This window comes from Phocoena phocoena, chromosome 11, assembly GCF_963924675.1.
Source record: "Phocoena phocoena chromosome 11, mPhoPho1.1, whole genome shotgun sequence".
Classification (NCBI taxonomy): domain Eukaryota; kingdom Metazoa; phylum Chordata; class Mammalia; order Artiodactyla; family Phocoenidae; genus Phocoena; species Phocoena phocoena.
Genome location: NC_089229.1, coordinates 91191671 through 91480028, shown reverse-complemented (window position 1 = coordinate 91480028; position 288358 = coordinate 91191671). Strand labels below are relative to the sequence as shown.

The window sequence follows — 288358 nt, the reverse complement described above, 5'->3', positions numbered from 1 at the left end:
TTACGGGCAACTGGAAAATTACCCGCTGTCTGGCAAGTCCCCGTCAACTGAAAAACTCCAAGAATTGGTTTCGATAGGGAGAAGGAATGGCGCACGATAGGGAGAAGAATTGGTTTACGGGAACAAGTGAGGGGGTGGAAAGTCCCTAAAGGCCCCACACCTCCATGCTAGGTTAGGGTGCATATATGGCTTTTTCTGGTTGGTCCTAAATTGGAAATGGAAACAAAAATTAGGGAAGCTATCAATTATTAACCAAGTCTTGGCCATATGGGGCTAGTTGTCACAGGGGTTATTGTTTGGTTTCCTGGACTATCACTAGAGATAGCAATCTGACTTCTTCAAGTCTGACTTGTGAGCTGGCTTTCTGAGCTGATTATTGTAAGTAATGGATTGGTTTCTGGGACAGGTAGCTTCAGGTTATGGGTGTAGGGGAGAAAAGACTACTCTCCTACCCTCTTAGGTTCAGTGCCTGTGCTCTGAGAATTAAGCTGACAAAAGACCAATCAAGAGGAGGTGGGCTTCCCTGGTGGCGCAGTGGCTGAGAGTCCGCCTGCCGATGCAGGGGACACGGGTTCATGCCCCGGTCCGGGAAGATCCCACATGCCGTGGAGTGGCTGCGCCTGAGCCATGGCCGCTGAGCCTGTGCGTCCGGAGCCTGTGCTCCGCCACGGGAGAGGCCACAACAGTGAGAGGCCCATGTACCGCAAAAAAAAAAAAAAGATAACAAATAAAAAGTGTTGGTGAGGGTGTGGAGAAAAGGGAACCCATGTGCAGTGTTAGTAGAAATGTAAATTGGTGTAGCCAATATGGAAAACTGTATGGAGATTCCTCAAAAAATTAAAAATGGAAATACCATATGATCCAGCAATTCCACTTCTGGGTGTTTATCCGAGCAAAATGAAAAGACTAATTTGAAAATATATATAAACACTTATGTTCAATGCAGCATTATTTATAATAGCCAAGATATGGAAGCAACCTAAGTGCCCACCGATAGACGAATGCATAAAGAAGATGTGGTATATCACTCAGCCTTAAAAAAGAATGAAATCTTGCCATTTGCAACCGCATGGATGGACTCAGAAGTTATTATGCTAAGTGAAATAAGTCAGACGAAGAAAGACAAGTGCCATACGTTATCACTTATATGTGGCATCTAGAAAACAAAACAAATGAACAAACATAACTAAACAGAAACAGAGTCATACATACAGAGAAGAAATAGGTGGTTGCCAGAGGGGAGCGGATTCGGGGAGGAGAGAAAGTGGTGAGGGAAAATAGAGGTACAAACTTTAGCTCAGGTACTCCAAACAAAGTGGTGTTAGAATAAGGATAGTACAGATCAATGGAATAGAACAAAGAGTGCATCAATAGAACTGCACATATCTGCTCACGAAAAAGGAGTAAATGTAATTCAATGGGGAAAGGATAGTGTTTTCTACAAATGATGTTGGAAAAAACAGACACAAGGAAAAGAACAAAACCATACAAAAGCTAACCTGAAGCATAAACCTAAACAGAAGAGCTAAAATTAAAACAGTGCTATCCAATACAATTATAATTTGAGCCACATTTGTAATTTGACATTTTCTAGTAGCCATGTTTAAAAAAATAAAAAGTAATGGATGAAAATAATTTGAATATTTTATTTGATGAAAAGATTCAAAATATTATAATTTTGGGGCTTCCCTGGTGGCACAGTGGTTGAGAATCTGCCTGCTAATGCAGGGGACACGGGTTCGAGCCCTGGTCTGGGAGGATCCCACATGCCGCGGAGCAACTAGGCCCGTGAGCCACAGCTACTGAGCCTGCGCGTCTGGAGCCTGTGCTCCACAACAAGAGAGGCCGCGATCGTGAGAGGCCCGCGCACCGCGATGAAGAGTGGCCCCCGCTTGCCACAACTAGAGAAAGCCCTCGCACAGAAACGAAGATCCAACACAGCAAAAATAAATAAAATAAATTAATAAACTCCTACCCCCAACATCTTCAAAAAAATATTATAATTTTGACATGTAACCAATAAAAATATTGGGGAGAAAAAAATATAGAGCTTATTTCTGTCTCATCTAAAAACAGCCTATCAGTAGTCAGTCCACAGTAACAAGAATCTAGCTCTTTTTGCACTGCTATCCACAGCAGACAACTTTATAGTGTAATATGGGTAATAAAACTCCAAAACTCATGTCCTCATTCCAGCCAGCAGGAAGGAGAAAAAAAGTAAAGTAGCGTTTGTTCATTCTTTTTAAAAACACTTCCAAGAAAAGTCACACAGCTACAAGGGATTCTGGGAAATGAAATCTTTATTTCAGGAAATCTTATATTCAGCTAAAACTTGAAGGAGAAAGCAGGTATCAGGGGGCAAATAGCTATCCTTGCCACAGACCACTCATCCACACGCTCCTTCTTTCCACATAGAGACCTTGTCTCTTTGAGATGTAAGTGCAAAGTGCCATTGGTTACTGCATTAAGCTCAAAGTCTGGAAACTCTGGGTGATATCCACTCATCCCTATCATGGCAGGTTGCAGCCACTCACAGTCCAGAAATCCATAAACTAAAAGTCATTTTCCCTCCCCCCTCACTCATACTCGATATATTGATATAGTGGTAAAACAGGAATGGAATAACCTTAATTAAAATTCCAACTGGGGGCTTCCTTGGTGGCACAGTGGTTAAGAATCTGCCTGCCAATGCAGGGGACATGGGTTTGAGCCCTGTTCCTGGAAGATCCCACATGCTGCAGAGCAGCTAAGCCCGTGCGCCACAACTGCTGAGCCTGCGCTCTAGAGCCCGTGAGCCACAACTACTGAGCCCATGTGCTACAATTACTGAAGCCCATGCACCTAGAGCCTGTGTTCCACAACAAGAGAAGCCACTGCAATGAGAAGCCCGCACACTGCAACAAAGAGTAGTCCCTGCTCGCCGCAACTAGAGAAAGCCCGCGTGCAGCAACGAAGACCCAATGCAGCCAAAAATAAATAAATAAAATAAATTTATTAAAAAAAAGAAAAAATTCCAATTGGATAAGGAAAAATAGGAAACAGCACTCACTCGCACCAGTCCATAGAAATGATCAAACCCTGTTGGGCAGGAATTAGGAGATTCCCTGGCCTGGGAATGGAGTTCCTTGATTAGCCTACTGGTATTCCCTGGTTCTGCTCTTGGTGATGAACTACTTCACTTGCTATCCTTGTTATGCACTGAACTGTGTTTACCCCAAATTTGTATGTTGAAGTCCTAACCCCCAATGTGATTGTATTGGAAATAGGGCCTTTAAGGAGGTAATCAAGGTTCAAAGGGTGGTGCCTTAATCCATTATGACTGGTGTCCTTCAAAAAAGAGAGAGACACCAGCGGCAAGGCCATGTGAGGACACAGCAAGAAGGTAGCTGTCTACACACCAAGGAGAGCTGCCTCAGAAGAAGCCAAACCTGTTAACACCTTGATCCTAGGCTTCTCGCCTCTAGAACTGTGAAAAAATACATTTCTGTTGTTTAAGCCCCAGTCAGTGGTATTTTGTTATGGCAGCCCTAGAAGACTAATACCATCCTCATGGCCCCCAGCTTTGCTCTCTCAGAAGTTCCTCCTTGCAGGCAATATAATTCTTTCAAATAGGAATTCCTTTTTATTTACTTTCAGTCATTCCCTGTCCTTGTAATCATAGCCAAGATCTTGTTTAGACATTGTTTTTTTAAGCCTGAATACTGGTCTTTTACTTATTGGTTGTATTATTCTGCCCATTCATTTCTCTCTAAAGTTAATGGAGTTACTGCATAGTCATTTAAAACAGATGAGTCAGAAGAAAGAACCCTTCATCGGCTGTTCGCTAGCAATTGATCTGCTAAAACTGCTGGATTTTAGCCACTGCTTATAACTGGTTCAGTTTGGGGTGCAGAAGTAGTTTTATCCCTGCAAAGTCCCATATTATCAACTTAGATTGCAGGCCTCAGACAGAGAGCAATTCTTTTAGCAAAGCTGTGGTCCCGTCAATCTCTGTTTCTATACTGCCCATCTCTAGCCTGTAAGGCTTTGCTCAAAGTGTCAAGAAGCAGTCAAGACACACAGAAGTATTCATCTTTCCTATCACTTCCCCTAAAGCTATAGCCTCAGTCAGTACATGGTCTCCTTTTCAGGCTAAAGCAGGGGAATGTTTGTCACCAAAGATCAGCCTCTGCCATACTGAGTCTATACCACCTGCTGCTCAACTTCTAAGCCAGTACCATTTATGATATTTATTTTTTGTTCGATTCAGTACCCCACTTCTAAGTATTTAATCCTGTGTTTATTGTGAATCCATTTAGCATGAAACACAGAAACCTAAAAACAATAGATAGTTCAGTCAGACGGAAGTTTTTTCTCTTTCATGTATATTATGTTGGAAGTAAATGGGGCAGGGTCTGAAAGCAGTTCTAGTCCTCAAGGACCCATTCTTCTATCTTGTTGCTCTGCTCTCCTCAAAACCTTCTCAAAATCTGGAGCTTCTAGGGCTTCCCTGGTGGAACAGTGGTTAAGAATCCACCTGCCAGTTCAGGGGACACGGGTTCGAGCCCTGGTCCGGGAGGATACCACATGCTGCAGAGCAACTAACCCCATGCGCCACAACTACTGAGCCTGCGCTCTAGAGCCCGCAAGCCATAACTACTGGAGCCTGTGATCCTAGAGCCCGTGCTCTGCAACACGAAAAGCCACCGCAATGAGAAGCCCACGCACTGCAGTAAAGAGTAGCCCCCGCTCGCCGCAACTAGAGAAAGCCTGCGCACAGCAACAAAGACCCTATGCAGCCAAAAATAAATAAAATAAATTTAAAAACTTGGAGCTTCTAGCCAGTAGAAAAAAGAAAGGTGTGAAGAAGATCATGCTTCCTCTTTTTAAAGACAATTTTCCAGAAGTGTACGTGAAACTACTTTTGATGTCAAAAACTTGGCCTCTGTGCACCTGTCCTAAATCAAATCTTGGAGACAGAGTTTTGGATGAAGTAGAAAAGAATAGCTTTATTGCTTTGTCAGGCAAAGGAGGACACAGCAGGCTCATGCCCTTAAGAACTGTGTGTCCCCACCTGGGGGGATCTGGTGAGGAGTTTTATAGCAATGGTTCAAGGGCAGGTTTGCTGATAAGGATCAAGGTGTGTGCAGGGCCTGCATTCCCTTCACCTGGCCTCAGGTGGCCTCCTGATGAGCTTGTGTGGTTTTTGAGGTTATTAAACTGTGACCTTCTCTCTGGAATGAAGAATGGTTCATCAAGTAGTTAACATCTTCCATTTGTTGGGGGGTGTTTTTTTGTTGTTATTTATTTATTTATTTGGTTGCACCAGGTCTTAGTTGCAGCAGGTGGGCTCCTTAGTTGCAGCATGTGAACTCTTTTAGTTGCGGCATGCACGTAGGATCTAGTTCCCTGACTGGGAATCGAACCCCGGGCCCCCTGCATTGGGAGAACGGAGTCTTAATCACTGCATCAATAGGGAAGTCCCTGTTGGGGGTTTTAGTTCTGCAAAAGAGCTCAAAGATATTGTTATGTGTATCCCTTGAGGTGGAACCAGGACCCTGTCCCAAGACTGCACTATTGTTTCTTGACAGCTCCTCCCTTGCCTCTGCCTCCCCTCCCTTCCCTGATTAGCGACTGTTTGAATCTGCACTTTGGAACACAGGGAAGGTCATAGAGGCTGAAGCCGATTTCCTACAAAAAAGAAACAGGGGACACAGGAGGGCTTCCATGCCCAGAAGCCCCACAGGGTCCTGCTCAATTTCACTTTTGCTTATAACTATTGGTTAAAATTTAGTTCTGTGCAACACTATGAAAGCATACCTTTCAGCTAGGTGTGGGAGTACGGCAGAATTGCAAAGCTATTAAGAGGAAGAGGCAAAAAGGTATGCTCTCTTCCTTTGAGTACACTGTCCAGAGAAAAAAGTACTCACCAATTCTAGTTGTGCCCTATGGGTAGGCATTTAGTTACTTGGCACACCTACCTGCAAGGGAAGCTAGAAGAAAATAAAGGCTTTATTCAAGGGAACCAAATACCCAGCTAAAAATTGAGAAGAACATATGTGGTGACCAGTTGCAGTCTTGGCTATGGCATGTGAATCACACAGCACAGCATCTATCATATAGTTAAAAACTCAGTAAATGTTAACTATCATTTGTGTCAAAATGTGGTCCAAGGAAGACCCTACATGGGTACCTTGTTTTACTCCTACTTGGATATGTTTTTTTAACAGACTTTTATTTTTTAAGAGAAGTTTTAGGTTTACAGAAAAATTGAGCAGTAAGTACGAGAGCTCCCATGTACCTCCTGCCACATACAGGCAGAGTCTCCCCACCGTCCATGAATAACCTTTAATGTTCACTCTACAGAAGTGAAACCCAACCTTCCACTTTTTTAAAATTTAATTTTATTTTTTTATACAGCAGGTTCTTATTATCTATTTTATCCACATCAGTGTATACATGTCAATCCCAATCTCCCGATTCATCCCACCACCACCCCATCCACTTTCCCCCCTTGGTGTCCATACGTTTGTTCTCTACATCTGTGTCTCTATTTCTGCCTTGCAAACCACTTCATCTGTACCATTTTTCTAGATTCCACATACATGTGTTAATATATGATATTTGTTTTTCTCTTTCTGACTTCACTCTGTATGACAGTCTCTAGGTCCATCCACATCTCTACAAATGACCCAATTTTGTTCCTTTTTAGGGCTGAGTAATATTCCATTGTATATATGTACCACATCTTCTTTATCCATTCGTCTGTCGATGGGCGTTTAGGTTGCTACCATGACCTGGCTATTGTAAATAGTGCTGCAATGAACACTGGGGTGTATGTGTCTTTTTGATTATGGTTTTCTCCGGGTATATGCTCAGTAGTGGGATTGCTGGGTCATATGGTAATTTTATTTTTAGTTTTTTAAGGAACCTCCATACTGTTCTGCACAATGGCTGTATCAATTTACATTCCCACCAACAGTGCAAGAGGGTTCCCTTTTCTCCACACTCTCTCCAGCATTTGTTGTTTGTAGATTTTCTTTTTTTTTTTTAACTAGTTTCATTCACTTTATTTTTCTCATAGAAAACGATGTGGTGACTACAGCTGGAGCCTGGGTCCTCTGCATGGAAACTCTGGTGTGGGTCTTTACAGGATGGTCAGTGAATTCCTGATATGGAGACTTGGTGAACACCATCTCTTTCCAGAGATCAGGAGTGAGATAACTGTAGGTCTTGGAAATGGCATTAGAAGTGGCCTTGGCGAAGTTGCCCAGCGTGGCAGTGCAGTCCCTGGCAGAGGTGTAGCAGTCGTCAATTCCAGCCATCATCAGTAGCTTCTGGGGCACAGGGGCTGAGACGATGCCAGTGCCCCTGGGGGCAGGGATGAGGCACACCAGCACAGAGCCTCAGCAGCCAGTCACCTTGCAAGGGACAGTATGGGGCTTGCCTATCTTGTTCCCCCAGTAGCCTCGTCGCACCGGGACCATGGAGAGCTCAGCCAGAATGACGGTCGCACAGATGGCAGTGGCTACCTCCTTAGAGCACGTCACACCCAAACCAACACGTCTGTTGTAATCCCAGATGGCAACAAATGCCTTGAACCTGGTCCGCTGGCCAGCATGGGTCTGCTTTTGCACAGGCATGATCTTCAAAACCTCCTCCACGACGGATGACCCCAAGAAAATGTCACTGATCTCAGATTCCTTGATGGGCAGAGAAAAGAGATAGATCTCCTCCAGGGATTGATCTTCGTGTCCTTGACCAGGCGGCCCAGCTTGGTGACGTGGAGACACTCCTTGTCCTCGGCCTTGCCTCCGCGAGCTCCGCGACCCCGGCCCCGGCCCTGGATGCCGCTGCTGAAGCCTCCGTGGCCTCTCATTCCAGGGCCCCTGGGGCCTCCGGGCCCTCCGGGCTCTCTCACAGCACCGGTGTCATTCGCCATTTGGTGTTTTTACAGAAAAAAAAAAAAAAAAGAAAGCTTTACAGAAAAAATTAAAAAGCTAGATTTTCTGATGATGCCCATTCTAACCGGTTTGAGGTGATACCTCATTGTAGTTTTTTTTTTTTAACATCTTTATTGGAGTATAATTGCTTTACAATGGCATGTTAATTTCTGCTTTATAACTAAGTGAATCAGCTATACATATACATATATCCCCATATCTCCTCCCTCTTGCGTCTCCCTCCCACCCTCCCTATCCCACCCTTCTAGGTGGTCACACATCACTGAGCTGATCTCCCTGTGCTATGCGGCTGCTTCCCACTAGCTATCTATTTTACATTTGGTAGTGTATATATGTCAGTGCCACTCTCTCACTTCATCCCAGCTTACCCTTCCCCTCCCCGTGTTCTCAAGTCCATTTTCTATGTCTGCGTCTTTATTTCTGTCCTGCCCCTAGGTTCTTCAGAGCCATATTTTTTTTAGATTCATATATATGTGCTAGCATACAGTATTTGCTTTTCTCTTTCTGACTTACTTCACGCTGTATGACAGACTCTAGGTCCATCCACCTCACTACAAATAATTCAATTTCGTTTCTTTTTATGGCTGGGTAATATTCCATTTTATATATATGCCACATCTTCTTTATCCACTCATCTGTTGATGGACACTTAGGTTGCTTCCATGTCCTGGCTATTATGAATAGAGCTGCAATGAACATTGTGGTACATGACTCTTTTTGACGCATTGTAGTTTTTTTTTTTTTTTTTTTTTTTGCGGTACGCGGGCCTCTCACTGTTGTGGCCTCTCCCATTGCAGAGCACAGGCTCCGATGTGCAGGCTCAGCGGCCATGGCTCATGGGCCCAGCCGCTCCGCGGCATGTGGGATCTTCCCGGACCGGGGCACGAACCCGTGTCCCCTGCATTGGCAGGCAGACTCTCAACCACTGTGCCACAAGGGAAGCCCCTCATTGTAGTTTTGATTTGCATTTCTTTAATAATTAGTGATGTTGAACATCTTTTCATGTGCCTCTTGGCCATCTGTATGTCTTCTTTGGAAAAATGTATACTTAAGTCTTCTGCCCATTTTTTGATTGGGTTGTTTGTTTTTTTAATATTGAGCTGCATGAGCTGTTTATATATTTTGGAGATTAATCCTTTCTCCATTGATTTGTTTGCAAATACTTTCTCCCATTCTGAGGAGTGTCTTTTGGTCTTGTTTATAGTTCCCTTTGTTGTGCAAAAGCTTTGAAATTTCATTAGGTCCCATTTGTTTATTTTTGTTTTTATTTCCATTACTCTAGGATATGGGTCAAAAAAGATCTTGCTGTGATTTATGTCATAGAGTGTTCTTTCTATGTTTTCCTCTAAGAGTTTTATAGTGTCTGGTCTTACATTTAGGTCTCGAATCCACTTGGAGTTTATTTTTGTGTATGGTGTTAGGGAGTGTTCTAATTTCATTCTTTTACATGTAGCTGTCCAGTTTCCCAGCACCACGTATTGAAGAGGCTATCTTTTCTCCATTGTATATCCTTGCCTCCTTTGTCATAGATTAGTTGACCATAGGTGTGTGGGTTTCTCTCTGGGCTTTCTATCCTGTTCCATTGATTTATATTTCTGTTTTTGTACCCCAACTTTCCACTTCTTAATATTCTTCTATTGTCATCACCAGCACAAAAACATTCAGCTGATATCTGCAGTGTGAAGCTACTTCACTACAACTAGAAAAAATCTTGGATTACAAACCACACACCCAGTTTAAGGAATAAAACCAATCTTCTCCGTAAGTTTAACCAATCTTCTCTTTAAGTTTATATTGTTAGCATATTTCAGGAATGTTGAAGAATGAAAGCGAAGCACAGATCAATAGTACATTTATTGTACCTCTGAAAATATGTGCAGTGTGAATAAGTATATTCCATATTATAATTTTCTATTTGGAGAGCAAATAAAAATTAATATTGCTTTAATAACACAAAGAACAACATGTTAAACTTGACCAAATCTTTGTTAATGGTAAAATGGAAGATTTAGTGATTCTCAACTGGGTACAATCACAGGATGGAGACAAGTAACATTTCAGGGGCCATGGGAGGGTTACCCTGCTCACTACTCCACTCCTCAAATACCCTTCTCCCTCTCCCTTGACACCTGAAATTCCTTTGAAAAGAGATAAAAGAAAAAATAAATATTATTAGAGACCAAAGATTGAGAGCTCAATGAAAGAGTGTTACTAAATGGGATAATATTTGAAGTCAAAAGATCATAAACTATATCTGCCCATACTAGGAAAGGAAATACTCTGAGAGATATCATTGGCTACTGATTCCTAGCTCTATCAGCTGTATAAGCACTGAGCTGGTTGGAAATGATCCATTGTGCCTTTGGTACCCATCTTGAGATTACAGCATCCAACTGCCTCTGCTGAGCCCTGCTCTCCTGAAACCCCACTGTGGGATTAGAGTGTGTAGCTTTCATTTGGCATGAATCAGGATTATTTTCCTCAGTCAGGTCTGTATCAGGGTCGTGGGCTAGGTGTCCACGTCTCTTAGATGAAGGTTTATCAAAAGTAAAAGGTAAATGCAGTTAAATTTGGGAGAGGCAGACAATGTAAATAAGCTTCAGTTAAGGTATAAGTAATTGATGATAGATCCTGACATATTTTGCTTGAAAGAGAAGAAAAGAAAATAAGAATGTAAAAAAATTTCAATACTTTAGATAGTGAGTCAGTAGCAATTGCAGTTGTGTGGTAGTGAGTAAGTAAGCATACCTCAGTAGAAACAAGAGGCAGAAAGGAGGATCGCTCACGAATTAGAACATGTATTTAGATAGAGCTATCTCTCCTGCAGGCTGCCATGTTGCCAGAATTCCACCATTTGTCCTTCCTTCACCTCTCTAAATTCCTAGCCAACACCAACTGCAGAACTCTTCATTTGATTCAGTTATTAGAAAACAATTTTTTTTTTTTTTCTCGGTACGCGGGCCTCTCACTGTTGTGGCCTCTCCCGTTGCGGAGCACAGGCTCCGGACGCGCACGCTCAGCGGCCATGGCTCACGGGCCCAGCTGCTCCGCGGCATGTGGGATCTTCCCGGACCGGGGCACGAACCCGTGTCCACTGCATCGGCAGGCGGACTCTCAACCACTGCGCCACCAGGGAAGCCCCAGAAAACAATTTTAAGTATGTTAGGAACTTGAGTATATGAATTTATTTTTTCAACTATAAATTTTATGAAATCTAAATACAGATCAAGTCTTTCTCATGAAAGGTTAATGTTCATACTGAGACTCTAAAACACTGGATTTTGAAGACAACACCAGAAAAAAAAAAGTAAAATATCTTATTGTTAAAAATATTTACTGGTTGAAATAGTATTTTGTATATAATGGATTAAATAAGACATTAAAGTGAAAAAAATCCACTTTTAAATTACTAATAACTTAAAAAGGAATAACACAAATAGAAATTAGCTAACTGAGAAGGACATGGAACATAAAAGATGTTGGATAGTAAAGAAATTTGAAAGAGGTGAAAGCATTAGAAAGGGAAAGATGGCCAGACATAAGCTTCACCCACTTCATGACCCAATCTACAGCATTCCTAGTAGTTAAGTTACAGTCTTGAATTACTAAGTTTTCCTTTGCTACAAAATCACACAAAATACAGTTTTCCTGTTATTCAAGTATCAGGTAGTACCAGAGTAATTTCTTTAGCCACAAAAAATAAGGTCTTTTCTGGACTCCAAACTGAGTCCCCTTTGTCCCAAAGGAAAGTGCTCTTCTGATTATGTACTCAGAGCCCAACTTCACCTCAGTTTGCGAGGAATTTCTCATATAACTTAAATGAAATTCTCATATTACTGGGCAAAATTTCCCAAAATTAGCGTTTTGTTTTTTTTTTCCTGGCCGCGCCTGGCAGCACATTGCTTCTTAGTTCCCGACCAGGGATTGAACCCGCGCCCCCTGCATTGGAAGCGCAGGGTCTTAACCACTGGACCACCAGGGAAGTCCGAGAATTAGTATTCTTTAGTGCTTCTTTTTTTTTTTTTTTTCCGGTACGCGGGCCTCTCACTGTTGTGGCCTCTCCCGTTGCGGAGCACAGGCTCCGGACACGCAGGCTCAGCGGCCATGGCTCACGGGCCCAGCCGCTCCGCGGCATGTGGGATCTTCCCGGACCGGGGCACGAACCCGTGTCCCCTGCATCGGCAGGCAGACTCTCAACCACTGCACCACCAGGGAAGCCCTCTTTAGTGCTTCTTAATCTTAATTTTTTAAAAAATCCTTTCAAAATTTGGTACTCCAAATTTCAACTGCAGCTGAGATTTTTTTTCTTCCATTTTTTCCAAAAGGAGGTAACTAACTCACTTTTGCAAAAGGATTCTGCCTGGGCAAGAAAAGCTCTAGGTGTTCTAAAAAATGTAAATTGCCACTTGTATCAAAGAGACACCCACTCTAGCACCAGGATATTATCTTCATGTCTCATTTACATCTAAATGTGGAGTTAGAGGGTGGGGCAGGAGGAAAACTCCACCCTTCCCCCCACTGGAGAAATAAAAGTAGAGGAAAAAAAATCCTAAAATTGTTTTCCTAAATCGGAAACTAGGCTACTGTAAGAACATTGTATCTGCCTTTTTTTCTGTCTCCGTTTTTCATGTTAATTTAGTTCCTGGTAGTGATTAACAACAAAACTCCCGAAGAGGAAAATCCCCGGTGTAGGTTTGTCTTTTACAGCTTGACAGAAAACTGAAAGATGGCATCACCTGAAGGCGAGAAAGAAGGCTACAGCCTAAGAGCAAGAAGAAAGAACACGGGCTGGCTTTGAGACGGGGCCCTGTGGCTGAGCAGTGGGTTCACAACTAGGTGTCCTAGCATTCTGAATTTACTACCTGAGCTCGTTAGTCTTACATTGATCTCCCAGAGCATGCCTAAGCATTCATGCAGCTGTTGGATATGGGAAATCCGTGATCAGTGACTGGTCTCACACGGGACCAACTCATCTCTATGGAGGACATGCTTTCCCGACCCCAGCGGTCACTCCTGGGAAGAGCTCCCTCTTTTTTCAAGGTCTCTTATTAGCTGTATTTAGCTGGGTGCTTGGCAGCCACCACTATCAGATCGCTGTTATCCTTTATCCTTTCAAGTTAACAGTAGTTTCCTGGGCTTGAGGGAAGGGATAGGGAAAAAAAAAGAGAATCAGCCCATTTTCCCTAGTACCTTGTATAATAAATTTTTTTTTTTTTTTTTACAGGATTCTTTCTTTTTCATATGTAAAATACAGAGTAAATTATATTTATTGTATAGTTGTTCATGTTTTATAGAGAGTTTTTAATGTTCCTAAAATATAACAACAGTTTGACAATGAGCTCATTGGACTCCTTTAGTAGATTACAAGAATCTTCAGTTTCTGATATTCCTGACAGCAGGGTAGGGAGAGTGCTTGTTTTTAGTTTCTGTTGTTGTTTTTGTTGTTTTAAATATTGAGAGTCACAAATTTCTTACTTCAATTTGCTAACTTAAAGCATCAATTAGCAACTATTGATTTGCTCTAACCTACTTCTTACCACATACTTTGTGAAGGTCAGCTTGTCATAAAGCAAGTTTCCTGTACTTGAGTGGCTTAACGTCAGCTTGGGGGATTGGATATAAGGGGTTTTATTGGTCACTAGGGTTGATTCAGCCTTTGTAGCAGCAGGTATTCCCTTCTTGTCTCTGCATAGGTACAGATCTTTCACAAAAGGATAACTTTCTCACACAGAGATATGAGGAACACTCTCTTTTATACAGGAATCACTTGTTTACTAGTATGAGGAAACACGATGGTGAAGTAAGCAAAAGAGATTACTGGATATACTCTCAATGAAATGCTATAATGCTGGGATTATCTGATCATACAGAGATAGTCACTTTTGTCTTTGACTAGACTATTTTACAACTGTTTAGAGATTAAAATTAACTTGTAGGAAACAAGTAGCAATGCAGATCATTCTTTTCCAGAGTCATACATGTACGTTCTGTTCAGTGGTGTGACAATTCTCCCTCTCTCCCAAAAGCCAGTTTTACAGCCGTTTGCAAATTCACTTCAATATTCTTTTTTTTTTTTTTGCAGTACGTGGGCCTCTCACTGTTGTGGCCTCTCCCACCGCGGAGCACAGGCTCCGGACGCACAGGCCCAGCAGCCATGGCCCACGGGCGCAGCTGCTCCGCGGCACGTGGGATCCTCCCGGACCGGGGCACGAACCCGCATCCCCTGCATTGGCAGGCGGACTCTCAACCACTGCGCCACCAGGGAAGCCCCACTTGAATATTCTTGATCAACAAATGTGTCTGTTGTGTGGATTCTCCTTTGAATCTGTTGTAACACCTTGCTGGCTTCCCCATTTAACTATAGTGTTAGTAAAATCTTCAATACATGTTATTTTTATATTTGTAATGAGAATCATGATTTTATCATTAGAAAATTACCCTTAAACACTAGACACAAAATCTACTCAAACTAACTTGGGCAAATGGGAAAATGTAAAGGGAATGCACAGGTCCATTTCAAGGAAAACCAAAGCAGGATGTATAAGGGCCTCACTAGGTCTGGAATAGGAAAATCTTTAGGAGTCCAAAGTGGTTATCTCACCATATTTCCCAATCCATGCGATCTTTTTGCCTCTGCTTCTCACTTTTTTCTGTTTTCCATGTATATGGGGAAATGGCCCTCTCAAGCCCTAAAGTTACAGAAACCTCTTTCATGTAGTCATTCAACAAAAATCTGTTGGGTACTTACTATGCCAGATACCTCCTGTGGTATGCTCCAAGGACAAAGAACGAGACAAACTCAAAGGGCCAATACTGCCAGAAGAGTTACAGGACTCCTATCACTCTGTCACAATGAGACCATTGCTATGTCCCAGAGCATGCCCTGTCCCTTTCCCATCCCATGTAAGGAAAGACATTTGCCCCGTTTTTCTCCCACTCAGCACACTGAAAGTATACATACTCTGCCCAGTCAGCAGATGACTTGCATGTTCCCTGGCTATAAAAACAGACAAGCAACCCATGCTCATTGTCGACCTTCCCTGGCTACCGGGAAGTTGGCCCGCTGTTCTTGCAGTGACCCTTCTTTTCAATAAACTCTGTCTTCCTTACATTCTGCCTTGTGTCTGGAAATTCTTCTCCAACCCGTGCTTGGACCCGACACCTCCTGCTCCAGCACCACCACCACCAGATTAACATTTCAGTGTTTCTAGACACATTCCATGCACATGTCAATAAGACAGACTCTTATTGGCTCATATAGTTCATGCACCCACTCTGATCAGATCAGCTGTACTCAAAAGGCAAAAATCACATAGTCCACTGCCATGAGAGAGAATTCCTGAGAAGACGGCTGGATAAAGCAGACAAATGGATTAACATGCTTTTTCCATACATGAAATGTCAACTATTAACATACAGTGTTAGATATACACTCCAATCCCAACTGGAGTATACTGCAATACAGTTCTGACACTAACCACCACCAGTGTCAGTGCGGATTCCAAAGGTTAAGAGTTCAGTCCTCCACAGACTGCTTTTACTAGCGTCACCAGCCACAACTTCCACTTCTGACTGCCTTGGCTATAAATTCAGGGGTCCCCATAGCCTCCTCAGATTTGATAATTCACTAGAACAACTCAGAAAGTACTCTATTTACAATTAGTTTTATTATAAAGGATACAACTCAGGAACAGTAAAATGAAGATACGTATAGGGTGAGGTCTGGGAGGGAATGCAGAACTTCTGTGCCTTCTCCTCATGGAATCCAGGCAAGTCATCTGCCCAGCACATCAATATGTTCACCAACCAGCAAACTCCACTGGGCTTTGGTGTCTAGAATTTTTACTGGGGATTCAATATGTAAGCATGATTTATTAAGTCATTGGCCACATGATTAAACTCAATCTCTAGCCCCCTGCTGCCTCCCTGGAGGTCAGGCTGGCTCAAAATCTCTTTTTTTTTTTTTTCTGTACGTGGGCCTCTCACCGTTGTGGCCTCTCCCATTGCGGAGCACAGGCTCTGGACGCGCAGGCCCAGCGGCCATGGCCCACGGGCGTAGCCGCTCAGCGCCACGTGGGATCCTCCCGGACCGGGGCACGAACCCGCATCCCCTGCATCGGCAGGCGGTCTCTCAACCACTGCGCCACCAGGGAAGCCCTGGCTCAAAATCTTAATCATCTTATCCTCTAATCACATGGTCGGGCTTCTTGGTGACCAGTCCCCACCCTGAGGCTATCTAGGGGCCCATGATGAGTCACCCATTGGTATAATAAAGATACTCCTCTCCAAGAGTTTTTGAAGCTCTGTGGCAGGAACAGGAACAAAGACCAGATATATCTTTATTACATCACAGTATATCTTTATTTATGTTGTGTTAAACACTATAAGAATTCAGGCATTCACTTTCCATGGGGAGTTAATGGCTGACATAAAATGAGCTGGCTTGCTGAAATAGAAATTACAGAGGGGAGGAGGACAGATAAGGCAATTCAGATGAGATTTTTTAATCTCACTGTTTTAATATGACATATTGGTTTAAAAAAAGTACTATATTTTTGTTTGACTGGAATGAGAGTTTGTGCGGAAGATAAGGTGCTAAAGGCAACTGGAGCTCAACAGTGAGGGATTGTGAATAGCAGGCTGATGACTTTTGGAAACTTATCCTGTTGGTAGGGTGTTTCATCAAGGAGGGGAGTAAGTATCGTAAATGGTATTTTAGGAAGAGCAGACTGACAGCAGAATGTAATTTAAATAAGAATAGGAAAATCAGAGAAGCTATTAGGGAGTGTCAAAGTATTATTTTATTTTAGTTTTTTTTTTTTTTTTTTTTTTTTTTATGCGTTACGCGGGCCTCTCACTGTTGTGGCCTCTCCCGTTGCGGAGGACAGGCTCCGGACGCGCAGGCTCAGCGGCCATGGCTCACGGGCCCAGCCGCTCCGCGGCATGTGGGATCTTCCCAGACCGGGGCACGAACCCGTGTCCCCTGCATCGCCAGGCGCACTCTCAACCACTGCGCCACCAGGGAAGCCCTTATTTTAGTTTTTTAATTGTCATTCTCATTTAATATTGTACTTGAGGTATTAGCCCAAGGAAGCATTCAAAAGGAAATTAACAGGGCTTCCCTGGTGGCGCAGTGGTTGAGAGTCTGCCTGCTGATGCAGGGGACATGGGTTCCTGCCCTGGTCCGGGGAAAATCCCATATGCCGCGGAGCGGCTAGGCCCGTGAGCCATGGCCGCTGAGCCTGCGTGTCTGGAGCCTGTGCTCCGCAACGGGAGAGGCCACAACAGTGAGAGGCCCGCGTACCGCAAAAAAAAAAAAAAAAAAAAAAAAGGAAATTAACAGATATAAAATAGGAAAGAAGGTAAAGTTATCATTATATTCAAACAATATGATTACACATCTGGAGCACCCAAATAAATTGTATTACAAAAAATAAGAGAATTTCATACAATATCTGGGTACAAAATAAATATACAGAATCAAAAATCTTCATGTATACAAACAACAAGCAGTTAACAGATATGGAGATGGGGAACTCCCATTTACATTAGAAAGGAAAAAGAAAAAACCTAGTTACCAACATAGCAAGAATGTGAAATATTTATTGAAGAAAACTTTAAAATATTACTGGAAGATACAAAAATAAACTTTAATAAATATAAAGGCATACCAAGAACTTGGATAGGAAGACTTAACATCATAAAATATAAAGGTCCTAAAAAAAAAAAAAAGCCCTTAAACTAATCTATAAATTTAACATGATGAATAAAATCACCAATGAGATTTGGTGGAAGAGGATATGGAATTAGATAAGCTGGTTTTAAAGTTCACATGAAATATGAACAAACTTGGACAGCCAGGAAATTTCTGAAGAAGAAGGCAATGAGGTGGGACTAATTCTACTAGATATTAAAAGCTAATATAAAGCTACAATAATTCAAACAGTGTGGTACATTAAATGGACAGACAAATTTATGGATCAGTCTAGGGAGTCCAGAGACAGAACTAAATATTTGTGAGAATTTAGTATATGCTAAGAGATGTGGGGAAAAAGAAAGTAGATGATATACCAGATCTGTCTCTCCATGGGAGCACAGAGGAAAAGGCCATGTGAAGACACAGCCAGAAGGTAGCCATCTGCAAGCCAAGGAGAGAGGCCTCAGTAGAAACCAACCTTGTTGCCTCCTCAATCTTGGATTTCTAGCCTCCAGAAAATAAATTTCCATTGTTTAAGCCACCCAATCTGTGGTATTTGTTATGGCAGCCTGAGCTGACTAATCCACCGGTGTTCAATGCAGTTCAATAAGTGGTATATACTGAGTACCCACTGTGTGCTTGGCACTGCCATGCATGCTGTGAATTTAAAAATGACTGAGACATGGTCCTTGCCCTTGGGACCTGCCCTGTCTTTGAAGAGCTCATGGTCAGGCTAGGGACACATATCTACTAATAATTTGAATGTCATATGGTAAGGTTAGAGGTCAACCCAGGATGTAATGAGAGCTTGAATGAACCAGTAACCTCTAAGGAGAGGATCTATGAGTGATGAAGGAAGGCATCAGTTGTGTCTGAACTGATTTTTGAAATGGTTAGGTCAGCAAAGAGGGAAGGAAGCGTTTTCCCAGGAGAGGAAATAGAATGCTCAAAAGCCTGGAGAGGAGACACAGGATGGTGTGGGTGGAGAACTATGATGCCACAGCTTCTTCCATGTGGAATGTGGAAAGCAGAGCACGTCCCTCTCTCCCATTTTGGAATCTTTGGTCAGGATGGATATTGGGGGAATTTCTTCTCTTAGTTTTTGAAGCTGGCAGGATAATACAGCTTTCTAAATCAGGACCAGGACTAGTGTGCACAAGCAGGAAATTCATCCTAAGTCTGCTCCTTCCTGACTTTTGCCCTGGAGCAGGAGTGTGGTGAGGATGGGGCAACTGCAGGTTGGCAGTTATGGATTAGAACAGGACACTGCAAACTTTTTCTGTAAAGGGCCAGATAATATATTTTTTTCACTTAGTTATCATTTTTTGTAATAGTTTTGCCTGGCCAGATAATATTTCAGACTTTGAGAACCATATGGTCTCTTTTTGCAACTGCTCGACTCTGCCAATATAGCAGAATGCCAATCTACTGACGCTGGGTTGTGGTGAAGGAAAGTACAGCGTTTATTGCAGGGTGACAAGGAGAATGGGCAGCTAGTGTTCAAAACACTCATTCCCTAATGGCTTTCAGCACAACATTAGGGTGAGGGTCCCAGGGTGTGTGATCAGCTCCTGGACATTCTTCTGATTGGTTAGTGGTGAGGTAACAGGGTGAAGTTTCAGGAATCTCAGTCATCAAATCTCTGGCTCCAGCCAGTCTATGGTTTAGCATTTACAGTCAGCAGTTTCCATCTGGTAGGGGTCCTGGTTTCAGTCTTTGCTGAAGTTATGGTCACTGAAACTCAGCCAGTTCTGGTCCTACATTGGGTGCGTAGGCGGGGGGAGGGTGGTGAGAGCAAGTTGAGAAGGGTGGGTCACACAGGGCAGAGCGCACAGCCTCCCCATGTAGGGTCAAAGGCAGCGCTGTCGCTCTGGTGACGGTTTCCCAGCTCCGTGCCACCAGGAGCTAAGCCTTCTTCAGGAGAAATACAGGGCCAAGAAGCTTAGGCCATGTTGGTCACCATGTCCTTCTCTAGGGGTGTGCCCTTCTCTGTGGTCGAAGGGTTGTCTGAGACTGAGGAGAACGCTGGGGAGTCTGAGAATACCTATATTCTGTGGCCCATTTTCCAGCAAAGGCGGGAAGCAGATGGGTTGTGGCTGGGCCCACCTGTGAGACTGCTGCTTCCCGAAGGCAGAGCTTGCCTGATAGCGTGCGCGTCCAAAGTATAATTTTAAAAGAGCATAATTTCTTAAGATATGACTTTTATACAAATATAGAATGAACACGTGTCAATGATTATTATTTAACTCATTAATGAGTTATTTAACTCATTAATGAGTTAAATGGTAAGTTAGTTCAAAGAAGAATTAGAATAATGGAGGATATATAACAGTCCATCTGAAAAGTCATACAGAAATGCATTTGTTAGGTTTGGGAATAAATTTTGGAGTGTTTTGGGGTTTTTTTGTTTGTTTTGTTTTTTTTGTTTGTTTTCGTATGGGAAAGAAATAATTTGCATCTTTCCCTGAAAAAAATTTACAACTTAATGAGCAACTTCACAAAGTCTGGGGTCTAATCAAGTATTAAGTCACACAAAAGCATATTCCCTAGAAAATTAAATAATCCTGGATGGGGGGGCTGGGGAAGTTTGTTAGACATTAAAGGGACATGCAGTCATTTTTTAATCTTGTTTCTGAGTTTTGGATAATTTTTCTCAATAGTCCTCCTTATGATCATAAAAAAATTCTGAAAATTAGACTTGATAACACATATTTTTAAAAGCTGGACTCGTATTGCAACCTGATTCATTTATGTGTATGGTTTCCACAGATTAAGAACCCTACCAGTTTCTTCATGGTAGGCTTTTCACACCTAATGAAATGAGATTCATTCCATAAAATATACTCCAGTATAGACCTGATAGGACAATTGATTTAACTGTATCTTCATAGAAAGTAGGACAGATTCTTATTGAATGTATGCAAATTATTATGTTGGCAAGAAAAATAAAGTGACTCAGCAGAAGTATTTATTCTTGAATGCCAAGGCATCAGGGAGAACAAAACACCATTTAAAGAATGTTTAATTTCAGTTTGCAAAAGCATAGTCTGCAGGGGGTGGGGGTGGGATGAACTGGGAAATTGGGATTGACATATATACACTAATATGTATAAAATAGATAACAAAATAAAAAGCATAGCCTACTATATTTAGGGTTGGAGATAGAATTTGAAGAAAGAGAAAAAGGGCTTCCTGATATATCTATCAGAAAATAGAACACTATGAGTAATACAACAATATACTCCCCACCCCAAATAAATGTCCATTATTATTATTAGTTTTTTCTCATCAGTTCACTCAGTTCTATGTAGATCTTGGGTTACTAGGTTTTCGCAAAGTCATGATTTTTTTTTTTTTCAAAGTCATGATTTTTGATCTGAAAATCACAGTTCAGTCCTCCAGCACAGTATGACAAGGTATAAATAACGCTGGCTCAGAAGCCAATACTGATGAGTCTATTCATTGTTGACAGAGTACCTGGTACAGTCCTGTTCATGAGGCTCTAAAGCTGTCCTTTGCTGAAGATTCAATTTGTACTAGGAGTTTATGGCAAGGCTCTTAGACAAGCATGAGAGGAAAGCAGAAACCACATGTTGATAATGCTGAATGGCTCTGATTAATAACACTAGCCAATAAAATGGAGAAAAAAATTCTTTATAGGATAAAATACATAACAATTTTATTAAATATTTATCAGTGTTTTCCTGAAGATAACATATTAGGGGCAGTAAGAACACTGACAAATCTTCCTCCAGATAAAGTATACACAGTATCTGAAACATATTTATATTAATAATATTTTACCTGTTCAAAATTAATCAAGTGAAAGGCACTCAACAGCACTACTCAGGAAAATGCAAATCAAAACCACAATGAGATATCACCTCACACATGTTAGGATGGCTATTACCAAAGACAAAAAATAATAAGTGTTGGCAAGGATGTGGAGAGAAGAAACCCCTGTACACTGTTGGTAGGAATGTAAATTGGTGCAGCCACTATGGAAAACAGTATGGAAGTTCCTCAGAAAATTAAAAATAGACCTATCATATGATTCAGAAATCATTTTTCTTGATATATATATATATATAGATATAGATATAGATATAGAATGAAATCAGCATCTCAAAGAGATATCTGTGATCTCATGCTCATTACAGCATTATTCACAATAAGCAAAATACGGAAACAATTTGTGTCTATCAACAGATAACTGAATAAAGAAACTGGCATATGCACATACACACACAAAATAGACTATTATTCAGCCTTAAAAAATTAAGAAATCTTGCCATTTCAACAGTACTATACAACATGGATAAACCTGGAGGACATTATGCTAAGACAAAGAAAGAAGCTAGACACAGAGAAAAATATGGCATGATTGCACTGATAAGTGGAATCTAAAAAAGTCAAAATTTCTGAAGCAGAGAGTAGAATGGTGGTTACCAGGGGCAGGGAGGTAGGGGGCAGGGGGGAGATGTAGTCAATGGATAACAAGTTTTTGTTGTACAGGATGAATTAGTTCTAGAGATATAATGTATTACATGGTGACTATAGTTAATAATACTGTATTGCATACTTGAAATTTGCTAAGAAAGTAGATATCAGGTATTTATAATACACACACACATAAAAGTAACTGTGTGAGGAGGTGGATATCTTAATTAGCTTGCTGTTGTAATAATTTTATTATGTATTGTATATCAAAACATCATGTTGTACACCTTAAATATACACAATTTTAATTTTTAAAATGTTTAACTACAATTAAACAAGGAAAGTTATGTTTCTATATTGACTGGGAAGTTCTTTCTATGCACCTCTTAAAACAGTGTTGAAATAATTAAAAAATATAGAGCAGACCAAACTTCATTTTCAGCTTTTTATTTTTTTTAATAAGGTAACAGAACAAATCATTTTGATCACCAAAGGGATCTCTGGAAAACCCCTAAGTGTAAAAGATATCCTAAGCTTTATCCCTAAATTTAAGTTCTAATTTTGGGTGAAAAAAAATACAAAAACTATAAGAGGAGATATGGTCATGATTAAGATAGGATCATATATGCCTTAGAACAATAAATGGTTAGAGCTTAGCTGTCTATTAATCAAAATGTCAATAAGGTAATTTAAAAAACATACCAGACAGTAACACAATTACAAGGAACCTTAGGTTTTTCAGAAGTGAAACCCTGAAAAATAAAGTACAGTAGAAGGCACAGAACATTATTTTAGTGAGAAAACAAATCTTTTCTATATGAGCAGAAAGTAAAATATAATGTTCTATTTTTGCAGAAATAGAAAAAATTCCATCCTAAAATTTACATGGAATCTCAAGGGACTTCGAATAGCCAAAACAATCTGAAAAAGAACATAATTGGAGGTCTCACACACTTCCAGATTTCAAAACTTATTACAAAGCTACAGTAATCAAAACAGTGTGGTCTTGGCATAAAGATATATATGAAACAATAGAATAGACAACTCAGAAATAAACCCTCACATATTTGCTCAAATGATTTTTGACAAGGATGCTAAGCCATTCAATAGAGAAAGGACAGTCTTTTCATCAAATAGTGTTGAGGAAACTGGATATGCAAAAGAATGAAGTTACACCGTACACAAAAATTGACTCAAAAAGAATCAAAGATCTGAGAGCTAAAACTGTAAAACTCTTAGAAGAATATATGGGGAAAAAGCTCATGATGTTGGATTTGGCCATAATTTCATGGATATATACCAAAACACAGACAACAAAAGAAAAAATAAATTGGACTACATCAGAATTTTAAACATCTGTGCACCAAAGGAAACAACAGAATGAAAAGGCAACCAATGTAATAAGAGAAAATATTTGCAAATCATATATCTGATTAGTAAATACCCTGGATATATAAAGAATTCCTACAACACAAAACCAGCCATAACAAAGCAAATAACTCAAAAAATAGGCAAATGACTTGAATAGACATTTCTCCAAATAAGATACACAAATGGCCAACAAGCATATGAAAAGACACTCAACATCACTAATCATTAGAGAAATGTAAATGAAAAAATAAAAGCCACTGAGATATCACCTTACACCTATTAGGATGGTTACTATCAGAAATAAACAAAAAACTGAAAATAACCAATCTTAGCAAGGATGTGGAAAAATTCGAATCTTTGTGTTGGTTGGAATGTAAAAAGGTACAGCTGCTATGGAAAACAGTATGGTGGTTCCTCAAAAACAGTTATCATATAATCCAGCGATACCACTTCTGGGTATATATCCTAAAGAATTGAAAGCAGGATCTTGAAGAGAAATTTGTCCACTCATGTTCACAGCAACATTATTCACAATAGCCAAAATGTGGAAGCAACCTAAATATTCACTGATGGTGGAATTGATAAACTAATGTGGTATATACATACAATGAAATATTATTCAGCCTGGAAAAGGAAGGGAATTCCGACATATGCAACAACATGAATTATGCTAAGTGAAATAAGCCAGTGACAAAAAGACAAACACTGTATGATTTCACTTATATGAGGTATCTAGAGTAGTCAAATTCATAGAAACAGTAATTAGAATGGTGATTGCCAGGAGGTGGGGAAAAGGCAGAAGGAGAGACTTTTAATGGGTTTCAGTTTTGCATAATGAAAAAGTTCTGAAGATTGGTTACACAAAAATATGATATATTTAACACTACTAAACTACACACTTAAATATGGTTGATGAGGGACTTCCCTGGTGGTGCAGTGGTTAAGAATCTACTTGCCAATGCAGGGGACACGGGTTTGAGCCCTGGTCAGGGAAGATTCCATGTGCCACGGAGCAACTAAGCCCATGCACCACAACTACTGAGCCCATGTGCCACAACTACTGAAGCCTACGTGCCTAGAGCTCGTGCTCCACAACAAAGACAAGCCACCACAACCAGAGAAAGCTTGCACACAGCAATGAAGACCCAAGGCCGCCAAGAAATAAACAAATAAATAAATTTATTTAAAAAAATGGCTGATGGTAAATTTTATGTTATGTGTATTTATCACAATTAAAATTTTAAAACATTAAATAACATTTTACTACCTCTCTATCTGCTAAGACTAAACTTTGCCATTTTAATAGAAAGAAAACCAAATTCCACGTTCATTAATATTTGGCAGGAAATGAGTAATAAGCTCTTTAAAAATTTTTGTTTATGGATGGGTACATCAAAAGTGAGGAAACGGGCTTCCCTGGTGGCGCGGTGGTTGAGAGTCTGCCTGCCAATGCAGCGGACGCGGGTTCGTGCCCCGGGCCGGAAAGATCCCACATGCCGCGGAGGGGCTTGGCCCGTGAGCCATGGCCGCTGAGCCTGCGCATCCAGAGCCTGTGCTCCACAACGGGAGAGGCCACAACAGTGAGAGGCCCACGTGCTGCAAAAAAAAAAAAAAACAAACTGAGCAAACTTTGCAGAATTTAAAAAAAAATTTTCATTTTATTTTTTTATACAGCAGGTTCTTATTAGTCATCAATTTTGTACACATCAGTGTATACATGTCAATCCCAATAGCCCAATTCATCCCACCACCACCACCAACCCCCGCCACTTCTTCTCTCTTGGTGTCCATACGTTTGTTCTCTACATCTGTGTGTCAATTTCTGCCCTGCAAACTGGTTCATCTGTACCATTTTTCTAGGTTCCACATACATGCATTAATATACGATATTTGTTTTTCTCTTTCTGACTTACTTCACTCTGTACGACAGTCTCTAGTTCCATCCACATCTCAACAAATGACCAAATTTCGTTCCTTTTTATGGCTGAGTAATATTCCATTGTATATATGTGCCACATCTTCTTTATCCATTCATCCGATGATGGGCACTTAAGTTGTTTCCATCTCCGGGCTATTGTAAATAGAGCTGCAATGAACATTTTGGTACATGACTCTTTTTGAATTTTGGTTTTCTCAGGGTATATGCCCAGTAGTGGAATTTCTGGGTCATATGGTAGTTCTATTTTTAGTTTTTTAAGGAACCTCCATACTGTTCTCCATAGTGGCTGTATCAATTTACATTCCCACCAACAGTGCAAGAGGGTTCCCTTTTCTCCACACCCTCTCCAGCATTTGTTGTTTGTAGATTTTCTGATGATGCCCATTCTTACTGGTGTGAGGTGATACCTCATTGTAGTTTTGATTTGCATTTCTCTAATAATCAGTGATGTTGAGCAGCTTTTCGTGTACTTCTTGGCCATCTGTATGTCTTCTTTGGAGAAATGTCTATTTAGGTCTTCTGCCCATTTTCGGATTGGGTTGTTTGCTTTTCTAATATTGAGCTGCATGAGCTGTTTATATATTTTGGAGATTAATCCTTTGTCCATTGATTCATTTGGAAATATTTTCTCCCATTCTGAGGGTTGTCTTTTCGTCTTGTTTATGGTTTCCTTTGCTGTGCAAAAGCTTTGAAGTTTCATTAGGTCCCATTTGTTTATTTTTGGTTTTGTTTCCATTACTCTAGGAGGTGGATCAAAAAAGATCTTGCTGTGATTTATGTCAAAGAGTGTTCTCCTATGTTTTCCTCTAAGAGTTTTATAGTGTCCGGTCTTACATTTAGATCTCTAATCCATTTTGAGTTTATCTTTGTGTATGGTGTTAGGGAGTGTTCTAATTTCATTCTTTTACATGTAGCTGTCCAGTTTTCCCAGCACCACTTATTGAAGAGACTGTCTTTTCTCCATTGTATATCCTTGCCTCCTTTGTCATACATTAGTTGACCATAGGTGCCTGGTTTTATCTCTGGGCTTTCTATCCTGTTGCATTGATCTATGTTTCTGTTTTTGTGCCAGTACCATATTGTCTTGATTACCGTACCTTTATAGTACAGTCTGAAGTCAGGGAGTCTGATTCCTCCAGCTCCGTTATTTTCCCTCAAGACTCCTTTTGCTATTCAGGGTCTTTTGTGTCTGCATACAAATTTTAAGATTTTTTTTCTAGTTCCATAAAAAATGCCATGGGTAATTTGATAGGGATTGCATTGAATCTGTAGATTGCTTTGGGTAGTATAGTCATTTTCACAATATTGATTCTTCCAATCCAAGAACATGGTATATCTCTCCGTCTACTGGTATCTTCTTTAATTTCTTTCATCAGTGTCTTATAGTTTTCTGCATACAGGTCTTTTGTCTCCCTAGGTAGGTTTAGTCCTAGGTATTTTATTCTTTTTGTTGCAATGGTAAATGGGAGTGTTTCCTTAATTTATGTTTCAGATTTTTCGTCATTAGTGTATAGGAATGCAAGAGATTTCTATGCATTAATTTTGTATCCTGCAACTTTACCAAATTCATTGATTAGCTCTAGTATTTTTCTGGTGGCATCTTTAGGATTCTCTATGTATAGTATCATGTCATCTGCAAACAGTGACAGTTTTACTTTTCCACTTTGTATTCCTTTTATTTCTTTTTCTTCTCTGATTGCCATGGCTAGGACTTCGAAAACTATGTTGAATAACAGTGGCCAGAGTGGACAACCTTGTGTTGTTCCTGATCTTACAGGAAATGCTTTCAGGTTTTCACCATTGAGAATGATGTTTGCTGTGAGTTTGTTGTATATGGCCTTTATTATGTTGAGGTAGGTTCCCTCTGTGCCCACTTTCTGGAGAGCTTTTATCATAAATGAGTGTTGAATTTTGTCAAAAGCTTTTTCTATATCTATTGAGATGATCATATGGTTTTTATTCTTCAGTTTGTTAATATGGTATATCACATTGATTGATTTGTGTATATTGAAGAATCCTTGCATCCCTGGGATAAATCCCACTTGATCATGGTGTATGATCCTGTTAATGTGTTGTTGGATTCTGTTTGCTAGTATTTTGTTGAGGATTCTTGCATCTTTATTTATCAGTGATATCGGTCTGTAATTTTCTTTTTTTGTAGTATCTTTGTCTGGTTTTGGTATCAGGGTGATGGTGGCCTCATAGAATGGGTTTGGGAGTGTTCCTTCCTCTGCAATTTTTTAGAGGAGTTTCAGAAGGATGGGTGTTAGCTATTCTCTAAATGTTTGATAGAATTCACCTTTGAAGCCATCTGGTCCTGGACTTTTGTTTGTTGGAAGATTTTTAATCACAGTTTCAATTTCATTACTTGTGATTGGTCTGTTCATATTTTCTATTTCTTCCTGGTTCAGTCTTGGAAGGTTATACCTTTCTAAGAATTTGTCCATTTCTTCCAGGTTGCCCATTTTATTGGCATAGAGTTGCTTGTAGTATTCTTTTATGATGCTTTTTATTTCTGTGGTGTTTGTTGTAACTTCTCCTTTTTCATTTCTAATTTTATTGATTTGAGTCCTCTCCCTCTTTTTTTTGATGATGTGGGTAATGGTTTATCAATTTTGTTTATCTTCTCAAAGAAGCAGCTTTTAGTTTTATTATCTTTGCTATTGTTTACTTTGTTTCTATTTCATTTACTTCTGCTCTGATCTTTATGATTTCTTTTCTTCTGCTAACTTTGGGCTTTGTTTGTTCTTTCTCTAGTTCCTTTAGGTGTAAGGTTAGATTGTTTATTTGAGATTTTTCTTGTTTCTTGAGGTAGGCTTGTATAGCTATAAAGTTCCCTCTTAGAACTGCTTTTGTTGCATCCCATAGGTTTTGGATCGTCGTGTTTTCATTGTCATTTGTCTCTAGGTATTTTTTGATTTCTTTTTTGATTTCTTCAGTGATCTCTTGGTTATTTTGTAACATATCGTTTAGCCTCCATGTGTTTGTTTTTTTTACTTTTTTTCCCCTGTATTTTAAAAAACATATTCATTACTGTTTTTCAGACTCATTCCTTCTTTTCAGATATTGCAGGCATTAGAAGCCACAGCAAATAAAGTCCACATTCTGCATATCTTTTACAATTTTCTATAATCATTTAAGTTTCATCATTAGCTCTCTTTTTATAGTCTCAATCAACAAGGGACATTAGCCCAAAACTATTCGCAATTTCCCTTGATAAATAAAATACAACCCATTACCTTGCATACCTGGTTATATTTCTCTGCCACTATTGCCTCTAGAATCGTGCACCAGTTATTAAGTTACTGTCTTCTAGCTCCAAACCCACCATTCCATATTTTGCTAAGAATCTTAGTTAAGCTAAGATTCTTCATACAACATATCTGCTTTGCCAGATGGCTCCATTTTATGCTCTCTCCATAAGGGATGTTAGAGGGAGACTGCAAGGCTAGAGGACTGCGTCCTGTCTGCGTCCTGTCTCCTTGTGGTTCCTATAAGCATCGCCCTGGCAATGCTTCTTCACCGTGGCAGCAGCAGTTCCTTCTTGTAGCAGCAGTTGAATATAGTTTGCAGTTTTTCCACCAGCGGCCGGATGAACTTTAGTGTGCCTCCAATACCCTTAGAGACACCAGCAGTGACTGATGCCCCCTCAGGACTTATTTGATTCCTCAGAAGTCTAGGTTTTAGCGTCACGGGAACTTTCCTCTATATTTCTAAGTTTTAATCATTCCAACTGCTTCCCTTTGTTGCTTTAGTACTAAGGAAGGGTGTTCGCTGCTTATTGCAAATTGCTACTTCCATGATATGCACAGTGGTCAGTCACCGACAGACCTTGAAAGAAATGACATCGGTCGCTGACCATATTTACATAGTGATTTTTGTGTTAAAAGATGAACTGAATCATATTAAAAATTTTAAGAGTTTTTTGAGCAAAAAGTGATTTGAATCGGGCAGCGTGCAATTTAGCAGGTAAAAAGGAGATCCGAGGACCTGTATTTGATGAAAGGCTTTATAAGCGGAAGAGAGCAGAAGCAAGGAATTCATACTTGGCAAAAAAGCAAGTTGGTTATGGCGAAGTTGCTTTCCTTTAGAGGATCACAGGGGTCTATCAGGCAGATTAGTAACTAGTGCTGATGAGGTAATTCCTAATTGACTAGTTTAAGATTCCATTTGTGGGAGAGCAGAAACTATAACCCGAGCTTTATTAGCATAAGCAACTCCATTTAGGGTCTGTTGTCTTGTTTTTTTTTTTTTTTTTGTCTTGTTTTTTAATAAGACCTATAGCAAAGTTTTTACTTTATGCAATTACTTTCAATTAATATACCATGATAATTGAAATTTGAAACATGTTATTGGGGGATTGGTGTTATTTAACTAAATGATGGTGTTATAAGTTGAATGATGATCCTAAAAAATAATTTGAAGTCATAACCCCTTGTATTTTAGAGTGTGACCTTATTTGGAAATAAGAGTTTTTGCAGATGTAATTGATTAAGATGAGGTCATACTGAAATTAGTCCAGTATGACTGGTGTCCTTATAAGAAGATGACGTGAAGATAGGAGGGAAGAAAATCATGTGAAGATGGAGGTAGAGGTTGGAGTTATGCAGCTGTAAACCAAGGGACACCTGGGGCTACCAGAAGTGGAAGAGGCAAGGAATGACGGAGCTGCAACATCAGACTTCTGGCTTCCAGAAAAAATTTCTGTTGTTTTAAGCCACCCAGTTTATAGTACTTTGTTACAGCAGCCCTAGGAAACTAATACACATTGTAACTATATTGGAAAACCTACATTTCTCCTCCTGGGTCTTTCTCCTTTACTTTCACACAGAACATATCATTTCTGACACTTCTGGTCACCAAATGTTTGGGTTTTTTTTGTTTGTTTGTTTGTTTGTTTTTTCTTTTTTCCCCACACCAAGCAATTCTGCAACACCAGCTGGGTGTTGTCCTGCATTTTAGCTTAATTCTGACACTATGGCCTTGGAGATAGTATCACATCCCATAGGTTCATCACATAGGCACGATCGATCATTGACTACGTTTTCAGCCTTTCTCTGTTCTCAAGAGAATGAGGTGGGGTGGGACAGAGCTGACAATTCCAAGCTTCTAATCATGCCTTGGTCTTTCCAGTGACCAGCCCTCACCTGGGAGTCATCACGTTAGAACAAAAGACACTTATCACCCATGAAATTACAAGGGTTTCGGGAGCCCTGTGCCAGGAACTGGGGGACAGAGACCAATACATATTTTCTACTCTCTCACATTAAATAAAATTATAAAATGATACAGATGGTAAAATAAAATGTGGTAACTAAAATTCATGCATGTCAGAACAGTGCAAAGTGGGGACTACCTGTAGTTTTTTTTTTTTTTTTTTTTAAAGGTATCTTTCTTTCTTTATTTTTTTTTAATAAATTTATTTATTTATTTTTGGCTGTGTTGGGTCTTCGTTTCTGTGCGAGGGCTTTCTCTAGTTGTGGCGAGCGGGGGCCACTCTTCATCGCGGTGCACGGGCCTCTCACTGTCGTGGCCTCTCTTGTTGCGGAGCACAGGCTCCAGACGCGCAGGCTCAGTAGTCGTGGCTCACGGGCCTAGTTGCTCCGTGGCACGTGGGATCTTCCCAGACCAGGGCTCGAACCCGTGTCCCCTGCATTGGCAGGCAGATTCTCAACCACTGCGCCACCAGGGAAGCCCTACCTGTAGTCTTAATTACCCATATTGCATATACATTTTAAACAAATTAACTAACTGCTATTTCACAAAGAGACCCAGGAGATAGGATATTGATACTTGTCATATGTAAGCATTTTAGCACGTCATTGGAGTGTATCTATGATGACCCTCATAACCACATACACACATCACTTAAACACTTTCTTAAGATTGCAAAAATGAACACTTACAGCTGTTTAATAATGTATAAACATAAGAAGGAAAAGTATATATGAAAATACATGTATACTTTATATATACATGCATACTTAATATAATATATATATATATTTTATATAATGACCAATTTTCAGTATTCTATCATACTTAGAAATTTTCCAGGTAATCAAAGATGAACTTTTAATTAGCCAATATTAGCATCTTAAAATTAACTAGGGATCTTGGAGATTTTATTTAAGTTGACATGCTATGGAACATAATTACTATTGATATGAAGAACTTTATTAGAACTATAATTCAATTTAATTGAATATATAATTTTACATATTTCATAATCTTAAATTCTTATATTATACTCTCTATTGATTAAATCAAGAAGACAGTTTTTTTTAAAACCAAAACTATCAAACTAGTCCCATATGTCCAAGGACTCACCAAAGTCCTGTGAACTTGGATTTTTATATATAAATGCATCTGAGTTAGAAGTTTTCAATGAGAAGATTTGTTTCTTCTTGAAAGGCCAATACATTTAGAGTCTTAGAAATTCAGGGGTTTTCCCCTGGAATTCTTATGCTCTTTATAGGTTGTAAGATTTTTTTAGTCTCTATAAACCAACAAAATTGGAGATCCTTTAACTTTAGAGGCTTTATAATCTAATTTGTGAACAGATTCCAAAAGTAATATATTACCTTGTACTCATGCAATGGGATGTGTATGCTATTTTTAATAACAGTCATAAAGACACACTGAGAGCCCGAAGATTCTCTTCTACAACCTTACCCATGGGCAAAAAGTAAACCCAGAACACAAAAACTCACCAGTCCACATAGCCAAAGACATGTCTTCTTTCCAGTGGGCACAAAACATTTGCTTAATTCATTTGGATTCACAAATCGTCAAATAAGTGAGCAAAATGACGAATAAGCCAAAATTCTCTGCCATATCCCATTAAACAAAGAATTGATTCCCACCAAATCAATAGAGTCACCAAAGACTCATATCATAAAATCAGATTTCTAATCCTTGTTGCTACCAATGGGAAACAATTTATCAGCTGTGTGCACACCAAAACTGGAACCAAACCTGGCCAAGAACCAAAAATAAAAACAAAACAGGGCTTCCCGGGTGGCGCAGTGGTTGGGAGCCTGTCTGCCGATGCAGGGGACACGGGTTCGAGCCCTGGTCTGGGAGGATCCCACATGCCGTGGAGCAACTGGGCCCATGAGCCACAAGTACTGAGCCTGCGTATCTGGAGCCTGTGCTCCGCAACAGGAGAGGCCGCGACAGTGAGAGGCCCGCGCACCGCGATGAAGAGTGGCCCCTGCTCGCCGCAAACAGAGAAAGCCCTCGCACAGAAATGAAGACCCAACGCAGCCAAATAAATAAATAAAAACGAATTAAAACAAACAAACAAAAAAACAAAACAGAGTCGCACAAAAAAGGAGATACAGGAGAGTCAATGAAAGTAAAATTATATTGCTGCCTAGAATTCACTCCAAAGGCCAAAAAGAGAAATGCCTTGAGTATTCCATGTGGTATACTTCCTCAGTTTCACCAGCTCTAGTTGGGTGAGTCCAGGTTGGCATCTAGGTGGAATAGCTTCCATAACTGTGAAAGTATAATTTTATTTCTAAAACGTTTAAAACGACTCAACCACACATAGAATGACACCATCAACAATTTTCATTAATGAGGGGACTAGCAGGATTGTAAAGTTGATTTAAAGGAGAATTAGAGAAATTAAGGACTATTAAAACCTTCAAGAAAGACATACAGAAAAAAATTTGTTACATTTGGTACAAAAGTGATTCAAATCCGACTGGTCCATAATGCTATAGCCTATGATGATATCTTTTTATACAACATTTATTACTTATATATCTGCCAGAACAAAAAAAAATCTGCATGGTGATATGTACCTCTACAGTCCTAAACCATAGTACTTAATCTTAGAACTAGAGACAACCTGTTAACAGGATGAAGTATAACATTGAAAGGACATACATGAACCCTTTGCTTTAGTTCCAAGTGTTGGATAAATTTTCTTAACAAGAATGAGAGTAAAGTGTGAAAAAAATTAGTTCAAATTTACTTCATCTGTAGACTTTCATTTATTTCTCAGTTACTTCTGCCACATTTTTGCATTTTGCTGCGATCCCAAGCCAGGGGGCCCTGCAGGTCACCTAAAACTGCTTTCATTGAGAATTTTCCCCTAATTTATTAGCAAAAGCAAGAATTCTAATACCTTTACTTTCCTTTTAAGCAAATAAATGCTAATATTTCTTTAATAGTAACACTTTTAGCTGAGTTTCTAAAAATGGAGAAATGGAGTTTGAAGCAGATCAAGTTCTAATATAACTTCCACATTTCAGGCCGCCTCACAAATAATTATGAATAATTTTTTTACATTTATTTATGCCTGTATAATATGCAAAACTTACTTTTGGCTCTTCCACTCAATTACAACTTAGTTATATGTTTTGAGGTATTTATTCTGTGGTCTACTCCAAGACCTTATGTCTGTCGCATAGAACAGGGGTTTAAGAAAGCAGCATAACTCCTTCTAGCTTGTGATCTTAGATAAATACATTAACTCTTTTTGCCTCACTTTCTTTATCTGGTTTTATGTTGAAAGGAAATATAAATTCTTTCCCAAGAAGGAATATTTTACTGGTTCTTCACTGCCCCAACCAATTCATCAATCAAGATTCAATTACCTGCCCATCTCTCTATCCATTAGGATTCAATTGATAAGAGAAGGCCAACCAGGCAATGGTTCTTATTGTACATAAGACTTACCTAAGAAGCTTGTTAAAATGAGGATTCCTGGCCTTGTACTCAGATATTCTGATTCTATAGAACTGAGATCAGCTCAGGAGTCTGAATTTTTACTCAAGACCTCCCAGGGAATTCTTAAGCACAAGGTCCTTAGAACACATTTTGAAAATAGGCTTTGAAAGCTAATTTTCCATACCAACTGATATGGAGGCAAAACCCAAAATACAATTGGTAACTACAGTGTTAGGAGAAATTGGGGCTGACCTAGACCAAGTGGCAACTATTAAGAAAATAAAACGGGTGTAGTGGTCCAGGCACAGCAATCGCAGAAGTTAAAAGAAAAGCAGTGGGTAATTAGACACTGTAATATGAGTCCTGCCAAAAGATGCCTCACTCCAGATATCAATGGTTTTAACTTTAGAGCAGTGGGATTTGCAAGAAAAATCTGACAACCAGCTTACTAAGAGGTTGCTTAATGTGTACTTCAGAAAAACACTAGACATAACAAAGAATGGTTTAAACCACAGTAATAGAATTACAGGCAGTTGGGCAGTTCTCTGACAAGTTTAAAAGTGAAATATCTGAATATATGTGAGATGAGAAACCCCACAGAAAGGATGATATAACATCACATAGCGGGAGAGGGCAAATAGCAAAACTTTTTGATATTGGCTGTGACCTAACATACCAAGTTCTTAGGACCCAGGACATCACTAATTCCACTTGTCAGAATATGGGCTTAGAGATATGAGAGTTGGCAATGAATTTGTTGCCCAGTTGGCTCAGTCAGATTCTGAACTCATTCTTGCTTAAAACATGATGGCTAATTATTTAGCTGGATGATACGACCCATATTGTGATTGTCAATCATCCTTGGCCTTGTTCTTGCTCAATGGGCCCATAAGCAAAGCAGCAATGGTGGCAGTGAAGGAGGCCATCATGCGTTTATCACCTGGACTTCACTTCACCAAGGCTAATTCATCTGCTAGCACTGCTAAGGATTTAATTGGCAAGCCACAGTGATCAGGGAACAATTAAGAGGAAAATAGAGAGAGAGCCCATCCATGCTTTAAGGGGAAGCAGTCTACCTGATTATAAGTCAACTTCATCAAGCTCTCCTGACAAGTAGAGGACAATGTCTTGTTCTCACCTAGACTCACTCTGGTTGTGTATTCAGTTCCATAGTTATAGTGACATCATATATAAAGTTATTGGATGTATTATGCATCATTATGACACTCCATCCACATTGTCTCAGATAGTTCTTCACAGCAAAAGAAATGAGGCTGAAGCCCAGAGTATTTATTGTTATCATAATTTGTTGTGCCCACAAGTTGGCTTTAGAAGAAAGAAGAATATTTCATTGAAAATCCAACCAGGGTATCAAATTGGGAACCTCATTTTGAAAAGTTAGAGTCCTGTCTTGTAGAATGTGATAAATGTACTGAACCAGTGACCAACAAAGATACTTTCTCTCCTATAATGAAGAATGAATCTAGGAAACAAGCAGTGTACTCGAGAGTGGCACTGCTCATGATGGCACCTAATAATTGTTTCAGAATTTTTGTTTCCTGAGCTTGAAACAATGGACTTCTCAGCTCTCAAGCCTTAGTGACCAAGGAGATGGGATGTAGTAATAGTGGAAATAAGTTTGAAGAAGAAGCTACCATCTGGCTAATTCAGGCTCTTTATGACACCAAAGCAAGAGGCAGAAAAGGAGGCAATGACTTTAGCTGGATGATGGATCATGATTATAAAGGAGAAATGAAGAGTACAGCAAGAATCCTAGGGAACTCCTGGGGACATCTCCACTCACTGTTATCTAGTGGTACCAGAGTACCAGAGACATGCACAGGCAGGATCACAAATGATTCATTGCTCTCAGAATTAAAGCTTTGAACCACTCAACTGTGGGTTGGGTGAGTAGGCGAGGGAGGAGAGGGAAAGGAGGAGTAGAATCCTACAAGCTGCGGTGCCGCCAGAAGGCAAAGCACACACAGTCTAGGTAAAGGGAGGGGTCAGTTACTAAGCGTCAATACTAGCTAGTGCCTCATGACCAGTTGCAGACATGACAGCTTTAGCCATAGTCTCTACATCATATTTATTATTATTGCTACTTTCTCTTTTTACTAATTGTAATAGAAATTACAAATTTTCCTTCACTATTCCTTTCTTCCTTTCTTCCTTTGTAACAGAACATTCAGTTTTTATCTAGGTACATGACTACTCAAAATAAAGACTGCTTTTCCTCATCTCTCTTTAAGCTAGGTATGTGCACGTGACCCCATTCTCACCAGTGGAATATAAGGAGAAATGTTGTTTGTGAAAGTCCTTAAGTGGGGGTAGTAGGGACATACCATTTTCACTTCCTTCTTTTTCCTGCTGACTGAAAGAATGTATGTGTGTCATCTTATTTGAGAATATTCAATTCTTACATTCAGGATAAGACAAACAAATGAGATATTTGAAACTCCTAAGAAGTACTAAGTCTAAACACCAGGTAAGCTAATAGCCTATGAAATACAGGTGAAACTTGTAGAGGGTGTTAACTACAGATAATGTGTAAGCACGTAGCTTGTGAGACATAGGCAGAATTTATAAAATGTGTTAAATACAGATTTTAGGTAAGTTAGTAATTTGTAAAACATTTTGAAGTTACATATAATAAATGGAGTATAGGGACCTCCCTGGTGGTCCAGTGCTTAAGACTCCGCGCTTCCACTGCAGGGGGAGCGGGTTCCATCCCTGTTGGGGGAACTAAGATCCCACATGCCACATGGTGTGGCCAAAAAAAAAAAAAAAAGGAGTGTATGACAGGACAAACAAGAATGCTAGTCACAGGTAGAAAGGGGTAAAAAGGGCAAGTCACAAGGTGTAGATACATCTCTAGGCTAACAGCTAGGCCATCCTTCAGGCGGCCGCTGTGGTAGGCGGAATTGTAAAATGGCCCCCCAAATTTGTGGCCCCTGGTTATCTACACATCTTCACTTAGTTATTCATCAAACATTGATTTAGGTGTTGCTGTGAAGGGATTTTGCTGACGTATTTGAGATCCTCAATCAGTTGACCTTGAGATAGGGGGACTATTCAGGTGGGCCTGACCTATAACTACTAGAGCCCTTTACACACAGGCCTAGAGATCAGAGACGGAAAGCCAGAGATTCAAAGCAAGAGGAATTGATGCACCATTCCTGCCTTGAAGATGGAAGGGGGACACGTTGCCAAGAATGTCAGCAGCCAGCTGGAGCCAAGAGCAGCCCCTAGCTCAGTCGCTGAGGAAAGGGGACCCCAGTCCTGCAACTTCAGGAACTGAATTCTGTCAACAAGAAGAATGAGATTGGAAGTGGTTTTGTCCACAGAGCCTCAGTCAAGAACTCAGCCCAGCTGAACCTTGACTTCAGCCTTGTGAGGCCTTGAGCAGAGAACCTGGTCATGCGGTGCCAGACCTCTAACCTACAGAGCTGTGACTACTAAATGGGTATTGTTTTAAGGTGCCAAATTGTTGGTAATTTGAGACACAACAATAGGAAAGGAATACAGCTACTCATTAGTGATATTCATTATGGTATCATTCTGGCCTCACATGTGCTCTACCCTACAAACATAGATAACACGCATAATTGTTCAGCAGGCTGATTAGGGAGCTACACTGGTAGCCAGGCATACTCACCCATTTCTTGCTGATAGAACACATGAGTGTGTTGGTTCCAGACACCTCCTGTCTGCCAAGCTCCCTTGCTCAAATCCTAGCTCTGCTCGTCAAAATCACACCATCAAAGGGGAAGATATGTGTGGTGGAGAGAAAAAGAGAATATATGAACATTATGTAACCCAGGGTTCAGATAATGTGGTCCTTCCATCCCACTTGCATCCTATCTTAAGTGTGCAAAACTGTTATCCCATTTCTTTTTCCTTGTTTTTCATTCTGTTTTAAATTGATTTAATAAACCATATAATTTGAGCATCTTTACTTGGTCTGCAGACCTTTTTGTTTCATGACTTCTGTGATAGCTTGCATGGAGTGTACTTAGAGTCTACTGTTGCATCAAGATAATTTCCCATAGGACAAATGTGGACATAATGGCTGGCACTCAAGCAGCCATTTTGGTCCCATGAGGCAAAAGGTCCATGCTGAGGATGATATTGCTGTCAGATACAAGGAGAAACAATTTAGAAGAAGACTGAATTTCTTATATAATGGAGGGCTGTGACAGCCCTGGATTGCCTACCTCTGACTATTTTTTATGTGTGAGAGAAATAAACTTCTATCTTTTAAAAGTCAGTATTATTGATTTTCCATCACTCACAGCTGAGCCTGACTTTATGTAGTTATGTTTCATGTTTCCTCCACTATTTCAAATAATTGGTTTTTTAAATGTGGTCTGGGCTTCCCTGGTGGTCCAGTGGTTAAGACTCTACACTTCCATTGCAGGGGGCATGGGTCTGATCCCTGGTCAGGGAAGTTCCACGTGCCGTGAGGTGTGGCAAAAAATAAAAATAAAAATAAAATGTGGTCCAAGGCCTATCAAAATGATCTGTGCTACTTGTCAAAAAATTTAGTTTCTTAGATGCTTATGTTCTTAGATTCTAAAGACTACGGTAGAGTCCAAGAATCTGCATTAGTGATGAGTGCAGATTGGGTATTCCTATGCCACCAGTATTTGTAAACCACTGATCAACAGGGAATGTTTGTGGTATTTACATTTAGAATTTAGTCCAAAGACTAAAGAATAGCAAGGAGTAAAACTTGGAGAGGTCCCCAAAGGAATCAGAGGGCTAATATTAAATGTCTGGAGATTTCGAACTGAAGGGAAAAACCAACTTTGAAAATTACACCTTGTATTAGTTTAGTGTGGCTGCCATAAAAAAATCACCACAAATTTGGTGGCTTAAAACAAACACACCTTTATTCTCTCATAGTTCTGGGGTTCAGAAGGGCAAAATCAAAGTGTTAGCAGGGTCACACTCCCTCCAAAGGCTCTGGGGGAGATTTGATTCCTTGCCTTGTTTTGCTACTCGTGGTTGCCTGCCATTCCTTGGCATTCCTTGGCTCTTGGCCACATCACTCTGAACCCTGCCTCTGTTTTCACATTGCCTTCTCCTCTGTGTGCCTTTCTAATATCCCTCTACCTCTCTCTTATAAGGATACATTTGACTGTATTTCAGGCCCACCCAGATGATACAGGATAAACTCTTCCTTTGAAGATCCTTAATTTAATCACATCTTTTGCCATACATGGTAATATTCATTCTTTGGTCATATAAGGTAGTATTAACAGGTTCTGGGGGTTAGGAAGTAAATACACCTTTTAGGGGAGGGGACATTTTTTCTCCTACTACACGTCTTAATATCACTTTTTTTTTTTTTTTTTGCGCTACGCGGGCCTCTCACTGTTGTGGCCTCTCCTGTTGCGGAGCACAGGCTCTGGACATGCAGGCTCAGCGGCCATGGCCCACGGGCCCAGCTGCTCCGCGGCATGTGGGATCTTCCCGAACTGGGGCACGAACCCGCATCCCCTGCATTGGCAGGCAAACTCTCAACCACTGTGCCACCAGGGAAGCCCTTAATATCACTTTTTTAAAAAAATTAATTAATTAATTTATTTTTGGCTGTGTTGGGTCTTTGCTGCTGCATGTGGGTTTTCTCTAGTTTCTCTAGTGGCCAGTGGGGGCTACTCTTCATTGTGGTGTGTGGGCTTCTCTTTGCGGTGGCTTCTCTTGTTGCGGAGCGCTGGCTCTAGGTGTGCGGGCTTCAGTAGTTGTGGCACGCTGGCTCAGTAGTTGTGGCTCACAGGCTCTAGAGCGCAGGCTCAGTAGTTGTGGCACACAGGCTTAGTTGCTCCACGGCATGTGGGATCTTCCCGGACCAGGGCTCTAACCCGTGTCCCCTGCATTGGCAGGCGGATTCTTAACCACTGTCCCACCAGGGAAGTCCAATATCACTTTTTGATAGAGTAGTTAAACCGTGTATTAACAACAATTTGAATACATTTATAGTTTTTCACATGATAGATCATAAGGAGACGTTTCATGCATTACACCCAAAAAGTGAAATATACTGGACATAAAGTCATACTAGCTACCACACCCACTATCCTCTTAACTCAAGCCCTACTCGGGGAAGCCACCGTGAATTGCATTCCAGGATTAATGATTAGATCAGGGTAGGTACATGATTGGAGGGAAGCTAGTTTATAACCTATGAGATTACCTGTTAAACATGTGATTGTAAACATCTAAGACAAACACCCTAGCTTCCTCTGTAATTTTGACTAAGGAGTTTGAAATGTGGCGAAGATTACCAGTTAGCAGAGACATTTGGATTTAATAGTCTGGGGGGGCGGGGCTGAGATTTTTTTCTCTCTCTTTTTTTAATCAGCTTTCTACTAGTTCCTTTGTACTTCATAATTGGAGATCTCAGTTGTATTGAAAAGATTATGGTATATCGAGTCAAGTATTTAAATCTTGTCCCTACCACTTACTAGCTCTGTGGTTGTCACTTAATCTCTCTGATCCCTAATTTCCTCCACTATGAAGGTTATGTCTACCTATCATGGTTGTAAAGACTGCATGACACAAAATATTTAAAATACCTGGCACAGTACTAGGCACACTGGAAACCCTCAGTAAATGGAATGTACTAAGGGCTTTAAGGCAGTAAAGAAACAGATAAGGTGACTAAAACTACAAACATGGTCAAGTCACAAATTTTAAGGAATTTGACAAAGTTCTCACGGTCTTTTGCATCTCTCTATATGAAATGTTATCAGGAGCCCACTGGATACCTGTACACCAGATTCAGTCTAGCTTAACATATGTAATTTTGTTAAAATTTCTCTTCCTACCATATGTGATTATATCATGATAATAAGGGATAATTAACTTTTGTTTAGAAATCTCTTTATCTCTGGTTAGAAATTTGCATTTCTGACCATCTGTAGATTGCAGGCCACATGAGACTGTATCCTGGTCCTACTGGGGCATTCTTGTTTATATATGGTAATGATGTTATATTTCAACACTAATTGACATTAACAAGACTATTTTCATATAGTGGGAAGGTATATTCACATGAGTCTGGCAAAATGGAAGTCTTCAAAGATAGGCAGAGTTCAACATCACTAATTATCAGAGAAATGCAAATCAAAACTACAATGAGTTATAGCCTCATACCTGCTAGAACAACAGTGCACTGTTGCTGGGAATGTGAGTTGGTACAGCCAATATGGAAAACAATATGGAGATTCCTCAAAAAATTAAAAATAGAACTACCATATGATCCAGCAATTCCACTTCTGGGTATTTAGCTGAAGAAAACAAAAACACTTGAAAAGATATATGCACCCCATGTTCACTGTAGAATTATTTACAATAGCCAAGATATGCAAACAACCTAAGTGTCCATCCACAGATGAACGATAAAGAAAATTTGGTATGTACAAACAACAGAAAATTATTCGGCCATAAGAATGAAATCTAGCTATTTATGACAACATGAATGGACCTCAAGGACGTTATGCTAAGTGAAATAAGTCAGACAGAGAAAGACAAATACCATATGATCTCTCCTATATGTGGAAGCTAAAAAACAAAAAGAAAATGAAACTTATAGATATAGGGAACAGATTGCTGGGTGCCAGAGACAGGGGGGTGGAGCGGGTGGGCTAAATGGGTGAAGGGAGTCAAAAAGTACAAACTTCCAGTTTAAAAAAAAAAAAAATCGATAATCCCTGCCTCCCTTTTCCTCCTTTTGCCATTTGTTTGCTTAAAAAGCTGGTTTATTTGTCATGTAGAATTTCCCATTTTATAGACTTTGCTAATCGCAAACATGTTCTTCTATTCCTTGTATTTCCTGTAAACTTGTTAAATCTAGAAATTTTATTAGATTAGGGTTCAATATTCTTTGGCAAGCATGTGTCAGAGATGATGCTGTATACTTCATATTGTATTGCATCGTGAGTCAGATATGTCCTTTTCTGTGTGGACAAGATTGGCTTTGAGTTCAGGTATTGTTAGCCGAATTCATTCATCATCAAGTTTCCTAACAATATTTCAGCTAATGTCATAGTTTTCAGATTGTAGTCCATAAACTCTGGGGATCTCTGAAATTCTTCCAGGGAGTCTGCAAGGTCAAAAATATTTCAAAATAATAATAGACATTATTTGCTTTTCCTCTTTATATTCTCACAAGTGTACAGCAGTTTTTCAGACACTACATGACATTCTTGTGTTTTAAATTTTTCTCAGTTTTAATTTCTAGTGTAATTAATATTGAGATATATAACTTTCAAAAAGAAAACCTCCTTGTGGTGTCCAATAATTTTTAAAAGTGTGAGGCATCCCTGAGAAAAAGTTGGAGAACAACAGAGCCTATGAATTTAGTAGCCATTGATGATTATTCCCTGAATTTATTATTTCATTAGAGGTTGTAAAATATTAATATTAAAATGTAAATCTGATCTTCTCCCTCTTCTGCTTAAATCAGTTCTTCTGCTTGTTCTTCAGTTAAAGTGAAACATCTGAGGGACATGATAGAGTATCCTATTATAGATTGATGATGTCTATTGGTGCTTTTGCACTGAGGAAGTTTCTATTTCTGGACACAAAGCAAGAGATTGATATTCCAGGATTTACCCAGAGAGCCAATACTGGAGAACAGAGAAATTAACAGAGCTTTCTCACAGTTTTTGCTAGAGAAACACAATTGAAGGCATGAGGAACTAAGATGCCAGTAAGAAGAGAGGAATGGAGAATTGAGGTTGACATGCAGAGAGTTTCCCCTTGTCATTTGCTGAATTCTTAAGTTGTACAATTCTTAAGCTAAGAAACAAAGTAGAGTGCTTCCAAAAATTAGAGTGGAGAGTTTTGCAATCTCAAGGTACTAAGGAGGTAAAGATTAGAATTTAGAACTTTCTGGGGAAGGGCTCAGGGTAACATATCAGGCATTTCGTTGAAAGCCCTGGAGAAGTATACCATAAGCATAGGGGAAAAAACAAGGGCAGACAAAAATCCTTACCCAAACGATGGCCCCTTGATTAAAGGAGCACCTATTGTCTTCAAAGAAAAAGGGAGGGTAAATCTTCTCTGAAGGAAACAATATCATCTGGAGATTTTACAACTTCTATACATGATATCTAGCATCCAGTCAAAAATTACTAGGTATGCCAAGAGACAAGAACATAAAATAGATAAGTGAAGACAAAATAGAGGACAGAAATAGATCCACAGCTGATCCAGATATTGAAAACAGCAGACAGGAACTTTAATGTGTTCAAGAAAATCACAGTAGAGATGGACAAAACTGATGAAAGAATGGAGAATTTAATCAGAAAACTGGAATCTATATAAGGGAATCAAATGGAATTTCTAATTCTAAACTGTAAAATCTCACCTCAGTGGTAACTGAACTTAACAACTTAATGGAAGGGTCCCACAGTAGATTGGCACAAAAGAGATCATTAGTGAACTGAAAACAGAAAAATTTTCTGAAGCACAGAAAGAAAAAAAGAATGCAAAATACAGAAAAGAGCATAAGAGAAATGTTAGCACAATGAAAAAGTCTAATATGAATCTAAATGGTGTTTCAAAAGTAAGTGTCTGAAGAAATATTTGAAGAGATAACAGCAGAGAATTTCCCAAAATTCTTCCATTTGTTCTCTTCTCCTTTACTTCTTCCCACTCTCTCATCTCTTTTTTTTTTTTTTTTTTGTGGTATGTGGGCCTCTCACTGTTGTGGCCTCTCCCGTTGCAGAGCACAGGCTCCAGACGCACAGGCTCAGTGGCCAGGGCTCATGGGCCCAGCCGCTTCGTGGCATGTGGGATCTTTCCGGACCGGGGCACAAACCCGTGTCCCCTGCATCGGCAGGCAGACTCTCAACCACTGTGCCACCAGGGAAGCCCTCTCATCTCTTTTTTCTTCTTCTTTTCCCTGTGTTTTAGTTTGGATAATATATATTGATTTTCTTCAAGTTCACTGATCCTTTATCCTACATCCAGTACGCTGTTAGGCCTATACAATGAATTCTTAATTTCAATTGTTGTATCTTTCAGTTCTAGAATATATACTTGCTTGTTTTTTAGAAATTTATTTTTATTAAGTTCTCTATATTTTAACTGTTTTTTTTTTTCCTGTGGTACGTGGGCCCCTCACTGTTGTGGCCTCTCCCATTGCGGAGCACAGGCTCCGTATGCTCAGGCTCAGTGGCCATGGCTCACGGCCCCAGCCACTCCACGGCATGTGGGATCTTCCCAGACCAGGGCATGATCCCATGTCCCCTGCATCGGCAGGCAGACTCTCAACCACTGCGCCACCAGGGAAGCCCTATTTTAACTGTTTTATACGTCTTTTCCCCTGTTTTCCTTAACACATTCCTAATACTAATTTAAAAGTTATTGTTTGCCAATTCCAACATCTGGGTAATCTATGGTTCTGCTTTTAATGGCTATGTTTTCCCTGTTGACAAGTCACACTTTCCTTCATATTTGCATGTCTCATTTCTTTTTTTTATTGTATGCAGAAATTACATATCTAAAAATTTATGGGAACTGAAATATTATTTTGTCCCAGAGAGTGCATGTCTTTTCCACTGTCAGGAAGCTAGACTGAGAAACATTACTTTGATCCAATCAGGATTATGCTCTGTTGGGTTTAGATTACAAGTTTATTTTGTTTGAGTTCACCTCAGGTTTCAAACATCTTGAGGGTGAAATTTGGAGTTCTCTCCTGTGTGTATAACATACTCATTCCTCTGGCAGGACTTTTAGACTAGGCATTGTGAGACTGGCTACATCTTACCTGGAAGCATAACTCCTGCAATTAACAAATTTATTATTGCCTTTGAAAGACAATGTGGAAAATAATTCCAAATAGAAAGACAAAACTCAATCAAAATGCCATCACTTCAATAAAGCTACATCATTATTTTGATGTATTTTCTTACAGAAATTATCCTGGGGCTAGATAGTTTATAATTGTTTCATTATTTAATTGAAATTCTAAAAGTTTGAGGTGAGGTTACCTAAAAAATATATTTTTTTGTCAAATCCTAAAGGAAAATAATATTTATAATGAGACTGCTTGCTTTAAAATTTTGTCCAATTTTCTTTGAGAAGGAGGCATCCACACTTTTGCATTCTTGCAAGATCATTAGGATGGTAAAGTCAATTCATTGTGGCTTCTTAAATTATTATTCTCAGAATTTTTGTTGGGAGTTGTGTGCTGTGCCTATAAATAGTTCTTTTAAAGAAATCTTTTTAACTAATACCCAAACCTTCTAATTCTGGAGCTATTAATTTTGGTGACTCTCTTAGATAAATAGGTCTATAACTGTCAGTAGCTCTTCTAAAAGGGTAGATAGGTCATATATTTTCTGAACCTTTGCATATCAAAGAATAAAATTTGTTACTTTTCTACATGAAAGACAATTTAAACATAATTTCTAATGGCCCATCCTTTCCCTCCCAAAACTCTTACGGTATTGCTCAATTAAGTATTTGGTATTTAATATAACAGAGGAGAAGTCTGATGTTAATTTGATTTTTGTTCTTTGGAATATAGCATATTGTGTCTCCATTTTTCATCCACCCACCAAATACCCACCACGGCATATATACCCTCTTAAGCCCATACCAAGCTGAAGTGAAGCACTGGCCATTGTTCTCTGAAGGTCATCTTAGTCAAATGTGGTGATGAACAGACAAAGAGGTCATATATTGACCTTGACAAGTTCCAGATGGTCCTCACTCTCCTTCACTTCACCTCCAACTTGTCTTCCTATCTGTCAAACCTGTTGATGAGCAACAGACACTTGGGTTAAACACAGAGGCAATAACTAACTATGCAGAGGCAATAGCTTTCCCTTTGCAGTCCCACTTAGGCAGCTATATATGCTTTACTTTTCTGATTAGTTAGTTGGTGACTCCTTCTTTGTTCCTTCAACTAGCCTTCTCTGGCTGTTACTTCCCCAGTTCCTACTATAGGTATAGAAGGTTTAAATCCTATAGTAAATCTCCTATTCCATAAGACTTATTAAGATCTCTGCTTCTCTTACTAAACCCAGCTGATATTGTTATTGGTACTGAAAATTGTTCCAGGGGAACAGAAACATGATTATGGGACTTTAGAATTGATTCTCTGATCTACCTAAATTTGGGATTAAAGACCCTGTTGCCAGTAATAAAATGGTAGCCTATTGCATGAAGTGGCAAAATAGTTACTTAAATTATAACACATGGTCTGCCTATAGAAATAGCTGATACCATAGATTATCTTAGGGGAAAAACAATAGCATTGGTTGATTGCTTCCAGATGCACTATAGAACTTGAAGGAAGAAAATGATGAGTTCAGAACTTTAAATTCCCAGTTTTAGATCCAGGTAAGGAACAAGATGGCTTCTATGACTGCCCTAAAATAAACCTTTATTTCTTTTAGCTGCAGAGTGGCAAGGTTTCTGACCAAGCCCAAAGTCTAGTCATGTGGATGGCTAGGTTACAATGCAAATTAAAATTATAACACCAAATGGTCTCTTATATTAATGTTAGAACACTGATTGGAAGGAGTGAGAGAATTGGGGTGGGAACATAGAGGAGACTCAACTTAGGCTAAGAACCCAAATTTTGTCAAGCATCTTTTGCATCAGAAATAGCCTTTTGTATTCTGTCTCTGTAAATTAGCCTCCCCTTGTCTGAAGAACCAGTAATGACCTTTCCTGAATTGGTTGCTTTATAGGGTCCAGTGATCCAGGGTATGGACTTGGAGGGTACCCCTTCCAAGATAAAGTACAAGTTTTTTCATCTGATTCTTCCTACCAGTAAGGATGCCTATTGGGCCTCTTTGGATTTTAGAGACAACATACTCTGATCCACTTACTGGATAACCCAAAAGGCCGCTGGTTTGGTGCGGATCCTGAAAGAAGCTCAGCATCAGATTGAGGCTTCTGCACAACCTGCTCTGTCACTTGGGCCATATAACCCAGCAGACGTGATCGTGCTTGTGCTTTCTTTGGTATGGATAGGGATACTGTATGGAGCCTTCGGCAGGCTCCTATAGGACTTTGAAACAGAGTTATGCCATCTTCTGCAGATGACCACTGTCCTTTGAGAAATAGCTCTGTCCTGCTATTGGCCCTAATACAGACTGATAGCGGGACCACGAGCCACTAAGTTACCATGTGGCCTCAGCTGTCCCTCGTGAACTGAGTATTGTATGGCCACTAAGTTACCATGTGGCCTCAGCTGCCCCTCGTGAACTGAGTATTGTACGACACATAAAACCCTAAAATTAAGTATGCACAGCAGCACTCTATCATCAGTCTAGGTTGGTCTTGAGAAACTCCTACAGAAAGTAGTAAGTTTTATGAGTCTGGTTCCATCTCCTGCTACATTGCCTCTTCTCTCTCTTGCCCCTGTGAATGCACTGAAAATTCCTATAACTAAGAAAAATTTGGGCCTGGTTTAAAGATGGTTCTGAATTATATGCTGGCACCAACTGAAATTGGATGGCTGCAGTCCCACAGCCACACCCTGGGGTGGACCTGAAGAATACTGGTGAAGGAAAAACCTCATTGGGCAGGATTTCAAGTGGTACATTTAGCTGTCCACTGTATCTGGACCAAAGAGTTGGCCAGAAGTATGGATCTACATTCATGGGCATTTGCTGACATCTGGCTGGATGGTCAGGGATGATACAGAATTGGAAGACTGATGACACAGCGTCTGGGGTAGAGGTATGTGAATGGACCTCTCCAAATGAGCACAGGGTATGGAGATATTTGCGTCCCATGTGAATATCACCAAAGGGCAACCTCAACAAAAGAGGATATTTATAATAAGGTAGAAAAGATGACCCATTCTGCAGATGTCAGGGATCATTTTTCCTCAGATATCCCTGTCCTGTTAAATGGGCTTTTGCACAAAGTGGTCATGTGGTCAGGGATGGAGGTTATGCATAGACTTAGCAACATGAATTTCCACTGACTAAAACCATTGCAGTGAGCCCAAGCTACAACAGTGGAGATCAACAATGACCCTCCTGCTTTAGAACCATTCCTGGAGGATAAGCCAGCCTTGGTAGGAGGATGATTACATTAGATTAATTCCATCATTCAAAGGGTACACACTGTTCTCACTGAAACAGACTATTTCAGACTAATATAATTTGGAAGCATATTTACCTTCCCTGCCTACAGTACTTCTGCCAAAATCACTACAACCTGTGGATTTACAGAATGCCTTCATCGTAATATTCCAAAGAATAGCATTTCCAACCAAGGAACTCATTTTACAGCAAATGAAGTATGGTGATATGCTCATCTCAGAATTCACTAGTCTTACCATGTCCCCATCACCTAAAACAACTGTCCTAATAGAATGGTACAATGGCCTTTTGCTTTAAAGACTAAGTTGTCTTTTAGAGTAATTGAAAATATTTTCTTTTACCTTCATTTATTGATTTCTGATACTTTTTTTTTTTTTTTTCGGTACGCGGGCCTCATGCTGTTGTGGCCTCTCCCATTGCGGAGCACAGGCTCCGGACGCACAGGCTTAGCGGCCATGGCTCGCGGGCCCAGCCGCTCCGCGTCATGTGGGGTCCTCCCGGACCGGGGCACGAACCTGTGTCCCCTGCATCGGCAGGCGGACTCTCAACCACTGCGCCACCAGGGAAGCCCTCTGATACTCTTTATTGCTTTATGTTGATCCATGTTTCTCACCTATCTAATATTCTTTCTCCCTGAGAACTTCTTTAACATTTCTTTTAGAGTAGTTCTATTGACAGTGAATTCCCTCGGTTCTGATTTGTCTGAGAACATTTTTATTTCCTCTTCATTTTTAAGGATAACTTTTGCCAGGTATAGAATTATGGGTTGATTTTTTTTTCTTTCAGCACTTGAAAGATGTCACTTTATTGTCTTCTTGCTTGCATAGTCTTTTTTTTTTAAATTAATTAATTAATTTATTTTTGGCTGCATTGGGTCTTCGTTGCTGCGCGTGGGCTTTCTCTAGTTGTCGCGAGTGGGGGCTACTCTGTGTCATGGTGCGTGGGCTTCTCGTTGCGGTGGCTTCTCTTGTTGTGGAGCATGGGCTCTAGGCACACGGGCTTCAGTAGTTGTGGCACACGGTCTCTAGAGCGCAGGCTCAGTAGCCGTGGCACACAGGCCCAGTAGCTCCACCGCATGTGGGATCTTCCCGGCCCAGGGCTTGAACCCGTGTCCCCTGCATTGGCAGGCAGATTCTTAACCACTGCGCCACCAGGGAAGCCCACTTGCATAGGTTTTGATGAGACATATGTTATAATTCTAAGCCTTGCTCCTCTGTAAGTAATGTATCTTTTTCTCTGGATGCCTTCAAGGTTTTTGTTTGTCTGGTTTGCAGCTCTTTCAATATGTCTAAGTTATGGGGTTTTGGTATTTATCCTACTTGGTTCTCTGAGGTTTTTGGATATATGACTTATTGTCTGTCATTAATTTTGGAAAAATTTTGCCCATTATTTAGTCAAATATTCTGCCTTGTTCTTTCTTCTCCTTCTGGGATTGTAATTATGTATATATCACACCATTTGATACTATCTCACATCTCTTGGTTATTCTGTTCTGTTTGTTCATTCATTCTTGTTTTTCTTTTTGCATTTTACTTTGGGTAATTTCTGTTGGCTTATCTTCAAGTTTATTGGTTCTTTGCTTACCTATGTTGAGTCTACTGATAAGCTCATTTACAGCATTCTTCATCTCCATTACTGTGTTTTTTGTTTAGCTCTCCCAGCCATATTGTACTGTTATTTTAAAAGTCAAATCATTTTAGCATGAGGTGGTGGGGAAGGGTGGGGGATATAATGTGGAGATTAAGTCATAGCTTTAAGCAGGCACTGTAAACTTGGGTCTTGGGGTATGGATTTCATAAGTGTTCTGTGTCTCTTGCAAATATATACTAGGCCTAGCATGTCTTCCTGCTCCTCCTATAGGGGTAGAGCATTCTTTTTGTCCTACAGTTAGTTTTTGTTGCTTTTTTCACTGCAAATTAAGGTTTTTGTTCCACAGAGGAGATAGGAGAGACAGGTTTCAGCAGTGGCTATGTTCCCCTCTCCCAGCCGGCACTGTGAAGCAATCTTTCTCAGGATTCCCCCCACTCTTCCTCATGGGAGTGGTTGGATTCCTGGAGGAAAAGCCTGAAAGAGTGTGCAATGCCCTGCATGTCTATGTCCCTCAGGACCCTCACACTCATTTTAGCCCATACCTGGACTTTAGCAATTTGGTAAAAAATTGCTAGCTGCATCTTCTTACTGGCTTAAATGATATCTGGAAGCATCTGCCAAGGTAAAAAAGTGCTCAGACCTTGTTTTTCTCTGTCTCTCTCCAGATTTCAGGTTAGTTGTTTGCCCCATAGCTGCAGTTCTCAAACGGGTTCAAGAAAAGTCATTAATTTGCACAGATAATTTATTTTGCTGTAAGGGTGACACTCTTTTCAGCTTTCTGAGCTAAATCTGGAAGCCAAGAATGGCCTTTTGAAGGCTTAGTTATGATGTCAACTGGGTGGCAACACTTTGTGGGGCCAAGATAATGTTCTCCAGTTTGTGACATATACTCTGATTCAGTGACAGAAGTAGGATTCATGAGTCTCAAAATCAAAGTCTGGATATGCGAGTGCCTCCTTTTGCAATTACACGTAATGTTCCACTAGTGAATTCTTTGCTTCCTATCCCACAACTTTAGGCTCTGCTGATCTGGAGGTATTTGTTCCCAAGTGAAGACTGTTCCACCAGCAAATATATTGATTTTATTAAACTAGAAATTACCTGGTTTTTAGGCAACTCATGCCAGTGAATGATACTGTACTGGTTGGGGGTAATTAATACTATTAAGGAGAAATTAGGTTGTTGCTACATAATGGACATAAAGAGAAGTATGTCTGGAACACAGGAGATACTCTGGGGGTGTCTCTTAGTACACCCATATCCTGTGATAAAATTAATGGGAACACTACAAAAAACCAGTAAAATCAGGACCATTAATGGAACAAACCCTTCAGAAACAAAAGTTTGGATCATCGCAGGTAGGAAAACAGAACCATTTGAGGGGAATAGCAACATGTAATGAGTAGGAGAAGAATTCAGTTATAAATACCACTTACAGCCGTGTGATCAGCTGTTATCACTTGAAAGCATGTGACCAATTGTTATCCTATTCTAACACTTATTAGTGATTATTCTCCCTTCACTGAACCCAGAATGATGTACTTCTCTAACCAGAAGGAGCAGAAATGCCTGTGGACATACAAAAACAACTATTGTGGGGCTTCCCTGGTGGTGCAGTGGTTGAGAGTCCACCTGCCGATGCAGGGGACACGGGTTCGTGCCCCGGTCCAGGAGGATCCCATATGCCGTGGAGCGGCTGGGCCCGTGAGTCATGGCCGCTGAGCCTGCGCGGCCAGAGCCTGTGCTCCGCAACGGGAGAGGCCACAACAGTGAGAGGCCCATGTACGGCAAAAAAAAAAAACAACTATTGTGAACTTTAGGAACTTTCATTAGAAGGGATATGGACTGGCTGGCTTTGGGCTTAATATCTCTAATTCAACCTTACAGTCATACAGATTCAAATTACCACATAAATGCTTATGTTATTTTACCTTGGAAACTAAATGTTTATTCTTTTAAATTAGGATAATATCTATTATGTATAATTTGTTATAATTTTTAAAAGCACCCTATATAGGGCCCAGCATATAGCATATTATTTTCTTCATTGCTTCCCCTTTCTAAAAATACTTCCTTGGGCTTCCGCGGTGGCACAGTGGTTAAGAATCTGCCTGCCAATGCGGGGTACACGGGTTCGAGCCCTGGTCCGGGAAGATCCCACATGCCATGGAGCAACTAAGCCCGTGTGCCACAACTACTGAGACTGTGTGCCACAACTACTGAAGCCTGCGTGCCTAGAGCCCATGCTCCACAACAAGAGAAGCCATGGCAATGAGAAGCCCGCACACCGCAACAAAGATTAGCCCTTGCTCCCCACAGCTAGAGAAAGCCCGTGCACAGCAACAAAGATCCAATGCAGACAAAAATTAAACAAAAATTAAAAAAGAAATAAATTAAAAATACTTCCTTGCTGAATGTATGTATTACCCTCTTTAACATCCCCCAAAACCTTCTTTTTCCCCCTCTAGTTTCCTTTCTTCTCCAACAAACTTTAAATACAGGTCTTCCTCTTTTTAGAAAAAAATATTAATTTGGGTCTTGTAGACTAGAGCTTCCTAACTGAGGTACCAAAGTACAATGATATGCTAAGGTTCATTGACGTGCCATGAGTGGGTTACAGATGTATAGATACACTGATCCTCTCAGCTATCAGTACAGTCAGCTTGGGTCTGGGGCAGCTGGAACCCCAGTTATCTTTGTTCTTCACAGACCATAAGCAGCTTCTTTCATTTATCACAGTGTTCCTTCCATACAAAAGCAGTACTGTCATTTTAAAATTTATACTGTGACTGAAAACACTATAATTCTACAAAGGGGGATTAGAGAGATTGAGTTCAGGAATTAATTTTCTAAAAGTGATTTTATCAGTACAGATTGAATGAGACCTGGCATATGAAAATTAGGGACAAGATACTTTGATAATTATTCATATTCTTCAACTCAATATAATTAATCAAGAATACTGCTTAGCATGTATAAAAGGAAAGAACTAGAAAGATTCTGCTTTAAGAAATTCTTCCTACCAAAGGGTAACTGCTGCATACATAATTTACTGCAGTTCTGTCATTTTACTAGTGATTGTAGAAGCTCTATATTTGTTGATAGCTGAACATTTAATAGTTTTATTCTTTTTTATTCTATCCTATTTATTCTTTTTATCCTATCCTATCCTATCTTTTTTATCCTATCTTTTTTATCCTATCCTATCCTATCTTTTTATCATATTACCATATTTATCCTTTTATTTGCTGAAGTTATTTATTAACATATTCATTTTAATTTTTACCAAATACAGGTCTATAGTTTAAAAAATCAAATAGTGTTAAAAGTCTTATAGTAAAAAAAGCACTCTACTATTCCTCCTTTCCCTACTCTAACCCTTTCTCCAAAAACAACCACTTACAATTTTGATGCTCTATTCTTCTGTTTTTTTGGCCACATGTTTCTAAGTGACATTCGTATATCACTATCTCTTTGTTCACCCATTGACTTATAACCTACTGGTATGGTAGATCAGAATTAACCTCACTTATATCCCATTCCTCCAAACTACCCTTCCCTTTATTCTCTCAATATAGCTAAAGCATCATGAATTCAACATCCAGTATTTACATTATTAAGACCAGGTAAATATTATTTGTTGTTGAACCAAATAGTACCCTATGATTATATATCCTTGTCTAAGTTAATTTTTCTTATGAATAGTAATTGCCCTGCTTTTCATTTTTTGGTGAGCAGTTTTTTATCGAGGATTATCTTACCCCATCTTTTTTTTTTTTCTTACCCCATCTTTAAACATCCTCTAAAGATAATTTTTCACATGGATCAATGTATCAGATTATCTAATATTTCCAGTATTTCTCTCTCAAGACCTCTCTCAAGCACTCTCCTGTCCTGCTCCGATCATGACTTCTTTTCCTTTTTAATTCATCCTCTGAATTTTCTTTGTCTCTCTACTATATTGGGATCTCTTTCCTGGAACCTACTCACTTCTTTTTGGTTAATGTCCTCTTTTTGGTAGATGGCATCCTTGATTAAGATTCCTGTGTAATTGCATACGAGAGGTAAAGTTTTGACATTTTGCATGTCTGAAAATGTCTCTATCCTAGCTTCATATTTGATTGATAGCTTAGTTATAAAATTAAATGTTGAGAAGCAGTTTCACTCAGAAATTTTAATACTTCAAAATTTTCTCTGGCTTCCAATATAGAAGAAGACTAATATCACTTTTATTTATTTTAATATGTGGCCTATTATCCCCCTACACCCACCCTGATATAAGCTTTTACGATCTTTCCTCTCTTCCCAAGATCTTGACTTTCAAAGTGAAGGGCCTAGGTACATGTTCTATGTTTTGTACTGAATTGCAATGAACACTATGAATTAGGACTCTTGTATCCTTTAGTTCTGGGAAATTCTTTCTTCATATATCTTGAAAACTTCCTCCCCTCTCTTGGATCTTTTCTCTCTCTTTTGAACTATTTGTTAGATGCTGGACCTTCTGGAGCAATCCTTTTTTAAAGAATTCTTTTTCTCCTATTTTCCACTGTTTTTCTTTCTTGAACTTGACAACTTATTCCAAAAATACTTTAATTTTTAAAAGTTTGGTGATGATATTTATAATATCCAAGATCGTGTCTTGTCCTCTGTTCTTTTATTTTTTCTATCATGGGAAATATACATAACATAAAATTTACAATTTTAACCATTTTTAAGTATACAATTCAGTGGCACTAAATACATCCACAATTTTGTGCAACCATCACCACTATCAATTTCCAGAACATTTATCATCATCCCCAAAGAGAAACTCTGAACTCATTAAATAGTAACTCTCCATTCCCCACTTCCCCAAGTCCCTGGTAACCCTTTATTCTACTTTCTATCTCCATGAATTTGCCAAGTTTAGGTACTTCATATAGGTGGAATTATACAGTATTTGTCCTTTTGTGTCTGGCTTATTTGACTTAGCATAAAGTTTTCAAGGCTTACCTATATTGTAGCATGTATCAGAGTTTCCTTCCTTTTTTATGGGTGAATACTATTCCACTGTATGTATACACTATGTCTTGTTTATCTGTTAACCTGTTGATGGACACTTTTTTTTTCTCCACCATTCATCTATTGTGACAAATGCTACTATGAACATGGGTGTACAAACATCTCTTTGATTCCCTCTATCCATTCTTTTGGGTTTATATCCCAGGAATGGAATTGCTGGATCCTATGGTAATTCTACATTTAACTTTTTGAGGAAATGTCAACCTGTTTTCCACAGAGGATATACCATTTTACATTCCCACCAGCAATGCATGAGAGTTCCAATTTCTTCACATTCTTGTCAACCCTTGTTATTATTATTTGTTTGTTTTTGGTGATAGCCCTCCTAATTGCTATAATGTGGTATGTCATTGTGATTTTAATTTGCATTTTCCTAATGATTAATGGTGTTGAGCATCTTTTCACGTGCTCATCGGCTATTTGTATATCTTTTTTGGAGATGTTTCTATTCAAGTCCCTTGCCCATTTTTGAATTGGGTATGGTTGTTGTCATTGTTGTGAGTTATAGGAATTCTTTATAAATTCTAGATTTTCATTCAGATTTTCAAAGATTTTGTCCCATTAGGTGGGTTGTCTTCCTAATCTCTTGATATTGTCCTTTGATGCAAACAAGTTTTAATTTAAAAACATTGAGAAATAATTGACATATAATATTTCATTAGTTTCAGATATACAACATAATTCAATATTTGTATATCTTGCAAAATGAACACCACAATAAGTCTAGTTAACATCCATCACTACACATAGTTACAAATATCTTCTTATGGTGAGAACTTTTAATATTTCTCTATTATCAACTTTCAAATACATAATACAGTGTTTTAAACCATAGTCACAAAGCCATACACTACATACACATGACTTATTTATAACTGGAAGTTTGTACCTTTTGACCCCTTTCACTCACCTCCTTACCCCATACCTTTGGCAACTACTTTTTTTTTTTTTTTTTTTGTGGTATGCGGGTCTCTCACTGCCGTGGCCTGTCCCATTGTGGAGCACAGGCTCCGGACGCGCAGGCTCAGCAGCCATGGTTCACGGGCCCAGCCGCTCCGTGGCATGTGGGATCTTCCCGGACCGGGGCACAAATCTGTGTCCCCTGCATCGGCAGGTGGACTCTCAACCACTGCGCCACCAGGGAAACCCTACTTTGCTTTTTTGTTGTTTTTTAGATTACACATGTAAGCGAGATCATATGGTATTTGTCTTTCTCTGACTTATTTCACTTAGCCAAATGCTCTCAGGATCCATCCATGTTGTTGCAAATGGCAGGATTTCATTCGTTTTTTTTTTTTATGGCTGAATAATATTTTGTTCTCTCTATATATACCACATCTTCTTTATTCATTTAGCCATTGATGGGCACTTAGGGTTGCTTCCATATCTTGGCTATTGTAAATAATGTTATAAGGAACATGGGGGTGCATATATCTTCTTGAGTTAGTATTTGAATTTCCTTTGAATAAATACCTAAAAGTGTAATTGCTGGATTATATGGTAGTTCTATTTTTAATTTTTTGAGAAATCTCCATACTGTTTTTCATGGTGGCTGCACCAATTTACATTCCCAGCAACAGTGCACATGGGTTCCCTTTTTCTCCACAACCTCGTCAACACTTGTTATCTCTTGTCCTTTTGGTAATAGTCATTCTAATAAGAGTGAGATGATATCTCATTGTGGTCTTGATCTGCATTTCCCTGATGATTAGTGATTTGATCACCTTTTCATGTACCGTTGGCCATTTGTACGTCTTCATGGAAAAATGTCTATTTAGATATGGTGCCCTTTTTTCAACTGGATTTTTTTTTTTTTTTTGGCTATCGAGTGTATGAGTTCTTTATATATTTTGAATATTAGCTCATTATCAATTATGAAATTGCAAATATTTTCTCCCATTCTGTAGGTTGCCTTTTCATTTGGTTGATGGTTTCCTTTGCTGTGCAGAAGCTTTTTAGTTTGATATAGTCCCACTTATTTATTTTTGCTTTTGTTGCCTTTGCTTTTGGTGTCAAGTCCAAAAAAATCATCACTAAGACTAATGTCAATGAGTTTGAATTGGCTATGTTTTTTTCTAGGAGTTTTATGATTTCAGTTCTTACACTTAAGTTTTTAATCTATTTTGAGTTAATTTTTATATATGGTGTAAGACAGTGATCCAGCTTCATTCCTTTGCATGTGGCTATCCAGATTTCCCAACACCATGTATTGAAGAGACTTTCCTTTCCCCATTGTATATTCCTGGCTCCCTTGTTGTAAATTAATTTACTCTATATTTATGGATTTATTTCTGGGATCTCTATTCTGTTCCACTAGCCTATATGTCTGTTTTTATGCCAGTACCATACTATTTTGATTACTATAGCTTTGTAATATAGTTTGAAATCAGGGACAATGATGCTTCCAGATTTGTTCTTTCTCAAAGTTGCTTTGGCTATTCAGGTGTGTGAGTGTGTGTGTATGTGTGTGATTCTGACTCTTTAGGGTTTTCTGTATATCATATCATGTCATCTACATAAAACTGTCATAATGACAGTTTTACTGTTTTCTTTCTGATCTGTACGACTTTTATTTCTTTTTCTTGTCTAATTGCTCTGGTTAGGGCTTCCAATACAGTGTTAATAAAAAAGGCCAGAGTGGGCATTCTTGTATTGTTCTTGATCTTAGAGGAAAAGCTTTTAGCTTTTTACCCTTGAGGGTGATAGTAATTGTGGGCTTGTCGTATATGGCCTTTATTATGTTGAGGTATGTTCCCTCTACACCCACTTTGTTGAGAGTTTTTATCATAAATAGATGTTGAATTTTGTCAAACATTTTTTCTGCATCTGTTGAGCTGACCATATGATTTTTATCCTTAATTTTTTTAATGTGGTGTATCACACTGATTGATTTGCAGATGTTGAACCATCTTCACATACCTGAAATAAGTTCCACTTTATCATGGTCTATGATTCTTTTAATGTGTTGTTTGCTAATCGAATTCAGTTTGTTAATATTTTGTTGAAGATTTTGCATCTATGTTCATCAGGGATGTTAGTCTGTTATTTTCTTTGCTGGTGGCATCCTTTTCTGGTTTTGGTATCAGGGTAATGCTGACCTCCTAAAATGAATTTGAAAGTGTTCCTTCCTGTTCTATTTTTTTGGAAGATTTTGAAGAGAATTGGAATTAGCTTGCCTTTATATGTTTGGTAGAATTCACCAGTGAAACTATCTGGTCCTGGACTTTTGTTGTTGGAAAATTTTTGATTACTAATTCAACCTCCTTACTAGTTAATTGGTGTGTTCAGATTTTCTATTTCTTCATGCTTCAGGCTTGGTAGGTTGTAATTTCTCCTCTTTCATTTCTGATTTTACTTGTTTGAGTCTTTTCTCTTGGTGAGTCTAGCTAAATGTTTGTCAATTTTTTTATCTTTTCAAAAAACTACCTCTTAGTTTCAGTGATCTTTTAAATATTTTTTTTTAGCCTCTATTTTAATTATTTTTGCTCTATTCCCTCCCTTCTACAAACTTTGGGCTTCATTTGTTCTTGTTTTTCTAGTTCCTTGTGGTATAAAGTTAGGTTGTATGAAATTTTTCTTGTTTCTTTTAATTAATTAATTTATTTTTAACATCTTTATTGAAGTATAATTGCTTTACAATGTTGTGTTAGTTTCTTGATGTAGGCATTTATAACTATGAATTTGCCTCTTAGAAAATCCTTTTGTTGCATTCCATACGTTTTGGTATGTTTTGTTTCCTTTTTCATTTGTCTCAATGTATTTTTTGATTTCTCTTTGATTTCTTTTTTGACCCATTGCTCAGGAATGAAGTATTTTTATGAAAACAGAATTACTTATAATTCTAGAACTTAGTGTAATTTAGTTGTTAATTTAAAAACTGAATATCATGTTTCATATATGTTCCATCAACATCTACATGTATGGTATACAACTATAAGAATAACATGGATTAGTTAATATTAAATTTTTCCCCCAAATGTTAGGAATACTGCAATAAATTCTGAGTATCTACAGAACCACAAACTGGAACATTCAAAAAAGCAAGAAAATGGAGGTTTGACACTATTGGCAAGTGAATTCACTGTGCAAAAATCTATTAAGTCTGCACTAATAGCAGAGAAGCATCTGAGAAGTTAAAGTTTTTTTCTTACCTATCTTGCTGCTCAAATATTTGCATACTCTAAAGCTGTGTGTGTATCTCTACTCCCTAACCTGCACAACATTCTGATAGTTTCCTTTTGTTTTTGAGGACACAGAGCAAGAAATATGGGGAATCGTTCCCCTGAGGCCTTGAAAAGTATTAGGAGAGCAGATATTTAAGATCACAGTTCCCCATGTGGTACTGCTGATTGTCATATTCTGAGTGACAAAGGCATTCATGTGTTCTTTTAAATGTGTGTGTGTATGTTTATTATATGTAGGGGCCTTCTAAAATATGAGGACCCAAACACAGGTCCCTCTTGCCCAGCTATAATTACAGTACTAGTTCTAGCCTTTCTACAAATGCCAGGCAATATCTTTTACTTAGGACCCATTTTATCCATTTAGGTCACCTATCTACCTTTGAAGATTTTAAGGTATCCCTTCCCTTCTTTGATGACTTCCTGTATTCGTTTTCTATTGCCAAGTAACAAATTACCACAAATTCAGTAACTTAAAATAATGGCATTTATTATCTCAGTTTGTGTGGGTCAGGAGTTTGAGTCTGACTTAGATGGATCCTCTGCTCAGAGTCTAAGGCTATAATCAAGGTGTTATTTGGGCTGAATTTTCATCTGAGAGCTTGACTGGTAAAGAATCTACTTCCAAATTCATTTGGTTTGTTGGTAGAATTCATTTCCTTATGGCTATATGATTGAGAGTCTTGGCTTTTTTGCTCACTGTTGGCTAATGCCCACCCTCAGGTTCTAGAGGCTATCCAAAGATTCTATAGGCCACTTGTAGTAACTTTCCATGTGGGCTTCTTCAACATGGCTGCTTACTTCATCAAACCATTAAAGAGAACCTCTCTCCTCAGGAAAGGCCCAGTTCCTTTTTAAAGGGCTTTTTCCAGTTTAAGTCAGGCCCATCCAAGATAATCTCTCTTTTAGTTATTCATAATCAATTTTTATGAGACCTTAATTACATCTGAAAAATTCATTCACCTTTGCCATATTCTATTGGTTAGAAGTAAGTCATGGGTTCTGTCCACAGTCAAGGGGAGAGGATTATACAGGGTGTGAATGCAAAGGGATGGAGATCATCTTAGAATTCTATTTATCACACTTCCTATTCCAGAAAGTTATTTCTTAAGTTTTCCCAGGTTTGCCTACTTAACACCTCAGTAAACTTCTCTGAGAAATGTAGGATAATAATAAGAATTATCAGGTTATGGTTAATTCATTTTCTTTCTTAATGGTAGTATAGGATGTACAGATAGAAACTGCTCAAGCTGATCTATGCCTGTACCATTACTACTCTGACAAGTACTACTAGTACTAGTACTACTATTACTACTATGATTACTATTAGCTAACACTTATCAAAGTATTACTATATACCCAGTATTCCTCGAAGTGTTTTACCAGAATTTAATCTTTGTAAAAACCTTACCAGATAAGGGCTATTTTTTTCATGTGCATTTGATATTTCTGGAACCATTTGGTTAGAGAAGTTTAGAACAGGCAGTAAGTAAGAAGTAGAGAAAAAAATTTTAATTCAGGTAGTAAATCTTCAGAGCCCATTTTTGTAATCACTAAATTAGACTGTCTCATATTATAGTGCTTAGAAACTTCAGTTGTTCCTTTTTCAAGTTTATACTGTTTTTCAAAAGTTCAGTTTTCCTTGCTCAATTGCTACAACTGAAATTCATTTAAAACTGTTTATTATTTTAGGATTTTTTGCTTTTTGTTTTTGGATTTTTTTTTTTGTGATACTGCTTTACTCCAGCACTTTTTTTCTAGAAGTCTATTCAGCCTGTATATATAAATAAGCCCACAATGGTGGGTAAAATATGGAAATCCTTCAGTACTGATTGGTAAGTAGCCGCCCTACCGTGAATACCCCTCCTACCAGCCAGTCTGTCTTGGTGCCCAGCTGAAGAACCCCTGGGTTCTCCACAATCCTACAACTAGAGGATTAACATTTGAGAAAATAGGGGGTCTTCAAACCTTCTTGTATTCTAATGGACCAGTGTCTGGTACCACAAGGATTGATAAACATTCTGAATATCATCCCACCTATAAATTGAAGCCATGCCTTTTTCTTTTTTCAGTGTCTTTGCATTTCTGTTTTACCTAATTTGAATTCTCCTTCTTTTGTACCTATTCTGACAGCCACTTTAAGTTCTACATTATAAGTCAGATCAAGCATCACCTGTTCTGTGAAATTTTCCTATATTCCATGAGGAAGTTTTAGGTTCTTTTGTTTTACATTTCTTTTATACTTAGTATATACTTAGTATATACCTCCATGATAGTAATGATCTCATAATGTATATCTGTATATATGACTCTTTCCCTACCAGAGGCAGTGTCATTTCCTCTGGGCATCCCCAATGTTTAGAACAGTGTGTGAATAAATAATAAAGGCTGTACTTGTTGAATGAAACAATGAATGATTGGTTAGATTAACCAGCAGGTAGACAACTAAAGAGACTGTAAACACATGGTTGAGGATATTTGAGGAGATTCAAACACAATAAAACTGTCTAACTGGAGTTTTAGGGAGGCAAGTCTAGAATATGAGCAAGAAAGAAAATTGATCAGTTGGAGTTCATGTTCAATTACTTTCCCTTTGCCATTAGCCAAGACAATTGAGAGTGAACTATTATAAAAATGATTCCTTTCTATTTGCTTATAGAAGACAAAGAGAAACCTAATGAACTCTGTTATTCCTATCCCATTTCTCTTTTTATAGAATGGAACTTTAAATATTGATATTACTTATAATTTGCTGAGCATCTATTTTATAATTGAGCACTATGTACTAAATAAATTACAATACATAATTTGTTATAACTGAGCCTCTATTTGTAATTTATTGAGCACCCATGTACTATGTTCTGTGCTAAGGACTTTACAAAGCTTAGCAATTAAGCAATGCAAATCTAATTGTGTTATTTCCTAACTTAAAACCTTTTAAGTGATTCCTCATTGCTTTTACAATGAAGTCCAGCTTTTAGGCAAGAAATCTACTAAATCAGTTCTCATGTTAGAGATTACTTCTTCTAGGAAGGCATTACTGATTCTCCAAGTCTAGATCAGGTGATCCTCCTAAAAGCCACGCAGTATTTCAACTAAGTTGAAAGCCCCAAATTATAGAAATAAGTATTAACCACCCTGCACTAATTTCTTATTACTTACAAAAATTTCCTGTTTACTTTTCTGTCTCCTTCACTGTAGTAGAGATTTCTTGAGGACAGGCACCTAATATAGGTCTGGAACACCGGCATTGCTAAATAAATATTGAACGAATAGATTAATTTAAGGGAGAAATGATGTTAAAAAACGACAACCAAACCTCACCATATATTTGCTAGGCTGCTTTTGCTTTGCAAAACACACTTGTATTTATCCTATCATTTAGCCCTCTCAACTGATTTGAATTATAGCCATTATCACCATTTTAGAGAAGAGAAAACTGAGTAACACACTTATTTCAAGGAACAGGCACGTAAGCAGGAGTCCTTGGACGTAAGCCCAGATATCCCAACAAATACAGAGGCACCTTTTTCATTACACTCTGTGGCCTTCATGAAGGGTTGGCTCCCTAAATAAAACTGAATAACAGGGATACAACAGGTGGAAGGATATGACTGGAAGCGCTTGCTCTGGCACAGGACCGAAAGAAAAGATGTGTTTGTGCCACTCCCTCGTGACTTACACAGTTTGAAGTATATTTTCTGACTTTTTAATATAAACGATAAACAACCTAACATACTCCAGCCTTTTTCGAAAATCCTTACCTCAGCTCTTTAACTTTCACCTACCTATTTCCTTCCTTCCTTCCTTCCTTCCTTCCTCCCTTCCTTCCTTCCTGAGGCTCATAGAGGGCGCTCACAAAGCGCTACTCACTGGTTGGGCAAGGCTCCACTGAAAAAACACACCTCACTGCAACTGAAAGGCGCAGCGCCACCACCTCAGACTTCCTTCTCTTTTCCACGGCAGGAGGCGGGGCCAATTTTTCTCATTCAAATAAAAAACCAGAAGATTTGCATGGGGAACGGCCAGTCCGTGAGCCCATTGGCTAAAAGCATGGTGGGCGTGACCAATATTACGATCGCCGAGCCCCGCCTACGATAATTTGCATAACGGCCCCGGCGCGTGCAAGGGAGAAGCGGGTTTGTTTTTGAATCTGCGGAGGCGGCGGCGGCGGTGGCAGCGGCGGCGGCGCGGCGACTGGAGCGCGCGAGACTGAGGCTGCAGCGGAGGGGACGGAGGCGCGGGACGGCTCTGTAGGAAGGAATTTGGTTCCCCCTCCCTCCTCTCCCACCTCGAAAGGTATATGTGAGTCCCAGGGTCTATTATAACCACATTTTGTTAAATTATTATTGTATTTCTTTAGAGTCAAGACCGCATTATGGCGACTGCGGGAGCTGTGTTTGCGCCTGCGCGGTTGCGGAGCTGCGGGCGGGCGCTGCATGGGAGCACGTGATCTTGCGGGGTCGGGCTCTAGCTGCAGTTGTGCAGCTGGCGGGGCGGTGGCTGCGCAAGCGCAATATTCATTTTCAAGATCTAATGTTCTTGTTGGACGCCATTCGGGTTCTAGATTTAATTTTACTCATTCTTGAGGGGTTTCGTTTTGTTACGCTCGAATTCCTATATTTTAAATGGAAAACTTTTCTATTATGTTGTATTCCCGTACCGACCTCAAACTCCTTTCTTGTATTTCTCCGATTCTCTGAGAAGCTGTGGACTTAATTTTGTGTAAAAATGATTGTCCCCTTGTGGTTCTCGATTTTTATTTCACTTTAAGGGTATTGCTGGATTCAAGTTTATATTTAGGGAGCGGAAGATCAGCACCTAGTGGTGTTCTCACGGGAAGTGCAATTATTTGAACTGCATATTTGCAAATACATTTTTAACCCTATCTTTACCAGTTCTGTTGGAATGTTTTCAAACTAGAAACAATTTGAGTTTTGGAAAAATGAGGGGGAGGGGGCATTGGAAGAATCTGTGTAATGTCATTTAAAAAGAAATCTCAATCTCCTTGGGTATTTATTTTTAAAAAAAATATTTGATCCTCAGTCGGTGAAGTTTTAATTTAATCAGTGTGTGCCTCTGATCTTGCTTGCATTTGAGTTTTACATTTTTTCTGTCTCTGATCACTTGTCCATTACTGCTTCAGTTAGATTATTTTTGGTACCTTGACTTTTAAAATTAATCATTTCCTTACCATTTTGTTTGTAATGATATATAAAGTATAGTACTTGGTAAATTTTTCTGATAAAGAATTCTACAAAGAACTCCCAACTACACTGAGGCCTTTATGAGGAAATTGTGAATCATTGATAAATCAGTTGATTAAAAAAAAACAAACTGCCATATATACATGTGTGTAAGATACAATTGTGTTAGATTTTTAAAAATTGTATGTTCCTGGTTTTAGTTTCTTAAAGTAGTTATAAGTATGTTACTGATTATTTTACTTTAAAATGGTAGTGTCACTATATTTAAATCTTATATAAACTTCTGGGAGAAGTTTTATATGATTTGATATAATTCTACCATTGTGTAAATTATTTCTTACTGGGCTGAAAACTTGTAAATGGTTGTCATAAATTTCATCTGTGGTTTGTATATACAACAATTGTTTTCTTGGTTGGTTATGTAACTGAGTTTAAGTCAGTCACTTGTCAGATGAAGAAGTGGCTATTGCTTTATAATCTTGGTTGGTTTAGGGACTTTATTGCCTACAAGAACGGTTAAGTATCAAATAGATGTAATTGAAGGGAGTACTTTTGGTTGGTGGAGTTTTAAAAAATGACATCACAAAGGAGATAGAATGAAGTGATGGGAATAATTCTTTTTTTCTCAACAGAAAATTTGTTGATATAATTTTTGAACCCCTGAAGTCTTCTACAGAGAAATATATTTAGAGGGCAGTTGTGTAATCTTTTCCCTTTTATGCTTCCAGGGTAATTACCCAGCACACCGCCTCCACCCTCCAGACATTATTTCAGGTGTTGTAGAGTTGGAAATACATTGTATTTTCTGTATCTATGTCTATGTCTGTGTGTATGTGTTAGGTTAAGAAAAGAACTTTGATCATAGGGCATGGTTCATTCTGCACTTCCAAAAAAGTGAAATATTTTGGTTTATATATTTAAGCTTATGTTTTCATTTGCATATACAAATGATTGCCTCTTAGGTTAATGTGGAAGATCATAAGAGGCACTTGAAACACTGAAGAACATAATGTACTATGTAAATATGTATTGGTAGGACAGTTTTGCTGTTACGTTTGTTAGAAAGGCAAATATAGTTCTATAAATTTAAAACTAAGATTAATGAATTGTCTGAACATCTACTCTTTGTTCATTGGTACTCTATCAATAACAAGCATGTTGTGGAATTTCAGTTAATATTAAGACTAGGTTACCGAATGAATACCAAGTTACTGGGAGCCATTTAAAATCTTTTTTACTATAGCACATTTGGAAAGTATTGAAAATTAATTAGAAATAAACACTTTTTTGGTGATTTTTGTGACATTTCCATTTATTGATTGATCAATTAGTTTATCATTTGGATCATAATTTCATTCCTGCCCTTTTAACTTAGTATTTTATTGTGGATATTTATCCATTTCATTATTCTTTTGAAATTTTTTTTTAAATGATTACATAATAGTTATTTTGTGAAAATATCCCAAATAATCAAATGTTCTTGAAATATATTTTTAAATGGCTATGTAATATTGGTGTCTTTAATAAGAATGTACTGTGACTTACTAAATCTTTCTTTCCTTATTGAACATTTTGTTGCCCATTTCTCTATTATAAATAAAGCTGCAGTGAACATCCTTGTACATGAGTCATGATCTACATCTCATAATATTTTTTTGAAATTACTGTTACAAAGGACTTTTAAAGTAATTTACAAAACTGATAAAAACTTAGTTTTATTGAAAAGCATTTCCTATACCACCATCAATTTGGTGGTTAGCATTTTTTCTGATAACTAGTGAAATTGAACTTTTAAATATTTAATATATATGCAACTTTCTCATTTTTTGTGACTTTGCTGTTTGAGGTTATTTTGTGTATCTTTTTCTGTGGTAAATGTTAATGTCTTCCTTATGTGTAAGTTATTTATGAATATTAGCCCTTTGCTTTTCATATTTTTTGAAGATTTTTTTTTTCTGGTACACGGGCCTCTCACTGTTGTGGCCTCTCCTGTTGTGGAGCACAGGCTCTGGACGTGCAGGCCCAGCGGCCGTGGCTCAGGCCCAGCCGCTCTGTGGCATGTGGGATCTTCCCGGACCAGGGCACAAACTCGTGTCCCCTGCATCTGCAGGCGGACTCTCAACCACTGCGCCACCAGGGAAGCCCTGAAGTTTTTTTTTAGTTAAGATTTTTTTTTTTAATTGCTATGGTTTTACATATTTAGAATTGTTACATTTTTATGAAGTCAAATGCACTGCTTTTTCATGTGTTATTTCTTCCAGGACTTCTCTGCATAAAAAATGCTGTAAGATGAACTAAATGTTCGTCTGTTCTGTTTATTTTTTCTAGATGTTTTAATTATCTTAAAAAATACCTTTTGGCCTATATGGAGTTTATTTTGACATTGCATAAAGATGGGTTGCTAGTTTCCATCTTTTCCTAATTTTCTTAGAATTTTATGTTGATGATACGTTTCTTCTTTTGATCATAACTTACTAAGTTTGAGCTATCAATTCTGCTTCATTTACTAGGGATATTTAACTTGAGGTCCATTGACCTTTGGGGGTTCTAGAGATACTTAAAAAACTTCCATGGATTCCATGATATACGCAATTTTGTGTGAGTGTACATATGTGCTTTTTTTTTTCTGGGGAAAGAGTTACAGTTTTATCAGCTTCTCACAAGAATATGTAATGTAAAATCTAAAAGCAGGTTAACAACCCTGGAACTGGGCCTTGTTTATATAGCAGTACTGCATTGTCTTATTTGCTGTAGTGCTATAGACTATATAAATATATGAAGGGGCAGTAGATATCATTCCTTTTCACAATTTTCTAAGCTAATTTCCCCTCCTTTTGTACATACATTTGGCAAAGTTTAAAAACCAACTATTTGAAGTTTTGTTTAGAATTGCATAAAACCTAAATTAGGGTATGTTTACATCTTTATACTGTTAGTTTTTTTTTTTAATTCAAGAATATGATGCATTTTCTGTAGATCCCACAAAAATGTATTGTTTTTAGGAACTCTGAGAAAAATTGTGGTACCGTTACTTTCTATTAAGATGTTATCTTACTGGTTTCCTATAATGGTATAATGTTAATAGGGATGATATGGTAGAGGATATAGGACAACATTTCCAGTTTTAATCTGCTTTAGAATATAGCATCTTGAAAATAGTGCAAGTATGAAGTTAGAAATGAGAAAAATAGGTTACCAAGATAGTGTTCTACAGTATTTGAAAACAGAATTTTTCTTGTGTATTTAACGTAGGCCTTTTTTTTTTTTTCCAAGTTTATTTATTTAATTTATTTTTGGCTGTGTTGGGTCTTCGTTGCTGTGTGTGGGCTTTCTCTAGTTGCGGCGATTGGGGGCTACTCTTCATTGTGGTGCACAGGCTTCTCGTTGTGGTGGCTTCTCTTTTTGCGTAGTATGGGCTCGGTGCATGGGCTTCAGTAGCTGTAGCATGCAGGCTCAGTAGTTGTGGCTTGCTGGCTCTAGAGTGCAGGCTCAGTAGTTGTGGTGCATGGGCTTAGTTGCTTCGTGGAATGTGGGATCTTCCTGGACCAGGGCTCGAACCCGTGTCCCTTGCATTGGCAGGTGGATTCTTTTTTTTTAACATCTTGATTGGAGTATAATTGCTTTACAATGTTGTGTTGGTTTTTGCTTTATAACAAATTGAATCAGCTACACATATACATATATCCCCATATCTCCTCCCTCTTGCGTCTCCCTCCCACCCTCCCTATCCCACCCCTCTAGGTGGTCACAAAGCACTGAGTTGATCTCTCTGTGCTATGTGGCTGCTTCCCACTAGCTATCTGTTTTACATTTGATAGTATACAGAAGTCCATGCCACTCTCTCACTTTGTCCCAGCTTACCCTTCCCCCTCCCCATGTCCTCAAGTCCATTCTCTATGTCTGTGTCTTTATTCCTGTCCTGCCCCTAGGTTCTTCAGAACCATTTTTTTTAGACTCCATATATATGTGTTAGCATACGGTATTTGTTTTTCTCTTTCTGACTTACTTCACTCTGTATGACAGTCTCTGGGTCCATCCACCTCACTACAGATAACTCAATTGCATTTATTTTGATGGCTGAGTAATATTCCATTGTATATATATGCCACATCTTCTTTATCCATGCATCTGTTGATGGACACTTAGGTTGCTTCCATGTCCTGACAATTGTAAATAGAGCTGCAATGAACATTGTGGTACATGACTCTTTTTGAATTATGGTTCTCTCAGGGTATATACCCAGTAGTGGGATTGCTGGGTCATATGGTAGTTCTATTTTTAGTTTTTTAAGGAACCTCCATACTGTTCCCCATAGTGGCTGTATCAATTTACATTCCCACCAACAGTGCAAGAGGGTTCCCTTTTCTCCACACCCTCTCCAGTGTTTATCATTTGTAGATTTTTTGGTGATGGCCATTCTGACTGGTGTGAGATGATATCTCATTGTAGTTTTGATTTGCATTTCTCTAATGATTAGTGATGTTGAGCATTCTTTCATGTGTTTGTTGGAAATCTGTATATCTTCTTTGGAGAAATGTGTATTTAGGTCTTCTGGCAGGTGGATTCTTAACCACTGTGCCACTAGGGAAGCCCGACGTTTTTTTTTTTTAAACAGAGAAAATTTGAAAAGTTATCTGTTTCATTTTTTGGCCAGTGTGGAGCCTAATAAATAATATATAATTAAGGTAAAAAATTTTCATTTTAGTCTCTTTAGGTAACATTAAATATTCCTCTCATAAGGATGTTTCCCTAAGTATTAGTATACATTCATTCTCTATTAAATCTATTCTTTGTGCTGATTGCAGTGAAAAGTATAATCTTGATTGATAGTGTATTTTAGTTGTAATCCTACTTTTTAAAAATTATTTTTATATTAGGTACAGGAAAGAATGTCAGATTATTGTAAAAATATTTTTGTTGAATATAGTTAAACTTGAAAAATTGGTGGTTGCATGTAAAGAAGAAATCAGGGAAGTTAAAGATAGAAATCAAATGGTAAAATATTATTGGCTTTATAAAAATAACTCTAGGAAATAGGTAGAAATTGTGTTAAGATATTATTGGCTTTTCTTCAGCATTTTCTTTCTAATGAAAAAATTTTGTCTTTGGATATTTTTCAAGCAAATCCACTTATAGCAGTTTGCATTTTTTGTGTATGACCTTTGCCCTTACCTGAGAACTTTTCATACTTCTGATGTATTGTGGTATCTGTGTTTTCAGACTATAATAGATAATTAGGGACAGGAGAAATGCTACTAGAAAAATGCATATTGATAGGGGCAAGAAGAGATGGCTGGCATCTTGATAGAGAAGAGCTGTCAGATTCCAAGTGTTAGAACAAGAATTAAAAAACTTAGTTTTGAGGTTACTTAATTTGGGAATTGTTATTCTTAAAGACACATTATTTATAGCACGTTCATTACGGTAATAGATGATCTTATTATGATTCTGAATTATAGGAATATTTAATTATGCTAAATTTGTTCAAGAAAACAAAGAGGTGTATGATTTGGTTTAGAAAGATTTCTATTATACTTTTTGTTTTTAAGTTTTGAGGTATATGGAAAATTCATACATTATCATACCAAGTTTTTCAAAGGAGTCACATGTAGAAAGAAGTTTGAGAGTAAAGTTCTTGCTTTTGAGTTCCTAACAGCTGTAGGGCATTATAAATAAAAATAAGGTGACATTTTAACAGTAGATTACAAAAAATATCAAGTAGCTCTGGGGAGCATTGTCCTTGTTAGTTTCTTAGAGTATCTAGAAACTACCTATCCATTAGTGGAGCTTCTTTTTTTTAAAATCCTTGCCCATTTGATCTTGTTATGTTCTTTAGAGAGTCCAAGACTAAAAATTACTTCTCAGTGTTCTTAGATTGTCATGCAATCTGCAGAGGAAATCAGTGTTTTTTTTCTGTTATTTTACTTTTTTCAAAACAGAGAAGTGAATTCCACAAAATTAAACTGTTTATATATGCTTCAAGTTGTATGGTGGAATCCATCTTGTATTGGAGACACTATGATTGCTGGGCAGCATTTCCAGTTTTTTAAGTGCTGCAAAGTGAGAAAACCAGGGCGCTAGTGTTTATTTATACAATGTGAACGTTTTCAGTTTTGAATTTTGATCTTTGGGTTTTTGAGTCTTTGAGAGAATGACCCGGGCATCTCCTTGGTCACCTTCCAAAAAATGTGGCAGGCCTAAGGGTACAGTTGATACTATCTTCCTGAGAGTCTTTATAATTGGACCTATGTAAACATGAATGTCTGGGAAATGAAGATGACCTTTACCATCAGAAATATTAACTTTACCATCAGAAATATTCACTTATTCATGTCTGTAATTTTTCATTGTTTAGAATATTATTAAGAATTTTGTGTTATTTTTTGTTATACAAGATAACAATGATCAGTTATAGTTCTAGTAACTAGGAATAACTAGATATCTTCCCTTTAGTTTGGGAGAGAGACCCCTTTTTATGATGATGATGTGAGGTAGTAGTGTTATTATGTCAAACCGTATAATCCTTTCTCCCTTTCTTTGTTGTTTGTGTAGCCCTGTGTTACTTTGGGAACTATTGTCTTGGTAGGTACCCAGGAATTATGTGTATGGCACTTTCACATTCTAATAAGGAACTTGAATTGTATGTTGGAATAGTGGTTCTGAGAACTGACGGCTGTAAAAGGGTCTCTCCTTGAGCCAGTAATTGTCCAAGATGATGTCTTCCATTTTGTGGAAAGGTAAACTTAGAAGGTAGGAAGAGTTTCTGCTGTTCTGAGGACCAGGAGCAAAAGAAAAAGAGATTTTGGTGAAACAATAACGAATGACTTGACTGCTTCAGCTCATTTTCAACTAAGACTTGCCGGCTTAGGAGTGTACCTGCCCTGTTACCATTATTAGATTAAATGTCTCAAGAGAAGGAAGAAATGGGGAAGAGTATGGGAAAGAGACTGTTTTTGAACTTCTTTTATTTCCTTTTAGGTAGTCAATGTCAGGAGCTGATTGGATTACAGTAAAGGCTAAACTGCTCTGAGACACTCTGTTACTGTTAAGGATGATGTTTATTTCTCTTGTGTAATAATACAGAGGAAAACTCTTCAGGTTTGTAAGTGGCTTTGGCTTCATGTATGGTTTCCATATGTTGAACATGGTTTCTGGGTTGAACATGGCTGCTTTCACCAGCCAGGGGCAAGGGAGAAAGAACAATGGGAGTGCACGCTCATTGTTTTGAGAGCCTCATCTGGAAGTAGTACTATCATTTAGATTCATGTGTTATGGGTGAGAATTTAATCACTGGAACATACTTAGCTGGGAAATGTAGTATCTGGCTGGACAACCATGTGTTCAGCTAAAACTAGAAAATTTTATAAAAGAAGGAGAGAAATGGGTATTAGAGAACAGTTAGCCTTTTCTGCTACTAAAGGTAGCTGGAGAAGTGGTCTCTAATTAATTCATAATTTGATATTGAAAACTGGTTTTCTGTTTTAAGAATTAGATCCAGTTGTAACTATATATCTTCCTTTGAAATGGAATTTTGAGAGCTTTGTAATCATGATTCCTGACAGATTGTAGTTACTATAAATATTTACCTTATTAGGCAGAGTTTTTCCTCTTTCTGCTTGCTTTTTTTTTTTTTTTTTTGCGGTACGTGGGCCTCTCACTACTGTGGCCTCTCCCGCTGCGGAGCAGAGGCTCCGGACGCGCAGGCCCAGCCGCCATGGCTCACGGGCCCAGCCGCTTCCGCGGCACGCGGGATCTTCCCGGACCAGGGCACGAACCCACGTCCCCCGCATCAGCAGGCGGACTCCCAACCACTGCGCCACCAGGGAAGCCCTTTCTGCTTGCTTTTGAAAACATTAAATCATGATTAGTTTTGCAAGAATTCAGTGTACTATCTTTGAATCTTGCCAGTTAACTTACTTTAAAAGGATGAAGGACTGTAGGTAAACTCTGACAATTGTTTGAACTGCTTCTTTTAGTTTCAGAGTTGAGTTTATGATTTCTCAAGATGGAAAATGTGATTTTTGAGGGCCTTGTAATATACACAGGTAAAAAATAACTGTGGTCATAAATTCTTTGCTTACAAGTAAAACTTATCTGATAAGTAAGTAATAAGTAACTAATTAAAAACAGCTCTTTGTAGATGATAAGTGTAACACAATAGATATCTGTGTAAGGCACAGAAAGTGGGACTCTGTTGGGGGGAGGTCAAGGAAACCTTAGAAGAGTTGTATTTAAAAAATTAAAAAAAAAAAATTTATTTATTTATTTGGCTGCACCGGGTCTCTGTTGCGGCATGTGGGATCTTCAGTTGCGGCATGTGGGATCTAGTTCCCTGACCAGGGATCAAACCTGGACCCCCGGCATTGGGAGCTTAGAGTCTTACCACTGGACCACCAGGGAAATCCCAGAAGAGTTGTATTTTAAAAGAAGAATTACAAGGATATTCTTAGTAAAGGGAATAAAGAGGGTATTCAAAATCTCAGAGGTGGGAAAGAAAGTATTACGTTTAGGAGAACATATTCTGATATAAATCCTTGATTTTTGTAAATAAAAAATCATTGATGCCATGGTGCCTACATAATGTACCTAATAAAGGATATTGTTATCCTCAGCTGGAAGTTCTCTAATTTCTCTTTTTACTTTGTATCTCTTTTAAAGGCATTTATTCCTTTCAAGTTTTATGTTTATAGTTATTTGTGTAGTACTTTATAAGCTTCCTGCAGTTAGGAATTTTATCTTACTGAAGTATCTGGCAAATGTCGCATTTTAAGGACAAACCCTTTCTAATTAGGTATAATAAGACTGCTAATAAAAGTATAAAATTGCGTTCCACAATACCTACCTTAATATTCAATAAATATTTGCTTATTGAAAGAATAGAACCCCTTTGTTTTAGGTGCAAAAAAAAAAAAAGGGTAAGATGTTCTAGCTCCTTTCATTTAATGCATGATAATCTACACGTCAGAACTTTTAGTTGTTGTTGTTTTTAAATAATTAACCATGAAGTTTACTTAAGCAAGCATCCACTGGGTAAATTGTCAAAAGATTTGACAGGCACTTTGCATCTGGAAAATTATAAATAGTAAAATAACTTGGAAAAAATTCTTCAATCCCATTCATTAAGAAATAGAAAAAATTTAAAAAACACCATTGCTTACCTATTAATAAGAAGTTTCTAAAATATAATTCTGAAGGACATATGTATGAAATTAATAAAGGTTTGATGAAAAAATGGAATGACATAATTATTTTGAGTTGTGTAATTCTCTTCTCCATCAAACATATTTTAAGTGATATAATCGTTGGCAGATTAAAAATATGCAAGCAAATTGACAGAAGAAAAAGAACAAAAGAGAAGACAAAGAATTTTCCTAAAACCAGTTAGTAATATCATGAAGTGGAAAGTATAGTAATTTTGTATTGGAACCTGGCCAATTTGTGTTTCCCAGCAGTATTTCTTACATATAAAATGGTGATACCACCTACCTGGTAGGCTTATTTTGAGAGATTAAATGAGATTAATTATATAAAATGTTAGCATTTGTTCCTGACACACTTTTCATCTCTGGCTTCAACCAATTGATGAATCTATTAGTAAGACATGAATATTTATTAAGAGGCAGCTACGTGAAGCTTTAGGGAGCCCTGCAGTACAAGGCGATACATGGAAAATGACAGTATTCTTCCTTACTGGAGTTAGAACTTATATACATTTAAAAAGCAACTTAGAAAAGTTTAATCATGCCCCTTACTAGTAGGAAAAATATGAATTTAGAAACGTAGTTTATTTGCAAAGGTTTGTGAGAGAGTCCAGCTTTAGGACTTATTCATTAAATTAAAACAAAAACAAAAAACACCACCAGAGTATTTCAGAATAAAAACCCCTCAAAGATTACTAAGTCTCTGAACCTCATCATGGTGAAAAAGCAGCCATTTTCTCACATTAATTATTTATCTGCAAGGTTTGTCATAATTCTTCAGACTGTCATTATTGCCAAAGTTAGAGATGAAGTCATTTATTTTGGGAGCTAGATCCACATAGAATTATCCTGTTTTCTTTTTGTAATTTTAGGGTGCAGGGTGATCCCTCACCCCTTTTTTACCCTTCAGCTATGGAACTTGCTGGGCATGCTCACTTAAAATTGAGGCAAAACAAAGTGTCAGTTTTCTTCCATAACCCTTCCCGTGGCCAAGTTTCTGCCCCTTAAGGTACAGATTTGATCATATAAGTTTGTTTAATAATTTTCTGATTATTTATTTCGATGTTTTGTTTGACTCATTTATTGAACTAATGACGTATTGTTAAGTACAGAAAGGCTTCTCTTTGGCTGTTTAACAAAACTATGTCCATTTGATATGTGAGTTAAGTTCTGTCTAGTTTTATAAAGCATAATAATTTACTTATTTATTTGCTTGATTACAAGATTAGGAACCAAGAGCCATTTAATTTATCTCAATGAAATTTTGCCTGCATTACTTAAAACTGTATGGTATCATGGTTCTCTAAGAGTCCCACATTTGTCAGTGTTCCTTGTCTGTCAGGAAGTGATATTCTTTATTCCTCTTAAAGCTGGGAATCCATAAGTTATGAAAGAGATACTGTATTGATTTCCTGTGAAGACCTAGAAGGCATCATTTCTACATTTGAGATGCAGTCCTTGTTCCCTGTCATAGCTAATTAAAGGAGATTTGTTTTTAAACGTTGCATTTTTCTGTGGTCATGGTTACAAATTTGATTTATCCATTTTATTCTGAAAGGAAGGAAAACAGATTCTCATTGAAACTATGTAAGTGGGTTCATAAAAAGTAGAGAGACTCAGTTATGATATTTTATACAAGATTTAATCATTCTTCTAAGTAGTTTTTAAACAAGGCCAATCAATATATTCAGTATTTTTTAATAGAATTGTTCTTAAAATATTCTCATAGATTATTAACTTAAAACCTGTAGTAAGGTCTTTCATAGGATATTCTGCCCCCCCCCCAGAATTCTGAGGGTATTGGATCAAGATACTATTTAAATTACTATTTATACAAAATATATCTTAAATTGAGGGTTAAAGGTAGATTAAGAAGAAAGTATTTTTCTTATATGACCATTAAAAAGAAAATGTTAACCACAATTAAATCATTTCATTTAGTCCTAAATAATTCTTATCCTCCTGATCTAGAGTTAAGTAATCTACTTACACAAAGTTGTCTGCCCTGAACTATAACAGAATTATGGAAATCATGACTCATTCTCTTGATACAGTTATGACAGAGGTCCATCCGTGAAGGTAATTTTATACCAGGATGCCTGTATCCATGAATCTCATCCATGTAATAGTAATAGTTGAGATGATTTGGTACAGTCCTTTACTAAGGATTTTTTAAAATTTTTATTTGGAAGACACTTTTTGTCCCCCTCAGGTACAGTGGCAGCAAGGATCATGACTCATTTTTGTTTCTTGATTTTCATCTTTCCAGGCTGGCCTACTTGCTTTCTATATCTGGTATACCGCTTTCATCCTTAGAATTTTATTCACCATTGTGGGGATTTCTCTCACCCCTCTTCTGTGTAGGACCTTTGTTTTCCATGTGCTATGTCTTTTTATTGACTTATTCTGTCATTAGGGGGAGTGGACCACATTCTCTAGTAGCTTTTTGAGAAAGAATATATAGGAGATATGTTCTTTGAAACTTACGTGTGTCTGAAAATTGTCATTTTATATTTTTAATGCTTGATTGATAGTTTGGCTAGGTATACAAAGCTAGGTTGGAAATCATTTTTCTTTAGAATTTTAAAGGCACTGCTCCATTAGCTTTTTGCTTCTGTTACTAGTGAGAAATCTGAAGCCGTGCTTATTTTTGATTTTTTCCCTCAATGGAAGCATGTAGAATCTGTTGTTAGTTTCCAGGTGTTCTGAAATTTCACTTTAATTCCTTCATATGGATCTATTTATTATTGTTTGCTGGAATTCATCAGGCCCTTTCAATTTAGCAGCTGTTGCCTTTCAGTCCTGGAATTTTTCTTAAATGATTTCATTGGTGATATTTTCTGCCATTCTATCATTCCAATGTGAATTTTTGGATGGATACTCAAATTTTCTTCTCTCTCTTGTTTACAGCTTTGTCGTTTTGCTCAGGTAGTTTTTTTTTTTTTTTTTCGCGGTACGCGGGCCTCTCACTGTTGTGGCCTCTCCCGTTGCGGAGCACAGGCTCGGGACGTGCAGGCTCAGCGGCCATGGCTCATGGGCCTAGCCACTCTGCAGCATGTGGGATCTTCCCAGACCGGGGCACGAACCCGTGTCCCCTGCATCGGCAGGCAGACTCTCAACCACTGCGCCACCAGGGAAGCCCTCAGGTAGATTTCTTATCATCAGGTCCTTTTATTGAGTTTTTCATTTTTTTCTATCATATTCCTAATTTCTGTTTTGTAATCCTTGCCTGTAGTATTCTATTCTTGACAAATGAATGCAGCATCTTTTGATATATATAGATTTTAATTTATTTTTGAAGTTTTCTCCCTGTGTAGTCTGTTGCTTTGTGTTTTTTTTTTTATTTCTGTCTTCCATCTTAGACTCTTAGACTTTACTTAGTTGCCTTTCTCTTCCTTGCCTGACTGTATATAATATGTTGTGGAAGAGTAAAAAGTTGATTAGCATATCTAAATTTGTCAGTTTTGGACTTCATTATAGAGGCTGATCTGGGTGGGCTGTTTTTGGAGAGCTCCCAAGACCTTAAGGCCTTGTGTCTTGTGCTTGTTAACTACCCTCAGAGAGTAGTCTTACATTTTCATACATAGTAAGGATCGGATTGCTAGCATTCTGGGAGATTAATGGAGGAAGAGGATTGGATTCTCTTCAGTGAGCACTCAGTCCGTCTTTTTGGTATGCTACTCTCATTTTTAACTGTGGATATTGTTTTCAGACCTCTGCTAGGATTGGGGAGAGCAGGCATTCAGTGGAATGTGATGAGGGACATTTAGGGTATCTTACTGCTTCACAAACAGCTTTCACTGGTATTCTCTTTTTTAGTCATACAATCCTACTATTTGCTCCCTTCACCCCAATTTCCAAAGTGCTTAGTTCTTCTAGTTTCTATGTCTTTTGAAGTTTCTGCCATGTAAATCAAACTGGTTCTTAATTTATCCCCAATGCAGCTTAGAATATAGTGTTTTGGGAACTGCTGACTTAGTTACCAGTGGTTCTGCTTATTTTCCAGCTCTGCAAATCATGTAGCTATTGTCCCTTTTACTTTTCTCTTTGTTCTTGAGGATTTATGCCTTCAAAAAATACCTCCACTGTAGTTTTAGTGGGATTTGAGGGAGTGAAGTTAGGTGTTTTCAGTTTATCATCTTAGTAACCTTCTAATATTCCTTTTCTCTTTATATACATATATATATATAAAATGTTGATAATAACTTGTGTAATTAAAGTGTATTAACTAATGAAAAGTATATTTACTTTCTACTTAATACACTGAAACCATTTATTTAGGTTCCATGGAATTTTCAATATTCTGCATGTGCAAAGTTTTTTTTCTCTTTTTTAAAAAAAATAAATTTATTTATTTATTTTTGGTTGCATTGGGTCTTTGTTGCTGAGCGCATGCTTTCTCAAGTTGCTCCAAGTGGGGGCTACTCTTTGTTGTGTGCGGGCTTCTCACTGTGGTGGTTTCTCTCCTTGCGGAGCGTGGGCTCTAGGGCACGTGGACTTCAGCAGTTGTGGCTTGTGGGCTCTAGAGCACAGGCTCAGTAGTTGTGGTGCCTGGCCTTAGTTGCTCTGTGGCATGTGGGATCTTCCCGGACCAGGGCTCGAACCCATGTTCCCTGCATTGGCAGGCGGGTTCTTAACCACTGTGCCACCAGGGAAGCCCCAGAGTTTTCTAATAGTGTGATATATGATATATAAAAAGTGTAGTAGTTGACTAAACTTAATTCTCCTATAGTTCTTTTTCATTACTACTTGTGTGACCCCTGGCAAATGATTACATTCTCTGGTATTGAAAAATTTGAGATTATAGCACTATTATTTTACATGGTCATTGTAAGAGTGAAATGAAAAAATTATATGAAAACGGCTAGTTTTATTTAGGAAGAGGTAAAACATTGAGTAATCATGGAGATGTTTACCTTACATTAGAAATGCCTTCCAAATGTGTTTGCTTTCACAAATAAGCAATGATTGGGTTTACTGACTAACCCTTCCAAAAACAAATTTCTTTTAATCTATGACATTATATAATCAAGCTGTACTCTTTCTTAGTAATGTTAAAAACTTTTTAAAGTAAATAATATATTTCTATAATTTTTATAGACATTTTCCAGACTTTATTCTAACACATATTAGCTCCTATGTAGTGCCTCTAAAAACACTTTAAAAACTGAAAAGTGCCCTGCAAAGGTATTTTTTTCCACCTTGGGTTTTGAAGTACAGAGCTGTTTAGGTCAAGACTAAAAACTTAGCTGACTTCTTCTTGCTAGAAAGTAAGAGTTGAGATCCTAAAAATGAAGGTTCCTAAGGATGTAGAATTTTCGGAGATTTTTGTGGTAGAAATGCAAACACAGGGAATTACTTTCAACTCACCATCTATTGAGCAAATAAATACTATTTCACACTATGAAAGTGAGTGGAAAGTGAATTAAGTTGTTTCTGTCCTTTAAGAACTCATATATAAAGATATAAATAATGAAATATGCTAAGCATAATGATGGTATATATAAAAGACCTTGAGAGAGCAATTACACCTGGTTTGTGGGTTGGGCATAATAAGGGGAAAGGAGAGCAAGGAAGAGATTGTCAGTGATAAGATAATTTAGGTTGAATCATGAGTAGGGTTTATTGGGTGAACCGGGATAGTCTCTTTGGGATAAAGAGTGAATGAAACATTGGCAGTGACACCACTTACCTGACTAACAGCCTAACCGTTATTCTTTCCTAAGTTGTTTCCGTGATGCACAGAAACAGAACCAGTGTGGGAAGGGACAGACAAAGCTCCAGTAGGCTTGGGCTGAGTGTAGTCTAGGATGTATTTTAGCTATTAGCACTTTCGTGAAGTTATTTAATTTCTGAGCATGTTTCCTCGATCACAAATTGGAGATAAAACCTATCTTGTAGGGTTAATGTGAGAATTAGTTTAAACAATGTGTATAAAAACTTATATGAAGGCTTGATTTATATTAATGGACTTCCCTACTCCTTTGTCTTCTAAAGCCCCTTGCATGAAATAGGCAATCATTATATTGATTTGACTTACGTGCCTTGGGATAATAGAGAGGATATAGTAAATTAGTAGTAAAATGATTGTAGTGGCTGAAGGAGGATTGGTATAAGGAGGGAACTTAGATTATGTCTCTTATTTTGAAGTCTAAATTGAGTGAAAAGGTAGATCTCATAGCCAATAGCCAACATCTTAGCTTGCCCGGGAAAGCTTAGACTGAGAAAAAAGTATTTAGTATTTACATTGGAAGGTGTCTGGCGAGACGGGGGAGGCTGAGGAAGGTGTGGGGAGCACCACACGTTTGAAGGTATATTACATAATTTAAACCTTTGTGGAACAGGCTTCCGAAAGAATCTGCTTTTTGAATATCAGCTGCTCTTCATCAGGCAGCTCTAAATGTTTTGGTTGGTTGTCTCTCCGTTAACCTTAGCCACATTCTAGTGCTCCAGTAATGTCTATCCTGTTCGAATCTTTCCCAGTTTACCTCTTGCTTTTAACAAATAGATTCGAGCCACCCTCAGAGAATCCATTATATTTTTGAAGAATTAATGTGGCTTAGATCAACTATAAACTTTTTTTCCCCTCATACAGTACTTAAAGCAGTTTACGTTATCTGGTTTACCTCAGGGAGAATAAATAAAGACTTTTTAAAAGCTGAGTATTTTTTTAAACTTTTATTATGGAAAAATTTCAAATATATACAGAAATAGAATGAAATAATGAGTTCCATGTGCCCATCACTCAGCTTGAACAATCATCAGTTTATGGGGCCATCTCCTTTTTGCTATACCCCTGCCACCCCCTTACACCCTAACGTGTTTTAATAAAGACCTACATCTAGTGGTGGAAAGAGACAAAATAGCACAAGGCAGCTAAATTTTAGGATGGTGAACCAAGTAAGACAAAAGGAAAAGATGGATTTCCTAGCTGATGTGAGCTATCAAGCAAACAGGTTCTTTCTGTGCTTTTATCCTTCTCTTGATGGTTGGTTACTGTTAAAACAAATTTGTCTTCTTAATACACCCACTTTCAGACTGAATTTTACCCTTTTGTTCTTCCTATTTGTTTTTTCTCCCGGGGGTGTCTACATTCTTTATTTTATTTGCTTTTCACCCATGTCAGAATGTTGGGAGGTCTGAGCCACGGCATGAAATTTAATTTGCCCTGGGACCAACCACTCACCTGGAGATGTCTTTGTGACCATCTGGACTACAGAAGAGAAGAAATTGTTTTTTATCTTTATGGCAGATTACTCAAAATAAGCTTTGTTGCCACTGTAGCTCTAATGTCTCTAGTCTTCCCCAGCAGTTATTTAAAATTATTGTCAAGATTCAATAATTTGATTGCAAGCTTTAACCATTCGGCTAGATTTGAGCACTTTGGGGCTTAGATTCTGTGGGAAAAACCTTTAATTAGCCTTCTATAAATAGAAATTGATTATCAGGATTTAAACAACTTAACTTTCTAGAAATTATAAAAATTGGCACTCTTTTCATGTAAAAAGTACTATAAAAGAGTAAAAAAAAAAAAAAAAAGGACCTTGAGCATAGTTTGACTTTTTTTTTTTTCTGGACTGAAATGGAGGCTTTCTTTCAAGCAAATTCCCTGATGTTTGCTGTGTGTGATTTGGCTCTATCTCTGTAACTGCTAATATGTGGCATGGACTTCAAGCTGTCTGGGATCAGGATGTGCCCAAACTCTGTATTGCAAGTCGGGATTCACAGGCATTATGTTACAAAACTGGCTTGCTGCCTTCTCTGTTTGCTGTGTTGTGAGTAGCTGCATTGTTTGTTGCAGTATATGCATTAGCTGTTGTCAGTGTTCAGTTTCCTGCAGGCTGACAAAGTGGGAGGGGCTTTGTTTGATACATAGCTGAGTTTCCACTGTGTGAGTTCTTGAGTGCACACTGGAGCCATCTTAATTACACTTTAGTGCAACTGAGACAGTGCAGTTGTCTCAAAATGGCTGCTAACCTAGTCTTTGTAGCTGCTTAGGCAGCTACTATGCCACTGAGGAGATTTGTCACATGCATCAGGACCTGAGGTAAGAACCACATTACTCTTTATCTCTGAACATTTTAATTAAAAAACATTTGAATTTTACTAAGTTTATATAGGAAGGCGAACTAAGAGCTTCCTTGCTGAGAAGTTGAAATGTTTGCTGATAGAACATTGAAGCCTCTGTTACGGAAACAGTACATAGGATGGTGAGGTCAAAGGTTAAATTCCTGTAATTTCTCACCGTCTTATGTTCTGACATTGCCAGAACAATTGATCACCACAGTAGTGCTTTTCTGGCCCTGATTAACTTAATGTTCCTTTTATGTTGGATATTTTAGTTTGCTTGATATTTATTTGTAGAAATTAAAAACAATATATTATCTCAGTAGATTTTTTTAAAAAGAAGCCATAAGTAAGCCGTGTTTTGCATGAAGATTGTGATTTTTCTGTGTGTGTGTGTGTGTGTGTGTGTGTGTGTGTGTGTGTGTTTTGGAGGTATTGTTTGGTAGCTTTTTGGGAAGAATGTTAATTCTCTGGATGTAAATCACAGTTACAAAAATAAACAAATTTTTAACATTGTTAGATTTTTTTTTTTTTTTTTTTTTTTTTTTTACTGGGTTTCAGTTCTTTCTCATTATGCTGCCTCCTCCCAGCCATCCAATTCTTTCACATTTTTGATGGGGCTAACTTTTCATCCTAACTATTTTTTGCTTAAATTGGCATTCAGATTCAGATTTTGAATTTAGAAATAATTCACATCTTCTAGGTCTGGATACCCTTTTTCTTTGTATCTAATGTATGCTTATACAACAGGGCTGAAGTAAATCTCGGTTTTTTGGTTAAGTGATATGAACTGTTGATGTCCACCTTATCTTAGTTAAAATCTGTGATATATTTAAAAGTAATGACTCAATAATTTTGTAAATTTAGTTTCAAAATTTTCAAAAAGCTTTCTTAACATTGTTCTGAAGTATCAATAGAAAAGTTTATTGAGATATTGTAAGTCCATAGTGACCCAGAAAGTAGGAGAATAAAATTTTTATTCACGTATTATTTCAGATAGCAGAACAGTTAGTTATAATTAAAGCACTGATGTTTGAATTGCAGTACTTAATAAAATTTTTTCTAAATAGTATTGTGCATTCCTCTAGCTTTGTCAATAGAGTATTATGAATATATCCCTGACTAATATGACATAGAACAGTAAGTTTTGATCTTTCTAAATACAGAAACTTTTAAAAGACAGCAACTTTTTGCCCCTTAAATTCTTATGAAGGACCCCAGAATATTAAAGGGATATATGTATGGTATTTTATTATTGTGTAATTATTTTATAATGTAAAATTATAACATTTACTTATTAATTTTCTTAATAAAATGAGAACAATTAGGCTGTTACGATGAAAATAAAGGTTTGAAACCAGATCATGTATGACAATTATGATCTTATTATTAGTGTCAGGATCTAGGTCACTTAATTGTAGACATCCAGGCGCTAAGGGACTATGGAATTCAGTTTGAGAAGTATTCTAGAACATATATTCTTCATGTTCTTTTTTGACTTACAAATTTTCATGAAGGTAGTATATAAGTTCTATATTTACATGATTTAACAGTTTAAAATTGCTGCCTTGCCCCAAAATTGTGTTTTTACTTGTTCTTATTTTAAAATTCTTTTAGCAACATTATTGTTTTTCCTAAGTTAATCAGTATTTATTTGTTCGGTGGCCTAAAATGTTTTTGGAATAATTAGCTCAGTTTTATCAACAGCTGTAGTATGCTTATTTTACTTCCATTAACTTATTACTTTGTGACATTGTTAGGACTATTTTATGTGATATAATGGATTCTCGTAATCTGAACATTTCTTCATGTAAATGTATATAGGAGCTTGCTCCTGAAAGGGAAAAAGAATAACAAATCCAATATGCGTGACAAATCCAATATATGTGAGAGGTTCTATCCATCGTGCATTTCACTTCAGTAAGGTTGTGCCCTAGAGTGAGTATGACATAGGAAAGTGAATGTGCTGTGACTCTAATCACTCTTATTTTTTTTTGCCTCTCGTAGTATGAACAGCTCACTGGATTTCAAAAATTGCATACCATGTAAACCAGCTACTTGGTTTGATATTCTTTATTGCTGGAGAGAAACCGGCCAGGTTGAAATTATTGATCAATTTATGTTAACCTTCAGAGTAGGACCTCAGGGAAATTTTAATGATCCATTCTTCTTGCCTTCTATTGTGGACTGTAATATTTACATCCACCCTCACCTCCACAAGATGAATCCACTGATTATTACTTATACATGGGGAAACACCAACACTCTGTGGTTACTCAGGATGTTATTGCTAATTCTTTCAGTGCCATGTTGCCATGTTTATTTTGTAAACATAAACTAGACCTCACTGGGATTATTACTTTTGGGGTTGGTGACAGTTTTCAAATTTTCTATGCTGAATTCCAGGTTAGCTATTATGCTGAATAATTGAGGGCATAATAAATCTGGGTGCTGGGTAATTGAGGTGTTATTATTTTGTCACTTCTTGTCCTCCCCATTTGTTTACCCTTTTTCACAAGCCATTTCACTAGCATAAACCTTTAAGAGAAATGTTGAGGTAGTGAAAAGAACACTGACCAAGAGTTCAAATCAAAATTTGAATTCTGTTTTTGCTACCCTTTTCTTATATTGGCCAACTCATTCCATTTTCTGACTCTCATTTCCTTATGTACAAAATGGAGGAAAAAATCCTATCTATTTGGCAAGGATATGTTGATGATTAGTTTATATAATGTTTCTGAATAGTACCAGGAAATACTCTACAAATATCTGGCATGCTAATTTTCCAGTAGTATTTGAATGCTCTTCAGTTTCTTTGCTTCTCAGATGTCATATACTTTATCAAATGTGATTGGATCAGGGAATGTGGTATGTTTAGAAAGAATGGGAAATTTCTCATAGAACTCATGCTCAGAAGCAAGAAGTAGCAAGAAGCAGAACTCATGCTTAGAAGCAAGAAGTAATTACCAAGCATCCACTTGGTAATTGATATATTCATGTTTGCACTCCTGGGTTCTACTCTGTTAAATAAATTAGCCATCCTTTGCTGTATGTGGGTAGTGGCAGATGTGTTTATTAAGTAAAGCCAATATAGAATGTTGTCATTACAGAATCAGAGTAGGAGAAATGTTTCAGTTCTAGTCTGGCTGAGTAGTCCAAATATGCAGTGAGAAAATAGCTTCTCTAAAGGGATGATGTGAATTCAGGGCCTAGAGTTTTATATGTTTCAGTACAAATGAGAATCTTTACAGTATAGTTCTCTTTCACTGGCCACAAACTGGCAGCCAGCAGACTTCTTTGGTCCTTTAACCACTGCCGTATTTCTCTAGTTAACATTTAAAGTTGTCAGATTTTACACAAAAATCTGCATGTCTCATCTTTCAGAAAATAGAATATTGGGCAGTGCTAGAAATGTATTTTTGCTTGAGAAAAATAACCTACAGTTGAGTAGCTACTGTCTCCTCCAGATAGGGCCTACTCCACACAGCTGGTCCTCTTCATTGATTCTGGGCCCCTGAGAGCTGTTCCTTTTCAATCCCTATTCTACTTACTTGACAGATTGTTGGCAACCTTTAATATCTAAAATACAGCTTCTCATCCAGAAGAAAGTAAACATAAGTAAAATCTAACCTCCTTCACTTGGTAGGAGAGATAGCATATATAAAGTCAGCTTACTCTTTAGAGGGTATGGCACATTGCTAATGTTTTTCTTGTCCTGATTTTTGTATTAGAGTACCATTGGTGGCTGATTGAAGGAGATCCAGTGACATCAGGAAAAACTGACAATTGGTTGAAAGTGAGGCGATTAAAAAAATACAAACTAGAAACATACAAGTTCCTTGAGGTCTTTTAATGTGATAATAAATTCTCATTTCTTTACATGTTATCACTATTAAAGACATCACTGTTTGTTGACTCGATGTTCTTAGTGATGATATTGAATAAAAAAATGTTAAATTATATTCAAGATGTGCAGTTTCCTGAACAGGTAAATGAAATGAGCTTTATAAAAGATTTTTGCCTAAATTGATAGAGCTAAGAAATTTTAGCACTTAAAATGAGTAAGTTCCTAGAAGAAAGTGTTCTTAACTGCACTAGACTAGATAATTTCAGAGGCTGTTATTTTTGTTAAAATTGCACTTCTGTTTACAAAACATTGACCATCTCAACTATGTGAAGACTACCTTCATGATCTGTGAAACGTTGGCGGTATATAATAATGATCTGATTTAAATTTGAATTCCACATTTTCCAGAGTAAAAGCCAGCTTCTTAGCATTCATGTAATACCATGACATAGGTAACTCTAGGGAAGTGCTAAAAGAAATTTACTCATTTTTGGAAAATGGCTTTCAAATTAGAGAGAAAGCTTTAGTGAAAATTGAAAAACCGGTTAACTTGCATAGGAAACACTGATGGGCTCCCCTGTTTTCCACTTCTTACACTCCCAAAAGAGAAAGTGATTTGGGAGAAAGCTTAAAGTTTATTCAAAGAAGGGATTTTTAATAAATTGCTCAGGTTAGAACTTTCACTAAGTGTTCTCATTAGTAATTTGTAACAGTCTGTTATTGGACATGAATGTGTGAATATGGAGATGATGAAAATAGTGCTTATTGACTCAACGAATCTTTGAGTTTAATGAAGGAGGGAGTTTTCTTTGAGTTTAATGAAGGGGGGAGTTTAACACCAGAGAAAAGAGTTGCTTCTGCATCTTCCTGAGGGCTTCTACTTTCCCTGCTGAAGTAAACCAGGCACTGCTGCCCAGTGGGGTCATCTGACTGGTGTTTCTTTTGCTGACATATAAGTATCATCGCATGCAATGTGGCAAGTATTAGTATAGAGGTGATAGTTCTGGTGCTGCTAGTGAGTAGTTGTATAGTTTGGATAAATTAGTTAAGCTCTTACTGCCATTCTGTGACCATTAAACAAGGGAGGTGGTTAGACTACAGGGAAGAACACGAACTTTGGAGTCAAGGTGAATTCATGTCCTTCCACTCACTAGTTAGAAGTTTATATGAAAAGCGTATAATAGTGCTCAAAGTATAATGGCTATTTACAGTAAGTGCTCAATAGGTCTTATGCATTATTTTTTATGGGATGAGGCTAGTTGCTTATTTTCAGAACTTTAGCTTTCTTATCTTTAAAATGGGAATAAAGTACCATACAGAGTTGATACTGGGATTTAAATGGGCATAACAAAGTACCTAGTGTATGTGTGATACAAATTAAGTGTGAGTAAGATTGGTTATTTTTCCTCACAAGGTTTCCTCCAGCACAGATTTTTTTTTTCTCTGTTTCTTTTTTCAATCATTATGAAATTGGGGGGGGGAAATCTGAGGTACTGGATACTTTAGAAAAGGATCTTTAGGGAGAGGGGATTGTTAGGGACCTGGCTGATAATACAGTAAAAATGCCCGAGAGCAAGGTGTTTAAATCTCAAATTGAAGACTTTAAAGAACCTAAAGGGGACAAAACAAGCATTCTTATTTGTGCTAGGGCAGCATGATAGAGTGAGAACAAAAATGGACTGTGAATTGATCAATTGATTCAACAAATTTAACAAATATTTATTATGCCCCTGTTATTTGCCAGACACTGTTTTGATTGCAGGCATACAATATCCCTTGCCCTCAAGGAGTTTACATTGGGGCAGGGAAAAAAGGAAGAGAGAAGTAAATATGAGATGCTTATGCTGAGAGATTGAGAATGCCGGGGGTAGGATGGGATAAGTAGTGCCTAGGTGAGCCCTACTCAGAATGTGTTCTGTGGATCAGTTCAAGGTCAGTTCTCATCAGTTCATCTGTTCCTGGTTCTCCATTAGATAACTGAAATTAAGAGTGTCTAGAAAAAGAAAAAGTGTCTAGAAATTTCACATCAGTCTAATAAAATAATTTTATATCAGATCAAATAAGAAAAAGGCTTAATTTATATGCCTTTTTTCCCCAAATAATTCATTTTCATTGTATTTTACAAGAATATTGGTATGTAATGGGTTGGAAATAAAACATTGGGTCTTTACCATTGTTAGTTTGAGAAACGCTCAGCTAGATTGGTAACTTCCATTGTTGGCACTTAAGCAGGCTGTAGAGAATTTGAGCTTCTTATGATTAATTCATTGTGAGGGGATTGTTTAACTTATTTGACTTTCAAAAACAGTATCTAAATACTTGTTATTAACATTATATTTTCTGATGGACTAAGGATTTTAGGTCCTTTGATTTTAAAGTACTTTTATTCAAATAGTTGGGTGTATAAAGTAGAAAGAGAGAAGGAGGAAGCAAAATTAAAAATGGAAGGAATACAATACTTAGATGATTTCCAACTCTGAGATTTTATGATCAATTGTTGTTTTGGTATAAGACCTTTCCTCCCACAAAGTGTTGCTTATACAGGGTCTACTATGTGAAGTTACACCATCTTATTATGCATTTGTCCCTGTACCTTCATCTGCCACTGGTGGGGGCACAGATCCTAAGAAGAGAGTATAGTTGTTTGAGGAAATCTACTACTGCTTATCAAAGATAATGTGGGTAACATTTAAGATTATCCACATATTAGAAGTCCACCAATTCCTGTTGATATGTAACTTTATCATTCCCCTATCTAGGGCCTTATTATCCTTATTGTGTAATAGGGATAATTTAAGACCTATGTTTTAAGACAGCTGAAAATAAGATTAAAAAATAAGGAACATATTTTGGATAACCCCAGTTAGCGTATTAAATACTTTTCATTTTATTACCATTTTAGATGTGGCACTAAACTAGTTTCGCATTTATTATTTGAAAATGAAATTTAATATATTTAAACTCAATAAAGTAGTGGAAAAATAGAAGTGGAGGTATAGAACTATTTATTAGTAGGTCATAAAGTAACTATAAAAAAATTTTAAACAGAGGACTTTCATAGATAATGATTCAACTCTTGCCCAGTCAGATCTGGCCAATTAAAACAATACACAAATGATTTAGGTTCAAAAAAGAATATACCACACAAAATATGTTCTTGTGTAGATATTTGTAATATAACATGCCTGAGTTTTGATATTCAGTGCATGCTTTAGTAGTATTAACTAGTGGTAAATATGTTGAATTATTTAAACATCACAACAGTGATACCTGAAGATGTATTGTCCTGTTATATTTGGTGAAACATAAAGCAATTTGGTTCTAAGAACACATCTATTTAATGATCATTTACTATTTTAGTGATTAGTTAAATTTGAAAGGCAGCTGTAGAGTAGAATGAGGACAGCTTTTAGCTAATATGAATTATAGTTTATATTTTTAATGATTGTTAAAAATAGCGGTCATTGGATTTATGTAATTATAGTGGTCCATGCCACAAATAAACTAAGGCTTTTGAATATCTCTGGGGGTTAAAAATATTTTTGGTGGGGTGGAGGTGGGATTTCAGTTATATAAGAACTACAAGTTGATTTTTTCTTATTACCTGGATTTTAATCATATTAATAAATAGATAACTAGATATATTCTAGAACCAGTCAGTGCCTGTTGGGGAACGAATGGGGGAGGGTTTACTCAGCAGTATTCTTCTTTAGTTTGGTCATGAAATGAGGACTGCTTTATGTAAATTGTTCTTTCTGGCGCCAGCTAGCTGTAACTGCAGTCTGGCTGTACTAGGGCAGCAAATAATATGTGTCATGGATTTTCTGTTTGGAATGTATAAGAATGCAGCCTTTTGGACTGAAAGAGCAGAGTTGATGCATTAGAATAGGAATACTGAGACCTGAACAATTGCCAGTGAATATGTGGAATAGTAAGAAGCTATAAGCCTTTTAAGTTTCTATTCTGCTTTTACAGATTCATGCCTATTGATACTATTGGGTAATATGTGGGAGGTACCTAACTGCACACAGTTGCTGCAAACCTAATAGTTGGCAGCATAGAAAGCCATACAAAAGAATTCTGATTCTAGGCATCTTCACTTGCAACAGTCCTTTGGAAGGTGTATGTTGAGTGTTCTGTGAGCTTCATTGACACGCTGTCTGATGTCTTCTGGCTTTTGTGGCTGATGGGATGTTTGCTGTACAAACTACATAACAGATGTGAACCACTGTTTGAAAGGAATTTTAATATGTAGCCAATCTACTGTATTCCTATTATTATTATTATTTTCAATGAATATGTACCAAAAGAGGAATTCAGGCTCAAAAAGGCTGATCTAGAAATCTGCATTAGCTTTTAATGCTTATACAGATGAACTGAGTAGCAGTGGTTAACAGAAGAGGAAATCTTTTTCACAGTATCAAGCTGCCCACAGGTAAGAGATTCAGGTCCTTTTTCTGTGATAACCCTTCTGCCTCTCCTCCCTCCTCAGGCCTTACATCTGTCTCTCACCTTTGGGAAGTTTTTCTTTGTTTTAGTTTTAGTAATACCAGGATTACTAGATTGTTTAATGTTAATTTTCAGGAGATTCTGAATGTCATATTTGGATTTGATTTTTAAAAAACTATTATTTTCACCTTCTCTAATTTTCCTCGGGTTCGAATTGAAATTAACAGTGGGTGTCATATGTGAACATTACTCATGCATACAATATATTCACATTACATAGAAATCAGTTTTAGGTCTCTCATCATTATAGTCCTGTTACTGTGTTCTCCGTTGTAGTGACACCAACTGGTACATACGGAGCGATGACATTTTGTAACCTTACTAAACTATAAAGTTTTAGTTTAAATGTACCCCTTTGACTTCATCAAAATCAGAATGCTTATGTTTTTACAAGGGGCTCATTGACATACATTAGATAATGTATATTTATATATATATATATATATATATATATATATATATAACATGGTCAAGTTTTCTCTACCACCCTCATTGTTTCCATTTCCACATATTTAAATGTATCACCATTTTACAAAGTGAATTTAAGAATTTAAAACTAACATGAGTGTGTTAATTAGAAATTCCATTGAATCTAATATTTTATTTCTTAAGGTAGGTGAAAGGTACATAGGCATTTGTTATATTCTTTTTTTTGTATGTCTGAAAAATTGCATACAAAAAAATCTCATTGAAATAAAAAACTATATAAAATAAAGAATATATAATCGTTACTGTAAAGATATGAAGATTTATGTTTATAAAGAAATGCATACTGATATCAGTATGGCCAATGATAAAATATATTACTGATTGATCTAATAATAATTTTAGGGGGATGAGAGTGGGGAGGTGAGGAAGTTGGATGAAATGAAGGATGGTAGTTTAGAGGCTACCACTCTAGTGGTAGTTTAGAGGCTACCACTCTAGTGGTAGTTTAGAGAGGCTAGTTTAGAGAAGTGGAGGAAATGAATTAGATTAGGCAGTTCTCTGCCTTTGCCTTCTCTGGGAGTTAAATAGCAGGTTCTTTCTGCAAACTGAAAGTGTTAGTTTTAGGTGGGACTTCAGTTCTCTAGATTCTGAAAGGTAGCTCGTCATTTGTTACTACTGTGTAGTTGAGTACTTAAAAAAATCTAGAGGCCAGCTGTGATAGAAGGCACACTCATGTTTCAGGGGCATGAACTATTTCCTGTCGCCCTTTGACAATATTGCTTGGGATTTTTAAAATGATTGTTTTAATGTATGTTCTGTTGAAGTATAAAAGTGTATGTTTATGGGTGTATTTCCTCTAAGTAAACAAATTTACTAGGATTGGAGAAATGCTGATAGTAGAAATATAGCAATTTCGATTAATGTGCTTGAGGTTGGATGGAAGAATGAGGTTGGATGTGTTCTCCTGGTGTGGACAGCATGGTTGGGAAATACTTTCAGACTTTTCTTGAGCCATTGTTTAGGAGTATATTGGGCTGGGAAGATGGTGGAAATAGACTGACTGGTTTATATATATAGGTAAAGAGGCAAGGAGTTGTTAGACCAAAAAACAGAGGAATTTATTGATTGGTATTAGAGTTGGGGGTCATGGAAGAGAAAGATGATGGAAAGTAAGACAGAGGAGTATTCTGTCTATAGAGAAATAAACCTAAAAGGAAGCAGGTAAGACAAAAAAATAAAGGCCATGAGCATAAAGATGTGTAATCTTTGAGACTGCTGAGGTTGGGTGTGCGTGATCCAAAAATCTGGGGGATAAAATTTGAATTTTTAGTTTTTGTGTTCCTCTTAGGCAACAAAATTTATTTAGCAAGCAGGGTAGACTTATGAAATCTTCAAAGTGAAATGGGCCTAAGTGATCTAGTAGTTCTAACATCACACTTTGCATGGGAGTCTACTGTTTGGTATTTCTCACAGGTAATTATCTAGTTTCTGCGTCAACCTTTCTAATGACAGAAGAGAGAGGCTCTGATTTCTTAAGGCAGTTCCTTCTTTTGCTGGATATCTGAAAAAAAATTAACATTTGCAGATTTTGAGACAAAATTGGCCTTTCATTGTTTTGTTCCTGCCCTCTACCTTGTGTCTGTCTCTTTCTCTGTGTATCTATCTTTTTTACATGACAGATCTGCACTATTTAAAGAAAGTCATTAAAATTCCCTTGTGTTTTCTAGGCTAAATATCCTGTTTTCTAACGTTTCCTCATACACTACATTGTTCTAGGTCCTTCTTTAGCCTGGTCATCCACTTGTTTATCCTGCTGTTCTTAAAAGTCTCTCTTTATCTGTGATGCTCATAAGTAAATGTATTACTAAAAAATATCCCTTTCCTCTGACTGTGTACTTCTGTTCTGCAGTTTAACTTTGCATTGACATTTTTGGCAGCCTCCTCCCACTGTTGAATTTTACTGAGTTTGCGGTAAGTTAAAATCCCTCAGTCTTTTTCATGTATTCCATTGATAACATTTAATATACTTAAATATTTGAACCAAGAGTATTACCTTATATTTGTAGTTATATTTTCTTCATGATTTCTAGTATTATTATGCTTTCTTTAGATTCTCCTTGGTATATTTTCCCCCTTTTAGTGGTCTTTTCAAAGAACTGGCTTTTGGTTTCATTGATTGCTTGCTGTTTTATTGAGTTTCCCATGATAATTTTCCATTTTTATTGTAATTACTTGCTTTGGGTTTATAACTTTTACTAGCATTTTTGAGTTTGTGCTTTTTTATTAATACGTGCATTTAAGGTTTTCTCCAGAGTATCATTTTAGTTGAATTCCCTGGGTTGTATTTTGTTAATACTTTGTCGTTTTTATTATTTTTACCACTGATTTCCTCCTTAATCCAAAGTTGTTTTGTTTTTCTTTTTTTTTTAATTTATAAGGAGATAACTTGCCCTCTCATTTCATTATTATCTAAATGTATTATGTTATGGCCAGAGAATGTGGCCTTGTGGGAATTTTTTTGGGGGGGTGGTCTTGGAATTTATGATTTCCTTGTCACCACATGCACAGTCAATATTAATGTATGTTGGTTTTGTTCATAAAAAATTCATATTCTGGGTTTTTTGATATACAATTCTATTTATTTTTCTGTTTTTCTAGCATGTTAATTGAGAAATGCATTTTTAAATATTACTTTTGTTTTTATCTGTAGATTTTAGAAAAAGGTGTGTCTTTGTGGATTTATTAGTCTTTTCCTGAATTTTTAAAAACGTGTTTTTTCTTTATGTTATTCGAAGCGATATTATTTAGATACATCAAAGATAATGTTTCTAGTGGATTGTACCATTTATTAATTAGAAATATCTTTTTTGTCCCATTACTTGATCTTCAATTTGAACTTTTTTTTTAATATGTTACATATAGGCTTTATATGTATACTTAACTTTTTTTTTTGTATTTTTGGTTAGCATTTGCCTCATGTATCATTTTTCACCTCTTAGTTCTCAACGTTTTATGCTCTTTTAAGGTATGTCTCTTTTTTATAGCACATATTTGATGATATTTATATTTTAAAACCCAGCTTGAAACCTAAGTTATTTTTAGATGATAGTTTTTTTTATTTTTGTTCCATATTCCACAATCTCTAAGTCCATTAACTCCCATTTTGTAATTATCTTGGATTTTGATTCCAGAATATTTGTTTTAAAGATGGTGGGTCCTCAGTTATTTCGGTCTGCCCATGAGTTTTACTTGTTTTATGGAGCATTGCTGTTTCCCTTATCTGAGTTTCTTCCTAGGGCCTTTTGCTGTCTTGAGTCTGTAGTATATCTTTATATAATTATGTTAGCAATAATCTGTTTCCTCAGACTTTGCTCAGAAGTAATACCTTTAGTTTTTCTATCCTTGTTGATTTTCTGGCAATAGGATTCTAGGCTAAAAATAACTTTTCCCCTGAACTTTGAGGATATTGTTGTTTCTTTTAGCATTCAGTATTGCTGATGACAAGTCTGATGTCAGTTTAATTCTTATTCCTTTGTAGTTAAAAATGATTTTTTAAAAAACTCTAAGATATTAGTATTTATTCATATTGGTTTTCTGAAATCTTAACACAGTATGTCTGAGTGTTAAAAACTTTTTTTTTTCTTACTTTAATTTAGTCTATTTTGGTAATTAGTAGGCCTTTTCTATGGAAAACTTTTTTTTGGGAGGGGGTATCTGTGAATTTTTTTCTTCTCTCCTTTTTTTCTCAGTTCTTTTTTTCTATAAATCCTCTTTGGTGAAAGTTGTTGCTTCTGGGTGTATCCCCTATGCCTCCTTTCTTTCTGTTTTTCCTTTGTATAATCCTTACCCACCCCCCCACCCTGAATTTTTAATTGATTGTACTCATTTTTGTGTTTGAGTTTTCCTATTTTATGTTGGGTAGATGCTGACCCAAGTGATTGTGAAGGAGGTGGTACTTGCTGCTCATGGCATGTGCTGGGAATTTGTGTTTTGAATGGTAGCCTTCCTTCCCTGTCTCTTCTGGGTTTGTGTGGGTCACTACCCTTTCCACATTCATAAATGTCACTGCTGCCCTGGTTTAGCATTAGCATTAAAGAGATTGGGGGAAGTGGAATGAGCTTAACTGTTAAGATAAAAATCACATGAATGTGTTTTCATTTTAAAATTGAAACTGATATAGCAAGTCTAAGTGAAAGTCTATATATTCTACTGTCTTCTCCCTAAGTGAACTGCTGTAACTAGTTTGGCATTTATCCTTCCAGACTTTGAAATATCACTTGAGATATTTCAGAGATTATATATTGAGATATATAAATGTTTAGAAGTATATTATTTTGCATTTTAAAACATAATTGCATAAAAACTGGAAACACTTATTGACTACTTATATGTCTGAGAACTTTCTACTTACGTTCTCATTTAATCCACCTAACATTTTTATGAGGACAGGCATTATAATAGTCTCAATTTCGTAGATGAGGATACTGAGGCAAGGAGAGAATAAGTATCTTGGACAGGTAACTTAACAAGGAAGTGATCATACCATATTCAAAGAGGTATATCTGGTTTCAGTGTTTGTACTGTTAAGTACTGTGAATTCTGTAGCTGCTTGTACACTTAATATTCATGCCTTTAAAAGAGATCTACCGCATTCTTTACTTTTCTTAGTGTTCTTTTTTTTTTTTTTTTTTTTTTTTGTGGTACGTGGGCCTCTCACTGTTGTGGCCTCTCCCGCCGCGGAGCACAGGCTCCGGATGCGCAGGCCCAGCGGCCATGGCTCACGGGCCCAGCCACTCCGCGGCATGTGGGACCTTCCCGGACCGGGGCACGAACCCGTGTCCCCTGCGTCGGCAAGTGGACTCTAAACCACTGCGCCACCAGGGAAGCCCAGTGTTCTTTATTCTTTACTGTGGATGCTGAAGTTTTTTTTTTTTTAACTATTAGCGATGGCTGTTAAATTTGATTGTTTGCTAGCACAGTGCAGCAGTAGGTATTCTGATACATTACCTTTTTAAAACATATTATTAGTGTATTTAAGATACATCTCAAAGTGTCTTTGGTGTGTCAAAGTGATGCACAGTTCCTGCTTATTTGCCCCTGAAAATAGTTATGACAGTGAAGTCTTCTACCAGCAGTGTATGGTGCTACTCATTGCTGTACATTATTGCTAACAATAAGTAATTGCCAATCTGATGTAAAAGAAAAAATGTATTTTCTCTTTGTTTTGTCTTTCCCTGATTATTTTGAAGTTGAACATTTTTTCTAACTTATTTTAATGAGTTACTTGTTTGATTCTTGTTTTACTTTTCTTTTGAATTTTTTGTCCTTTTTATTCACTAGTAGATGTTCTTTTTTATTCTGGGAACTAATTCCATACCACTACGCTATTTTTTTTTTTTTTAAACTGGGAGCGGCTCCTCTACCACTGCGCTGTGCAGTAGACCTGCCTCCCAACCCCGGGCCGCGAGCCCCAGCTATTCGGTGGCGCAGCCTGGAGCTGGCCACCTGCAGCCCACCAGCACGTGCGAGGCACCCTGACTGAGTGCAGTGCCTGGTGTGCACGGAAGATCTGAAGATCGGCAGATCAGCACTCCCAGAAGACAGGGCGAGCAGAGGAGGGAAGGAAGGTCCAGCTGGGAAGGGCCGGAGTGCAACCCCACTATGTTTTTTATCTTTCGCGTATTTCTCAAAACGTGTGGTTACTTGTAGTACTTTTCTGTGCCTTTGATATTTTTCTACATTGAGTCATATACCCAACATAGTTCTAATATTTCACATATTTTCATAGCTTCACGAATCTTTTTCTTATATGTTAATGTTTCTAGATACCTTTTTTTCTTGCTGTTCTGAATTAAATGTTTTCTTCTTTATATCTTTTTTGTTTGAACTCTTACTGCTTTGGTCAGGATTTCTAGAACAATAAATGTGTGAATATAGTATTACACTTTTGTTTTTGCCTTTAGTGGAAATGCCTATGGTGTTTTACTACTAAATGTGAAGTTTCCTGTTGGTTTGAAGTAGCCACTGTCAGCTAAAGGAGCAGTCTTTATGTTCTTAATTTTCATTTTTATCAGTAAATGAGTCTTGAAACATATTCAGTGCCTTTTTAGGTTCTGTTGAAAAATGACAGTTAATTTTTAGGTTGTTAATACATTTCTGAATATGCTTAAGTTTTTAATTATTAGAAGTGTTTAAAATGGAAAAACAGTGCAGTTTGGGGTAGAACATTTCTCATTTAGTATTTAACCAGGCCTACAGGGATAGAGTGCTTTGATGAGAATCTATAGTTTTTTGTCTCTGGGCCTTCAAGATCTAGCGTAGGAAGTCTCAGTCATTTTCCTACAGACTGGGGCTATTCTTTGCACAGTATATTATTGAGTCAGTTGTTATGCCATTAACAGTGAGGTGGCTAATCACATTTCTTCTGTTCTCCAGTAGAATAGCTTCAGACTCTTTATTCCAACATTTAAAAGATGATAAAAAATTTCCTAGAGAAATATAACAAATATTTGAAAATACCAAAATAAGGTCTTTGATTCTGAATTTGTGAACCCTTGAAAAGAGCTTGCATTTATCATTGTATTTCTTTGGGCTTTTTTTATCCCCCACCTCCTTTTTTTCCCCCTTTCTTTCCTTTCTTCTTTTTTAAATTCTGGAGGCTCTAGGCTCAGTTAAATGTTTTTATGTGGCAGCCAGCCAGATCTCCAGTAGCCCTGAACTCAGCGTGTTGCTGTTTCTAAGCAACTACTTGTGAAGTCTTGTGGATGTAACTAACTGAATTATAAATAGGGTTATGAGCAGAAGTGCAATTGAAATTGAGATTGGTAAGAAAGGCATACTCTTTTTTTCCCTCCCATTTAAATTTGAGTTATTCTTTATGCAGGGTCAGTTTTTAGAAATCTGGCTCATAAAACTTGGGTGTACTAACCCTATCAGGAAGACAGTAAGGGCTCTGTAGAGGTCCTATTTGTAATCACACATCTGAAAGCCTTTTTTTGATTATTAGGATTGAATAGTCTATACTGGAGAGATGGTAGTTAATGGAAAATAGAGTACTTCTCCTAAGTTTCATGGTCATTCATGTGGAAAGATGACCACACATAGTATTACTGCCTATATTTTTTTCCCACATTTATGTTAAAATCTACATGTTGTAACACTTAAATTTTGGCTATATTTTTATACTTTTAATCACATTGTTTCTTTAGTGTCTTAAAAATTGTCCTTTAATAGTGACCATGTAGACATTTGATAAATGCATGAATACACCAAGCTATCTTCGCCATTTCTCAGTAGAGCAGTGGACTTCAGAGTGGAATTTATTAAAATTTTATTTAAGAATCAAAATATAAGTATTCTCGCAGGTCTTCTAATTTGTTTTCCATTTATTCCAGATGGAAAACTTTAGACCTGAAGATTTTAAATGATTTGCCTAACCCAAATCTCTCCAATCTGTGTTTTTTCTGCATTATTCTCTTACCGATACAGATCTAACAGCTTTTTTTTTTTTTGCATTCATGTTTCATCAGTTTATACGAAGTTTAATTGTATTCTGTAATTTAAAGTAGAAACATACAACTGAATTCAGTAATAAGCACAACTAATATGAACTGATTTAGATGAGAGTAGAAGAACATGAGATCTCAGTATGTTTGTGGTTATCAATTGTATGTTCATAGAATGTGTGGAAAACATCAGCTCATTTGGTCTGATGGTTAAGAGGAGAGAAGCTAAGAGAGTTTCCAAAGTATAGTGTTTTTTGGTGAGATCTGCAGATTTTATTAGGTTCTGAAAGAGGAAACAAAGTGATAATCCTTGGTTTTGGGTAAAGGAACTCTGTATTTTCTTAAAATACATCACAAACTTTTGATAGTAGCTTCTGATAGCCCAACCTGTATTAACTTTTTAGGAACATTTGCCTGAAGCAAGTAGATTATATTCTCACGTATAGTTTGCCAGAAAGATTTCAGACTGGGAACGTAATTTTTCTTTTTTTGCTCCCTGGGGGGCGGGGGGTGCTGGTCCATTCTGAGTTGTATGCCCAGGAGAGATCTTGTTATCAAAAGCATAACTTTTTTTTTCTGAAATTCTAACTGAAGAAAGATACAGATTTGCAGATAAGATCAGCTCAAAAAGTTGTGGTAAATAGAATTTTAGTTAGAGCTGCAAAGGGATAACATACTAGCAATATTGCTTTGCTACAGAAGAGAAAAATTATAGGTACAAAGAAGAATTTGAGTTTCCTCTGGGATATGAAAGAAGATTAGGTTTCTTCTTTTAGTTTAGTTATATTTGTTATTAAAGTTAGACTTCTGTACCCATAGGCTAGGGCCACAAGAACATCTGGTTCTCAGCTGACATTTTAAATTCCTGTGGGTTGTTGGAGGGGAGGGTCTACAGATGGGGCAGAGAATGGAGAGATGGAGGGTGATGTTTCTGGAATGCATCTAAACTTGTCCAGGGCATTTTAGTTGCTGTACTAATTTTTAACACTAAGGTGCCATTGATTATTCAATCCCCCCAAAATTCCTATTGGTGTGTGATAAAATGTTTACTTTGAATAATATTCTGCAAACCTCATGCTTTTTCTGTTCTCTTGAAATGAAACTGGCTAGTGTAAGTAAAACTAAAAAGTATTATAACTGCTTTAAATAATACCTAAGAAAATATGAAGTGCTGAGATGTATATCTAAAGGGATATTTGACTTACATATCTGGAATTATAAAATACTTTTTCCCACTTTTTGTGCCTTGTTATCAAATTTTGACCCATTTGTTATATTCTCCCCACTAATTGTAACTCATAGGTTAATTCATACTGCTTTCCTTTGTGATGAGGATCATAGTTTATTTGTTCAAATAAGTAAACAAGATCTATGTACATATAGTATTTAAGTTATCTTAAAGATGTGAATACAGTTGTAGTTAGATCTGTATATCGAAGTCACGTGAATACAACGTTAAGAAAAGTGAAGACAATAAGCTGTTACTTTTCATTCAGACGAATGTTTAAAATAATAGTATTTATGTTTTTAAAAAGGCATGGTTAAAAAAAAAGGCATGGTTAAGCTTAATTTTAAAATCTAGCTATCTTTAAATGTCTAGATTAAAAGGATATACTACTCAATAGATTGCTCATTTGATGTTTCTTCATCCTTCACAGGAGCTCTTTTTGTTACTTAAAACTGTTCTGCGTTCTTATATGTTTTAGAGACATTGTTTCTAAGCTTTATTAAAATAAGTCCTTTACATGTAATTTTCATAAGAACTTTTTAAGACTTTCCTAGTATCAAATATATGAATTCATTTTTTGACCAAAGAAAACATTTTCAAGTTAATTTACTACATCACTAAAACATACTGATGGAGGGTTTGATGTAAGAAATGTATAGAACATGAAATTTGATAAATAGCATTTGTTTTAATATGGTTTGATTGTCTAACCAGCCTTTCATTTCAGCAGCTATAATTTAAATTTTTGGAATTAAAAAGTTCTTTTTCCTTTTCTCTTTACTTTCTTTTTATTCATTTATTTTTAAATTTGGTCATTCCTCAGTAGCCCATAATCTTCATAGTTATTACATTAGACTGCACATTGTTTGCCATCTTTAGGAATTAAAATTTATCCAAAGTAAATTTGTTATGTACAAGGAAACATGCATACTAAGCATACTTAGGTTGGAAAGTTAGAATGATGAAAAACATTCTTTTATTTGAGTGACAGAATAAGAAAAGTCAAGTGTTGTCAACTTTAATATTATCCCACAAATTGACAAAATTGAAAAACCAAAGATAGCAGTATTTTACAGATTATGTATTTACATGTTTAACTTTTACTTGACATATACAATAAGATGGTTTGTTTTCCTCACTGACAGGAATTGTTTTAGTTTGATTGAGGAAACGATTATTGAATGTCTACCATATGGAAGACACTACTGTATGTTGGAACAAGTTTGTGTCAAAAATAAATAAGGCATAATCCCCACCCTATTTAGAGATCTGCTCTGATAAATTATTTAATCTTTGTATTTTTAATACACAGTAAATAGTCTTTTACCCTTAAGTAAGATTCCCAAATGATTGCAGGGGAAAAGTGATAAGAAAAAATGCAGTGGTGTTCAGATTTGAGAGATTTTTAGAGGTTTAGAGATGTAAGAACTATGATTAAAGTGCTTAATTTTTCTCCTGACAAAAGAATGCTTAAATATACATGTACATGCACACACATATGTATATAAGTAAAATAATATGGATAATGGCATGTAACTTGAAAGTGGCCCATTAATTTAGCTTAGCATCCATTTTTCTTTAACTGCCACTTAGTAAGAAAAAGTTGCAAGTTTAATATTCCAGATGATGAAATGCAAGGTGCATTTTTTTTCCCCAAGAAAGTAAAGGGTTTTTGCTGGTGGTTTTGTTCTTTTAGTCACATCTATTCTGGGATTCATACTAGCATATTGTTTCTATTTTTAGGCTGTTGCCGGGCAGATTAAAAATTTCTCCCCTTATGATTGCCCAATTTCTAGCTTTCTGATTGGTTACATGAATCTGCTTTCTTTAGCCAACCACAGTGACTATGCAAATTGTATTTCAGTTTCTGTTGCAGTGAGAGAACTGATAAGATGGCTGCAGGGGTTTTCCTTTGGGGTATGTTTATTATTTTAGAGGATTTTCATCATTATGTAGTAATAAGCAAAAGTAGATTTCTTTCAAAACGGTATTTTAGTTTTTGAAATGTAAAATCAACTATCTAAACAAGATTTATGAGCCTTGAAAAATGTCTCTCATGTCAGATTAGATTAATTTTAATGGTGCTCTGTATTGCAGCCTGTCAGAGGCAGCATTTTGTGTAAGTAGGCATATGTTACTTTTTGTTAGTAAATAAGCATTTTGACTCCTCAAAGGAAGGTTGACCTTTGTATGTAAACCTGCTGTATTTGAACATGCCAGCATGTTAGTTTGCAATTCTGTCAGAAATATTCTAGATTACTACCTTTGCTTTATAAAGAATAATTTAGTTTTTTCGCTTAAGAATTATTTTTGATTTTAGTTGTATGTATATAGCCTATTATTCTTTTAGTCAGTATTTACTAAGTGTATACTATATGCCAGACACTGTGTAGCTCATAAATATTATTCCAGGTTACTTACTTTATTTTTTGTTCTTTTGTTAAATGACCTCTGAAGTACGTCATAATGATACCAGCATATTTTAAGATGTTTTCTGACGACGAAGCTTGGGCACTTAAAATGTATTAATCTTATACTAAATACATGATGAGATGTGCCAAAGTGTATCATTAAACATAGGTATTTCAGTCAATTTATACTAATTATTTCTTTTTTTAAAAAATTGAAGTATAGTTGACTTACAATTTTATATATTTCAGGTATAAAACATGATTCGATATTATATGTTACACACCAAAGTTATTAAAATATTATTGACTGTATTCTCTGTGCTGTGACATTACTTCCCTGTGACTTATTTATTTTATAACTTGTAGTTTGTACCTCTTGATCCCTTTCACCTGTTTTACCCATCCCCCCATTACCTCCCCTAATAATTATTTCTAGAAAGATACATGTAAAGTACTGGTAAATACAGTGGCAAGACACTTCATATTGAATAAAGACAGTATTAATAAAATGTGACAAAGCTTTATGTAACTCCAGAAAGCTCAGTAAGTATACCTCATTTATAAATATTATCATTAATTACGTGTAAGGCCTTTTGATTATAGTGCCAGTTTATAATAAAAGGAAATGCTCCTGCTTCACTTAAGACTTCCTAGTCCTTTTGGTAAAGATGGTTAATTGCATTTTCCGTGTGTGGAAGACTTTATTCGTATATGTACCTGGAGTGTTCATTTGCACCGTGCTCGGTACTGTTTTTGTTGATAAAATTTGTTCTGTTCGTTTATCTCATATGAGTATCTCATGCCCATTATTACCATCCTGTGAGATAAACATCATAGAATTATGTCCCATTTAGGAAAGGGGAAAAAAGTAATTGGCTTATCTAAGATGAACACATGGAGAACAAGATTGCTGTTATTTTCTGTATATTGCCCTTTATCACTAGTATAATTACATGTATACTTGTTGGCCTAGAAATGTAAATTCCCTAAAGTAGGAACCGGTACTCAGTTGTTTTGTCCATCATGAAAGTGTGACTCAGTAAAAGTCATAGGTTAAAAATAAATGAAAAAATACTCAACTCTAGTTTGCTATTTAAAAAAAACAGGTTTATTGAGATGTAATTCACATACCATACAATTCACCCGTTTAAAGTATATAACTCAGTGGTTTTTGAAATATTCACACACTTGTGCAACCATCACCACAATTAATTTTAGAACATTTTTATTACATTATAAAGAAATCCTGTACGCTTTAGCAGCCATTCCTCATTTCTTCCCCAACCCTCAACCCTAGCCAAGGCTTTGCCTTGAATCAGTAGATCAGTTTCGAGAGTAGTGACATGTTAATATTAAGACTTTTGATTCAAGAGGTTAAGTTATCTTTCTGCTTATTTAGGTCTTCTTTAATTTCTTCAATGTTTTGTAGTTTTTCAGAGTATTAAGTTTTGTACATTTTATTAAATTTATTATTTTTGATGCTATTGTAAATGGAATTGTTTTCTTAATTTCATTCTTAAATTGTTCATTGCAAGTATATACAAATACAACAGATTTTTATTTTTTATTTTATTTTTTTTGTGGTACGCGGGCCTCTCACTTCTGTGGCCTCTCCTGTTGCGGAGCACAGGCTCCGGACGCGCAGGCTCAGCGGCCATGGCTCATGGGCCCAGCCGCCCCGCGGCATGTGGGATCTTCCTGGACCGGGGCACGAACCCGTGTCCCTTGCATCGGCAGGTGGACTCTCAACCACTGCGCCACCAGGGAAGCCCTACAACAGATTTTTTAATATCTTGATCTTATATCTTGCAACCTTCTAGACTCATTTACTGGTTCTAATACAATTTTTAGTGGATTCCTTAGGATTTTCTATGTACAGGATTTTATCATCTGCAAGTTGAGGTAGTTTCACTTTTTTGTTTTCAAGGTGCATGACCTTTATTTCGTTTTCTTGCCTAATTGTCCTGGCTAGAACCTCTAGTCAGTGCCAAATAGAAGTGGTATGAGCAGACATTTTGTCTTGTTTTTGATCTTAGGGTGAAGGCTTTCTGTCTTTCACTATCAAGTATGATGTTAGCTGTGGGTTTTTCTTAGATGCTCTGTATCAGATTGAGGAAACTCTGTGGTTTGTTGAGTGAGTTCTGTTGTTATTTGCTTGGATGACTTAATGAAAAGTTACTTTTAAAAAATACTTGAATGTTTAAGAACCTCTTGGTAATACTGTTGGAGCTAATATATGAACCAGTCTGCAGGGTGGTAAAATTGAGTGTGTACTGTCAGAACTCATTTACCGTGTGGATGGGCCTTAGCAATTATATTAAATGACTCTTCCATTTTCAAAGAGATAGAGAAGAAAATTGTGGGAAATACAGTATAGTTTATCGCTTAGCATTTTGAACGCTAGAACACTCCCTGGTTGCAAAATTTAAAGGATGAAATGCATAAGAAATGTTCATATGCAGTGGAGACAACTCCATGCTGAAATTGGGTGTCTGTTGACCTTACTAAGTTAATTATTATCTGTGTAATGAGATGAATGATAGCAGCATGGTTATTGATGTATTAATTCAGATGTAAAGTTGAATTTGTATAACTTGTCACTTAAATAAATGGGAAAAGAATATGCCTTGGTTTAGGGCCTGACATATAATTACCCCTTGATAAATGTCAGTTCCTTTTATCCCTTTAAGGTGTGTTGTTTCATTAATGAAAAAGGGAATTTATAGAAAAAGTATAAGGTATGCCTGGGAATAATAAACATCAAATGCAAGAGTATGCTTATCTTTGTGTTAAGGAGCTGGGGATGGGGAAGGAGGAGCGTGCTATCTGGTAGTGTTACACAGAGGGCTTTGTTTTTAATTTATCTGGATAATGTGTACACATGTGTTCATTATATCAGGCTTTATATCTTGCATGTTCGCTGTATTTCATAATGAAAAATTAATTATAAAAGAGCATCAGTATAGCTAGACATTAGTAGAATAATACAAAATTTGAGCTAGAATCAAACTTAGCCACCATCTGGTCTAACCTCAGTTTTACAGTTGAGTGATGTGAAATCTAGAGAGTTTGGGTGATTTATCCTATGACAACTGTTATGGTAATGCTGGAACATGGAGTAGATTCAGTTTTGTTAGTTTAGAAATCTTTGTTGTGCTAAGCTTTTATAATTATGTACTTTTGAGGTGTGGTAGATTATATAGCTCACTGTTATTCTTGTTCTGGTAAGATTATATATCCCTGCCTTTTGCCATGTGACGTGAAGTCTTTCCCCATGAGAGCTTTTTTCTTCTCTACCCTCTTAATGTCTAACTTGGCTTTAGCCAATGGAATGTGAGTGAAAGTAGTGCTATGTCTAAGAAAGTAAGTACTATGTCTAAGAAAAAGCTTTAAAACCATTGTATACTGTATGGTTCTGTCATTGTGGATTTTCTCTCTGCCACAAGACCTAGAATTGCAGGGGGTGGGGGAACAGTTGCTGCTCCTTCAGCCTATGACTTAGAATGAAGAAGAATCTTAGTTATTAGCCAATGAAATTTTTTTTTCATACTGCATTATCACCTAGTGAAAGCTGACTGACACAGAAAGTAAGCTCTCCGTTCTTTCAACTTAGGTTGGGTCAATAAGGAAAGTAAAAGCTATTTCCCGGCATTTGAAGGATTTACATCTTTCAACTTGTCCTTAAATCATTCTGGGTGTTGTAATTCACCCAGGTAAAGTGTGAAAAATTTTGGACAAGTGGTTCTTAAATTCCTGAGGAAATAAAATACATGGCCTTCTGTAACTTTACTCATTGCTGGTGGGATTTGGTGAGTGAGATAAGCTAGTGGGTAGGGCTCTGATGGATAACTGGCTAATTTTCTCAGGGGGTGTAATTTGGTAAGTGTGTTCTAAAATTGCATTTGTTGGATCAGGTCAATTAATTTGACTTTGCCTGTATAACAGAATGATCCCCAGAATGCACTTGGAGAAGTGATTTTAAGGTATCTTGCATTTTTTCATGTAGACTACCTTAGAATTTCTCAAAAGATCAATATCAGTGAATGCAACAAGTTAGACAGTAGTGACCATTCTGGTTTGATGTGCATAACCAATATTGATTTGCTCCTGCTTTGTCCAAGGAATTGTTGGTAAAGCAAACTCCGTTTCCTAGGGGATATTCCATTACATATTTTTATATCATTAGCTTGATGACAGGCAGAAGGGGTTATTTGTTGTGTCAAATATTATGAACATTCAATACTTTACTGAATTTGTGAGTATTAGGTAAGGAACAGATTTCACCAATTAATGTTTTTTAAAGTGTGGTAGGATAGCTATTGACAGTGTTTTTATGCATGTGAGAGAAGAACCATAGCATAGTAGAAATGAAGAATTGTGAACTATAAGGGACTCTGGATCCTCAAGTAAATATTGCCAGTGCTTTGTGAGTGGCTGGGAGAGAGAAGTTTGGAAACAAGATGAAAATCTTTGTGGGATTTTTAACAGAAGTAGTGATTTTGTTTTACTACAGTTTTAGAAAAATAATTATTGACAGAGATGACAAGATATCCAGTATTTAAGAGAAAAATTTAGCAAGTCTGTATACTAAATTTGAGCAGATAAGTATCAAGAGGATGAATCACTGCACTAGCAGTTTCACCAGTCTTCATTAATGGGCAGTAAACATACGCAGACTATTAACATTTACCGTGCAACACACTGATTATTCTTTATGGTTTTATTGCCAGGACTATTGCAGAATTCTCAAGTAAAATTTAGGAGTGCAAAGTAAAATCACACAGTTCTCAACTGACAATGGGATTCTTAAAGAACTCAGTAGCAGAGCCTCTACAGAGGCTAGGAATCCTCAGCATAAAGTGATTCTTTAGGAGTAAGCCATTATTAGTCAAGCCTATTGACTAATATTTATTTAAGCCATTTAACAAACTCAGATCTGAATAAAAATTATTTTCAGCATCCCATTATTCAGAATAATGTTATACTAATGTCAGTTAACAGCATGAATTTAATTGGAGTAACTGTGTCAAAGATAGAAGTGTCAAGTCCACTTAAGTAGCTTTGCTTAACATTTTGCAAATTTTTGCTAAAGTTTTATTTTTAAATACACTTCATCAAGTATCCATACTTTGAGTTAACACAGTGTTTATGTGTGTGCGCGTGTTTTGACCCAACAGTCCTGGTACGTACTATTGTTTTGTTAGTTAAGGCAGTTCTTGGAAAGCAGTAGTATAGATCCTTGTTTATTTACTCAGAAAAACCCCACCATAGACCTGTTATTGAAGCAAAGAATCTGGGGGTATATTACGAATATGTGTCAATTTCATCATTCACCTTTAATTTCACACCGTTTGGATTCTTGGTAGAGCACTTGCCCTCATCTGCTTCCCTTGTTGCCGGGCAAGGTACGTGATGCTGATGTCTGATTGGTTTAGGCAACTACGGCTTTGAGCCAATCAAACAGTGAATTTCAGTTCTCTCACAGGACTGAAGCATTCAAGCAGCTGCTGATTTATTTTTCCTATGGGGAGACTATATAAACTAAGAGTATGGCTGCAGCAAGCTCCCTCTTGGGTGTGTTTGAAAAATTACAGGGTTTATCTGTAATTGAAGGAGAAAAACATGACGTTTATTTAAAAAACTTGTTTATTACTAAGAAAATTTTATAGGTAGTAAATTTGAGAAAAAAAATTCTGATGACAGATTTCCTATTTTTATTTTATAATTTTACATTTAAAGGACTGTAGAATGATGTAATATAGGAAAAATTTGCCTTTAGTTTACATGAGTATTTACTATGTAATATACACATTTGCTTTATTTCTTCAAAAGGGGAGAGCTCATAACCTTTTTGTAACCTGCTGCCAAGGGCAGTTAAGTAGAAAATAATGTAGTAATTGTACTTACAACACTTAATACAGGTTATCAAGAATCACATTTTAATTTCATTAGATGAATCAAACTAAATCAGTTCAGTGCAGTAGACAACAAAACACTTTATAATGCTATCCATAGTAAACCTTTTTTGGGTCCAGAACACAATTAATTTTTGGAATTGGAAATCTGTAACAATAGAGGTAGGTGAGTGTGAAAATAATCTTGTTAGTTGTTTGGATTTAAGGTTTTGCTGGATTTTTCGTATAAATGTTTTATAAACATTAAGGACTATGGAATTTTAAAAAGAAATTTACATTTGAATTTTGCAGATTCTAACCCGTTATGTAGAAAAGTATGTTCGTGTTATGCATTGTCCATGTTTGACTGATTCCCCAGGTGGGGAATGGATTTATATTTCTGGAAACATTCTTTAAATGAAAATAAATAAGATTTATACCTTTTATCTTATTTTAATTTATTTATATGATATATTTAATGTATATTATGCACTTAGAATTCTTTGCAATTATGTTCTAGGTTACTTTTATCAGACAAAGAACCTCTCTGAAGTGTTGTGAATCCAGGTTTTAACTATGTTTTTCTGACCTTATTGTCTGTCTCCTGTTGCTGGGCAGGAATCAGAATGCTGGCTACTGATTGGCTGAGTTTGTGACCAGCTCTTGAATAGCCACTTAAATTCTTGAGCGTTTTGAGCAGGCAGACTAGGCTAAGACATTGCAGCTTTTGGTAATACTTCTCTTTGTTGTTTCATAGCTATAATCTCTTTGCTAGAAAGAAGAGTGTGAAGGGAGTGGGTGGAGGGGGATGAAGCAGAGAAGAAAATAATGGTTTCACTTAAAGAAGAAGAGGCTCATTGGGCTTTACTTAAAAATAATTTACACAAATTTCAAAAAAAAAATTCCAAGCCATAGAGACTTATTTGCAGATAACACATCCTTCTTGGTTATTTAAATGTAAATTCCTTAAGTAAAGGTGAAATCCTTGTTAATGCTGTAGAAAAAGATTCTTTTTTTTTTTTATAGTGATAGTATTTCCCTAGAGTTCTTGAATCTGAATATGTAGAGTAAGGACCTAAAAGCACTTTTTTCTTACTGTCTTTCTCATGAAAAAATGTTTTCAGGAGAAAGTAGTTCATCACGTTTTACACATTTACTTCTAGATATGGCAGACATTTTCTGCTGTAAAATATAAATGCTTTTTCCTGTGAAAATAAATTACAGTCTTGTGAGAGCTTCATGATTCTAGTGTTGCCACCTAAAAAAGTAGTATTTCTTTTGTCAAATAGTTTTGTGAATGGCGTCTCAGTTCCAGATGATAGTATTTAAAATGATCTTTAGAAATGTTTTGTTCCGGTAGTACAGTCATGGAGACTTGTTTTCAGGTAAACACACCCTTCTCTAATGTGTGTCTTTCTTAAATATACATTGCTCATGCAAAATAGATTTTTAAAAACTTAACTGCTGATTGGTTTGCATAGATATGGCTGAACTAGTTTGAACTGGTTGTTCATGCTACGGTTGTTCATGCTACTTCCTTATTGCTTTGTCTGTTATTCATTATACTTAGAACCCATAAAAAATCTTGTAAATGGCTGTAGTGTGCACCCTTGTGGGTATAGGTGGTAGTTATTCTGTAATTCTTTGTATAGGTAGTCCTTTAGTATACTGAATTGAATGGCAGTTTTGTTGATAAAACCAGCTTGCTTCGATAACATTTATTTTTATTAAATGTTACTTGGTGGTGGCTATTAACATTGAACGTGGTGTTTGCGTGTTGGATTTTCTAATTCATATACAAAAAATCCCAGAAGTATTTAAGAGAAATTTGTTTCAGATTCTCTAGTTTATGCCTAAAGCCATTGTGAATATACATAGACAATTATGATAATAACATTTATTGAGTGCTTACTACCTTCTAGGTGCTTAATGTATAGAATCTCATTTAATCATTATTACAACCTCTGTGTCAGGTACTGATATTCCCTTTTTAAGGTGGCTGAAACTAAACATTGAAAGGCTAGGTAACTTGTCGTCTGTCACATAGTATATCGGAGAGCTAGAATTCAAATCCATGTTTCTGTTTGCAGAGTTCGTGTTCTTAATGGGATTACTAAAAATTATGAAAATATACTTTTTTTAAAAAAGAGGAGTGTTTGCTTTTACTGCGACTGGCAATAACTGCCACTTATGCATAATGGTTGAGAAATGTGGCTGTTATGAGGTCAAAGTCCAAAAGAATTGCAGTTTAGTATTTGAAAATATTTAAAGGGTAACCATACTCCTTGTACTGTAAATTTAATCCTTTTGTATGTTTGGAGTCAGCAAGGAAAAGTGACTAAAAAATTTGCATTTTATCTTTGCAGAAAATTTTTCAGTTAGTGTGAGTTTCAAATGGATGGTAGATGGGAAAAATTTTTAAGTTTAAATTTTAGCTGCAGTTAATAACCCTTAAAATAGTGCCTATGATAATTTTGCGTTGACGTTTCTTCTCAATTTTAAGGTAATTTCTGTAAATTGTTTCACTCAGCTCCATAATTTAAATTAAAAACCTAGAAAGACCAAGAAATATAAGTAATTGGCTTAAAGTAAGAGAATGAATGCAGATTTTATGCCACAGTCTAGAAGTACTGTGACAAAATGGTTGGTTCTCGGGCTTTATTGGCCTCCAGCAAATAGGCTGGGCCATAGTTTTTTGCCTTTCAGCTAGAGGAACAGTGGAACACCAAGAACACACCTGTAATTGAACAAGTTGGGTTTATTATTTGTTGCAGTGAGAGAGAATGTTCACCATGGGGAAACAGCGAGGCATATCAGTAGGAGGATGTTAGAAAAAAACCTGGTAAAAGATTCAGTTATAGTATAGTTGGGGTTTTGGGGGTGGGGGTTGAGGCAGTAGAGCCTTACTCTGTATTAGGTGCTATCAGAAAGCAGGGGCAATTCTATGCTTGTGTATCTCAGCAACTGTTATCTATAGGGAGGACAAACTACAGCGAGGATAAAGCTGCAATTGATAAAAAAGTGAGAGATGTCAGAGAGGGAGATGTTTAGTACTTTACGGGATGCTGGGTTGCACAGTGACGTTGTCTAATTTGAATGGTGAAGTCGCTTTATGTCCAACATGATTTAGCTATAAGCATCAAATCAGTTTATAACAACACTGAGCTTTGAGCCTTAGATAAGTTCCCAGACTTCCGAGGCTGCTTTTTTCCCTGCTCCAACCAAAGCAAGTATATCCTAACATCATTCCTACTGGTAATGGTGATGTTAAGTGAATATCCAATGTAAAATTAATATTCTTGATTCTGTATATCTTAGTCCTTACAGGACGTTTGTTTTATTCCACTATAGACTGGGAACATTGTCTTTCTCTAGGACCAAGTCTTTTGTTTGCCTTACTGCACTGACCAGATGTTAACACAGAAACAATGATAGAGAGTATCCTTATCTTAGTTCTGATCTTATTTTACCATTAAGTATGATATCTGCAGTTTTCTTTGTAGATAATCTTTATTAGATTTGCGTTATTTCCTTCTGTTAGATTTCTGAGAGTTTAACTATGAGTCAGTGTTGAATTTTGTCAAATGAATGAATATTATGTGTCTGTTGAGGTGATCTGTTGTTTATTTTCATCCTATATTCTGTTTTTGTGGTAAATCACACTGCTTGAAAAAAATGTTTTTTCTTAAATAACAGAAATGTATTGTCTTACATTTCTGGAAGTTAGAAGTCTGAAATCAAGGTGTTGACAGGGCCATGCCCCCACTGAGGAAGCTAAGGAAGGGTCTGTTCCACACCTCTCTCCCAGCTGTGGCTTGTGGCTAACTCCATTTTTCACACAGCGTTCTCCCGTGTGTGTGTGTGTGTGTGTGTGTGTGTGTGTGTGTCCAGATTTTCCCCTTTTTATAAGGCCACTGATCATGCAGAATTAGGGCCCACCCTAATAACTTGATTATCTCTGCAAAGACCCTATTCAAATAAGGTCACAATTTGAGGAATTAGGGCTTAGGGCTCTAATGTATTTTTATCAAGTGGACATCTTGGTTGGGCCTATAATATTAAGCTATAATGCTTCGTGTCTCACTCGTAAATCTATGTTGCTTAATTTTTTAATATGAAATTGACCTTGTATTTTTTTTAATGAGCTTCACATGGTCATAGTGTATTACCTTTTAAAGAAACATACTTTTAAGTAACTCACAGATGAAAGAAGAAATCACAATGGAAATTAGGAAATATTTTAATAGAATAACAATGAAAAATATGACACATTAAAATGTAAGATGCAGCTAAAACAGCACTTAGAGGGAAATTTATAGCTTTACATGCATACACTTACAAAAAAAGGGAAAGATTAAAAATGAATGATTAATGTTTAGCATGTTGAGGACCTGCCAGACTGTTTTCCCAAAGCAGTTGCACCATTTTACAATCCCATTGCCATTGCAGGAGAGTTTCAATTTGCCCACATTCTTGCCAACATTCATTATTTTCTTTGATATAGCCATCCTGGTGTGTGTGAGCTGTTGTCTCATTTTGGTTTTGATTTACATTTCTCTGGTGACTAAATGATGTTAAGCATCTTTTCATGTTTCCTGCTTATTGGCTATTTGTGTATCTTTTTTTTTGTGTGTGTGTATCTTTTAGAGAAATGTCTGTTCAAGTCCTTTGCCCATTTTTAAATTGGTTTTTTTGTTGTTACTTTTCAACTGCAACAATATTTTATATTCTATATTTTCCAGATGCAAGTCTCTTATCAGATACATTATTTGCAAATGTATGATTTGTAAATACAGTTGACCCTTGAAAAATGTGGGGGTTAAGGGGGGGCCGACCTTCCACACAGTTGAAAATCCTCGTATAACTTTATAGTTGTCCCTTGGCATCCACAGATTAAACCAACTGTGGTTCAGGTAGTACTGTAGTATGTATTTATTGAAAAAATTCCAAGTTTAAGAGGACCCATGAAGTTCAAACCTCTGTTGTTCAAGGGTTGACTGTATTTCCTTCTATTGTGTCTTTTCACTTTCTTGATAGTAATCTCTTATTAATGTGTTTACAGTTGTTAATTTAGATATTCCTGGTTGCAAATGTAATCTTTCCTTATGTTCCTTAATTCTCCCTTCTTTTTTTCCCCTTATCTCTATACCTCTCTCCCATTCCCCTACGGCTTTCATTCTCTTATAATTTTATCTTTCCTTTGACAGCTACTTTTTTACTTCATGTATTTTTTTTAATGCTATCTCCTCCGGACTCTGTGAATCCATTAGCTTACTGAGAATGAAAACTAGAAATTAGTCACTTTTTTCCTAATACTGCCTAGTAATTGATCTCCTGTGAACTGTATCTGCTATCAATTTTATATTATATAAATTCAGTAAATGTGAAAATTAACACACAGCAAGGATCATTATGCTTTCTATATGTAATTATTTCAAAATTACATAAAGGGCTGCTTGCTTATAAGATCAGTTTGCAGTAAGTCTGTAATTAGGTGGCTTCGGTTTCAATTGTTAAACTCTGTCTTTCTCTTTCTCTTTTTACAGATTCAAAATGGATAGTATAGAAGAACCTCAGAAAAAAGTCTTTAAGGCTCGAAAAACAATGCGAGTGAGTGATCGTCAACAACTTGAAGCAGTGTACAAGGTCAAAGAAGAACTGTTGAAAACTGATGTCAAGCTGTTAAATGGCAACCATGAAAATGGAGACTTGGACCCAACCTCGCCTTTGGAAAATATGGATTATATTAGTGACAAGGACGAGGTGAATGGCATTGAAGAGCTTTGTTTTGACCCCGAAAAAAGTAAATCAGAATGGAAAGAAACACCGTCTACCTTAAACGTTAATGTAAAAAACAAGCAGGATGATGATTTAAAGTGTGAACCTGTGTCTTCTAATAATATAACTCCTGAACTAGCCTCTAAACTGACTGCTGAACCATCTTCCGCTGACACAGCCTCTGGTGCACTAGCTGCTAGAGGTCTGGTATCTGGAGATTCTGCCTCTGGAGACTTGGCCTCTGAAGCAGTAACGTCTGGTGATCCCACCTCTGGTGATCCTGCTTCTGTTGATCCTGTCTCCGGTGATCTTGCCTCTGGTGAACTGGTCTCCAGTGAAATGGTCTCCAGTGAACCGGTCTCCAGTGAGCCAGTCTCTGATGAACTGGTCTCCAATGAACCAGTCCCTGTTGAGCCAGTCCCTGGTGAATCGGTCTCCACTGAACTGGTCTCCAGTGATTCAGCATCTGATGATCCAGCCTCTGGTGATCATGCTTTTGAATCACTGGCCTCTGATGATCCAGGCTCTGGTGATCTGGCTTCTGGTGATCCAACTTCTGGTGATCCGGCCTCTGGTGATCCAGCCTCCGATGAACCAATTTCTGATGAACCAACTTCTGAGTCAGTCTTTGATCCCACCTTTGAACCAAATTCTGTACCAGTTTGTGAACCAGTTCCTGAAACTGATAGTACAGAGCCTAGTAGCAATAAAGGTGATGATTTTCTTGAAAAAAATGGAGGTGATGAGAAGTTAGATCAAATTTTCCCATTTGATGAGAAAAATAAAGCTGATAGTAATGTTGATGTTGATGCAGAAGCTCTAGAAACAGATGATACAATTATTTGTTCAGATGTGTCTCCTGAAAAGAAGATAGAAGAAGATGCTATCACAGAATCTGCTCTTGGAGAGGAAGCTATATCTAGCAGTATTGAGATTGACCAAAGTGAAAAGACTGAAGAAGAAAATTCTGCAGACCTTGCAGAAACCATTAGTGAAAATGTTATAAAAGATGACAAAAATGAGAATGTCTTAGAAAATACAGATTCTATGGAGACAGATGAAATCATTCCTATTTTGGAAAAGCTTGCACCTGCTGAAGATGAACTTACTTGCTTTTCTAAAGCTTCTCTCCTTCCAATTGATGAGACAAATCCAGATTTGGAAGAAAAGATGGAAGGTTCTTTTGGTTCACCATCTAAACAAGAAAGTAGTGAGAGTTTGCCAAAAGAAGCCTTTTTGGTCCTCTCTGATGAAGAGGATATTTCGGGTGAAAAGGATGAGTCTGAAGTTGTATCACAAAATGAGACATGCTCTCCAGGTTAGCATATTATTTAAATTCTAAAGATTTTGATTAGCTTTGATAAACTGCTTAGTAAAACATTCTCTTAAAGTTTAAATTTCTTTTAGTTACAGAGAAAGTTGAGAATGATGGTGACTAGAATGATCTCTTAACTTCATAGGTTCTTAACTTCACAGAATTTAGAATTACAGAGAACCACTCTGAGAGCAGCATTGTGTGAAGTGCTGAGGAGGGAGATAAAATAAGTAGAAAATTTTGCACTTGCCCATAAGGGACTTATAGACTGGGAATAGAGATAAGATGGACCAGTTTAACACCATGATATAACAATTTCCAGTACATAATTGATCAAAATCCTAGCAATTGTTCATGCTATCACTCAGCAACCAAATAACTCTGAATCTAAAAGCCTACTAGTTTAATTTATTTGCTTCAAGTGTAACAAATTCCATTTTACAATTAATTTTCCAGTTGAAATCTGATTCTTTTAATATTCTTTGTCCAGGGAATAGCACCACCATTGCTGGAAGCCAAAAACCTAGAGGTCTAATTATATGTTTGATAAAGACTTTATCCATTTGCTTCCTAAGCCTTCTTGATTCTACCTAATGTACTCCCCTCATTTTCTGAATGATCTCTCAATAACTTAAATCTCTTTTATTTGATTGTGTTCCTCTCTTTCATTAGATCACTATTATTGGTTGGCCAAAAAGTTAGTTTGGTTAGTGAATACACTGTTCAATAAAATTCTTGATGAAAATGAAAAATTTGTCCTTTATTTTTAGTTAGAATTGAACAAACTTTTTGGCCAACCCAATACTTTTAGGGTAATTTCAAACTCCTTATATAAAAGCTATATAAACTTCATGATTTGGTCAATGCCTGTCTTTTCCATCTCTTTTATTATTACTAGAGAAAAAAGAGCGAATGAGAAAAATCCTACTTTGCTTTCATGGCCAAACTCAAACATGTGTAAAACTGTTTGAAACTTTGTGAAACTTTCTCAGTTACTTTCAGACTGGTGTGAATACCTTTATGTTCCCATCGTGTCACATTCTCTTAGCCTTAGAGCCCTGTGAGTGGAGTGACCTTGTAATAAGAAAAACAACATCTGGTTTTTAGTTTGTTCAAAGAAAAAAAAAAGCCTAGAAGACACAGAGGATTCCCTCCCACCCACCCCCACCCCCAATATATCATACCTACTATTGGAGATAGAAACTTTTTCTTATTAAAAAATGACTTCATTTCCAAAGAGCATTCATTCATTTATTAAACCTGTATATATAGAAAGGCCAAGCTCTTCTTGGCTTGGGGATTTAAAGATAAAGTTCATTACTTGCCCTGAGGATTCTGACAAGAATTAAATTGCAAGCCATTAAATACATGGTTGTGAATACAGTAGTAATGTTAAATTGGTATGCTGGGAGTTTAGAGGAGAGTAACTTTGAGAATATAGATGTTTTCAGGGAAGCACTTTCCTTTCACTCTCTGTGTAACATAGGGTTTTAAGGAAGATAATCCCTCTTAATTGCAGCTCCATACTACTTGCTCAGGCCCCAAATCTTGGAGCCATTCTTATTTTTTTCATTCATATCCAATCTGTCAGGAAATCCTGTTGGTGCTACTTTCAGAATAGATCTAGAATGCAGTCTCTTCATACCATCTTCACTGCTATCACCCCTGCTTTGAGCCATCATAATCAGGCCAAAAAAATGCTTGGGTCACAGTTAGTGCTCAGTAAATGTTTGTAGAACTAATTAATTGGTAATAGAAGGATGTTATGGAGGACCTTGCTTACAATGCTAAAACATACTAACACCGGGGAGCCATTGAATGATTTCAAGCAGAGAAGGATGACACGATGAAATTTACATTTTGGAAAGATAATAAATAACAATTTTTAAGGACAACTTCACTCATTTTTCAGTAAGAATATAGAGAGTAATATTGGGGTAAGTCCTTAAAATCTTTTGGTAGTGTGTATAAGAAAGTCATGGCAAATTGAAGCTTAATTATTTAATGAGTTTATACATTTTACCTTTATGTCAGAATCTTGGAGATTGGAGACCATCCCTCCCACCCAGTGGTTAAATGCAGAAAGATGAATATTAAGCCATCCCTACTGTATACTTTGAAAATTCAGGGTTCGGTTTATTTTTGGTTACTTTTAGACTTTTATTTGATTGTATGCTGTTAGAGTAGGTTTAGTGATAGATTTAATTTCTTAGCTGGTAACTGAACTTTTATTTTCTGTCCCCTGACCCAAAGGAGATTTTGTGTATTGTAAGTTGAAGTATGGTTTCTTCAACGGTTCTCTGTTCTGTTTATATGGTAGTAGAATCTGTTACATGTCATATTTGCTGTTGTTCATCTGTTGAGGTATTACTTTCTTCAGATTCTTTATTCTTGACTAATTTTTAATGTTTTCAGAACACAGGATTATAAGTCTGGCTTTTCCCTCTAAGTACTAACATTTATGTGCTGCACTAGTAGGAAAACATAAACCTCTATTATTTCAGACACTTTAGCAAATTTGTCTTAAATATAGCAGTTATGGATATGAGCAGCAGCAAAAAATAATGAAAGGTATCTGAAAACAAATGGAAAAGCGATTTCAGGTTGACAAAGATAGATGAAAGACCTAAAAACCTATTGCAGATATTCCTTAGTAGGCCTGAGGACGCTGTCATATGGTTGCTTAATACTGTATAATGCCAGATACTCATTAAGTGTTTGCAATCATAGTCTGTTTAAGAAGTCTAGGAAAATAAAAGTTTCTCTTTGGGAACATTCAAACAACACCAGAGGAGGTACACGTATTAGTTACCTTCCATGTATTCTCCATACCATATACTCTCCTCTACTACTGTTCCATCTTTCCTCTCTTTCAGTGCCATTCTTCAAGTTATGTTAACAAAGCTAGCACAGTTTCATCTCCTCCTGTTTGCTCTTTAACTTAATTGAATTGTGATTTACACATTCCCAGCCTCTTTCCTAATTGTTCTCAGTGGAGTGACATTGATGCTCATGTTGTTAAATCCAGGGGCATCCTTTATTTGTCTTTATTCTCTCATATTTAGATGACCTCTTAATAACAATTCCTCCCTCTTGAGATTCTCCTTAGCTTTCAGGCTACCGCATTCTCTATTTTCTTCCCTTTTGGCCCTTCTCATTTTGTTTCTTATGTAGAAATGAGAGGGAGAGCTCTTTTCTACTCGGCTTTTTAAATTTTTTAAACATTGTTTTTTCTTAATATTTTTGAGGAGAAAAATCTGTTTCAAAGTAAATAAGATTTTACCCTAAGCTCTGACATAATTTCCTTCCAAATATTATTTCAGATTTTAAAAATATCTGGTTGTTTTTCCCTTTCATTGGATCCTTAAGATAAATGAGATGAACGTAAATGCTAATGAGGATAATTGCATGGGAATAGAATTTAAGGTTTCTGTCTAATTTTGCTTTAGGTCAATAGTGGTAGAATTGCCATGGTTTACATACTTAAAATTTATTGATATTTTGTTTTCACTATTTAATGTGTTCAGCTAAAATTCTTTATTATCTCAGCCTATTTATATTCAACTGTGTCTTACGTACTTGGATTTTCTTTATGGAATCTTGTATTCCTGTACATTGTTGTAGAAGTTGCAGATTTTTCTTTTCAGAGTTGAGTGAGATCAAAGATGAAGCAAGTTTTGGAAAGGGGAGTGTGGGAGGAAGATCACTTTCAACTGACGATTGTTGCCTGAGTTAGATATATGTCTGGATTTTAGAGCAGAGGCTTAGACTGTCTAGAAAAAATTAGGGGTAGATACCATATAGACATTAGTCGAAGTTGAGTGACGAGGTGAAATCACCTCAAAGTGAGTATAATTCAGTGAGAGGAGATCCGAGAACTGAGGTCTTTGGCAGTCCTGTATTTAGAGGTTGAAGATATGAGGAAGAACCAGCAAAGGAGACCAAGAAAAATCTTCAGCTAGAAAGAAAATTAGGAGATTTTGTTGTCTTAGAAGTCAAGTAAAGAATGTTTTGAGGAGGAAGGAGTAACTCTATTTGTGTATCAAATGCAGCTGTTTGTTCAGTTAAGATGGAAGAGAAATATTTAATGACCTGGAGATCATTTATGACCTTTACAGGGGGCAGTGCAGTTGAAAGCCTAGTTGATAATTGAGTTTCAGAGAGAAGGGGAGGAGAAGAATTGGAGATAATAAAATGTAAATTACCCCCCAAATTTTGCTTTAAAAGGGAGCACAGAAACTTACTGTGGAAGATACTATTTAGAGATTTGTATTAGTTAAATAAAGCTTTTAAACATTTTCTGGAAAAGTCACATTGCCAGTAATGCCACATTTAATTCTGATTCCTCTTGTGAGGCTGAGAATCTTACATTTGTATTCCTTATCTATAAATTGCTTGTTCCTCTTCTTTGCCCATTTTTTCTGATGGATATATTATCTTCAGTTAGTCTGTAGGAATATTTTGTTTTAAGTATTCTCGTAGAGCCATTAATCTAAGACAGGGGATTGGCAAACTGTGACCAATAGGCCTTAACTGTTTTTGGTCAATAAAGGTTTGTTGGAACATAGCCACATCTATTTGTTTACATATTACATATTGTTTATCATCAATTCCCACCATAAGGACAGAATTGAGTAGTGTGTCAGAGACCATAGAGCCTACAAGATGGAAAATACTTCGTTTTGGCCATTTACAGAAAATGTTCGCCAACCCCTGATCCAGGGCAACGGTTTTGTCCGTATTTTCTTGGAATAAAGTTCTATGTAATTCTGAAAATGGGAAACTAACCCCTAATGTAAATTCTGTTTTCTAATCCTCTACAATACAGTTTTTCCACCTTCATTTAATGAATTTTATTAAAGATAGCAGTCATTAGAAAGATATTAAATATCTACTTTGTCTCAGCTCTTCCCCAAAGTTTGTAGGGTTACCAAAATTACAAGGTTCGGTACCTGCTCTTAAGGAGCTTACTGTCTAGTCTGGTTGAAAGGAAAGAATACCACAGATAGAACGGTTTGTGAATGTATGCCAACATATGAGGCTATACTCAAGATGGTAGGAATTATAGCAGAAACTGTGAATGAAGACAGATTCTAAAAAAGACAGTCTTAACCCAAGTATTTGGATGAGTTTTAGGAGTCCCAGAAACTACTTGAAATTATATATATATATATAAAAACACTGTGTACCTGAGCCTCTGATTATTATTCTGAGTTGATGGAGGTTCACTTAGATTCTCTACAGGCTTTGTGAACAACAACAAAAAAAAATTAAAGAAATATAGGGCCTTACTCCCTTCTGTAGACTCTGTTAGTACCATTTTTTAAAATCCCAACTTCTTTATTATATAAAACTCGAGCCTAAATTTTAATTCTGTTTGTCTATTTCAAACTCCTAATAAGTGTTTTAAGTATTGAGAATCCAGTCATATCTTCTAAACATACCTGGAAAATGGGAATTTGATGATAAGAGGAGTTGTTTGAATAAAATGAACGAATTGGGAGCTAAGCTTGACATGTCTGTGGGCGGAGAGGGATCTAACGTATGCATAAAAGAGCAGACCAAACCAGGCCAGTTTGCTTTGCTGTTTTCTGATCTGGCTTGAAGTAACCCTGATTGGAGCCAGGGCTAATTTTGTTCTTTGGGTGGAAGGATGGTTTGCTAAATAAAGACTAAGTAAACCTTCATCTTAAGCAACCCAATTTCTCTGTGTTTCTGGAAACTAGGAAACTATAGGAGTCACCATCCTCAGTATTAAAGGCAGGAAAACTTGGAAAAGTATATATAGGAAAAAATGCTATGTAATGAGTGTACAGTCTACAGGGGAGCAAAACAAGCTTTCATTTCATTGAACTGGTGTTGAGGGATGAGATCTTAAAAAAATTTCCTAATGAGCATAGGGTGGTAAATGGAAAGTTAATTTTTAAATATTCATTTATGTTAAAGTTTAAAAATAGTCTCAGTAATCTCTGTATGTACTGTGTAAGCGTCCTTCTTTTGTATTACTGTGTTCACGTTTTACAGCTTTATTGTTTATCTTAATGTGAAAAACATTGTAATAGGTTCATCAATGATCCTAGTCTCTGCCTATTTTCACCTAAAAATTCTTTTAAGTTTTTTTAACCTTGGCTTCTACCATCAGGGCTGTTGAAATTAAAACCCTGGTGTTTGGAGCAGAGATGCCATATCAAAATCTTTATATAGTTCTATATACCCATGATTATTTATTTAATTGTGGTTGTAGAATATGATGAAATACGGCATGCTTTATTGAAGCTGCAGGGGAGCCACTTGCAGGGATGTAAGGGGGAAAAATAGAAACCCCAACATGTTAGTGACTTGTTCTTCTCCCCTAAATGATTAAGTTAGTTGAGGAGCTATAGTTTGATTGACCAAAGACCATTTACGGTGCCTCTGGGATTTTATTTGTTGTAACAATGCAACTGTATGGCTATTTTTAGCAATATTTTTTGGTAACACCCTTTAGTTAGATTTTATGTGCCTTTTGTGAAAATTACTTAACCTTTCTGAACGTTACTTTCCTCATCTATATATATGATGGCAAAAATACTGTTTATAGTGTAGGATTTTTTGGGGGATATGAACTAATAAATGGCAAGCACCGAGCTAAGTTAGTTGTTGGCACTGGTATCAAAGTAGCTATTACTTTTAAGTAAAACTTTTATTATCTTTAGGATAGCTTTTCCCTATCCGTAACCGTTAAAATAACCTAATGATTCAACCTGTCTGGTCAAAATATTAGGTGTTCTGAGTTCACCAGTAATTTATAATTTTTTTTGTAATTGCCACAACCACTGTTTTAGTTTTAATAATTGAATGTAAAGGAGTCTGAATGCTTTATAGTAGTTGTTTTCACATTTTATTAATCTGTTGATGACAGTAAATCACTAAGATTCTTTGTTTTAAAATCTATATTATTTAATTTTTTTCCATGTTAAGAGTTTATTATGAACTTGCAGAAACATTTAAAACTAGACTTGTCCACTTATTTCCACCAGTTCATGCTCCCTTTTTATTCCCAATATTTTACATTTTGAGACTCTGATTTCCTAAAATATTATCAACTGGATAATTACACCAAAAGTGTAAATTATAATGAACTGTTACAAATTCTGATGGAAGAAAATTTCCTTTTCTATTTTTGTTACAGAAGAAGTAGAAAGTAATGAAAAGGATAGCAAACCTGAGGAAGAAGAGCAAGTAATACATGAAGATGAAAGACCTGAGAAAAGTAAGCATGTACAAACAAACCTGAAATAGTTTTAAAAATTGTTTCTGCTTTTAAGGCTGTGGAAAATACTTTTCTGTCCATGAGATGCTTGTAAAATTTTTCAGTTTAAGTAAGCCACAGTTAAATCGTTTTGTTGATGGCTAACTCAAGGATCTTTGAAAGTATTAATTATTTCATGTATTTTATTGTTTATTTATTCTTTCCATTGCTCCATAGAAAGATTTAAGCTTACTATTTAGTAAGTTGCTATCTGAATGTCTTGAGAGAAATTGTTTTAGATTTGCTTTTAGAGCATTGGACCATAGGAATTTTGTCTGGGATGATATAGGCAAATGGAAGTACGTGTCTCAATCTACTTAAAGTTCTTAAGCTATAAGAGAAGGGGAAACGATGTTACTGAATGTCATTAGGTTTGGTTCTGTAACTCTCTCTGTCATACTGCTCTCCATCTGTGACTATGTAAGTTATTATTTTTTAAAACTTTCAATACTACTACTAGTTAATAATAATAAAAGCAACTGTGTTGATAACACTTTATGTACCAGACACAGTTCTAAATTTTTTCCATCTTCTTTTTTTTTAACTTTTTATTTTATATTGGAGTATTTATTAACAATGTCATGGTAGTTTCAGGTGTACAGTAAAGTGATTCAGTTATACATATACACGTATCAGTTCTTTTTCAAATTTTTTTCCCATTTAGATTGTTACATAATATTGAGCAGAGTTCCCTGTGTTATACAGTAGGTCCTTGTTGGCTATCCATTTTAATTATAGCAGTGTGTACATGTCAATCCCACACTCCCTAACTATTCCTTCCCTTCACGCTTCCCCCACCCCCCGGTAACAATAAGTTCATTCTCTAAGAATGTGAGTCTGTTTCTGTTTTGTAAATAAGTTCATTTGTGTCATTTCTTTTTAGATTATGTATATAAGTGATATCGTACGATATTTCTCTTTCTCTGTCGTGACTTACTTCACTCAGTATGACCATCTCTAGGTCCACCCATGTTGCTGCAAATGGCGTTACTTCATTCTTTTTAATGGCTGAGTAATATTCCATTGTATATATGTACCGCAGCTTAATTATCCATTCCTCTGTCGATGGAAATTTAGGTGGCTTCCATGTCTTGGCTATTGTAAACAGTGCTGCAATGAACATTGAGGTACATGTATCCTTTTGGACTATGTTTTTCTCCAGATATATGCCCAGGAGTGGGATTGAAGGATCATATGGTGGCCCTAGTTTTAGTTTTCTAACGAAACTCCATACTGTTCTCCATAGTGGCTGTACCAATTTACATTCCCACGAACAGTGTAGAAGGTTTCCCTTCTCTGCGCACCCTCTCCAGCATTTGTTGTTTGTGGATTTTTTTGGTGATAGCCATTTTGACTGGTGTGAGGTGATATCTCATTGTAGTTTTGATTTACATTTCTCTAATAATTAGCAGTGTTGAACATCTTTTCATGTGCTTCTTGGCCATCTGTATGTCTTCTTTGGAGAAATGTCTATTTAGGTCTCCTGCCCATTTTTTGATTGGGTTGTTTGTTTTGATGATATTAAGCCGCATGAGCTGTTTGTATATTTTGGAGACTAATCCCTTGTCAGTCACATCATTTGCAAATATTTTCTCCCCTTCTATGGGTTGTCTTTTCATTGTGTTTATGGTTTCCTTTGCTGTGCAAAAGCTTTTGAGTTTAATTAGGTCCCATTTGTTTATTTTTGGTTTTATTTCCATTACTCTGGGAGACAGATTGAAAAAGATATTGCTATGATTTACGTCAGAGTGTTCTGCCTATGTTCTCCTCTAGGAGTTTTATAGTGTCCGGTCTCACATTTAGGTCTTTAATCCATTTTGAGCTTATTTTTGTGTATGGTGTTAAAGAATGTTCTAATTTCATATTTATACATGCAGCTGTCCAGTTTTCCTAGCACTTGAAGAGACTGTCTTTCCTCTGTTGTATAGTCTTACCTCCTTTGTCATAGATTTAATTGACCATAGGTGTGTGGGTTTATTTCTGGGCTTTCTATCCTGTTCCATTGATCTATGTTTCTGTTTTTTTGTGCCAGTACCATACTGTTTTGATTGCTATAGCTTTGTAGTGTAGTCTGAAGTCAGGGAGCCTGATTCCTCCAGCTCTGTTTTTCTTTGTCAAGATTGCTTTGGCTATTGGGGTCTTTTGTGTCTCCATACAAATTTTAAGATTTTTTTGTTCTAGTTCTGTGAAAAATGTCATTGGTAATTTGATAGGGATTGCACTGAATCTCTAGATTGCCTTGGGTACTATAGTCATTTTGACAATATTGACTCTTCCAATCCAAGAACACGGTATATCTTCCCATCTGTTTATATCGTCTTCAATTTCGTTCATCAGCGTCTTACAGTTTTTGGAGTACAGGTCTTCTGTCTCCTTAGATAGGTTTATTCCTAGGTATTTTATTCTTTTTGAAGTGATGGTAAATGGGATTGTTTCTTGAATTCCTCTTTCTGTCTTTTGTTGTTAGTGTATAGAAATGCAACAGATATCTGTGTATTAATTTTGTAAACTGCAACTTTACCAAATTCATTGATGAGTTCTAATAGTTTTCTGGTAGCATCTTTGGGATTTTCTATGTATAGTGTCATCTGCAAACAGTGGCAGTTTAACTTCTTCTTTTCCAATTTGGATTCCTTTTATTTCTTTTTCTTCTCTGATTGCTGCGGCTAGGACTTCCAAAACTATGTTGAATAAAAGTGGTGAGAGTAGACATCCTTGTCTTGTTCCTGATCTTAGAGGAAATACTTTTAGCTTTTCACCGTCGGGTAAGATGTTAGCTGTAGGTTTGTCGTATATGGGCTTTATTATGTTGAGGTATATTCTCTGTATGCCCACTTTATGGAGAGTTTGTTTGTTTGTTTGTTTTGTGAAACGCGGGCTTCTCACTGCTGTGGCCTCTCCCGCTGTGGAGCGCAGGCCCAGCAGCCACGGCCCGCGGGCCCAGCCGCTCCGTGGCATATGGGATCCTCCCAGACTGGGGCACGAACCCGTATCCCCTGCATCGGCAGGCAGACTCCCAACCACTGCTCCACCAGGGAAGCCCTAGAGAGTTTTTATCATAAATTGGTGTTGAATTTTGTCAAAAGCTTTTTCTGCATCTATTGAGATGATCATATGGTTTTTATTCTTCAGTTTGTTGATGTGATGTATCACACTGATTGATTTGCGGATATTGAAAAATCCTTGCATCCTTGGGTAAACCCCACTTGATCATGGTGTATGGTCCTTTTAATGTATTGTTGGATTCTGATTGCTAGTATTTGGTTTGGGATTTTTGCATCTATATTCATCAGTGATATTGACCTATAATTTTCCTTTCTTGTGGTATCTTTGTCTGGTTTTGGTATCAGGGCGATGGTGGCCTCATAGTATGAGTTTGGGAGTTCTCTTTCCTCTGCAATTTTTTGGAACATTTTCAGAAGGGTAGCAGTTAGCTCTTCTCTAAATGTTTGATGGAATTCGCCTGTGAAGCCATCAGTTCCTGGACTTTGGTTTGTTGGGAGTTTTTAAATCACAATTTCAGTTTCAGTGCTTGTGATTGGCCTGTCCATATTTTCTGTTTCTTCCTGGTTCAGTCTTGGGAGACTGTATCTTCCTAAGAATTTGTGCATTTCTTCCAGGTTGTCCATTTTATTGGCGTACAGTTGCTTGTAGTAGTCTCTTATGATCCTTTGTATTCCTGTGGTGTCAGTTTAACTTCTCCTTTTTCATTTCTAATTTTATTGATTTGAGTGATCTCTCTTTTTTTCTTAATGAGTCTGGCTAAAGGTTTATCAATTTTGTTTATCTTTTCAAAGAACCAGCTTTTAGTTTCATTTATCTTTGCTTGTCTGTATATTTCTGCTCTGATCATTATGATTTCTTTTCTTCTACTAACTTTAGGTTTTGTTTGTTCTTTGTCTGGTTGCTTTAGGTGTAGGGTTAGGTTGTTTATTTGAGATTTTTCTTGTTTCCTGAGGTAAGATTATATTTCTGTAAACTTCCCTCTTAGAAATGCCTTTGCCATATTGCACAGGTTTTGGGTCGTTGTGCTTTCATTTTCACTTGTCTCTAGGTACTTCTTGATTTCCTCTCTGATTTCTTCAGTGATCCAGTGGTTGTTTAGTAGCATATTGTTTAGCCTCCACACGCTTGTGCTTTTTACAGTTTTTTTCTTGTAGTTTATTTCTAATCTCATAGCATTGTCATCAGAAAAGATGCTTGATATGATTTCAATTTTCTTAAATTTACTGAGGCTCCCTTTGTGGCCCAGTGTGTGGTCAGTCCTGGAGAATGTTCCATGTGCACTTGAGAATGTGTATTCTGCTGCTTTGGGATGGAAAACTCTATAAATATCAGTTAAGTCCATCGGGTCTAATGTGCCTTTTAAGGCCTGTGTTTCCTTATTGATTTTCTGCCTGGATGATCTGTCCATTGATGAAACTGAGGTGTTAAAGTTCCCCAGTATTATTGTGCTACTGTTGATTTCTCCCTTTATAGCTGTTAGTATTTGCCTTATATATTGAGGTGCTCCTATGTTGGGTGCATATATATGTACAATTGGTATGTCTTCTTAGATTGATCCCTTGATCATTATGTAGTGTCCTTCTTTGTCTCTTATAAGAGTCTTTGTTTTAAAGTTTGTTTTGTCTGAAATTAGTATTGCTACTCCAGCTTTCTTTCGATTTCCATTTGCATGGAATGCCTTCTTCCATCCTCTTACTTTCAGTCTGTATGTGTCACTAGGTCTGAAGTGGGTCTCTTGTAGACAGCATATATACAGATCTTGTTTTTGTATCCATTCAGTCAGTCTGTGTCTTTTGGTTGGACCATTTAATCCATTTACATTTAAGGTAATTCTCAATATGTGTGTTCCTATTACCATTTTCTTAATTGTTTTGGGTTTGTTTTTGTAGGTCTTTTTTCTTCCCTTCCTCTTTTGTCCTCTTCTCTTGTGGTGTGATGACCATCCTTTGTGTTGTGTCTGGGTTGCTTTTTCTTTTTTGAGTGCGTACCTATTGTAGTTTTTAGGTTTGCTGTTCCCATGAGGTTTTGATATAGTAGTCTATATATGTAGAAGGTTGTTTTATGTTGCTGGTCTCTTACCCGCCTAGAGGAGTTCTCTTAGCTTTTGCTTTTCTGTAAAGCTTTTGATTTCTCTGTCAAATCTGAATGAGATCCTTGCTGGGTAGAGTATTCTTGATTGTAGATTCTTCCCTTTCATCACTTTAAATATATCGTGTCACTCACTTCTGGCCTGCAGAGTTTCTGCTGTGAAATCAGCTGATAACCTTATGGGAATTCCCTTGTATGTTATTTGTTGTTTTTCCCTTGTTACTTTTAATATTTTTCCTTTAATTTTTTCCAATTTGATTACTATGTGTCTTGGTGTGTTCGTCTTTGGGTTTATCCTGCCTTGGACTCTCTGTGCTTCTTGGACTTGGGTGACTGTTTACCATGTTAGGGGAAGTTTTCAATTATAATCTCTTCAAATATTTTCTCAGGTCCTTTCTGTCTCTCTTCTCCTCCTGGAATCCCTATATTGAGAATGTTGGTGCATTTAATGTTGTCCTAGAGGTCTCTTAGATTGTCTTCATTTCTCTTTATTCTTTTTTCTTTATTATGTTCCACAGCAGTGATTTCCACCATTCTGTCTTCCAGGTCACTTATCTGTTCTTCTGCCTCAGTTATTCTGCTTTGATTCCTTCTAGTGTATTTTTCATTTCAGTTATTGTATTCATCTCTGTTTCTTCTTTAGTTCTTATAGGTCTTTGTTAAACATTTCTTGCATCTTCTCAATCCTTGCCTCCATTCTCTTCCTGAAGTCCTTGATCATCTTCACTATCATTATTCTGAATTCTTTTTCCAGAAGGTTGCCTATCTCCACTTCAGTTAGTTGTTTTTCTGGGGCTTTATCTTGTTCCTTCATCTGGGACATAATCCTCTGCCATTTCATCTTGTCTACCTTTCTGTGATTGTGGTTTTCATTCCACAGGCTGCAGGACTGTAGTTCTTCTTGCTTCTGCTGTCTGCTCTCTGGTAGATGAGGCTATCTAAGAGGCTTGTGCAGGCTTCCTGATGGGAGGGGCTGGTGGTGGGTAGGGCTGGGTTGTGTCTCTCTGGTGGGCAGAGTTCAGTAAAACTTTAATCTGCTTGTCTGCTGATGGGTGGGGCTGTGTTCCTTTCCTTTTGGTTGTTTGGCCTGAGGTGACCCAGCACTCGAGCCTACAGGCAGTTTGGTGGGGCTAATGGTGCCTCTGGGAGGGCTCGTGCCAATGAGTGCTTCCCAAAACTGCTGTTGCCAGTGTCTTTGTCGCTGCAGTGAGCCACTGCCATTCCCCACCTCTGCAGGAGACCCTCCAGTGCTAGCAGGCAGGTCTGGCCCAGTCTCCTGTGGGATCACTGCTCTTTTCTCTTGGGTCCTGATGTGCACAAGGCCCTCTGTGTGCCCTCCAAGAGTGGAGTTTCTGGTTCCCCCAGTCCTGTGGAGGTCCTGCAATTAAATCCCGCTGGCCCTCAAAGCCAGACCCTCTGGGGCCTCCTCTTCCCGTTGCCAGACCCCCAGCTTGGGAAGCTTGACATGGGGCTCAGAACTTTCACTCCAGTGGGAGAACTGTGGTACGGTTGTTCTCCAGTGTGTGGGTCACCCACCTGGTGGGTATGGGACTTGATTCTATCACGATTGTGTCCCTCCTGTTGTCTCGCCATGGTTTCCCTTTGTCTTTGGATGTAGGGTATCTTTTTCTGGTAGGTTCAAGTGTTTGTCAATGGTTGCTCTGCAGTTAGTTGTGATTCCAGTGTTCTTGTAAGAAGGGATGAGCATACCTCCTTCTACTCCGCCATCTTGACCTTATCTCTCTGTGACTATGTAAGTTTTGATACAAGGGAAATCATAGAATAGAATTGGATTTCAGTAATAGGCTCATAGATAGTGTGGAGATTTTAATATTTTAATATTTCCCTGTTTCTATATTGAAAAAGAAACCATATAAAATATGTTATGATCTCATGAGTGTTACCAGTATTTGAAACAAATTTTCTAAGTGAAGGTCTTTGAATGTCTGTTCTTTACCACATTTACCTTTATAATGACATTAATTTTATTATTTTTATATATTTGAAATTTATTAGGATATGTTAAGAATAACTAATACTATTTTCCTAAGGCTGGTGATTAAGAAAGAATTTTTCCTAAACTTACTGAGGAAGAAAACTTACTGAGGATGAAGAATTAAATAATTAAAGCTATGCACAGTTAGTAGAAGCATGTGATGTGAGAATAAATACTGAGAAATCTGTGACTTGTGAATGAATACTGTATTTTATCAGAGAATTCAAATACACTAGAGAATTTACTGAAAGGAATGAATTTGAGATGATTTCTTCTCATCCCATATTGTTAGTTGAGCTTCCATCTTAATACGAAGATTTCAAGGAAAAAATGTTCTTTGTTCATGTTGTTTGTACATTTACTTATTTAGTGTTGGGAGGTTCTTATTTAGCATATTGAAAATCATTTCAAGTTTAAGGTAAAAGCTATCTATTTACTTTTCTGATCACAAAAACAATTCATAAAATAATTTATTGAGAGTGCTATTTTGATAGCTAGAAATAATATCTTCCTGAGGATGGAGAAGAGGCATTAAGGTCTACGTGTAATAAAAACAGCTGACTGGTCATTATGCTTTTTCTTCTCAGGTGAATTTTTTAGAAGAAAACGTTCTAAGTCAGAGGACATGGACAATGTACAGTCCAAACGCCGTCGATATATGGAAGAAGAATATGAGGCAGAGTTTCAAGTAAAGATTACAGCCAAAGGAGATATAAACCAGAAGCTACAAAAGGTGTTAGAGATTATAAGTTAAAACCATATTAAACAAAAAACACCACCATCTTTATTCTACTAGATTTTTGACATTACTCTGTATTTTACTGAAATATTCAGCTTTTTCATAGAAAGAAAGAACTTGAAGAAATTGGTTAAGCTTATTACCCTTAATAATTTAATTCTAAAATTCCTTATGACTCTTTTGAAGCTAAATAGTTTTTTTGTTTTGTTTTTTTAGATATGGTAGTAATTTTCAAAATGGGAGAGAAATTATGGCTTCTTTTCTTTTCTTTTTTCTTTTTTTTTTTTGCGGTACGCGGGCCTCCCACTGCTGTGGCCTCTTCCATTGCGGAGCACAGGCTCCAGACGCACAGGCTCAGCGACCATGGCTCACGGGCCCAGCCGCTCCGCGGCATGTGGGATCTTCCCGGACCGGGGCACGAACCTGTGTCCCCTGCATCGGCAGGCGGACTCTCAACCACTGCGCCACCAGGGAAGCCCGTGGCTTCTTTTCTTATTTGCTTTAGTAACAAAACTGAATACCAGTTTTCAGCTTTTATTTTTTCTTCTATATTGAACTTTATTCTAATGGAAACATTAGAGTCTTATATGTTAACATTTTCGTTTTTATAAGTTTTGTCATAAGCTGGTTTCATGGCTGTAAGTCCCTATGTTCTAAAATCTTTGTTATGTACCTTAGGCTTAGTATTAAAAATGGTATGGACAAGGCTTTCGAATGACTAGGGAAAGGGAATATTTAAAGTACAGACTTTGGAAACTTCCCCCTATATATGTTAGATTAGAGATAGAAATAATGAAAATATAAAGTATTTAGTATATGTTTTAAGATGTGTTCACAAATATTGGTGACAAATGCCTTTTTAAGAGAAGAATAGAAGACTCAGGTGAAAATTTTTCAAGGTCTTATAGATTTAATGGTGAAATTATAAATAATCTGGGCCAGTGTTCCTCTACCCAGATAAAGTATAAATATCCCCATTAGAGAAAGGAACAGAGAGGCAGTACAAAAGTGGCTTTTTTTTCCTCCCAGTGTCTTTTTTCTTTTAACCATATGGTGATACTAATGCTTGTTTAGTCTTTCTTATAGAGCTATTAGAAATATGAAGATAGCTATGAGAAAGCATTTTGAAATATACTTCTGTGTATACTGAGGGTTTACTCCTCTAGAGCGGTGTAATTTGGGGATGGTCTGTGGGCTGCACCATGTGTCCTGTTTGTTATGGGTCCATAATGAGAAAATATGGAGATTGCGAGTAGGCATTTAGAAACGTTTTATAGGAATTTCATAGTGCAGTGACATTCTTGGTGTCTCACAAAAATATCATCTGTAACAGATTAGAAAATTGAAAACCTGCTCCTTACCTTCAACTGGTTTCTTTTAAATCACAGTAGAGGGTGTGGGAAGAAAATACTAAAACTTCAATTTCAAAATGTTTTAAAAATTTCACCCTCTGGAAATTTTCTATTTTTAGTACATTTTATTGTATTATAGTAGATATTATATATGTAGAAGTGGAGGATTTCAGCAGATAGCATTGTGTTACGGATGCCAGTATGTTTTTTAAAATTAATATATTAGTACTATCTTATTAGTACTTCAGAATATTTACTGTTTGCTGCTTGCTTGAAATTCCTTTTTTGCTATAACAAAGGACTATGTATTTTTTTAGGTTGTACAGTGGTTGCTGGAAGAAAAATTGTGTGCGCTACAGTGTGGTGTATTTGATAAGACATTGGCAGAATTGAAAACACGAGTGGAAAAGATTGAGTGTAACAAGAGGCATAAAACAGTTTTAACTGAACTACAGGTTTGTACACTGACTTGAATTGCATATCCGTGTGTCATCATTTTTATAACTTACTTTCTGGGATATGTTTTTGAAGTTGACAATAAAGTATATTTAACTTTTAAGTATTAGAAATAAAAGGAGCCTCTATTAGTTTGCTAGGGCTACCGTTAACAAAAAGTACCATAAACTGGATGCCTTAAACAACAGAAATGTATTGTCTCATAGTTTTGGAGGCTGAAAGTCCAAGATTAAGCTGTCGTCAGGATTGGTTCTGAGGGCTGTGAGGCAGAATCTGTTCCTTATGTCTACTCTAGCTATAGATGGTTTACTGACAGTCTTTGGCATTCCTTGTCTTGTAGAAGTATCACCCTGATTTCTGGCTTCATCTTCACATGGTGCTCTCTCTGTATGTTTGTTTCCAAATTTTCCCTTTTTACAAGGGTACTAGTCATATTGGATTAGGACCCATGCTATTCCAGTATGACCTCATCTTAACTACAGTTGACTCTTGAACAATGTGAAGGTTAGAGGTGCTGTCCCCACCCCCTGCAGTTGAAAATCTGTACACTGGTATCTGCTTCAAAAAATGAAGGAGTTGGGCTTCCCTGGTGGCGCAGTGGTTGAGAGTCCGCCTGCCGATGCAGGGGACGCGGGTTCGTGTCCCGGTCCGGGAAGATCCCACATGCTGTGCAGCGGCTGGGTCCGTGAGCCATGGCCGCTGAGCCTGCGCATCCAGAGCCTGTGCTCCGCAACGGGAGAGGCCACAACAGTGAGAGGCCCGCATACCGCAAAAAAAAAAAAAAAAATGAAGGAGTTGATAAATGACTCACCCAAGGCAGTAGCTGAAACACTTCAGATAGAATCGGAACTCAAGCCCTAATTCTTTTGATTTCACATCTGGTGATCTGTAATTGAACACAATCTTTTCCCCACACTTAATTTAAAGATCTGTAAAGTGAAAATATAGGTACTATATTGATTGAAAAAAAATCCATGTATAATTGGACCCACACAGTTCAAATCTATGTTGTTCAAGAGTCAGCTGTAATTACCTATATTGATTGAAAAAAAATCCATGTATAATTGGACCCACACAGTTCAAATCTATGTTGTTCAAGAGTCAGCTGTAATTACCTCTGTGATGACCCTCTTTCCAAATAAGGTCATGTTCTGAGATACTTGGGGTTCAGACTTTCATATACTTTTGAGATATATAGTTCAACCCATAGCAGAGCTTCAGAAATAATCTAACTTAGTGCATCTTGAATATTTCTTCATTCAGTGAAGAAAGGCTGGCATCATCTAAAATGTCATGAGTACTAAATAATATTTGCTGTGATTCTTTTTAATCTACTTCTCCCATGAATCATAGTTTTTAAAGATATTAGCTTGTTAATCTATATTTATTAATAATTACTTTTAATTTTTTATTAAATACACCTGTATGTTAACATGTACTGCTAGAGCTTCTAATCAGTTGAAATGAGCACACAGTACCATGGTGCAGTAATTCATTTTATTCCAAGACTAAGAAACTGGAAAATTTTATCACTACATTCATTCTATATAAGCATAGTCTCAGACGCTGACTTGCAAACCACTTATAGAGCCTTTTTTACAAATGAGAGAGAAGTGGTCAGTGAAAATAAAGTCGCTTCTTCACAGTTAAAAGCAAATTGCAACCAAATGTGACTAGAATTTAGGTATTATATTTGGCAGCCTACAAGTTACTTTTTTGGTTTCATATTGTTAGTTTTGTTTACAGTGAGACTTTACTGCAAAGACTTTATTATTAATAATTTCGTAATGTATCATTTAGGACACCACTAGTCCTGTTTCTTACCTTTAGCAGGTCCTTGTATAGTGATAGCATTGTCTCATCATTAAACTTTATTTTACTAGTACTGTTAAGAATTTTGAATGAGAAATTGAAAATGTCTGAAGATTTAAGAAAGTAATTTCATTCGTTGTTTGTTATCACTCCCGTGGCTGCATCTATGGTTTTGTGTTTCTAGAACCTGAGATTTTGACTCTTATAGTGTTACTTAAGATGCAAGTCTGCATCTAACATTTAATAATCCTTTGCACTTGGATATTTCTTTGTAGCCTCAGAACCTGAATCTTTCCAACATCAAACCAATCATCTTCTGCACAAATAAGTCCCCCCTCACAATTGTTCCTCTTACTCACAATTCTTGAATTCTTAGAAAAGTCTTCAAGGAATATCTTCCCATTGTTCCTGTTATTCACAATTTTTTAGTTCTTGGAAACTGATTCCTCTGTATCACTTCACATATACACAGTGGGTTGCCAAATTACAACTTTTTTTGTTTCTTATAAAAGTCTATCTTTTGCTTCTTCTATCTGCAAGGCCATCATTACCCAATTTCTTGATTATAGTAACAGCCTTTTACATGACCACTTTGGTACTGCTTTTTAAGTCTTTGCTGGTCCTTCTCAAGCATTCTACTCATCTTTCTAAAATACTTCTTGTTCATTCTCTTCTGTATAGTCCAGTTTGCTCAACTGTGTACCAGTTTAAACCTGTATTCATTCTTCGATTTGTAATTTGGAACTCCTAGATTTTGATCCACTTTTCCTGATACCCACCAGTTGCTTCACTGTCCTACAGAGTATTAATGTCCATAGTATTTTTATTTCAGGCCTCTGACTTCATACTGCTTCTCCCATTCATTTATGATCTGCCCTTACCATGCCATTTATTTAAATTTTACTCAGCCCAATTTAGTTCCCATCTCCTTCTTTGTTTAAGGAAGTAAAATTCAGATAACAATCATTTTAAAGTTTACACTTCAGTGGCATTTAGTACATACACACTGTTGTATGATCATCATCTCTATCTGGTTCCAAAACATTTTCATCAATCCAGGAGAAGACCTTGTACCCATTGAACAGTCACTTCTCATTTCCCCCTCCCCCTAACCCTCGGGAAGCATGAATCTGCTCTCTGTCTCTACTGAGTTACCTGTGCTGCATATTTCATATGAACAGAATTATACAATATGTGACTTTTGGTGTCTGGCCTGTTTTTCTTAGCATAATGTTTTTAAGGTTCATATATGTTGAAGCATGTATCAATACTACATTCCTTTTCATAGCTAAGTAATATTAATATTTCTGTACTATTGAAAATAAGTAGGAATTAATTCAAGATGTTAACTTGTGTGTGTACACACACGCACACACATTTTGTTTATGTATTCTTTGGCTGATGAACATTTGATGGGCATTTGGGTTGTTTCCACCTTCTGGATATTGTAAATAATGCTGCTATGCACATTCATATACAAGTCTTTGTTTGAATACCTGTTTTCAAATCTTTTGGGCATATACCTAGGAATGGAATTGTGGGTCATATGGTAATTCTTTGTTTAATTTATTGAAGAACATTCAACTTTTTCCCAGATCAGCTACTCCATTTTATATTTTACTCCCCACCAGCAATGTGAGGGTTCCATTTCTCCACATCCTTGCCAACACTTGTTACTGTGTATCTTAAAAATTATTATTATAGCATCCTAATGGTGTGAAGTGATATTTTACTGTGGTTTTGGTTTGCATTTTCCTAATGGCTAATGATGTTGAACATCTTTTCCTGTGTTTGTTGAACATGTGCATATCTTCTTTAGAGAAATATGTATTCAAGTTCTTTTTGTTTTGTTTGTTTTGCCCTTCCGTTGTTGAGCTGTAAGAGTTCTTTACATATTTTGGATACTGAACACTTAGAAATACACGATTTATAACTATTGATATTCTTACGCACTGTGTAAGTTTTCTTTTCACTTTCCTTTTTTGATAATGTCCTTCAATGCACAAAAGTTTCAAATTTTGATGAAATCTTGTAGACAGCATAGAGTTGGTTCGTGATTTATTACCCACTTTGCCAGTCTCTGCCTTTTAATTGGAGAGTTTTCGTCTGTTTACATTTAAATTAGTTACTGATAAGGAAAGACTTACTCCTGCCATTTTATTTGTCTTCCACCCTTTTTTCCCTTAATTCCTACATTACTGCCTTCTTCTGTGATTGATTTTTCTCTAGTGAACCATTTTGATTCTTTTTGTCTTTCTCTTTCTGTAAATTTTTTAGCTTTTTCCTTAGTGATTACTCTGGGGATTACACTTAACATCTTGAATTAATACCTACTTATCTTCAATAGTATACAAAGCTGATCCTTTACAGCCCTGTCCTGCTCAAATCTGTTGAACCTCTCTGGTGAATTTCTTAATTTCAGTTATTGTACTTTCAGCTCTAGAATTTATATTTGTTTTCTTTATGTAATGTCTGTCTCTTTATTGATATTCTCTATTTGGTGAGACATTATTTTCCTTTTTTTTTTTTTAAAGTTCTTTTTCTGTTGTGTCTTCTAGCTCTTTGAATACATTTAAAACCATCTGTTTAAAGTCTTTGTCTAGTAAGTCCTATGCCTGAGCTATATTTCTGTTAATTCTTTTTTTTTCTGTGAATAAACCATACTTATTTCTTTGTATACCTCCTAATTTTTTTTGTTGTTACTGTTGAAAACTGGATATTTTGAATATTGTAATGTGGCAGTTCAGAAAATCAGGTTTTCCTGTCCTGTCCAGGGTTTGTTGTTGCTGCTTGTTGTGGTTTGTTGTTTGCTTGCTTAGTGAGTTTTCTCAACTGTTTTTGGAAAGTATGTATTCATTATTGTGTGTGACCACTAAAGTCTGTGTTTTATTAGCTTAGTGGTCAGCTTGTGTTTTGACAGTTACCTTAAATGCCTGGAGCTTAAAGAAGGAAAAAAATTACTCTCCCAGGTCTTAGCAGATTGCCTGTGCTGGAGCACTCCTTCCACACTTAATCTAGGCCATTTACAACCTGCTTTATCAGACTTGCCTTATCCTTCTCTTCCTGCTTGCACAGACTCTGAAAGCCAGTCAGAGGTGAAAGCTTAGGGTCTTTTCAGCCCATTTCTGAGCATGCTTTCTGCCCTGGGCATTCAGATATTCTTCTCAATTTCCTGACATGGGTGAGAGCTTTTAAAGCCCCCTTTTGCTGTGTGTCTTTTTTCTGCCCTTTTCTATCCCAGGCTTTTCTTTATATTCTTTGTCCAAATTGTTCTATGCCTCAAGCTGCTGTGCCAATACCAGCACCTTTAAATATTTTTGGGAAAATCTGTCTGGAATGTTGCCCCAGCCTTGGGAATTACTCAGACTTGGGTAAATCAAAGGCCAGCCTTTGTGCTGGTTCTTGAGGGAGTTACTAGAGAAAATAAGGTGCATATTGCTTCCTGTGGCACTCATAACTTGCTTCAGGTATCCCAGCTGTCATCCTTATAGCTGCTGCTGCTGATCTGGGTGTGGGGAATCATAAAGGACAATTTTAAAAGACCCCAGTGCTGTCATACTGCAAAGTGCAGCTTTATTATTCCCTAAGTCTTCCCTTAGCTATTGTAAGTTTTTGAATAGATTCCAAAAGTTGATTCTAACAATGCTTGCAAGCTAATTAGTTGCTTTGGGGAAGAGACAACCCTGAATGTCCTCACTCAGGCATTTTTGGTGATGTCACTTACTCTTTCAATATTTTAATAGTTATTGTTTTCAAGTTCTTCAACTTAAAGCCTACTTTATCATATGCTTCAGCAGATAACTATGTATTTTATTAAATAATTTACTATTTTTAGGTAGAGCTGACAGTAAACTGTTTGAAAATATTGCAGTGTGTATATAGTACTTCTGTATCTCATATCATAGCAGTAGATGAGTACATCTTCCTGATATGCATATATATTCGTTTATTATACCTGACTTCCTTTGGCAGAATCCAGTATGAGTTGTGTAGCATTCAAAGTCAAAACACAATTGAAAGCAAATAATTAATCACCAGTGGCTTAGTAGGAGGTATTTTGCTTTAAGGAATACATAATTTAATATTATTAATTTTAGTATTAGTGGCTGCTTCTTTTTTTTAACTCTGCAGTTACAAAAAAATAGACTTTTAAAGGACTTGTGATCCTTTGCCATAAGTATAAAAATTTACCATACATTAAAAACTGTGGTAAGAGGATAGAATTGAGTAATGTGGACTTTACCTCTAGAAGGAACTCATGAAGGTCTCTATTCTGCTATAATTTTTAATGTATAAATTTCTCTGTAGATAAAGGAAGTTAGATTTTTATGGATTTTCAAATTAGTTGCCATTCTTATGTATTTTTTCAATGGACTAGTTCTTGATTAAAGTCATTTTTAAGTTTTAAATAATAGTTCACTGTGTGTTATGACTTTTGTCCATAAAGCCTGTTTGTAATTATTAGCTTATTTTCTGTGTATTAAACATATTTTATAAGAGCTGAAAAAATTGCCAACATTGGAATATATGGAGAATTCATTATATAATTATTTTCTGTGTTAGTTTAGGGATTGTTGCTTTCTGAATCTTGAAAAAGTTTTATGTATTTTCACTTTTTCAGAGATGTCAAATTGTAAGGTAAATCCAAACAGTTATGTCCACGAGTTTCATTATTTTTTAAGTAGGAAAACATATAATTTTTAGGTTTATATATCTTTAATGCATTGTCACATTAGAAATGTAGTGATTCCTAAGAGCATCTTAAAATGCTAACCACCATCATTTGTTGTGGATTCAGTGGTAACTATGTAGTAAAATTAGAAATTATCGACAGATATTTAGCTTTTCTCCTCTCCCAGATGGTACCTTCCCCAAAACATACTTCCAGGTAATTACAAAGAGAAATTTAAAAATGGACATTCTCAACTCTTTAGGTCAGAACTATAATAATACATTGCATATTAAAACTTGTAAGTTAAAGCTGATGCAGTATTCAAAGGGAAATTTATAACTTTAATTTATTACTAACAAACAGAAAAATAAAAAAGCATTATATGTGCATCTCCTTTGCTAGGGAAAAATAGCAATAACAAACTAAAACCCAGAGAAGGAGGAAGGAGTTAATAGAAATAGCAAAAAAGCCGACCCCTTTTGAAGATTGAGCAATAAAGACAAAAGCTTATTGAAAAGCCTTAAAAGTAGATACATTTTTGATCTACAAATAAAAGTACAAATAAACTGTATAAGGATTCAAAAAGGCAAGAAATAAAGATCTAGAGGAGATTCTTTAAGTTAAGAGAACATTATTATATACAACCTTATACCTATGAAGTCCATTTTATCTAAGAAGAAAGTAGAAAGCTGAAAATTATGAGGAACTCTGTTAAAATTGTAGTCACTTGTAGTGAAAGATCTGTTTCTGAAGAAATCATTAGGCCCCAAAAGCCTTGCCAGAAAATTCTGACAAACATTTGAGGAACAGGTAATTCACTTCTCATATGAACACTTCCAGAGTATAGGAAAAGATGAGGCCTCATTTTATGAAGCACACCCAACTGTGGAATTCTGTGGCATTAGAAAAGAACAAATGTAGGCCAGTTTTATTTTACAGCATTGGTTTCTCTCATGAATGTAAGGCTGGTTCAATATTAACCATTATATTTCACTGTACTAACAGAAGAAGGATGTAAATTGTGTGATCATCTCAGTAGATACCAAACAAGGAGGATTTGCTAAAACTGACCAGGTGTTGCAAAAAATAGGAGGGAAGTACCTTAAATCTCATAAAGATTATCAGAAACCTGTTATAAATATCATATTTAATAGTGGATCTTTGGAAATATTTCCACTAGAGTTGAGAATAGGACAAGGATGCCTTATCTGTGCTGCTATTTAGAACTTTGGTGACAGGGCAATAAAATAAAACAGGAAAAAGGCATGAGGAGTAATAATGGTAAATGATAAACTGTAATGCTTAGCAACTAACTGATAAAAGGAAAACCTATTCTAGTAGCCTTGCTGTACATCAGCAACAACCAGTGGGAAATTGTAATGAGAAAACGGTTTCACATATGGTAGACATTTAAAAATAAGAAAATACTTAGGAATAAACCGAAAAACAAAATTTCAAGACCATTATGAAGAAAACGGACGGAAAAAGAAAACATGAGTCAACAGTGATCTACCATGTTCCTGGATAGGAAGACTTGATTCCTCTCAAATCACTATGCAAATTCAGGATACTCAATATTTCAACTGGATTTTTTATGGAAAAACTGTCAACACACTCTGGAATCCAATGTTCCATTGGTTATGATTTATAAAATGCCATTTTAAGTAGTTTTAACTGAAAATAGCTTTTTCAGTTTTTTTCTTTCAGTCTCTCCTCCCACTCGCCTCCCTCAATGAGTAAATCTGTGGCTGCCTAATCCACGAGAGAATTTTGAATAATGAATACCATGTGTCTGTTTATTCACTAGCGTTTTTGAGTGCTAACATTTGTTATTAGGCAAACGATATACGATTACTTTTTTTTTTTTTCCCCACACAGAATTATTTCCTGAGATATTTCTTGGTAAATATAACAAAGAAATTCTTGGTTTGCATAGTTTGCTAAACAAGGCCCCAGTGTGTCTGAATCCCAACAATTTATGCAACTTTTATTTAAACAGGTACCATTGTGCCATTATACAAGAAATGATAGATATGCCTAAGAAACCAAGAGCAAATGAAATAGTAGTAGTAATCAAAGATATAGTAATAGAATATTACCTCCTTCACTAAAAAAATGACTTTTTTATAGAGTTTTTTAAAAGATTTCACAGAATGCTTGCCAGAAAAAGAGACCCAGTCTTAGACATATTATGACAGATATTTTGAATTATAATTAAAAAATTGTAGTTTCCCTAGATTAAAACAACACAAAAAGTCTGCTCTTTGATTTCTTTTTTATGATATTAAATGGCAGAAGAAAGCATGTCTGTGTCTAAATTTTGTTATTTTTTTCCTCTGCCAGTAGTTTAAATTTTGAAGTGATAAAAATATTTTTTTAAGAAATATTTGAATATACTATAGATGTATATGACATGAAATTGAAGCTCTCTTTACACTGCTTGCCAATCATAGCCTCTAGAGGTAACCACCGTTAGCTTTGGTGTTTATTCTTCTAGACCTTTCCCCATATATAACATATACAAAATAATGTTTTAAATTTGCTTTCATTTTTAAGGGCAAATAATAATAGTATACATTTTATGCAATTTATAGACTACCTACTAGATAGCCTGCCAAAAGAAAAAATGAAAGACATTCTTGTATAAGTTGGAGTACAGAAAACACTTTCTCATATACCTTTCTTGAAAAAATTACTTGAAATATTTTAGTTACAGGAAGGTAAATCCATATTAAGAATTTAAAAAATTGTGCTGTACATGTCCTTGGGTGTTAATAATATGCATAAATAATTAAGTCCTGAGGAAAATCTTCACCTTGGGAGTCATAGGTAATTGATTGCCTAGCCCATATCGGTGGACTTGAATACTTCTTAAGTTTTGGGGTCTTCTTTAGAAGTGACTGTTTTGGGAACAAAGGGTTTAAAAGTAAATAATATTTTCTTTTTATGATATGATTGTATTGGCTAATTGAAATTATCTGGAAGAGCACTTCCTTAGGCAGGCCTCATGAACGCACTCAGAAGTTTAAAATTCTTAAAAATATATTTATCATAAAATGACAGCAACAGCCACAAGAAAAACAATTGAGTATCATAGCAATGCCTTAGTAAAAGACTTAAAGGAAATAAATACAAAGAAAATATTCACGTGGTGATGGGGTAATTTTTCTATTTTTTTCCTTTCTGCCTCTGGTATTAAATTTTTATGAATATGTATGTGGGCAAAATATGTGATCAGGCAGTGTTTAATAAGCAGTACAAATGATTAATAAAATAATCTCACTGACAAATGTTAACACCAAGAAGGTAACATTTTTGTCAGTTTTTTAAAGGTTAACACAATATGAAATTAAATACTTCAAAGAGTAATATCAGGTGAACATTTATATACATTGCTATTGAAAGTGTAAATTAACAAAGCCTGTCGGAAAAGCATTTAGATAGGAGCCTTAAAAATATACTCTGTCTCAGGAATTCCACCTCTGTGAATGTAGCTTAAGTAAGTAATCTGAAAGAACAAAATTATTAATTGCATGTTATTTGACTACAGCAGTTAGTTAAGAAACAATTGAACACATCCAGTAGGAAAGAGACTGTATAACTAATGATTCAATATATCATACATATACTCATATGTACCATCAGTAAGGGATTTATAGATATGCTTACTATACACTTCTCAGTGAGAAAATTAAGTGTGGTTACAACTGTGTTAAAAAATAACAAACGCAAGCACACATATTCAGAAATATACTGGTTTGTGAGCAAACAACCACAGTTCAAGGAGGAAAAAAGCCAATCTTACAAAATTAAGAGTGTTTACGTTTTTGTTATGATTTTCTGTATTTTTCAAATATATGTTTTACAGTCAACTTGCCTTATTTCCTTTGCTGTTAGCTATCTTCTGAGGATCCTATTACCTGTGGGTTTCTTGTTATATATGCATGGGTTTCTTTTTAATACTATAATGCCATTTGATTTCCGTCTCATTTTTGCTCTTTTTAGGCCAAGATAGCCAGGTTAACCAAACGCTTTGGAGCAGCCAAAGAAGATCTTAAGAAAAGACAAGAAGTAAGAATTTCTATTCTTGCATAATTAATATTTAGCCTTAAGTGGTAATATTAGGCAGTGCTGATTTAGGAGGAAACTCTTTATTACAGGTCGGAAATTTGCTTTCATACTGTGCACTTCCTGCATGTTGTTTCCGGAGCTGCTACTCTAGAACTAATTATTAACCGTTTCTAATCCTCACTGTTTTCATACATCAGTACATATTAATCTATTTATATAAGGCATTCTTGAAATTGTATTTTCTATCCATCTTTAAAATTGTGTTTTGGGGATTTGCCTTACCTTGTGTCTCTTTTTACATACAGGCATGCCTTGGAGATATTGCAGGTTCAGTTCCAGATCACTGCAGTAAAGCGATTATTGCAATAAAGCGAGTCACAAATTTGTAAAAAATTTTTCCGTTATAAAAAAAGTAAAAGTTATGTTTACGCTACACTATAGTCTATTAAGTGAGCAATGGCATTGTGTCTAAAAATTCAATGTACATACCTAATTAAGAAATACAAAACAAAAAACAATGAGAGTAATGTCAAAGATCACTGATCACAGCTCACCACAGCGATATAATAATAATATAAAATATTGAAATATTGCAAGAATTACCAAAAAACGTGACACAGAGATGCAAAGTGAGGAAATACTGTTGGAAAAATGGTACCTATAGACTTGCTTGATGCATGTTGGCATAAACCTTCAATTTGTAAAAAATGCAGTATCTGCGAAGTGCAATGAAACAAGGTATGCCTGTATTTGCCAGTGTCCTAGTCTAGACTATTACTTCCTCCAAAATGTTTTAGTATACACTGCCTCAAGTAGCCTGGTTCTCCTCTTTCTTTTTTCCCCCATGTAGTTTAGTCCAAGTGTCATAGCATAGCACACAAACTAGTCTGTAGTCACACTTTTGCTTTTGTTGTTTCCTTAGTTATTCAGTAATATGTATTTTTAGTATAGCACTTGTACATTGCACTATTGTTTTTAGTTGAATTTCTTTCTTTTCCTCCTCTTCCTTTTCTTTTTTTTTAATCATTTGAGCAAGTTACATTTCTTTGTGTCTTGGTATCTTCATTGCCTGGGACATAGTAATTGCCAATAATAATTATTTCAGTAGTAGTCATTATTACTGTAGGATTTTTCTGTCTTGAATCATTTTCATATCTTCTTTACTTGACTTTTTAAAACAAAATTTACTTTGAAATAATGATAGATACATAGGAAGTTGCAGCAATAATACGTAGACTCCTATGAACCCTTCACTCAGCTTCCCCAATGGTGAAATCTTCTATAATTGTAGTACAATATCAAAACCAAGAAATTGTTACAATTCTATTAAATAGTTCTGTAGACCATACCAGTTTCCACCAGTTTTTACACGAATTAATTGTGTGTGTGTGTGTGTGTGTTTCTACGCAGTTTGATCTCATGTATAGATTTATATAACCTGCCACCACCGTCAAGATACAGAACCGTTCCCTCACCATAAAGGGACTCCCTCATGCTGTTCTTTTATAGTTTCAACCTTGCTTTAACCCTACCCTCACTCCCTGTACCCTGGCAACTACTAATCTGTTCTGCATCTCTGTATTCTTTTTTTTTTTTCCCCAGCACCACTTATTGAAGAGGCTGTCTCTTCTCCATTGTATATTCTTGCCTCCTTTATCAAAGATAAGGTGACCATATGTGCATGGGTTTATCTCTATTCTATTGGCTTTTTTTTTTTTTGCGGTACACGGGCCTCTCACTGCTGTGGTCTCTCCAGTTGCGGAGCACAGGCTCCGGACACGCAGGCTCAGCCGCCATGGCTCACGGGCCCAGCCGCTCCGCGGCATGTGGGATCTTCCCGGACCTGGGCACGAACCCGTGTCCCCTGCATCGGCAGGCGGACACTCAACCACTGCGCCACCAGGGAAGCCCAACTGATAGTTTTTATCTTTGTTTACACAGGCTGTTCTCATCAAACCCTCATTTGGCCACAGCCAAAGATTTTTTAATTATGTTCCTCTTCGATGATGTAATTAATTCTCTGATTTTAAACTCTACTTTCTCAGCTTTGTTTTTTTGTCACAGTATAAAAACTAAGGTGTTTTATTTCTTATATTAGAAAATTGGTATAAATCTTTGTTTAACCTTTATCTGCTATGCATCAACCAAATATAGGAGTTTGAAATTTTTCCATTGTTTTGTGCAATATGAATTTCCATTTTTTCCTTTCATCCTGTGTCTGAACTAAGCAGTGCTGCCCACCATGTACTTTTCCAGTGTTTATGCATATCAAATTTGTTCTCAAATCTGCTTTCCAAGTCTTGTTTGTTTAGTTAAAGAAGACAGGCAGAGACCTTAAGGAATAAAAATGAAAATATTACAATCCATGAAAAGTTTGTCTTGAAGGGCTACAACTGGTATGGAAACAAGGACAAATACTGTGTAATTCCTAAAGATTGGAAAAGATTAATTTGGACAGTTAGTGTATGTGGCACTTGAAGGAAATGTTAAGGTGTAGTATTCAATTTTTCAAATTTTGTTCCTTCCTTCTTTAGTTTGTGAACAAGGCCAATTTTAAATTTCAAAACTTGGACATCTTTCTAACTCATTCTTGTTAATGTTTTCTTCTTGTGAGAGAGATTTGTAGAAATTTCAAAGATTTTGTTCTTTCATGTTTAATTCCCTTTAATTATGGTATCCACTGTACTTTTACATCTGTGTCTTGCTGTTTTAAAAATAAGACATATAGAAAGAATGTTTAGAACTTTATCCCCCTTATGAAAATAACTAAACAAACAATGGCACTTCAGATGCTTTTCTTCTATTTAGATTTGTTCCTTGGTCCTTTGATATTAACCAGTTAATAGTGAACCCCACTATTGAGGTTTGTCTTAAAACATTTTCTATTAATTTCGGAAAGAATAGAAAATCCTCATAGGCAGTTTGCTATTAAGACCACACACATAATCTAATCTATTTTACTCCTCTATGACTGATATCTTTAACTTTCATCCTTTCTAGTTTTTTACTGCAAAATAAATATCAAGATATTTCTCATCTTTTATCTATGAAAATCAATGACATAATTGATTCTCAAACAAATTTTAGATTGAATCTAAATCCTACATTTCAATTTTTTATTAAAAAATATTTTAAATTCTTCTTACTTTAATATAGAAATAGTTAACATAAAATTTACCCTTTTTTTTGGTGGTGGTGGTTCTTTTTTTTTTAATTTTTGTGGTACGCGGGCCCCTCACTGCTGCGGCCTCTCCCGTTGTGGAGCACAGGCTCCGGACACGCAGGCTCAGAGGCCATGGCTCACGGGCCCAGCCGCTCAGCAGCACGTGGGATCCTCCCGGACCGGGGCACGAACCCGCGTCCCCTGCATCGGCAGGCGGACTCTCAGCCACTGCGCCACCTGGGAAGCCCAAAATTTACCATTTTTAATTCTACAACTCAGTAGTGTTACCTGTGTTAACATTGTTGTGTAACCGATCTCTAGAAATTTTTCATCTTGCAAAACTGAAACTGTACCCATAGAACAACTCCCATTTCCCCTCCCCTTTAACCCCTGGGAACTATTGTTCTACTTTGTTTCCATGATTTTGACTACCCTAGATATCTCATAAGTGCAGTCATACAGTATTTGTTGTTTTGTGACTACCTTATTTCACAAAACATTATGTCCTCATGGTTCGTCTGTGTTACAGCATGTGACAGGATTTCCTTTTTTTAAGGCTGAATAATACTCCATTGGATGTATATACCACATATTCTTTATCCATTTATTTATTGATGGATATTTGGGCTGCTTTCAACTCCTGGCTCTTATGAATAATGCTGCAATGAACATTGGTGTGACCTCTTTGACCTCTTTGAGATCAAAGTCTTGGATATATATACCCAGAAGTGAAATTGCTGGGTCATATGGTAATTCTGTGATTCTTTTTTTGAGGAGCCTCCAGACTCTTCTTTAGCAGCCACACCATTTTACATTCCTATCAGCTGGACACAAGGGTTCCAATTTCTGTACATTCTTGTCAACACTTGTTTTTTTCTGTTTTGTGTTAGTGACCACCCTAATGGATGTGAGACTGTATCTCAATGTGGTTTTGATTTGTATTTCTCTGATTAGTGATGCTGAGCATCTTTTCATATGCTTGTTGGTCATTTTGCATATTTTCTTTGGAGAAATGTTTATTCAGGGCCTTTGGCCATTTTAAAATCTGGTTACTTGTATTTTAGTTGTTAAGTTGTAGGAGTTCTTTACATGTTCTGGACATTAACACCTTACCAGATACATGATTTGCTGTCATTTTCTCCCATTCCATAGGTTTCCTTTTCACTCTGTTGATTGTTTCCTTTCATGTGCAGAAAATTTTGTTTGATGTAATCTTCTTTGTCTTTTTATGCTTTTGTTGCCTTTGCTTTGATCCAAGAAATCGTTGCCAAGTGCACTGTCATGAAGCTTCCCCCTATGCTTTCTGTTAGGAATTTCATAGTTTTAGGTTTTACATTTAGGTCTTTAATCCATTTGGAATAAATTCTTGTATATGGTTTAATGGTCTAACTTCATTCTTTTGCATTTGGATATCCAGTTTTCACACCATTTGTTAAAAGACTGTCATTTCCCCATTGTGTAGCCTTGGCACCCTTGTAGAACATCACTTGAGTGTATACATAAGAGTTTATTTCTGGGATCTCTATTCTGTTTCACAGGTTTATGTGTCTGTCTATATTCCAGCACTGAACTGCTTTGATTACTGTAGCTTTTAAAATCAGAAGGTATGAAGCCTTCAGCGTTGTTCTTTTTTCAGATTGTTTTGGCAATTCAGGGTTTCTTGAGATTCCATATGAATTTTAGGATGCTTTTTCCTACTTCTTCAAAAAATGACAGGGATTTTGGTTGGCGTTGCATTGAAACTTTTGACCGCTTTGGATAGGATGGGCATTTTAACAATATTAAGTCTTTCAATCCCCATGAATATGTCTTTCCGTTTATTTGTGTCTTTTATTTCTTTCAACAAGGTTTTGTAGTTTTCAGTGTAAAGGTCTTTTGCTGTCTTGGTTAAGTTTGCTCCTAAATATTTTATTCTTTCTAGTGATATTGTAATGGGATTATTGTCTTAATTTCGTTCTCAGATTGCTCATTGTTGGTATATAGACGTACTTCGGATTTCTTTTTTGTTGTTGAGGTATAGTTGATTTACAATATTATATAAATCTCAGGTGTACAACATAGTGAGTCACAATTTTTAAAAGTTATACTCCCTTTATAGTTGTTATGAAATATTGGCTATATTCCCTGAGCTGTACAATATATCCTTGTAGCTTATTTATTTTATACATAATAGTTTGTGCCTTTTAATCTCCTATCCCTATCTTGCCCCTCTCCCCTTTCCTCTCCTCACTGGTATCCACTAGTTTGTTCTCTATATCTATGAGTCTGTTTCTTTTTTGTTATATTCACTAATTTGTCTTAGTTTTTAGATTCCACATGTAAGTGATATTTCGTGTTGATTTTCTATCCTGTAGCATTGCTGAATTCATTTATTAGTTCAGACTTTTTCGTGTGTGTGTGGCCTCTTTAGGGTTATCTAAATATAAGATGTCGTCAGTGAACAGTGATACTTTTACTCCTTTTGATTTGGCTGCCTTTTATTTATTTTTCTTGCTTAATTGCTCTTGTGAGGCCCTTCCAGTGCCATGTTGAAGAAATTGGTGAGAGCGGGCAAACTTACCTTGTTCCTTATCTTAGAGGGAAAGCTTTCAGTTATTCACCATTGGGTATGATATTAGCTATGGGCTTTTGACATATGGTCTTTTTAATATTGAGGTAGTTTCCTAACTTGTCGAGTGTTTTTATCATGAGAAGGTGTTGAATTTTGTCAAATGCTTTTTCTGCAACAATTGAGAAGATCGTGTGGGGTTTTTCCCCTTTATTCTTTTAATGTGGAGTATTACGTTGATTGTTTTTCATATGTTGAGCTATCCTTTTATTCCAGGGATAAATCCTACTTTGCCATGTTGTGTAATTCTTTTTAATGGGCTGATGAATTTTATATGCTAGCATTTTGTTGAGAATTTTTGTATATATGTTTATCAGGGATATTAGCCTGTAATTTTCTTTTATTTTGGTGTCTTTGGCTTTGGTATCTGGATGATGTGGGCTTCATAAACTGAGTTTGGGAGTGTTCCCTCCACTTCAGTTTTTTGGAAGAGTTGAGAAGGGCTGTTGTTGATTTTCTTTAAATGTCTGGTAAATTCTCCAGTGAAGCCATCTGGTACTTGACTTTTTTGGTTGCTAGGATGTTTTTGATTACTGATTCAATCTCTGTACTTGTTTAGGTCTGTTCAAGTTAATTTCTTCTTGATTCGGTCTTAGTAGGTTGCATATTTCTAGGAAGTTATCCATTTCTTCTAGATTATCCAATTTGTTGCCACAGTGGTGTCTTATGATCCTTCTCTTTCCGTGACATCAGTTCTAATGCCTCCTGTTTCATATATGATTTTGTTTATTTATGCCTTCTTTCTTTTTTCTTAGGTAATCTAGATAAGGTTTTACCAATTAAAAATTTTTTTTCTATTGATTTTATATTGTCTATGTCATTTATTTCTGCTGTAATCTTTATTGTTTCCTTCCTTCTTATAACTTGGAGTTTAGTTTGTTTTTTTTCTTTTCTAGTTCCTTGAGGTGTAAAGTTAGGCCGTTGATTTGAGGGTTTTTTTTTTTTTTTTTTTTGGTAAGCATTTACCACCACAAACTTTTCTCTTAGTACTATGCTGCATCAATTTTCCCATAAATTTAGTATGTTGTGTTTTTGTTTACATATATCTCAGATATTCTCTAGTATCCGTTGTGATTTCTTATTTTACTCACTGGATTTTTAAAAGTTTTCCACATATTTGTGACTTTTTTCCATTTTCCTTATGATGTTGATTTCAAGTTTTATTCCATTGTGATTCACAAAGATATTTGGTATGGTTTTCATTGTTTTAAATGTGTTCGGGCTTGTTTTGTGACCTAATATATGATCTATACTGGAGAAAGTTCTGTGTGTGCTTGAGAAGAATGTGTGTTGGGTGACAGTTTCTACATTTGTCTGTTTGATCTTTAGTCTTGTTCATTTCTAGGGATTCCTTACTGATTTTCTGTCTGGAACATCTATCCATTATATAAAATGATGTTCTGAAGACTCCTACTATTATGGTGTTTCTGGTTTTCTGTTAAAAAAAAAACAATTTTTACATCCTATATTTGGGGAGATAGATGATATGTCCATATATATTTATAAATGTTATACCTGGTCAGTTGACTTTTCATTATGTAGTGCCCTTCTTTGTCTCTTGTAATAGTTTTTGATTTCAAATGCATTTTGTCTTAAATATGTATGGTCACCTCTACTTTGTTTTGCTTATCATTTGAATGGAATATCTTTTTCCTTACTTTTACTTTCAGCCTGTTTGTGTCTTTAGACCTAAAGTGTTCCTCTTGTTGACAGCATATAGCAGGACCTTGGTTTTTTTTGTTTTTGTTTTGTTGTTGTTTTATTGAATCCATTAAGCCAGGGTATATCTTTCTATGGAGAATTTAATCCATTTGGATTTAAAGTAACTATTGTAGGGACAAACTTATTATTGCCATTTTGTTGAATATTTTCTGTTTGTCTTGGAGCTGTTTTGTCTGTCTTCAGTTTTTTCTTACTTCCTGTGTGTTTTGTTTATTTTCTTAGTTAGTATTGTCAGTGCTTTAATTCATTTCTCATTTTTTTGTGTATCTTCTATAGGTATTTTCTCTGTCATTACCATGGGGATTACATAAAATATCTTAAGTTTACACCTATTTTAAACTAGTAACAACTTCAGTCACATCTTTCCTCCCACTACTTTATGTTATTGGTATCATACATAATATCTTTTTGTATTGTGTATACTTTTTTTTTTTTGCGGTATGCGGGCCTCTCACTGCTGTGGCCTCTCCCACCGCGGAGCACAGGCTCCGGACGCACAGGCTCAGCGGCCATGGCTCACGGGCCCAGCCGCTCTGCAGCATGTGGGATCTTCCCGGACCGGGACACGAACCCGTGTCCCCCGCATCGGCAGGCGGACTCTCAACCACTGCACCACCAGGGAAGCCCTGTATTGTGTATACTTTAACATAGATTTACAATTATATTTTATACTTAAATTCTGTACCAGAATTACATGATTTTTGCACCAACTTTACAGTAATGCAGCATTCTGCATTTGTTTGTGTATTTACTCTTACCAGAGAATTTCAAATTTTCATTTGCTTTCAAGTTGCTGTAGTGTCCTTTCTTTTTTTTTCTTCAGTAAACATTTAATCTTCTTTCCTACAGCATTTGTGAACATAATTTATGAACTATAACATATATACACACACATATACATATGTATACACACATAGATATATATAATATATATTAGCTTGATGATATTTTACCAAATAAACATACCAATATTACTATCACTCAGGTTAAAAACTACATTATTACAACCCTATAAACTTCCCCATTGCTCTCTCCCAGTCATTACCCTTTCCCGAAAGGTAACCTATTCTGTCTTTATATAAGATTTATGTCAGTGGATTCATAGAGCTTTTAATCTTTTGTGCCTGGATTCTGTCTTTCAACATTATGCTTTTCAGATTTTTATGTGTTGTTTTGAATAGCTGTAGTTAATTCATTTTTAGTCTGAATGTAACACAGTTTATTTATCCTGTTTGCTGTTGAGGGAATATGTACTGTTTTCAGTTTCTGGCTATTTCACATAATGTGCCATGAGCATCTGTGCAAGTGCCTGGTGCTCACAAGCACGTATTTCTGTGAGCTGTATAACTTGAAGTGGAAATGCTGGGTCAAAGGATGTGCATATCTTCAGACTGAGTGGATAATGACAAACTTTTCCAAAGTGGTCGCACAGTTTGCGTCCATACCAGCAATGCTGGAGAGTTTTCATTATTCTGTATCCCCACAAATACGTGCTATTGTCTGTTTTGGAACAGCAACAACAAATAGCCAATATAATGGTGTGTAATGATATACCACTGTGGTTTTAAAGTGAATTTTCCTAATCACTAATGATGTTGAATAGTGTTTATCGTGGTCTGAGTGTGGGTTGGAAGAAGAATTTCCAGAAATGAAGTAATTTAGAAAAGAGTGAGTTTCTTGAGAACAAAGTTAGTGAGGGGTGCTGCAAATACAGTGGGCCGACTTCCTGATAGATCAGGGAGAGCCGATCCTCTTTGTGAGCTAGTAGCCAACTTTTATAGCCTCAGGACAAAGAAAATTCCTGCCGGCAAGATGGCATTAGGTCATTCTTGTCAGGATGCTCTGGGGTTACTACATGGTGATTATTTTGCTTAATACGGAGTTGGGGGGCTGTCTGGTTTAGATTACGAGAGCCCATGGCAACAGTTGCAGTGGGGGCTTGGTTAATTCTGGAATTTTTGTCCTGTATCCTTGATACAGGGTGTCCTTGACATAGGGCTCAACAGTATTTCACAGGTTTATCAGTTATTTGGATGTCCTCTTTTATGCCTTTTGTCAATTATTTAAAACTGGTTGCTGGATGTAAAATGGATGGCTAGTGGGAAGCTATAGCACAGGGAGATCAGCTTGATGCTCCGCGATGACCTAGAGGGGTGGGACAGGGAGGGTGGGAGGGAGACGCAAGAGGGAGGGGACATGGGGACAAATGCATACGCATACCTGACTCACTTTGCCGCACCGCAGAAACCTACACAACACTGCAAAGCAACCACACTCCAACAAAGATACAAAAAAATAAAACTGGTTGCTCTTTTTTCTTATTGATTTACAGTGGTGCTTTATATATTTGAAATATAAGTCCTTTGTCTAATATACGGCTTGCAAACATCTTCTACTTTTCACTCCTAAAGTTGTCTTTTGACAAACAGAATAATGTAGTCTTTATGATCTTTCCTTCTATGCTTATTACTCTTTGTGTTCTGTTTAAGAAAGGTTATAAAGATATGTCTTATGCTATCATCTAGGCACCTTATAGTTTTACCTTCCACATTTGGATCTAATCTATCTGGAATTGACGCGCGCGCGTGTGTGTGTGTGTGTGTGTGTGTGTGTGTGTGTATCCTATGTGATAGAGATTAAGATTCATATTTTAAAATATGGATGTCTCATTCACCCAAGAAATAATGTAAAGATCATACTTTCCCATCACTCTACCAATGTCATTGTTCTTCAAGATTGCTGTGACTATTGTAGAGCCCTTGAATTTTCATATCAATTTTAGAATCACCTTGTCATTTTCCATTAAAAAATTTCAGGAGAACTTTGAATGGGATTGTATGAGATCTATAGGTCAATATGGAGGAAAATTGACATCTTTGCAACACTGAGTCTTTCATTACTTAATTAGGAAATTTCTCTCTACATCTTTAGTTTCTCTCAGTAATGCTTTTTTGCTTTCTATATTGAGTTTTGAACATCTTTCATTAGATTTATTTCTTTGTATTCATTTTTTGGGTATAAGTATCATTTAAAAATAGTGTCATGTTAAAAAGTTTCATTTTCAAATTCTTTTTGAATGATATGTAAAAATACAATTTGTTTTGGTATCTCAATGCTTTTGCTAAATTCACTTATTAATTCTAATAGATCACATATATTCTTTTAGGTTTCTGTATCATTATGTCTGCTGTGTCATCTTCCGTTCCATTTTTCTTTTCTTTTTACATCTTTATTGGAGTATAATTGCTTCACAATGGTGTGCTAGCCTCTGCTGTACAACAAAGTGAATCAGCCACACATACACACATGTTCCCACATCTCCTCCCTCTTGCGACTCCCTCCCTCCCAACCTCCCCATCCCAGCTCTCCAGGCGGTCACAAAGCACCGAACTGATCTCCCTGTGCTATGCGGCTGCTTCCCACTAGCTATCCACCCTACGTTTGGTAATGTATATGTGTCCATGCCTCTCTCTCGCCTTGTCACAGCTTACCCTTCCCCCTCCCCATATCCTCAAGTCCATTCTCTAGTAGGTCTGTGTCTTTATTCCTGTCTTACCCCTAGGTTCTTCATAACATTTTTTTTCTTAAATTCCATACATATGTGTTAGCATACGGTATTTGTCTTTCTCTTTCTGACTTACTTCACTCTATATGACAGACTCTAGGTCCATCCACCTCATTACAAATAGCTCAATTTCGTTTCTTTTTATGGCTGAGTAATATTCCATTTTACATATGTGCCACATCTTCTTTATCCATTTATCCGATGATGGACACTTAGGTTGTTTCCATCTCTGGGCTATTGTAAATAGAGCTGCAATGAACATTTTGGTACATGACTCTTTGAATTATGGTTTTCTCAGGGTATATGCCCAGTAATGGGATTACTCGGTCATATGGTAGTTCTATTTGTAGTTTTTTAAGGAACCTCCATATGGTTCTCCACAGTGGCTGTATCAATTTACATTCCCACCAGCAGTGCAAGAGGGTTCCCTTTTCTCCACACCCTCTCCAGCATTTATCGTTTCTAGATTTTCTGAATATGGCCATTCTGACTGGTGTGAGATGATATCTCATTGTAGTTTTGATTTGCATTTCTCTAATGATTAATGATGTTGAGCATTCTTTCATGTGTTTGTTGGCAGTCTGTATATCTTCTTGGGAGAAATGTCTATTTAGGTCTTCTGCCCATTTTTGGATTGGATTGTTTGGTTTCTGGTTATTGAGCTGCATGAGCTGCTTATAAATTTTGGAGATTAATCCTTTGTCAGTTGCTTCATTTGCAAATATTTTCTCCCATTGTGAGGGTTGTCTTCTGGTCTTGTTTATGGTTTCCTTTGCTGTGCAAAAGCTTTAAAGTTTCATTAGGTCCCATTTGTTTATTTTTGTTTCCATTTCTCCAGGATGCAGGTCAAAAAGAATCTCGCTGTGATTTATGTCATAGAGTGTTCTTCCTATGTTTTGCTCTAAGAGTTTGATAGTTTCTGGCGTTACATTTTGGTCTTTAATCCATTTTGAGCTTATTTTTGTGTATGGTGTTAGGGAGTGATCTAATCTCATACTTTTACATGTACCTGTCCAGTTTTCCCAGCACCATTTATTGAAGAGGCTGTCCTTTCTCCACTGTACATTCCTGCCTCCTTTATCAAAGATAAGGTGACCATATGTGCGTGGGTTTATCTCTGGGCTTTCTATCCTGTTCCACTGATCTATGTTTCTGTTCTTGTGCCAGTACCATACTGTTTTGATTACTGTAGCCTTGTAGTATAGTCTGAAGTCAGGGAGTCTGATTCCTCCAGCTCCGTTTTTCGTTCTCAAGATTGCTTTGGCTATTCGGGGTCTTTTGTGTTTCCATACAAATTGTGAAATTTTTTGTTCTAGTTCTGTGAAAAATGCCAGTGGTAGTTTGATAGGGATTGTATTGAATCTGTAGATTGCTTAGGGTAGTAGAGTCATTTTCACAATGTTCATTCTTCCAATCCAAGAACATGGTATATCTCTCCATCTATTTGTATCATCTTTAATTTCTTTCATCAGTGTCTTATAATTTTCTGCATACAGGTCTTTCGTCTCCTTAGGTAGGTTTGTTCCCAGATATTTTATTCTTTTTGTTGCAGTGGTAAATGGGAGTGTTTTCTTGAGTACACTGTCAGATGTTTCATCATTAGTGTATAGGAATGCCAGAGATTTCTGTGCATTAATTTTGTATCCTGCTATTTTACCAAATTCATTGATTAGCTCTAGTAGTTTTCTGGTAGCATCTTTAGGATTCTCTGTGTATAGTATCATGTCATCTGCAAACAGTGACAGCTTTACTTCTTCTTTTCCAATTTGGATTCCTTTTATTTCCTTTTCTTCTCTGATTGCTGTGGCTAAAACTTCCAAAACTATGTTGAATACGAGTGGTGAGAGTGGGCAACCTTGTCTTGTTCCTGATCTTAGTGGAAATGCTTTCAGTTTTTCACCATTGAGGACGATGTTAGCTGTGGGTTTGTCATATATGCCTTTATTATGTTGAGGAAAGTTCCCTCAATGCCTACTTTCTGCAGGGTTTTTATCATAAATGGGTGTTGAATTTTGTCAAAAGCTTTCTCTGCATCTGTAGAGATGATCATATGGTTTTTCTCCTTCAATTTGTTAATATGATGTATCACGTTGATTGATTTGCATATATTGAAGAATCCTTGCATTCCTGGAATAAACCCCACTTGATCATGGTGTATGATCTGTTTAATGTGCTGTTGGATTCTGTTTGCTAGTATTTTGTTGAGGATTTTTGCATCTATGTTCATCAGTGATATTGGCCTGTAGTTTTCTTTCTTTGTGACATCCTTGTCTGGTTTTGGTATCAAGGCGATGGTGGCCTCATAGAATGGGTTTGGGAGTGTTCCTCCCTCTGCTATATTTTGGAAGACTTTGAGAAGGATAGGTGTTAGCTCTTCTCTAAATGTTTGATAGAATTCGCCTGTAAAGCCATCTGGTCCTGCGCTTTTGTTTGTTGGAAGAGTTTTAATCACAGTTTCAATTTCAGTGTTTGTAATTGGTCTGTTCATATTTTCTATTTCTGATTCAGTCTTGGCAGGTTGTGCATTTCTAAGAATTTGTCCATTTCTTCCAGGTTGTCCATTTTATTGGCATAGAGTTGCTTGTAGTAATCTCTCATGATCTTTTGTATTTCTGCAGTGTCAGTTGTTACTTCTTCTTTTTCATTTCTAATTCTATTGATTTGAGTCTTCTCCCTTTTTTTCTTGATGAGTCTGGCTAATGGTTTATCAATTTTGTTTATCTTCTCAAAGAAGCAACTTTTAGTTTTATTGATCTTTGCTATTGTTTCCTTCATTTCTTTTTCATTTATTTCTGATCTGATTTTTATGATTTCTTTCCTTCTGCTAACTTTGGGGTTTTTTTGTTCTTCTTTCTCTAACTGCTTTAGGTGCAAGGTTAGGTTGTTTATTCGAGATGTTTCCTGTTTCGTAAGGTAGGATTGTATTGCTATAAACTTCCCTCTTAGAACTGCTTTTGCTGCATCCCATAGATTTTGGGTCATCGCGTCTCCATTGTCATTTGTTTCTAGGTATTTTTTGATCTCCTCTTTCATTTCTTCAGTGATCATGTCGTTATTAAGTACTGTATTGTTTAGCCTCCATCTGTTTGCATTTTTTACAGATCTTTTCCTGTAATTGATATCTAGTCTCATAGCGTTGTGGTCGGAAAAGATACTTGATACAATTTCAATTTTCTTAAATTTACCAAGGCTTGATTTGTGACCCAAGATATGATCTATCCTGGAGAATGTTCCATGAGCACTTGAGAAAAAGGTGTATTCTGTTGTGTTTGGATGGAATGTCCTATAAATATCAATTAAGTCCATCTTGTTTAATGTATCATTTAAAGCTTGTGTTTCCTTATTTATTTTCATTTTGGATGAACTGTCCATTGGTGAAAGTGGGGTGTTGAAGTCCCCTACTATTAATGTGTTACTGTCGATTTCCCCTTTTATGGCTGTTAATATTTGCCTTATGTATTGAGGAGCTCCTAAGATGGGTGCATAAATATTTACAATTGTTATATCTTCTTCTTGGATCGATCCCTTGAACATTATGTAGTGTCCTTCTTTGTCTCTTCTAATAGTCTTTATTTTAAAGTCTATTTTGTCTGATATGAGAATTGCTACTCCAGCTTTCTTTTGGTTTCCATTTGCATGAAATATCTTTTTCCATCCCCTCACTTTCAGTCTGTATATGTCTCTAGGTCTGAAGTGGGTCTCTTGTAGACAGCAAATATATGGGTCTTGTTTTTGTATCCATTCAGCCAATCTGTGTCTTTTGGTGGGAGCATTTAGTCCATTTATATTTAAGGTAATTATCGATATGTATGTTCCTATTCCCACTTTCTTAATTGTTTTGGGTTCGTTATTGTAGGTCTTTTCCTTCTCTTGTGTTTCTTGCCTAGAGCAGTTCCTTTAGCAGTTGTTGTAAAGCTGGTTTGGTGGTGCTGAACTCTCTCAGCTTTTGCTTGTCTGTAAAGGTTTTAATTTCTCCATCAAATCTGAATGAGATCCTTGCTGGGTAGAGTAATCTTGGTTGCAGGTTTTTCTCCTTCATCACTTTAAATATGTCCTGCGAGTCCCTTCTGGCTTGCAGAGTTTCTGCTGAGAGATCAGCTGTTAACCTTATGGGGATTCCCTTTTGTGTCATTTTTTGTTTTTCCCTTGCTGCTTTTAATATGTTTTCTTTGTATTTAATTTTTGACAGTTTGATTAATATGTGTCTTGGCGTATTTCTCCTTGGATGTATCCTGTATGGGACTCTCTGTGCTTCCTGGACTTGATTAACTATTTCCTTTCCCATATTAGGGAAGTTTTCATCTATAATCTCTTCAAATATTTTCTCAGTCCCTTTCTTTTTCTCTTCTTCTTCTGGAACTCCTATAATTCGAATGTTGGTGCATTTAATGTTGTCCCAGAGGTCTCTGAGACTGTCCTCAGTTCTTTTCATTCTTTTTTCTTTATTCTGCTCTGCAGTAGTTATTTCCACTGTTTTATCTTCCAGGTGACTTATCCATTCTTCTGCCTCTGTTATTCTGCTATTGATCCCAACTGGAGTATTTTTCATTTCATTTATTGTGTTGTTCATCGTTGTCTGTTTCATCTTTAGTTCTTCTAGGTCCTTGTTAAATGTTTCTTGCATTTTGTCTATTCTGTTTCCAAGATATTGTATCATGTTTACTATCATTATTCTGAATTCTTTTTCTGGTAGACTGTCTATTTCCTCTTCATTTGTTAGGTCTGGTGCGTTTTTATGTTGCTCCTTCATCTGCAGTGTGTTTTTCTGTCTTCTCATTTTGCTTATCTTACTGTGTTTGGGGTCTCCTTTTTGCAGGCTGCAGGTTCGTAGTTCCCGTTGTTTTTGGTGTCTGACCCCAGTGGCTAAGGTTGGTTCAGTGGGTTGTGTAGGCTTCCTGGGGGAGGGGACTAGTGCCTGTGTCATGCTGGATGAGGCTGGATCTTGTCTTTCTGGTGAGCAGGTCCACGTCTGGTGGTGTGCTTTGGGGTGTCTGTGGACTTATTATGATTTTAGGCAGCCTCTCTGCTAATGGTTGTGTTCTTGCTAATGGGTTGCTAATGGTTGTGTTCTTGTCTTGCTAGTTGTTTGGCATAGGATGTCCAGCACTGTAGCTTGCTGGTCGTTGAGTGAAGCTGGGTGCTGGTGTTGAGATGGAGATCTCTCGGAGATTTTCACCGTTTGATATTATGTGGAGTTGGGAGGTCTCTTGTGGACCAGTGTCCTGAAGTTGGCTCTCCCACCTCAGAGGCACAGCACTGACTCCTGGCTGCTGCACCAAGAGCCTTTCATCCACATGGCTCAGAATAAAAGGGAGAAAAAGTAGAAAGAAAGAATTAGTAGAAGTAGAAAGAGAGAAAGAAAGAAAGGAAAAATGGAGGGTGCAAGGGAGGAAGGAAGGAAGAAAGGAGGGAAGGAAGGAAAAAAAAAGGAGATAAAGTAAAATAAAATAAGATAAAATATAATAAAGTTTTTAAAATAAAAAACTATTAAGAGAAAAAAAATTTAAAAAACAAACAAAAAAACCGGATGGATAGAACCCTAGGACAAATGGTGGAAGCAAAGCTATACAGACAAAATCTCACATAGAAGCATACACATACACACTCACAAAAAGAGGAAAAGGGGAAAAAAAATCATAAATCTTGCTCTCAACGTCCTCAATTTGTGATGATTCGTTGTCTAAAGGAGGGAAGGAAGGAAAGAAAGAAAGAAAGAAAAAATAATTATTAAGAAAAATAATTTTTTTTAAATGGACGAATATAACCCTAGGACAAATGGTGGAAACAAAGCTATACAGACAAAATGTCACCCAGAAGCATATACATACACACTCACAAAAAGAGAAAAAGGGGAAAAAATCATAAATCTTGCTCTCAAGTCCACCTCCTTAATTTGGGATGATTCGTTGTCTATTCATGTATTCCACAGATGCAGGGTACATCATGTTGATTGTGGAGCTTTAATCTGCTGCTTCTGAGGCTGCTGGGAGAGATTTCCCTTTCTCTTCTTTGTTCTCACAGCTCCCAGGGGCTCGGCTTTGGATTTGCCCCACCTCTGCATGTAGGTCTCCAGAGGGCATCTGTTCTTCACTCAGACAGGATGGGGTTAAAGGAGCCACTGATTCGGGGGCTGTGGCTCACTCAGGCCGGGGGGAGGGAAGGGCACGGATGCGGGGTGAGCGTGCGGCAGCAGAGGCCAGCTTGACGTTGCAGCAGCCTGAGGCGCGCCGTGCGTTCTCCCGGAGGAATTGACCCTGGATCCCGGGACCCTGGCAGCAGCGGGCTGCACAGGCTCCCCGGAAAGGGGGTGTGGATAGTAGGAGTTGTTCCACGTGTAGATGTATTTCTGGTGTATCTGTGGCGAGGAAGGTGATCTCCACGTCTTACTCTTCCACCATCTTCCCGGAAGCCTCCAAGTGTCCTTTCATTTCTACTTGAAGGACTCCTTTTAGTGTTTCTTGTATGGTGGGTTTAGTGGTAATGAATGCCATCAGGTTTTTATTTACTGGGAAAATCTTAATTTTGCCTTCATTTTTGAATGATAGTTTTGCTGGTTATGGTATTCTTGCTTGGCAGTTTTTTTCTTTCAGCACTTTGAATATGTCATTCCACTCCCTTGTGGCCTGCTAGGTTTCTGCTGAGAAAACCATTGATAATCTTATGGGAGCTGCCTTAAATGTGATGGGTTGTTTTTCTCTTGCTACTTTTAAAATCTTTGTGACTTTTGACAGCTTGACTATAATGTTTCTTAGTGTAGGTCTCTGAGTTAATTCCAGTTGGAAGTTTTTCACCTTCTTGAATTTGTCAGTTTTTTCCCTCAAATTTGGGAAGTTTCTGGCCATTTTTTAAGTAGGCTTCTCATTCTTGGTCTCCCAAATTTGTATATTGGTCCATTTGATGGTGTCTAATAAATCCCTTATTCTGTCTTTATATTTTTTGTTCTTTTTTCTATTTGGTGGTCTAACTCAGGAATTTCAAGTGACTTGTCTTCAGGTTTGCTGATTCTTTATTCTACTTGATAGTCTGTTTTTTTTGTTTGTTTGTTTTGTTTTGTGGTATGCGGGCCTCTCATTGTTGTGGCCTCTCCCGTTGCAGAGCACAGGCTCCGGATGCGCAGGCTTAGCGGCCATGGCTCACGGGCCCAGCTGCTCCGCGGCATGTGGGATCTTCCTGGACGGGGGCAGAAACCTGTGTCCTCTGCATCGGCAGGCGGACTCTCAACCACTGCGCCACCAGGGAAGCGCTACAATCTGGTTTTGATCCCCTCTAGTAAAGGTTTCGATTTAGTTATTGTACTCTTCAGCTTCAGAATTTCTATTGGTTCTATTATAAAGTTTCTTTTTCTTCTTGCATTGTTTTCCTGATTTCATTTCATTTTCTGCCTGTTCTTTCTTATCTCATTGAGCATCTTAGTGCTAGTCATTTTAAATTCTCTGTTGGGTAATTCATAGATCTGTTCCTTCAGTTTCTGGAATTTTATTTCTTTGATTGATCCATATTTCCCTGTTTTTTTTGTATGTCTGGTTCTCTTTTGTTGAAATTAGGGCATTTGAAAAAATAACCTCCCCATCTTTTTGGAATACCTGTATATAGATGAAGACTTTTACTAGTCAGTCTGGGTAGATACTCTGGTGTCCTCTCAAACCTATTTTTAAAGATGCGTTTTCTTGGAGCTTGTGCATGTATCTCGCATCTGAAGAGGTTTATCTCTTTCTACTTGGGAACTTCCCATCCCTCACCTGTTATCTACTTTCCATATTGCAGTCTTGTGCTGCTTTAGCAAGCCATGATTGGAGTTACCCCTGTTGTCTGTCTCTGTTACTGCAATTTTTCTGGTTTGGTACCAAGCCAAGGGGTTCACGTTTGTTCTCATCTAGTCCCCAGACATCCAGCTTGTGCTGCTTTATCCAAGTCAGGTGAGACTGAAGCCAGTGCCTTATCAGTACCCCAAAAAGCCAGAATATTGCATGCAAATTCCACTCTTCTCTTTCCTTCCCAAAGGACAGGACAGTTGTTGGGAATTTTTTCTTGATTGCACCACACTGTGTGAGGAAGGGGATGGAGTATGGTGGGTAAGAGCAGCAGACTTTCCTACCCACTACCATATGTCTCTTGGGGCTTGCTTTCGCTTGGGGTTCTATAATGTCTCGACAGGTTTCTGGACTTCTTACAAGTGAAATTTGTTTCTTATATTGCTAAATCATTGTCTTCATGAGGTAAGGAGGGTATAGGAGTTCCAATTCTGCCATCTTGCTGATGTTACCACACGGTAGTGTTTAAGGTCCTCCCTCTGATGACTCTAAGCCCTGTTATACTTATTTATTATGCTTATACTTCTCCTTTTTCGTTTTCCCTGAAATGTTGTTTACCTTCATTTTAACTATTTTGAGTGTACTAATTACTCAAAGACTTGTTAGAAGATGCATTTCTTTCCCCTAAAGTTTTTAAACTTTTTTGAGTAATACTACAGTGTTACTTTCATTTGCTTTTCTATTTATTTCAAATGTTTTTGCATCCACAGCCAGGTTAGAACAGTTTATCTTAATTCTTTATCTTTTGTCTCCTCTACACAGATAACTAGTACAACACTATACTGTTTGGTTAAAATCATCCTTTTATCCTATAAAAAGCAGCAAGATATATTTGTTGTTGAGAAGAGTGATTAGTGGCATCTGCTTGATGTGATCCTAAGCACTTACCACCTTTTGTTTAGTATTATATGTATTATTATACTTAATTAACTCTTGAGTGGAATTATTTATTTTTCTCAATTTAAGAAATAAATGATGATAGTGTCATTAATGATGGAGGCCCAAATAATGGTAATTAGCATATAAATATTAGAATTCTCTTTCTATATTCCCTGTTTTGGGGAGCAGAAAAGGGTTAAATTAGTTTGTTCTGAAGTTTAGAATTGGGACATCTTTTTATGAAATTGTAAATCACATAGTGGCAAGTATTTTTTAAGCAAAAATTGTAAAAATAATTTTGATTTGTGACCTAGGATACCACTTAATTGGCAATCAGTTACTTCTGGGGAAAAATAAATACTTACCTTGTTTGTTGAGTTTCTGCCTGTAATCGTGCCTGAACTGCCTGATATATAGTAGGCATTCACTAGATATTTATTGAATGAGTGTCTAATTATTCTTTAGATTCATATTAATGTTTACTGAACTGTTAGAACATATAAGCTACTTTCATATTCTCTATTTTATTTACTCATATCAAAAACTGAGGTTTAAGAATTATTCTATTCACTTTTCATATGATAAGCCATTGTGTCAATAGACTAAGTAATTTGTGTAAGCGGTTTAACAAGTGGCAATGCCAAGATTTAAATTTGTTTCTCAGTAAGACTTTCCACTATATTAGAGAAATAACAGATAACATATTGACAAGGCATTTAAAGGTCTTATTTTAAAAGATCCCTTGTGAATTGGGTTTTATTTTACCTTGGTATTTTTCTCCCCCAGAATCCACCAAACCCACCTGTATCACCAGGAAAGTCTGTGGTTGATGGCGGCAGCAATAACAGTGTGCCCTACAGGTGAGAATTGTAAACAGTCTATTTATCAAGTTTTTAATTAAGAGAACAAGGTTCTGATTTTCTTTGCAGAAAAATCTTGGAACGTGATTCTGTGTATTTATGTAGAGATAAGTGTTTGGTACACTGGATTAAGTATATTTGCTTCCTTTTTGCTTTGTTGTAATTGTTCACCTATGGATATTGATTTTGCTAATTTATTATAAGGCTTTAACCACTTGTGTTAAATAGTATTATCTTAAGTAATTGAGAAATGCTTTCATCAGGGGTGATAAAATCTAATGTGTGCAGATATTCGGACCTACATTTGGTTCTCAGGTTCAAGTATTGAAGACATAGAATATAGAAGGAAGACTCTCCCCTAATGCTGTAGACCCCAGCATTCCAAAGTCTTTGTGCCAGCTTTGCTTCACTGCCTTCACTCTCAGTTTAATGCTTTAATATCCAAGTCTAGCCACCCTTTTTTCCAAGGGGCCACTGCTTTCTCTATACATAAATAGATATTCCCTAGAATGGCATATCAAGTGACCATTTGTATGTATATATATTTCATAGAAATGCAAACACAGTGAGACAGATGTTGGAGTCCAAAAGAAATATAAGCGAGAGCACACCGCCCTCCTTTCAAACCCCTGTGAATACAGGTAATATTCTTAACACTGAAATACATTTTCTTAGGAATTGAAGGTTTTGGTTCTCTTTTCTTACGTTCTTTTGAGGTTGAAATGGACTAAGAAACGGAGCACAGTTATGTAAAACTGAGTGCTAAGCACAAAGTTTATTTAAAAGTCAGGATCGCAGATATGCACGAAAATACAGAAATTCAGACCTCTACTGTAGTGGTTCTCAAACCTTTGGGTCTTCACATCCCCTTATAATCTTAAAAATTATTAAGAATCCAAAGAGCTTTGTTTATGCGGGTGTACTAATTGATATTTACTATGGTAAAAATTAAAACATAAAAATTTTTAATGTTTATTTATTCACTTTAAAATGATTACAAACCTATATTATGAACCATAAGTAACATGTTTTGATGAAAAGTAGCTCTTTTCCAAGCTTTAAAAAAATTAGCAAAAAGAGTGTTATTGTGTTAAGTTTTTATAAATCTCGTTTATACCTCACTTAAAACATTAAGATGGCTGAAGATACCTGGATTCTCATATCTGCCTCTGCATTCAATCTGTTGCAATTTGTTGTTATGGTTGAAATATGTGAAGAAAATTCAGCCTCATACCAATATGTAGTTGGAAAAGGCCTATAGCCCTTTTAGTGAGTTGTGGATATTCTTCTTTGATACAGCAAGTAGTAGTTTCTTACAGGTTAGTTGCAAAGTGGAATCAGAAACGACACCAATAAACTTTTCTAAATTTTTCATTAAAATTCATTTGTCTATCTTGTGCTTGGATGGCTCTTTCACTAATATCATTGATCATTTGGAAAATATTCACTGAGTTTTCTGAGTCTTCCAAATGTTGACACATTTCATTAATAAATTTTTTTTAAAAATCATATTTATTTATTTCACTATCAGTTCTTCTCAGACAAGTCTTTAAAGATTTGGGAAGCTGTCATGCCCTCAGTGGCAGGTAGACGTATTTTCCAAAGTTCTAATTTTTTTTTTTCTTTTTTTTTTGCGGTATGCGGGTCTCTCACTGTTGTGGCCTCTCCCGTTGCGGAGCACAGGCTCCAGACGCGCAGGCTCAGCGGCCATGGCTCATGGGCCCAGCCGCTCCGCGGCATGTGGGATCTTCCCGGACCGGGGCACGAACCCATGTCCCCCTGCACCGGCAGGTGGACTCTCAACCACTGTGACACCAGGAAAGCCCCTAATTTTTGTTTTTTAAAACTCAAATTTTATTATTGCCAATAAATACTGTTGGTCATTTTCTTTGAAGTGACTGCCGTATTTGGTTTATTTTCAAGAAAATATGTGCCAGGTACCCAAGTGTGAATAACCACAGTATGCTTGTAATTCTTTCAAGTAAAAGTGGTTTTCCATTAAAAAATCCTGTTAGCTCAGCTTACAACTCAGCCAGTCTTACAAGCACTTTTCCTTGAGCTGACCATCCTTATTTGGCATGCAGCAGTAATGCCCTATGTGTACTTCCCATTTCTTCACATAAAATATTAAGACGGGCTATACTCAAGAATTGAGATTTAATAGAATTAGTAGTTTTTACTACTTCATAATGAACATTGTTTTATTTATTTATTTTGTGTGGTATGCAGGCCTCTCACTGTCGTGGCCTCTCCCGTTGCGGAGCACAGGCTCCAGACGCACAGGCTCAGTGGCCATGGCTCACGGGCCTAGCCGCTCTGTGGCATGTGGGATCTTCCCGGACTGGGGCACGAACCCGTGTCCCCTGCATCGGCAGGCGGACTCTCAACCACTGTGCCACCAGGGAAGCCCCATAATGAACATTCTTAAATGAAACTGATTTTGTTTGGCTTTTACTGTGCACATGTGGCGTTAAAGAGTTCAGTGATGGTTTGGTACGACTACCTTGATTTTTATACTGAGACATCAAAAGTTTTACTCACCATTGCTTTTGCTCCATCATTGTAAATATCTACACAGTGAAAAAGTCAAATAATGTTTTCTTATTGTTATGGAAATTGTTTGGACATTTCAAACTTCCTGGAAGGGTCTCAGTAATCCCCAGGTGTCTCCGTAGACTGCACCTTGAGAATTGCCGCTCTAGCATGCCTGTGATTTTGGAAAGACTACAAATCATTGAGAAGAAACTTGGTCATTGATTTTAAACCTGTTCAAATGAGAATAAACACAGGTGGTTGAACTAAAATGACTATAAAACTATAGTGACAAGCATTTTGATTTTCTCTGCTCTTTGTCATCTGCTCCTTAATTCATCTCCCATCTTCACTGTGCTATTTTCCATATCACATAATGTCAATAGAGTGTTAATAGAGACAGCCTCTCCTCACCTGTTCCTCCCCAGGGAATCCAGTAAAATTTTTGATCCACAGATAGAGGTTTCACATTGTCCAAATGACAAAATACCATCACCAGGTTTACCTGTTATTCATTAATGGTACTCTTTCTAGATTTTCTCTTTGAGTTTATGTATTGCCAGTGTTCTAAGGCATTTATAATATATTTAATGTACTTTCAAAATTGTCTATACAATTTTACCTAGTTTTCAATGTTTTTTAGTTGTTTTTCCAACTAGTTACTCTGAAGTAAGTAAAATAATTTTCAGAGACTCCTTTTATAGAGATAGCAGTCCTCTGCCTTAATCATAAAACATGTGCTGTTTTCATAATGTACCAGATACAGATGCAAAAATGCTTCTACAGATAATCTAAGAGTTCAAGGATTTAAATCTTGAATTAAAAATTTAATTATGAGAGACTTTCCTGTATATATTGCAATACATCAAATTTGTATTATATTATCTTAGCTGATAGATAGCTATTTAAACTGAGACTTCTTTTTTCTTTTTATAGTATCTTCAACCAATCTTGTCACTCCTCCAACAGTTGTCAGTAGTCAACCTAAATTGCAGCCTCCAGTGACGTCGGGTTCTCTGACAGCAACGTCAGTTCTTCCTGCACCCAACACAGCTACAGTAGTTGCTTCTACTCAGGTGCCTAGTGGAAATCCCCAACCTACAATCTCTTTACAGTCTTTGCCAGTGATTTTGCATGTACCTGTTGCTGTATCCTCCCAACCTCAGCTCCTACAGAGCCATCCAGGGACTTTAGTGACCAATCAACCATCTGGCAACGTTGAATTCATTTCTGTACAAAGCCCACCTACAATGAGTGGTCTAACCAAAAATCCAGTATCTTTGCCATCCTTGCCAAACCCCACTAAACCAAACAACGTTCCTTCTGTGCCCAGTCCTAGTATTCAAAGGAATTCTCCTGCCGGTGCTGCACCATTAGGAACAACACTTGCTGTACAGGCTGTTCCAACAGCGCACTCTATTGTACAAGCCACAAGGACTTCTTTACCCACAGTAGGCCCATCAGGACTCTATAGTCCATCAAATAATCGAGGCCCTATACAGATGAAAATCCCAATTTCTGCTTTTAGTACTTCATCTCCTGCAGAACAGAGCAGCATGGCCACCACAAGAATTGGTAAGTCAATATGGAGGTTTAATAATAGAAATGCAAGCATGTTAATAGTCTATAGGTAATTGAACATGTGTGTGTGTGTGTGTGTGTAAGTGACTAGCATTACTGGAAGAACAGAGTAAATAGAATTTCCACAGAGATTATTTTTAGTAAGTTTTTTGTTACCTAAGAGAAATGATGTTGTTACAGTGGGATTTGAGAGAGAGTTTATTTTGAGTGAGAAGTTAGCATTTGTAATTTATCTTTTACTAATTTTCCTAATCTGTGCGAATTTTTAATTTAGGCTTTGTAGCAAGCATTATGAATTACTTTTCTAATACATTTTTCAGATATATCTGAATAGAGCAAGTATATTTTAAAGGATCTAATTGACATAATATATGCTAATAAGAAGAAAATAAAAACCACATATCTTCCCTACCCATTTGGAAAAATCCTCTGTGCAATCACTCATATCTTGCAAATTTGAGAGGTTTAAAACTAGGTCTTCCCTCTTTAATTTACTACAGAATGTTTGCTTGCTTTTTGTTTTCTCTTTTATATATTTTTCCGTTATGACATATGATTATGTTTGCATATGTATATATACTTTGAAGTATTGCAAAAAGGAGAACTTGATTGCTCCTGTTTTTCAAATCTGTAAAACTCTATGTCTTCCTTGTTCTTCAAAAGCATACATTTTTTATGCATTCTTGAACTTGTTTATTCTTTATTTCTGATTTCACATTTATCCCCACTGCTTTTGGAAAGACAGGAAAGAGAGCCTAGTCATCATGTATATAATGAAATTGCCAATAGTATCTGTCTTACTGATGTAGGAAGTGACCGTGGAATATAAGAAACAGATTATAAAGTACAAAATTACTCTTACAAGTGAGATATACAAGCCTTGTTTTTTTTAATTTCTCATGTAGTCTTCAGTAGTGTACTTGCCCTCTGAGTATATTTTCTCATAAAATAGTGATGGTGTTTCATAGAGTTATTGAGAGAGTAAATGAATGGCAGCTAAAAATTAATATTGGACTGAACCTGAATATCATCCTCATATAATTAACATCTGGGATATAAGAGTAAATCTGAAATTTCAAATAGAATTATTAGTATTTAAAATTAAATATTTGCATGGTACAGTAACCATATTTTTTTAGCATTATCTGCTATCACATCCTTATATGCTAAAGATGCTTACTTTTAATAGAGGTCAGTGATGAGCAAGATTTTGGGGGTTACTTCATATTTCTCTAATTTATTTTTCTTCCAGTCATTACTGTTTTTTAATATGTCAGGTGGAAGATGATTATCATGGACATTCTTTTATGAGATTCTGGAGTTTTTTTTTCTTTATGAAATTTTTAGCCTAGTTGACATTGTTTCTAATTCATGGTCACAAGATAAGATATATTCTTAAATATAGAACTTTCCCTGAAAGACCATGACCTGAAAAGAAATAAATAACTTAAAAGATTATTTTGTTTAATGTTATGAATGCAAGTACCCTAAATACTTCTACAATATCAGAATTGTAATTCAGTTTCATTATCCTGTTAACATTGTATGAACATCTGTTGACACAAAAGGTACGTTTTTCCCAAAGTTATCTAGCTTAGTGCGCTTTATTAGTTGTAATGAGTGTTAGTCTGTTTTGTATCTATTTAATTACTTGACTGTCCTTGATTATTTTTGTATATAAAATTAATAGTTTTCCCCATTATTATTAATTAGAACATCACTCTACTTTTGTGATATATACATTTATACTTACACTTAGAATTTTATATTTTAACATATATTTAACACATTTATATGTACTTTAATACATAAATTATATTAAGGAAATCTTCATTTTGAGTTCTATTTAGAATGCTTACCTACTTTTGAAAGTAAATTATTAGATATTAACCAAAAATGTTAATGATAAGCTTTGTTTTTCATAATGTTAATTAGAATGAGATCCTATGAGATGATATGTTCTTTGATCATGCATAATTTTAGGGGTGCCATAAATGGCATTAAAGTAGGCATTTAGCTATTGAGGCTTGCCAAAGCCTAAGCTGAAGCCAAATAGCAAATTTTGGCTAAATATGAAGGTTGAACCAAACTTTAATACATCCCTAATGTGATAAAGTAATTAGTTTTAAATCCTATGCTTATGTAGGTTTTATTTACTTAATGAGAACATATACTGTATAACTAGATATGCATTTGTATGTATTTTATATACATATATCCCCATAGAGTAAGTCAATATTTTTTGTAAAATGTAAAGTAAAAATTGTTCTAAGGACTACTTGGAAATTTAGAGACCAAATGATAGCTTATATCATTTATTCATAAAATATCAAATGCTTGTATTCTAAAATCCTGCAGATACACAGAAATGTACAAAATAGTCCCTATTCTAACCAAGCTCATAATCAAATACGGAACTTGGATATTAAATAAATAATTAATTATCAATGTGATGAGTGTAAAGATATGAAGGTTTCTGTGAGAGGATATGGGAGATCTGGGATGGTATGAGAATGGAGTGAATGGAAAGATGGTGGGAAATAAGGTTTTAAAGGATTTTTACAGAGAGGAAGGAGTGTGACATCCATGAACACTGGCTGCAGTGAGGGGAATGGATTAGAGGGGGAAAAACAGAGTTAGAGAGACCAGTTAGGAGGCTCTTGGAGTGATCTGAATGAGAGATGGTGTTGTAAAAATGATTTAAAGGTCTTGCATTGCATTCATTTTCATACCATTATCCAGCACCTACTGGGGTATACTACTAATTGGCACTCCTGTAAAACCTTTTTATTATTCTGGTAAAAATTCAGTGTTGGTAAAAAGTGACAATATCTTTTCAACATAAAAAGATAGAGATGTTTCCCATATGACAGAAAGAATTTGAGGTACATTTTTTTTTTTTTTTTTTTTTTTTTGCGGTACGCGGGCCTCTCACTGTTGTGGCCTCTCCCGTTGCGGAGCACAGGCTCCGGACGCGCAGGTTCAGCGGCCATGGCTCACGGGCCCAGCCGCTCCGCGGCATGTGGGATCTTCCTGGACCGGGGCACGAACCCGTGTCCCCTGCATCGGCAGGCGGACTCTCAACCACTGCGCCACCAGGGAAGCCCGAGGTACAATTTTTGACTTTACACCCTGCCAGTTTTTTTTTTTTTTTTGCGGTACGCGGGCCTCTCACTGTTGTGGCCTCTCCCGTTGCGGAGCACAGGCTCCAGACGCGCGGGCTCAGCGGCCATGGCTCACGGGCCCAGCCGCTCCGCGGCATGTGGCATCCTCCCGGACCGGAGCACGAACCCGTGTCCCCTGCATCGGCAGGCGCCCCAACTTTAGCTAATTCTGAAAGTAAAAAGTTACAAATCAATCTATCAAGCAATAAAATTGGCAGGGTGGGGCTTCCCTGGTGGCGCGGTGGTTGAGAGTCCGCCTGCCGATGCAGGGGACACGGGTTCGTGCTCCGGTCCGGGAGGATGCCACATGCTGCGGAGTGGCTGGGCCCGTGAGCCATGGCCGCTGAGCCCGCGCGTCTGGAGCCTGTGCTCCGCAACGGGAGAGGCCACAACAGTGAGAGGCCCGCATACCGCAAAAAAAAGAAAACAAAAACAAAACCAGAATTTATCTAAAGTAGATATTATAGTAAAAGAAAACAAAAGATGCAGTGAGACTAAAAAATGATTAAGAATCAAGAAAACAATCTGTAATAAAGGGGTAGGGGAAGTTAACTGAAAATCTAGAATAAGGAATATTATTACAGCTTTGTGAATAATTAACTCTTTTTCCTGAGATAGTTAGTCAAAGAATCACTCTGGATAACAGAACTCTCATAGTTATTAGTATTTGTGTGTGTGTGTGTGTGTTTGTGTGTGTGTGTGTAAAGAAGTAAAACATTTTATTAAGCAGTCTAAATCTTCTCTGAGTCTTGAGGATAATTGTATGAGGATATTTCAACAGAAAATAAAAATGAAGCTCCCTCACCTACTTTGCTTCTGAATTTACCTTTTATTTTCATTTGAAAATGAAAATGTCTTTTAAATCCAAATGAATGTATTGACATTGTATATATGTATTAAATAATGGGTAGTAAATTGATGATGTTTTGGTAATATCATAAGTGTAATTTAATACTCAGCCATGTAGGATCAGTACCCTGGAATTTATTTTTTATTAAGTAGTATTTCAAGAACTTCACAGCCCAGAAGAGAAGCTGATTCATTGTAAATGAAGTAATTTTAAGGTATTAAATATATGTATATATCTTTTTTAAGTTATACACATCTTAAATTATTTCCCTGCGATATTCCCTAGGTTAGAGTTATATATATATATATATATATATATATATATATATATATATATATATATATATATATTACATATATTCTTCCTACGAAAGGAACTAAGATAATTCAGATAGGGTAGGGAGAAATTGTAAGGGCCTCCTTTTATGTGCCTATCCTAGAAAACCCTCTTTTTTAATAGGTAGAGATTTATCCTGATTTTTTTGACATACAGATTTATATGTAGAAATACATGGTTCTGTCTCCTGTTTCTGTTTTGTTTTTTTAATATAAATGGTTTACTTTATATGTGTGTTATGAAGATTTACAGATGAAAGGAGTGCCATATTTTGACCAACTTTTTTTTGACAAAAAAGCAAGGATGGAATGTTTCAACACTAGAAAATTCCTATTAATATAATTGACCACATTTTACCAAAGAGCAAAACTGATTACTCACCTCAGTAGATGCTCAAGACATTTGATAAAATTTAATACCTTCTCTTTAGAAATTGAGGCAGAAAAACCTATTTGGTTTCTTTTCTGTGCTGTTTTTTCATTCAGCTATCTTTTTTACAACTATATAGTTGTAGTTCTATACATACAACTTTCATGTGTGTGTGTGTTTGTGTGTACATACATGCATGCACATACATACATATGCCACAAACTCAACACAAGTTAATTGAAAACTGACTAAAGAAAAATCATCTGTGATTGACCTACTGAGATTATCCATGTATATTTCATCAGAATCACTGTAACTATTTTTCTAGTGAATTTATTACATTTTTGCTATGCTATTAAATTTTTTTTCTCCAAAGGTATATAGTATGGAAGGATTATATTTTATTTAACTATTCATGTTTCAGCATTTAAGTTACAGACGTCTTAAATTGTTTCCCTGCAATATTCCTTAGGTTAGAGTTAAAATTTCTGGTTAATGAGTATGTGAAGTGTTTTGATCTCTATTACGAATTTGTCCTTCTGAAAGGTTTTGTAGTGGTGGTCTATGAGAGGATCTATTTACATATGTAACATGTTGACAGACAAAAAAAATTGGAGAAAATTAACATGAATTGTTGTATGTAAAGCAACCCATCCTTTCACATTTTGTACGTGCCTTTAAGAATAGCTCTGAGTTTTGCTTTGTTTTGTTTTTTGGCTCCTCAGAAAACCAGACAAACAAAACAATAGATGCTTCTGTTAATAAGAAAGCAGCTGATAGCACATCACAGGTAAGATTTTTCCTACTGTTTCAAAGTAAAATTCTAATTACAGTCCATAAGAGAATGAATTTCTATCAATATTCTTTGGTAAAATGAAAATTATTCTAAGTCTGCTTTTTACAACTGTTCAGAAATTTTTAGTGTCTCTGTGTTGTTTGACAAGAATTGAGTTTTTTTGCTTAGTAGTTCTCTTAGAAATAATATGTTTATTAAATTAACTAACTGCTTGGATTATATATAATTGGCAGTCTAGTTGTTTTTCTTCATATATTGTGAAGTTTTAAGTCTCCATGTGTAATTTCTTCCTGGCCCATCTTTTTAAGAAGGTCTCACTGGTTTACCTCCCCCACGGGGGTCCCCCCACCCAGTCCTCTGTCCTGCCATTGCCAACACACACGGAGACATCATTTTAGTTTCTTCAAAGCTGAGCAGAGATAGCTTTTATGGAAAGGAAATCTTGGTCTTTCTGATAGCTTATTAGCACTTTGCCAGTCCTGGTACTTTTTCATGTTAAATTTAAGTCACTCAGGAATGGAGTAACTACTTTTTTCCTGTAAATTAACAATGTTCATCATACTTCTTCTACTATATTGCTTTAGGTGTAATAGATTTATAGGGAAGCCATTAGGTTGTTGATAGTCTAATTTTATTTTCTTCCCTTCCTCTTAATCATATCAAGAAATGCATATATTTTTCCTAGAAAAATAAAAAATCTTGAATAAGTCAGGCATGAATAAATTACATGAATTTTAAAACAAGGGCATAATCTTTCATTTTGACTGTTTTCCTTTAAAATGATGGATTTTAAACCAAAGATAGGTGTACACCATGCTTTATAGAAAGCTATTAGAAATATTTTATTTCTTACAAATTTTAGCAGTCTTTTTATATGATATTCAAGATCAGAGTTTTGATTGCTTCTGAGGATGTCTTGTAGTAGCTGTGTTTTTAATTAAAAGTATATGGAGTACTTTCTGGAAGACACATGGTATAGGAAATGTTGATATATTCAGTGACTTCTATGTAACATTTATAGGAAGTCTAGCCTTACTTTATAAAGTAAACCTAAAACTAAACAAAGAAATTACAAACAACTTTATTTCCCTCAGTAGTTTTTTTTCTTGTTTGTCTGGACATACTAGGTAATGTTTCAAGACACGAAAATGGACATTGTAATGGCTGTGTTTTTATCTTATTAAAAATGATGATTCTTGGGCTTCCCTGGTAGCGCAGTGGTTGAGAGTCCGCCTGCTGATGCAGGGGACACGGGTTTGTGCCCCGGTCTGGGAGGATGCCACATGCCGCAGAGCGGCTGGGCCCATGAGCCTGCGCGTCCGGAGCCTGTGCTCCACAACAGGAGAGGCCTCAACAAGGAGAGGCCCGTGTACGGCAAAAAAAAAATTGATGATTCTTCTAAAGTTGTACTGTCTAATGTGGTAGCCACTAATCACATGTTCGCCATTTAAATTAAAATTTAATTTAAGCTTAAATTAAAAATTTACTTCTTATATCACAGTAGCCCCATTTCAAGGCTCAATAGCCAAATATAGGTAGTAACTACCATATTGGAAAACAAAGATACAGAACATTTTCATCATTGCAAAAAGTTATACTGGATTGCTGAAATAAAGTGTATGTAATATTATAAACATCTAGGTGAAATTAAAATTGATATAAAAGTTTGCTATACTTTTAAAATTGTTTACTTAAAAATATCCTTTTTAAATTAAAGAAAAACAACAAAGCAAAATAATATAAAATCCAGTAACACCCAGCTGCTTATTATATTCTAGAAATTCTAAAACATCATGTGTTACTCCCCACTTCACAGGTTTTAGAATCTAAAATGTTTTACTTTACATTGTATTGTATAACTTACATTTTGATGAACCAGTCGATCCAAAAGACGCCTGAAATAGTAAGTGACTGCATCAGGTAGCAAAGAGACAGTGCAACCAAATATTAAGTTCTCAGTGGTTATTTTATTTGGCTTACAGGAAGAGTAATTCAATACCATTGTATGAAAAACACATACAAGTAGCATGACTAGGGAGCTAACCTGCCAAAGTCATGCCTGGTCAAAAAAAGATTTTCAGCTTTGAATGAGTACCAGTTATGGATTTAAATAATAAATATAATATGCAAGCTTTATTATATGATAAGAAACCATTTTAGAAATATATATGTGCTGCCAGTTATAAATTGATGCTTTACTGGCTCTTTTGGGTTACAAATAAAATTTTTGTTGTTGTGCTGAATACCTTGATTATTTATTTTTTTATAAATAATTTATTATTTATTTATTTATTTATTTTTAAATAAATTTATTCATTTTGTTTATTTATTTTTGGCTGCGTTGGGTCTTCGTTGCTGCGCACAGGCCTTCTCTAGTTGCGGTGAGCCGGGGCTACTCTCCCTTGCATGGGCTTCTCATTGCCGTGGCCTCTCCCGTTGCAGAGCACGGGCCTTAGGCGTGCAGGCCTCAGTAGTTGTGGCACGCGGGCTCAGTAGTTGTGGTGCGCGGGCTCAGCCGCTCCACAGCACGTGGGATCCTCCGGGACTAGGGCTCGAACCCGCGTCCCCTACATTGGCAGGCGGACTCCCAACCACTGCGCCACCAAGGAAGCCCCAACACTATTGTTTTTTGAAGATATATTAAGAAATTATCATTAGGTTTTTCCCCTGTATGTTGCTTAGTAGCAAGTAGAATCTGGTATGAAACAGGTAGCTTGTGATTCTTTAGACTGTTAACTTTCTAAGTATACTCTGCCAACTTCTTTTTTCTCTGCCAAATCTTACTTAGTTGTACTTCTGAACTCTTTAAGGCTATTATAAATTAGAAGGAATCTGGATGGCTTGTATGGAAATGATCGTTGTTCAGACATAGCTAATTTGAAAATAATTAAATATGTAAAATATTCTCTTTGTAGTCCTTGAAGATTTCTCTAATGTCCTCCAAATAAGTATTTATTAACATATTCCATATAATGAGTTATTACTACATATTTTATTCATAGATCTCATTTCATACAGTACATTACTAATATATTTCATATGGTGAAAAACATTATTTATTCGAAGTAACATCGTATGTTGTAAAACAGTATAGAAATCTTTTTCTGCCGCATCTGTAGTTTTATACTACTTTTTTGAGGGACTCAAGATCAGCCTCAATTTTGTTTATTTGCTATAAGGACTTATAAGACCTGTGACAGGTTATACTCATGGTTATGGTTTATCACAGCAAAAGGTAGAGAGCAAAAACAGCAGGAAAAATATATGCATCAAGTGGGATTAAGTGCGGTCAGGCTGAGGCCTCCATATTCTCTCCTATCCAGCACTGCACAGGATGTGCTGTCTCTCTGGTTATTAACTGCAGGGACATGTGCCAATAGTCTTTGCCCAGAGAAGACTGACTATCAGGGTCTGAGCTGACTATACAGCTGCCTCTTTCTTTGTAACCAGCCATGGCAGTCAAAACTCAGGACCTCAACAATGAAACCAGGTGTGCATCGTCAGACTTGATGTCTGTGCAAATCAATCCTGATAAGCCAGTATGACACTGTTTAAGGAGTACATAAGAAAATTATCATTTATTAATGTAAACTTTCTAAGGGTCACATTCCTGGTAGCCAACCAAGCCTGCCTGTAGTTCCCAAGTCCCCTTGGAGAGTGTGTGGAGTGAACAACCAGGTCTTCTGTATTTATAACTTCCCTTGCAATTGTTGAAGTGCCCTACTCTAGCCTTTCAAATATGTTCTAGTTATTGCCTTTCAAATATGTTCTTGTTATTTGTTTCAGTAAAAAAAAAAAACCAAAAAAACCCCCAAAAACCTACAAAGCCAGTATCTTTGCTTTCTTGAAATTTTCTTAGTGTTCACTTAATGAGAGTGGTCTCATTTTGCGGGAAGGACACATGATTAAGTAACTTTTTAATAAAATAGATTCTTAGTATTAAAAGCTATTTGATACAACTAAGATGTTTTTTAATAGTTTCAAATTGAGTAATTCTGTAATGTGTGTAAATGCAGATATAGGCATGTAATGTCTCTGATTACATAAGTTTTCTTAGAATTGATGGCAGAAAAAATGCGAAAATATATAAATGTGCACCTAGTGGCATAGAAATAATAAGCTCTAGAGTCAGACAGTGCCTCCTGTCACTTAATAATGTGTAAGCCTTGAATAAGTTATCTAACACCTTGATTTCTTACTTATAAAATATGGCTAATGCTGGTCTCAACCTCAGGATTATTGTAAAGATTAAATTTGTTAATGAATGTATTGATAAAACACTTAGCACAGAGCCTGATGGGAATAGTGCCAGCTATCATGACTGTCTTATAATTGCTGTTAATAGTTATTGAAATAATTCAGTTTTATTTCTCAAGAAGAAAATATAACCAGGAAACTACCTGTAGTATGTGATAATAGATGAATTTTATCAGTCAGGTTATGGTAAATAAAAATATAATGTAGGTTAGATCATTGATTATAGATCTTCTCTTCCTATTATATTATACATTATAGAAAAATATGCACCTTATAATAGAGCATCAAAACATGAGTGAAAACAATAAAAGAAATAGACAAATTGACTGTTTTATCGTTATAAGGTTTACCTCTTTATATGTTGTCTAACATTAATGTGATTACAGCAGTTTTTTTATGCTTGCTTTTTTTAGTGTGTTTGTGTATTTGTATTTAAAGTGAGTATCTAGAAGAAAACTAGTTATTTCTTGATTTCTTGATATATTATTTCATCTGACAATCCCTAATTTTGATAGGAAATTTCATTCCATTTAGTTAGTATAGTCGTTGATATGGTTGAATTTAGGTCTGCTGTTCTGTAATTTAAAAAATATGTCATCTATTTTTTTGTTTCTGAGTACTGTTTCCCTACTTTTATTTTGTGTTGATTTTTTAATATTCTATCTTAATTTTTCTGTTGTCTTCCTGTTTTTCTCGTTTTCTACTTTTGAGATTTCTTATTTGCACATCTGTTAATATTGTATTTTCCTTTAATTCTTTGACATATTTTTTTCATTTTTTAAAAATGGAAGTATAGTTGATTTACAATGTTGTGTTAGATTCTGGTGTATAGCAAAGTGATTCAGTTATACATATGTATATATTCTTTTTCATTATAGATTATTGCAAGATATTGAATATAGTGTCCTGTGCTATACAGTAGGACCTTGTTATCTGTTTTATATATAGTAGTTTGTATCTGCTAATCCCAAACTCCTAATTTATCCCTCCCCCACTTTTCCCCTTTGGTAACCATAAGTTTGTTTTCTATGCCTGTGAGTCGTTTCTGTTTCGTAAATAAGTCAATTTGTATCATATTTTAGATTCCACGTATAAGTGTTATCATATATTTGTCTTTCTGTCTCACTTACTTCCCTTAGTACAATAATCTCTAGGTCCATCCAAGTTGCTGCAAATGGCAATATTTCATTCTTTTTTATGGCTGAGTAGTATTCAATTATATGTATGTATGTATGTATGTATGTATATGTATATATGAGTGTGTGTGTGTGTGTGTGTGTGTGTATATATATAATCCCACATCTTTTTTATCCATTTATCTGTCACTGGACATTTAGGTTGCTTTCATGTCTTGGCTATTGTAAATAGTGCTGCTGTGAACATTGGGGTGCATGTATCTTTTTGAATTAGAGTTTTCTCCAGATATATGCCCAGGAATGGGATGGCCGGATTATGTGGCAGCTCTGTTTTCAGTTTTTTAAGGAGCCTCTTTATTTTTCTCCATAGCAGTTGAACCAATTTACATTCCCACCAACAGTGTAGGAGAATTCCCTTTTCTCCATACCCTCTCTAGCATTTACTGTTTGTAGACTTTTCAATGATGGCCATTCTTACCAGTTTGAGGTGATACCTCATTGTAGTTTTGATTTGCATTTCTCTGGTAATTAACAATGTTGAGCCTCTTTTCATGTGCCTATTGGCCATCTGTACGTCTTCTTTGGAGAAATGTCTATTTAAGTCCTCTACCCATCATTTGATTGGGTTGTTGGATTTTTAGTTATTGAGTTGTATAAGCTGTTTGTATATTTTGGAAATTAAGCCCTTGTCAGTCATATCGTTTGCAGGTATTTTCTCCCAGTCCAAAGGTTGTCTTTTCGTTTTGTTTATGGTTTCCTTTGCTGTGCAAAAGCTTATGAGTTTATTTAGATCCTATTTGTTTATTTTTGCTTTTATTTCTGTTGCCTTGGGAGACTGACCTAAGAAAACATTGCTATGATTTATGTCAGAGAATGTTTTGCCCATGTTCTTGTCTAGGAGTTTTACGGTATCATGTCTTATATTCAAGTCTTTAAGCTATTTTTAGTTTATTTTTGTGTATGGTGTGAGGGAGTGTTCTATCTTCATTGATTTACATGTGGCCGTCCAGCTTTCCCAACATCACTTACTGAAGAGACTGTCTTTTCTCCATTGTATCATTCTTGCCTCCTTTGTCAAAGATTAATTGATTGTAGGTGTGTGGGTTTATTTCTGGGCTCTCTATTCTGACCCATTGATCCATATGTCTGTTTTTATGCCAATACTATGCTGTTTTGATTACTGTAGCTTTGTTTATTGTCTGAAGTTGGGAGTATTAGGTCTCCAGCTTTGTTTTTTTCCCTCAAGATTGCTTTGGCAATTCTGGGTTTTTTGTGATTCCATATAAATTTTAGGATTATTTGTTCTAGTAATTCTTTGAGCATATTTTTTAACAGCTGCTTTGAATTCTGCTGAATTCAACGTCTGGCTCCACTTGGAGTTATTTTTATTGACTATCTTTTTGTCTTTAGTTGGGTTCTACTTTACTGGTGTTTGCATGTTTGTCTAGTAATTTTTGATGAATTTAAAACTTAATTTTAAAAGTGGAGCTTAGTTTGAAAAGTGGACCATATAGATCTGTTGTAGCAAGTGGATTCTGTTATATTCTTCAAGGGCTTGTTAAGAACTTTTCATTTTGGATTTTTCAGATTTGTGATGTTTGTAAACAAGTCATTTTCTATGAAGTCATTATCAAAGAAAGGTTTATAAGTGTAAGATTTAGAATTACACCATTGTGTTTGGATTTGGCCTGAATAGCTAACATCAAAGAATTATTTTCTTTAATTTCGCAAAATGGGAGTTTTATAGATGAAAGCCTTAATCATTTGGAGTTGATATAATATATCATAAAGTAATTATGATTAGCATTTATTAAGCAGTTACCGTGTATCATGCCTGGTGTTAAGCTCTTTGTATGCATATTTACATTAATCCTTATAATAGACTTCATATCCAAATTTTGGAAATCGAGGAAATGCGCTTTTAACATAAATTCACATAGCTTGTATGTGTTGGAACTAAAAGATGCACTCAGTCTTTTTGACTTGAAGATCTTGGCTCTTTAGGTCTGTTTTGTACTGCTTTCCTTTTTTGTTATTATATAGTTAAAATTTTTTTAAATTACATTTCTAATGATTTTGGGCAGTGGGTGGACTTCAGTCAAATTAGATGGCAGTTGATTATAGCACATCACATCCTATCGTACGACAGCATTCTTCAGGGAAAAAATATATTATTTTATGTAACCTAATTCTGGCTTTAAAGTTGCCTTTGGTGTTTTTGTGAATTAACGTTGATAATTTAGTGTAGGATTGGTCAACATTTAAATGTTAGAAAATGGATTGTGTGGGACTTCCCTGACAGTCCATTGGTTGAGACTTCACCTTCCAATGTTGGGGGTGTGGGTTCAATCCCTCGTCGGGGTAATGGGATCCCACATGCCTCGGGGCCAAAACCCAAGGCGTAAAACAGAGGCAATATTGTAACAGACTCAGCAAAGACTTTAAAAATGGTCCACATCAAAAAAAAAAAGAGAAAAAGTTAAAAAAAAAAAGAAAAAATTAAAAAAAAAAGAAAATGAATTGTTTACATTTAATCACTTAACACACTTGATCATCACTTTAATAGCTCTATGCAATTGACAGTGTAATTTTTAAAAAAATTTATAGTGAAAGGATTTCAAAATTATTTTTATGTGGCACATATTTAGCTCATGAGTATCCTTGGGTCATTTATCTGACAAACACTCTTTCTTCAGGTAAAGCCATTTAGGTGTCCAAATTGAAACAGTCTGTGCATTATCCTTGTTTCCCCTCAGTATTATTTTATTTTCCTTATGTCTGCCAGAGTTTTCTTTGCAAAATGCAAATGTTTTGTTTTTTTCAGAGTGGAAAAGCCACAGGCAACGATTCAGGTGGGGTCATTGATCTGACAATGGATGATGAAGAGAGTGGAGCTTCACAAGGTACTTAAATATAAGTAATCATACTAAGGAATGCTTTGATACCATTTTTCTCTCTTAATCCATTATGTTCACTGAATACAGATCTCTACCCCATTATTTGTGTCCTTTTTAGAAAGAGGGTTTTTAAGATTAGAATTAAAAAATAGAAATCAAATCTTGAATGTATATGAACAAGGCATAAAGGAAAACAGAGCAACTAGGAGAATATTTGACTTGTGGAACACCTCTCCTTTTATATCTGTTATTTCACTTGATCCTTACAATAACCCTATACTGCTCATTTTAGAGTTGAGGATAGATTCAGAGTGCAAATTAAACCCAAGTCTTTTGACTTTAAATTAAATGTTTTTTCCGTGTGTGTGTGTTTTAATGTAGATGTTAAATGAAAGTAATGTTAAAAACCATGCACACCCAGAATTCTCAATATTATTCTGAGTTATAATATTTAGAAATTATATTGGTTAGATATTAACCAATATTCCCAGTTATTCTTCCACAGTGTTAATAGGTGTTCTGTGATAAAAGTTCATGGTTAAATATGCTTGGAAAATGCTGAGTTAAAATTATATGGATTTTTTCCTTAATACAGATTTCTCCGAGTCTTTGCTATGCTAATTTACAGTGTAAATCTCCAAGAATGATTCAAGCTATAAAGTATTTCTCAAACTTATTTGAGAATAACTGTTCACAGACATATTTTTAAAACTTTGTGGTGGTAATTATATAATACATGTGGAAAATCTAATAGGATCAGGTGCTAATTATTTTACCTTAAAGACATTAAATTTTTTTAAAACTAAAGATTTTTAAAAATTACGTTTTAGGGATAAGATAGTTAAGTTGGTTTTAGGAAAACAAAATTAATTAGCTATAAAATTCATTATGTGACATTAAAATCAATTTTTTTTTTTTTGTATAAAACTGATGTAAAATTGGAAGATTTGTGCCATCATGTGTCAGGGTTGAATTCATGCCCGTCTGATTATTGTTTAAAAGTTTCAGATTTTCTGTATTGCTTTTACTATTTTTTTTAATAGAGAAATCTTAATGGAAGGAATTTCCTAGAGCACAAAAATAAATACAGGTTATTTTTGAGAAGACACAGGTAAGGCTGGTTGTAGATAAAAAAGTAAAGTAAGCAAAGTTTGTTATCAGTGCTCTTGTCAGTTCCCTTTCTATCACCCCTGCCTCTTGGAGTCTCTTTCCATTGCCCCACCACTGAGTGTGACTTAAATTCTCCCATCTACAGTGCATTGTTCTTCATCAACACTCAAGTATTAAAGTAGCAGTTGCTAAAGCCTTAAATTTGTTGTATTGAGTTAGAAGTAGGATTCTTTCGTTAAAAAAAAAAAGTAAAACTGTGTTTTCTTTAAATGTGAATTAGAATCTGTGATAGAGCCAACAGTGAATTGTTTAAGGTCCTGACTTGGTTTTCAAATTGGCAAAAGTACACTTAATTAAAATAAAGAAATTGTTCTCTTAGGGGTAAATGTGACTGAATGGCAAGGATAAACTTGTATTTCTAATTTTTTTCTATCAATAATCATATTGTCTCACTTTTAATTAACAGACCTTAAAAAGATAAATCACACTCCTGGGTCAACCATGAGCTCTTCTCAGCCTATATCTCGACCACTGCAACCCATCCAGCCAGCACCACCTCTTCAGCCATCTGGGGTGCCAACAAGTGGACCATCTCAGACAACCATACACTTACTACCTACAGGTAAATATGCTGAATCACTAAGCTGAAACTTTAGTTTTGCCTGCAGTGAAATATGACTATGAAATTGAATGGAAAGATTAGACAGAAAATTAGCTCATTTAGATAAATACCAACGAGCGTGATTGCTGGATCATACGGGAAGAATATGTTTGGTTTTGTGAGACACTGCCAAAGTGTCTTCCAGAGTGGCTGTACCATTTTGCATTTCTGCCAGCAATGAGTGTGAGGAACTGTTGCTCCACATCCAGCATTTGGTATTGTCAGTGTTTTAGATTTTCACCATTCTAATAGGTTTAGTGGAATCTCATTGGTATTTCATTTGCATCTCCCTAATGACATGTTATGTTGAGTATCTTTTCTTGTGCTTGTTTGCCATCTGTTATCTTCTTTAGTGAGGTATCTGTTCAGATTCTTTGTCCACTTTTTAATCGTGTTGTTCATTTTCTTATTGTTGATTTTTAGGAGTTCTTTGTATGTTTTGGATAATAGTCCTTTATCAAATATGTCTTTTGCAGATATTTTGTCCCAGTCTGTGGCTTGTCTTCTCATTCCCTTGAGATGAATTGGATTTTAACCCTAATTATGTTAGTAATAAGTTATAAAAACTATAAAGTATTTTAAAAAAAGATTAGACAGAAAATTAAGAATAGTCCTCATTGTTACTTTGAAGGCAATGTATGTTTTTGAATGCAGTATGACTTAATTTCGTGGACAGTCTCAAGTAGCAGCACTGATACAGAATAGTTATAAAGAAGAGTTCAATTATATATGTCTTTGCCACTGTAAACAGCAGAAATGAATATAGTTTCTCTGGAAGGGATGAGTGTAATGATTCATTCTGATTATAACCAAGAAGTTATAATTGACTGATCAAACAAGAATTTTTAAATGATTCTTAACTAGAAATAGTTTTAACTGGCCTAACACTACTGTCAGAACCACTGATATTTTACCTGCTACCTCTCAAGAAACTATAAATCAGACATTTTCAAGATGTCGCCTGTATCTCCTAATCTGTTTGGAAGCCAATCAAGACAGGTTGTCTTCTTCAAAAAATAGCCTATTGCTTAAGAGATTTATCTGCAAAATGCTTATATAAGCACTCTTCTCATTAAGGTATACATTGAGCTCACATGGAATTTGATCCAGTGAAATAAATTAAAATGAGAGTCACCTAATTTAGATAATTTAGAAGGAAATGTCATTATGCAAACCCATGAACAATACAGATAGTAAAATGGGGAATAAGGAGATGAAGAGATAAGTATTCCTCCTTGTATACTTTACTTTTTTCCGCTTTTGAAAGACTCACGTTGAAAGTTAGGATATGTAAAGACTAAGCAGTCTCTTTATTATATCCAGTGTTTACCTCCAAATTTATTTTATTATAGAGCCCATTTTTCCATATGAAAGTATATTTATTATTGATTTTTATTGTATAGTTAATATGTGGTCATTTATAAAAGTAAATTCTAATTTAGAGAGTTATCAACAAGAAACTGTTAACTCCTGAAATCATTACTGTATTTCTATGCTGTCAGTGAACATCTAGGACTCATATTTTGATAAATATGTGTTAATATCACTCAAGGCATTAATGCTCTCTGGGACATAAATTAGGAGGAATGCCACAGTAGAGAAGGAAGAAGCCTGTATTTTAATGGGTGTTTTATTGTTTTGAGTAAGAAATGGTTTGGCTAATCTGAAGAAAATGTCAATTATAATAGCCAGTTTTTTTAAACTGTGGGAACACAGAGTTACCCTCTTGGATTTATACCCATCGGTAGAAGGCCTGGAGGGCCGAAAGTTCCACTCTGCTAAGAATAATTTAACACTGAGGAAGGGAAAATTTACTCTTTTAAATCACTCCTATAAGATCATACTCTCAAGGTCTAAACCCTTTCTTCATCTTCACTTGCTTATTTAATCTAGTTAAACTAGCGTAGGAAGGGCATTGGACCTGGTTGAGGTACTCTTTTCTTCTGAAGCTTGGATTGTAGTAGTATTAATTTTGATTGGCCCTGTCATTCTTACCTTTCACGATTACAAAAGGAGTCGCTTGTCTCTAGTTCTCTTTATTATAGTAAATCAGATTTTGTATAAAGTTAATTATCATTTAATACTGTTTACTTAGCATAACATTTACTGCATTTTAAATATATTTTTCTGCTTTTCATTAGCTCCAACCACCGTGAATGTAACACATCGTCCAGTAACTCAGGTGACCACGAGGCTCCCTGTACCAAGAGCTCCTGCAAACCATCAAGTGGTTTATACAGCTCTCCCCGCACCACCAGCTCAGGCTTCCCTGCGAGGAACTGTTATGCAGGCTCCTGCTGTTCGGCAGGTCAATCCCCAAAATAGTAAGAGACTCTTTTCCTGTATATGGCTCCAAGTTACATGTAGTTCTTTAGCACTTAGCTGGAGTAGCTTATATTGACATTAGATTTAGCAAAAAGTGCTAAATATCATATTAAAACTATTATTAATTCATTTTTCTTCCCTTAGGAGAGTTAACCAGAAAAATTGGACTTGTATATTATCTGATATGTGTTCTGGGTGTTGTCTTCAATTTAATTACTTGTGGCCTGTACTGTCACAGTACCCTATTTGATGTTGGTCTGTACTCTATTAAGAGACACCTTGCCTAGTTAAAGTGGGAATGATCAATTGTGACTTAGCCCAGATGGAGATAATGGTAAAAGATAGCCTCCGATGAGAGAGTCTTAAAGGCATGGAAAGTGGCTGAGAAATAAAAGATGGGAAAATGTTAAAGGTAACTTGTAATTTCCATAGGTATATGTATGTGTATATAAATGGAAAAAGTACATATATATATTTTTAGTAGTAAAATATATCATACAAACAAGTTTCTGTAAAAGGTATATTTAAAATTTAAAGAAAAATGGCAAAACGAACCACATATGAACTCCCCACCAGCCTAAGAAATAGAGCTTTATCAGTATCCAAAAGTCTACTATATGCCCGCCTTTAATTGCATCCCTCTCCCTTTCTATCAGAGATAACCATCATCCTTACTTACTTTCTGTTTTTCTGTATGGTTTTGCAATCTATATATGTATCACTAAAAATATTTAGTTTTGCAAAATTTAATAGCAAGGGCAAATCCAGCTGTTTAAAGAAACTTCAGTAATGCCATTATTAGGTGATGGCTTCTAGGAGAAAATAAACTAAGCAGAGTCTTTGGTTCACATTCTGGCTTCAGCTTTCTCAAGTTTACAAGAGCTTTCTCTGGGGAAATCAGTCAACTGTGTCATGAATGAATCCTGGGAAACTGGGCTCACCCCAGTCAGGGTACATGGTGGTACTGAATATATGGCAGGAATATGGTTGAGGCATGGGTGGCTTCTAAATTTTCTGCTTTTGTTGCCCTGATGTATGTCAGAAGAGTTTTCTGTTGGATGAAATGAGTATCCTCAGCTGATCAGCAGGGCATGGAAAGAAAGAGGAACCTCATTAACGCAAGGCAAGGGTAACCTCCCTGTCCTGGAGGCGGCGGCGATCCTTGTGAAGATAGCTTCAAGTTTTCTCTCTTTAGAGTCACACTGCTCCATTCTGACCTGTTTGCCTTGTACATGTCTACAGCTCCAGTGTTTCAGCGTTCTAGGATTTTCGGTTATAGTCCTTTTGGTAGGGACGGCATTTATTTCTCTCCTGTTCACTAAGTCTCCTGTTTTCCTCTTTCTTGATTTTCTCTCTCATTTGGGGAGCATATATCCTCCAGTGGCTACTTGAGGAAAAGTTCACAGAGGTAGATTTTATTTTGGTAGCTCGCATATGTGAGAATTTCTTTATCCTCATGCCCAAATAATACTTTAGCTGAGTATAGACTTATGGAAAAATAGAAATATTTTTCCCTTTGAATGGTGAAAACATCACTTTACTGACTTTAAGTGGTTAATTCAGTGTCATGGAATTCTAATTTTGTCACTGAATTTTCTTTTATAGGTGTTACACTTCGAGTGCCTCAAGCAACTACATACGTTGTCAACAACGGATTAACCCTGGGATCCACAGGGCCTCAGCTCACAGTGCATCACCGGCCACCACAGGTGCATACTGTAAGTGTGGGTGCTTGGTTTCACAAAATTCTCACCTGTAGAGCCGTCAAATATCGTTGCAGTTGGTACCTTTTTCTTTAAACTGGTTACATCAAAAGGAAATGACAGGTCTTCTGTGTCTCCAGCAGAAGTTTATTGAAGAAAATAGACCTTACCATTGTGAGCAAATGTTTGTAGGGAATGATGGTTGAGGATTACTGAGTTTGCTTGTGGTGGTGAACAGTGTATAAAAAGAGTCCACATCTGGGGCATGCAAAGTGAAATAGACCATTTTAAACTCATGGTTAAATTAAAAAGAGCATTTTGGAGTATTAAAAAGGATATTTTAAAAAGTATCTTTTCATGTTCTAACTTTAGTTTTTATTTAATACCTGTATTATAGGTATGGCCGCTAATGTACAGAGGGGTTGAGTAACCAGCCCAAGGTCATACGTCATACATTTTCGTCATCTGGCCTTAACTTACCTTTCCAAATGTGTATGTTCTTCTTCACATACCCGATATCTAGATAAAAGTTAATACTTGTTTTTGCCCATAAATCCCCTCACTTGCCTATCCCCATGCCCTCGCTCATGCTTTTACCTACTGGCAGAAAGGTCTGTGACTATTTCTACATTTCTAAATTCTATCTTTCACAGTCCAATATAAATGTCACCTTTTTCGTGCTGACCAAGGGAAAAAGAACATACATTCAGTGTTAAATGTGCTTACTTATAAGAATACGCTGCTGTCCTTATATGGGAAAGCAGTTTGAAAATGAAAGTAGAGTTGATACTCAAATTTTACATGATAGACTGCCACACGTTATTTAAAAATGTTATGTTATATTAAAATAAGTATCTGTAGTACAGATCATCAAATCATAAATTATCTTGTTAGAAGTAGATGCTTATTTCAGTTTTTATCAAGATGATGTTCCATCAGCAAGGGCTTTTGTTTCCCAAGGAAAACTCAGTATTTTAGACCTCAAACGTAGAGTGGGAGGAACCTTAGCTCTCATCGTGCGGGGCGTTACTGGTTACAAATCAACTAGAACTTGCCAGAAATGGCATGGGGTCTGGTGTCTCCCAGGGTCCTTGGTGTAAGGTGAAGCCCCTCTAAATGTTCTCTAGGATGCTGTGCTCTCCCTTCAGCAGCGGCCCTCTTCGTGGCCATTATAAACTGGCGTGCCTCTTCCTCCTCCAGGAGCCCCCCTCACGCCCTGTGCACCCGGCGCCTTTACCAGAAGCCCCGCAGCCGCAGCGCCTGCCCCCAGAGGCTGCCAGCACATCTCCGCCTCAGAAGCCGCACTTGAAGTTAGCCCGGGTGCAGAGTCAAAACGGCATTGTGCTGTCCTGGAGCGTCCTCGAGGTGGACAGGAGCTGTGCCGCCGTCGACAGCTACCATCTGTATGCTTACCACGAGGAGCCCAGTGCCACTGTGCCCTCCCAGTGGAAGAAGATTGGAGAAGTAAAGGCGCTTCCCTTGCCCATGGCATGCACTCTCACCCAGTTTGTATCTGGAAGCAAATACTACTTTGCAGTACGAGCCAAGGACATTTATGGACGTTTTGGACCTTTCTGTGATCCTCAGTCAACGGATGTGATCTCTTCTTCCCAGAGCAGTTAAACCTTGGGGCCTTTATCTCTTCCTCCTTCTTCAAAAGTTCCACATTTGGGTCTCGCTTTAATCTTGTGCATGATACCCACTGTAAAATCCACACTGTGCAGGATTTCTTGGACAGATGTGTATATACATTACATTTGTTTATAATCAGAATAAACTCAGCCCATAAAGCAGAACCTTTTCCTGAACAATTCACGCTTCAAGGGTTTGAAATGTAAATGTGCACCTTGCTTTAGTTTTGAGGCTGGGGTATATGTGTGGGTGTTTGTGCTTTTCTGTATTTATATGTTTATTGCAGTGGAATCTCCCATTTTCATTCTCAAATTTACCTCTCTTCCAGTGTGAAGTAAGTAGATCAAAGGATTTGACGTATGTATCTGGCATGATTCTGCTTCTCAGAGATCTGTAGGTTCATAGATAAATGATTTAAACTGAATCTAAATGGAACCCAAAGAAAAAATAAAAAGCAAAATGGTTAAATAGTTTAATTTGAACACAGGAAAGGATCTGTTCATCTTTTCTCTTGTCTCTTCTGGGTTGTCAGTTAGATGAAAAAGATCTGCAATGGGCCCTCCCTTTTCTAATCTGGTTTTTCCATTTATTTTGTGCCTTAAAGATTAACGACAAAAGTAAACAGGGCCATTTGTCCATTATTATTTACTCTTCCCTGACAGCCTTTCACCCTCATTTCTCCTTTATCTCCACCAAACGTAGCACATCTCCCTCAAGTAAATTTTAGACCAAGCCTTTTATAAATAGTCTCATCAGTGACGTCACTACATTTAACTCCAAAAATTTGACTTGCTCTTTTCTTCCAAGAATATAAATGCTTTTTATTTTTGCACCACGTTGTGTAAGAAAATTTTCCTTCAAATATATTTTGGTATCTGTGTTGCACAAGGTTTTAGAGATGATGAAAGCAATTCTAGTTTACCTTATCACCCAAAGCATAGTATTCTTTCAAAGGAAATAAATAGTAAAATTCACAAAATACAGTGAGTAAACTATCAAAGGGAAAGCTCCATTTCTTCTTTATTCTCCTGTCATTCTTCCTGTCTTAATCTTTTAACTTTGTTTTGATGGTGCTAAGTTTTGTCTGATTTACTGTATGTCAGCTTTGGATAGGATTTTTTAAAGTATATCCTTTGGAGTCATTTTATGTAACAATTAGATATAACTTCTGTGCATCTCTGTTCTTCTTCAAAGTTTTAATCAAGTTCAGCTTAGGTCATGGATTTTCATTATGAGTGCCAGCTATACGTGGTATCAGGTACATGTTTGAGTGTAGATAGCTTAAGACAGGAGAGGTGGTGTAATTTGGGGGGTGAGAGCGTGGTTGGCCATACGTGGAAAGGAATTTGTGGAGTTTGTGAAACAAATTTTCAAGTCATCTTCCCATACCATATTTGAATTCATACTCCTACCTTCTTAAATAAGTTAGTCATTAATTTTTCCTGGAATTATAAGCAGGAGCTATGGCTTCAATATTAATGCTGCTTTGTTTGCAACTTCGGTGGCTTGTAATAAGGAAACATTCTAGTTGTAAAGAAACTCTTTAGAGACTTTTACCGGTCAGTGTACTGTCATGTTGGGTGTGAAGTCTGATTGATGCTGAAGAAAGCCTACAGATTGCCAAAAGTAAATCCAAAATCTTCCTTTTGCTTTCAGAAAATGAGACCACAATAAGAATTAAAGTTTCCACTAATTGTATTTGCCAACCAACTATGCAGACGTTACTCATTCTAGTACTAATGATGATGGTAAAGAAGTTGCCAATGTCATGCCAATGAAACTTTAAAGGGAGAAATTGATGATCTTCTAGATGTGTGTGAGCACCTATCTTATATCTGCATGTATATATGTTTTTACCTGCAATGGTTGCAGTGTTGATTATGTGTTCAAGATCATTCCTGTCTACAGAATAGAAAGCCCACGTTCAAAATTGTTCTTTATTGACCGGTTTTGTGGTCACTTGATGATAATTTGCTTACCTAGCCTAGAAAGGTGCCCTTGGTGAACGTTTTTTATTTATATTTACTAATCCTTTTTTTTTTTTTTTTAAAGCTTTCATAGCATTATATAATCAGGTGAAGAAAGCCCAGTAGAATGAGAATATTATTTTAGCCTATATTGTGTCATTTCTGTCAGAGAAAAAAAATACTTAAATAGTAACCCTAAAAATAAATTTTCTACAGTAAAATAAAACTTTATTACAGGTGGTGGAGGGAAGGTACAAAGAGAAATTGTGATTATTTGAGGGAAAAGATATTATGAGATGGTCTCCTTCAGTTAGCCTGCCATGGGATTTATAGGCAGCAGCTGTATTGGAGTTACTTATGGGTGCTAGGCTAGAACTCTAGGCTTTTATTTGGGGCAGGTTTTCATGTTGAGGAGTACTTTCTTTTTGTTTGGTTTGTTTCTTTGGGGACAGAGAATGGAGGACTCAACTAGAAATAGCTACTGGTTACAGATTTTTTTAATAGCAGTTCACACTCCATGGTACCTTTTTTTATTTCACAGTATCTATCTTTTCACAGAGTGTTATAAATAAACTTGATAATCCCATTTTGGGAATGCAAGTTTGCTACCTTTTTAGCCTGACAATACTTGTGTAAGTATTGCCTTATTGGAAATCCTGGAAACTTCTGATACTTCAGCCTGAAATACAGGATGTTTATATGACATTTAAAGGTAACTGTGATGTTTGTTACTCTCTACTTTGCACTTTGTCAGAGTAATCTTCACCCTGTTTTAAGTGTAAGCCTCACATTTTAAAATTATGTTCTTGCCAGTAAAATTTATAAATTACATACAAAGACATCTGTTGTTAACAGGTAACTTTATGACGTAACTATATCCCTCTATTTCTCTGGACTCACTTTTTAAAATATGCAGAAAACTGTGTGCTGTTTAACACAGTAGAAGTTTATGAGAGAAGTGAAGAGTAGAGCGCTTTCTTCCTTGAGAAGTGAGTGTTTATTGGGATACCATTTGCCTCACAGAGAGGTGTTCCCCACTCTCCTGACCCCCATTGCCAGATAGTAAATGAAAGGTTTAATTGAAAAAAATGACCTAAAGCAAGGAGCTTGGAATCTTAGGACCATCTGTCGGCAGAACTCCTTAGGTGGGCCGCACCACACAGTTCTCTTGCTGTATTGGATTAAGTGTTGACGTAGTTTTTTTTGTTTGCTCATTTGCTTACACTTTCAAAATGATCATTTACGCAGCAAGCTGTTAATACTGCATACACTTTTGTCTTATTCTGCGAATTTTCCAGTACTGTACAAGATTAAGAAAATAATGCCTGTGGTATCCTCCTCTCTCACTTTTATACACTGTGATCTTAGCACAGTAGGTTACGGCAGACACTTCCAAGTGTTCTCCGGGACTTTCCTTCTTGGGCTATTTCAGTATCCTATGATTTATTCATTACTTTAGCTTTATCATTGGCCTGTTTTATTTTAATTTCCAGAAATACCATGTCCCAGTATTAGATTATTGAAAATAACTCTATCTAAAACCACTGTATGATTCTGCCTGCCTTACTATTTACTGGGCAAATGAAGCTCCCTCCCCTTTTTAAAATTCTGGGACAAAAAAAAGAAAAAGATTAGAACAATTCCTATAAGGTGTTTTGTTAGTGCGGCAGGTTTACCCAATTCCTAAAACTTATTCCCCTTGAGCCAGCCAGTGGGGAGGGACAGGATAATACAAATACATGCTTTGTCTTCTGGTCAAATTATTTTATCATGCTAAATAAGTTTTTCATTTTTTTTTTTATTTGTAGAGTCAGTTAATACCCATCATTTATATTTAATTGCCATCTTTTAAAAACATTTTGTTTGTAAATAAGGTAACTGGGCAATCAAACACCTTTTGGGAAATCCTGGCTTTAGTGTTTTATCAACCATTTCAAATTTAAATATAAAAATAATTCCTTTGTAGTAAACTTGCATCCTGATTTTTCTTTATTGCAGTTGAAAGTGTAAATAATAAGACAATGTAAGACCTTCCTAATGTCTAATAGCAACTGGGCTATAGCAAGTTGCCCTATTTTTATTAGGCTTTGAAGGTTTTTGTGGGGGTTTTTCTTTTTTAAATGTACAGTAGAGTGTTGTCTGTATAAGTGTTAACTGTAGTGGGATTTTGTTCAGCAAGCCTGAAATTTATACTTTGAAATAAACTGCTGGGTTTTTCACATCCTGTGTACTCTGATTCATTCTGATTGTTCTCAGCCCTTGTGTGTCTTTGTTTTTTCTTTTGGGAGTCTTTCACCTTGTTGAGAGTCACTGTTACACTGTTCAGCATGGCTCGTTTAACTTAAACTTGCCAGCACCACGGCACTCAAACCACATATAGTTCTCCAGCTTTGAAAGAAAAGTTTGTTATGCAGAGTTGCTCCCAGATTAGCTATGCTGCTTTTAACTAACGGGAGACAACATTAACGTTTGCTGTATTATGTGCCTATCCTGCGCCAGAAAAAGACCCAGCTGTTGCTTCCTAATGACCAGAAAAAGAACACTATTGGAGTATTCCTATTGCAGGTCCCAGCACCCCCTAGAGCTCTGTCATCAAGCACATCCAGCTGGGAGAAGGGGAAAGAGCATGAGCAGTACAGGCTGTTAGGGGCCAGGCCTGGAAAGAGTCCACTCGCGAGAACTCCGCCACGTGGCACAGCTGCCCAAGGCAGCCTGGGAGGTGCGGTCTGTGGGGCCAGGCTTAAAAGCAGAGGATGGATTTTGGTGAGCGAGGGAGTAGCTGCTACCATACTTTCTTGTGTATAAGCTTGTGTGCTAAAACGGTCTTGTCGTTCACCGTATGTAATGTTTTCTTCTACAGTGCTCTACCCTATGGTAAATGCTTGTTTTAAACATGACAAAATTGGCAGTGAAAAATGAAATTGATGATAGACTGGATTGAATATATTTTAAGACTAAGTCTGAATGGGAAAACGTAGTTAAAATAGTGCCCTTTGTATCTCATCTCCCTCCATTTCATGTCAAGTTACAGAATTGGTTTCATGGTAATAAAATCAAAGTTGTAGGCCTCTGGCATGCCCTCATGGAGAGTTTTGTTGAAACGGCTCCAGTGAAAAACAGGGAGGCCACCTTGTACTGTGGGCCCACTAATGGCATAGGCTGTGTACGCGGACGCCAGGTGGATATCTGCCACCTGCAAAGAGAGGAGAGGGGGACATTTTAGGAAACCGCTGGGCAAAAGCTAGACGACATCCCTGCTGTACTTGTCGCTCCTGCTCCTCGTCCAAAGGCACAATATTAGCTCCCCTTAAAGTGGAATCTTACAGGCTTCCACAGGAACGTTCTTCTGCATCCATCCGGCATTCAAATGTGCGCTGACCAGTAGAAGCGTGTTAAGCGAACCGCCAAAAGTGTGAGACCTGGAATCAGGTTACTCACGTTTGGAATTCTAGCTCCAAAACGTATTTTGACTCCGCTTTCTCATTTGTAAAAAACTCTGCTTCATAGAAGAGTTGTCATAAGGATTAATGAGAGCAAATACTTGAAGCAGTGCCTAGACTAGATTAATTCCTCAGGAAAAGTTGTTATGAATCAGGGCACTAACGAGCATTAAAGTAGAAGGAACTTGATGAAAAGTGAGGTCCGTGGTTCTTAAAAACACTTGAACATTGGGTAGCAGCAGATCTTAAGCCTAGAGGGGAAAGCAGGAAACGTCTCATAACTTCTGGTTTTCCTCATATTCAAAATGGCTCAAGAGAAATGATATTTTTAAAGTATATGCTTCAACAGAGACTTTTTTGATGAAAAATTGGCAGGCTCTTGTCTCCTGAAGAAAGTAAAATTTGGCAGATGGAAGCTTGACTTGGGCTCTCCCCAGTTCAAGTAATTCTCTTTGTGTGTTCTGGAATGGATATAACGCTTTTCACACACTTTACTGAATGTTTGCAAATGCCATTAAAAAGAAATAAATGCAAAAGCATTCACTGGGGCTTCACGTGTGCCAGGCTCGCTACATCCACTAAATTTTTCTTACACAACATTTTGAGAGTCATTAAGGCTAAAGCTTGGCTCAAACTATTCTAAGGCATCTTCTGTTTAGACATTAAGCTGATAGAAAAAATAATGTATGGGGGGGTTGGCATTCTTACAGTTATCAGAGCTTCAGATAGAACAGTTAACTCCACTTGTAACAGATTTCTTCTAGAATTTAGGACTGGAGATGCAAATGAAAAGACATATGCCCAAGCCAAAAGTGCAAAAGGATGTGGTAGAATGATTCCTTCCACCAACTGAATGGCTAACTCACAACCCTGGACATCCCAAATCCTGGTAAATTTTTAACTAACTAGCTCTCTGAGGGAAAAAGACCCCTATTTGTAGTGTTTGCTGATTTCCATGATGTAAATATTCCACCACTTCAAGCTATCGACTTGGTGTCAACTATTTTAACAGCTGGTTCTCACAAGCCTATATGAGTGGGCTTCAGCCCCACTGCAAACTTCTTATTACCTATACTGTGAGACACATTACGGCACTTAACAATTCTAGCATAGTGAAAAGTCTTTACTGCTTGAGCATCTGGTCCAATACTTGTTCCTTCAGCTACATTCAATTCCTGTGTAACGTGAAATCACACTGCTCTCAGTATGTTCTTTGGACTTTGGGCCGGTCTGGTAAACCTTAAAACCTCCACAATATCACCATCATCATCGTCATGACTGTGTACATTTACAAACAACGCACTCAGTACTGTTGTGAACAGTTTATAGCTATTAAGTGTGGATTCTTCACAACAACCCTTGAGGCAAGTACTCTTATTTCCATTTTTCGGATGAGGAAACAGAAGCATAAAAGATTATGTGGTTTACAGCTGAGTGGCCGAGCAGGAACTGGAAGTTAGGCAATAGGACCTACCACCAGAATCTCTGAAAAAGCTGATTCCTGAATTGAGTTTGTGTCTAGAGACATTATTGTGTTTTATGCCACAAAAACCTCTGCAGCTCTGCCTTTGAAAAGGCCTAGGTACTGGTAGAAATTAAATCCCAAAACCAGTAACGACTGGATGGGAGGGGAGTTTGGGGGAGAACGGATACATGTTACGTATGGCCGAGTCACGTTGCTGTACGCCTGAAACTACTGCAGCACTGTTAACTGGCTGGACTCCAGTATAAAACAAAAAGTTAAAAAAAAAAAAACCAAACCACCAATGGCGTGTTACCTTGGTGTCATAGCAACCTCCAGGACTTGGATTAAGTGAGTTCAGGTCCTGTCGGCAGCAGATGGTATTGCAGGGATCGCCGTTACTGTAAGTATCGTTCTTGTAATCTAGGAAACAGTGATGGGGAAAAGCGTGAGCACCGACCATTCTGAGATCCACTTATCCACAGTAAACTGGACCTGTTAAAGCCTAGATGATCAGAGCGTATACCCCAGAGACCTCCTCGGCCCAGCCTGCTCCCATATACAGAAGTCACCTCCGACTTGTACTGGGAAGAGGCAACCGCCAAGTCCCCTGCTCCAGGCTCAGCCTGGTCTCAAGGACCTTGCACAGTGAAGAATTGGATGGAAGAAAGGTAACAGAGGACAAATATACCTACATTTTTTTTAACAAAATAAATACAAATCTGACTCGATACTGTTCATCAAAAATAAAGTATTTATGAATAATTGCTGTTTTAGTAGCTGCTTTTCTCCTTGGAAGGAAATCTGTGTTTGCGACGGTAGGGTAAAAAAAAGTACCCTACGTGGGTTTTTTCTTCTGTGTTTTACATATAACTTTTTCAGTAAAAAAGAAATGTAGAATCTTCTTCCCTACCATTTTTATAAAAGAGGACAAAATTCTATTTGTTGTGTATATAATATGCATAGTATCAACTGAATACTAAATAATTCAATAACTTCTTATAATTCCTTCTAGTACAGAGATGATAAAATGACATGGATTCTTTATCCATGGGGAAGAAAAGGAGTTCTGAAGAATGATTCCTGAGAAATGTGCTACGTACTGTTGTAGCGCATGATATACTTCATGGATTCCATATCAGTCACTTTCCCTTGGTCACGCCGGAAGATTTTGGCTCGTGAAGCCAGATCGTAAGAGTAGTCCAAACCCAGCTTCTTCACCAACATTGGATAGCCGCTCCAGTTGTAGATTTTTTCATGGAAAGGAATGTTGTAGGAGGGCCAGTAGCCTAATTTGGAATGGAAGGGAGGGAAGGGTGGGATGGACAGGGAGGAAGACAGAAGAGAGAGGAAACCAAAGAAATGTTATTCGTGGTACTTTCTTTTGAAAATTGGCACAGCTGTGTAATTACAAAATGATACTACATAGAAAATAATGACTGTGAACCCTGGCAATCAAACAGATCCTTTGACATTTACAGACTCGGTAGACCTCTAGATTATTCCATGAGGGGAAGAAAAGCATCAGGGTTCTTTGGGTTTTCACCCCAAATTCTTAAAGCAGTCTGTTAAGCAGAAGATTATCTGAATTCTAGGCTCAGGGTTGAATAACTAGACCTTAGGCAGTTAACCTCATTCCCCCAACCCCCTTTTTTTTAGCAGGAGGGGGGAAAGGAAGAGTTCATAATGTGAGGGGAATGGAGATGGTCTTTACGGTTCCAGTAGGCATTTAACTCCTCTGACGCTCGACATTCATAAAGGCTCAGCTTCATTCAGAGCTTCAGTGTGCCAACGACACTAGGTGTCAAACATGTGACACACCTTTAGTAAAATCAACATTTCGGGAATAGCTCAGATTACAGTGGCCTAGGGTATTGCCTATAGGACAGTCAACCTTCAGCATTCGGGGATTAATTCCCACTCCCATATTCTCTTAGCCCTTGTCTGCCTTTTTCCCTTCTTACTGTTTTATAGGATCCCCTACTCGGGGGTGAACTTATTAAGAGAAAACAAATGACAAGACATTCAACCTTGCTGATTCTGGGGCACAGAGCCAGCATCAGGAAGAAGTGAGATAAAGACAACATTGAAAGTGCAGGCTAAAAGTCACATTTATTATTGCAGTGTACCTAGGTTATACAACTTGGGAGTTAGAGTGCCTGGACCTTCAGCCTGGTCCTGCCATTATTAGGTATGTGACCTTACACGACTTTTTTAACCTCTTTGTGCCTCCGTCTATAAAATGTGAACAATGATAGTACTTACCTTATAAGGATCATTGTGAGTGTTAACTGAGTTCAAACAGATGGAGTAGCTTACAACAGGGTCTGGTACTTGGTAAGCACTAGATGAATATTAACTTTTATAATTATAGTTCTCTATGTGAATAGCTCAAATGAATAATAAAAATGGCCACTTTATACTTCACATTTTCATAAAGCTTCATGACTAAAAAAAGATTTAAAATAGAGTATCTTATATAACACCACAATACCTGCTGATGTATAAATATTACATCCCTCCTTCTAAAGGAAGAAACAGAGGTTCAGAGAGGTCGAATGCCTTCCTGCTGACTAAAATCACCCAGGGCTTCTATCGGCGTATCACAGCTGCTTCCAAATACTAGGAGGTTTGCGGGACTTTTTTTTTTTTTTTTAATGGCTATATGATATTGCTTAATTATTTAGGAAAATCCCATGTTTCTTTCTGAGCCTTTCTTCCCTCACAGTAAGATGGTAACAAAACTACTTATCTGGAAATATGTTATGAAGGTCAAACAAAGGAATGTAAGTAAAAGGTATGTCAAGTATATAGGAGACACTCAATGAATTTAACTCTGTGTTCTTCTTGCCTCTGGGGGAAAACAAAACAAAACTACAGAAAGATCAGCATCAGCTTGTTTTAGTCCCAGGGTAGATTTCTTCATGGGATCTAGGAATGGGATTGCAAAGAACCTGAATCTACCAGCATATAATCAGCGGCTTCCTATTATTATCAGGCTCTTAGAACCAAGTCAGACAGCTAGGTTCTCAGTTTTGAACTGCCATGCCAACCAAGTAGCCACCTAATGATCTGACTTCTCAGGTGCATTTTCCAGCAAGAAGAGGAGGTAGGTCCGCTACTTGGTGGCATCTGATCTTCTTGAAGTTTCCACCTTAATTAATTCTGTTTTATGCACATTATATGCCTTTAGCTGGCAGGAGCCACCCTGGAGTGAGGCGGTTCCCTCTGGGTGTCGTTACAAAATGGATTCGAGGACCTGGGAAATGAAGGACCGGCCCTGATCCCCAGGATCCATACCGTGTCTTGGTTCTGTTCCTTCTCATCTCTCAGCTGATCTATTTCAACAGTTTCCTAACTCTCCTCCTGTCTTCTCTCTGACCTGTGTGTTCTTCCTTTTCAAAGACTCCAGTTTTCTAAAGGATAAAGGCTAATTTTTAGTTTTTTGAGGAACCTCCATACTGTTCCCCATAGTGGCTGTACCAATTTACATTCCCACCAACAGTGCAAGAGGGTTCCCTTTTCCCCACACCCTCTCCAGCATTTATTGTTTGTAGATTTTTTGATGTTGGACATTCTGACTGGTGTGAGGTGATACCTCATTGTGGTTTTGATTTGCATTTCTCTAATGATTAGTGATGTTGAGCATCCTTTCATGTGCTTTTTTTGGCCATCTGTATGTCTTCTTTGGAGAAATGTCTATTTAGGTCTTCTGCCCATTTTTGGATTGGGTTGTTTGTTTTTTTGATACTGAGCTGCATGAGCTGTTTGTATATTTTGGAAATTAATCCCTTGTCGGTTGCTTCGTTTGCAAATATTTTCTCCCATTCTGAGAGTTGATTTTTTTGTTTTGCTTATGGTTTCCTTTGCTGTGCAAAAGCTTTTAAGTTTAATTAGGTCTCATTTGTTTATTTTTGTTTTTATTTCCGTTACTCTAGGAGGTGGGTCAAAAAAGACCTTGCTGCGATTTATGTCAAAGAGTGTTCTGCCTATGTTTTCCTCTAAGAGTTTTAGAGTGTCCAGTCTTACATTTAGGTCTTTAATCCATTTTGAATTTATTTTTGTGTATGGTGTTAGGGAGTGTTCTAATTTCATTCTTTTACAAGTAGCTGTCCAGTTTTCCCAGCACCACTTATTGAAGAGAGTGTCTTTTCTCCATTTTATATTCTTGCCTCCTTTGCCGTAGATTAGGTGACCATACGTTCATGGGTTTATCTCTGGACTTTGTATAAAGGCTAAACTGACTGCTCATCAGGATCCAAAGGCTGTATTTTCCTCTGACTACCTATCTTCCGTGTCACAGCCTTCTCTCTAGCTGTCTTGGGCTAATAGTTTCTCCTTCACACCACGGTCTTCATGCCTCTGTTTGTTTGACCTTGTCCCCTTGTCAAATTGCTGAGCTCCTTTCTAGCCTGTAAACCTCCACGCAGACATCATCTTCTCTTTCATTTATTTAACCAATATTCAGTGAGGACTTCTTATGTGTGCTGAGCACTATGTTCAATGCAAGATGCTAGGACTTCTAAGTGTCGGCAATGTGCTCGAGAATCGACAAAACTGATCTCAGTGAATTACCAGGACGACCCTGTGAAACCGCAAGGGTCTACACTCCCACATCGCAAAGCTCCTGGGGGCCAGATGTGTTTCAGAATTCAGGGTTTTCCAGATTGTAGAACAGCAATGTGTAAATTACAGATGATGTTGCAGTCTCTCTGTGGGGAGCCCCTCATAATCAAAGACATTGATAACTCTGTAGCCTGATGTATAAATTCTCTCCAGAGGAGAGGAAATAAATAGAGGCCATAAATAGTTCAAGTTAGTTTTTGCTGCCGAGTGAGTTCAGATCAGGTCATACTTGGCTACCACAAGTGAGCTAGGACAAAAGACAAAGGAACAAAGAACTTTTAGAGTTTGGGGATTTTGTAATTACGAGTAAGGGACTAGGGACCTGCACCATGACTGTCAGGTTTTACAGGTGAAGAAAGTAAGGCTTGGACAGAGTGGATAAGATTTTGAGGAACGGATAGTCAAATCAAGGCAATGTGACTCCAAAACCAGCACTTCCAACGTCTGGGCTGTGACCCTGCCCTCCATAACCGCCTTCTCTCATCCCTCCCACTGACAGCGTCACCACCAGGTTTGCTACACCAGAGCGTATCACTGCTGTTTGCTTTCTGGGTTCTAATAGCTTCTTTAGGTGCCTTGCTTCCCGATCAGACTGTGTGTTGGGGATTGTACATCCACGCTTTTCCAGTCCCTGGGCCAGAGTAGCACTCCCATAAATAGTCGCTGAACTAAAATTTTACTTGGGAACCCAGCAGAGAAGGTAATACTGGAACCATAAGTAGTCCTAAGATTGTGAATGCCTGGCTTTGTCCCAGTCTACGCATAAGGGTAGATCATGCTGTCACGTAAGAGTCTGAGGCGCAGGTTTTACATGTTGTGCTGAACCTGGTCATTCTTTCCCTGTGTGACTAGCAACGGCATTCCCCTCCTTCCTTCCCCACCATATACTCCCCGCATCATACATTCACACAGCACATATTACCCATCTCACACACACACACATCAGACTTCCGGACTTCTAGCATGAAGAAAATACCTGTCCGCAGAACATCGGTTTGTTCAGAATATTCTACATATGCAGGAATTTGCTCCACGATGTACAGAGTGCCTTTACCAAGGCTGTAGTTCAGATTTACCTTCTTCAGGTCCAGGACCATGTACTGATTGTTATACGTGCCTGAAATATCGGGAGACATGAAGACAGGGCATGGGTATGGCTTTACTGGTTAACTCCAGATCTAAACGTACGTACACGCCTAAAAGTTATTCTGCAGGGCCACTTACCAGAGTTGTATTTTGAAAAGACCTCTGCCCACTGCTTGCCTCCGTTTGCCATCATATTGGCCACCCGGACTCTTTGCCAGGCCAGGAGAGACTTGGGTACCACGTGCTGCAGTAGGGTTTTATTATACACGCTGTTTGTGGTCTGCAGCAATACCAAACCACTGCTGAGAAGGTAAAAGTCGTCCAGAGACTCCAAAAACCCTGCAGGAAACACGAATATACAGACCAGCATAACACATATGCAAAACACTGAGCCATCAGTGTTAGCACAGAGCTTTGTGTACACAGTGCATTTTGCAGTGTCCGTTACTATTATCCTCTCCCAGCTTTGGTTCCCCTCTGTGGGAGTTACTCAACTGCCGTTTCTAAAGGTGCCAGTGGACCTCCATCCCTGGATTTGCCATTGAAAAATTTTGATTTTATGATTTGGGATGACAAGAATACATTAACTCAGGACTATTCCAAGTTTCCAAAATGACGAACAGAGTAGATCCTCACTTGCTAGGATTTTCCAGGAGAACTTTTAATTAGGGGGAGATATTAGCAGGATTCATTGTTGGATAGTAAGAATACGGATGCCTTCTTTCTTTCTCCTTTTCTGTATTTTCCAAATTTTATGTAATGAGTCTACGTAATTTTTTTAAGTAGAAAAAGTATCTACATTTATAAAAGTGAACATGGTTTTGACACTCTGGGTCAATGTGTTTTACAAATGTTGGAAAATCAGAGCCACAAGTCTTCTTTTTAAATAAATTTATTTTATTTGTTTGTTTTTATTTTTGGCTGTGTTGGGTCTCTGTTGCCGTGCGCGGGCTTTCTCTAGTTGCGGCGAGCGGGGGCTACTCTTTGTTGTGGTGCGCAGGCTTCTCATTGCCGTGACTTCTCGTTGCGGAGCACAGGCTCTAGGCACGTGGGCCTCAGTAGTTATGGCATGCGGGCTCAGTAGCTGTGGCTCGCAGGCTCTAGAGCGCAGGCTCAGTAGTTGTGGTGCACGGGCTTAGTTGCTCCGCAGCATGTGGGATCTTCCCAGACCAGGGCTTGAACCTGTGTCCCCTGCACTGGCAGGCGGATTCTTTAACCACTGTGCCACCAGGGAAGCCCACAAGTCTTTTTTAAAGGCCTATTGTGTGATTTATTTTGTGATGAGTGTGGTAGAGATCAAGGAATATCAGACACAGCTGTAACAACGAGAGAGGCTGTATTGTCATCAGTAACTAACAGTGATGGACAAACTGGCGGTGCTACATTAAGGTCAGAGAAGAGCCCAGGGAGAGTTAAAAGGAACCAGGGTGGTAAGCTCCTCCAGGGCTTCACAAACTCCCACCATTTTTATACTACTTTATTATTTTTGCCATGTCTGATTACTACTTGTATTATGCTTTACTTAATATTTTTCCTTACATGAGCTCTCTTTTTAAACTTAAAATACTTAGCCTTATCACATAAAATAATATCCAAGGAACCATGGGTCTAATGTTTTGGGGGCTTTTCCCCCCAAAACCAGTACATTTAAGCAAATACATTTCTATTAACATGCAAGAAAATACATTTTCAGGAAGTCCCTAATGTCACCTCACTAGAACTATGCATGTCATGCACTGAGCAACACCAATGACGCTCCGAGAGGAGAGGCGATGGGATCTATCCAGGATCACAGGGCCAGCTCCTGGCAGACCTGGGCCTGGAATGCAGGTCCTTGATCCAGTCCAGGGCTCTTCCGCTAAGTCTGAACACCTATGCTCAGCCTCCACGGCACTCCCTCTTCTGGCTTAGTGAAGGCTGGAAGAGGAGAGCTTCATGGAGGAAGTGGATCTGAGTCTTGAAGCTTGTGTAAGTGCTGACCAGGTAGAGAGCAGCGAGCATCACAGGTGGGGACAACACTGAGTGAAGGTGCACAGCAGGATGTAGCACAGGAGAGCGTGTGTTCTGGGAAGCCAGGCAAAGACAGTCATTCATTCATTCACTCAACAAACAAGCTATTGTGCATTTACTCTAGGCCTGACAGGGATAGGTGGGGTGGGGTAAAATAACGGGACCGCCTAAGACTTCAGAGCGTACATGCTGGGAGTCAGAAGGCCGGCATTTTAGTTCCCTGCATCGCCACCAACAAATTTAGCACTTCTCCTCTTGCCTCTCTGTTCCTTATTCCCTTCCTCTGATAACCTGGGACTATGTGATGTCATTCACCTCCGATTTTGAATTTTAATTCCTGGAAATTTCTGAGTAGGAAAGTTACATGATGAGAGCAGCGTACAACTAATTCACAATGAGCCTCCACGAGGCTGTCATTAGCCAATACGGAGATCTGCATAAACGACAGAAGGATGCACACTTCAGGTGGTGCAAAGCTCTATGAGGGGATGGCAGCCTTGAATGAAATTTTAATGGGCAACCCCTCTGAGAAGACACAGTCTAGACATAGGAGGCATGATTGACAAGCAAAGTATGAGATGAATTTCAATGACAGCTTTTTTTAAAAATTTTATTTATTTATTTAGACTGCGTTGGGTTTCACTGCTGTGCGCGGGCTTTCTCTAATTGCAGTGAGCAGGGGCTACTCTTCGTTGCGGTGCCCAGGCTTCTCACTGCGGTGGCTTCTCTTGCTGGGGAGCAAGGGCTCTAGGTGCCAGGGCTTCAGTACTTGAGGCTCGCGGGCTCTAGAGTGCGGGCTCAGTAGTTGCAGTGCACGGGCTTAGTTGCTCCGTGGCATGTGCGATCTCCCCGGACCAGGGCTCGAACCAGTGTCCCCAGCATTGGCAGGCGGATTGTTAACCACTGCGCCACCAGGGAAGCCCCTCAATGACTGTTCATTCAGCTCTTGGGCTGAGGTTGTTCTGCAGTGTTTGAACTGTACAGCCATACTTGGCAGCCTTGAGCAAACTCTGGTAACAAATCTCCACAGGAGAGAACTCTGTATTTCTGGCATGATAAACTTGCTAATTCACTCCTTATTGTAGCAGTCTCTGTGGACACAAGAGGGCAGGCGTTCTTTCATATGTGTGAGTGACTAATACTAACATGAAAGGAGCAGTCTTTCATTCAAGAGCAAGACTGTTTGTTGAAGACAAAAGAAATGTAGGCCACCCAGAGTTCTGGAACAAAGAAGATAAATTGTCTTACAGAAAACTTTAGTCAAGGAGTTTAATTCTATAGTTTAGAGTTTAAGATTTAAAAAAGGAAAAGGCCCAGAGAGGGGACAAAGTCCTGAAACAGTGCATTATAAGAGAAACAAATGTTCCTTGACTATGTGAAGTTGTATTCCTGCTCTTATCTGTCACTAGTAGCTTTGGAAGGCACACTATTTTAGATCAGGGTAAAGTGAATCACTTCAGTATGAAAGCCAGCCAGCAAATAAGATTTCATAGTAAGCTTCTTGCTAAATTTAATCAAGAAATAAGAGAACCCTTACAGTTAATAAAGCATCTTTCAGGACTTAAAAAATATGTAACCGCTTGAATTGTAAACATGAACAAGGACTACTTTCCTCTGATTCCATTTAGACCCATTGCTTAGTAAAACACAGAAAAGTTTACCCTTATGATCCTATCAAATGCATTTAAAATGTGCCCATTTGGAAGAGTGACATCAACATCATGGGGGGTGTGAGACACTCCCTTTGTCTCTCCCCTTCAATCTACGACCAGTAAAACCAGTAAAACTTCCATAACTCAACAAAGGTTCCTCGGCCCAACACAGCAGCATGCTGGAGAGTTCCACACCTCTGTCATCTAAGGGTGGGTGGACTGGAACACATAAAGTAGGTAGAACCAGAGAGACGGTGAAGGCAGTGCCGGCCATCTCCGTGCCCCCAGATGGCACTGTCAGCAACACCGGCAGCAGCAAGGAACCGACAACCCTGGAGACAGAAATAGTGACAAGGAGGGCACCAGGCGACACCTCTAACACGGACAGTGGAGGGTGGAAAGTGCTAGCTCTCAAAAATAACCAGCGCGGGTAAGAGAAACCAAAAACTCGTGCTATAGCGCCACCTACTGGGAAACAAAAGAAAGGCATCTAATTACTAACCTATTTAATAGCTACAATCAAGTGAGGAAAAAAAAAAAAAGCTTTACCTAAAGAAGAAACATGTTCACCACTTCAAATGCACTGGCAGAGGAGCACTCATCAAGCCCCATAAAGAACCATGGTAACACAGTACCAGAAAAAGAAAATGACAGTCCTCCAGAAACCAAATTTAAAGTCACGGAATGTTGTGATCTGATAGAGAATTCAAAATAGCTGTCATGAAGATACTCAACCAGCTACAAGAAAACTTTGAAAGGCAGTTCAATGACCTCAGGAATGAAATGAATGAACAGAAGGAATACTTTACCAAAGAGATTGAAATTCAAAAAAAGCACCAAATAAGAATTCTGGAGCTGAAGAACTCAATAAATGAGATGAAGGATGCATTAGAAAGCACTGGAAATAGAGCAGACCACATGGAAGAGAGAATCAGTGAGCTTAAAGATTGAAATCTAGAAATGATACAGGGAGAAGAGGAGAGTGAATTAAGATCTAAAAAGTAAAGAAATCCTATAGAACCATCTGACTCTTTTAGGAAGGGCATCATCAGGGTAATGGGTATCCCAGAAGGAAAAGGGAGAGTGAAGAGTGCAGAGGGTTTATTTAAAGAAATAATAGCTGAGGACTTCCCAAACCTGGGGAGGGAACTGGATGGACAAGTCCACAAAGCCAAGAGACCTTCTTTTTCAATACAAAAAGACCTTCTTCAAGACACGGTATATTAAAACTGTCAAAAGTCAATGACAAAGAAAGAATATTTTAAAGGCAGCCAGGGAAAAAAGGATGGTAACCTACAAAAGAATCCCCACCAGTCTATCAGCAGACTTCTCAGCAGAAACTCTGCAGGCCAGGAGAGAGTGGAAGGACATACTCGAAATACTGAAAGATAAAAACCATCACCCAAGAATACTCTATTTAGCAAAGTTATCCTTCAGATATGAAGGAGAAATAAAGACGTTCCCAGACGAACAAAAGCTGACTGAGCTCATCAACATTAGATGTGCCTTAAAAGAAACGTTGAAAGAAGCTCTTCTACCTGAAATGAAAAGGGAGAAGTACTGTACACAAAACTTTGAGTAAAATGGTAAATGGACAGACAGAATAAAAAAATTGCAACTTATTCTATATCAGAATAGGTTGTTAAAAACTTAATTACAGCATAAAGATTAAAGGGAAAAAAGCAGTAAAAATAACTCTAGCTACTTTAATTTAGTAACAAACAACACAAAAGGGAATAATTTAAGACAACAAAAATGTAAAAAGGGGAGAGGAAAAGGAGGAAACCCATGTAGGCAAATGAGGATAAGATACTATCAGCAGAAAAAGAACAATTTTATCCATGATAGGTTTCATACAAATCTCATGGTAATCACAAAACATAAATCTAGAGCAGAGAGAGGAAACGTAAAAACAAGGGGAAATAGGGAAAAACATCATAGAAAACCACCATACTAAAATGGCAGACAGAAACACAAGGAAAAAGGAACAATGGAGGGAAGCAGCTGCATAGCACAGGGAGATCAGCTCAGGGCTTTGTGACCACCTAGAGGGGTGGGATAGGGAGGGTGGGAGGGAGATGCAAGAGGGAGGAGATATGGGGATATATGTATACGTATAGCTGATTCACTTTGTTATACAGCAGAAACTAACACACCACTGTAAAGCAATTATACTCCAATAAAGATCTTAAAAAAAAAAAAAAAGGAACAATGGAGATACAGAGCAACCAGAAAATAAAAGATAAAATGGCAGTTCTAAGTCCTCATCTATCAACGATCACCTTAAATGTGAATGGATTGACTTTACCAATCAAAAGACACAGAATAACTGGATGGATTAGAAAATAAGACCCAACTATATGCTGCCTCCAGGAGACATATCTCAGCTTTAAAGAGAAACATAGGCTCAAAGTGAAGGAATGGAAGTTGATACTCCAAGCAAATGACAGCCAAAAGAAAGTGGGTGTAGCCATTCTCACATGAGAAAAATAGACTTCAGGGCAAAAATGGTAGCAAGAGACAAAGATGGACATTAAGTAATGGTAAAGCAGACAATTCGTCAAGAAGACAGAACAGTTATTACTATATACTGACCTAACATAGGAGCACCAAAATATATAAAGCAATTATTAACATACCTAAAGGGAGACAACAAAATAATAGTAGGTGATTTTAATACCCAACTTACATCAGTGAATAGATCATCTAGACAGAAAGTCAACAAGGAAACAGCAGCCTTAAATGAACCTTAGACCAGATTGATTTGATAGACATATATAAAACATTCTATCCAAATGCAGCCGAATACACATTATTCTCAAGTGCACATGGAACATTCTCAGGGACAGACCATATGTTGGGATACAAAACAAGTCTCAATAAATTTAGGAAGATTAAAATCATATCAAGCATCTTTTCCAATCAAAATGGTGTGAAACTAGAGATCAACTACAAGAAGAAAGCCAGAAATATCACAAATATGTGGCAACTAGGCAACATGCTACTGAACAATTATTGGGTCAACAAAGATGTCAAAGGAGAAATTTTTAAAAATTAGACACAAACGAAAATGGAAATATGGCTTACCAAAATCTATGGGATGAAGCAAAAGCAGTATCAAGACGGAAGATTCTAGTAATACTGTAAATGGCAATATTTCTTTTTTATGGCTGAGTAACATTCCATCATATATGTGTGTATGTGTGTGTGTGTGTGTGTGTGTGTGTATATATATATATATATATATATATCCCACATCTTCTTTATCCATGTATCTGTTTATGGACACTTAGGTTGCTTCCATATCTTGACAATTGTAAATAATGCTGCTATGAACATTGGAGTGCATGTATATTTTCAAGTTAGTGTTTTTGGTTCTTTTGATATATACCCAGGAATGGAATTGCTGGGTCATATAGTAGTTCTATTTCTAAGTTTTTAAGAAACCTCCATACTGTTTTCCACAGTGGCTGCACCAATTACATTCCCACCAACAATGTACAAGGGTTCCCTTTCTCCACATCCTCACCAACATTTGTCATTTGTGTTCTTTTTGATGATGCCATTCTGACAGGCGTGAGGTAATATCTCATTGTGGTTTTAATTGCATTTCTCTGATGATTGATGATTTTGAGCATCTTTTCATCTGCCTGTTGGCCATCTGTATGTCTTGTTGGAAAAACATCTATTCAAGTCTTCTGCCCATTTTTAATCAAGTTGGGTTTTTTTTAATGTTGAGTTATATGAGCTGTTTATATATTTTGGATATTAACTCCTTATCAGTCATATCATTTGCAAATATTTTCTCCCATTCAGTAGGTTGTCTTTTTGTTTTGTCAGTGGTTTCCTTTGCTGTGCAAAAGTTTAATGCGGTTCCATTTGTTTATTTTTGCTTTTGTTTCCCTTCCCTGAGGAGACAGATCCAAAAAATATTGCTACAGTTTATGTCAAAGAGTGTCCTGCCTATGTTTTTTCCTAGTACTTTTATGGTTTACAGTGTTACATTTAGGTCTTTAATCCATTTTGAGTTTATTTTTCTATACGGTGTTAGAAATGTTCTAATTTCATTCTTTTGCATGTAGCTGTCAAGTTTTTCCAGCACCACTTATTAAAGAGATTGTCTTTTCTCCATTGTATATTCTTGCCTCCTTTGTTGTGGATTAACTGACCATCAGTGTGTGGGTTTATTTCTGGACTCTCTATTCTGTATCACTGATTCATGTATCTGTTTTTTTGGTGTGCCAATACCATACTGTTTTGATAACTGTAGCTTTGTAGTATAGTCCGAACTCAGGGCACATGATTCCTCCAGCCCTGTTCTTCTTTCTCAAGATTATTTTGGCTATTCAGGGTCTTGTGTGTTTCCATACAAATTTTTGAATTATTTGTTCTGGTTCTGTGAAAAATACCTTTGGTATTTTGATAGGGATTACACTCAATCTGTAGATTGCCTTGGGTAGTATGGTCATTTCAATATTAATTCTTCCAATCCATGAACATGGTATATCTTTCCATGTGTTTGTGTGGTCTTCAATTTCTTTCATCAGTGTCATAGTTTTCTGAGTACAGGTCTTTTTATCTCCTTAGATAGGTTTATTCCTAGGTATTTTATTCTTTTTGATGCTATTGTACATGGAATTGTTCCTTTAATTTCTCTTTCTGACAGTTTGTTGTTAGTGTATAGAAATACAACAGATTTCTGTATATGAATTTTGCATCCTGCAACTTTATCAAATTCACTGTTGAGCTCTAGTAGTTTTTTAGTAGCATCTTTATAATTTTCTGTGTATAATATCATGCCATCTGCAAACAGTGACAATTTTACTTCTTCCTTTCCAATTTGGATTCCTTTTATTTATTTTTCTTGTCTGATTGCTGTGTCTAGGACTTCCAATATTATGTTGAATAAAAGTGGTAAGAGTGGGCATCCTTGTCTTGTTCCTGATCTTAGAGGACATGCTTTCAGCTTTTCACCATTGAATATGATGTTAGCTGTGGGTTTGTCATATATGGCCCTTATTATGTTGAGGTATGTTCCCTCTATGCCCACTTTCTGGAGGGTTTTTATCATAATGGATGTTGAATTTTGTCAAAAGCTTTTTCTGCATCCACTCTTGCCACTCTTATTCAACATAATATTGCAAGCCCTAGCCAGATCAATTAAGCAAGAAAAAGAAATAAAAGGCATCCAAAATGGAAAGGAAGAAGTAAAACTGTCACTGTTTGCAGATGACATGATACTATGTATAGAAAACCCTAAAGACATCACCTAAAAACGATTAGAAATAATAAATGAATACAGTCAAGTTTCAGGGTACTAAATCAGTATACAAAAATCTGTTGTGCAGAAAGAGAAATTAAGAAATCAATTCCATTTATAATTGCATCAAAAAGAATAAAATTCCTAAGAATAAATTCAAGCATGGAGATGAAAGACGTGTACACTGAAAACTATAAGACATTGTTGAAAGAAGTTGAAGATGACACAAATGGAAAGATATTCTGTGCTCATTGACTGAAAGAATTAACATTATTAAAATGTCCATATTACTTAAAGCAATCTATGGATTCAGTACACTCCTTATCAAAATTCCAATGACATTTTTCACAGAAATGGAACAAAAATCCTAAAATTTATATGGAACTACAAAAGACCCCAGATAGCCAAAACAATCCTGAGAAAAAAGAACAAAACTGGGGGGTGTCACACTCCTTGATTTCCCATGATATTGGCAGAAAAATACAGAGATCAATGGAAGAGAATCGAGAGCCCAGAAATAAACTCACATATACATGGATAATCAATTTATGACAAAGGAACAAACAACATACAATGGAGAAAGTATAGTCTGTTTAACAAATGGTGTTGGGAAAACTGGACAGCCACATGCAAAAGAATGAAACTAGACCACTGTCTTACATTATACACAAAAATCAACTCACAATGGATAAGGAGTTGAATGTAAGATCTGAAACCATAAAACTCCTAGAAGAAAACATAGGCAAGATGCTCTTTGATATTGGTTTTAGCAATATCTTTCTGAATATGTCTCCTCAGGAAAGAGGAACAAAAGCAAAAATAAACACATGGGACCTCATCAAACTAAAAAGGTTCTTCAGAGCAAAAGAAACCATTAACAAATTGAAAAGACAACCTACCAAATGAGGGAAGATATTTGCAAATCATATATCCAATGACAGGTTAATGTCCAAAATATATAAAGAACTCATACAACTTAACAGAAAAACAAACAACCCAATTTAAAAATGGGCAGAGAAGCTAAAAAAGACATTTTTCCAAAGACATACAGATGGCCAACAGGCACATACAAAGAAGTTCAACATCACTCTTATTAGGGAAATGCAAATCAAAATCACAATGAGATATCACCTCATGCCTTTCAGATATCACCTCATGCCTGTCAAAATCACAATGAGGTATCACCTCATGCCTGTCAGAATGGTTCTCTCCTTCCAGAGCGATGGAGAGAACGTGGAAAAAAGGGAACCCTCATACACTGTTGGTGGGAAGGTAAAGTGGTGCAGCCACAGTGGAAAACAATATGGAAGTTCCTCAAAAAATTAAGAGTAGAACTAACATATGACCCAGCTATTCCACTTCTGGGTATTTATTGAAAGAATATGAAAACACTAATTGGAAAAAGATATATGCGGCCCTATGCTCACTGCAGCATTCTTTACAAATAGCTAACATATGGGGCTTCCTTGGTGGTGCAGTGGTTGAGAGTCTGCCTGCTGATGCAGGGGATGTGGGTTCGTGCCCCGGTCTGGGAGGATCCCACATGCTGCGGAGCGGCTGGGCCCGTGAGCCACGGCTGCTGGGCCTGCGCGTCCGGAGCCTGTGCTCCGCAACGGGAGAGGCCACAACAGTGAGAGGCCCGCATACCAGCAAAAAAAAAAAAAAAAAAAAAAGCTAACATATGGAAACAACTTAAGTGCCCATAGACACATGAATGGATAAAGAAGATGTGGTGTGTGTGTGTGTGTGTGTGTGTGTGTGTGTGTGTGTGTATGATGGAATACTACTAAGCCATAAAAAGATGAAATCTTGCCATTTGTGACAGCATGGATGGACGTAGAATGTATTATGCTAAGTGAAGTAAGTCAGATGGAGAAAGACAAATATCATATGATTTCACTCATATGTGGAATACAAAAATAAATGAACAAACCAAACAAAAACAAACACATAGATACAGTGAACAGAGCAGCAGTTACCAGAGGGGAAGGGTGGCAGGGGGATGGCAAAATGGATAAAGGGGGTCAACTGCACGGTGATGAATGGAAGCTAAACCTTTGGGAATGAGCGCGCTGTAGTATATGCAGAAGTCGAAACATAATATGTAGGTACAGAAAAAACGTATGTAATGTTATAAACCATTAAAAGTAAAATAGGGGCTTCCCTGGTGGCGCAGTGGTTGAGAGTCCGCCTGCTGATGCAGGAGACACGGGTTCATGCCCCGATCTGGAAGGATCCCACATGCCACGGAGCGGCTGGGCCCGTGAGCCACGGCGGCTGAGCCTGTGCGTCTGGAGCCTGTGCTCCGCATCGGGAGAGGCCACAACAGTGAGAGGCCCACGTACCGCAAAAAAAAAAAAAAAAAAAAAAAAAAAAAAAGTAAAATAAAAAATTTAAAATGTGCTTATTTGCATATCACATGCATTAGCTGCTCCAAACCTCTGAAGACCACACACATTCCTTCCTTCCAAAAGAGTAGATTCAGTGTTGACCAAGGACACAAATGACATACAACTCAGGGTCAGGAGTGTGGATCATGATTGTAAAAATAGCTGTGCTGCATTTCCTCACCCCTCCCTCTATCCATACTCAGCAACGGGATTCTGCAACATCTCCCAGAAAGAGGCATTGTCTGTTTCCCCATCTCTTAAATCTGAGCTGGATCCGGAACTCGCTTCGGCTAACAAAATGCGCCAGTTCTGAGTCTAGGCTTCAGGAGACCTTGCATACTTCTTCTCACCTCTTGTAACCCTGTTACAGCAGTGTAAACCAGCCCAGTCTAATTTAGTCTCTGGGATGGGAGACCACATGCAGGAGGGCCAGCCTCTAGCTGGCCAGTCCCCCAAAGTGCTACAGAGTTCATCCAAGGTCAGCACAGCTGCACACCCAACCCCAGCCAACCTCAGACGCACGAAGTGCCCAGCGGAGACACCAGAAAGAACCATTTAGCTGACGTGTGGACTCAAAAGCAATGATAATCACGTTTCCAGCACAAAATTTGGAGGTTCAGCAGTAGCTAATATAATAATAGTAATCCAATTATACAACATATTTTGTTTTGAAATGTCTTACTGCCATTTGATTTTTAAAAATTTTTTATTTTATTTTGATTCTTTTCTCTCTTTTTTAAAAAAAATTATTTATTTCTGGCTGCGCTGGGTCCTCACTGCTGCCGCGGGCTTTCTCCAGTTGCAGAGAGCGGGAGCTACTCTTCGTTGCGGTGCGCGGTCTTCTCACTGCGGCGGCTTCTCTTGTTGCGGAGCACGGGCTCTAGGTGCGCGGGCTCAGTAGTTGTGGCATGCAGGCTCCACAGCTGTGGCTCGCAGGCTCTAGAGCACAGGCTCAGTAGTTGTGGCGCATGGGCTTAGTCGCTCCACGGCATGTGAGATCTTCCCGGACCAGGGCTCAAACCCATGTCTCCTGCATTGGCAGGCGGATTCTTAACCACTGCGCCACCAGGGAAGCCCTGCCATTTGATTTTAACACAGATGGATGTGACACTTTGGGAACTCTTTTCTTTCTTTTTTTTTAAAAAGAGAAAAAACAAAATAACATCTTGGTGCCATACTCAGCCTTTCTGCTCAGCTTTTCCCCACAGTTGAAGAGGAACTGTATCACTTCTCAGACCTGTGAAAGACACCCACCTATGCTGGGCTGTCTGACTCCTCTAAGCCAGTCTGATAGTCAATAAATTTTTATTAAACACTTACTGTATCTCAAGCACTGTGCAATGGGTCTCAGCCCAGAGACTGTATCAGAATTCTCTCAGGACCTTCTTCAAAAGGCATATGCCCAGACTGCCCTCTCTGCCCACCTCTGCTCCCCTCTGAGTCTCCACCAGAACTCCTATGTAAGGTTACTGTCTACAGCTGGAAAGTCTTCCGCTTCCTGCCTAAGAAAAGGCAGCCCGTGCTCTCCTTGTTATCCCAGGACATGAAATCCTCCAGCCGTTTATTCTGTCTACTCTGCAATGGACTCAGTCTTCCTACCTTCCAGAATGGCATTCATTTACTTCTCTTCCTGCCAAGATCCTAACTGGAACCAATCAATTTCCCCTTCACTTTCCAGTAATTATTCTTCTATCAAGTACGTATTTTTTTTTTAGCAGATTTCTGCTTAATCCTGCAATAGGAAGGTGATCAATGAAGGATTCATACTATTAGATATTCAAGCACGTGAAGCCATATTCAGGAGTTTGAATATCCTGCAGTGGTCCAAATAAAAGAATTAGTATAATTCTAATTCTAACATAATAATAATAATCTCTTAAAGATTACAGAAAGTAATTATGAAGAGGTGGCTTACATTTAACCAATATTCTGTTATTATCCACATAAAATTGTTTTTCTTCAATAATAATTTATTTTAGGTTATATTATTTGCTTGTTTACTGTTTCCTTTTCCATCTATCCCATAGCATGTAAGTTCCACCAGGGCAGGAACTTTTCCTGTCTTGTTCACTCTAGCACCAGAAAAGGATTTGACACATAGTAGGTGCTCAATAAATGTTAAATCCAAGGAAGAAAGAGAAGATGGTGGTCACTAACATTTACTGTGTACCCACGACACAGCAGAAACCTTTCTTTAGAAGGATGGATACTATCATTTGATCTTCACAAAAAGAGCACTTAGATGAGCTAATTTAAAAAATATTTAGCTATTTAAAGCTAATAAACAGCATTGTCAGGAATAAATTTAGGACTGAACCTCAACACATGCCTTTTCCACTACAACATTCGCCTGACAGATGTGAGGGAAACAGATAGGTAGTCATGGCAAACAGTGACAACACTTATACACAGTAGAGCAAATGCATTCAAAGCAATTGGGAAGAGACTGACTCATGGGGGTTGCATGTTTAGACAGGGTGGAGTTGGGGAAAATCACCTTATGACCAGTCAGTCAAGAAAAGTGTGGAAAATAAGGTGGGATTTCTGGAAAGATAGAAGGGAGGAAGCTTCCTTAGCTAGGTGGGGAAAGATGTTCAAGACAGCTGTGGCCTGGCAGAAGTCATCAATATCCTGGGATGGTGCCAAAGAGGAATACAAAACAAAAGGAAGGTATTGATACGTAGGAAAGCAAAAATGAAGTGCTACAAAATCTATCTATGGTCCTTTGGAATGGGTGCCCTAGTTCTACTTTTATTTCTTCTCCTCCTTTGGTTCTACTTTTTAAAGGCAGAAGATATGAATCTTGGCGTGTGTTAAATCACAGATTGTTTGTATATATTTCAGCCTTATGATCAAAGGATCTAAGATAAAAGAGGTAACATGAAATTAATAAAAGTAATTATACAATTACATTAAAAATGTTTACAACTACAGAGGCAATTTAATAACACATGAAAGTAATAACATTATGGATTATGAAGGAGACTTGACTACATTTTCTTGGGGCTTTGAGACTATTCTTTTATCTCCCTGTGCATCTACTTTCAAGTATTTGAACTTCAAACAGGAGAAGGCTGAGCAAAGTCATGGCTACCCAGACCAGAAAGGCTGCCAGAGTCTGAAAGGATGGGCTTGGACCCAATATGTTAGAATCACCTAGGGTGCTTGTTACAAATGCACGAGCCCAGATCAACTAAATAAGAATTCTTATGGATGGCACTTTAGAATCTGCATTTTTAGCAAGCTCCAGAGGAAATTTTAAGGGGTACGTACATGTGTGTGGGAAGTGATGGGATGCCCAGATGTGATGCAAAGTAGGAACACATGCATGCTTGGTGAAACACACTAAGTGTGTTCCAGAGAGCTCCACTTACAGATAATTAAGCATGAAGCCTCAGCCTCATAGGCATCATCATTATTTACTGTAACCCTCAATTAAAACACTTTGAATAGGTTCCAGCTTTTGTTCCCACACAAAAGCTCCACCCACCTGGCATCCCAGGAGGTCCTTTGAGTTCATGGCTCTTTTAGTTTTAACCATTTAACTTAGATAAAAACAGAACCATTTCTGAAAACAAACACTGGGTATTTTATAGTCAGATATGTTGTGTTTGAACCCCAGTGCCCAACTTCTAAGCTGGGTATTTAACTTCTCTGAACCTGTTTCCTTATTTGAAAAATGCTGATACAATACCCTCCTTGTGAGGTTTTTATGAAAATTAAGTGACATCATACACACCAAATGTGTATTATGCATACACAGAGTGTCAGTTATAATGCCAGGCACATAAATAGAAGCTAAACAAACATTACTTCTTTTCTTTTTATTTCAATAACAAGTTAAGCACAAATGATTTTAAGGTAACTTACTTAAATCTTGGGCGCTGCCCAATGCCCATAAAACTAGTTGGGTCCTAATCATGTCATTCATAATCAGGGTGGCTGCAAAGGATTAGCTTCAAGGTCCAATCCCTGTGCTGAACATACAGGTTTGCATCTGAGATGCCTTGATACCAATTCATGAACATCTCGGACTCTTCTTTTCAAATCAAGGGTATAAAAGGGAGGGCAGGATGAAGAGAAAACAATGAGCTTGTGATATATTCATAGATGACGCTCTCTCAGGCAGCCCCTCCTCACCTCTCACTGCATTTCCCGTCTTTCTCCAGTTTCTACCTGTCCACATCAGAAGGGGTTATCTGTAACCTGTTTCCTTTCTTTTTTCTTCCCATTATCTTTTCCTCCTTCCTTCCTTTTCTCCTTTCCTCCTTCCTTGCATAAATATTTGTTCAGTGATTACAACGTGCAAGGCTCTCTGCTGGCCCTGAGGATGCAGACATGAATACAGAACGTGGGCTCTGAAGAAACTGCGCACAAGGCACCGAGGAGGCTGAAAGGAGGGGTAGCTGACTCAGCCTGAAAATTAGCGAAGGTTTCGACCAGGAGCTCTTGTGATACTTTTGTTAATATGGAAAACATTTGGGTAAAACGCATTTAAAAGGCAATAAAAATGCTCATACCAAGGGTGAGTTTTCCAATGGCAGCACCAAGAAATTTGATGATCTCTCCCACAAGTAAAAATGATAAACACTGTATAAAATTATGTAAAATAACTAGTTGAAGGTACTAGAAGATGCCCAAAGGCAGGGAAAAACTGAGCACTGATCCCATTAGTTAAGAATATGAGTATGGGGACTTCCTTGGTTGTCCAGTGGCTGAGACTCCACGCTTCCACTGCAGGGGCCACAGGTTCAATCCTGGTGGGGGAACTAAGATCCCGCATGGTGCACAGTGCGGCAAAGCAAACAAACAAACAAAAGTTTTTTTTAAAAAAGCATATGAGTATGTGACCTCATTGCTTGAGTGCATTCCTCAATCCCCCAGCCAGCTCTGGTGGTGGGAAACTGCAGCCATAGTGACTTGAGAGGGTATTCAAAGTTCAATGCTGTAGATATCTGAGAATTTAACAGGGAATTTTTTTTTTTTTTTTTTTTGGCTGCATCACACAGCATACGGGATCTTAGTTCCCGGACCAGGGATCGAACCCATGCCCCCTGCAGTGGTAGCAGGGAGTCTTAAGCACTGGACCACCAGGGAAGTCCCAAAGGGGGAAATTTTGAAAGCAAGAGAGAAGTATAGAAGAGCAGAGATCCAAAATCTGAACATAAATTCTGCCTAGTTTCCTGGCTGACCACTAACTATGCAAGAATGTGAGAGATGCCAAAGAGCTTGGGATAAAACCAGAAAGAATTGAGAGATTTACCCTTGTAAGACTGAATTCTTACTGGTGAGATATACAAATCTGCTGCAACTTTGACAGAGGGTGCTCTGCTCTGAGCTCATATACAGCTCAGACTGCTCCAGCTATCAAAGGGCAAGATCCAGAGCTGGAAGAACAAATGGAAATTTAGAGAAAACCTTAGAAACAAGAAAACCACAGAGAGAGTTAGCTCTAAAATCTCAGCTAGTCCCTGCCAAAACCTTTGGCTCTCTATTAAACTACACTGATTAAACACAAAGTAAGTAGAGAAAAAGAAAATCATAAAGATAAGAATGAAAATCAATGAGGAAGAAAAATAGACAATAGGAAACAAATCAATGAAAAGAAAATCTGGTTATTGGAAAATATCAATAAAATTTATATACCTCTAGCTAGACAGATAAAGAAAAAAGATATAATATCATGAATGATTAAAGGTACTTAGCTACAGATCCTACAGACATTAAAAAGTAAATAAAAATATTATAAATAACTTTATATCAATAAACATGATAAATTAGAGTCAATGGGCAAATTCCTTGAAAGACACAAAATTTCAAAACTGATTCAAGAAGAATTAGAAAACCTGAATAGACCTATATTAATGAAAGAAATTGAACTCACAGTTAAAAACTTTCCAACAGATAAAATTCTATGTCTAGATGGCTTAGTCAATGAATTCTTTAAAACATTTTTTTTTTCTTTAAAACATTTAAAGAAAAAATTAATTGCAGTCCTACACAAACTCTTTCAGAAAACATAGAGGGAAAAAATAATTCCAAACTCAGTTTATAAGAACAAGCTTACCCCAATACCAAAACTATTAAAAGAAAAGGAAGCCACAGTCCAATATGTTTCATGAATACTAGATGAAAAAATCCTTAACAAAATATTAGTACGTTGAATAAAAAATAAATAAAAAAGAATAATATATTATGATTAAGTGGGGTTTATCCCAGGAATGCCAAGTTGATTTAATATCTGAAAATTAATCAGTGAAACTCACCATATTAATACAGGATGAATATCATATGATCATAGATAGAAGCTGAGAACTGCACAAAATGCAGCACTCATTCATGATAAAAACATTAAGCAAAGTAGGAAGAGATGGGATCTTCTTTAACCTTATAAAGGGTATCCAGAAAGCCTACAATTAACATCATACTTAATGGTGAATGACTGAATACTTGTCCCTTTAAGATCAGGAACAAGGCAAAGATTTCCATGCCACTTCTAGTCTACGGTGTCCTGGAGGTCTTACCCAGTACATTCATGAAAGAAAACAAAGACATACAAGGTAAGAGAGAAGTAAAACTGTCTTTATGCAAAGATGGCCTGATTATGTATCTAGAAAAATCCCAAGAAATCTACAAAAAAGCTATTAGATTGATACATTAACTTAGAAAGTTCTCAAGAGAAAAAGTAAATATACAAAAAAATAATATTTCTATATTGTGGTGGTGGTGTTTAACTTTCCACAAATTCCTTGACAATTTTCCCTTTAAAAGATAGATTCTAATTTCCTTTTCTTGAATGTGGGCTGATCATAATAACTTCCTTCTAATAAACAGAATGTGGTGGAAGTGACAGTATATGACGTCTGAGACTAGGTCATAACAGGTATTGCTGTCTCTGCCGTGTTCTTTCAGATCACTTGGTCTGGGGGAAACCAGGAATCCTGTCCTGAGGATACTTGAGCAGTCCTGTGAAGAGGCCCATGGAGGGGAATCAATTTCCCAGCACCATCTTCTTGACCATGGAAGTGAGTCACCTTGGAAGTACATCCTTTAGCTTTAGTTAAGTTACCAGAGATTTCAGCCCCTCAGTCTCTGAGTCTTCAGCTAAAACTCCAGATACAGTGAAGTAGAGACAAGCTCCCCTCACTGGGCCCTATCTAAGTTCCTTATCCATAGAGACAATGAGATACTAAATGGTTATTGTCATTTCAAGTCACTGATTTTGGGGGTGATTTGTTATGTAGCGATAGATAACTAATGCATATATACAAGCAATGAACAATTGGAAAAAGGAATAAAAAATTGATTCTGACTACAGTAGCATCAAAAATCATTTAGGATTCAAATTAATTTAAGGTATGTAAGACCCATATACTAAAAACTACAAAACATCGCTCAAATTAAAGAAGATCTAAATAAATAAACAATATTCGTGGGTTGGAAGACTCAGTATTACTGACAGGTTGATTATCTCTGATTGACTTAAACCTTCAATGCAATGGAAATCAGTAGATCTTTTTCTTGACATGAACAAATTTTATTTTTTAATACAATTTCTAAAGGTCACATTCCACTTACAGTTATTACAAAATATTGGCTATATTCCCCATGTTGTACGATACATCCTTGTAGCCTATCTTACACCCAATAGTTTGTACCTCCCACTCCCCCTACCCTATAAACCCCTCCCCCACCTCTCCACTGGTAACCACTAGTTTGTTCTCTGTATCTGTGAGTCTGCTTCTTTTTTGTTAAATTCACTAGTTTGTTGTATTTTTTAGATTCCACATAAGTGATATCACATAGTATTTGTCTTTCTCTGTCTGACATAAGTGAAATAATTAACTTAGTGTAACGCCCTCTAAGTCCATCCATGTTGCTGCAAATGGCAAGATTTCATTCTTTATTATGGCTGAGTAATATTCCATTGTGTATATGTACCACATCTTCTTTATCCGTTCATCTGTTGATGGACATGTAGGGTGCTTCCATGTCTTGGCTATTGTAAATAATGCTGCTATGGACATTGGGGTGCATGTATCTTTTCAAGTTAGTGTTATTGTTCTTTTCAGATATATACCCAGGAGTGGAATTCCTGGGTCATATGGTAGTTGTATTTTTAGTTTTCTGAGAAGCTTCCATGATGTTTTCCACAGTGGCTGCAGCAATTTACATTCCCACCGACAGTGTACGAGGGTTCCCTTTCTCGACATCCTTGCCAACATTTGTTATTTGTGTTCTTTTTGATGGTAAGTAGACCTCTGCACTGCAGTGTTCATGCAGTGGTAATGCCCACCTTTTCAATGCCGTCATTCCCTATGGGATTCTTGACTGCATAGCCAAAATCAAGAGTTGTCTGTATACAGTATCCTGGTGGAGGACTAGCCAGGGCTTTTTTTTTTTTTTTTTAGCCAGGGCTTTTATCTTGCTTTGCCCTATCACCTCTTAGGTAAAACAGACCATGGTTATTCAAAACCTTCTTTTTTTGCTTCAATAATACAGGGCCACCTTTCTTAAGAGTATTCAGAGCTTCAGGCAAGTAATTTTTGCAGGGCCCCTGCCTAAATAAACAATTTGATTAAGAAATATATGACAAAATTCAAGGGCCCATGTGAAGTGTAGTGATTTATTAATGAAGATTTAGAATAGTGAGTAGAGAAACACACTAATGTATCTGTCTATCGTCCAATCAGTGTATGTGAAGATGCTTTGTAATGTCCAGGTTCTTTATAGTGCGATGCATTATTTCTGGAAAATTTTATATCTCCCTTCATGAGAAAAAAGCAGCAATACTATTATTACTCTCAAAGCCATGACTCTTTGTAACCTGTTTGCACTGAAACAACATAGATTTCTTTGCCTCTGCAGTTCCTTAACACCATTTACTTAATGACTCTGCAACGTTTATCATGTCACCTGTGAATACTGAATTCTAATGACTGTCTAAGAAACCATTACTGTGCTTTGTTAATCATGACCACAATGGCAAGTCTTACCCACAGTATTAAGAAAAATGTGAATGATAGTTCTTTTCCTGGTTATTAATTACATTCAGAATTTTATAGAGTAAACATACATCAGCGTATTTCCAACTTTTGTCTGTCTTCTCTCAGACTTCTTATGCTATAATCAGTGCTCTCCTAGAATTTGATCTCTATCCATGCTGCCTACACCCCTACCTTTGATACACTCCCACCGTGGGTAGGAGAGGTGAGAAGCCTGAGGCAGGAGGCAGAAGAGCAGTCTCAGCTGCTCCACAGAATATCCATCCAACTTGTAACCGACTCGTGCGAGCAGGATGTCACCTCATCAGCTGGAGGCATGAGATCTGTTACAAAGGCCTGGTTGTGTCAGAAAGCAAGGTACGCGGGCCTCTCACTGTTGCAGCCTCTCCCGTTGCGGGGCACAGGCTCCGGACGCGCAGGCTCAGTGGCCATGGCTCACGGGCCCAGCCGCTCCGCGGCATGTGGGATCTTCCCGGACCGGGGCACGAACCCGTGTCCCCTGCATCGGCAGGCGGACTCTCAGCCACTGCGCCACCAGGGAAGCCCAAAAGCAAGGTTTTTAAAGCCCTTTCAGGGGCCAGGGCCAGCCCTCCCCACAGCACTACTGAACACGTGGTGCTGAGCCTGCAGGGGGAGCCGCGACTGCCACAGGGCCCAGTGGGGGAGCTACAGAGTAAAGCTCACTTGTCACCTCCCCTGCTGCCCTTGGGTAGAAAGGAAGCAGCACTGCAGTGAGAACACGGGTGAAAGCAGATGCTTAAGCCCAAGGGTAAGCGTGACCTTTGGCAGCCTTGGGCCTAGTGACAGTTGCAAAAACTGGGGCTCCAGACAAGTGAATAAGCTTTTTACCTGGGAAGTGTTGCCGAGCTGTAGTGAGGCCAAGGGGATGTACAAGGATGGTGTCTCCCAGCTTATGTCTCCTGGCAATGTCTCCTTAGCCTCTAGATGCGTGGGAAACATGAAGTCTGTCTGAAGCTGAAGCACCAGGCTAAGTAAACAGGTCTTTTTCACAGGGATACTTGGGTTTTATTTCAGCTTGCTGTCTGTGCAGTGCCCTGGGCGTGGTAGCCTGCCAAGAGCTGTCTTTCTGATCGTTACCGTCTTGTGGAGCTCAGGAACGCCAGGGCCCCTGGCCAGCAAGGCCGGGGGATCAAGAGGTGTCCCCTATGTGGACTGAATGTGTTCACTGGCTTTAGCAGGGCAGCTGGCGAGTGGAGGGGATGGGGCCCGCTCACTGGCTTCAGAAAGGCAGTTCTTCAGCCCCAGCCAGGGGGCAGGGGAGTGTTGCAACCACTGCATGTGCAGACTTCAGCAAGGAAGTAGGACACTGCAACGACCACTCACCCCTGCCTGCTTCGCTAGGCAGTGGGAGGGTGTTGCATCCAGGCTCACCCACCTGTGCTAGCACGCTAGGTGGAGAATGCACCAATGGCTTCCGCCAGCGCCTCTGCCTGCAGGACCATTTTGGTTGTCCCCTGCCTCTCCAGCCTTTAGACTGGCAAATGAATCTTCCTCACATATGGCACTTTCCAAACTGTTGTTATTTTTCTGGGTCTTGGGGTGTGTAGGACCACATGCAAATCCTTTACTAGGGGAATCTCAGTTTCCTATAGCACTTTGGTACCCTTGGACATCAGCCCTGTTGGGTTCCTAAGCCAAACGTTTTGGGAGCTCATCATTCTGGTGTGGACCGCAGGGGCTGGGGTGCCTGGTGGGCGTCACCAATCCCTTGCTCCTCCTGGAGAAGCACCTGTCTCATGAGATCCCTCCTTATCGCGTGTTGCTGCACACAATAAAGTGGGGTCTTTTGCAAGACCATGTCTCTACCTCTCCTACCTGTCTCAGTGTGGTCCTTTTATTCTCTGCTGTGGGAATCAGTTCATTTCATTTTCAGATCTTTTTCAGAGGGAAATGATCCAAAGGTAGCTGTAGATTTAGGGTGCCTGTGAGAGCAGGTGAGTTCAGAATCTTCCTACTCTGCCACCTTGGACCCCACCTTAAATCCTTTCTAGATTAAGATGGAGGTTATTATATTATTTCCTTGAATAACTACCTGTATTTTTACGGAGTCAGCTGGGACTCTCCTGAACACAGAGCATGAGACTGGCTTAGATAAGCCTGGGTGAGCTGGGGTCTGCAAATCCTTTTGCAATATTGATGAATGTATTGTGAAGGATTACTACTGTTCCTCCTATTCTATGCTAGAGTACAGTTTTGGGAGTGCCCTTCCAACAATTCTTATTAGGCAATTATCCCTCAAGGATTCTGGCAAGGACAACAGGAACACTATTACAATATGAATCTTCCAGCCGTATATTGACTGACCATCTGCAAAACTTTATGTGGTTGGAGTTGCCTGGACTGTTGCCTCAGGCTTCTACATGTTCTGTGGGAAGCCTCTCTTGTCCTCCTCTCGTGGGCCAGACATTTTGTAATTCTAAAATGCAAATCTATTAATGTCACTTTCACTTGTCATTTTAATGGTCTTGCATTGCCCTTCATTCCCTCTCCCTGGCCTTCTCCACACCTTCTCTTGCCCATAGGCCTTTACATGTGCTGTTTGTTCCACAGGGAACATTCTATCACCCCATTATCCCCATTAACCCGGGGAATTTACACTTGCCTTTGAGTCTCAACATAAATTTTACTTTCTCTTAAAAGCTATCTCATCATCCCCAAACTAGGCTTCTCTATTATTACACAAATCACACTTTAGTCATTGCTTTTTTATTTGTGTCTATTTTTCACCAGAATGTAAAGTTTGTTAGAATAGGGGCTGCATTTGTCCTGTTTTTCATCACAAATACTCCACTTAGCACATTTTAATAGAAAATTGTAGCTGAACAAATTATATCATGACTTGATCTATCGGTTCTGACTCAATAACTCTTAATATCCTTGTCCGTAACAGGAAGAGCCTCCAGGTCCTGCCCCTTTGAATACAAAACTGACACCACGCTCCTAACCCACTCAATCTATCACGGTACTCCTGCACCAAAGAAAAACAACAAGTCACCTAGCTTATTTCTGGCATCAGCAGCGCATACACATGGCATAAAGTTCACGGTAAAGCTTAGTTTGGTATCTATGCGATGAATTCCGTGTGGCTGATCCCATAACTAAACAATTCTTTGTAATATAAATAAAATTCGACATGTGTGCTGTTGAGAACAAAGCAGTCCAGTTAGAGAAATTATGAATGACATTGCTCCACTGGCTCCTGTAAAAACATCTTGGAGTAAAAAAAAAAAAAAAAAAAAAGTCTTTTGTTTTCTCTCAGTTTAATTGCTCTAAAGAGCTCTATTATCTATATGTCTACTTCTAAATCTATCTATTCTGGAAGATATATATGCAAATATGAGCAAGGTCAAAAGTTTCACAGGAAATCCCTTCACGTCCTTCTCCACCACTACCTTTGGGATTCAAGACTATTAAGACTATGGAAGAACACCATTCTGCAGAGATTTCAAAGCAAAAGTTTCAGGTAACAACTGGACTTTGCATTCTATCACAAACAAGAGGAAGAGTACGAATATTTGACTGTCTCAGTATCTTGCCGTCGTTACATTTCAGTGCAAAGGAACACAGAAGAATCAAAGCACAGTCTAACTTGGAGAAAGGAGTTCTCAGTCCGCCTCAGTACTAAAACAATTGAGCAAACTACGACAAAGATGAAATCAAAGTGGTCTCAAAGGAAGGATCAGGTCACAAGGACAGAAAGACATCACTTTATTCCCCTGGTCAGAATTCCCGATAGGGTGATGTTAATATTATCAAGAACAACAGTGCCAGAAGGGACAATAATACTCTGACACAAATACTCTTACAAAGCTAGATATGACAGGTGGTTGGTATAACCACCCTGTAAGTTGCATATATGTAATTAAAGGTCAAAAGTGTCCACATCACACCTGCATTGGACACTTAGACGTTTGGTAAGAATTTCCCCCTTGCCTTTGCTCATGGTGTTTCCTGAAGAGGTTGCAAACCTGCAGTTGAGGGCAATTCCAGCTAGCAGACACACGTTTTGGGGTTTTGTTTCTCAAATCCGTATTTCTCTCTTGAGAAGCTAGAGGATATGGAAATACCGATCTCCACATGGCTGGGTGACAATAGTCAGTGGGAGCCGACTGGCTCCCTGTCAATGGACCATGTGTTTGCTACAATTGTTTCCATTTCTATTTTCTTATACCAGCCCCTTCATTCATTTGCATCATCTTCTGTCTCCCTTAGGTATGGGAGTTTGCAATCCCAACTCTACAAAGATCATCCTTCCCATCCATCTCTACCTGCTCAAATTCTAGTCATTGTCCATGGTTCATCTCAAATGTCCACCTTTTTCCTTTACCCCACAATCAGATGTGAGCTGTCCCTATTTTGAATACTCACAACATTTCTTACACTTCTTTTGTAGCCTATACAGTCTCCAGTAATAATATTGTTCTTATCTGTATAGTACTTATCTTGTTTGTGTAAGATCTATAAGCTTGCACATTCATTCACCCATCCATTCAGCAAAAATTTGTTAAGTGCTAGGTGCCACATACTAGGTAAACTGCTGTGGATATTGCAAAGAATAAGAGAAATGGATAAATCACCTATACTCCAATTTAAAGAAAAAAGAAATCATAAAAAAAGAGAAATGGAGACAGGCTCTCAAGGAGATGCTGAGACCAGGATCTACCTCGTTCATCTTTGATTCTACTGCAGAGCCTAGGCAAGTGCCTTGTGCTTAAATACTCAATTGGCATTTGTTGAAGTGAAGTTTTGTCAACCCTATTAACATAGTTTATGACATTCTATTAAACACAAGTATTAGAGCTATATTTCATAGCACTCTAAAAACCAATTTTGATTAATGTATGCTAATCACTAAACATTTCTTCTTCCACTCCAGTTAAATCACTAAGGTTTTATCCTGAAATAGTACTCAGAGTACTCAGATGTCTCTCTAAATTTATTTACCTGGGTAACTGCTGAAAGAGAGGCGACTACTCCTGGTGTCTTTATCAATGATGTTGAAGTCCCAGTGTTTATATATCCTGAGCATGGCAGCATACGTGTACCAGCTTGAGTGAGCAAAAAAGATGTTCTCAAATCCAGGAAGAACCTATAGCCAGAATCATAGTGAAGTATACAGATAACTGACTACAAATGTAGGAAGTGTAGAAGGATTATGTCTATTAAGGCGTTTACTGCTGTTTTTGTTACTGGAAAATTAACCTTTAATGTGCACAAAACAGACAGAGTCTGTCCTAGCTTCCAAAATGGAAGACTCTGGATGGTGGGAGTGGCAGGTACATAGAGCATGGGAAAAATGATGGAAGAAACGGGTAACATCACGTACATCCAATTCCCTCCATCAGTTCCTTCTAGTTCTTAACTTCTCTGACAGAGGAACCCATGAGCTGATATATAACTATAGCTGGGAGGGATGAGATGTTACCATACTTGGGTGACATATAGAAAAAGTCCATATGGACCAGAAGAAGGATGAAGAGAAAGGCTGTCGCATGTCTCACCTTAATAAGAGCAGAGCAATGTCCCATGTCCCATCTCTTAAAAACCTCCAGGCCGGACTTTTTTGTGGGAGAAAGTGAGGGAATCAGGTCCAGCAGATCTCCAACAGCATTCAGGAACTGAATCTGGAACAGGGTTATGGGCTGGGAAAAGAGAGAGACTGCACTTAACATTGATTTCAGACAATCAGATGTCATTGTCTATTGTGAGGGCTCCTGTTGCTAGGTATCCATTACATTATTGCTTTGTGAAGGTTCCCTAATGTAACAGATACACTAGATTTTATTGTAGTTTATAAAATGATTTTTATTACTTTATAGTTTGTGAGACATTTTAGCCTGTTAGCCACAGATTTGGGGAGTGGGTCCTATGAGAGTAAAATAAACAGAGCCCTCTGCTTGCATTCCTCTACAGCAGGTTTTTTCAGCCTTGGCACTAGTGATATTTGGGGCCAAATAAGTCTTTCTTGTTGGGCAGGGGGGCTGGGCATTGTAGGAAGTTTAGCAGCATCCCTGGCCTCTACCCACTAGATATCAGTAGCACCCTCCCAATTTTGACAACCCAAAATGTCTAGGCATTGCAAAATGTCCTCTGGTGAGAAATCATCCTTAGCTGAGAAGCACTGCTTTACAGCGAAAATATTCAACTAAGGTGCTTTTGATTTTGATCGTATGTTTAAAACAGGACTAACAGACTTGACAGCATTAAACCTGAGGCAATTATCAGGCTTGAACATGAACTCTGTGTTAACTAGAGAGCACTGCTCCAGCAAGATTCAAACCACCAGAGTCGCCCAGGGCTAGGCATCTACAAACAAATTGGTTTTCGGGCAGAGGTGGTGAGAAGACAAATACACATGACAATTTTAACAAAAGCAAAAGCAAGAAGAAAAACCACCTGATTATTTATTTATATAAACATTCTCTTTGTTCTGTTTTTGAATAAGTAATCCATTCACTATTCAATATTTTTTTAAATTATAAGATCTATAGTGGAAATTCTCTTCACTCCTATCCTCTGTTCACTCAAGACCCACCCTGTCTCCAGTTTACTACCACTTTTATTGGTTTCTTGCGTATCTTTAGACTTCTAAAAATGTCTTACAAATACATTTTTTAACATAAACGATAGTGTGTTACATATACTTGTCTTCACCTTGATTTTTTTCTCTTAATATCTTTTCATATCTTGGGGACCTTTCCATATTTGATATAAAAATCTTCCTCATTCTTTTAAATAGTATTCCAATGAATGGATGCATTATAATATTTTTAACCAGTATTTTATTGGTAGACTTTCAGGTGGTTTCTAGTCTTTTGCCAATATAAATAATGTAACAATAGTCAGACTTGGACACATCATTTTGTATGTGTGTGAGTCTGTGTGTGGGACAGAGCTCTAGAAATGATTTTGATTTTAATAGATATTTCCAAATTGTTTTCATAGGGCTTATTTCAATTATACTATTACAGCCTAACAACATATTAAACAACAGTTTGACAGGTGAAAAACAGTATCTCATTGTAGTTTATACTGGCATTTCTTCTACTATGAGCACTGCTGAGCATATGTTTAAAAATCTTTGGATTTATTTTTTGTGAACTGTGAACTGTGAATGTGCTTTATCTGTTTTTCTACCAGGTTATTCTTGTTTACCTACTTTTAAGAGTTCTTTAAGTATTAGAGAGATTAGTTCATTGTCTCCGAGATGAATTGCAATATATCTTTCAGTTTGTAATTTGCTTTTAAATATTTTGCCTTTATTTTAAAAATTAAGAATGATACCATACATATGAAAGAATAAAGATGTATATGCACAGTTTAAGGAAAAATAATAAACTCCTATTACCCACCTCACAGTTTTTTAAAAACAGAATATTATACATAATAATATATAATAATATATAATCATAGAATATTATTGTACATTTTATAAAACTTAGACATTTTTCTTTAACAAACATGTTGTCTAAAACACTTGCTTTATTAGGTTAATTAAATAGCTAGTACATTCATATGGGGCTCTTTAACCTACCCCAGAGTATAGCATGAATGAGACTGAAAGAACACAGAAACAAGCTGGTTTATTTGTGAGTTAACCTGACACTGAGTCAGGTGCTAGTAATGAGATAGATAAGACAGTTCTTTTGTGCAAGAAATTTATTCTCTAGTCCTAATTTGATCTTCTCCTTAATTGGAATGTATCAATAATTTTAAAGATAATTTTCAATATTCTTGCCATACCATATAAATCCTGAGTAGCTTTTAAAAAATCTTACCTTTGTTCCTTCTACTATAGCCCTCTTCGTGGCCCCTACATATAGCCCATCCATTTGTGCCATAACATAGCCTGTGTGTCTCCAAAATGGGTCATCCTTGTAATTTTTGATGTTATCCCGGGCCCACTGATCTTGCTTCCTGGAAGACAAATTAGATTTGTACTAGAGGTCTCCATCCAAAGCTAAATTAAACCCAGGTATTTAGAGATTATATATTCAGATACTTATGTTAGCTAGTATAATTTAAATTCTGGATCTTATAACATTCCAATCACTTTGAAAGGATATCAGAGCAAATCCTAAGTGATTTTTAATTTCTCCCAAGGACTATGACTCTTCCATTATAACTTCCCCCATGCTCTATCTAGAACTATCTAGAAACACAGGTGTAATATTTACTTATCTGTGATACTGAGACCTAAGAAAGTCGAGGATAGACTGGTTCAAATATATCTTATATAAAATCATGTTTCACTAAAACGGTAAGGACAAGTTGATTAACTTTTCTTTGTAGATAGAAGTGATAAACAACAGGAAAAGACAAAAGCTCTTAAGGACAGGGGTGGTTTGTATCTGTCTGTATTTCTCTCAGATCATTTTCATAGTTTATGGTTTGCCCTATTCCAGTTGTCGCTAATAACAGCCTCAATGCCTCTGTCCTAGGAAAAAGTCTTTTTTTTTTAATAGTCCTTTCATTCTCTTCTCCTTTTGTTGTCTGCACTTTATGCAGGATGAGCTGATATAAATTTGTATACTAAATGCTATTTCTGGTGTGTTCAGGCTATATCTCTAGATCAATTTAAAAATACAGTGCCACGGCTCCATGGGATCTGGCCCAGAGGCTCTGTAGGACCTTAGCATCTGGCGAAGGGGTTGCTTAGTATATAATTTGGAGGGCCAAACCAAGAGCTCCTTTATCCCCAAATTAGTCTCATAGTCTGTCATCCCACAAATATAAAACAGATTTTCTGAATATCGAGAATTATTAGTCTTCAGAAAACTTTACTAAAATGGAAATATTCTCAGAGGATGTTAAGAATTATAACTTTAGATATGAGCTAACTTCCCAGCTAAGATGAGTCACCAGGTCCATGAAATGGAAACACCTTTCAGAGGGAGGAGGAAGGATTTCTGCAAGGAGAGAAGCCTCCAGGTGGAAGGGATCCAGGGGTTTGACTTTGCCTGTCTTGCACTGGTGAGGTCCTCCTCCAGCTGCATCAGCAACTGATAATGGGATACTCAACCTGACCTCTGAAAGAGCACAAATTAGAAGGCATTTGTCCACAACCAGTTTTCATGCCATCACCAAAAGGTGCTACACTTAACTACAAGAACTACTCCAGATTCCTGCCTAAGAGATGGAAAAGAAATTGGTGAAGGAGAAATTGCTGTTTGAAATGACAGATTCAAGCCCTGAAGCCTCAACAGCAATGAGAAGAGGAAAGCTTACGTTAAAGAGGAATACTTACGTTAAAAACTCCTGTACTTTATCCACCACGGAACGTTCCTTAATCAGCTGTGGGTAGAGGTTTGTGAAGTGGTCATACATATGTCTGAAAGGAGAGATGAAAATTGTTACATTTCCATTTTACTTCTTGGATTTTCCCATCACAGTAAATTACCCAGTATTTTGGCTAACTGGGATGTTCCCTATGGCAAACCTTCTCTATCTTCTTTTATAAATCAAATGCACAATTTAAAATGGGGAAATATTGGGACTTCCCTGGTGGCGCAATGGTTGAGAATCCTCCTGCCAATGCAGGGAACAAGGGCTCGATCCCTGGTCCGAGAAGGTCCCACAGGCCATGGAGCAACTAAGCCCGTGCGCCACAGCTACTGAGACTGTGCTCTAGAGCCAGGTCTCTGCAATAAGAGAAGCCACCGCAACGAGAAGCCCGCACACCGCAGCTAAGAGTAGCCCCCACTCGCCGCAACTAGAGAAAGCCCGCGCGCAGCAGCGAAGACCCAGTGCAGCCATAAATAAATAAATAAATAAATTTTAAAAAAATAAAAAAATAAAATTGGGAAATATTCCCAACATATAGAAAAGCATAGAATATAACAAACACCCAAGTATCCACTACCCAACTACATAAAATCATTAGATTTTGCCACATTTGCTTCATATTTTTAAAAAAAGATATAAAATAGAAGATAGAGTTCAACCGCTGAAACTAACTGTCCTCCCTTCTCCCCAGAGGCAACTGCAGTCTTGAATGAGTGATTTATTGTTCTCATGTACATTTTTATACCATCTCTCTCTCTATATATATTTAATCATAAATAATGTATATTATTATTAATCATGTTTCAGGACAAATATAAATAAGATCATACTATCTACCACCCTAACTTGTTTATTTTTCTCCACATGATATTTTGAAAGAATTATCTGTTATCATCTGCAGCTTAAACTTATTCTTTTCATGTGTTGATGGTATCCCGTTATGACTATATAAAAATTCATTTATGCAGTCCTATGGTAGACATTTAACTGGTTTCTAATTTTTCGCTACTACAGTGCAACTTCAAACATTGTTGTAAATGTCTCTTTGTACACATTTGTTTTTCTAGTATGTATGTGTATATATACATATACATATAAAAGCAGAATTTCTGGGTTGAATGTTCTATACACCTATAGTTACTAGATACTGCCAAATTGTTCTCCACAGTGATTGTACCAAATTACATTCTCCCCAACTACATGTTAGATCTCTCCTTGCTCCTTACCCTCGCCAACACTTGGCACAGTCAGACTTTCGAATTTTCAACAGTCTGTTGTAGCTGAAATGATTCTGTGTTTTAATTTCCATTCCCCTCAGCGTTACTGGCTATTTGAGATTTTTTAAAACTTATTTAAAAAGTTAAATGTCTGGGCTTCCCTGGTGGCGCAGTGGTTGGGAGTCTGCCTGCCGATGCAGGGGACACGGGTTCGTGCCCCAGTCGGGGAGGATCCCGCATGCCACGGAGCGGCTGGGCCCGTTGAGCCTGCGCATCCGGAGCCTGTGCTCTGCGGTGGGAGAGGCCACAGCGGTGAAAGGCCCGCGTACCACAAAAAAAAAAAAAAAAAGTTAAATGTCCCTCATACGCTATACAGTAAACATTTTTGGTGAGCTATAATTGACATACAACATTGTATAATGATTCAATACATTTATATATTGCAATGTGATTATCACCATAGCATCAGCTAACACCTCTACCATGTCACGTAATTGTAATTTCTTTTTGGTGGTAAGAACAATTAAGATCTAATCTCTTAGAAACTCTGAAGTTTATAATACAGTATTGTTGACTATAATCACTATGCTGTGCGTTGGCTCTCCAGGACTTATCTACTAGTTGCAAGTCTGTATCCTTGAACAACATCTCCTCAATTAAAGGTTTTTGAATTGATGAAAATAATCCATTTACATCTGTTGTGATTTTCATATACTTGAATTTATTTCTGCGTTTACCATCCCTTTTTTTTGTCTCTCTTTTATGGTTTCTCTGTTTAAATAATATTTTCATTATCCTTCTTTTTACTTCTGCTAATTTAGAAGCTTTATATAAAATGTACAATTGACTCTTGAACAACATGACTTTGTACAGCAAGGGTCCACTTATACATGGATTTTTTCAGCAATTACATACTCTTTGGATATGGAGGGCCGACCATAAGTCTACATGAGGATTTTTGACTGTGCAGGGTTGGGGGTGAGGACTCAGCATCTCTAACCCCAGCATTGTTCAAGGGTCAGCTGCATTTCTATTCCATTACTGATCATCATTAAAAATTGTGAAAACATTCATTATTATGCATTTTATTATAAAATATAAATGACTTTGGGGGGGGCAGTAGGCATGCAGGATCTTAATTCCTCGACCAAGGATCAACCCGTGCCCACTGCAATGGAAGCATGGAGTCCTACCCACTGGACTGCCAGGGAATTCTTATATAAAATCTAAATGAATTTTCTATTTCTCTCCTCCTCCAAACATACATATTTTAGCAAGCTTTACCCATTGATATCACCCATCATGTTATTGTTCGAAGATTTAGTTTTACCTTTTGATTAAAGAAATATTAAAATAAATTTTATTGTTTACCTTTTACAATCAAATTTTATTAACTTCTTTGTGTTTTGTGTTAACTATTGTCCTTTATATCCCAAATGTTCCCTCTTACTATATTTGTTAATGTATGTCCTATAATAGTTTAATAGAAGCCTGTGAATGGTAAAATATTTTAACTTATATATCTAAAAATATCCTTATTTTGCCCTTGCTCTTGGATAATTTAAACGGTTTTAAAACTCTAGTTAGTTATTCTTCCTCAGTACTTTAAAAATATCATCCTCATATCTTCTGGGTCTATTGTTGCTAATGAGAGGTATGCTGTCAGTCAAGCTGAGATTCCTTTGTAATCAATGTTTTTCTTTCTGATAGCTTTTTAAATTATTCCCTTTATCCTCAAATTTCTGTAGTTTCATCCTCTGTGTTGTAGCACTTTAATAGGCTGTGTCTTCCAACTAAGGACTCGTGTCTTTCTCAATTTTGATCAATTCTCACTATTACCGTCAACTATTGGTTATCTGCAATTCCCTCCAGTTTCTTTTTCTGGGACTCCTAATAGACATATGTTGGAGTTTCTCAATCAAACTTCTCTGTTTAATAACAGCTTTCTCATTATTTTTACCCTTTTCTCTTTTGGGGCAGTGTACTGTACAAATCTCTCAATACTAATGTCTGATTCAGAAATTATTTCTCTGAGTTGGTCTAGTCCAGGGTTTGCCCACTTACTGATATTTTAAAAAATTAATTTCCATAATTTTCATTTATGATATTTCAAGCAGGTTCTTTTAAAATATCTACCTGTCTTCTTACTTCTTCCTTTTTGTTCCATAAAATTTTCAAGTTTTCCTTCATATATATATGTGTGTGTGTGTGTGTGTACATATATTTTGTTGTCATTGTTGTGACCTGCAGCTTGAATGATCCTAGCTCCCCAACCAGGGACTGAACCTGCGACCTCGGCAGTGAAAGCGCAGAGTCCTAACCACTGGACCACCAGGGAATTTCCAAGTTTTCCTTCATTTAAAACTTAGAGTACCTTAAGCATATTTAAAGTCTTTGTTAAACCCATCTACAAAATTAATCTGGAGTGTATTAATGACTTACTTTATTGTTGATTTTGCTTTTTCTTAGCATTCAATTTCTTTGTGTTTTTTATCTTTTTTTAAAAAATCTTTATTGGAGTATAATTGCTTTACAATGGTGTGTTAGTTTCTGCTTTATAACAAAGTGAATCAGTTATACATATACATATGTTCCCATATCTCTTCCCTCTTGCATCTCCCTCCCTCCCACCCTCCCTATCCCACCCCTCCAGGTGGTCACAAAGCACCGAGCTGATCTCCCTGTGCTATGCGGCTGCTTCCCACTAGCTATCTACCTTACGTTTGGTAGTGTATATATGTCCATGCCTCTCTCTCGCTTTGTCACAGCTTACCCTTCCCCCTCCCCATATCCTCAAGTCCATTCTCTAGTAGGTCTGTGTCTTTATTCCTGTCTTACCCCTAGGTTCTTCATGTGTCCATCATCGGATGAATGGATAAAGAAGATGTGGCACATATATACAATGGAATATTATTCAGCCATAAAAAGAAACAAAATTGAGCTATTTGTAATGAGGTGGATAGACCTAGAGTCTGTCATATAGAGTGAAGTAAGTCAGAAGGAGAAAGACAAATACTGTATGCTAACACATATATATGGAATTTAAGAAAAAAAATGTCTTTCTGCTTTTTTGAACTTGGTATTCAGGCATTTTAAGTTATGTGTTTGTTTACATTCTTAAATTCTTCCCCCCCCAACCCCCTTCCTTTCTCCCTCCCTCTTTCTTGCCTCTCATTTTCTTTTAGGTACTTCCATCAGACTCCCTGAGAACCAGGTCTTATAGCGGCTTTGGGGGACTTCTTTCCTATGGAATGCTGCACGTATACGTGTCCTGGAACCAGCACATGGATGATTTGGTTCTTTTGCCCACCCCGCCTCCCGTCAAGCTCACGGTTTCTTATAAATCTCTAAACCAGAGTGCACATCAGCAGAAGTTATTCTGTGGCCTCCTATGTTCCAAACAGTCCAAAGCAGCAAGGTTACTTCTGCTTCCCAGCCTTGATTCAGCTCCCTCAGGTCACAGAGGCCTTCACCCACCGGCCGGGGTGGCTGTCTCTGCCTGCTTCATGCCAAGGGCCCAGCAGATCCAGACCCCAGCGCTTTTCTGCTTCATTTCTGGTTCAAGAGATCTTTAATCTTGTTTGGGGGGGCCAGCTCTATTACCATGACGCTCTCTTTCTATATATTTTATCTACTATTTGCTCTAAGTTTGGAGCAAAGTGGGTCAAATGGTGAGCCCCTTGCACCCTCTGGACTGGAAGTTTACCTAAAGTCTGAGTTCTGGTTTTTATTTGATGCTTTTCATCGACCTAGAGGTCAGCACTGTAAGCGGGAGGTGACTCGGCTTCCAGAAATGGGAATCCGGCCCCCAGCACGGTGGAACTTTAAATATCTTCATCTAATAGTTTCCAGAACTGAAATCGATGCGAACAGAGTTTTACTGCCAGTGAGGCAAAGAACATTAAAATCCTTTGAAATCTTTTATTTTATGGTCCTTGAATTCAACAAACGTCATGAGTGCTTTTCCTTCAAATTATCTGTAAATATTTTTTAAAAATTGAATTATCATATTTAACTTTTGTTTATATATCTTTTATGCTGCCACACCTATTCTTCTATCAAGTTGGCCCCTTTTCTATCATCTCTAAAACTGAGGGAGAGAACAGCAATAAAGCTGGACAGGTGTGGCTGACAGGGAAGGGACCCTCTGCCCTGGCCTCATATTCCAGGTGAATGGAATGCAGAAACTCCAGGTGAGTGGGATGACTTGATTTAGTTGCTTAGGGAAGCAAAAGCCCTTCAGTTTTCCCTCCGAGGTTGCATGGGGAAGTAGAGATGGCTGCCAGGACTGTCCGGGCTCAGGAGCCAAATGCAGCACCCCTGCACCCCTCCATGAGTTTCAGGGAGCAGCTAAAGGCTTTCTTGTCTGGCCTGAGGACATTGGGAGTTGATGGACCTCCTGGGGGCAGAGGACTTATACTTGGGGTGACTACTGCAACCTCAATGGCATTGATTTTGCAACTGGAGACCAGGGAGACCATGGAAGCCTCATTAGATGTCAGGTGGGGAAACACCCCAGCTAAAGACTCAATGAGACTGTTCCACTTCAGTAAACGTGCCAGAGAAGGACACAGGACAACCACTGCTTAAACATCCCCCCCTCCCTCCAAGATGCCTCAGTAACACCAATCCATTCTGGAAAAAAGTGTTTGGAAGAGGACTGGAACATTCTGAATTGACTCAGTTTCAATGATATTTTGTCCCTATAGAAATGACTATGGTAACATTTCCTGCCATGAGGAGGAATGGGCTCTTAAAATGATTTAAATGGAAATAAAGTTCTCTGTTTTGGGAAAAAATAATTTGTGGGCTATTGACCTACCAATGCGCACTCAGGTAAAGATACAAAAATTCATACTTTTTACCTAAAGTCTCCATCACTGCACCCTGCCCAGCTCCACCCAGAGTTCCAGATCCTCTCAATTTTTCAGTCTATTTCAATATAGGGCTGTTTCTCAACTGGAGTGATTTTTCCCTCCAAGGGGCATTTGGCAATGTCTGGAGACATATTTTGTTGTCACAACAGGGGGGTGGAAGGTGCAACTGGCATCTAGTGGGTAGAGGCCAGGGATGCCGCTAAACTTCCTACAATGCACAACAAAGGATAATTCAATCCCAAACGTCAAAAGTGCTGAGGTTGAGAAACCCTGAAACAGAGGAACATTCATCCTGACTTGGGGGTGGTTGCTGTGGAGGTCCATATAACAGTAAAGACAGATGTAGATAAAAGAGGGTAACTAGGCCAGAATTATTAATATTTTTTCTTTCTTTTTGGGGGGGGAGGGGGAGGGGCTAAACTTTTTGATTCTGATATTCAGAGCTGCGGAAGAGAAACCTGCACCTTGAGACCAGAAGTGGAGGCTTCACCTGACCCTGCCCCACCCAGGGGCCCTGAGGAACATAATCCATTCACAGTCCCCTGAGAAGGTTGAGGCCCTTCTCTGATCTTTGAGCCTGGGGCCCTATACCTTTGCGTGCTGGAGCAACACAGGACAGCAGATAAGAGCAGAGGCTTTGAATTCTGAACTCAAAGCTTGATCCACTCCTTGTAGGCTCTACAACCATAAGCAGGATTCCCAACTTCACCATGCTTCCGAATTCTCATCCAACAGAGCCAAGACCAGTCTCCACGTCAAGGACGTGTTAGATTTCGTTTCAGCCCCTGTGGTGTGTAAAGTCAGTAAGTTTCCTCCTAAGTTGGCCAAGACTTTGCCCATCTTTCCATCTCTCACACACACTTTGTGACAATCACAAAGACATACGGACACCTACTTTTCCCTGCGTCTTTTTGCATTGTGTTAATACCATATCATTTAGTGCTTGTCAGGTGATCTCTCCGACTCTTTCCTAGCTGTTTCAACTTCCTGCTTCCTGGGTCTGACACCATATCAGGCTCCTTTAGTATTTCCCAGTGTGATTAATCCACGTGTGTATGTGTGTGCATGGGCACAGACTCCGTGGCTGGACAGCTGGTCTCCAATTCTGGCTGCTGCTAACTAGCTTTGTGACTTTCAGCTACGTATTTTACCTCTCTGTGCCCAAGTTTTCTCTCAGTAATATGGGGATAGTAATAATATATACCTCACAGCGTGGCTGTGGATTAAATAATTTAACATATATAAAATGTTTTGAACAATGTCCGGCATATTTTAAATTATATATATATATGTGTACGTGTGTGTATATATATATAAATATAAGTGCTAGTCGTCATCATCATCATCATTATTTTGTGCTTCATGTTAAGTCCCAAATAATTACCAACTGATGGGTCACTTGATAATTTTGAGGGTGTGACTGTGTCTTACTTATCTTTGCTTTGGCTACAGCCTTGACCTGGAGCCATATTCAATTTCTAATAACAGAAGGAGCAAGTTGGGGGGGTACAGAGGAGATTCTTGAAGTATCTCTTGATGGTAAGACAAACGCCCAAAAAGGTTCCGCCTTTGACTAGTCTCTCTACTTGTGCCATAATCTTGCTAGAACCTCTTTTCATCATAGTTTTACCAACTGTTGTGTCAACACATTACCTTAAAACGAGTGGGGAGAGTACTCAGGAACTCACTCCCCACTGTCTCTCTATCCCCAGAGCCCGGCACCAGGTAGTATAACGAGGGTGTGTCACATTGAATTGTGGCATCCAAACTGGCTAGGTAATTCCAGAGGAGGTCATTTCTACATGTGCCTCAGCGACACAAGAGATCAGCCACTTTGTTAAAAACTAGAGCAGACCAGGTCCTCACACCCCCATCACCATTCTTTCCAGAAAGTTTTCCTGACTTATTTTATTGACTATCAATGACTATTTATCAGGTTTTACATCATTAGTGAGCCATCAGAGACTCTTAATTTGCAACTGTTAGGGAGCCACCCAGTAGAGTTAAAAAAAAATGAAGGCAGAAATTCCATTTGGCCAAGGCTGCTAGACAATGCATTACACGGAAATACGTAGCTGACACTTCCGATTCATCTCTCATAAAACTGGAACAACAGGATTCAATTAAACTTCCTAAGCGTGTAGTTAAGTAACCACTGTGGGGGAGGGCAGAAGTGCTGTGCCAGGCGCCTGGGGTATATAAAGATGAATAAGATGGGGACCCTGTCCTCAAGGCACTAACAGGTGGTGGAGGGGAGAGATGGGGCTCTGATCCAGTGGAAATGGAATCAGAAAGAGCTTCATCAAGAAGAGAGCATCATATAACTGATTCAATTTGTTGTACAGCAGAAACTAACACAACATCGTAAAGCAATTATACTCCAATAAAGATGTATAAAAAAAGGTCATTTCTAACAGCTATATGATGTAGCATCATATTGACACACAATACAAAATATTGTAATTTCAAAAAAAAGGTATAAAACAAAAAGAAGAGAGCATCTGAGATGGGTCTTGGAGGTTGAGCAGGATTTTTTTTTTTTTTTTTTTGCAGTACTCAGGCCTCTCACTGTTGCGGCCTCTCCCGTTGCAGAGCACAGGCTCCGGACGCGCAGGCTCAGCGGCCATGGCTCACAGGCCCAGCCGCTCCGCGGCATGTGGGGTCCTCCCAGTCTGGGGCACGAACGCGCGTCCCCTGCATCGGCAGGCGGACTCTCAACCACTGCGCCACCAGGGAAGCCCTGAGCAGGATTTTGATAGGTGGAGACGGAAAAGGCAGCATCTGGCTCTCAGGAATCACAGTTCTAAGAGATGCTAGGAAGGGGCTGTGCGGGCGGCTGAAGGGGCATCACAGCAAGCCTCAGGGGCCCCTCCGGAATGCACGTCTGCGTGGTGCATCACGCAGTGAGGGGCTCCTCAGGGGCCGGGGGTGGGGCAGTGGAAGAAGAGGGAGAAGAGAGAGTGAAGAAGAGCAAGACAGCGAGAGAAGCTCCTGAAAATTGTGAATGCCTACCCGAGGCTGTGGCCCTGGTGGATCCCCCTCCACTGCACACGGCGAAATAACCCTGCAGGAGCCACGCACTTACACCACCAGGAGCTTCCGGATACAGGACAGCGCGGGGGCCCGGGACGGTGTCGTAAAAGCGTCGTAAAAGCTCAAAGAAGCAACAAATTGCTGCGTGCTTCGAAGGTAGTGATGGAGGATTTGAGCGTATTTCTTTGTGTTTTGATTTGGTCTCTCGAGCGTTTCATAGGTTGGTAAAAGCAAATTATATTTTCTGAGGCCGTCAAACCAACGTCCTTATCTGCCTACCTCAGTCGTTCATCGCACGATGTTCGTCCTTTCACACATCCCCCCAAGGCGCGGCAGAATATAAGGCACACCGCTGCATTTTAAATGTGGTGATGTGGAAAAACGTGGCAGCCCTATACTTCCCACTGCTCTTGGCAGCTGCCTGAGCAGCTCTGCAAGATGAGAGGAAAACAAGGCAGTTCTTTCTTTTGGCCTCTGGCACAAACTCACCTTCTTTGCCCAGGCTCCAAGGCTGTGTCTTGGTACGTGGAATTGTCCTTTGCAAAACAGTCCCCAGCAGTATATGTTTTAAATTGATAAAATGATGTCTGTATGAAGATGCTATTGCTTCTCATACAACTGCCCCTGTGTAGCTGAAAACAAAAAACTCTAGCCTAGGGGGACCTTGAAGATGGCGGAAGAGTAAGACGCGGAGATCGCCTTCCTCCCCACGGATACAACAGAAATACATCTACACGGGGAACAACTCCTACAGAACACCTACTGAAGGCTGGCAGAAGACCTCAGACCTCCCAAAAGGCAAGAAACTCCCCACGTACCTGGGTAGGGCAAAAGAAAAAAAGAAAAAACAGAGACAAAAGAATAAGGACGGCACCGGCACCAGTGGGAGGGAGCTGTGAAGGAGGAAAAGTTTCCACACACTAGGAAGCCCCTCCGCGGGCGGAGACTGCGGGAGGTGGAGGGGGGAGCTTCGGCACCACGGAGTAGTGCACAGCGACAGGTGCGGAGGGCAAAGCGGGGAGATTCCTGCACAGAGGATCGGTGCCGACCGGCACTCACCAGCCCGAGAGGCTTGTCTGCTCACCCGCCGGGGCGGGCGGGGCTGCGAGCTGAGGCTCGGGTTTTGGTTTTGGACAGAGCGCAGGGAGAGGACTGGGGTCGGCGGCTTGAACATAGCCTGAAGGGGTTAGTGCACCACGACTAGCCGGGAGGGAGTTCGGGGAAAAGCCTGCACCTGCTGAAGAGGCAAGAGGCTTTTTCTTCCCTCTTTGTTTCCTGGTGCGCGAGGAGAGGGGTTTAAGAGCGCTGCTTAAAGGAACTCCAGAGACGGGCGCAAGCCGCGGCTAAAAGCGCGAACCCCAGAGACGGGCGCGAGCCGCGGCTAAAACCGCGGACCCCAGAGACGGGCGGGAGACGCTAAGGCTGCTGCTGCCGCCACCAAGGGGCCTGTGTGCGAGCACAGGTCACTCTCCACACCCCTCTTCCGCGGAGCCTGTGCAGCCCGCCACTGCCAGGTTCCTGGGATCCAGGGACAACTTCCCCGGGACAGCGCACGGCGGGCCTCAGGCTGGTGCAACGTCACGCCGGCCTCTGCCGCAATGTCACGCCGGCCTCTGCCGCCGCAGGCCCGCCCCGCACGCAGTGCCCCTCCTTCCCCCCCACCCCCCCCGGCCTGAGTGAGCCGGAGCCCCCGAATCAGCGGCTCCTTTAACCCCGTCCTGTCTGAGCAAAAAACAGACGCCCTCCAGCGACCTACACGCAGAGGCAGGGCCAAACCCAAAGCTGAGCTCCTGTGAGCTGTGAGAACAAAGAAGAGAAAGGGAAATCTCTCCCAGCAGCCTCAGAAGCAGCGGATTAAAGCTCCACAATCAACTTGATATACCCTGCATCTGTGGAATACCTGAATAGACAAGGAATGATCCCAATTTGAAGAGGGGGAATTTAGGAGCGGGATCTATGATTTTTTTTCCCTTTTCCTCTTTTTGTGAATGTGTACGTGTATGCTTCTGTGTGAGATCTTGTCTGTATACTCTTGCTTCCACCATTTGTCCTAGGGCTCTATCCGTCCATGGTTTTTAAAAAAAATTTTTTTTCTTAATAATTAATTTTAATTGTAATAACTTTATTATACTTTACCTTCGTTCTTTCTTTCTTTCCTTCCTTCCTTCCCTCCTTTAGACAACGAATCACCCCAAATTGAGGAGGTGGTCTCTGAGAGCAAGATTTATGATTTTTCCCCCTTTACCTCTTTTTGTGAACGTGTATGTGTATGCTTCTGTGTAAGATTTTCTCTGTACAGCTTTGCTTCCAACATTTGTCGTAAGGTTCTATCCGTCCCTTTTTTTTTTCTAAATATTTTTTAATTCAATAACTATATTATACTTTATTTTATTTTTACTGTATCTTCTTTCTTTCTGTCTTTTTTCCTTCTTTCCCTCCTTCCTTCCTTCCTTCCTCCCTCCCTCCCTCCCTCCTTTCTTTCCTTCTTTGCTTCTTTCTTCCTTCCTTCCTTTCCTCCTTTCCTTCTTTCTTTCCTCATACTTCTACTAATTCTCTCTACTTTTTCTCCCTTTTATTCTGAGCCTTGTGGATGAAAGGCTCTTGGTGCTCCAGCCCAGGAGTCAGGGCTCTGCCTCTGAGGTAGGAGAGCCAACTTCAGGACACTGGTCAACAAGAGACCTCCCAGCTCCACATAATATTAAATGGTGGAAATCTCCCAGAGACCTCCATCTTAACAACAGCACCCAGCTTCACTCAACGACCAGCAAGCCACAGTGCTGGACAACCTATGCCAAACAACTAGCAAAACAGGAACACAACCCCACCCATTAGCAGAGAGGCTGCCTAAAATCATAATAAGGCCACAGACAACCCAAAACACACCACCAGATGTGAACCTGCCCACTAGAGAGACAAGATCCAGCCCATCCAGCACAACACAGGCACTAGTCCCCTCCACCAGGAAGCCTACGCAACCCACTGAAACAACCTTAGCCACTGGAGACAGACATCAAAAACAACGGGAACTACGAACGTGCAGCCTGCAAAAAGGACACCCCAAACACAGTAAGATAAGCAAAATGGGAAGACAGAAAAACACACAGCAGATGAAGGAGCAAGATAAAAACCCACCAGACCTAACAAATGAAGAGGAAATAGGCAATCTACCTGAAAAAGAATTCAGAATAATGATAGTAAGGATGATCCGAAATCTTGGAAACAGAATGGACAAAATGCAAGAAACAGTTAACAAGGACCTAGAAGAAATAAAGATGAAACAAGCAATGATGAACAATGCAATAAATGAAATTAAAAGTACCCTAGATGGGATCAATAGCAGAATAACTGAGGCAGAAGAACGGATAAGTGACCTGGAAGATAAAATAGTGGAAATAACTACTGCAGAGCAGAATAAAGAAAAAAGAATGAAAAGAACTGAGGACAGTCTCAGAGACCTCTGGGACAACATTAAATGCACCAACATTCGAATTATAGGGGTTCCAGAAGAAGAAGAGAAAAAGAAAGGGACTGAGAAAATATTTGAAGAGATTATAGTTGAAAACTTCCCTAATATGGGAAAGGAAATAGTTAATCAAGTCCAGGAAGCACAGAGAGTCCCATACAGGATAAATACAAGGAGAAATACACCAAGACACATATTAATCAAACTGTCAAAAATTAAATACAAAGAAAGCATATTAAAAGCAGCAAGGGAAAAACAACAAATAACACACAAGGGAATCCCCATAAGGTTAACAGCTGATATCTCAGCAGAAACCCTACAAGTCAGAAGGGAGTGGCAGGACATACTGAAAGTGATGAAGAAGAAAAACCTGCAACCAAGACTACTCTACCCAGCAAGGATCTCATTCAGATTTGATGGAGAAATTAAAACCTTTACAGACAAGCAAAAGCTGAGAGAGTTCAGCACCACCAAACCAGCTTTACAACAAATGCTAAAGGAACTTCTCTAGACAAGAAACACAAGAGAAGGAAAAGACCTATAATAACGAACCCAAAACAATATAGAAAATGGGAATAGGAACATACATATCGATAATTACCTTAAATGTAAATGGACTAAATGCTCCCACCAAAAGACACAGATTGGCTGAATGGATACAAAAACAAGACCCTTATATATGCTGTCTACAAGAGACCCACTTCAGACCTAGAGACACATACAGACTGAAAGTAAGGGGATGGAAAAAGATATTCCATGCAAATGGAAACCAAAAGAAAGCTGGAGTAGCAATTCTCATATCAGACAAAATAGACTTTAAAATAAGGACTATTAAAAGAGACAAAGAAGGACACTACATAATGATCAAGGGATCCATCCAAGAAGAAGATATAACAATTGTAAATATTTATGCACCCAACATAGGAGCACCTCAATACATAAGGCAAATACTAACAGCCATAAAAGGGGAGATCGACAGTAACACATTCATACTAGGGGACTTTAACACCCCACTTTCACCCATGGACAGATCATCCAAAATGAAAATAAATAAGGAAACACAAGCTTTAAATGATACATTAAACAAGATGGACTTAATTGATATTTACAGGACACTCCATCCAAAAACAACAGAATACACATTTTGCTCAAGTGCTCATGGAACATTCTCCAGGATAGATCATATCTTGGGTCACAAATCAAGCCTTGGTAAATTTAAGAAAACTGAAATTGTATCAATTATCTTTTCTGACCACAACGCCATGAGACTAGATATCAATTACAGGAAAAGATCTGTAAAAAATACAAACAGATGGAGGCTAAACAATACACTACTTAATAATGAAGTGATCACTGAAGAAATCAAAGAGGAAATAAAAAAATACCTAGAAACAAATGACAATGGAGACACAATGACCCAAAGCCTATGGGATGCAGCAAAAGCTGTTCTAAGGGGGAAGTTTATAGCAATACAAGCCCACCTTAAGAAGCAGGAAACATCTGGAATAAACAACCTAACCTTGCACCTCAAGCAATAGAGAAAGAAGAACAAAAAAACCCCAAAGCTAGCAGAAGGAAAGAAATCATAAAAATCAGATCAGAAATAAATGAAAAAGAAATGAAGGAAACGATAGCAAAGATCAATAAAACTAAAAGCTGGTTCTTTGAGAAGATAAACAAAATAGATAAACCACTAGCCAGACTCATCAAGAAAAAAAGGGAGAAGACTCAAATCAATAGAATTAGAAATGAAAAAGGAGAAGTAACAACTGACACTGCAGAAATAAAAAAAATCATGAGAGATTACTACAAGCAACTCTATGCCAATAAAATGGACAATCTGGAAGAAATGGACAAATTCTTAGAAATGCACAACCTGCCAAGACTGAATCAGGAAGAAATAGAAAATATGAACAGACCAATCACAAGCACTGAAATTGAAACTGTGATTTAAAAATCTTCCAACAAACAAAAGCCCAGGACCAGATGGCTTCACAGGTGAATTCTATCAAACGTTTAGAGAAGAGCTAACACCTATCCTTCTCGAACTCTTCCAAAATATAGCAGAGGGAGGAACACTCCCAAATTCCTTCTACGAGGCCACCATCACCTTGATACCAAAACCAGACAAGGATGTCACAAAGAAAGAAAACTACAGGCCAATATCACTGATGAACACAGATGCAAAAATCCTCAACAAAATACTAGCAAACAGAATCCAACAGCACATTAAAAGGATCATACACCATGATCAAGTGGGGTTTATTCCAGGAATGCAAGGATTCTTCAATATACGCAAATCTATCAATGTGATAAACCATATTAACAAATTGAAGGAGAAAAACCATATGATCATCTCAATAGATGCAGAGAAAGCTTTCAACAAAATTCAACACCGATTTATGTTAAAAACCCTCCAGAAAGTAGGCATAGAGGGAACTTTCCTCAACATAATAAAGGCCATATATGACAAGCCCACAGCAAACATCCTCAATGGTGAAAAACTGAAAGCATTTCCACTAAGATCAGGAACAAGACAAGGTTGCACACTCTCACCACTCTTATTCAACATAGTTTTGGAAGTTTTAGCCACAGCAATCAGAGAAGAAAAGGAAATAAAAGGAATCCAAATTGGAAAAGAAGAAGTAAAGCTGTCACTGTTTGCAGATGACATGATACTATACATAGAGAATCCTAAAGATGCTACCAGAAAACTACTAGAGCTAATCAATGAATTTGGTAAAGTAGCAGGATACAAAATTAATGCACAGAAATCTCTGGCATTCCTATACACTAATGATGAAAAATCTGAAAGTGAAATCAAGAAAACACTCCCATTTACCATTGCAACAAAAAGAATAAAATATCTAGGAATAAACCTACCTAAGGAGACGAAAGACCTGTATGCAGAAAATTATAAGACACTGATGAAAGAAATTAAAGATGATACAAATAGATGGAGAGATATACCATGTTCTTGGATGGGAAGAATGAACATTGTGAAAATGACTCTACTACCCAAAGCAATCTACAGATTCAATGCAATCCCTATCAAACTACCCCTGGCATTTTTCACAGAACTAGAACAAAAAATTTCGCAATTTGTATGGAAACACAAAAGACCCTGAATAGCCAAAGCAATCTTGAGAACGAAAAAAGGAGCTGGAGGAATCAGGCTCCCTGACTTCAGACTATACTACAAAGCTACAGTAATCAAGACAGTATGGTACTGGCACAAAAACAGAAAGATAGATCAATGGAACAGGATAGAAAGCCCAGAGATAAACCCACGCACATATGGACACCTTATCTTTGATAAAAGGAGGCAGGAATGTACAGTGGAGAAAGGACAGCCTCTTCAATAAATGGTGCTGGGAAAACTGGACAGGTACGTTTAAAAGTATGAGATTAGATCACTCCCTAACACCATACACAAAAATAAGCTCAAAATGGATTAAAGACCTAAATGTAAGGCCAGAAACTATCAAACTCTTAGAGGAAAACATAGGAAGAACACTTTATGACATAAATCACAGCAAGATCCTTTCTGACCCACCTCCTAGAGTAATGGAAATAAAAAAACAAATGGGACCTAATGAAACTTCAAAGCTTTTGCACAGCAAAGGAAACCATAAACAAGACCAAAAGACAACCCTCAGAATGGGAGAAAATATTTGCAAATGAAGCAACTGACAAAGGATTAATTTCCAAAATTTACAAGCAGCTCATGCAGCTCAATAACAAAAAAACAAACAACCCAATCCAAAAATGGGCAGAAGACCTAAATAGACATTTCTCCAAAGAAGATATACAGAATGCCAACAAACACATGAAAGAATGCTCAACATCATTAATCATTAGAGAAATGCAAATCAAAACTACAATGAGATATCATCTCACACCAGTCAGAATGGCCATCATCAAAAAATCTACAAACAATAAATGCTGGAGAGGGTGTGGAGAAAAGGGAACACTCTTGCACTGCTGGTGGGAATGTGAATTGGTTCAGCCACTATGGAGAACGGTATGGAGGTTCCTTAAAAAACTAAAAATAGGATTACCATATGACCCAGCAATCCCACTACTGGGCATATACCCTGAGAAAACCAAAATTCAAAAAGAGTCATGTACCAAAATGTTCATTGCAGCTCTATTTACAATAGCCCGGAGATGGAAACAACCTAAGCGCCCATCATTGGATGAATGGATAAAGAAGATGTGGCACATATACACAATGGAATATTACTCAGCCTTAAAAAGAAATGAAATTGAGCTATTTGTAATGAGATGGATAGACCTAGAGTCTGTCATACAGAGTGAAGTAAGTCAGAAAGAAAAAGACATACCGTATGCTAACACATATATATGGAATTTAAGGGGAAAAAAATGTCATGAAGAACCTAGGGGTAAGACAGGAATAAAGAAGCAGACCTACTGGAGAACGGACTTGAGGATATGGGGAGGGCGAAGGGTGAGCTTTGACAGGGCGAGAGAGAGTCATGGACATATACACACTAACAAACGTAGTAAGGTAGATAGCTAGGGGGAAGCAGCCGCAAGGCACAGGGATATTAGCTCGGTGCTTTGTGACAGCCTGGAGGGGTGGGATAGGGAGAGTGGGAGGGAGGGAGACGCAAGAGGGAAGACATATGGGAACATATGTATATGTATAACTGATTCACTTTGTTATAAAGCAGAAACTAACACACGATTGTAAAGCAATTATACCCCAATAAAGATGTTTAAAAAAAAACCTCTAGCCTGTGACCTGTATTCTTTCTCCGCCATTGGTTTGTGGCTACAGTCACAACTTCCAGAGGGTTGACATTTTAAGCTCTTCTGCTTTGCTTCAGAGAATGCTGGATACCTTTGCTCGGAGGGAGCCCCACTGCCTCTCTGCTCAGTTGAGACAGTGCACGGGGTGCCTATTGGTGCAGTCCTTCCTGGGTGACGCCTTGGGTCTGAGAGTCTCAATCACATGAATTCTTCCAGCCTCCCCTCTGCCCTATCTCTCTGCCAGAGGTCTTGTCTCTGTGAGCCCTGATTCTTTACTCCATTTGGCATTTCTCCTTCCTCCAAATTAAACTCTTGGGCAACAGAATGTGTAGTAAGCCTTCACCTCCTAGACCGTATCAGAAGAGGAAGGCAGGAAACGGGTAACCACCTCTGTCTCTTCCCTCTTCCCCAACCCATTGCCAGGGGTCTGTTTTAAGCTTGCCGGGTCACATCCCACTATTCTGAGCTTTGAGTGAAGCACAGAGCAGAGCCTTTGAATGCATGCTGATTCAGAAATTCCCCTACTTATTGGACTTTTCAGCAATGCAGTCAGAATGACAGCCTCTGAAAAGGAGCTTCTGGGAAATGCCCTTCTAAAGATGGTTTTGGTTGTATTTCTTTCTTTTTTTTTTTTTCCATAGTAGCATTTATTTAGCCGCACAGCTTGTGGTTATGGATAAAGGAACTCAAGGATAGGTCAGTACTTTATATTATGAATAAGGCAGAAATGATAAAGCTACTTCCCAAAGTGAGATGTTAAAACTTAGGTTTTCCTGAGACATAAGAATAACAGAAGGGTCACTTTTGTCAGAAGTCTCCTCCGTCAAACTCCCTGAGCTCTCTAGTACTGATGCCAAAGTCCAAGGAAGACAAGCTTAGGCTCTCAACATTCAATCTATGTTAGCATCTCTAACACAGATTAGAGATGCTCCACTCAAGTTACATAGCTTCCCTTAATAACTCATATGTATCTTATGCGTGACTTCATTGAATATATTTACGTTCACACAACTTCAATCTGAATTATTTCTCCAAACTTGCAACTCAATTTCAAGAATGCAGTAAGAAACCAGTGGATCCTGAAATAAAGATTTGTAGGGGAAAAGAAGAAGTTCAGATTTTTACATGTTGAATACAGTTTTAAACATGTTTTTTAAATCGTATTTAGTTTATAAAGTTTTCTGCATCTCCAAACTGAGAGTCCCCTATTAAGGGGACTTGTATGGTAAGGTAACAAAAATTTGGTATAAAAGCAAAACCAGGAATTTTTAGTTTAAATTTTAAAAAAGAGCAGCCAGAGTCCAGCAATTAGTCATTCAACATTTGATATAATTGCCAGTACTCAGAAACAGATTAAGATCAGCACTACATTTACTATGACTAAGATGGTAACAGTGCAAAATAAGGTTTGGTTAAACTGCAGTCAACAATCTAGGTCACAGAGCATAAAAGAAGAAAACCACGTCCTCAAGACATTTTATATCAAAGGAAGAATGAGGCTTATTTAAATGAGTTGCAACTTTCCTTTCCTCAAAGGTCTGTTCTCTAAAAAGGATGAGTCATGATTGCATTATTATAAGTACATATTTTGTTATTTCCATAAGACAAGGGAAGAACACAAGAATTAAATAACAATAGAGTTGGAAAGAACATTCATGTTAGACATTAAAATTTCAATTTAAAATCTTCCCCCACTTGAAAGTATTGTTCTAAGATGGTTGAAAATAAATGCTCTTAAATGTTATTTTTATTTTGAATTAATCTGTTTGTGGTCCTCAAAGAGCCACTCCACCTCCATTTGCTTTCTACCTGACAATAAATGACTAGTAAGATGAAATGACTCAGCAGTCTTTTAAAAGAGTTTCATGAGAGGGAAAGATTTAAAAATGTGTCACAATTGGGGGCTTTGCTCCTTCTAGGCAGGTATGACTACTACAGGTTCAAATGTAATTCTGATAATCTTTCAATCATATGAGAAAAACCATGGCAAATTTTCAATTCTAGTGTACAATGCCAGGAAGAAAAAACCACTGTTGGGCAAAGAAAAGGACAGAGGTTGCCTGGCAGTTCTCCACCACGACTGAGTACTTACGGGGCAGTGAGGTAACCCTCCAAAAAGCCGGCTGCAAACATGACGATCTCATTGCTCAGGGATTGAGAACCGTACCCCGCTCTGATCTCAAGGATGCCCCAGCCTGTGGTTTTCACAGAGTTATTGTAAAAGCCATAGGCATCCCCATTCCTGTCTAGGACATTTTTGACTTGTATTCTCTTCTCAGTAGGCATCCAGTATGCAGTTGCATAGTACACCCCTGGAAAAAAAGAAAAAGGAATAATGACAGGATGTCATTGAACTGAACTGCTGATACATTTTTTTTTCTTTGTAACCAACAATTCCAGCACATTTGCTTTTAAAGAGTTCTGTTCTATTACAACAGAATTGGGAAATCTGCCACACTATAGTTTGTCCTTGTTACAAGCGGGAAAATACCAGAGCCTTGACCAAGGGGGATGAACCTAGAGCACAAAGAACCAGGTCAAAGGTAGGGGCGTAGTTGGAGCATCAGAGAGGTGGGTCTAAGTGCTTCATCCTTAGAGATGGGATTTTGGGCAAGGCAGGAGCTGGAGCTCTCACCCACCTTGTCATTCAACCAAGAATAGGGTTCATATCCCTGGTCTGCAACCCTTTCCATCCCCCTCAATAGTTGGGCCAAAGCATCCATATTCTCTCACTTTCCATCCTATCTCTCCTGCTTAATTCTTTTTTTTTTCTTATCAAAAATATCTTATTTACAAAAAAATTCAATTATACTGTACATCCTACACTGGAAATACATTGAATAATTGCTAGAAGAAATATAGGCAATTAATTCCATGTTTTATGAGAATGAGAGAATTTGACATTTGAATGTTATCAAAGCTTAACTTAGAACATAAATATTCAAAAAGGCAAACTCAAGTTTTAGTCTCATTTAATGGCATGGTCTGTTTTTTTCTCACAAGCTCTCTAATCAGTGAGAGTCTAAGTCGTAGAACGTTATGTAAGTTTTTGTACTCTGGAGGTAGAATGTGCCGTTTTTTCTTAAGCAGGATGGATGGCATATAGGTGTCTGCATAAAAAGGAAGCACAGGGCTTCCCTGGTGGCGCAGTGGTTGAGGGTCCGCCTGCCGATGCAGGGGACGCGGGTTCGTGCCCTGGTCCGGGAGGATCCCGCGTGCCGCGGAGCGGTTGGGCCCGTGGGCCGTGGCCGCTGGGCCTGCGCGTCCGGAGCCTGTGCTCCGCGGCGGGAGGGGCCACAGCGGTGAGAGGCCCGCGTACCGCAAAAAAAAAAAAAAAAAAAAAAAAAGGAAGCACAAAGGCAAGAAACACATGGTTGAATACTTCTCCCCATTTATGCTTCCTCACAATACTTTTTATGCAACTCTTCATGTGTTCAGTTGTTTTTAAACACAGGTCTACACAACACAGCACCAGCTACAAGGTAAGATGGGTCATGTCAAAAGTCAAACTGGATAACTGAGGCCCCAGAGTAGCTAAATTAACAAGGCTGAGGGTACCTGGTCCATCAATTCTTTTTTTTTTTGCGGTACGCGGGCCCTCTCACTGTTGTGGCCTCTCCCTTTGCGGAGCACAGGCTCCGGACGCGCAGGCTCAGCGGCCATGGCTCACGGGCCCAGCCGCTCCGCGGCATGTGGGATCTTCCCGGACCGGGGCACGAACCCGTGTCCCCTGCATCGGCAGGCGGACTCTCAACCGCTGTGCCACCCGGGAAGCCCTGTGCCAATTCTTGATATAACTATTAAGCCTTGATATCATGTCTACTATGTAAACACATTTATGTAGGCCAGGAACTGAAGAGATGAAGCAATTATCTGTATAATTCAGAAAAAAATCTTCCCTAGCAAGTTAAAGAGGACATGTGGAGCTTGATTCTGCCAATTTTGAATCTGTATGCCTTAGCCTTATTATAATTTATCCCACTCACCCGTATGAACCTCATACTAACATGTAAAGTGAACTGACAAGCTGGAAAAAAAAAAAGGTAGGTAAAGTATGTTCAATATATAGACAGGATCCAGTGAATACAGGTCACAGAACAAAATGATGAACTGCTTTGTATTTGTCCAAATTGTACAGATAATTTTTCCCACTTTCCTTTTTACTTAGCCTGGGAAAACACTGTGAGAATCTCCAAAGACTATCTTTAATACCCAGATTTTGTCCACTGCTGGATGCCTAGTGTTTTCTTTTGAGAACTAGCATTCCCTTTTTTTTCAATCTTATGAAAAAATTGTACTTTTCTACCCCTTTGGCCTTGATTTTCAGTGACTTCTTTTTTGTACACATAAGTATGAATTTCTCCTCCCAAAGTGTGACAGGTATATTGGCCTTTTCTAAAGAAATGAAAAAAAGTTAAAATATTGAAAGTTTAAATACTTTTTCACAGAAACAAACTATTCAATTTTAAAGGGAGAGAGAGAGAGAAACATTTTATTCTTTCTATCATGAACAACATAAATCAACCAAGCTTCACATTTTGGGTAGAAATTTTTTAAGTATGAATTTTTTCAGAACCTATTTTATTCTTTTTTTAAAAAAAGGAAGAACAGGTGTATTTTGGCAGAGAAGTAAAATATAAAATATACAAAATTTGTTTTAAAATTGGCATACAAAATTTTAAAACACAGTACAATTATATAAAAATATAGCACAGACAACAGCCTGTAAAATTTCCTTCGGCCTTTCATTTGGTAGAGTTAAACAGAAAACCCTTTCTTAAAAAAAATTAGCATCAACACAGTCCATAAGTTAGGTTGTATATGTTGAAAGAACTTTTCCTTGAGCTTCCAAAATCCTCTTCTTCCATGGTTACCCACGTAAAGCATGACTAGTGAGGTATATAGGGCAAAACACTGTTAGGCGGATGTACAATAAGGAAAAAGTGCATAAACAAAGAATTCTTCCCATTTTCATAGAAGTATCCGATTAAATATGAGTTCTTCTTCTTCATGTATCATTTTACTTTGGCAGAATTAAAATAAACCCATACAAATGTCTTTGTTCAAGTCCCAGCAGCAGTGATGTGTCTCCTTTGGTGGCATTAGCTGATGCCACAACCATACAGTCCCTAGAGGAAGTAAGGTTTTGTGTGTGTCTGCATCTGCAACTACAAACATCAAATGTAAGATCGTACATCAAGCACCATGTCATACTGTTGTCCCTTCTTCCGCCTGCCACAGTTTTTGATGAGAACCACATACAGTGTCAAAAACATGACCCAATAGCATGCATAGAGCAATGTTCCAACAATTAAAACTGTGTTTGGATTCTGAGAATGGCTTTTTAGATTCCTTACAAATGGTGAAAATCACACCACCCAGGAGGATTGTATACCAAACCGATACTGGAATGAGTCCTGTGAAATTAACAATGGCTTTTCTTCCAGATGTGCCCCACCCAGCTTTGCTTATTGTTGCAACTGCGAACATCTTGGCGGGAAGTAAACTTGACATGTATAACACTGAGTAGAGGGACATGAAGACCATGACAATATTTCCTCTAAGGCAGCTGGCAGAAGATGATTTTATGAGACCCACTAACTGGACAGTTAACCAGAAAAGGAGGATGTTCCAAATTTTACTCCCGTAGAAGAGCTGGATTACTGCGGCAATGAGAAAGAAAGGGAAGAACCCAGTGATGACTGCTTCATAGGTCATCCGCAAGTGATGTTTATGAAACCACATTGCATTGTACAGCCACTCTCGGATGCAGGACTTGCTCCAACAGGTCTGCTGGTTTAACCATCTGAGATATCCCTTAGGTGTTTCAGTAAGGCATTTGGATCGAGCTGTGTATTTTCTTGCATAGCCTAGGCTCAGCACTTGGTTTGTTAGATGCCTGTCATCTCCAAAACTACAATGGCTTCCCATAATTTTTTTTTTAATATTTATTTGTTTATTATTTATTTTTGGCTCACGCCGTGTCTTTAGTTGCGGCATGCGGGATCCTTAGTTGCAGCATACATGTGGGATCTAGTTCCCCAACCAGAGACAGAACCCGGGCCCCCTGCATTGGGAGCACAGAGTCCTAACCATTGGACCACCAGGGAAGTCCCCTGCCCATAAATTTTTGATTGTACCAGTCTTCCACAAATGCATGCAGTAAGGAGTTTCTGTACATTCCCAGAGGTCCACTGATGCACTGGACACATCCAAAATAAGACTGACAGGCCCTTTCTGTGTTAAAAGCCATCCAGTATCTCACACTGCTGAGGAAGGAGATCTAGGAATCATACTTGTTTAAAATCTGGACATCTCTCCTGACACCTCCAACCATGGGATCTTCTAAAACTTTTACTATCTCCACTGATGAGGCAGGGTCAAGCATGGTGTCTGAATCACAAACCTGTACATAATCCACACTTGGTCCCAGTGCTCTGAAAGCCGTGTACATGACTTCTCTTTTTCCACCCCATTTTTGCATGATGCAAATACTCTTGTTGGACAAGACCAGCTGGGTGACATGTTGTGAGCTTTCTTTATGTGACTCATCTATCTCACCAGGACCCTTCATGTGGAAGTTGTTCTTCCAGATCTAAGTGGCTGATTTGTCCCTGCCCATGACTGCACTGAAGATGTCCATCATGTAAAGATCATCTTCTGAATTTCCTTCTATGACCATGACAACTTTAATTCCAGGGTAGGTTGGCCTTTTCACAGATTGCAAACATTTCCATAAGTAGTCTGGATCTTCTTGATATACAGCAATGCAAAGAGTTTTCTCATAGTTTCTGAACTATGAAGAGGCTTTTTTTCCAGGTCTCTCTGACCTTTAAACCATTCTTCATACTTTGCCAGAGTGACCTTTCTAAAATGCAAAACTGATTTGTTTACTTAATTACCCCAAATCTTCAATGGCTTCTACTTCCTAGAATTAAAATTCTTTGACTTACCCTCTTGACATTCATGACCTGCTTTCTGCCTACCTATCTAGTTTCATCCACCACTCCATGCACTTTGTGACCTTGAAACCATTGCACACACAGCTCTCCAACCTGCCATGAGCTGGTCCAGCACCTCTGACTTTGCATATGCTGTTTCCTATGTCTGACATTTTCTCCCTTGTTAAATACCTAGCAATCTCAAAATTGCTATTTAAGACTCAGGAAGCAACACCCCCTTTGTAGGGACTGACTTGCTCTACAAGCTCCATGTACCTTGAAAGCAGGTCTTCTTCCAGTTTTATCACATTGTAATGTAATTTATATGTCTGCCCCTGCTTCTAGCCTATGAACTCGAGGCCAGAGATTGTTTCCTCAGCACTTGATATGGTGTCTGACCCACAACAGGTGCTCAATAAACATCTGTGAAAGGAAGGAAGACTTAGGAAGAGAGAGAAAAGAAAAAAGAAGAAATGAAGAAAAGAAATGGTATGTAGTGCATTTATTTCTCTGCCTAAGAAACCACTGTACAGCTGCTCAGGTTAAAGGCAAACTTATTAAGGTCATCAAAGAGGTGGGAGGAGGCCAGAATGACTCAGATTCTATCTAGGCTGTGACTCAGTGGATGGTTGTTGTATCATCACTGAGAGAGGGAGCAGATGGGAAACAGGTCTGGGAGGGAATATGAGTTTAGTTTCGGACACACTAAGTTTTTAGTGGTTAAGATACTATAAAGCTCAGATTAAATATTTATCTATGGTTATCTATTTTCCACATTCAAAACTGACTCAGTATTTTATCTTTTTTGATGCAAAGATTGGCTATGAAAATTAGCACTAAAATTAGAAACTTAATACTAGAGCATCGTGGCACCTTGGCCCAAGAGGGTGATACACTGGGACTTGGTCAAGCTATGCTAATCAGCTACTGCTGATTATGACCCTTAAAGAATGATCTTGAGCAGGAAAGTCAATTCATTCTGAACTGAGTCATGATCATATTGGTGGGCTTTCTTTAAAAACGGTAACATGGAAGTAATGGCATTGATAAACATAGGCAGGCGCAGAATACATGTCAACAGGCTCCTGGTGATGAATGAGTCTAATTGTTACTAAGTCAATTGACCACAGTTGGACAATTGTTGGCATCATCCATAGATATGTCCTTTCTTCTCCTCCCAAATATAATAAGTATGTTTTCCAAACTGATTTTGCGACACAAACGCCACAGCCTCAGCCCCTCCCCAGCTTTTCTCATGCATTCTCTCCCACCCTCACCTCCAGTGAGCTTTGTAGGAAATGAAAAAGGGTGGCTGTTTCACTGTTACTGGTACTACCTACTTTTCTGACCACAAATAATAAACTTCTGTAAATCTGTGCTTTTTTGACGCTCATGTGCCCCCATGCATGGAGAAAAAAACTTTTACCCAGTCCTCAAGAGAATTCAATGAGAAAAATTTACTGCTAACACACTGACCAATTTACTTTTTTTTTTTTTTTTTTTTTGCGGTACGCGGGCCTCTCACTGCCGTGGCCTCTCCCGTTGCGGAGCACAGGCTCCGGACGCGCAGGCTCAGCGGCCATGGCTCACGGGCCCAGCCGCTCCGCGGCATGTGGGATCTTCCCGGACCGGGGCACGAACCCGTGTCCCCTGCATCGGCAGGTGGACTCTCAACCACTGCACCACCAGGGAAGCCCCACACTGACCAATTTAGCAAATGCTTTGAGAATTAAGCCAAAATCTGAGTTTCTCCTGCTACCCCTAATTGATGTCCTCCGTTCCTCAATGTTTTCTCCATGTATCAACTCTTCCTGGTTGCCCAGTCCCATGCTTTTTGCTGATTTTCTTAAATCCTCGAATAATTTAAGCCTTATGCTTTTCTATTTTTAAAAAAACATCTCCATGTTGTGAGGCAAATGGTGTGGAAAGGGTAATAGCAAAAAGGTAGACAAATATCACATAATTCTAATCTCGGTCTAGCTCGATACAAGCTCTGTGAAGGCAGGGGCCTCTTCTGCTTATGACCCCATATCCTGGGGTGCTGTAGCTGGCACAGTAATGTTTCTTTGATGAATCTCGTTTAATTGTGTGTGTTCTTGACCCAAAAGTGAAATTTATCTGAACATTCACAGAAGTTAATCTAAAATAACTCAAGTCGTATGTCTTCACGCTTGGGTAAGGAGCCTAGAGGACGTTCAGATGCCCAAGGGGCAAGGGCCACGTGTTGATATTTTCTCTAGAGTCATGAAAATGAGATTTCAACTTTTTTTTTTTTTTGGCTGCGTTGGGCCTTCATTGCTGTGCGCGCGCTTTCTCTAGTTGTGGCAAGTGGGAGCTACTCTTCGCTGCGGTGCATAGGCTTCTTATTGTGGTGGCTTCTCTTGTTGCGGAGCATGGGCTCTAGAGTGCGGGCTCTGTAGTTATGGTGCATGGGCTTAGCTGCTCCGTGGCCTGTGGGATCTTCCCGGACAAGGGATCAAACCTGTATCCCCTGCATTGGCAGGAGGATTCTTAACCACTGCGCCACCAGGGAAGTCCCAGATTTAATCATTTTTAACATTAACATCCTTAGAATCAATGCACTTGATAAATATTTGTTGAATGAATGGGAATATTACTTTCTAAAAGCAGAGTATTTTTCTTCTGTAAATAAAGATGAAAGAGGTCCCATCATTTTCCTATTTCTCTCTAAAAACCCAAACACCCAAATTGAATTTCTTTTATTTACCTGTTTATTCTAATATTTTCTATGAGTTAATTGTTTTCAGTTGAAAAATAATTCCTAACCCTGTCTTAGAATTTGTAAAATAATCATAAGTGGCCTAAATCCCTCTTTCCCATATTTGGAACCTAAGTTTGCTAGCACCTCATTTATGAAAGAGGAAGTAGTTTTCAACCCTGAGCAATACAATTTTTGCCTGATGTAGTCAGTCAGTTAGAGAAAAAAAGAAACATGAGAAAGCAGAGGCAGAATATGTCAGAGAAAAATATAAAAACAATAAAATTGCAACTTAATCTATCCAGATTGGTTTTAGCTAATAGTTTACTGACTGTGATCCTTGAATTGCTTTTCTCTTTTATGCTCAATGAGCATGGTCATTCAGCATCCCTCTGTGTACCTTGGCTTTGCACCTTTCCTTCTTCGAAAGGGCTTTCAGTAAATTGATACCTGGTTTTTAGATTTGCTTTGTCTCTTCATCGGAGTCATTAAGAAAATAACTGATTCATGAATAATCAACCTCTAGGCAGCAAAACTGTAAGTAGGTATTTTAGCTCTCACTCCCTCCAGAAATCAGAGCCTGGGATTGTTGATGAAAGGAGAATTATTTGGGGAAGTGCTCCCAGAGAACAGGAGTAGGGGGCCAGGAGAGTGAAACAGGGAGGGAGGGAAAGCAGGAGGGTGCATTTTGAGATGGTCCAAAGAGGTGTGCAGAATAAGCCTCTGAAGATTCCATCCCAGGGATGGAAGAGGGAGCATTTATCCAACTGCTCCCATCCCACATAGGTCAAAGGGAGTGTTAAATGAGGTGTTAAATCCTTCACTCTCAGGTTTGCACATGCTCCAGTGCTAAACAGTTATGATTTCGGAGGAGCTCTGAGGTAGAAAGCAGGGGGCTCCTGCAGTCTGGCTGAGGTGAGGTTCTTCAGCTTATATACGAGAAACTAGAATAAAAGGCAGGTAAGAAGATGTGCGGTGGGATGAATAATGTGCCTGATACACAAGGCAGGTTGAAAGGGATTCGTTTTTTTAAAAAAAGAGCTTCAAGGAAACAAAATACTAATACATAAAAATGCTGGAGATTTGCTTGGCTCTGGAATGATCTCTTTCCTTCATCTCCTAAAAATGTACCTATTCTTCATTGCTGGCTTAAATTAACTCAGAGTTCTTGCCAAAAGTCTTATCAACAGAAAGTCAACTTTGCCCCATTCTGATTCGGCACTCAGCTCACCGCTCATCTAGATCACTCTTCAGTTATATGTATTTGTGTGTATTTGGTCCAATAAATTTCATTACAAACTTCTTAAGAATGAGGGGCAGCATCTTAAATCTCATTGTATTGGCTCCTTTGGGCTTAACACAATGCTTTATTATATGGCCACGTAAATCCCCAACTTTCACACTGGCTGGAGGGTCACCATTGGAGACAGATTCACATCACATCTACAGTATATTAATTCTTAATTTCTAATTGCAGATTAGAATTTTGATATCTTAGGTCTGGTTTGAGTAACTCGACACTACCTTATATTGGAATTGTAGCTGTGTGTGCAAGGCTGAAGGACAAATTTCAGAGCAAGCCTGTCTCTCTCAATCAAGAGACTTGCACAGTTTTCCCCAAGAAGATGATAACATATCTGTTGTCTATACAGACAGAGAGTTTCAAATTTTAGACTCAAGTTTCCTCATAATTTCACTACCTCTATTAGTTTCCTTTTTTTAACCATATTAAGTAAATTCCTGTTTCACAGTAGTACAAAAAACCTACATAATAACATTATTAATACATTTTCTAGCCACATCTTAAAGCCAAATTATCAAAAGATTGTGAAATATAAGTTGTAGGAGCAACTGGAATCTTCTTTATTAAAAAAAAAGGTGAAACAAATGCATTTTTAAAAAAAACTCTTAAAATGTTAAACAAAATTAATCCCTTGAGATTCATTCCATTATTGTTGCTACTACCTTTTTTGCTATTTCAATAGTAATGCTTTGAAATTTGGAATCCAACAAAACATAACAGGTGACAAAAGTAAAAATAATGTCTAAATAAGTGTGAAAACTAAAGTTTCTATTTTGTGTGTCAGAACCAAGACCCAAGATGAAGTTCATGTGATAAACAGTTAATATATCATGGAAAGTAAATCACCATGAAATAGTTACTTAAAATGTTCTACCTCAATTTCAATACTGAAGGAAGATCTTTTAAATTTTCTTCCAGAGAAAGTTTTTGATCTTTGCTATCAGATTCAGGACCAGGAAACAAAATTTAATAATAAAGATTCATAAGTACTTCTCCCAGAAATTCTTCTGGAACTTATCTCTTTGAAAAAAAAAGTTTTTTGCTAAGGTCTAATCAATAAACGTGGTGTTACGCTTGTCTCTGCCCTGTCAAAGTCTACAATAAATGTTCAGTCAAAATATGTGTAGGTTAATCTTTATGAGAGAACCTCCCTAAATTTTCTCAAAATATTCCAAACTCCATGTGTCCCAAACTAAAGTCACCCTGTTCCCAGTCCTCAAAAAAGTGCCTTTTCCTTTAGTTCTCACCTTGATAAAGGCAAGAAACATCCACCACTTTGATCTGGAAGTCATCCCTCCTGGCCATTTACCAAGTCCTCAGGCTTTTATCTATTTCCTTTTCTTCCCTATGTATCACTTTAGTTGAGGCTCTTCCCATTTCTGGAACTTATCTTGTATACATTCTTATAAGCACCCTAGTATAGAGCTTGGATTGGTTCAAGATGGTGGAGTAGAAGGGCATGCACTCACCCCTTCGTGCAAGAGCACCGGAATCACAACTAACTTCTGAACAACATCAACAGTAAGTCGTTGGAACCAACCAAAAAAGATACCCACATCCAGAGACAAAGGAGAAGCCACAGTGAGAGACTCCACTCTTGGAGGGCACACACAAAGGCCTGTATGCATTTGCACCCAGGAGAAAGGAGCAGTGACCCCATAGGAGACTGAACCAGACCTACCTGCTAATGTTGGAGGGTCTTCTGTGAGGGGGTTGGGGGGGGACGGCTGTGGCTCACCACAGGGACAAGGACACTGGCACTGACAACAGCACTTCTTGGAAATACTCATTGGCATGAGCCCTCCCGGAGGCTGCCACACCAAACAGCCTGTAGGCCCCAGTGCTGGGTTGCCTCAGGCCAAACAACCAAGAGGGAAGGAACACAGCCACATCCATCAACAGACAAGTGGACTAAAGTTTTACTGAGCACATCCCTGCCCACAAGAGCAAGACCCCATAAGGTTAACAGCTGATCTTTCAGCAGAAACACTGCAAGCCAGAAGGGAGTGACAGGACATATTTAAAATGATGAAAGGGAAAAACCTACAATCAAGATTACTCTACCCAGCAAGGATCTCATTTAGATTCAACAGAGAAATTAAAACCTTTACAGACAAGCAAAAGCTAAGAGAATTTAGCATCACCAAACCAGCTTTACAACAAATTCTAAAGGAACTGCTCTAGGCAGGAAAACAAGACAAGGAAAAGACCTACAATAACAAACCCAAAACAATTAAGAAAATGGTAATTGGAACATACATATCGATAATTACCTTAAATATAAATGGATTAAATGCTCCAACCAAAAGACACAGACTGGCTGAATGGATACAAAAACAAGACCCATATATATGCTGTCTACAAGAGACCCACTTCAGACCTAGGGACACAGAGACTGAAAGTGGGGATGGAAAAAGATATTCCATGCAAATGGAAATCAAAAGAAAGCTGGAGTAGCAATTCCCATATCAGACAAAATAGACTTTAAAATAAAGACTATTACAAGAGACAAAAAAGGACACTATGTAATGATCAAGGGATCGATCCAAGAAGAAGATATAACAATTGTAAATACATATGCACCCAACATAGGAGCACCTCAATATATAAGGCAAATACTAAGAGCCATAAAGGGAGAAATCGACAGTAACACAGTAATAGTTGGGGACTTTAACACCCCACCTTCATCAATGGACAGATCGTCCAGACAGAAAATAAATAAGGAAACATAAGCTTTAAATAACACATTAGACCAGATGGACCTTAATTGATATTTATAGAGCATTCCAACCAAAAGCAGCAGGATACACATTCTTCTCAAGTGCATACAGAACATTCTCCAGGATTGACATGCTGGGCCACAAAGAGAGCCTTGGTAAATATAAGAAATTTGAGATCATATCAAGCATGTTTTCCAACCACAACACTATGAGATTAGAAATAAACTACAAGAAAAAAAGAAACTGTAAAAAACACAAACACATGGAGGCTAAACAATATGTTACTAAACAACCAATGGATCACTGAAGAAGTCAAGGAGGAAATCAAAAAATACCTAGAGACAAATGAAAATGAAAGCACAATGACCCAAAACCTAAGGGATGTGGCAAAAGCAGTTATAAGAGGGAAGTTTACAGCAATGCAATCTTACTTCAGGAAACAAGAAAAATCTCAAACAACATAATCTTACACCTAAAGCAACTAGAGAAGAACAAACAAAACTTAAAGTTAGTAGAAGGAAAGAAATCATAAAGACCAGAGCAGAAATAAATGAAATAGAGACGAGCAAAGATCAATGAAACTAAAAGCTGGTTCTTTGAAAAGATAAGCAAAACTGATAAACCTTTAGTAAACTCATTAAGAAAAAAAGGGAGAGGACTCAAATCAATAAAATTAGAAGTGAAAAAGGAGAAGTTACTACTGATACCACAGAAATACAAAGGATCATAAGAAACTACAACAAGCAACTGTATGCCAATGAAATGGACAACCTGGAAGAAATGGACAAATTCTTAGATGGTACTGGCACAAAAATAGACATATAGACCAAGACTGAACCAGGAAGAAGTAGAAAATATGAACAGGCCAATCACAAGCACTGAAATTGAAACTGTGATTAAAAACTCCCAAGAAACAAGTCGAGATCCTGATGGCTTCACAGGCGATTTCTATCAAACATTTAGAGAAGAGCTAACACCTATCCTTCTGAAACTGTTCTGAAAAATGGCAGAGAAAGGAAAATTCCCAAACTCATTCTATGATGCCACCATCACCCTGATACCAAAATCAGACAAAGATATCATAAAAAAAGAAAATTACAGGCCAATATCACTGATGAACATAGATGCAAATATCCTCAACAAAATACTAGCAATTCGAATGCACAATTCATTAAAAGGATCACACACCGCAATCAAGTGGGATTTATTCCAGGGAATGCAAGAATTTTTCAGTATCTGCAAATCAATCAGTGTGATATACCACATTAACAAATTGAAGAAAAACCATATGATCATCTCAATAGATGCAGAAAAAGCTTTTGATAAAAATTCAATATCCATTTACAATAAAAACTCTCTGGAAAGTGGGCATAGAGGGAACCTACCTCAACATAATAAGGCCATATATGACAAACCCATAGCTAACATCATACTCAACAGTGTAAAGCTGAAAGCATTTCCTCTAAGATGGGGAACAAGACAAGGATGTCCACTCTCACCACTTTTATTCAACATAATTTTGGAAGTCCTAGCCACAGCAATCAGAGAAGAAAAAGAAATAAAAGGAATCCAAATTGGAAAAGACGTTAAACTGTCACTGTTTGCAGATGACATGACACTAGGCATAGAAAATCCTAAAGACACTACCAGAAAACTACTAGAGTTCATCAATGAATTTGGTAAAGCTGTAGGTTACAAAATTAATACACAGGAATCTGATGCATTTCTATACACTAACAATGAAAGATCAGAAAGACAAATTCAAGAAACAATCCTGGGCTTCCCTGGTGGTGCAGTGGTTGAGAGTCCGCCTGCCAATGCAGGGGACACGGGTTCGTGCCCCGGTCCGGGAAGATCCCACATGCTGCAGAGTGGCTAGGCCCGTGAGCCATGGCCGCTGAGCCTGCACGTCCGGAGCCTGTGCTCTGCAACGGAAGAGGCCACACAGTGAGAGGCCCACGTACCACCAAAAAAAAAAAGAAACAATCCCATTTACCATCACATCAAAAAGAATAAAATACCTAGGAATAAACCCGCCTAAGGAGGCTAAAGACCTGTACTCTGAAAACTATAAGACACTGATAAAAGAAATTGAAGACAACCCCAACAGATGGAAAGATATACCGTGTTCTTGGATTGGAAGAATCAATATTGTCCAGATGACTATACTACCCAAGACAATCTACAGATTTATTGCAATCCCTATCAAATTACCAATGGCATTTTTCACAGAACTAGAACAAAATATCTTAAAATTTGTATGGAGACTCAGAAGACCCCGAATAGCCAAAACAATCTTGAGAAAGAAAAACGGAGCTGGAGGAATCAGGCTCCCTCACTTCAGACTACACTACAAAGTTATAGTCATCAAAACAATATGGTACTGGCACAAAAACAGACATATAGACCAATGGAGCAGGATAGAAAGCCCAGAAATAAACCTATGCATCTATGGTCAATTAATCTATGACAAAGGAGGCAAGACTATACAGTGGTGGAAAGACAGTCTCTTCAACAAATGGTGCTGGGAAAACTGGACAGCTACATGTAAAAAAATAAAATCAGATCATTCTTTAACACCATACAAAAAAATAAGCTCAAAATGGATTAAAGACCTAAATGTGAGACCAACCACTATAAAACTCCTAGAGGAAAACATAGGCAGAATACTCTCTGACATATCTTTTTCGATCCATCTCCCAGAGTAATGGGAATAAAAACAAGAATAAACAAATGAGACCTAATTAAACTCAAAAGCTTTTGCACAGCAAAGAAAACCATAAACACAATGAAAAGACAACCCACAGAATGGGAGAAAATATTTGCAAATGATGTGACCAACAAGGGATTAGTCTCCAAAATATACAAACAGCTCATGTGGCTTAATATCATCAAAACAAACAACCCAATCAAAAAATGGGCAGAAGACCTAAATAGACATTTCTCCAAAGAAGACATACAGATGGCCAAGAGGCACATGAAAAGATGTTCAACATCGCGAAGTTTTAGAGAAATGCAAATCAAAACTACAGTGAGATATCACCTCACACCAGTCAAAATGGCTATTTTCAAAAAGTCCACAAACAATAAATGCTGGAGAGGGTGTGGAGAGAAGGGAACCCTCCTGCACTGTTGGTGGGAATGTAAATTGGTAGAGCCGCTATGGAGGTTTCTTAAAAAACTAAAAATAGAGCTACCATATGACCCTGCAATCCCACTCCTGGGCATATATCCAGAGAAAAACATGGTTCGAAAGTATACACACACCCCAATGTTCATTGCAGCACTGTTTACAATAGCCAAGACATGGAAGCAACCTAAATGTCCATCAACAGAGGAATGGATAAAGAAGATGTGGTACATATATACAATGGAATATTACTCAGCCATTAAAAAGAATAAAATAATGCCATTTGCAGCAACATGGACGGACCTAGAGATTGTCTTACTGAGTGAACTAAGTCACAGAGAGAAAGAGAAACATTGTATGATATCGCTTATATGCGGAATGTAAAAAGAAATGATACAAATGAACTTATTTACAGAACAGAATCAGTCTTAGAGAATGAAGTTATGGTTACCAGGGGCTAAGGGTGGAGGGAAGGGATAGTGAGGGTGTTTGGGATTGACATATACACACAGCTATATTTAAAACCAGTAACCAGCCAGGATCTACCGTATAGCACAGGGAACTCTGCTCAGTGTTATGTGGCAACCTGGATGGGGGGGTAGTTAGGGGGAGAGTGGATACGTGTATGTCTGAGTCACTTTGCTGTGCACCTGAAACTATCACAACATTGTTAATCAGCTATACTCCAATATAAAATAAAAAGTTCAAAAAAAAAGATACCACATTAAAAAAAACTAGTATAGAAAGAGCACAAGAAAATGTTTGAGTTCACACAGAGCACTGTCTTCTTTTGGGTCTAAAACACTAAGACAATGGGAATGAGCTGTAGGAAGACTTAGTGAGTCTCAGAAAGACAGAAAAGCGTTGAGAAATTCTAAAGCAGCCACGGTTAATAAAAATTGCACTGTGGCAAAAATAATCAAGATGATTTCAGACAGTTATAACCCAGGAAAGTGTTTTCTGAAACAGCTGCTTAATGTGCTGGTACGGACCCCAATGTTAGGCCATGATTAAGAAAAAATTCTGTTTTTATAACAATCTTTTTGCAATCCTTTTGCCTTATCAAGAGATCCACGATGCCTTTTCAGAGAAAAGCAATTCCAATAGCTCGTCAATTTTATAGCCCCTACTATGTGCCAGGCACTGTTCCTCACAACAAACTTATGATATAGATATTATTATAATACCCGTTTTACAGATGAGGAAATTGAGGCATGGAGAGGTTAGATAACTGACTGAAGGTCATGTGGTTAGTAAGTATTGAAGCCAGGATTCAAACATAGGCAGTCTGGCTCTACAGCTTCTGTTTTGGAATTCCATCATATCTCTCTAATACTTGACTTCCAAGAATGAAGACCTGCCATAGAAAGAGTGAACATATGGAGCAACTTCCTCAGGGAATCTGGAAATAAGAAAGTTCTCAGAGACAAAGGATCAATTGAGATTGGCCTCAGCCACAGGTCTGCTACATCAGTTAAGGAGACTGAACAACTCCCAGGACTGTAAACTCCTCGACAGCCACATAAAGGGATTAGCCTCTTTAGAGAGGCAATCTGTTAGTCTCACGTGGCACTGGTGAGTCATGGGAGAGTGGAAAAGGAGTTGGTGACCAGGTTTTTGGGCAAGCAGTGTCTGGTAAGCAGGACCCATGGGCTGACTGAAGTGTCCAGTCCTAGTGAGATGCAGATGAATCAGGTCCCCAGCCTAAGAATCCCTGATATTTTATCCTGTGTAGTTTGATTGCAGTGAGGATGTGCCTGGAGCAGGCTACACAAATAACCAGTCTGATAAAAATGAACAACAATCAGTATTTTGATGAATAGATGTGTGTTTATCAGGACAAATCAGCTTCCTTGTATCTGATCAGCTCTGGAGAACTGGAAAGAATGAATTTCTGGAGTCTAGCCCTGCAAGTCCCAGGGCCAGATCTGGAACCAGTTTTACAAGGCACATGCCACCTTACGAGTCTCTTGGCAACCAACCCACCTCTTTCCCTGGTGACAACCTGACTGCACTATACATACGACTTAGAAAAACTGGTAATTCCCTGGTGGTCCAATGGTTAGAACTCCGAGCTTTCACTGCCAAGGGCTCGAGTTCAATCCCTGGTAGGAGCTGCAAGCTATGTAGCAAAAAAAAAAAAAAGAAAAGAAAAGAAAAGAAAAATTATACAAGACATCCTAAAAACACATGTGGGGCTTGAAAGTCTGGAAAGGTAAAGGCAATGCGATTATATGTCTGAAGTCTTAAATAGTTTGAAATATATGGCTAGGATGAATTGGTAGTTGTTTGCCAATTTCTAGAATAATGAAACTACAACGTAACTTTCAAAAATTAAGGAAGTTGGTTTTGGATAAAGAGGTGTATGTTAGCAGATATAAAATTCATTCCAGGGGGTTGAAAATACAATCCCTTTAGTGTTTATTGGGCACTCGTTAAATGCTGAGTACTGAGCTGGGCATTTCAGAGAGAACATGGAAGGCAAGGGGTAGCAAAGGCCCCATTTTCTGCCCAAAAGTTGTTGGCAGTCCAGCAGTTGAGGGTAAGACAAAGACCCCAAAAGCTGCACTAGAAAACAGGTTAATATGGGTGGAACAAAGGAAACAGAGATCGCATCTTTTGAGACAGTCGGGGTGGGCATCACCAGTCATTCCTCAATGCCATGATAAGACGTCTTTCTGGATTGCTGGGCACAGTGCCATCAGGATCAGTTGCAGCAGAAGTGCCCTCACTCTTTGCCTTGACTCCCTCCACCTGGCATGGCTTCAGCTTCTTATTTGGGGAACTCAGTTTAAGAAGCTGTTTCTTGTCTGCTGATATTTTCTTGAATAAACGGTGCCCCATCTTCAGAAAAACAAGGTCTCCACCTCACTCCTCAGGCTGCCCCTCACAGCTACAGAAACATTTAAAACAATCCCAATAATCCAAAAGAAGAACAGAAAAGGGAGAGAAGATTCCGCCAGCACTCCAGACACACAAGCCATTTCCAGGGCGCTCCCTAGCCTGTCCCAGGTGTGTCCTAATGAGTAGTCTCAATGGGCTAAGGGGTGGCATGGGGACTCCACCACTTCCAGAATGTGCAGGAGCCTGGGATTGGTCACTTCTGAGCTCAGAAGCCCAGGCAGCTTCAAAGACTGGAGATATTTAAGAATGGTAAGTGGGCAAGTTGCGAAAGCGAAGGCCTTGAAATCTGGACTGAACACACTTGCTGAAGGAAGGCGGAGGAACAAGAACCAGTAGGTGCTTTTAGGAAGGGGTTGCTCTCCCAAACCCCACCCTAGTCTTTCAGAAGGTCAGCACAGAAAAGGGATTAGGAGATAAAATGAAATGAATCCTCTCTTAATATCACTTTCCAAGTCTTTCAGGTTTTTTTTTTAACTTAATGTTGGTTTTACTCATTGGGAATGAAAGTGACAAAGCCCAAACTTTTTTTTTTTTTTTTTAGGCAAAGGGTCAGTGTCAATACCCATAGGAATAAAACAGTTTTAAACCCTGTTTTACTAAGAGGGGAGTAGTCAAGTAAATGGCCTTTTGCCTTTCAGCTCTGCCTTCATTGGCTGTGTATCTTTATGCAAATTACTGAAATCTCTCAGTCTCAAACTTTCTCATCTGTATCATGGGGATAATAAGCCTACTTAGGATTGTAGTGAGCATTATATGAAAGAACACACATCCTTCCGCACGCTGCCTGGCACATATCAAACTTGACAATACCAGGCTGCACTTCTCATCATTTTAAACCAAAGTCATTGTCAATTAAGGCAGAAAAAAAAAAAAAAAAAAAAAAGTGGCATTCTGGGATCATACCTCTCTATGGTGCGAATAAATATATTCAGACGTCCTTTGGCTGACGCTTTTAGGACCAGCCAAGGCTCAGCAAAGCCAAGAGTCGTGCAGGAGCGAACCGATTTGTCTGCCAGGAATTCTGGCCAGCGCTTCTTAAATTCGCAAAAGCACACACCCTATGCCCTCGTCTGGGGCCATCCCCGAGCTCCAGCAGGGCTGGAGCAACCGCGGCAGAAGCGCGTTCCTTGGCGTCCACCCAGAAGCCAGACGGACACACCCGCGGGAAGTAAACTTGACCCGACTCTGGAACTCACCGAGCGGCGCGGGCTCAGCGTGGAGCGCGCGGGCGTCCAGGGACCCTCCCGGCGCCCCCCGCCCGGGCTGCCCGCGGGGCGCGCTGCTCACCTGCCAGGCCCGACGGCACCACGGCGGCCAGAAGCAGCAGCAGCAGCAGCAGGGCCGGCGGCGAGAGCAGCCCGAGGCTCCCGTCCGGGCTGCGGCGGGACATCGCTCGGCGGCCGCGATCTCCGCTCGGCTGGACCAGGCGGCTGTTTGCAGAGCGGTTCTGCTGCCGGTGGTGGGGCGGAGCGATGCAGAGGTTGGAGCGTCCTTAACTTTCCTCTCTCGTGAGCCCGGCCTGTTTGGGGCTTTTAGAGGCGAGGAAGGCTCACGTGGCCTTGAGGACAACCTTCGCCCTGCTGGGCCCCGGTCGGGGAAGGGCGGGACCTTTCTGACCCTCTAGCGCCCTGTGGGCAGGGCTGAGACAGTTCACCTGCTAAACTTCTGGGGCCTGCCGAGGCTACGTGCTGCTTTCCCCTCACTCGTCGGGCGGTTTGGCGGTCCTGGGCTGGAACAAATCAGTTCATGTCCACACGGCTAGCCTCTAGGGCCGACCACTCGTCTGCAGCAGCTGGGAGGAGACCCCCTGGCCGTGGAGAAATGCATACCCCTGCCTACACGCAGCCCCGATTCTTCGCCATTCTGGAGAGGTCTTCACTGGTCCTTCTAACTCCAGGTTAGTGCCCTTCCATCTCAGGCTGTTTAACCTAAATCCGTTGACTGTTGCTCAAGACTTTGGATCGTTTGCTTTTCTCTTCATTGGCTGGATCCACCACTGGCGAGTGATTCAGACGGGTCTGAAACCAGATATATCTCCAAACCCCCTGTGAAGTCCCCATTTCTGTGCAGGATCAGTTGAAAGAGACATTGTGAAGTCGGCAGAGGGTGCCCTGGGTGACATTGAGAAGTAGGCAAAAGGCATTTTATTTATTCAGTAAGCATCTGTTGAGCCCCCTTTTGTGTCAGGTACCAGTGATATAAAGACCATTAAAAGCATGTCTATGACAGGCAAGTAGGGATAAAACTGTATAAATAAACAGGTACTGGAAGCTGACGTTATCGCCGCAATAGAGCTCTGCTTAAGGGTCTGTGAGGGAACCCAGCTGGGGGCCTAGACACCCCCTTCTTCTCCATCTTTCTTCCAAGCTTAACTGAAGTGTTAATGGGAAGGGAGGAAAAGAGGCACATTTCCTAGAAGGGGAAACACATTTGTAATCGCTAGAAAAGATACAGAACAATTACATCAACTCTCTGTGCAAAATGTTAAACGCGAGTCCTAAGTCATAATTTTGTTTGGTGACAACACCTATCACAGTACTTGGATGATAATATCATGTAATGAATAGACATGAATGAAGGAATTGAGGACACTGTAAAAATTGCAATGTCCATTTTTCTTCAAGTTAGAAAATAACAGTGAAGGAAAATGATGCACATTTTGATTGTGCCATGTCGAGAAGAGAGCTACAATGGGACATTCAAGGAAGTCAGAAAGTAAGTCAGAAAGAGGAAAACAAATATCGTATATTAACGCATACATGTGGAATCTAGAAAAACGCAAGGCAGAAATAGAGACACAGTTGTAGAGAACAAACATATGGACACCAAGGGAGGGAAAGCGGAGTGGTGGTGGTGGGATGAACTGGGAGATTGGGATTGACATACACACACTAATATGTATAAAATAGATAATTAAAAAAATTTAAAAAGGAAGTTGTGCCACCCCAAATATTTCAGTCATGCTACCCTCCACCACCCTCCTTCACCTTATAACCCTTCCAATCCAAGAAGCAAGTGGTTGGATGCGATCATGTGTAAGATGCCTGATGCGAACTACGAGAGACACTCATTCATCTATTATTTAGTCATCAAATACTTGCCGAATTCCACATTCCAGGCACAGAACAGTAAACAGGACAAAGTCCCTGCCCTCACAGAGCTTGCGTTCTAGTGCGGGAAGCAAGTTATACATGTAAACAAATTAAGTGGATCAGGGTTTATCAGCCTCAGTGCCGTGACATTTTGGACCACGCAATTCTTTGTTGTGGGTGTGGTCCTACACATCCTCTGGTCTTTATGCACTGGAACCTCCCTCTAAGTTGTGACTGTCAGAAACGTCTTCAGTCATTGCCACACGTTCCCCTAGGGAGCAAAGTTGTCCTCAGTTGAGAATCACTGAATTCGAGGATGATAAATCTTGCCTTCTTTAAATTGTCAGTTTACATATCCAGGAGGGAGATGAGCAGCTAAACTCAGCAAAGCTGAGGGGAGGGGGACCAAAGAAGACGTTGACTGTGCAATGTTTTTATCACTTCTGTAGCAGATAGACACGTGCGGTTTGGGCTACTTACCACTCATTACCCAGTTCCTATTACCAATTTTTCATGAATCTGGACCCTATTGGTTTTGGAGTTTCAGTGAACAAGGGAGGAGATATGTTTCCACCAAGAGATACAATAACTGTTTCACTGAATTGGAATTTTAAATTTCTGCCTGGCCTTTATTGGGCTGCTGTGAAAGAAACAGGCAAGAATAGGATTGTAGTGTTGGTCAGAGTGAGTGAGCCTGACAATTGAATGAATATAGCATTGCTACTCAGCAGGAGGGGGCAGTAGAAGGAGCTCAGGAGAGTCCCTTGTATCACCATGTCCTCCTGAAAAGGTTAACTAGAGTGCTGTCACCTCTCCTAGGCCGCCCCTCCAGTGACTCAGGCCCCTCACTCCGATGGGCAAAGAACGCCAACCAGCTGGGATGCTGGCCCAAAGCAAAGGGAACAGGAAAAGAGAAGTCATGAATAACTACAGCTGGGGGACCAGTTGTAGAAACAGAGACAGTGGCCTCTGTCTATGTTTCTTCCCTTGCTGTAACATATATGTGGTGGATTCAAAATTTTACAGTTCCAGAATAAAATGTACATCATGTAAATTTGGTTTTTTTCCAAAAGGTATGATTAGCTTAGCATTCAAACACTTATCCATTGACGGTAGAAATTTGAGAATACCAAACTTAAGGTTACTCAGTCTCATTTGGGCTAAATTCTAAGCAAACTTCACCTCCTCCTTATTCTTTCCCCCTTTCCTGAGGCTGATCGTCATTTCAGGGGCTTATGTGTTGACTGGGCATTGAATAGGAGGCATCTATTCTGTGAGCCATCTTCTTGGCTTGGTGGCCTCCAGTGAGATGAAGTTCATCTCTTCCGTCCTCCTTGTGGTACAACAGTGGCAGGAATCCACTGTTGACATCTGAGGCTCTTGGCCTCAGGTCTGGATCCCTATGTGCTCTGTGTATTAGTTAGGTAATGACAAACTCCCCAAGTTCAATGGATTAATGCAACCAAAATGTATTTCTGACTCATAGTCCAGACCAGTGTGGGAGTTGCTTAGTTGCTGGCTTTCTTTCATGTAGAAATGTAAGAATCCAGTGTCCTTTCACCTGTGGTTCCACCATTCTCTAAGGCAGATGTTCTAATCTTTCCTCGCTCATATAGTGCCCCGAGCGTCTCAATAATACATTCTTGGGGCTGCAGGCCCAAAGAAATATCTAACAGTTTCTTTCATTAATTAGTTAGGGCCAAACAATTTAGAAGTAGTAATTTACTCGGTGTCCCAGATGGTACTATGTTTTCCTCAAAGATTTATAATATCTCAGGTGCCCCCTTTAGTTCACTGTGGTATGTCCTACTGATAATATTATTTCCTGTGAATATTTAGTATATCCTAGGTACCCCTTGTGAATTCATTGTGATTGTCAAACTGTATGCAGGAACAATCACTTGGGGTCTTGGAATGTTTTCTTCCAGCCAGAGAAGGGGAAAGAATATGGGAAAGTTCTCCTGCTTCATTCCACTGGCGATAACTAGACATACTGCCACACCTAGATGCTGAAGAGGCTGGGAAATGCAGCCTCCAGCTGGGATGTCACCTCTCAGTACGGAAATAAAACACACATTTTTTGGGAAGTCAGCCAGCTGTTTTTGGTACTCTTGGCAACCTCTCCAACCAGACTTGGATTCTGCTGGGTCCTCTGGCTCACTATCAGACCCCTCTGAGCCCTGTGGGGGAGTGTGTGAAGTAGGGAGTCAAAGATACTCCGACTTGGTGTGTGTCAGCCAGTCTCCCCAGATGCCACCTTCGGTCATTGCTTGTCTACAACTCAGATGTCATGTAGGAGACGTAACTCCTTGCAAGTTCATGAGCTACATTCTGGAAAGTTTAAACATAACCTCCTCTGCTCTGGTAACTCTAGACCTAACTGGAGTTCCTATTACCAAATGTTCCCACATCCTACCCCACCCATCAAATAGGCAACTCAACCCCTAGATGGTGCTGGTCCTTGCTGTGTATTTCTCTTAACCACTCTTCAAACTTTTTAGTTGCTTGGATAAGAGTTATTATACATCCTTATAAATTATTACCTTACAAACATTTATTATCTACTAAATACCTTATTATATGTCCTAATTCCAATTTATTGTTCTTAAATATACTTTATGGCCTTTTATTTCAACTGTGCCTTTTAAGTATCCAAGCCAAGCTTTTGAATATTTCAAAACATTTTTCATTCTCAGGTGCACAAACCTTACATTTTAATGGCTTTGAAGATTTTGGTTTGTGTCTACGCAAGACCACGAATTTTACTCTTTGGTCTTTTTGTTTTCTTCTTCCTTGAGCAATAAACCTCAGCCTCCTAGAATTAACCTAGTAGTGCAAAATTTACTAAGTTAAACATGAATTTCTCAGAAGAAAAGTGTGTAGGGTAATATTTTAGATTACTATTCAACTTCCCTTCTGTGTATTTACTTCTGTAGTTAGTTTTCCCTTTCTTCTTTGCTCTTTTCCTCCATTTTTGTATGTGTAGGTTGTTTTGGTAGTTAAACTGATCATTTGGTACTTGGGGATCAGAATATTGAGTTCAAATTGCTGCAGAACCAAAGAAAAAATGGACATTCCTCAGAAATCCTGGGCTCAAGCCTGATGCCTGTGGAGCTTGTTTTGGTGACTTCTTTTTTTTAATTAATTGATTTATTTTTGGCTGCGTTGGATCTTCGTTGCTGCACGCAGGCTTTCTCTAGTTGCGGCAAGCGGGGTCTGCCGTTTGTTGCCGTGCGCGGGCTTCTCATTGCGGTGGCTTCTCTTTGTTTCGGAGTACAGGCTCTAGGCGCATGGGCTTCAGTAGTTGTAGCACGTGGGCTCAGTAGTTGTGGCTCGCGGGCTCTAGAGTGCAAGTTCAGTAGTTGTGGTGCATGGGTTTAGCTGCTCCACGGCATGTGGGATCTTTCCGGACCAGGGATCAGACCCATGTCCCCTGCATTGGCAGGCGGATTCTTTTTTTTTTTTTTTTTTTTTTTTTTTTGCGGTACGCGGGCCTCTCACTGTTGTGGCCTCTCCCGTTGCGGAGCACAGGCTCCGGACGCGCAGGCTCAGCGGCCATGGCTCACGGGCCCAGCCGCTCCGCGGCATGTGGGATCTTCCCGGACCGGGGCATGAACCCACGTCCCCTGCATCGGCAGGCGGACTCTCAACCGCTGCGCCACCAGGGAAGCCCTGGCAGGCGGATTCTTAACAACCGCGCCACCAGGGAAGTCCCTTGATGACTTATAATGCAATTCTGTACTGTCTGCCTATCCTCTCTTCGACTCATTTGCTCGTGCTTTAAAAAAGCTGCAATCCATTATAATTTCCAGACTGCAGGTGTCTTGTAAATTGGGTACAGAAAAGTGGGGCTGCCATTGGTCAGTGATCGTAAGGCCACTAGCATGTCTTGGCTTTGGGACAATGGTATAGGGGTGAGATGTGAATCAAGCATGGGCTGACTGAAGCAGAAGGAGCAGAGGTTAAGAGAGAAGTTTCCGTACAAGTTGAATACTAATTAGATGGTTTATTTTTTTTTCTACAGATGACAACTATACACTTTTTACCCTGCTGATAGGCATCATGGTCTCCATCTTTATTTCCAAAGAGGCTGAGAAAGGCACTCCTGAATACTTTTGGGGCCAAGAACATTTTCTGCATTGTTTAAGGGATGTAATCTTTTTTTGCCTGACAGCTCTTTTTTTTCATGATTTCTCTTTTTCTACCTCTTTTCTAAATTAAATGGCTATATCCTGGAGTAGCTGCCACCAAGTTCCTCAATTTACTTTTCTTCTCCCAGTCTTAACATCTTAGCATTTTCTCCTCATTCTACAGACAGAAGTACAAATGCCAAATAAAAACAATTAGCAAAACACAACGCCTTCTTAGTGGTGTTTAACCTTGACTACGGATGCAAAATATTCCTGTGTTAAATGTCCCCGATTTTCTTTCAGGTTATAAGGAAGGATTTAAGCCTGAATGGTGTGTAACAATGAATAAATGAAAAGTGCTTGATCAATATTTGGTGAGTCGAGTTTACTATTGATAATTTTCAAACGAAGACAGTAAGAACACAAATCAGAGGCAGTTAATTCTTGGAAAGTGGCTACAAATTAACATGTAAATATAACCTGGGGTCAAAACTCAAGGTAATGCTACTTGGAAAAGATCCTAATTCAGTCTAGCTGAGTAAATCAGATGAACATCTCCTGGATACAGGGAATTTCGATATAAACTGTGCATATCAATCTTTCAGAAAACTGCAGTTTGAGAAGGGAGTTCTGAGGAGTGTTGCCAAGAGAAATTTGAATACTGTCTCTGTTAAGAAACATATACTGTCTGCTAGCTCTTTCAATGTAAAGATTTCAATTTAAATCAGAAACAAGAACTAGAACTCCACAACATGGAGTTTGAAAAATATTGCAGACCGAGGGGAAAGGAACATCACCCTGAAAGCTCAGATTTCTAGAAGCTCCCAATTTTAGGCACCCAAAGGAATTTTAGAAAAAAAATTTAGCATATTCTATAGGATATGAGAAAATAGCCTCTCTTTCCTAAGAGAAGAATGTTTATAAAGAAAAACAGGTTGAAAAGCAAATGCATGAGATGAAAGGGGAGATGGATAGAATAAGAAAAGGCTGATAGAAAACTAAAAATTTCATAGTAGAATTGATATTTCCATTGGAGGCTAATAGTAAAGAGGAGGAATTGACACTGTTGAAAATTGAGTCAGTAATTTGAAGGAAAAATTGATGAGGCCCTCCAAAAATTAGAGGGAAAAGATAAAAAGGAAAAGGAATGTCAAGGTGAGAGACACAAAAGAATTCAAAGTCCAGCCTAAGAATGATATTCTTACTGAAGATTAAATCAAATTAAATATTGAATAGAATAGAAGCACTGATCAAAACACTATCAAGAAAACTTTCCTGAACTGAATAAACAAACCTTAGTGTTTTTTCCTGATATGATGTGATGGGAGGTGCACAACATCACCTACGTAGTAGTCTTGGCAAAAATGTTTCACCTAAATCAAATCATGGGGATCACATTTGGCTGGGGCTAGCTTCATAGGCACATGACATGTTCAGTCAAATATACCCCATCTCTCAAGCCTAAACCCATCAGTCTATGGGCCCCGGTCCTGGAGGTTAAACCTTTACGTTTTAGGCTTATCAAAACCTTTGCTCAACAAAGGTAAGTCTCTCCCTAGGGGTAACTGCATACCAACTATTAAGAAAATAGTAGTCTCTGAATTGGTAGATAAGGGGGAGAAAAAAAAAGGAACTGTGAACGTTCCAGTGAAGGGAAAGTGGAAAATGTTACCTGCAAAATAGTAAAAATCAGAGTGATGTGGCCGTTGAAGAATCATCTGGAGACTGTTGAGAGAAAACGTTGTGACCGTGAAATTTTATACTGAGTTAATTTTAGTTCCTGTGTTACGGTAGCAAATGTTTAAGGACGCAGAAAATAGAACTTCCATGAATCATTTTTGAAAGAATTACTTTGATATACTTAGAGAAGAATTTAGAGAAGAATCTTTCAGTCAGTTTAATAACTTCAACTCCCCACATTTAGGAATTGAGTGGGTTCTGTATTCTCAGGTGGATTCTTCAACCTAGGCAGCAGCTTGCCCTTCAGTGATTCCATTAGCAAGACCGTGTTTTTTTCTGCTTCCCCTTCTTGCCCAGTGACACAAGGTGTATTTCTCAAGCTGCATTCTTCACAGTACAACCCATATGGAGTCCTTGCTGTGGTTGATAACTTCTTGGTGCTTTCCTGTTCAGCACTTGCTACCAAGTAATTTGGTTGAAACAGTATTTCAACAAGAATTACATAACAGAAGCCAAGTTGCATAAAAACCATAATGGCCATTTTCATCGCCAAGTAAATTGAGCAATGATTTTCTACATCCTGACAACTCCTCTTGAGTAGTGCATCATGTTTTTAAAAATTGGCTATGAAAAGCAAGTGACTCAGGGGCAATCTATCAGCAGTCATGAAGCTCATTCTCTTACTGTTCTTCTAGGGAATGATCAATATTTTTAATTATGCTTAGGCAGTGTGGGTCCTTTGGTTGAGCTAAACTAGGATTCATGTTTGGATGTGTCTGGTGAATGCATGAGTCCACATGTATCCATCTGCCTGAATCGGATTGTACTGAGGAAGGAAACTGGAAAAGTAGGTTTGTGTGTGGGCAGCTGGGGGAAAGCAGAGCAGGTGGAGAGAAGGATGAGGGGATGGAGAGAAAACATGGTGTCTCTTCCATAATTTGCCTTTGCTGTTAACTTGGTTTCAGCTTTTGAAAGAGAAGGGTTTCAGGCAGAAGCAGAAGAAACAGATTTCAAGGAGTTTTTGATACTTGGGGCCATTAGAGCTTTGTTCTGATGCCGGATGACAGCATGGGCCATGGAGTGGAGAAAAAAAGCACGGCTTCCACTAAGTAAAAACTGCATGGGGAGCCCAACTGCATTGACACTGTTAAGATAAAGTGGATATATATGGAAACCCTACGGTAATGCTGTGAAAAGAGTCCCAAAATGAAATAGTTTAATATCACAGACACCCGTTTGCAAGGTTAATGAGATGAATAATGGTGACCGGGGGGAGGAAGGGAATCAATTGCAAATTGTATGATAACCAAGTTTGTTTTACTGCACGCATGTTTATATATACATTGTTATATACCCAAATGGATATTATTTTTAAATGGGGTTGGGGAAGCGAAGCTGGCTAAGCAAAGGAAAGAAGCGGGAGGGGATACGGGGACATGTGTGTGCCTATGGCTGTTTGGCTTTGTCGTGCAACAGAAACTAACACAGCATTGTGAAGTAATTATACTCTAATAAAGATGTATAAAAAAATTAGGTGGGCATATTATAATGGATGTCTCTGTATGGTGGGCTTGGGGGTGATTTTTCCCCCCACCTGTCAGTATTTTCCCAAAATTCAATGACAAGAATATGGCAGCTTTCTCATCTAAACTTTTAATTTTGCAATATCCATAGGACATATCATTTCATATTAAAAAATATTTGAAGGTGTCTTGACTGAACAAATCCTCCTACTAGATTTGAACTAGAATCAGGAGTTTTAAAGTGACTATTGTACACTTTGACACATAAAGTATATTTCAGATCAAGCCTTTTCACTTTGAATAAACGCTTTAACAGTTCCATTCATATAATTTTCGTAGTTGCTGTTATGCTGTTTTTTCAAAGCCTTTCGATGGCCAGAAGCAAAAGCTGGGTGTATGAATCACCTAGGAAGCATTTTCAGAATAATCATGGTTGCTTAATGTCCTGCTATCAATCTGATCTTCTCTGGGCTGGGATTTCAAAAACCTCAGAAGACTTGAACTTCCCCTAGCCTGTGTTGTTGAAAGTTACCAGCCCATATGAGACAGTTGAAATTTCATAACTTAGCCTTAGCAATATGACTCTATATGCCTTTCTATCTCATTTTATCTTTCCTGGGTGAACCCCCTCCTGCTTGACCACTGGATCTGAAATATCTTGCCCTTTCTTTCTACTTTGGATGAGATTGTTCTCCTAGCTTATCCCTTTCCTCTCTTCCTTTCCAAACAATCTATCATTTAAGGGTCAGCTCTAGGCCCAAATCAGACACCTTCAAATAAGCATTTTGGAACACCTGGTAAAAAGTAAGTTTATGCTAGATACTGTAAGAGTCCCGGTTAGAAAGTTTGTGGCTACTGTCTTGGATTAAGAACTCACTCTCTTGTAGTGGGATTTAGGTAAGAGCACAAATCACTACAATGCAAGACAGAATAATACTAAGTGCCATGCAAGTAGGAGTTCTATGAGTTTCAGAGAGGGAGGAATGAGCTCTACTCTGAAGCTGCTTTCATCCATGTTGACCTTTTCCTTCCCTGAACTATTGCTGCGCTTATTATTTATACCACTAATTCTGGCCCTTAGTCTCTATTTCATGTGTGTTTTATGTGTTTGTACTTTCCTTAAACACCTTGACATCAAGGGAAAGTCATAAATGAATTTTGTTTTCCCCCAGAGTAGCCCAAAACAGTCGGGTACCTGGGTTGCATGGAATTGAATTCCAGCTTAGGTGGATTACATAACAGTGTGGAAGACAGTCACGCAATCATTCCACTGGAGTAATGACTTTAAATGCCCCAAGCTTTAAAAAAGAGACTCCATTAAGTCTCTGCAAATAAACAGTGAGCTAGGTAAGAGCAATGGGCTTGCTCTTTGATCTCCAAGATTGGTCCCTGGTTCTTCCTCTCAACCACGTTTCGCTGCACTAGCTTCACATATGTATTTACATTCTGAAGCTCTTAAGAGAATGACGCTCTGCCTTTTGAGCCATTGTTTTCCATCAAGCAACTCTTGTTGACACTAGGATCTGATGGCCTAGGGAATGACTTATTTTTGCTTCCCTTCTTATCCTTCTTACCTCCCTTATTCTTTTTTCTTTTCTTTTGGCTGTGCCACGTGAAATACAAGATCTTAGTTCCCCGACCAGGGATCGAACCCGTGCCCCCTGCAGTGGAAGTGCAGAGTCTTAACCACTGGACTGCCAGGGAAGTCCCACTGTATACGTTTTAGATATAGGACTTTTACTAGATATTAGATCTGCAAAGTTATCTTGCAGTCTATGGCTTGTCTTTTCATTCTTTTAACAGTGCCTCTCAAAGAGCAGAAAGTCTTAATTTTGGTGAAGCCCAATGTTTTCATCTAGAAGTTTTATTTACAAATTAACTTTTGTACACTATGCAAATTTTGTACACTATTACAAATTAACCTTTGTACACTATGCAAAATTTGGTGAATGTGTTTCTTTCCTGCCTCCTTCCCTCCTTTTTCCCCTCCCCCGTCCCTGCTCCCCTGCCTTGTTTGTTCATTTTCTTCCTTGCCAACTCCTTCATCGTGGTTATGCCATTAATTTGTAATACATCTAAGTTCCTTTATCACTGTTGTTATTCCAGTTTTAGTCTGTCCTCCCTCCCTAATCCTGGTTTATAAATTATATATATTTTCTGAGTAGATGAAACCTTTACGTGTTTCTAAAGGTCAGGACATAGAATGTTATACTCAGAGAATTGTCACGCCTCCCCTCCCCTCCCTTTTATCTTGCTCCAATTCCCACATGTTTTTACACTCCATCCCCATCTACCCCCTGTATATAACCAGTATTATTAGGTTTTGGTTAATCCTTCCTGTTTCTTTTTTTATAAATAAGCTGATATACCCATTTTTTCCTTTTTTCTTACTGAAAGATATCATACTAAATACTCTTTTACACTTCGCTTGTTTCACTTAAAAATATATCCATGGGCTATGGGAAGATATGTATATGTATAACTGATTCACTTTGTTATAAAGCAAAAACTAACACACCATTGTAAAACAGTTATACTCCAATAAAGGTGTTAAAAAAATGCAAATCAAAACTACAATGAGATATCATCTCACACCAGTCAGAATGGCCATCATCAAAAAATCTACAAACAATAAATGCTGGAGAGGGTGTGGAGAAAAGGGAACACTCTTGCACTGTCGGTGGGAATGTAAATTGATACAGCCACTATGGAGAACAGTATGGAGGTTCCTTAAAAAACTAAAAATAGAATTACCATACAACCCAGCAATCCCACTACTGGGCATATACCCTGAGAAAACCATAATTCAAGAAGAGTCATGTACCAAAATGTTCATTGCAGCTCTATTTACAATAGTTAGGACATGGAAGCAACCTAAGTGTCCATCATCGGATGAATAGATAAAGAAGATGTGGCACATATATACAATGGAATATTACTCAGCCATAAAAAGAAGCGAAATTGAGTTATTTGTAGTGAGGTGGATGGACCTAGAGTCTGTCATACAGAGTGAAGTAAGTCAGAAAGAGAAAAACAAATACCATATGCTAACACATATATATGGAATCTAAGAAATAAAAAGATCATGAAGAACCTAATAGATAGCTAGTGGGAAGCAGCTGCACAGCACAGGGAGATCAGCTGGGTGCTTGGTGACCACCTAGAGGGGTGGGATAGGGAGGGTGGGAGGGAGGGAGACGCAAGAGGGAAGAGATATGGGAACATATGTATGTATATGTATAACTGATTCACTTTGTTATAAAGCAGAAACTAACAGACCTTTGTAAAGCAATTATACTCCAATAAAGATGTTTATATATATATATATCCATGGCAGTTCATAGAGACCATTATTTCTTACAGCATTTTCTGGATTACCATAGTTTTTAAAAGAGTTTTCAATATATGGGCATTTAGGTTATTTCCAATATTTTGCAATTACAGACAAAGGTGCAATGTGCATATCTATTTTCATATTGTTGGAAGTGTATCTTTAGGAAATCCTAGAAGTGGGATTGTTGGGTCAAAAGGTAAGTACATGGGTAGTTTTGTTATACTAACTTGTTTGCCAAATTCCCCACCAAAAGGATGTACCTGTTTGTATTTCCACCACCAAATAAGAAAGTGTCTGCTTCCACAAGGTCTTTTCAACAGAATGTGTACGAATCTGACAGGTGAAAATTGGTATCTCAGTATTATTTTAACTTACATATCCCTATGAATAAGTTTGAACATTATTTCATGTATTTGAGTCATTTTTGTATTTCTTTTTGCTAATTATCTGTTCATAGCTTTTCCTCATTTTGTTATTAGGTTTTTTTGTCATTTGTTCCTCACATTTTGAGAGGTCTTCATATATTACGGATACTAGATCTTTATTGGTAATATGTGTTGCAAATATTTTTTCCCAGTTTGTAGTTGTTTTTTGGCTTTTTCTATGGTGAATTTTTTGCCATGCAAAATTGTGTATTTTTGCATAGTCACATTTATGCCTCTAGATTTTGATAATTTCAAATTTTTTCCCTATACTAATGTTAAAGAAGAGTTTATCCATGTTTTATTCTAATAGTTGTATGTCTTTGTTTTATACTTTTATTTTCCTCATGCATTTGAAGTTTACTCATATGCATGAGTAAATGTACCATTCATCATGGATATAATTTTTTTTTCCAAGTGGTCTAGCTGTTATCCCAGAATCATTTATTACAAAAGTCCATCTTTATTACAAATGATTTGAGGTGCCATCTTTATCCATACTAATCTCCATATGTACTTGGTTTTATTCTATGCCACTGGCCTATTCATCTTCCAATTACCACATTGTTTTAATTATAGAGGCTCTATAATATATTTTAATATTTGATTGAGCTAGTCCTCTTTACTTTTGTTTCTTTTTGTGTTGTTTTATCTATGCTTTTTTTTTTTTTTTTTTGGCTATGCCACGCTGCATGCAGGATATTAGTTCCCTGACCAAGGATTGAACCTTGGCCCCTTGCAGTTGAAGTGCGGAGTCCTAACCACTGGATTGCCAGAGAATTCCCTGTTTTATCTACTCTTGAATGTTTATTTTTTCATATGAACTTTAATAAAACTTAACTTTAATAAAAATTTATCTAACTCCAAAAAACTTTTGTTGGTATTTTACTGAAATTTGAATTTGTTTATTTTTGTGTTAATTTTACGTTACTTTAGAGAGAACTACTATCCTTATGATGTTGAGTCATCTTATCCAAGACCATGGTTTCTAAGAATAATTTTATTATCTCAATAGCAAGTCATATTGTAACATTCATTCACTAAACACTTATTGTATATTTAACATGTGTCAGGTAATGTGCTTGGTGCCAGAGACAGGGTGGTGAGTAAGATAGCTTTAGATTTTATATAACATAGATAAATGAAAGCACAAGTTTCTCCATTAGAGAAACTAGCACACCATTGTAAAGCAATTATACTCCAATAAAGATGTTAAAAGTATATATATACATGTCAAAGTAGCTGAGTCCTTAGATCTTTGATGTTTAATGTGGTGAAGGTTTGCTATGGTTCTATATTATGTTCATACTTTTCTAAATGAAACTCTTTGCATTGTAATGGTTTGCCTTGAAAAGGCCTGAACTGGTACCTTTGAGTGGCTGGAGCTTCAGCAGGACGTCGGTGCATCACTGTGGACCTAATGAGACATTCTTAAAGGCATCATAATTACCAGCTTAACCCAGTTGACAAAATACCTGGATGAATCCAGCTATATGTTTGGTCTGGGTCTCCACTCCACCGTCTGAGCTCTGAAGGAGAAAACCAACCAGCAGAAAAGTTTGGTGCTGTTAAGTATTCAGAAGTCTCAACCTCAAACAGACCCTCAACTCTACCTAGCCAAGCTATTATGGTTGTCAGTTTGCTTTCTCCCTTCAAACTGCTTCAGACTTTCTTCACTCCCTTCCTATTTCCCTTGTTATATCCCTTGTTCTGAGCAGATGGCCCCACCTCCTACTACAGAGAGAAAGTAGAAGCCAGAATGTCATTTTCCCTCTTGCAACCTTACATAAGCACCTGGATTTCCACCCATCTTGTCATTCCAGGCTGTTACAGTAAAGGAGGAATTCTTCCTCTCATCATGTGAGATCAACATCACCACTTGTGTCTGGTCCTTCTGTCTTCTCTTCCCCTTTTACCCCGAATTCAACCTAACGTTATCAAGTGTTTATGCTCTGTTCTCCATCTTTGGCCTCGTTCTTGACTCTTTTGGCAAAACATGTAAACCTGCTCAACGGCCATATTTTACTCTTCTCCTTCATAGCCTAATTTCTTAGGTCATAGGATTTTGTGAGCCTAATTAGAGACAACCGTCATGAATGCAAACAGTATACAGTTACTGAGAAGAGGGAGAGCCTGAAGAAAATATGGGGACAGCTGCAGGCCACCACAGTGTACCGGGGCTTTGGGGCTACATTTGATCTGTGGGGCTCGTGCCATAGGTGAAACAGAAGACTTGCTGGCCTGTGCTGAACTAGGCAATATAAGCAATACAACATATGTGTACGTCTGAAATCAGTTTCTTTATTTGAAAATTTAAAATAACAATAGCAACCCTGCAGCCTTGTTTTGAGGATTAAATGAGCTAAGGGGTATAAAACTACTTACCATGCTACATGCCCAATGAATGTTACCTGTTATTATTTTTGTAAGTGTAATTATGTTATCAGAGGGGCAGGTTTGTGCAACTAAATATGAAAGCATACATATTCAATATGGAAATAAACATAAAGTAATACAGCTGTCTTTGACCTTCAAGTCTGACTAGTGTTTTAGATATTCATTTATTCATTCATAAAGAAACATATGTATCAGGAACTTTGCTAGACCTTAGGGATTACAAAGAAGAATAAGACAAAATCTCTGCTTTCAATGATCTCACAGTCTCAGAGCAGTCAAGGCATAAACCTGTAATTATAATACAGTGTGGTAAGCTCAGTGACTGATAAACACGGGGTACTTTTGGAAGTTCAAAGAAGGATGTATATAGCTTGGGGTGAGGCGAATCAAAGAAATCTTCCTGATTGAAGTGAAACTAGAGCTGACTCTTAAAGTGAGTACGTCTGAGCAAAAGAAAGACTAGGCTCCCTTTTATTTCTTTAAATTCTCTGATTGCCGTGGCTAGGACTTCCAAAACTATGTTGAATAAGAGTGGTGAGAGTGAACATCCTTGTTTTGTTCCTGATCTTACAGGAAATGCTTTCCGTTTTTCACCATTGAGAATGATGGTTGCTATGGGTTTGTCATATATGGCCTTTATTATGTTGAGGTAGATTCCCTCTATGCCCATTTTCTGGAGAGTTTTATCATAAATGGTGTTGAATTTTGTCAGAAGCTCTTTCTGCATCTATTGAGATGATCATGTGGTTTTTATCCTTCAGTTTGTTAACATGGTGTATCACATTGATTGATTTGCATATATCGAAGAATCCTTGCATCCCTGGGATATATCCCACTTGATCATGGTATATGATCCTGTTAATGTGTTGTTGGATTCTGTTTGCTAGTATTTTGTTTAGGATTTTTGCATCTATATTCATCAGTGATATTAGTCTGTAATTTTTGTAGTATCTTTGTCTGGTTTTGGTATCAGGGTGATGGTGGCCTCATAGAGTGAGTTTGGGAGTGTTCCTTCCTCTGCAATTTTTTGGAAGAGTTTGAGAAGGATGGGTGTTAGCTCTTCTCTGAATGTTTGATAGAATTCACCTGTGAAGCCATCTGGTCCTTGACTTTTGTTTGTTGGAAGATTTTTGATCACAGTTTCAATTGCATTACTTGTGATTGGTCTGTTCATATTTTCTGTTTCTTCCTGGTTCAGTCTTGGAAGGTTATACCTTTCTAAGAATTCATCCATTTCTTCGAGGTTGCCCATTTTATTGGCATATAGTTGCTTGTAGTATTCTTTTATGATGCTTTGTATTTCTGTGGTGTCTGTTGTAACTTCACCTTTTTCATTTCTAATTTTATTGACTTGAGTGTTCTCCCTCTTTTTCTTGATGAGTCTGGCTAACGGTTTATCAATTTTGTTTATCTTCTCAAAGAAGCAGCTTTTAGTTTTATTGATCTTTGCTATTGTTTTCTTTGTTTCTATTTCATTTATATCTGCTCTGATCTTTATGATTTCTTTCCTTCTACTAACTTTGTGTTGTCTTTGTCCTTCTTTCTCTAGTTCCTTTAGGTATAAGGTTAGACTGTTTATTTGAGAAATAAAAGGAATACAAATTGGAAAAGAAGAAGTAAAACTGTCACTGTTTGCAGATGACATGATACTATACATAGAGAGTCCTAAAGATGCTACCAGAAAACTACTAGAGCTAATCAATGAATTTGGTACAGTTGCAGGATACAATATTAATGCACAGAAATCTCTGGCATTCCTATACATTAACAACAAAAGATCAGAAAGAGAAATTAAGGAAACAATCCCATTCACCATTGCAACAAAAATAATAAAATACCTAGGAATAAACCTACCTAAGGAGACAAAAGACCTGTATGCAGAAAACTATAAGACACTGGTGAAAGAAATCAAAGATGATACAAACAGATGGAGGGATATACCATGTTCTTGGATTGGAAAAATCAACATTGTGAAAATAACTATACTACCCAAAGCAATCTATGATTCAATGCAATCCTTATCAGACTATCAATGGCATTTTTCACAGAACCAGAACAAAAACTTTCACAATTTGTATGGAAACACAAAAGACCCCGAATAGCCAAAGCAATCTTGAGAAAAATGGAGCTGGAGGAATCAGGCTCCCTGACTTCAGACTATACTACAAAGCTACAGTAATCAAGATAGTATGGTACTGTCACAAAAACAGAAATATAGATCAATGGAACAGGATAGAAAGCCCAGAGATAAACCCACGCACCTATGGTCAACTAAAGGAGGCGAGGATATACAATGTAGAAAAGACAATCACTTCAATAAGTGGTGCTGGGAAAACTGGACAGCTACATGTAAAAGAATGAAATTAGAACACTCCCTAACACCATACACAAAAATAAACTCAAAATGGATTAAAGACCTAAATGTAAGACCAGACACTATAGAACTCTTAGAGGAAAACATAGGAAAAGCACTCCTGGACACAAATCACAGCAAGATCTTTTTTTGACCCACCTCCTAGAGTAATGGAAACAAAAACAAAAATAAACAAATGGGACCTAGTGAAACTTAAAAGCTTTTGCACAGCAAAGGATACCATAAACAAGATGAAAAGACAACCCTCAGAATGGGAGAAGATATTTGCAGATGAAGCAACCGACAAAGGATTAATCTCCAAAATATACAAACAGCTCATGCAGCTCAATATCAAAAAACAAACTACCCAGTCAAAAATGGGTGGAAGACCTAAATGGACTTTTCTCCAAAGAAGACAAACAGATGGTCACAAGGCACGTGAAAAGCTGCTCAACATCACTAATTATTAGAGAAATGCAAATCAAAACTACCATGAAGTATCACCTCACACCGATTAGAATGGGCATCATCAGAAAATCTACAAACAATAAATGCTGGAGAGGGTGTGGAGAAAAGGGAACCCTCTTGCACTGTTAGTGGGAATGTAAATTGATTCAGCCACTATGGAGAACAGTATGGAAGTTCCTTAAAAAACTAAAAGTAGAATTACCATGTGACCCAGCAATCCCACTACTTGGCATATACCCAGAGAAAACCATATTTCAAAAAGATACATGCACCCCAGTGTTCACTGCAGCATTATTTACAATAGCCAGGTCATGGAAACAACCTAAATGTCCATTGACAGACAAATGGATAAAGGTGTGGTACATATATACAATGGAATATTACTCAGCCATAAAAAGGAACAAATTGGGTCATTTGTAGAGATGTGGATGGACCTAGAGACTGGTATATAGAGTGAAGTAAGTCAGAAAGAGAAAAACAAATATTGTATATTAGTGTGCATTTGTGGAATCTAGAAAAATGGTACAATTGAACCAGTTTGCAAGGCAGAAATAGAGACACAGATATAAAGAACAAGCGTATGGACACCAAGTGGGGAGAGAGGGGTGGGTGGGATGAACTGGGAGATTGATAGATAACTAATGAGAACCTGCTGTATAGCACAGGGAACTCCACTTTGCTGTGCAGTAGAAACTAACACAACATTGTAAAACAACTATACCACAATAAAAAAATAAATAAATAAAACAAAGTAAAAAATAAAAAATAAATAGAAGAAAGAGGAGGCAGACAGGGGAAAGGTTTTGAAGTTCCTCTGTCCACACAGTTTACTCAAAAGCACGAGAATTTCATGCTTTATTTAGTTGAAAAAATTGTACTACTAAAAAGTTATTTGAAATTCATTGGCCTATCATTCAAATGATATGTAAAGAATAAGGTATTAAGTGATAATACAAGGATGAGGCAAAACTTTTGTTTCATTGGGAGTGGAACTTAGCAGGAATTGCTGTAGACAGAGTGATACAATGTATCTCAAGGAACCTCCTGGCTGGGAGCCCAGATAGGCTACTACCAATGATGAAATTGCCTAAGTGATGTCACATGGTCCTCAGCTTTGAAGGTACAGGAAGTTGATTGTCAGCTAATAAGAGATGACCAATCTCTTGAGGACTGCTTCAATTTAAAAATAGGAGATGAGGGACTTCCCTAGTGGCGCAGTGGTTAGGAGTCCTCCTGCCAGTGCAGGGGACTCGGGTTCAATCCCTCGTCCGGGAAGATCCCACACGCCACGGAGCAAATAAGCCCGTGTGCCACAACTACTGAGCCTGTGCTCTAGAGCCCGGGGTCCGCAACAAGAGAAGCCACCGCAATGAGAAGCCTGCGCACCGCAACGAAGAGTAGCCCCCGCTTGGCACAACTAGAGAAAGCCCATGCGCAGCAGTGAAGACCCAAAGCAGCCATAAATAAATAAATAAATGAATAAATAAAAATAAAAAGAGATGAAAGTAAAAGCCACAATGCATTCATTTATAATAAGAAATAGGAAATTCGTGCCAACTGAAATACCCATGTTGTCGTGACTGGTACACATGCTCCATATAGGCAGGCTAAGCAGTTGTCTTGAGCTCCTGAAGTCAGAACAAAAAGAATTAGCTAGAGTGGGCAGCTGCCTGGTTCAGAACATGGACTCAATTTCCTGTTCTGATTCTTCAAAACCTCAATCTGTGTGATTTCTTAGATTTAAAAATTCTCATGATTGTGGTTATTTGAAAGATGAGATCTCGGGAAACAGGGGTAGGTCTTAGGCAGATAAGCATCTAACCAGAATGTATTTTGGAACAGACACAAATA

At 37.9% G+C, this 288358-nt stretch overlaps 2 protein-coding genes and 2 pseudogenes across 3 annotated transcripts; 1 reads left to right on the top strand and 3 right to left on the bottom strand.

Moving 5' to 3' along the window:
* Positions 1-7043: 7043 nt before the first annotated feature.
* On the bottom strand, positions 7044-7921 carry LOC136131450 (small ribosomal subunit protein uS5 pseudogene; annotated as a pseudogene).
* Positions 7922-112838: 104917 nt separating this feature from the next.
* Positions 112839-187812, top strand: ATF7IP (activating transcription factor 7 interacting protein). Of its 2 annotated transcripts, none has more exons than XM_065887313.1 (14): positions 112839-114384; positions 121556-121633; positions 129350-129495; positions 131171-131308; positions 141799-141864; positions 162399-162472; positions 163025-163113; positions 165941-166579; positions 172030-172094; positions 180318-180396; positions 181967-182122; positions 184303-184485; positions 186092-186204; positions 187390-187812. In XM_065887313.1, exons 1-14 carry the CDS (start codon positions 112842-112844, stop codon positions 187810-187812), a joined length of 3792 nt encoding a protein of 1263 aa, XP_065743385.1. In that variant the 5' UTR covers positions 112839-112841. The 2 variants fall into 2 exon arrangements, with proteins under 2 accessions (XP_065743385.1, XP_065743384.1); XM_065887312.1 differs by having other exon boundaries at positions 121553-121633.
* Positions 187813-192716: 4904 nt separating this feature from the next.
* On the bottom strand, positions 192717-268954 carry PLBD1 (phospholipase B domain containing 1). The gene is made up of 11 exons (XM_065887009.1): positions 268396-268954; positions 249484-249703; positions 229988-230071; positions 228519-228657; positions 226242-226382; positions 225685-225829; positions 200541-200741; positions 200293-200433; positions 195794-195979; positions 195007-195113; positions 192717-192981 (listed from the first exon to the last, which is right to left on the bottom strand). Exons 1-11 carry the CDS (start codon positions 268496-268498, stop codon positions 192814-192816), a joined length of 1635 nt encoding a protein of 544 aa, XP_065743081.1. The 5' UTR covers positions 268499-268954; the 3' UTR covers positions 192717-192813.
* On the bottom strand, positions 252569-254359 carry LOC136130678 (hyaluronan synthase 2 pseudogene; annotated as a pseudogene).
* Positions 268955-288358: the final 19404 nt, after the last annotated feature.

What these genes read in the sequence shown, in the direction of transcription:
- ATF7IP (XM_065887312.1), top strand. Translation starts at nt 112,842, where the DNA reads ATGGATAGTATAGAAGAACCTCAGAAAAAAGTCTTTAAGGCTCGAAAA. An exon ending in CATGGCCACCACAAGAATTG is followed by an intron (nt 166,580 to 172,029) that starts GTAAGTCAATAT and finishes TTGGCTCCTCAG; the next exon opens with AAAACCAGACAAACAAAACA. An exon ending in CATACACTTACTACCTACAG is followed by an intron (nt 182,123 to 184,302) that starts GTAAATATGCTG and finishes GCTTTTCATTAG; the next exon opens with CTCCAACCACCGTGAATGTA.
- PLBD1 (XM_065887009.1), bottom strand. Translation starts at nt 268,498, where the DNA reads ATGTCCCGCCGCAGCCCGGACGGGAGCCTCGGGCTGCTCTCGCCGCCG. An exon ending in GGTGCCGTCGGGCCTGGCAG is followed by an intron (nt 249,704 to 268,395) that starts GTGAGCAGCGCG and finishes CTTTTTTTCCAG; the next exon opens with GGGTGTACTATGCAACTGCA. An exon ending in CTCTTTCAGCAGTTACCCAG is followed by an intron (nt 200,742 to 225,684) that starts GTAAATAAATTT and finishes TGTTTCCTGCAG; the next exon opens with GGTTTTTGGAGTCTCTGGAC.